The following is a 248450-nucleotide window of genomic DNA, read 5'->3' as shown; positions in this document are numbered from 1 at the left end:
TATACAAATATGTGTATTAACCACTATGAGGTTTGGCAAGCAGGCATGTTGTATGTTTTTAGTAAAAATAAAATTAAAAAGGAATAGAAAAGTGTCCTACACTTTCCCAGCTCCTTCTGGACAAGGTAAGTTAATTGCAGCGCACTTCCAACTTTAGCAGCAGTTAAGTGTGGGAAGCCAGAGTGACAGGATTGGTTCTTTTGAGAGTTTATTTCTCCTCAATCCAGACTGTCAAATGCCCTGACAGGAGCATCACTCGCTGGGAGAGAGTGGGTGCTTCCTGGTGCAGTGTCCATCAGTTTACACTGGCTGATGTTTAACAATTGGGTTGATCTTTGTGACATCTGAAGAAAGGGAATGAGAAACACAATGATGGCCACCTATAATCCCATCTTAGGGGTGAGAGCAAGATGATCTCATGTTCACAGTCATCATCAGCTACACAGTGAGTTTGAGCCAATCTGGATTAGATTAGACACTTCTTAGGGAAGAGGAGGAGAGAGGGAAAGGGGAAAATGAGTGTTTATTAGTGGGAGCAAGCAAACCTGAGATTTCCCCCACTGCTGACAACTCACATCTCACATCTGTTCAGAAGCAGGCGGTGGCTCCTTTTGATTGATTTTTACACAGGCCAGTGCTGACTCAGCTACCAAAATCCTATAGCCCAAGCCCAGGTTCCGTTGTCACACCACAGGCAAGAGGATGCACCTTCAGCACTTCTGTTCTTTCTACTGAGGCCCCTGTAGCCCCTTCCTAGTACAGATGTTTCACCTATAATCACTGAATTTTCCTCTCCTTAGCGAGACCTGTGAGCACCACAGATGTAGCTAATAAATATAAAGAGCTATTAACTAGTGATGGGACGTCACTACTGAAAAGAATTAAAGGTTAAGAGTGGAGAAGCAAATGCAGAAAGCAGCTGCTTCCTAGAGGTGAACAAAATGTCAGTGGGATCTGGCTGGAGACCCTGCTGCTCTTCGGAGACCATCCTGGCATGCCCACTCTAAGAAGCTGAGTACTGCAGCCCCACCTCTGTGCTAGGTTTCCCCATGGGGCACTGCCCCAAGATTCTCAAGGTCAAAGGATCTCTCTCTCCTGAGTTTTCAAAACACCTCCTTCATTCTTTCCTCGGCTTTGATTTCTCTAGTCCAACAGCAAGGTCCTAGTGGACAGGGAGCAGCCTGAGTACCTTCTAACCTCAGCTGGTGGGCCCCTGAGTACCTGTTAGGGGGAGGCTTATGGCAGCATGTCCTCCCCTAAGGGATTACATCTAGTTTGGGTACTAGAAGGCACATGAGGCAGGTGGGACATGGTATTTTCATAATAGGTAGTGGGTCAGAGCACACACAGAGGTCTTAGGACCTGTGAGTTCAGGCTGTATTTCAACTTGACCTTCACTTTTGGAAGCCCCATGACCTCTCCCAATCACCACTTCCTTTAATTTAGAAAGGAACTTGTGTAGGGACGACGAGGCTCGGTGGGAGAAGGTCTTCCCAGCCCATGGAAACCATGAATCATGGCAATGGCACAAAGCAGGCTTCTTACCTACCCATATACCATGCCCCTTCCCAGGATGACTACAAAGCTTTCACACATAATGATGATCAGGGACAGGGGAGGAAGGAGGTACTAGTCATGGGAAGGAGGAGTCATTGGGTCAAGGACCAGAGCTGATTGTGAACAGTTCTTAGTAATTGGAAGGATCCACACGCAAGTATCCCACTCACTACCCCACCCAATACTATGTCCCCGTCTCATATACGTTTTGTGTAGATAAGAATCCAGCAGAGCTGCGGAGGGAGCTGGGGAGTTTCCAAGCTATTTGTGAGAACCACTCCTCAGTGCCATTAGGGCCACTTTGCTGCTGCAGATTAGGATTTAGAGCTAACCCCAGATTCAGGGCTCACCAGAAATGGATTCCCTGGGGCACGGTTGAGGGCTGTACCCTCCGCAAGTCACAGTCCAGAGCTGAATGAGGAAGCCTGGATGTCAGAGATGCTGGATCAACATAGGAGCATTGAAGGTGTACAGGAAGATTCCATTCTAGGTGACTTTGCCCCACCTTGGCCTCCAAGGAGCTTCTGGGTGATTCCTAGTATCTTAGTTTCTTTTCTATTGCTATGATATGACACCATGACCAAGGCAGTATATAGAAGAAAGTGTTTATTGGGGCTTACAATTTCAGAGGGTGAGTCGATCGCCATCATGGTGGGGAGTGTGGAAGCAGGCAGGCAGGCAGGCAGGCAAGCAGGTAGGCACAGCACTGAAGCAGTGGCTAAGAGCTTACGTCCTGATCTGAAAGTAGGAGGCAGAGAAAGCTAACTGGGAATAGCATGGGTTGGGGTTTGAAACCTTAAGGCCCACCCCAAGTTTCGCACTGCCTTCAATAAGGCCACACCTCCTAATCCTTCTTAAATAATTCTACCATCTGGAGACCAAGAATTCAAATACATGAACCTATGGGGCCATTGCCATTTTAACCACCACACCTAGAACTGGCCATTCACTGAACAGTTCCATGTGACTAAGACTGAGTTTTTCTCTGCTGCACAGGTTTGTCTCTATCAAATGTTGCCTGAACTTTTCCTTCATCTCCCTTTTTCTGTCTCTCTCTTTTACATATTGTCAGTTTGTAGAAGGTCCTGCCCCAAGGGCCTTTTCATGTGCACTTTTTTTGGTTTTGTTTTTAATTAATTTTTTTTATTACTTACAGTTTATTAACTTTGTATCACAGCTGTTAGCCCCTCCCTCAGCCCCTCCCAACCCCACCCTCTTTCCATCATCTCATCCCATGCCCCTCCCCAAGTCCACTGATAGGGGAGGTCTTCCTCCCCTTCCTTCTGACTCCAGCCTGTCAGGTCTCATCAGGAGTGGCTGCACTGTCCTCTGTGGGCAGGTAAGGCTGCTCCCTCCTCAGGGGGAGGTTCCACACTCATTCTTGTCTCAGTTTTCTTTCTTCACCAGTTTTTTTTTTTTTTGGGGGGGGGTTATAAGACAGAAGTCAGCCTTTGACTTGGACTTAGTTCTAAAAGGTCAGTTAGACTTCCTACTGCAAATCAGAGACCTAGAGGCTTCCAGCTTAACCACAGAGTGCTTATCTCTAAGATAGTTGCCAATCCACGGTTTTGTCATTAGGGAAAAGCAGCAGCTTGATGTGTGGACAGAGGATGCTCTGAACCAGTGATAACAACTGAGGTACCATATGTGCAACAGAAGACAGGCATTTTTTAATATGGGGCTGGGGCCCATGCTGGAGCTCACACCCAGGGCTTTGTATATGCCAGGAAAGCCTTTTTCTCGTCCTAGTTTTCCTTTTTCATTTTGGCATTGCTGGGGAATCAACATAGTGCCTCACATGTGCTAGGCTAATGCTTAGTAACTTCACTGTTTGTAATAAAAAAAATGCATAGGAGATAATGTGGATATGCTCAGACATACCATTTGTTTTCGAAGTATTTTCTTTTTTAAAATTGTAGACACACAGACCCTTGCAGATAACTGTAGTCCACAATTACCATTGTTTTGATGTTTCAACTGTCCACGGTATGCCCTTTTGAGACAGGGTCACACATTGCAGCACGTGTTTGCCCAAACTTGCAATCGTCTTCCTACCCTCAGCCTATGGGGATCATAAGCATGAGCTGTCATGCTTTTTTTGTTTTGTTTTGTTTTGTCTTGTTTTTTGGAATGTTTTACTAGACCAAACTGGCCTTGAACTTCATCTGTAGTGTTGCATGATATTAAGGTTGCTGTCCCCTCACCTCAACCTCCTGAATGCTTGGATTACAGGCAGAAGCCACCATGCCTGGCTCTTTTTTCTTATCTTATTATTCTAAAATATGTTTTTAGTTTAATACAATTACATCACTGCCCTCCTCTTTTTACCCCCCATAGGCCCCCCCTGCATACACAAATACATATAAATATAAATGTTTGAATCCCCCCCTTTTTTTTCTTGTTTTTGTGTGTACAGTTTTAGGGCTGATGACTCTGTATTAGACAACCAATAAGGGAACTCATTGCTGGGAAAGGTTAATTCTCCTTCTCTCAGAGACTCTTTTTTTGTCTGTACTTCTTTGTCTAGCGGTGGGGTCCTGTGAAATTTCCTCCCTTCCATGCTAATATATCCGTTGACACTGGCATTGTTCTGGTCTTGTTTATGCAGCCGTTTCTAGGAGATCCCGTTGCACAGTGAACTCTCTAGGATTCTGGCTCTTATATTCTTTCTGCCATCTCTTCCTCAATGTTCCCTGAGTTATAATAGATGAAAAAACTGTGATATAGATGTAGATGTTGGGTTTGGGTTCTCCATGGTCTTTTGATCTCTCCATTGTGTCCAGTTGTGGCTTCCTGTGATGGTCTCAAGGAGAGAAGATGTAAATTATGTCTTGGGGATTGCCCCTTAGGTGATTTTCAGTCTCTCTGGTAAAGAGAACCTTCAGGCATGCTCCCAGGCTAGGAGCTATTTCCTTAGGAGGGCTGGTGGTTGGTGGCCCTGCCAACTGCTCATATATTGCAACCTGCATGTTGCATTCCTCATGTAGCTCTAGAATTTTCACAGTTAACACACCAGATTTTCTGCCTAAAGGTGTCATTTGGTAAGAAACACATCGATGTCTCCATAAAGAAATGGCAGATCTCTCTTGATTCTACAGTTCTTGTAGTCTTTCTGCTGGCCTGCCTCTTAAAAGCATCTTTGTTGCTGAATTTTCTGAGTTTTTGGAAACTTGGCCATATACTTCTTGGGTGTACTCAATACGGGCTCAGCTGAATTTGGCTCTGAGTGAGTCTGTCTACCCAAAAACTGGCTTGCATCTGATTTAAAATCCACCTGTTATTTGTTTGTGAGTGGATTCTGAATCAATGAACAGGGTATTCTCTGGGTCCTCTTCTTTCTCACTATCTGATGAATACTCCAAAATTTCTGTAGAAATTGGCTCACTTTGCTCAGATAGCCTGTCATCATTTGTCAAAGAATGACTACTTGCACGAGAAGCATAATCCAAGATGTCCACGGCCCCATCACCATCACTCACTAGGTTTCCTAGGATCTTCTGGGTCACTGTTAATCTCCCAGTCAATAAACTGTAATTCATCTTCAGTGGCTCCATCTTCTGGACATAACAGAGTCCTGTCTGCTCTACAGCCATGTCCATCTCTCTGTAATTCAGGGGGTATCTCTTCTTCATCTGAGAAATCACTTTTGCTTGAACTCCATGTCATATCTACAAGCTCACTAGCACTCTTACTTGTTTTTTAAATTTTCATCTGGGAGTCCTTTCTTCTCTCCCATGTGGTTTCTTTTCCGTGCTAACCCATTGTGGCACCCTCCTTCCTCCTCTCTTCCTGTCTGTCTCTGCATATGCACTTTTATCTGAAATGAAATCCCTCAAATGAGATCACACATGATTGTCTCCCTCTTTTTGTATTTGCTTCCGTTTCATCTTCTCAAGATGCCTTTTGTTTGCCCTAATTTGCATCCTTTCCTACTCAAGGCTGCCACATTCTATCCAATTTCCCTGTTTTAGCATGTTCAACACACTTGCCCTTATATGAAATTTTTATTTCAGTTTATTTACTTTACATCCCAATGGTGCCTCCTCTCTCCTCTCCTCCCATTCCCCACACTTCTCCTTTTTCCTCCTTCCCCTCTTCCTTTCTCCACCAGAAAAAAAGAGCCTTCCCCCACCCCATTTCAGCCCTCCCCAGCATATCAAGCCACATCAGAACTGAACATATCCGCATCCCCTGAGGCCAGGAAAGGCAGTGCTGCCAGGGGGAAGAGATCCAAAAGCAGGCAATAGAGTCTATGTTAGAAACAGCCCCCTACCACCACTCGCCAGGCACCCCATATGAAGACCAAGCCACCCATCAGCCACATATGTGCAGGGGGCCTAGGTCCATACCATGCATGCTCCTTAGTTGATGTCTCAGTCTCTGTAAGCCCCCATGGGTCTGGGTTAGTTATCTCTGTTGGTCTTCTTGTGAGGTTTCTGTCCTCTCCAGGTCTTTCCATATTTCCCCTAACACTTCCCTAGGACCCCTGAAACTCCGCCCCATGCTTGGCTGCAAGTCTCAGCATCTGTCTCCATATGCTGCTGGCTGGAGCCTCCCAGAGGACAGTCAAGTTAGTCTCCTGCCTGCAAGCATAGCAGAGCATCATTAATAGTGTCAGGGGCTGGCTCTCTACCGTGGAGTGGATCTCAGGTTGGGCCAATTATTGTTTGGACTTTTCCTCAGTCTTTGTTCCCTCTTTATCCCTGTACTTCTTGTAGGCAGGGTAAGTTTGGAATCAAAGGTTTTGTCAGTGGGCTGTTGTTCCCCTCCTTCCACTAGTCCTGCCTGGCTAGGGGGTGGTCACTTTAGTCTTCATGTCCACCCCACCCTCACCCCGTTAGGAGTCTCAGCTAGAGTTACACCCATATCCTTCTAGGAGCCTACCCTGTCACAGGTCTCCAGCTTGTCAAAGAGATGTCCCCCACCTCAGTTTCCCTTCATTTTCTCAACCCTCTCACCTTCCACCACCTTTCTCCCCACATTTGATCCCCATCCTTGTTTCCTTCCCCCATCTATCTCCTGCCCATTTCCGTCTCTTCATTCACTTCTGCTGTCTATTCTATTTCCCCTGCTGAGTGACATTTCAACACCCTCCCTTGGGCCCTACTTGTTACTTAGCTTCTTTGGGTCTGTGGATTATATTATGGTTGTCCTGTACTATAGGGCTAATAGCCACTTATAACTGAGTACATACCACGTACATCTTTCTGGATCTTCGTTACCTCACTTAGGATGAACTTTTCTAGTTCCATCTATTTGCCTTCAAATTTCATGATTTCTTTGTTTTTAATAGCTGAGTAGTATTCCATTGTGTAATTGTACCACAATTTCTGTATCCATTCTTTGTTTGAGGGACATCTAGATTGTTTTCAGTTTCTGACTATTAGGAATAAAGTCACCACGAACATAGTTGAGCAAATGCCCTTGTTGTCTGGTGGAACATCTTTTTGGTTATATGCCCAGGAGTAGTATAGCTGGGTCTTGAGGTAGAACAATTTTCTGAGAAAGCACCAGATTGATTTCCAGAGAGGTTGTACAAGTTTGCACTCCCTGGTGGTAGTGCAATGGAGGAATGTTCCCCTTTCTCGACATCCTTGCCAGCATGTGTTGTCACTTGAGTTTTTGATCTTAGCCATTCTGACTGGTGTAAGATAGACAGAATCTTAGAGAAGTTTTGGTTTGCATTTCTCTGATGGCTCAGTGCTTCTCAGCCACCCAAGATTTCTCTGTTGTGAATTCTTGGTTTAGCTCTGTATCCCATTTTGTTTGAATTGTTGATGTTCAATTTCTTAAGTTCTTTGTATATTTTGGATATCAAATATATATATATATATATATATATATATATATATATATATATATAGGGTTGATGAAGATCTTTTTCTAATCTGTAGGCTGCCATTTTGTTCTATTGACAAATGTCCTTTTCATTTCTAATTTTATTAATTTGGATACTCTCCCTCTGTCTTTCAGTTAGTTTGGTTAAGGGTTTGTTTATCTTTTTGATTTTTCTCAAAAAACAAGCTCTTGGTTTTGTTGATTTTCTGTATTGTTCTCTTTGTTTCCAAGTTATTGATTTCAGCCCTTAGTTTAATCCTTTCCTGCCACTGACTCCTCTGGGGTGTGTTTGCTTCCTTTTCTTCTAACACTTTCAGGTGAGCTGTTGAGTTGCAAGTATGAGCTCTCCCCATTTTCTTTGTGAAAACACTTAGCAGTATGAACTTTCCTCTTAGCACTGCTTTCATTGTGTCTCATAAGTTTGGGTACGTTGTGACTTCATTTTCATTGAATTCTAGAAAGCCTTTAATTTCTTTCTTTATTTCCTGACCAAGTGGTCATTAAGTAGAAAGTTGATCAGTTTTCATGAGTTTGTAGGCATTCCATTGTTTCTGTTGTTGAAGTCTAGCTTTAATCCATGGTGGTCTGATAGAATACAAAGTGTTATTTCAATTTTCTTGTATTTGTTGAGGCTTGCTTTGTGTTTGAGAATGTGTTCAATTTTGGAGAAGGTTCCATGAGGTGCTGAGAAGAAGGTGTATTCTTTTGTGTTTTGATGGAAAGTTTTGTAGATATCTATAAGTTTCAATTGATTCATAATGTCAGTTATTTTTTGTTATTTTTCGGTTTATTTTCTGTTTCAGTGATCTGTCCATTGTTGAGAGTGGTATGATGAAGTCTCCTACTATTACTGTGTGGGGTTTGATGTGTGATTTAAGCTTTAGTAATGTTTCTTTTACAAATGTGGGTGCCCTTGCATTTGGGGCATATATGTTCAGAATCGAAACATTGTCTTGGTCAATTTTTCCTTTGATGAGTATGAAGTGCCCTTCCCCATATCTTTTGATTAATTTTGATTGAAAAACCCCTTTTCCAGCCCTTTATTCTGAGGTAATGTCTATCATTATTGCTGAGGTGTGTTTCTTGTATGCAACAGAATGATGAGTATTGTTTAAGCATCCATTCTGTTAGCCTGTGTCTTTTTATTGGGGAGTTGATGCCATTGATGATGAGAGATATTAATGATTTCCTGCTATTTGACGGTGGTGGTGGTAGGGTGTGTGTGCATGCTTCCTTCCTTTTGGTTTTGCAGGTGTGGGGTTATTTGTTTCCTGTGTTTTCCTGGGTATAATTATCTTCTGTAGGGAATGGGTTTGTGGCTAGGTGCTGTTTAAACTTGGGTTTGTCATGGATTATCTTGTTTTTTCCATCTATGGTGATTCAAAGTTTTGCTGGGTATAGTAGTCTGGGTTGACATCTGTGCTCTCTTAGTGTCTACATGTCATCTGTTAAGGCCCTTTTGGCTTTCATAGTCTCTGTTGAGAAGTCAGATATAATTCTGATAGGTTTGCTTTTATCTGTGACTTGGCCTTTTTCCTATGCAGCTTTTAATATTCTTTTTTTTTCCTTTATATTTGGTGCTTTGAATATTAAGTGATGGGAGAATTTTTTCTTCTAGCCCAATCTATTTGTTGTTCTATAAGCTTCTTGTACATTTATAGGCATTTCTTTCTTTAGGTTAGGGTAATTTTCTTCTACAATTTTGTTGAAAATATTTTCTGGGCCTTGGACCTTGAAGTCTTCTTCTTTTCCTTTTATTCCTATCATTCTTAGGTTTTGTATTTTCATATTGTCCCAGATTTCTTAGATGTTTTGTGTCAGGAGCTTTTTAGATTTAACATTTTCTTTGACTGATTTATTGATTTCTTGTATCTTCTACACCTGGGATTATCTCTTCCATCTCTTGTATTCTGTTATTGATGCTTGTGTCTGTAGTTCCTATTCTCTTCCCTAGGTTTTCCATCTCCAGGATTGCCTTGGAGTGTGTTTTCTATATTGCTTCTATTTCCATTTTTAGGTCCTGGACAGTTTTATTCATTTCCTTCTCCCGTTTGGTTGTCTTTTCTTGTATTTCTTTAAGGGATTCACTCAGTTCTTTCACCTGCTTGTGTTTTCCTGTGTTTCTTTAAGGAATTTATTCAATTATTTCACCTGTTTGGTTGTATTTTTCTGCAGTTCTTTATGGGATTTCTTTTCTTCTTTTAAGGCCTCTATCATTTTCATAACCTTAGACTTAAGATTGTTTTCATGGGCTTGCACTGTGTTAATATCCTCAGGACTTGCTGTGGTAGGATAGCTGGGATTTGATGGTGTCATACGGCCCTGGGTTTTGTTGCTGGTGTTCTTGCGCTGACTTCTAGCCATCTGGTTGACTCTGTTATTAGCAGGCCTGGTGATCATTAATGGTAATAGGTAATAGGTCTCTGGGCTAATAGGTAGAGTTTGTGGTCCTGGATGGCCAAGTCCTCTGGTTTTCCTGCTGTTTCCTGATCCATGCTGGTTTACGGGGTTGCAGAAAGGGATGGGTTCCGGGAAATAGCACAGGTCGGGGAGCAGAGAACTGGAGTGCGGGGCACAAAGAGGAAGTGGAGCACAGAAGGCCCTGGGCAGACATGGCCACTGTTGCAGGCCAGTAGGTGTGTGTGTGTGTGTTGGGGGGGTGGTATTCTCTTACCTGCTGCTCCCTGATCCAAGCTGGTCTTGGGGGTTGCAGATCAGGGAGGGTCCTGGGAGAGGGTGCAGGCCAGGGAACTAGTACTACCTGATCCATGCTGGTCTCTGGAACAGCAGATCAGGGTGGGTCACAGGAAATCCCTTATGTGAATTTTGATTAATTCATTATCTGTTTCCCCCACATGACATGCAGTTTCCATTGGAGTAAAGTCTATCTATCTTGTACTCAGCTCTGTATTTCCACATCCTAGGACTGTAATCAATAAAAAATTTTGCTCTGTGAATGAATGAATGAATGAATGGGCAGCCCCTTTCACATACACACTCTTCCCCGGAGTCTTATGTTAGACACCAGGACTTCTATCTCTGAGTTGCAATCTCAGTGCCTGAGGGAGTCTAATCCACCCACTTTACCTCTTCAGAGAGACAGGGTTATGATTACTTGCAGGGAGGCCTGACCTATGTTGTCTTTTTCTCCCCATCCTTTGTCCCTCCCCTACCCCTTGGGTCAGCCTCCTGTAGGTCTCTGAGGCCCCCTCTGGGTCCAGAGTTTGCTATTCGCTGGTTTGCTGAGCTCCAGATCCCAAAGACTCCCGTTCCTGGAGAAGTCATGGCCTCAAGCCAGTGGGGCCACTTCATTCACGATCTGCACACACAGGGTCAAGGCTCAAGTTCAGATCATTTTCAAGGCCAGAGGAACTGCTGTGTAGCCGCTAAGCCCTGTGCAGAACTGGCTGGTCCCACAGCTCTTTGAAGAGCAACCTGGAAAGGGGAGGGCAATGCCGGGAACTGCTGGCAAGGATGCAGCTCCACAGCTGTGGCATTCTCACCAGCATCACCCCTGGTGTGGCCAAATTGACACGTTTCCCTAGCCACCAGAACGTTTACAAAACTCAGAGAATCATAAAAACCCGCGCGCCCTGAAACACCCTGCAAAGATGGAGGTCGCTGGAAGGCTTTTCCTTTGGACTGTTTTAGCTGCCTCCTGTGGGGCACAGCTAAATTCGACAGGAGCCGAAGGTAAGAAAGTTGAACCAGATTCTTCAACTCAAAAGAAGACTGGTTTTTTTTAGCAGGCCTCTCCCAGAACTTTGAAAGCTTTCCTCTCTGTCGCTGCCCTCAGTGAATATACAGAGAATAACTCAGCCTGGTGCTCTCTGGACTTTGTTCTGATAGTCATTTCATTAAGGCCCATATGGCCATGTTCTCTGAAATAGAAAGGGCACACACAAATTTCACCATGTAATTTCACTTTTAACAGCAGCATATCTTAACCCTAAAGGTATATATTTACATGAATGGATATTGGCATTTTTTTAAATGTTAATTTCAGTTACTGATGTTTTTAAGGGTAAATCAATACTGAGAAATAATCTGGTAAATTATAAAAGATTACATTTATGAGAAACGGTCTCTGTTAAGAGGAAAAATATTAAATTTTTACAATATGTTAGAACTACCCAATATATGTCTAGAACTATGCATGGAACATTTTTTAAAATCAAAAAGAGAAAAGGAAAGGGAAAGACTGATCACTTCACAGCAAGGATTTACTGAAGATGATGATCCTGAGTGGGTGGGATTCGGTCACCCTCTTCAATTACCTTTGTTGTCTTTTCCCAGGCAAGTGTAGAACTAGTTATAGTCATGTAAATGTAAGTAGATGATTCAATCAGTCACAGGTGAAAGAGAACAGAAGGTTTGTTTTTAAGTACTTAGAGGTTTTGATCATCCTTCTCTTTTGGAAAATGTGTCTCTTTTTGTCCTTGCTGGAGTGTGTGCATAAGTGCGTACATGCACGCAAATTTGTTTGTTTGTTTGTTTGTGAGGTAGGGTCTTACTACAAATTCCAGGCTGGCCTCTCTGCGTGGGAGCCTCCTTCTTCGGCCTTCCAAACGCTGCAGTCTTAAGTATATGCTGCCATACTGTGCTGTCCCTATTTTTTTCATTGGGTTCTTTGTCTTTAATTATTTTCTTTTTATAGTTACTTATTGTGTGTGCTCAAACACACATGTTCTCACATGTTACAGCGCTCAATTGAAAGTCAGAGGATAACCTCCAGGAGTTGGTTTCCTTCTACATGGGCTCTGGGGGTTGGATTTGGCTTATCAGCTTGGCAACAAGTGCCTTTACCCATTGACCCATTTCTTTGGCCCCATCTTTTTCTTCCAATATATATTTTTTTGCTTTTAAACTTTTTTTTTTTTTGAGACAGGGTTTCAATGTGTAGCCCTGGCTGTCCTGGAACCAGCTCTGTAGTCCAGGCTGGCCTTGAATTCACAGAAATCTGCCTGCCTTCCCCTTTCGAGTGCTGGGATTAAAGGTGTGCAACTCCACCACACAGCTAACAATTTCTAACTTTAAATGTATTTTGATCATATTTTTTTCTTCCTCCCCAAGTCCTTCCAGATCCTCTGTTCCAACGTATTTTCCCACTTTAAGTTCTTTCCCAAAAACAACCCCCAACCCCAGTACAACAATAAAATCTCCAAAACCTAAAAAGCAAAATACATCAACACCCAAATAGAAAAATAACACTGTAATCAAATAAAACTACACAAAAAATTGTGGAGTCCATTATATGTTAGTCAACTACTCCTGAATATAAGACCTGCTCTGGTCTTACTGCTGATATACCCAGTGTCATTTCATTGGAGAAAACTGATTTTTCTTCTCCCAGCAGGTATAAATGACAGTTCAGTTGTTAACTTTTATCCTAGTAGCTAGGTTTGCATTCATTCATTCAGTCATTCAAAAATGTAACAAATAAAATATAAGGTTAAACAAAAACGATCACATCAAAGTTGGACAAGACAAACCAACAGAAGGAAAAGAGCCCAAGAAAAGGCATAAGAGTCAAAGACCTACTCATTCACCCACTCAGGAATCCCATGAAACCACTAAACTGGAAGACTGGCCTTGTCTTTTTTTGTTTTGTTTTTGTTGTTGTTTTTGAGGCAAGGTTTCTCTGTGTAGCCTTGGCTGTCCTGGACTTGCTTAGCAGACCAGATTAACCTAGAACTCACAGAGATCTGCCTGCCTCTGGCCTTGTCTTTTAACTATTGAATTGTAAAAACTCTTTACCTATTCTAAATAGGTCTTTCTTAAAGTCCTAACATATTCTTTTTTTGACCCAGGACTCATAGAGCATACCTATTGCTTGTGTCTTGGTTTGAAGCAACTACAATATTTCTCCAAGTCACCTTCCTACTTATAGGTTTAACTTTAAACATATTTTGATCATATTCTTCTCTTCCTTCAAGTTCTTCCAGATCCTATTTTCCCTATCCACCCAACTTTAAATTCTTTCTCAAAAAAAACACCCAAAACAACAAAATCCCAATACCCGATACAACATCAAAATCCTCAAAATACATCAACACCCAAAGAGAAAAGAAACTGTAATCAAATAAAAGCATACAAAAAATTGTAGAGTCCATTTTATGTTGGTCAACTACTTCCTGTTGGAGGTTAAATCCTAGTGCCTCCTGGGAAGACAGGGACCACTCCTTTCTTCAGTGCCAACTATGGTATCTACCAGGCAGATCAAGATGCACAGCCAGTGTGGGAGGGGCCAATCTGGGAGAGACCCACAAAGCCCTGATCCTACAACTCAATGCTGATGAGAACTGCACCTGGACCATAGAGAGACCTGAAAACAGGAGCATCAGGATCATCTTCTCCCACATCCAGTAAGTGGAGGCTTCGATTTCTCAAGGAGGGTGCTGACTCTAGCCATGTTGGGGTGGAAGATGAGCTCTCTGCAGAGGGAATTCAGCTGCTTCTGGAGGCTGACGTGATTCCCATGATGACGATAATAACAATGATGATCATTATGGTCGTTGCTCATCACCAAAGACTGGCATGCCAAAATCTGGGCCCCAAGGGCCCCATGAGGCCAGGGCTAGAGATATAAACACAAGGAACTTGATAGCTTGTGGAGGTCCATCAAATAATGCACACAATGATCATGGTTAGTACCCAGGTAGTTTAGTTCTAGACTGTAGGTCTTAAGATCTTAAACTCTGGTCTACTTTAAAGCCATCATGGAAGCTTCCCTCTCACCCCTCCCCCCAAAAAAAAAGCCAGTTCTAGGCTGCACCCTATACAGTTAGACAGTAGTTTCTGGGTATTGGACCCAAACTTAATAATTTTTGAAATTTGATTTTGAAAACAGCATACGTTTGCACATGTTTTGTAATACCCTTACTATAACATGCTAAATCTGAGACACTGTACTACAAAACCTCTGAACTTCATAAATTCTGCCCCAGTTCATTTCTCAGCACTGCTCTGCAGCAGATGTAACCAAATTCAGCAGATAAGAAAGCTCAGAGAAGCCATGCTGTGGACCAAGGCCACCAGATAATAGATGAAGAAAGGGATGGAATCCTAGCACCCTTGCTCCGGGGCTCCTGCTCTTACCTCACTTCAGTGGCTCTCACTCTGTAACCAGAATCACCAAGAGGGCGCATCAAAGCACACAAGCTGGCCTCGTCTTTACTATCCAATTTAAATAAGATAGGTGGAGCCTGAACATCTGCATAAGAAACAAATTCCCAAGTGACTCTCATCTGTTGTTCTAGCCACCGTACCTGGAGAACCAGGGCTCTACATTGTAGAAGCTGGGATTGACTGACTTTCAGTGAAATGCAAAGAAGGCAACTCACTGACTTCCTGGAACACTAGAGCTATCTAGAAAACTACACTCCCATCCCCATTTTTGATATATAAAGAAGAAGAGAAGGATTGTGATAAGAGAAAAACCTAGTAGAAAGAAGACAGTATTTGTTGGGACAACTTCTTCTTTATGAAGTATGTGATAGGAGCTTCATGCTGAGAACACCCAACACAAAAACTTCCAACAAAAGAAAAAAAGTACACCAGAATATTCCTTTTACAGCAGAGAAAACTGAGGTCAGATAAGGTTAAATTGCTGGTTCAAAGCTTTACAGCCCGGAAATGCTTAAGGTTAAAAGGAAGTTCAGGTTTTCTGAGCTTGTAATATTTGGCTTAAAGCTATCTTGGGAATAGACCTTTTATGTGTGTTTGGAAATAGCCTGACAGTATACACAGAAAATAGAAATCCTGGGCTGCCCTCTTCAGCTCAGAGCACTGGACCGTCCTCCAGAGGAAGGGAGGAAGAGGCAGTTTGGGGCTGCTTCACCTGAAGGTGGCCACACAGGAGTTGTTTTTCAGCAAGCTTGGATATCAAATATCAATGAGTCTGGATTCTAAATTAGAAAGATCTATACTAAATAGTCACCATGCAGGCACAGGAACCGGGGGCGATGGAAGTATTAGGAGGAATGCAGCCCTGGATTCCAGGCCTGTTTTTGTTCATTTGCTAGCTATAAGGTGCTGGCAAGTTAGTTCACTTTCTTGAGCCCATTAATATTGTGGTTTGATGTTGAAGAGGGGTGGGGCTCATGCCTGGTCTTGGAGAGGTTTAAGTGAACCAGATTGGCCCCACTTTATAAACTGTTGTGCTAATATGAATAGGGGACAATGCATTTCGAATGCCATTTTGCTAGTGGTTCTTCTCCAACCACAGGTGTGTTCTGTTCCCAGGTTAGATCCAGACGGAAGTTGTGAAAGTGAAAACATTGAGGTGTTTGATGGGAGCTCCACTGATGGGCCTCTCCTAGGGAAGGCCTGCAGTAAAAATGACTTCGTGCCTGTATTTGAATCATCATCCAATTCACTGACATTTCAGATAGTCACTGACTGGACAAAGATCCAAAGAAGTGTCTTTATCTTCTACTATTTCTTCTCTCCTGGAACCTGTAAGTTGTCCTGACACGTCCTTTCCCCAGCCCCCTGCAAGCACAGTCTACATCTGCTGGGGTCATTGTGCTCTTGAGTCTGTTTCCTCACAGCCCGCCCTGGTGGAAAAGGCAATTCTCCAGTTCTGTGCACAGAAGTCACAGATTCAGTTGCCAGCTTTGAAACTCTAATTCTTTAGTTCTGGGGAAGCTCATGATGCTTTTACTCTAACCAGTTCCCTGGTGAGGCAGTAGACTCAGCTCACCAGACAGCTACAGGCCGACAAGTGCTGCTGTGTCTGAGCCCAAAGGGCTCTGTTTGGCCCATTTAGTAACCTTGAGACCTCTGAGACACCCATTACATGTGGGTTGAGGTTCTTGAGGCTTTGTTTATCAGGTTCCTGGGAGTGATTCTGACAACAAAACAAATGTGGAGTGAAACTGATGCAGTTTTTGGGCAGCCAGGTGTTCCATGATTCTACATACCTGTCTGCCAATTCCAGTTTTACCTTGGGTAGAATGCCGTAGACTTGAGCCAGCAGGGTCATGAGGAGAGCTTCACTCTGATTTTCTAGAAGAGCTGATCTTTACACGGATATCTTATGCTAACAGAAACACCAAGCTGGAGACAGCAAACTCTTCTGAAGCTGGAACCAGACTGGTCCTCATACTGGACAGGGAGACCTGACCTGACATGGGTCCTATGAGTCAGCTAACCTAAACTATTTTATACCTCCATAGGAGTCTTCAGTTTGCTTCTCTGTGTTTTCTTTGTCATGTTGCCCACTACTGTACCTATGATGGCAGGGAAGGCCCAAGGAAGGTTGCATCTGGGCTGAACTTTGAATATTATCATGACTCGTGTACGGAGAGGAGAGAGTAGTAGTGAAGGGCTCTATGCTGGGCAGACATGTTAAGAAAGGGCAATCTAGAACAGCAGCTCCCACGCTGGTAGCCAGTGAGACAGACAGCAACGACGGGTGAGGAGCCTCCGGTCCCGGGAATGTGGCTACATTCCGCAGTTCAGCCCGGGTAGTGGTGGGCCTCTCTAGCAGTTCAGCTCACCTTCGTGTGACTCACTTGACAACAGGGCAGAGCTGCATTCTCAGGCACACCAAAGGCAAATAAATGGTCTGGTTCTAAAAGAAGATGAAGGCCTCAACTGTGACCCACAGGAAGACAGTAGCGGTGTGACACCCAGGGGGGCCATGCTAAGCTCCGGACGTCACAGAAAACTCACAACCGTCTCTGTATTGTTCCAGCTGTTCCAAACTGTGGTGGTTACCTGCACGCCTTGGAGGGGTCCTTCAGCAGTCCCAATTACCCACAGCCACACCCAGAGCTGGCGTACTGTGTATGGCACATACAAGTGGAGAAAGGCTATAAGATAGAGTTGAAATTTAAAGAGATCTTGTAAGTATTGTGTTCTTCTGTAGCCGCCCCCAGCAACTGGGGGACCAACCTGGGGAGAAAAGAAACTCACAGGCCCCCCAAGTACGGATACTTTTCAGAGAACCAGTGTGGAAAGAGAAATAGCAATGCTGTTGGCTATTTTTTTTTAGACATTCTGAGGTCCCACGAAGGGACTGACAAAAGTTCCAGGTTTGTCATCCTAAATCTGAGATGTCATTGTAAGGAAAAATCCTTCATGACTTTAGAAGGAATGCTGTAACTCAGAGCTGACTCAATTCGAAAAGCTTTTACATCAGAGGCTGTCCTTCTTAGCCTAGAAATGGATGAACACTGCAGATTTGATTTCATCGCACTCTACGATGGCCCCTCCACCACATCTGGCCTGCTCAAACAGCTCTGCGGCCGCGGGCAACCTACCTTCGAATCTTCCTCAGACTCCATGACTGTCGTGCTGTCTACGGATTACGCCAATTCCTACAGAGGCTTTTCTGCTTCCTATACCTCAGTTTACATAGAAGATGTCAACACTAGTAAGACACTCTTCATGACCCTTAGCTCTTTGGAGCTCCTTGATTATTTCACCCTGCTCCTTAATTCTTAAGCCTGAATGTAGCTGGCCTTGTTTGCCAGCCTGTCGTGTGTACATGGGAATTTAGCCAAACCTGAGGCTTGAGGGTCTGCTCTGTTGCTTACCACAGGAGGAAGGGAAGAACTCCATTAAGGCTGAAAAGGACTTTGACTTCTGTAGAACTCAGGGTCTGGTTGGCTTAGTGTCTTCTGTAATGGCATAATTTTTAAAGAACCGTAATAGTAATAATTGGGGAAAAAGAGGCTATAAATTTGGGTGTGGAAGGCATGGAAAGAGTTGGAGGGAAGGGCTTAGGGGTGAAAGGGAAAAAAGGGAAATGATGCAACTATATTTTGACTAAAGTGTATAAATTATTAGATGTATAGATTATACTTTTAAACAAAGTAGCAATGGGCATTGTGAAATGCTTATCAACTACTTGGCCATGTCAGTCTTGTACCTAAGGTATTGTGAGTTCAGATGTCTGTTTATTTAATTGTTTGTTTGTGTGTGAGAATGGGCATGTGCATGTGTTTGTTCACGAGTCTGTGTGTGTGTGTGTGTGTGTGTGTGTGTGTGTAGAGGAGAACATTGGGTGCCCTGCTCTAGCACTTTCTGCCTTATTCCCTTGAGACAGGGTTTTAATCTGGAGGTAGGCTGGAAGCCAGCAAACCCCAGTGATCATTCTGTCTCTGTCCCCAGCAGTTCTAGGGTCATGGTCACATACACAAACACAGGTAGCTTTTTATGGGGGATTTTACTGGGGATTTTAACTCTGGCTCATGCTTGAGCAGAAAGTTCTGTTATTGACAGCCATCTTCCTAGCCCAGTCAGTAGGTTCAGGTTATTTGTTGCTGTTATTATTTTTTTGTGTTGTGAGAGGAGGTCTCATTATATAGACCTGACTATCCTGGAACTCTTTATGTAGACCTAGAATTCAGAGATCAGCCTGCCTCTACCTCCTAACTGCTAGGGTTAAAGGTGTGTGGCACCAATCCCAGCAGTTTAAATGTTTCATAGATTCGTTCGCTCATGGAAATCTTAAAAATGCCAACTTCTTAGCTAGCCCAAATGCGATCATTCTTTCTAATCCTTTCCCCCTCTTTTCTTGACAGCATCTTTAAGTTGTGCTTCTGACAAGATGAGAGTCATCATAAGCAAATCATTCCTACAGTCACTTAACTACAATGAGGACAACTTGCAACTAAATGACCCAACTTGCAGACCGAGCGTATCAAATGTCATAGAATTCTCCATCCCTCTGCACGAATGTGGTACAATCAAAAAGGTACTGTGAAACCCACAGCTGTGTTCTGGTCAAATGCCCAGCACACGGCGATGCACAGGTATGAAACTTGCTGTGCCTTTCACAAACCTCAGTGGACTCTCCTGGTTGGACTGAGAAAGCAGGCTTACAGATGTGCACACATTCACTCACAGGCAAAGGAAAGACTGTCTTAGTCTTTTGCAGAGTACCTGGAGGATGAGTGCTTTTCCCAAAAGGCAGAGAGCTCTGAAACCTTACTAGACAGAGGTGGAATATCTTTGGCGGTCAGGGTTTCCTAGACCACTGGGAAAAGCTGTGCAGAAAGCACCATTCTGTATTTGGTAGAATTGAGCTGGATTTTAAGATCTTATTTTCCTTGAAAAGATGAAGGGTTGTTAAGCCTGTGATTTGGTCCGCACACTTTAGAAATGCCATTTAAGATCTCAAGCACTGTCGACATTCTTAGGCCCCTTAATATACATACTCTAAACTTAAGCCACCTTGTGATTGAGGATGGAGGCTTAGACTGGAGGAGTTGATAAAGAGTTAATATTTTATTCTATTCATTTTTTTCCTTTCAGAAGTGAACACACACACGCTTCATGATGTCCCAGGCTTCTAGGGTACACCACGGTCAAGCTTCCATCCACACACATTTGGGGAACTGCCTGGTTAATCATAACTACTTAGGTCTCTTCTCGGAGGGAACATGTTATAGAATTCAGTCTTCTATGTATCAAACCCAGGGCCTCCCACCCGCTAGGCAAGCCCTCTGCCGCTAGGCAAGTCCTCTGTTTACTTTTTGTTTCAAAACAGGATCTCACTAAGTTGTCCAGGCTGGCCTTGACCTCTGTGGCTCAAGTGGGCTTTGAACTTGTGATCCTTCTGCCTCAAGCCTACCTAGGAGCAGGCTTGGTGTCAACAGGCCTGGTCTGGTGGGTTTAAAGTCTTTATAGGGCTGAAAATTTGCATTCCACAATGATGTTAATGTAATAGAAGGAAAATCCCACCCGAGTCTATTCTGTCTTCCCGTCATTCTAATACAAGCTCTATCTTTCACTTTTTTCCTTCTACAGGTTGTGGTCACGCTACAGTAAAACAAATTTAAAGTTGAGAGTATGTGAGGCTGTTGTCTCACGTCTTTAGGAAATTAGATTGTCACCTGCAAGCCTTATCCTTGTCTGTGCTCTGAGATATAAAATTTTTGAATTCCTTCCCATCCTGCAGATAGAGGACCACACAATCACTTATACCAACAAAATCACCTTCACCAAGGCTCCCATGTCTGCTCTGATCACCCGACAGAAGCACCTCCAGATCGTAGTGACCTGTGAGATGGAATATAATTCTACCGTGGAGATTCTGTACATAACTGAAGACGACATCATACAAAACGAAAGTGCCCTGGGCAAATACAACACCAGCATGGCTCTTTATGACTCCAGCACCTTTGAAAACCGTTTACAGGACTCACCGTATTACGTGGATTTGAACCAAACTCTTTTTGTTCAAGTCACTTTGCACACCTTAGATCCGAGCCTGGTGGTGTTTCTGGATACTTGCCGAGCCTCTCCCACGCCTGACTTTGCCTCTCCGACCTATGACTTAATCAACAGCGGGTATGTACTCACACAGCAGATCGAGTGTTTTCTTCTTCTCTTTCTGATGTGCTGAGTGGGGAATGTGCACACGCGAGTGCGTGGAGGCTAGAGACTGACCCCAGTTGTCTTCCTCAAAGACTCTCTGAGTTATTTTTAATTCATTACTTTTCTTCTTCTTTGTATGCATGTGTGGTGTGTGTATTTGTGCATGTTCGCTTGTATGTTGGCCTATGTGAGTGTTCACATGTCGGGGTGTCTGCATCTGTGGAGGCCTGGGGTTGATGCCAGAAGTCTCCCTCCACATCTTATTCAGGGAGGCTCCATGTCTTAGTGAATTTAGAACTTGCCAGAAGGCTGTTTTGGCTAGACAGCCTGCTTTGGGGTTTTCCCTGTCTTTACCTTTTGAGAGCTAGTATGCAGGTGGCTCACCTGGCACTCACCTGGCAAATGTAGGTTCCGAACAGGGACCCAAATTCTGGTCCTCATACTTTCATGACAGGTGCTTTAACCACTGATCTATCTCCTCCTCATCCTCTCACTATTTTTTGAGATAGGGTCTTCCAGTGGACCTGGAACGTGCGGATTCAACTATGCTCACTGGCCAGAAAAATCCAGGCATTGTCCTGGCTCTGCCTCCCTAACCTTGGGATTGCAAGCATGCTAGACTTTTATGTGAGTGTTGGCACATGAACTCAGGCTCTCATGATAGTGTATTGAAATTGAATAATTTCCCCAGCCCACATTTTAATAAAGCAAATTTTGTATTTATAAACACTCCTGTCTGTATATGTGTATAAATTTTTCCTAATGTGAAATTTTATTAAATATAATCATTTAAAATCATTACTATATATTAGCTACAGATAATTCATATTAAAATATTTAGACAGACTTTCCATATTCCTTGGATTTTAAATGTGACCACAAATTATTTGCTGGTGGAGGAAAAAAACACTTACATGATTTGTCTAAAAGGGCCTAGTTGCATTTTTCTTTTTGTATATTTTGGCTATTTTCAGCAAAGACTTGGAAGTTTCCTTATTGTGTGCCATCCTTAGAATGCATTGTACTCAAGAAAATAAACGTAGCTTTTTTTTTAAAAGAAAAAAAAAAGCACATGTTGTTTTGAAAGAGGCTTCTTTTTCCTCTGAAAAAGAAGCAATAAGCTATACTGTGTCAATACCTGACATGTTAGGAAGTGTTTGAACCCGGGTGCATAGGTGTTGATATTCTGGTAGGTCACAGGGCCTTATTACCTTCCCCAAAACCAGCCCCACCACTCAAGGCCACAACACTCTGAACCACTGATGTCTCTCTAGGAAGTCTCCCAGAGTCACACACTGAATACAATGCTGTATCACCACATTTCCTTATGAAAAAGCTGCTGTGCTAAACTCTGCTCTGTCCCTAAATTCTGTTCCAGGTGTAGTCGAGACGAGACTTGTGAAGTGTACCCCTTATTTGGACACTATGGAAGATTCCAGTTTAATGCCTTTAAATTCTTGAGATATATGAACTCTGTGTATCTCAAGTGTAAGATTCTGATCTGCGATACTGATGACCACACGTCTCGCTGCAGTCAAGGCTGTGTCTCAAGAAGGAAACGAGATATTTCTCCATATAAGTGGAAGACTGAGTCTGTCATAGGACCAATTCGCCTGAAGAGGGACAGAAGTGCGAGTGGAAACACAGGCAAGAACACACTGTCCATTTTCTAAGAACACCTGTGGCTCATAAAATGTGGCCCAAATCTGTTGTTCCTGGGATGAACGGCTTAGAAATTTAACATAGACATTCTAGCAAACAAATGACTAAGTGCACAAGATGAATATTTCTATCATATAAATCATATGTGCATATGTATGGATATAAGCATATATATATATACACACACACACATTATTTGTACAGCCTTTAAGAGTGTATATATACTATCGCTGTTTCTAAAAACAAAACAAAACAAAACAAAAAAACTCTTTCTTTTAGCTTCTAAGTTCCTTGTTACAGATGTTTAAGCAGGTAATTACATTAGAAATAATCTATTTTAACGTCTCAATGAGGAACAAAGCCAACCAGTGCCCACATCAGAGCCTATTTGGTAAAAGTTATCTTTTCAAATTAGGCAATATTATATTAACATAGAACAACTAACTTACTACTGGGCATAGTGAAACCTGACAGATTGCATAGCAAAGACTCAAAGACAGTCCACAGCTAAACGGCCTAGGGCAAAACATAAATAAAATGAATTTAGATGTTTGAGAATTGTTCCCCTACAGTGAGTTGAAATTACATAGTATCAATTTATGCATAAGAGCCATAAGGCATAACTTGCAATTTTGAACACTACCGAAACTTTGTCATGCTAATCCTTAAAATTATTTTCAATTGCAGGACTTTTGCCTCAAACACATGAAGCAGAAATTTCCAACCAGCCTCTCAGCCATCTGCGCCTGTTTTCCTTCATGGTTCTTGTTCTGAATGTGCTGGTTGTGGCTGTAGCCACAGTGAAGTATTTTGTAAATCAAAGGATGGATCACAGATACCAGAAGCTGCAGGTCTACTAGCTGTGGACCCGAAGAAGACCCCTTGTCTTCTGTGGGGTGCCTGATGAAACAGTTTCCTGTGCCTACAAGGGTTAGGAATAAACCAGGAAGATCTGACAAGGCAACATGCACACATTCATGTTCATATCACAGTGACTGTGTGTTTCATTATGGGATAGATGAAATGAATAAATATGTCTGCTCACCATTTTTGGACAGTCTCACTTATGTAACTCTGATTGGCCTAGAGCTTCCAAGGCAGACCAGGCTAGCCCTGCATTCCCAGTGCCGGAACTAAAGGTGTGAGCCACCACAATCCAGCTCAGCTTCCTTTTTAGATGCTAAATAAAACATGTCATCTATAAAATTTAAAGCATAAACTACCCTTGGAAAGATAGAACATTGTCATTTGAACGGAAGTGAAAGAGTGGGCTCCTGAGTCCCCTGAAGCCACTGCTCATCTGCAGTGAGCACCTCTCCCCTGTGCAGCCCACAGAGGAGCTCAGTGGGAAGACCTCAGGCTGGTTTCTGAGCTATGAGATAAAAACGTTCCTGTTTGGGTCTTTTCTGAGACTGACATTCAACCAAGGACCATGTATGGACATAACCTAGAACCTCCACTCAGATGTAGCCTGTGGTAGCTCAGTAACCAATTGGTTTCCCAAAATGAGGGGAACAGGGACTATTTCTAACAGGAACTCGATGACTGGCTCTTTGGTCTCCCCACCCCCGAAGGGAGGAGCAGTCCTGTTAGGCCACAGAGGAGGGCTTTGCAGCCAGTCCTGAAGATACCTGATAAAACAGGATCAGATGAATGGGGAGGAGGTCCCCCCCATCAGTGGACTTGGAAAGGGGCACGGTGGAGATGAGGGAGGGAGGGAGGGAGGGACTGGGAGGGAATGAGGGATTGGGACACGGCTGGGATACAGAGTTAATAAAATGTAACTGATAAAAAAAAATAAAATAAAAAAAAATTAAAAAAAAAATTGATACAAAAACAAAACAAAACAAAAAAAAAAACGTTCCTGTTTCTTATGAGTCTGAGTACCCCAGTCCTGAGAAGCCGATTTCCCAGCCCCTAAGCCAAAGAAGATATTCCACATTCACTTCTTAGCATCTTAGTGCAGAGCTTTCAACGATTCATCTAAATTTCTCTTCTGCAAACTCCTTTTTAATGTAACGTAAAAAACAACAACAAAGAGTTTCACTAGTCATAGTCATGTTTTTTTACGACTTATTTTTGTTTCATGTGTATGAGTGTTTTCCCTGCCTCTACACATGTGTAACCACATGTGTGCTGGTGCCTGAGGAGGCTGAGAAGAGGGTATCAGGTTTCCCGGAACTAGAGATGCCATGTGAGTGCTGGGAGCTGAAGCTGGGTCCTCTGCAAGAGCAGCAAGGGTTCTAAGCTGCTGAACCACCTCTCCAGCCTCACATTAAGTTCTTAAGATGACACAACTGCCTGGCCTGGTCACTGCCTCTCAGCCATCTTGCCATCAGGAGTTGATTATATGTTCTGTTCTGGCCATCATGCTAGATATTCAGAGACAGTCCAGGCATGGGTATGTCATTCTAGGAAAATGATCAGGTACTGTGACCCAACAGAGAGTGTAGTCACGATGTCTATAGAAATGTGATCAAAGGCCCTAGCTCTGGAGTTGGAAGGCTAGGTGCTGGCCCATATCGTCGAGGTTGCCTTAACTCTGTGTCTCTACAGCTTAACAGAGGGGTTGATGGGAGTTGGTCTCTTCTGGGGATATGGTAAAGACTAGAGAAAAGAGTTTCTTAGTAACCGGGGGCATCTGTTCTCCACTATCCACAGTGAAAAGTCATCTTTGGAAAAGGGCTGCTCAAAGGAGCTGTGACCTTGGGCCAAACAGCTGTCTTCACAGACTTTCCTAGGGAAGGGCGGTCTATGAGCCCCTAGCCAGAAGTACCACCAGAAGCCTTGTGAGTGAATCCATGTGTTTGATGTCACTTCTGGGCACCTACTATCTTTACTTTCTAAAACAACATGGCTTTTAGATCTCTTCCAAAGCAATAATCTACTTCTCTGCTTCATTCAGGAGATTTACTTAACCAAGAATTTCAGAAATGCTAAAAACAAAAGGATAGGGATGAAATATTAGGCATGTGCCAATCAGTGGGGCAGAGGTGGTCCTGCCAACCTCGTGTTCTTTGTTCCCCTGAAGTGGTCACCTCATTTCTGGCTTTCTACTGGGCATGCTCAGTACAAAAGGATCTGGTTCCTTTCTAAATGGGAGTGGGAGTAGATGTTCAGGCTCCCCACCTGGTCCCCTTCTGACAGGTGCAGGTGAGCCCTCACTGCTGCCTAAGAGCACCTCAAACTCCATTTTGCCTTCCCTGACATTACCCCATCCTGGTAGAAGGTGGCAGCAAAGCTCCTAAGTCTTACCAAGGTGCTAATTGCTAAAGGATATTTTTGTAATCAAACCAAAATGGTCCCTAAGGTGATTTGAGTTGTTTGTAAATTTCCACTTCAGTACCCCAGAGTTAGCTATCAGGCTCCCCCAGACATTGCCCTCCTTTCTTCAGAAGGTAAGATGACTGCAATCTTACTTCTCACATGCTCTTTATCAACACAGACTAAAACAATTTCTTGGACAAAGACATGGGCTCATCATAAATACTTCTACTGAATATTTCGGGACAGTGGGAGGAACAAAAGCACTGACTCTGTTAAAATTCATGTTCTTAAGAAAAATATGCTGAGAGGGATCACATGTTCAAAGCCAACCTGGGTTATGCAGGGAGACCTTGTCTCAAAAGGCAAAACAAAGAAAAGTGGCAGCTTTGAAGGTGCTGAGTACAGAACAGACTGCTTCTCCTTCCAGGAGATAAGGAGATTAAAGTGAGAACTGTCCTCCTGCTTCAGGAACAGGATGTTGCCGACCTGTTCTTGTTTGCCCTTCAGCTTTCCTGGGCAACTTTCAAGTTTCCCAGATGTTTGGAGAATGTGTGCAACTCATAGAGAAGCATTGGGTCTTTGTGATTCTGTTTCAATCCTCCCACTTGCAAGCTGAAAGCCAGACCCCCAAAAGCTAGGCTCTTCAAAAGAAAACAATTAAATGAGACTGTTAAAAACACTATCAAACTTAAAAACTTGTGTTCAGTTGTTCTGCTTAAAAGAGCTTAAAAAAAATGAGCAGTGTGACTTCCCGGAAAACATTTTATTTATTATTATTATTATTATTATTATTATTATTATTTACAGGATTACTGGCAAGGTCTGGAAATGAATTTTCACATTCCCAAAAGAACAGAAAGAGGCCCAACTACCTACCAGCATCCAAATAGTAAGTAGTAGAGATTTAAAAACAATCTTTAGTTGGCCACAAGGTAAAGAGAAACAATCCTGCTTTTTCTAATGTTCTGTACATTTTTAAGACAATGATCAAGTTCTTAAGAGTGAAGAATAATAACAAAATCAGCATTATTTTAGCCTACAAACAGAGCAACCACCTTGGAAGTGAGTGCTAGAGATTAACCAACCCCAGGTTCTTCCACCCGCCTGCATGGAGAGTGTAGACACTTGCAGTCAATGTCTGGCTTCCTGGTAAGAAAAAGACCCGATTCCAGTTTTCTGACACACTCATGTGAGAGCTGGAGAGATCACACCAGGGCCTCGCTCTGAGTAACTGCTCTGTGGATCTTCAGTGGTCCCACTGTTCGGAAATACTCCGTTTGTTCTTCTCTGACCTCTGGCGAGCCTGCGCCTCTCCTTTCCCGCCGAGTACAGCCTTGAGAGCATTGGGAAGAGCGGTCCCCGATCCGGCAAATAGCAACCTTACACTGCAGGTAGACCACATCGTAGCTTTTGAGGAAGCTGAAGGCGTTGAACTTGAACTGGGCCACGTTCTTCTCAGGGGTCCGGAGGTTGGAGTAGGAATTGTCTTTGATGCATCTGACGGGAAGAAAAACCCAGACCCAAACATGACATAAATTTTCTCCAACCAACATAATTAACCTTGGGTCTAAGTTTCCGAATCCCAGATGGAGTTCTTCCCACTACCTCTCTTTTCTGAAGTAACTGCTGCTAGTTTCCATCATGGAAACTCCATACCTGGCCGTAAACAGAAGGGAAGAGTTAGCACACTGCAAACAAACCAAGGTTTTCGCTGCACCCTTTGCCTTCTATGTTTACCCTATTTTGCCTAAAGGGAAAGTTATAAGGCAGCTGCTGTTACATTTAAAAGTGCATTTAGATTATTTAAGAAGTATATCATAGGACTGGCAATTCAGGTCCATGGTTGAGTGTTTGGCTAGCATTCCCGGTGCCCTGGGTTCAATTCCCTGTGTGACCCAAAGAAAGTATGTTATAAACCATAGGGCGGGATAAGTGATACATCAAGAGGAGATAAAATGGAGTTATATAAAATGTGCAGTTAGAAAAGAATTAGAGAAGACAGAAAAGGGGTGGGAACAGGGCAAAGATAAAAGACACAATGCATAGGTAGTTGATTTTATCTACCTGTTTGGATCTGAACTTAAAACACGAATAGTTCAAACATACCACCGTAAAGATAGGAGAATAGATACAAAGGAATATACAAAAGCATATGATATGTGTTCTCTACAAGAGAGCCACTTTAAATATAAAGATACAAATAAATTGAAAGGAAGTGGAGAACAGTACAGCAGTTGTTTGTTTTATACAGAACAAACCTCAGAGAGAGGAGAATGGGCAGGGACAAGAGAGTTGTTTTCCAACATCAAAAGAAAGGGCCGGTCCTCGAAGAAGAGACCCTTAACCAAGATAACTGAAGTAAAGAATAATCATTAGCCAAATATAATAATCATTAGTGCAATGCACCTACAAGCAGAGCATTAAAACGTGGGAGGCAAAGAGAACTGCAGAGACTGATACCGACAAATCCACTATTATAATTCGATGCTTCAACATTCCTCTGTCAACTGATAGGTCTATCAACTGAGGGGCAGAAAGTCAAGAAGAGTACAAACAACCTAAGGAACACTAGTAATCCACTAGATCTGCCGACATAGTCTATCCCACAACAGCAGAAAACATGTTCTCCTCAAGTCCAGGTAGAACCTTCATTAGATCACATAAGGAATACTCTGCTAGTCTTAAAAGGAGAGAAATATATTCTCAGGAAGCAATGGTATTAAACTTGAAATCAATGGCAGCTAACTTTCTGGAAAATTCTCAAAATACTTGAAAGTAAACAGTATACTTTCGGGTAACTGATGTATCAAAAATGTCCTAAGAGAAATTTAAGACTGTTTTGAAGGAAGTGAAAATTAATATCTGTGGTGATTTTGGTAAGAATGGCCCCTGCGGGCTTATTTTTAAATACTTGGTCCCCAGTTGGTAGAACTGTTTGGAAAGCCTTGTTGGAGGAGGAATGTCACTGGGGGCAGGCTTTGAGTTTTCAAAAGACTAGTGGCATTCCCCGTGTTCTCTCTCTCTTCCTACTTGTGAACCAAGCTGCAAGCTCTCAGCTTTTCCTGCCATTGTCCCTTCACCCCGCCATCATGGACTCTAACCCTCCAAAACCACAATCCTAATTAAACACTTTCTTTTACAAGTTGCCTTGCTCATGATGTTTTGTCATAATACAATACCCAATTTAATCAAACTTTGTAGGATGTTGCTAAGCCAATGCTTGGAGGGATTTGTAGTATTGATTGTAAAGATGTCCAATCAATAATCTAAGATTTCAAAGTTAGAGAAAGGGAAGCAAATTAAGTCTAAAGTAAGAACAACAGCTTGCTGTCTTGGGCATTCCGACACCTGACTGAACATCTCACCCTCTTATGATCATGAGGACAGTCAGAAGGGAAGAACCTTGTTCCTCTGGAACTCAGTCTTTGTGTAGCATGCCAGAGAAAACTGTAGCAGGTGCTGCCTTGCTCCTCTGTTGATCTTTGGAAACAGGTGCCTCACTATCACCCATGGGCTTAAGGCTGCTGTGGCTCTTACACACTAAAACTGCCACCAAGTAAATAATGAGTTTCTTAACTAGTTGCCAGTTACCCCTTCATGAACATTTAGCCCCTGCCTTCCAGGCATAACTACTGCCAACTTGAAATCAGAGCAGATGGACTCATTCGTGCTCAGGTAGACCCTCACACCACACCTATTAGCATTCCTTTCTGCAGGGAAAGAGTGGAAAGGTGATTAGCTCCTCAGCTGATTCCAGCCACTCCCTCCTGCCCAATCCCAGCTGCAAGTGATCTCAGGAGACCTGGAGTTGATAAGACGTAAAAGGTTAACTGAATCGGGGGCTCCTTCTATGCAGCATTCATGGGGATATGTCATCCATACTGGGGTGGTGCGCTTGGGGTCCCCTATTCAACTCCTTCCTCATGCTTCTGCAAATGGGCCCAGAGAACTTACTGGTTCACCAAGCTGGACTCTGGTGGAATTCTTTTTTTGGGTTTGTCCTTTGTCGTATCTGGGGCAAATAGACATTTGTGTATGTTCCCCAGAGAAAGCAATGCAACAGCACCTGATAAACCAAAGAGGCAAACAACTTGCCAAGGTTCTTACTTGGCTAATCATTTGATGAACCAAAGGAGTCAGAAGGCACCTGGCTAGTTTAACTAGGGGCTGAGTTTGGGAAAATGTATTGACCCATTGGTGTGAACCAAAATCACGAATGCCCTGAGGAGGGAAACTAGGAAGGAAAAAAGGCTTAGGTTAGAAAAGGTGGGGTGGGACAGCAAAGTGCTGAATGGGCTTTTGAGGAGTCAAGGGAGGTTGTCTAGGCTCCTGTACTCCCCAGTGTGATCAGAGGTCTGCTAGAGACACCCTACACCCTCCTGACTTATGACTCCAGGTCCTGAAACCACAGAGAAATACCATGTACATTTAACATCAACAAGGCAGAGTTTCCATTTGTCCTTACCCTTCCTGGATCAAATCGTACTTGACGGTTGTGAAATCACTGGCGTCAGGAGAAGCCACACAGGTGTCCACAACGAGCCTCAGATTGGGATTGTGGCTGTGGAGGGTGGCCTGGAGGAAGACCTCTTCCCTCTGACTGGCATAAGGGGGGTTTCTCCCCCCAATGTTCTGAGATGCAGGTGATTGGAGGAATGAGATGGATACGTCATAGCCGACGTCCTCCTTCTTAGCGTCACTCTGGTGCACAATTTCAACGGCAGACTGGCCATCCACTTTGCAGGTGAACTTCACCTGGGGTACCCTGTGCCTCACAATGACTCGGCCAGGGTGGCCTTGTGTTCTGCCTCTGATGGAGTTGGAGTAGCTGAGAGAGCCTTGGTGGTCCTGTAAAGATGAGGGGATTAATGGGTGGGCAGTGTGCCTGGTGCCCTGATTAGTGCCTCTGTCGACAGAAGAGCTCTCTCCTTTCAGCATGTGCTGGGTACCAGCTTCCTGGCATGCCTGAGAGCTGGAGTCCCTGGCTGGACCACTGTGATAACACTAGGAAGGTGTGTGTGTGTCGAGGGAGTCCCCTGGATGAGGACTTCTCCTCCCCTCCTGTAACGGCCAATCTGTAGAGCTGTGAGCTGGGCAGCAGGTCCGCTGTGACTGCCTGGAACTCCCTCTCTTTTGAATTCCTCCACACAATAAATTACAACTGGCACCCCACCACTCTGACCATACCCAACTTGGATCTTGTATCTTCTCTGCCTTTGACCTCTTTGGCTGCAGGCCTGGTCCTGTCAGCCTTGGCTTCTAGCTTTGCTTCTTGCTTATATCTTCCACAATCAGCTCCAGTAAATATAGAGGTCAGAAGTGGACTGGACAGAGCGATGGGCAGGAGCCACCACCTGCACTTCTTTAAATGCCCTGGGTGGCTGCCCAGAGGCACAGCTTGGCCAGGAACATTTTTGAAGCATGTGTCACTCTCTGCCAGGGGCTGCCTTTCTCCTAGACAGAGGGACCTTCTGGCTTCAGGGGCAGAAATCTTTCAGTTAAGAAGTGGAATTTTCAGAGCAAAAAGGATAAAAACGACCATGCAGCAAACAGCCACACAGCAGGGAAAATAGGAAGAGCATCACTGGAGGCCTTATGTTGGTCGCATCACGGGGTTGGTTTGAATGAATGTGATAGCCTTGGTCAATGACGTCAGGTGAGCCTTTTGCATGTGTACAAGGAGGGAAACAGGAAAGCAGCACCAGGAACATGATTTGGATCAAGTCACTGTCAAACATACTGAGAAGGCTGTCATGGAGGAATGGTTCCTTCATGTATACACACCTTCCCTTAATTTCACTGCCATCATTTCATGGGATAAAAGATGGTCATGAAGAATTAAATAGACATGCTCCTGAATGTCCTAGATATTTGCTTTCTGTAGTGTGGAATGTGACTAGCTACTTGGAGACAAAGCAGGCAGGCAGACAACCGTCATCCCCAGCACCATGGCTTGCTCATGGTAGACGTGTTCTGACGTTCGGTCAAGAAGCATGTGCCGACAAATGCTGGCTTTGAAACTGGGAGAGTATTATCAACCCATTCATCAGCCATCCATCACGCACGTCACTCCACTCAACATTTGTGATAGATCGTCTCGGGTTGTGTGTGTGTCTGAAATTCTTCAAACGGTAGAACATTTCAGAGACATTAGGGAGCTGCTTCAGAAGTGATGCTGTTCCCTTCTCTTACACAGATTTTAACAGGAAGTGCAATTTTCTAACTCCCTCTTCTTGTACTCCATCCACAGAAGGTCCCCACTTCCCTGTCAGCCTCTTACCTGCCTGATGGTGCCACAGTGGCCATAAGGAATACTGAAGATGAGGTAACGCCCAGTGACTTGGGGGCGACACATCTTATCATTTAAGTGGATGTCCCAGGAGGAGTAGCCTAGTCTCCGGAGATAGCCTCGGTCAATGACAGCTTGGAAGAGGTGAGGCAAGCAGGACAGATAAGCTGAAGGGGAGAGAGAGAGAGAGAGAAACTGGTACATTGACAAATAGCTCAGGGACTGGTTGTATGTTACAAAAGTACCACAGACAGTGCTCTGGGCTGAGCTGGACCTGCATCCTTTACTGTATCCCCTTGACTTGACTTGCATAGGTGTGTGTGTGTGAATGTGTGTGTGTGTGTGTGTGTGTGTGTGTGTGTGTGTTGGTTTGGTTAGACTCAGGATCCTCCTCTGGTCTCTGAATTAATTCCCAGTGCTGCCATTGCAAATGGGTACAAGGTGGCTGGCTTTGATATACGTTCTCAGGAGCAAACAAATCCTCATGCTTTCAAGGCAAGTACTTTACCAACAGAGCCATCCCCACAGCCCCGACGCTCATCGGCTTTCCTACTGTCCTCAAAAAAGGCTTTGAAGTAGAACCATCTCGGTAGGGAAGTCCACTTGCAGTCTATGTGGGTCAGAGCCTTGCCTAGGGCTTTAAAGGACAACTTGTGACATGCTCTGTCTGACATGTGTCTGTCTGGGCTGAGGTATGCTGGAAGACGAGTAGAGCAAAATGAGGAGGACCCTGGCACAGAGGGGGTCTTTCCTAACTACCCAGTAGTTTAGACTAGCTGACCTCCTTCTTCTCCCCATTCAGCTACTCTCTTAGCTCCTTTCACAACCAGCTTCAGACCCCAGGAGGGAAGATGACTTTACCATTTTCCTTGGGCACAAGAGAGTCTGATGGACCTGTTGAGGGGAGACGAAAGTGAACGTCACTGGACTGACACACGGGAGGAGGATGGTAATCTGTCATTAGACAAAGCATCGCAGCTGGAGGGTGATGGCATGAGAACATTCCAGAACATGCAAAGTAAAAGGGGGATCAAGTGTCTCCTGACACAAGATGGAGTCTGACATATGTCAGGTAGCACGGAGAACATTGATGTTATCAACATCAAGATTTGTGGAGTGAAAAAGGATGGTAAATGTGAACACCACTGCTTGGATGGGCTCTTGGTTTCTTTCTACACACAGGCATGCTTGGGACCCCAGGCTGGGGGGAAAAATGCATTCTGGGGCCATTAAAGACTTCGCTCAGAATCAAAACAGGGCAGTGCTCTAGGGCCAAGGCTCCACATCCAGGAACTGTGGTCTTTGGCCATGGTTGGCATGAGCCCCCCTTGGTGTACAGAAGAACAGAATGTGGATCCTTATTCAAAGTGGGATTCTGAGGTGGATGGCTGAGCTGTGAAAAGACATTCTAACAGCCAAGTCTGGGAGGTTCCAGACTGACTGACACAACTTCCACTTCTTGGGGAGTTCTTGGCTTCAGGGGTCTCTCCAGTGTTTCTATTGGGGGCCCACGTCCATGCAAAACAGGCCTTACACAGGATAAAGGCAACAGCCGTGGTCTGTTCAACTGTAATAAAAGTAGTGACAATAGATGAGGTGAACTCAGGCTTCTTCAAGTCTTAGAATCCTCCAACTCTCTGAAATTTGCATGGGCCAATTTAGGGATAACCTAGACAGATTAAAAGGAGGTACTGTGCCATATAGGTGGTACTCAGACTGCCAAGAAAGACACAGCTGACAATAAAATATATTCCAGGAAAGATACTGGGGAAAATCTTTGATGCGAAGGACACAGGGAAGCTAGGGCACTGTGGAGAGTGTTTTGGACTCTGAGGGTTAGTCATGTCCTGATACAGTGTCTCCAGGATGGGGCCCATCATGACCTCCGAGACTGAGAAAGTAACAGGGTAAGCTGTGTCCGGCAATTGCTACACTCTTAACGGTTCCGTGACACCGTCCCTCCCTTCTTTGAGCCTCACAATTCTTCAGCTATATTTCTGACTGAAATGCTCCACTGAGCTGGCACTAGAGCAAGCTCATTAACAAAATCAGACCAGTGATCAAAACATCACCACCGCTAGCTCTTTGTTCTAAAACGGGATATCTTGGCCAAGTGGCGAATGCCTTAAGGATGGGTGGTGCTGAGGCAGAGCACTTTCCCAGACCTAGGACCACACCTTCCCAGGAAGCCATGCCTGCCCCCCTACGAGCCCCTACCTGCACAGACCACACTGGCATCCTCGCGGTGGTGGCAGTTGTGCCTTGTCCAGCCGGCATGGGCACAGCTCTCCAGGGAGTCCTCCCTGCCCGAGCAGCGCACTTCATTCATCAGGATGGGGCCTGTGCCGGGCCCGAAGTGGCTTCTGCCAGGGGCGCCTAGCGCGGGACCGCAGCCCAGGAGGCGGCACACCACTCGGGCGCTCTTGATGTTCCAGCGGTCATCGCAAACGGTTCCCCACACGCCCTGGTGCCGCACCTCCAGACGGCCCTCACAGCGGCTCGGCCCGCCGACCAGACGCAGAGGCAGGTCTGTGAAGCAGAAGTCCGCTCAGGTCAGATTTCTAGAGTAGACACTATACTATCTCAGGATGACACTTGTACCTGGAGCCTTCTCTATGCCCCTAAATTACCCTTAGCCCTCAAAGAATGTCCATAAAAGCGAACCTAGTTACCCAAACATCTAACCTCTTTAAACAAAAACACAAAACCTAAAGCAAAACCAGGCAAAAATCGAACCAACAAACGCACCCCCCCCATCTCCCCACCCTGTGCTCAAATCTTTGGAAAACAATTGCTTTAAGTGGAGAGGTTACCTCGATTCGTCAACACCCCCCCCCCCCATCCCATGAAATCACTGCTATACTTACGGGGCAACCATTTAAGAACGAAAACTGTATTATATAATTTAGCTACTCTACCCTTATACACGGGTCTGAGCACCACAGAATTCTCCACCAGAACGCTACACTGGAAATAACCTAGGTGCTCTGCCACAGGGCAGTGGGTGGGTTGTAGTGTGTGCACCACAGCAAAGGAATACTTCAAAAATGTTTGATTTGAATAAAGCAATGAATGGCACATCCTGTGCAACCATGCCGCTTACCCACGAGGACACGTTCTGAGGACTGTGCTGTTGGGCAGCTTTGTGGTCACACACAAAGAGCGTGTTGTGGAACCATTGCTGTTCATGGATGATGGAAACATCCTTGTGTGGGGCAGGACTGTATCACACTGGAGGTGCCATGCCCACACATAAGGGCCAGGTGGTTTGCCTCTGCAGTAATGAGTCACCACGGCACTGTTTTGCCAGAAGAAAAGCCTGCCTGGGTATTAAACCCACGAGCGTTAGTTCTGACAGCTGATTGGTCTCCAAGAAGTGCCCTCTCTTGGCCTGGTTGGTGTTACAATATCCAAAGCAAGATACTTGTGTAACTGTGAGAATGAGCTGAAGAGGCAGCTCAGTGGAGAGAGGGAGGGGCCTGGCCTGCATCCAGCATCGGGAAAAGAAAAGGGCGACCTGAGAACACACGGGGGTATCTTCTGAGTGAGGTCTTAGAGATGAATTATGTGTGTCTGACTCACACTGTACATACATCTGCATGTAATATTACCCGTGGCTCACAACTGTTCCTGTAAAGGGGGAGGGAGTCTCAGTGAAAGAGAAATGTGATCCTAACAGTTTCAATAGACACCTTATCATTTTAGTGACTAGAAAGACTCAAGAACTGCCAGGGAAAAGGAAAGTTGCATCATCGATCTAAAATGTTAGAACTTTACAAACGCACATGCCACAGGCTCACATTTCAGTTCAGCTTCAAGCTGAGGAGGAAATGCTTTTGGTTCTTTCAGACCTCAGTCCATTGGTTTGAGTACAGGAATCCTATCCCTTACTTTTTACTTTCTTGGCATCAAAATGTGGCAAATATTGCTATGTTTTGTTCATTCTCCAGGAGGAAAACAATTTCTTAGATGCTCAAAAGGAAAGCTTTAATTAATGTTATAGGCGTTTTTTGTTTGTTTGTTTGTTTGTTTTTTGACATGGTCTCACTACTTAGCCCTGGCTGGCTCCTGGAACTGTGATTCAAACCCACAGAAACTCATATGCCCCTGCCTCCTGAGTGTTGGTGATTAAAGATTGTGCCACCATACCCGGCATTAGGCAACATTTCTGAAAGGGCTGAGAAGAAAGGGGAGGAAGTTGACCATCTTCCTCTGGCGCAGTTTCGGGTGAGAAACACTGACTATTACATTCAACCATATAGAGGGAGGCCAGGTAGAAAAATTAGCATCAGATAATGAGATGAAATGTGGTGGCATAAATGAGAGGAAGGCGCTTTACTCCAGCGACAAGCACAGTGATCCTTACCAGGTGACGGAGTCACTTTTGTCAATGTTGAAACTGTGTCTGGAAAAAAAAAGTGGTGAAAAGAAGGGATTAAAATGTGGGATTACAACGTGGCTTCACTGAAATTAGACTGCAGGCCTACTGTAAGAAGCCTGTTCCGTAGCAGTATGCATATGCCACTTGTTTTTCGTGTTGTAGAACACGGTTTAAAACATTCTCATGGTCCACACCTGCACCCCCCAATTCTTACTAAGACTAATCTGGGGAAGTTTTATCACTGCTTTAGGACTGAAAAAAAAAAAAGAGAGAGACTCGGAGGAACTGTAAAACAGGACTAGGTCATTCAGCTCAAGCCTGTAAGCCCTGTGGCCCATGTTTCTTCTAACTATTCTGTATTTCCGGAGCACAGGCTGAGGGAGGTGCATTCCTGCTGGGCTCAGGGTGGAGAATTGGAAAAGAAGGAAGGTAAGGGTTAATGGCCACCACACCATCCTTCCTTTCCAAGAAGCACTTACTGCTGAAACGGGAAGTGATTTCTGATGCTGTGCTTTCACAGAGGAAGCAGTAGGCAGCCTGTGTGGGACCTAACTGTGAAAGATGGGAAGTTTGCAAGAAACCACTCTGCATACAGAAGCTTGCCTCATGTGATGTCAAGAGCCAGTGAGAATGACAAGTGAGGGAATCTTCTGGCAAAAATGGAGTCATGATAGGGGAAGGGAAATAAGTAAATAAAGACATAAAGGATGGAGGCAGAAGAAAGAGGAGGCGTGGGGAAGGAGGAAGCCATTTTAACTGCTCTGAAAACAATGTATTGAATAGTTTTATTGAGTTTTAACCTTGGATATTTTCAAAGTAACCTAGAGCTTAAAATTTAATATATAACAGAGCAGCAAGGCTTGTTGCTGAAGACAAAAATGTCACAGGGATGGAAGGATTCTCTGGCAAACCCTGGGCATTGGGAGGTCCTTGCATGAGAATTGTGGCACCTGGTTTTGTCTTGCCCTAGCTTTGTGAGCTTAATCAAATGCATTTCTTCTCTGTGACTCATTTTTTTCGCCCAAAATAAGAGATTATTTCTACATTCTCCTCCTGCCTCTGCACTTGAGGTTCTGTCAGCCTGTTCCCCCTGTCCCAGCATCTGTCTGCTACCACAGTGTTCAGGGTCATGACCAGTGGAGGCTGTGCTCTAGGGGAGCTCACTGGCCTCTCTTAACACCTATTTCCTCTCTTTTTACTTCTCCTGGCCTGCTGATTTTTGTGGGACTAAGGGTGTTCCCCCTTAGAGCTGCAATGAGCAAGGAACAAGCTTATAGAAGAAGGAGCCTTGTCTGAACTGGAAAAGAAGGAACAATGTTTTGGTTTAACCAACAGCATGGTGTAAAACAAAAGAACAAATGAACAGAATGACTGTTACGACCTATTTGGTGTGTGTGTGTGTGTGTGTGTGTGTGTGTGTGTGTGTGTGTAAAATCATGACCTGAAACAACACAACCAACCAAATGAGGTGTGGACCCTCTGCCCCAGCCTCCGTCAGGTTCATCTGATCAAGATTAGAGCATGGGCAGATGGCATGTGCAGTGGAAGGACCACATCGGTGTCTATCACTGAGTAAAGGAAACTCAAATACCATCTCTGTGGAAAGGAATTGGGGTTTCTGTGTACACTTTGTCTATGTCATAGACAAAGTCCTGGATGCATAGGTTTAATTCCCAACAAAAAGAGCAAACGCCATAGTTGAGTTTCAGTTAAGAAATGCAACAGGCTGGAAAGATTACAGGAGATCTTTTCAGCTGTGTTTGTGTGTAAAATGAGAAGGGGGGCGCTTTAAATGAATGCCTTTGCAATGATTTTTATTTGATGCCAATGTGATCATTAAACAGGCTCATTTTATTAATACAACATGACCAACCATAACAACAACAAAAACCTCATTATGTAACTTTAAAGACAATAATGGGGACTCACCACTTGGAGAGGTCAGTTCTGCTGAGGGGGAAGAAATGGCTACAGACAAAGAGCAGAAGAGACATAGCTAGTTTGATTTCACAAAAATAAGGAGAAAAGCCCTGACTGTTTAACTTAAAAAATGCAACAGGCTGAAAAAATTACCAGGCCTCTTCTCTGCTGCAACTGAAGGCGCATCTGTGTGTAAACCAAAGAACAGGACGCTTTAAATTCTACCGAATGACACGGAGGGCACTTTTCACTATCTTTCCTTTGCAGTCAATATGATCACCAAGCAGCTTCACTTTTGAAATAAATAAGAAACAATAGGGACTTACCATTTGGAGAGCTTACTTCTGCTGAGGTTGAGGAAGTATCTATAGACAAAAGAGGAGACACAGCCAGGTCATTTGCCAAATAGAAAGGGAAAGGCTCTCCTTGTGTTTAAGAAATGTGAGTTTCTGGGTAAGGTGGGAAATTAGAAGCTGCGTTGTGTATGTGTGAACGTAATTAAGAGGAGAAGGACTTAGTGTGCCACTACAGTGCTCCGTACAAGTCTCTGACCCACTATCCATTGTTGGCTGTATTTTCTAGAGAACATCTCTGACAAATTGCACTATGGGAGGCTAGCTTACATGTGAATGGTGTGTGGACAGAAGCGAGAAAAGGAGCAGGTCAGCCTGATGCTGGCACCTAGCTGGAACACTGGTCACTATTGGCTGTGAACTGTCTACAGTACTGGCAATGGAAAAGCCAGTAAGAAATTTGGAAATTAAAGAGCCAGTCAAGTATAAGCACAACAAAAAGCATGACCACTAGACAAGCAGAAGACCAAGCAGAAGAATGAATTTCAGGGATCTACGACCAACTGAAACAACAATACAGTCTGAAATACATAAAGAAAAAATAAAAAATACAGCTGTAACTTTCAAGAGATCAAGCCCAGTGATTCATGGGGTATAAGAAGGAGCCCCAGGGACCAAGCTCATCAGCACAGGGGTAACTGTATGCCCTCTGCTGCTCCAGACTGTGCTGCCAGCCAGCTCCTCTCACAGCCCTCACAACACAGTTGAGGACACCTCTTCCATCTTCACTCCCACCACGGAAGTGAAATCTGAAGAAAGAGGGAAAGAACCATAGACATGAAGAAGAGCATTAGAGGACTCGTCTTAGATAGCGGGAAATCCAATGCTGGGAAACTCAAGAGGTCGCTAGAAGAATCTGTGAGTGCTGAGGTCCTCATTTTATTTAGTGCAGTCTCTACATCATCTTCAGATCCCCTCATGATACTAAAAGAAAAAGCTGGAGTCCAGACTCGGTAGAAAAGCTGGTGTTTCCTATGTTGTCTTCTAGCAGTTACAGCATTTTGTGCACATCCACATTTGTTGCTACCATGTTCATAGCAGCTAGACGTCCATCACCAGATGGGTGGAGAACAAGAATGGGGTATATGTGCACAACGGAGTTTTATGGAACAGTAAAGAAAAGTGAAATTATGAACTCCGCAAGGAAGTTGATGGAACTGGAAATTATTATATTATGTAAAGTAACAAACTCAGAAAAACAAACACTACATTCTTTCTCATATCCTAGTTATATATATATAAAAAACTTATATAAACATATATATATAAATTATATATACATACATATAAGTGTATGAGTGTAAGTATAGGTCAATAAGCAGAAGAGAGACTGTGGGAGGAGAAAGGAAGTTTTTAAGAAAGGAGAGGGGCAATAGAACACATGTGAAAAAATAGAAGGGGGCCGTCCTGGAAATGGAATGTTGCAACTCTAAAGTGTGTGTTGGGGGAGGCGATGACAACATGAAGTGTGTATAAAAATTATGCACTAAAACTAATCACTCTGTTTGCCAATTTTTAAAAAGAAACTAAAATGAATCGTGGTTTTAAAAAAGAAAGGAATGTGAAGACAGAGAACATTACCAGAGGAGCTCGTCTCTTCTGCTGAGGTTGAAGAGGTATCTGTGTAGGAAGCCAGAGAAGGATTGCTTTGAAATGACCCTTCTTTCACTGATCTGTATTTGATGCCAAAGTGATCGGTAACTAGGCTCATTTTCACAGTCTAACCCCACAAATGAGAAACTCAGCTCAGTATTTTAAGCAGCAGAACAGGGGGACTTACCGGATGTAGAACTTGATTCTGCCGAGACTGAAGATGTATCTAGAGACCAAAAGGAGAGGCATGACTCTGTGTGTGTGCCAAATAGAGGAAAGGTTGAAATTGTGCTCTACCTAAGAAATGTGAGAGAAAATGTTACCTGAGGATGTTTCTTCTTCCGCAGAGGTTGACCCGTCTGTGTAAAAACACGGAAAGCAGATGCTTTAAAAAAGACTGTCTTGTCAAGGATCTTTGGTTTGTGGTCAGTGCAAGCCTTAAGTAGATTGCTTTTCTTGTTTGTCATATTGCATAAACATATTGTATAAACATAAACAATTGTCATATTGTATAAATATGGAGACACACATTCCTGTGTTGAAGACATGAAGAAAGCAAGCTGGGACTGCGCTGGAAGCTTTCTCTCTGCTGGGTAGTTTTCACAGTGCTGGAAGGTTCTATCCAGGTTGCCGGGGAACAATGGTCATAAATAGTCCCACTCAGCTGTGACCCTTTAATGCTACACCATGAACGTGCCAGATATGATGTGCTAACGGGTAAGTGTAGCGTGACTGTTATGTGGGGTATCCACTCGCTCTCTGACCAGATCTGAAGTCCTCTCTAAAGAAGGGAGCTGATATCTAGCGTCATAAAGCTGGTCTGGGAGGTGAAGAGCCCTCATGAAGAAGGTGCTGCAGTTGTCTTGCTACGTGGATACACTGTGCCTATCAAATGGACTTCTAAATACTTACAGTTACGCCCATAGGTGAGCGTTGCTGCCAGGTCTGACCAGAGGAGCTTGCTTTTGCAAGGGTTTGAGGTTATTGCAGAGACCCACTACTGGTCAAAGTGCTGATAATAGGTGACTTTTGCTCTTAGCCCCAAGTCAGGAATCAATATGCCCTTTCCCAGACATGGAAGTGGGAGCTGAAAGAACGTAACAGTGGGAGGAAGTCCAGGGTGTTCTAGAACATTGTCTTCTGGGCATGGCACAGATGCTGCACTCTTGACTCTCAGCAGCTAGGATTATTTGCCCAGGACTCAAGCAGGATTAGGCTCATCATCGTCTCATCGTGGAAAGAGGAGCTTGGGAGGCCTGACCCCTCCCTGAGGGTTTATAGGCAGCTGATGGTCGTTGAGGGAGAGTGAAGGGGCGGCTTTCTTCAGTGTTGTAGCCAATGATAAGTTGTCTGTGCTCTTTCAAATAACTACTCACCTATGCTTTGCTAAGTAATCTTACTGAAACTGGTTGGTTCATAAAATAAAGACATGAAAGTAGAAGACGGCCTAGCTGGGAAGAGAAACAGGTCCCAGGGGAGGGTGATAGAGGTGAATAGAATCAAAACACACTGTACACAAGTGTGAAATTATCATAACAAAACTCATTATCATGCATAATTAACATATGCTAAGAAAAATTAAAACCAAAAACACCTATCATGAATTAAAACAATACAGTGAAGGACTTTACCAGCTGGCTCTCCGCTCCTTCCTTTTCCGGAGGCTGAAGACACATCTAAGAGCAAACAGAAGAAGAAATATAAGTGCGGTCAGTTTCCAAACAGAAAAAGAAAAAAACTGTGATTGTGTTTCGATTAAGAAACGTGACGGATTGAAGAGATCACGCTAGGGGATGCTCTCTGCCGTGATTAAAGATGCCTCTGTGTAAACTCAGAGAACAGGATGCTCTGAAATGAGTAGAATAATATCGAGGGTAGTTTTTATCCACTTACTTTGTGATTAATGTGAATATTAAAGTTTACTGTCTAAATACAACATAACGAATAATGAACTTGCTTCATTAGATAAACAGCACAATATAGGCTTTACCATCTGAAGAGCTTGCGTCTTCTGAGGATGAAGAAATAGCTACAGACAAAGAGAATATATGTTTAGATAGTTTGCAAAACAGGAAGAGAAAAGCCTAACATTTTTAAACTTAAAAAAACATGACAGGCAGAAAACATTACCAGAGGAGGTATCTTCTACAGAGACTGAAGACTCATCTGTGTATAAAGACAGAAAATAGGGATCTGTAAAATTAGCACAGTATGCCAAAAGCATGCCTCAGTAGGTAACAAACTTGCCTTGAAAACCTGTGAATCTGAAATCAGTTCCCAGAACCCATGTCAAAATGCCTGGAGTTGTGTGTGCTTGTGATCCCAGGACTGGGGAAGCAGAGACTAGAGGAAGCCTGTGTCTATGGCCAGTTGCTCTAGCCTAACTTGTGAGCCCCAGGCCAATGGAAGACCCTGTCTCAAAGGAGATGAATGAGGTTTGTGACTTTGATACCCAACATTGTTCTCCAGTCTCCACAGCATGCTGGTACCAGAACACCTGGGCAGGCATGCACTATCACACACACACACAGTGGGTAATTTTTAATTTTCGAATCTTTTGACAATGTAATAATTAACTAGGATATTTTTTAAGTACAATATGACCCACTATCGGAATCTGTAAGCATCACAGTGAGGAAATATCTATAGATTTATAGGGGAAGTTTGTTTTTGTTTTTTTTTTTTTAGTGGAAAAGGGGAAAACTCTAACTGTGTTTAAATTAATAGATGTGAAAGTTAAAAAAAAAAGAATTACTTGAAGAGGTCTCTCCTGCTGAGGCTGAAGAGGCATCTGTGTGTAAACATAGAGAACAGGATGATTTAAAAGACGACTGTCTTTTGTTGATCTTTGTATTGTGGTAAATATGATTCAAGTAGGTTAATTTTCTAAATACAGCACGGCGAACAGGAAAAGCATCTCCATTGCTGAAGATAGCACACACTCCACTGGCAGGACATGGGGAAATGAAGCTGGGACTGGGCTGGGAGCTGTCTCCCTACTGGCGAGCTCTCTTGGTGCTAGAAGGTACTACGCAAGCCGGGGAGGAGGACGTGTCATCGTCAGCATTTCTCATCTATAAACCCTGCAGAGCACAATACTGACCTTCAGGCAACTATGTTCACTGGTGTATGAGTGGCGTTACTGTTGTAGGTGTAACCAACTCTCACTGACCGTGAGGCTACTCTGTAGGAGTTTCTGTACTGAAGCCTGGTCAAAAGTTTATGGTACCAGAGGTGATAGGCTCTGGGAGCAAAGCAGTTGTTTGGCTAAATAGATGTGACATGGCTGTCAAATGGACATCTAAGTAACTGTGTTTTCATTAGTGCTGGTTTTAACTTTGGTCACAGAAGCTTCTTTTTTAATGGGTGGTAGTTACTGTAGAGTCTCATAACTGTTCAAAATGATGACATCAAATGACTTGAATGCTCAGCCTTAAATTAAGGGTATCTCTGCTTCCTTTCCAAGGTCAGGAAACACTATGTAATAGTAGGCAGGCTTCTTATGAATTTCATTTAGGGTTGTGATTAGCTCTAATGACTCATACTTTATTATGAAGCCATAAAAACTTTAAAAATAAAGCCTGTGTAAAAGCTGGAGGAAGTGACGGAGTGCTGTGGAATGTTATTTTCTGGGTGTGGAGTGGTACAACTAAAGGCTGACACTCCTTAAAGGTCTGTGCAACAACTGATTGCAATGGGAGGGAGAGTCTTTGATTTAGTGGCATGGCCAGTGCTTTCAGAAATAACCTCTAAAATCTGCTTCTCCAGTAAGCCAAATCAACTCATTGGTCCATAAAATGAAAGGCTGGGAAGTGGGACAGGGCTGGAGAAGTGTGGGGACTGGAGAGAGCACAGTGTAAATATCATCAGATACATTATGTGCACTATGACCACCTCATAATGAAATTCACTATTATGAGTAATTAAATGTTATTTTAGGAAAAGAAGGGCTGGGGAGGTTGCTCTACGGGTAAGACTGCTTCCTGTTCTTCCAGAGGACGGAAGTTCACTTCCTAACACTCACATTGGTGGCTCACAGCTGGCTGTAACTCCAGCTCCAGCTGGATCCAAAGTCTCTGGTAACCATGGGCACCCATACACACACACACACGTACATATATGTATATACACACATATGTACATATATATACATGTGCACTTAAGATGTAAAAAATGGAGTTCATTGTGAAGGATGTTACCAGTTGGCTCTCCACTGTCCCCTTCTGCTGAGGTTGAAGACATATCTATGAGCAAAGAGAAGAAGAAATGCATGTGTGATCACTTTCCAGACAGAAAGTGGAAAAACTGTGTTTATGTTCCACTTAAGAAATGTGATGTCCTAAGTGAACACCTTAAGTGTGGTATGGGTGCAGGAGAGCTGGAGTGTTGACCAGCTCAGCTACCACCCAGGCCCGGATTCAGGGCTTTGAGGTGGCCCACCCCAACATGTACCCCATCTCTGAACTGCTGGAGTGAAAAAGGGGCCAGTTCTGCAGATCCAAAGCTGCAGGATCTCAGACACAGAGCAACAGCAGGATCTCTGAGAGGAGACCTGGTGAGGATCCAGTATTGGTGGTGTAGCCGAAGCCAGAGGCCTTGAACCAGACCAATGACGCATTGCAGAGAGCATTTGCAAGTAAACATGTATAGGCAAAAGGGTAGACTGTGGCACACAGGGATGCGCTACAGCTTCCTCAGTGAGATTTTGTTTGTTTGTTTTGTCTTGTTTATTTTAATTTTGGGGGGAGATTGTTGCAAGGGCAGAGTCTGATGTGAAGGGATGGGGAGATGATTGAGGTGCATGATGTGAAATTCACAAAGAATCAATAAAATGTTTTAAAAAATAGAGAAAGGGGAAAATATGAAGAGAAAAACATGATGGGTTGAAAAGATCACTGGAGGGGGTGTTCTCTGCTGTGCTTATAGGAGTATCTGTGTGTAAACCCAGAGAACAGGATGATCTGAAATGAGGAGAATGATATCGAAGGTAGTTTTCATTCGCTTCATAGTCATTGCATAAATTTAAGTTTATAAATAAATAAATTTAGTGTCATTAAATACATTTACTGTCTAAATATACCATAACAAAAAAGAAGTTTCTTCATTAGTTAAGAAGCACAATCGAGTATTTTACCATTTGGAGAGCTTGATTCTGCTGAGGTTGAAGAAATGCCTATAGACAAAGAAAGAAGACACATGGGTAAGTCATTTGCCACATATGAAGAGTAAAACTTTCACTTTATTTAAGAAATGTGACAGGCAGAAAAATTACAGAGGAGGGATCTTCTTCTGAGGAAGATGCAGCTGTGCATAAACCCAGAATTTAGGATGCCTGAAAGTTAGTATATTGGGCTGGGAGGATGGCTTAGTTAGTAACACGCTTCCTTACAAATACATGAACCTGAGATCAACTTGAAGAACCCATATGAAATACTCAGAGTGATTGGGCACACTGTATTTCCAGCTCTGGGGAGACAGAGAAAGGAGGATCCCTACAGCTCTGTGTTCAGTTGCTCTAGCCTGATTAGTGAGCTCTAGGTCAGTGAGAGACCCTGCCTCAAAGGAAGCGGACAAACGTTCCTAAGGATGACATCTGAGGTTGTCTTCCAGCCTCACACACACATGAAGAAAGGTGCGCATACTTTCCATACAAACACAACATCCACAGGCATGTGAAAGATGAGCTTCTTGGCGTTAGGCTTTATTTTGTGGTGAATATGATAAATTAATTTTATTTAGCTCAACAGAATATTGGGGACATTACCATTTGGAGAGCTTGATTCTGCTGAGGATGAAGAAGTTTCTATAAAAACGAGAAACATATATTTAGAGAGTTTGTCAAGCAGGAAGAGAAAAGCCTGGCATTTTTAAACTTAAAAACATGACAGGCAGAAAACATTACCAGAGGAGGTACCTTCTGCAGAGACTGAAGATGCATCTGTGTATAAAGCCAGAAAATAGGGAATTGTAAAATTAGCATCTTGTGCTGAAAGCATGGCTCAGTAGTAAAGTACTTGCCTAGAAAACCCGTGAATCTGAGGTCAATTCCCAGAACCCATCTAAAAGTGCCTGGAGTTGTGTGCTTGTGATCCCAGCCCTGGGGAAGCAGAGACAAGAAGAGCCCTGTGCCTATGGCCAGTCACTCTAGTGTAATTAGTGAGCCAGTGAGAGACCTTGCTTCAAGGGAGATGGATGATGCTCCTGAAACTGATACCTAACATTGTCCTTCAGCCTCCACATATGTCTGTACATAGGCACAGGAGCACCTGAGCAACATATGAGCGCATGCACATGTGTGCACATGCACACACGCACACATAAACACACACCGTATGATTATTGCTTTAAGGTCAATGTGACATTAGTAGGCTCATTTTCCAAATACAGCATGACAAATAAGAAAATTTCCTGGGGCTGGAGAGATGGCTCAGTGGCTAAGAGCACTGACTACTCTTCCAGAGGACTCCTGTTCAGTTCCCAGTGCCCACATGGCAGCTCAAAACTAACACCCACGGACATACGTGCAGGCAAAACACAAATGCACATACAATAAAAATAAGTAAATAATAAAAAAGAGAAAGCTAGGAAGTTTTAATTAGCTTAATTAGTTAATTTTAAAGTTTAATTAGTTAATCATCACAATGGGACTAAGCAGTTGAAGATCTTGCTTTTGCTGAGTTTGAAGAAATAGTTATAGACAAGGAGAAAAGGAGATACACCTGGATTCCTCTACCAAGCGGGAAGAGTAAAAGCTCTGACTAAGTTTAATACATTTGACAATAAAAAACAAAAACAGAAACAAAAAAAAACATTACCAGAGGAAGTATAGTCTGCTGAAGCTGAAGATGCATCTGTAAATAAATCCAGAGAAAAAAATGCTTTAAAATGGGTGGTTTTCACTGATATTTATTTTGTGGTCAATATGATTATTAAGTAGGCGTGGCTTCTAAACTCAATATGCCAAGTCAGAAAACCATCTCTATTGCTGAAGATATCACACACTTTGCTTGGAGGACATGCAGAGAAAAAGCTGGGACTGAGCTGAAAGCTTTCTTCCCACTGGCCAGCTTTCATAGTGTTGGAAGGTAGTATGCAGATTCCTAAGAAAGAGCTGTCACCAGCATCCCTTCTCAGCTGTGAACGCTGCAGGCTACAATGCTGACCTTCCAGGCAAGATATGTCCATTGACACAAGAGTGCCATAACTGATATAGGATAACTAGCTCCTTTCTAGTTGTACACAGGGTATCCTCATAGGAGGGAGTTTATGTCTGGTATGGTAAACCTGACCTGGGGGTGTGAATCATCTTAGTGTGGAGTCTCCATATGTTGCATTGCTAAGCGAACATGGTGTGTGTGTCAATTTTTCTTTGAGATGTTTACATTTATGCCCATAGATTAGTATAGCTGTCAGCTTTGATCAGAGAACACTCTCTTTGCAGTGGTGGATGGTTACCAAAGAGACTCATAACTGGGCAAAGTTCTAATGCTAAGTCACCATTGAATGGGACATCTGGATCACCCCTTCCAAGTGTCAAGAAATATCATGAGAGGGTATCAAGAAGGGAATATAAGGGTGAGTAAACGGTGAGGTATTGTGATATGGTTGTTGGGCTCTTGAACTCTCATTATCTGTGATTATCTGCACAAAACAAGCCTAAGATCAGGCTCATTACCGTTCTGTCACAGAGAAGGGAGGGGCTCATGAGAGTGCAGCCCTCCCTGTGGATCTACAGTCAGTGAGTGGTTGCTGGGAGAAGGAGATAGTTTCTTAGGTGCTGTTGCCCTCCTAAGTTGTCAACAGTCTGGCAAACACCTCCCTACTGGAGATCTTCTAATAACCTAACTAAATTCAGTAGTTCATGAAGTAAAGACATGAAACTAGAAGATGCCACACTGGGAAGAGAAACAAAATTAGAGGGTGTGAGGGAACAAGAGAGAATGATGAGGGATGCTACAGTAGACACAAGTATGAAATTGCCATAATTGAACTTTTTAAGTATAATTAATATGTGATAATAAAAATCCTCAATGGCAACCCCCACATTTCATTAGTTAAATTACAACACAGTGAAGGACTTTACCAGTTGGCTCTCCACTCTTCCCTTCTGCTGAGGTTGAAGACATATCTGTGAACAAAGAGAAGAAGAAATGTCTACATGATCACATCCCAAACAGAAAAAAAGAGCTCTTGACCATTTAATAAGAAATTTGACAGTCAAAAAAACATTACCAGAGGAGGTCTCTTCTGCTGAGGCTGAAGATGCATCTGTGGGTAAAAACAGAGAACAGGATGCTCTAACATAGGTGTGTTAACACTCGGGATGTTTTCACTATCTTTGCTTTGTGGTCAGAGTAGGCTCTCTGTCTTAATACAGCGTGACAAATAAGAAACTCATCTCATTGATTACATGGCACAATGTGGGCCTTTACCATTTGAAGAACTTGTTTCTGCTGAGGTTGAAGAAATGTCTGCAGACAAAGATAAGAAGAGGCACAACCAGCTAGTTTACCAATGAGGAGGAAGAGAAGCTCTCAATGCATTTAAATCAATGTAGAGAACATTACCAGAGGAGGTCACTTCTGTGGACGAAGATACATCTGTGTATAAACAGAAAAGAAAAACGGAGTGCTTTAAAGTTAGGGTCTTGAGCTCGAAGAATATCCCCACTGGTGAACCTGAGCTCAATTTCCAGGAATTAAGTAAAAATGCTGGGAGTGCTGGTGTGTGCTTGCAGCCTCATGGAGACATGAGGAGCCACCTGGCTTACAGGACAGTCACTCTAGTCTAGCCTGAAGCTCACTAATTAGACTTTTCTTAAAGAAAATGGATGATACTCCTGAGAACAACACACAAGCTTCTTCTCCAGTCTCCATATACAGTAGCACCTTTGCATAGACATGCACGTGAACACACACACACACACACACATACACTTGGGAGAAATGAGTGTCTTTCATAGATCATTGCGTTCCCTAAGTAGGCTCATTTTCTAAATACAAGATGACAAATAAGAATAATATCTCATAAATCAAATAGCACCACAGGAGACTTAGCCAGTTGGAAAGGTGCTTTTTCCCAACTTGAAGACATACATATATAAATGAAGAGTAGAAGAAACATAGCTAGGGTCAGTTGCCAGATAGAAAGAAACTCTCTGATTGTATTAAAGAAATGTGACAGTCAAAAAAAAAATTACCTGAGGATGTTTCACCTTCATCTGAGGCTGAAGCTGCAACTGTGTATAAACCCAGAGACAAGATGTTTTGAAATTAGTGTCTTTTCATTGATCCTTGCTTTGTAGCCTGTACGATCATTAAATGAATTAATTTTCTAAATATGACATGAAAAATAAGAAGTCCAGCTCTATTGATGAAGACACCACACCCTTTGCTCTCTGGGTCTGCAGAAATTGAGGTGGAAGTGAGCTGTGAGCTTTCTTCTTGTTGGCCAGCTTTCGCAGTGCTGAGTGGTAATATTCAGGCAGTTGGGGAAGCACTGTCATTGATCATTGATGGTCTTGCTCCCATGTGAATCCCTTGCGTTACGCTATTGATTTGCCAGGCGAGATGCACCCCTTTGTGTAAAAGTGGCATGGCTGGTGTGGGTGTAACCAACTCTTTTCTGGTTGGATCTGAGGCTACTCTCTAGGAGTCTAGTACCGTGAACCTGGTCACATTCCCAGGGTGTAGGGGGTGGTAGGTCTAGTGGGAAAGGAACTGCTCTTATTTTTTTCTAAATGGAATTTACATGCCTGTCATATTGACATCTAAATAATTGTGTTTATGCCTGTAGATTGGAAATATTTCCTCTTTGGTCAGAGAAGCTTCTTCTTGCAATGGGTAGTGGTTACTGCAGAGACTCATAACTGTTCAAAGTGCTAACAACAGCTGACTTGAATGCTCATCCCTCATCCCCTCCGAGATCAGGGAACATTGTTGAAGAGAAGTTGGGCTGATCATGAGTGTCATTTAAGTTTGTGCTTCATTTAGCTCATACTACATAAGAAGAAAAAAAGAAAAATGAAAAACTTCAAAACCAAAGGAGAATGTAAGTTCTAGACAAAGGGTCAAACTGATTTGGCCTGCCGTCTGCTGAGTATGGTGTGCCTGTGGCTGTCTTGCATCTTCAGACTACCTGCACCAAGACCTGGGCAAGACTGATCCCAGTGTTAGTCTATCTTGGAGGGGGGTCACTTATGGACCCCTTTCCCTCACTGAGGGATTATAGTCAGTAAATGATGGCTATGGAGGGACAGACATTTTCTTCAGTGGTCTGGCTACTGATCCTGCAAATAACCCCTCTCTACGCTCCTGTAAGTAGCCCAGTTTATACTCACTATTGCACATACACACACACACACACACACACACACACACACACACACAAGAGGTACAAGAAGTACAAGAGGGAGATCAGCAGGAGTGGGAGTGAGGGTACAAGAGAGGATAGAGGAACAAATATAATAAAAATGCAGTATGTACAAATACATGAAATGTCAAAATGAAGCCCATTATTAATTTAAACATGCTAGTAAACACTCTTAAAAATGAACACATCTTTTTAGTTAAGCAGACGATGGGGGCTTTGCCAACTGCAGGGATTACTACTGCTGATACTGAAGTAGTATCAATACACAAAGGCAAGAAGAAGCTTATGTACAGCCACCCTCCACACAGAAAGATCAAAAGCACTGAGTATATTTAACTTCAGAAAAGTAAGCTGAAAGTATTACCGGAAGACGTGGCCTCTTCTGCTGAGACTGAAGGTGCTTCTGTACGGAAACCAGAGAAAAGGATGCTTTAAATGAGCAGAACGACACTGCTCGTGTCTTTTCATTGGTCTTTATTTTGTGGCCGATACGATCATTAGTTAGGGCCATTTTCTAAATAAGAAATGACACAATGTGGGGAGGGACTTTACCATTTGGAGGGCTTGATTCTGTTGATGTGGCTGTAGACAAAGAGGAAGAGGCATGCTTGGTTCATTTGCTTAATAGAAAGGGGGAAATGTTTTATAGGGGGAAAACCCAAAACATGACCATCAGAAAGCATTACCAGACAAGGTCTTCTCTTCTGCCAAGGCTAAAGACACATCTGTGTATAAACCCAGAGAGCAGGAGTTGTTACCTGAGTGTTTGGGCTGGGAAAATGGCTCAGCAGATAAAGCACTTGCATTACAAGCTTGAGAACCTGAGTTTTATTCCTAGAACCCACATGAAGTGCCGGGCATAGCGGTGTGCACTTTCAATCCCAGCACTGGGGAGGCAAAGACAGAGCATCTCTGGGGCTCACTGGCCATCCGGCATAGTCTAATGGGTGAACTCCAGGCCAAGGAGACACCATGTTTGTAAGGAAGCATTTGGCATTTCTGAGGAAGACATCTGAGATTGTTCTGTGCTCTACACACATGTGCAAAGTGTGCATGTGTACATATGTATACACATATGTACTGTACACATGAACACATACTTAGCTGTTTGCACACATGAATACACCTATGTTTGCAACATACCCATAAGAAATGAATGTCTTTTCATTGCTCTTTCACGATGATCAATATGATCATCGAACAGGACCTCTTTCCAAGTACAACACAACAAATGAGCTACCTTTCTCACTAGGTTCCACAACACAATGGAGGATGGAAGCCCACTGACGCTGAATGAATGCCAAGGAGACTCAGAAGTGCAAATGCTTGTTTATCTAAGTATCCCAGAACCAAAAAAGAACATTTCGAATACCCATTGGAGTGGTTATAGATGATGATGATGATGATGTGTGTGTGTGCATGCGTGCATCTGTGTGTGTACATGTCAGAAACTCTGACCTGGCCAAGGAGCTCCCACATCTCTACTGATCCTCCCGCCACCTTGTTCGTGGTGCTGGGTCTGGTTTGATGAGGCACTCTGCCCAAAGACAGTGACAACCACTCTCAAGCTTGTCCTCATTATAGCCCCACTGTCATGGCAGCCACCCCAGTGGCCACCTGTGCAGTGTGGTGGGCAGAGGCCTGTGTTAGGTGAAGGAGCTACTTTTGATGGAGTGGCAGTTGTCAAAAAGCCTGCATATAAGAAGGTAAATTGTCCAAACCTAGTAAATACCAAGGAAATGAAACATGGACAATAGATTTTCATTTATTTAATTAACTTCTCTGATTGCCTACTCTCTTGTGCCAACATTGCACATGCCTCTTCCTCTCTAATGCTGGAGAGAAAGACAACAAAACTACAACATGATCTGAGTCCCCAGAAAGAGGGCCATTTCACGGGAAGACAGACAAGATCAAACACTTCACAAAGAGTTGTAAAATCACAGTGATAACAAATGCTATGAGGGAGGCATGTGAATGTATGTGTGGTTCTGTGTTGGGAGCTGGGGTGTGTCTGTGTGTGTGTGGTGCTTGACCTGGCCAAGTCCTCCACCTTGTCCTTGAAGCTGGGTCTGGTTTGATGAGGCGCTCTGCTCAATAGACAGTGACAACCGCCCTAAGCTTGTCCTCACTTTAGCCCCAGTGCATGGCAACCACACTGCTCTTCTACTTGTGCAGTGGTGGGCAGAGGCCCTCATCAGGTGAGGGAGTTACTTCTACCAGAGTGGGAGTGATGCCTGATACAAAACACAAACAGGAAAGTCAGGCAACTGATCCGAAGCTTTCATTCATTTTCTGGTTACACTCAATCCCACCTTTACTGCTGTCTACCTTGGTTGTTAGCGAAACTGGTATGAAGTGTAGTTATTTCATGTCTTTCTGAGTAAGGTTAAACATCCAAATTCAAAGCATACACACCCTGATGCTATAAATCAAATCTTTGCTGAGATGAAACCTGCTACTTGAATGATCCAGACACATTGGGAAGAATATCACTCTGTCTGTATTGCAATATGGTACAGAGGTATCTCAAAGGACGGAGGAGTATGCGGGCATAGTGACTATTGTAACATCAACTAGCATCCCCGCCATATTTCCAATACAGTGCTAGCCCTCCCTATCCTTATACCCCACCTCTAGCCTATTCTTTTCCTAATGTACAATCAGTAGGAAGGCCAGATAGCCAAGTGCCAAGGGCATGTGAAAAGCAACCACACATTGGCAGACTATGAGAGAGGCTTTGTGGAATGCCCCAACATGAATGAAAGCACTTGGATTTGAACTTGGGGTCTTCACGTGGCTGCATAGAGACCCTCTTGGTCTACTTCTGGGATCTTGACTATTTCTCGAGATATTATTAAAGCCAGGTGACTCTAGGATAGCCAGGAGTAAAAGTGCTAGCTTGGTAGAATTTCAACATCATATTATCCCTGAAAGGAAGTGAGTTGAAAAGTAAGTGGAAAACTTACCAGTTGCATGGATCAAAACCGTCGCTGGACTTGAAATGTGAACTGCTGAAACTAGCAGAGTAAGGAAATTGTAATTAAATGCCGTCCTTGTTAATCAAGTTAATTTGTAAAAGTAAATGACCCCCTACACACACACAAACACACACACACATGAATGTGTCCTACCATATCTGATTCTGCCTTGATCCTATTGGATTTCCTCATTCTCCATTTCATAAAGTTAAAGGAGGTGAGCGGCGGCAAGGTAACACATGAGGCTTGAACCACGAGACTCTAGCCTGGAGTCAAAAGCATGGCTCCCAGTGTCTGTGTAACAGTGTGTGACCCTGGATGTCCTGATTCCCAGAACTTGGGAAGGTCTACCCTGAAGGTCAGCAGCATCTATGACCTGCTTTCAGAAAGCCAGTCTCCTGCAGCTGAAGAGATGACTCGGGCATTAAGAGCACTTACTGCTCTTGAAGATGACTTACATCTCACTCCCAGCTCTGCACGGTGGCTCGCAAACATCCATGACTTCATTTCTGTGAAATCTGGGGCTCTCTTCTGACTTGTGCCCGCAGCAGGCACACACATGGTGCACATACATTCATGCAAGCGAAACATTCACGCTCATGATATAGAAAGAATAAAAAAGGCAGACTCTTGGATGCAAATCTGCATTTTAACAGAATCCAGTGTGAGTTGTGTGCTCAATAAACTCTGAGAGACGCTGAAATAGAGATGCCTATGGACCTGGACACACGTGTTAGGGAAGGAGGACCTGGGAAAGCCTATTCGGGTTGTGTTTTTGTTTGTTTGTTTGTTTGTTTGTTTTATCTTGAGCCAAGGGTGTAGCTTGCAGGTAAATAACTTGTATGAGGCCCTGTGTTTGAGCCTTGGCATGGGGGACAAAACAGTTGGATGTATGGATCTTTACACAAGACCCTCTGCTTTTAAAACATGAGGCTAACAAAAAGCAAAGCCAAACCACTTGCAGGAAAACAGATGCATTGGAAAGATGTCAGTCTCAAGAAGACAAATGATACCATGTTTTTCTTCATTTGTGGTTCATGGGTTTATATAGATGCATAAAGTCATGTGTGTTCGTATGGTATGAAAGTAGAAACAAATCAGTCCAGAGGATCCAAGGGACTGATGAGAACAAGAAAAGGGAGGGAGATTGGTATGAGAGTGAACGCGCTCATGTACAATGAATACATGTGTGGACGTCTCTTTATGTAACACAGAATTGTGTACAATGAAGATACACGAGAACTATACACAAATTTGAAAAAGAAAAATGTGGAGCTAAAAAAAATTTTAATACTCATAGGTAAAACTGAGTGATATAAATTTCAATTCTTAAGCAGGCTAGTGGGCTCACGTGTGTTCCCTATTTGGGGCTTCTGGCCTCTGTGGTCTCTGAAGTTTCTTTCAGCCCCTGTAAAATGCTGAGTCACAATGGTGTCATACTTCATTTGTCCAGGCCTGGAACACTTGAGCACAGCCCATAGGTTCAACACGCACACATATACACAAGGAACTATTTTCATTGTCAGATTTACTTTCATGGTTAGTTTTTACTAGGCCTGGAAGATGGCTCTGTGAGTTTGGAAATATGGATGACATACCATTTTCTTAGCAGTTCAGAGGGACCTAGTTGAGTGTATGCTCATCAGCACAAGCTCAAGAATGTACATATCTGACTTAGAACCCAACTTGTCATATAGAACGAAATTTATAGGAGGATGTAAGGGTAGAAGGGCTTACATTCAGGAGTGGATAGACTCAGCACACACAGAAGACTTCACCCCTGCACCCTGAGCAACACAGACCACTCAGCCCTAGGACACAGCTCTGAGCTGACTTTTTATCTTGCTGTTCTATAGATGAAGGGGCAGCAACTCTGAGCAGGAAGGGGTCCTGTAGACCATCACCCAGTGGCTAATGCTAGAGCCAGAGAATAACCCCAGGTTCTCTGGTCCTGAACACCAGGGTACAGTTTGCCTACTTAAGAGGTTTCCTTTCAGTCAAGGAAACCTGAGCAACAAAAATTCAAAAGCTTTGTTACTATAGGACTTGTCAGAAAACTTAGTACATTGGCATACTGTGTTCAAAAGAGAGATCTAGTATTTCCCCAACACATCCAGATATACTGTTTCTTTCTCCTTATTTCCATGTCACTGAATTGGTGTTGGGTCCTATGAAACATGCTGAAAGCATGTGTCTCTGTATTATTTTATGAAAATGTAGATCGGAGTTTTTGTCTGAGATGTCTGAAGTCTTATGATGATTATTAAAGGATGAAAACTGGTTGAAGACCCTGTGTATCAACCTTGATGAGAATATGAGTGAAGTTACACCGTGGTAACTTTATCTCAGACACAAGAGTTGTGTCAACAAGGAAGGAGACAGGGGCTGGGGAGATGGCTCAGTTGAAAAAGTCTTTGCCATGTAGGCATGAGGACCAGGGTTTGGATCCCAGCATGTCAGTGGTCAGCCAGCTTGGTTCAGTTTTTTGTTGTTGTTTTGTTTTGTTTTTTTGAGAGACCCTGCCTCAAAAAATAAAGTGGAGAGTGATTGAGGAGGAAGACACCTGATGCCTGCCTCTGGCCTTCACAAGCACAGGTATATATATGTATATATATATATATATATGCATGCCCCTGACACACACACACACACCTGCATGCTCACATACACACTGTACTGCAATGGAGAGAATCACTCTAGTGCAGTTTACTCCTTCCATTAACGATTGAGGAAACACATTATGTTACTCTGATATGAACTTAGGCACAGTTTCCGTTTTTACATATAACCCTTTGGACAGGGTCTCATGTAGTCTGGACTATCCTTAAATTCAGTTTTAGCCAATGAACTTTTACTCTCCCTGCCTTTACTTCCCGGGTGCCGGGCTTATAGGTGTGTGATTATACGCCCCGTGCTAGGCTGGAATCAAATGCAGGGCTTCGTTAACACGTTACACAAGCACTCTGCCAAGTCACAGAATGTCACTTCATATGATACACAAATTGGAACCTTAATCACAGGTGAGGCGACCTGTACGCATCTGACTCAGAGAAAACAGTAAAGAAAGAAGTACTACCGGATGACGTTGTCATTTCTGTCGCTGATGCTGAAATGGAAAAGCAAACAGAAACTTAGGAAGATCATTTTTTATTTAAAAAGTGGAAGCATGAGATAAATTAAAATTCCATATAAACAGCTTCAGGAATGTGAAACTAATTCAAAGAACAGGGTTTGTTGTTGTGTTGTGTTTTGTTTGATGAAGACTGAAACAGAGATAGGGATGTATGAAGGCAGGAAGTGGGAAACGCTCATTGCCTAGGGGGCAGTTTGTTTCTCTGAGAGGGGCAGAAAGGCCACATCTCTGGTGCAGTGAAAAGGATGTGTTCTGCTGAGCGGCAAATTACTAGGCACCTTCTTAATTCGACCCTTAACTTAATAATACTAACTTCTCAGGTAGGCAAAACTAGGATTGCAAAATGATGCCAAGTTGTTTGAACACTGGAAGGAAACAATTCCTTACAATAATGAAGCATAGTGTCGCCCTAGATTCAGTCTTCATTCTTGTTTGCTCACATCCTATTATAGCAGAACTGCATATTTAATTGTGGCCGTCTTTTGGAGACACGGGAACAAATGCTTTTGTGTTTAGTAACCACATCCTCAGTGCCTAGAGAGCTCTGCCGGCTTCACGGAGCATGCTCATGAAATACACATTAAACGAGCAGTCAGCACAGAGACTCTTAAGAGGTCAAAGCACTAAGAATAAGTGTTTATTGAGTGCTCAGGTCTAAATTAGGCATTTATGCCAACTCCCTCAAGGCTCAGGGAACACTGAGAGAGAGAGGACAAAAGAATGTAGGAGCTGGAAGATGGAGGGGTCCCATGTCTTAGGGCATGATATGGCTGTGACTGTCATGACTCACTGCCGTTATGGTTATCTGCATAAGATGAAGCTGACAAGATCAGCCAATAGACCAGCAGGCAGCATTAGTTGGACTCAGTGAATTACAAAAAAAAAAAAAAAAAAAAAAAAAGAAAAAGAAAGCAAAAAGGAAAGAACATGAAAGGAGAGAGGGGGCATGTGGGTAGAATCCAGGTATTCATGGAAAGTAGGAGGAGGGGATTGGGGATGGATGTGATCAAGATACATTGATTGAAATTGTCAAAGGATAAATAAAACCTAAAAAGAAATATACATACATACATATATATATATTAAATCAATAGATGCATGACTTAAATTCTCTTAGCCTAGTCTCTGCTCTATCCAGGGTTATTTTTATTTCGTCTGATTTTTTTTTCTCTATTTTACTTTATGTTGGGACAGAGCTAAAGAAAACATAATCCACAAACTTTGCTGAATTAAACAAAGAAACAACAAAACAACAGGAAACCATCCCAAATGAGAAGCCAAGAGGAAACAGTTTAAACCAAGAAAGAGAAACTGTGCTGTGTTCATAGACGTCTCAAGACCAGTACCAAAAGCCAGCCCTAGAGCTCAAAGCAGACAATCTGAGGAAATGCCATGACTGTAGTGATAAGTGGACAGAAAACCTTGAGAGTCCTTAACGAAGGTACAGCTGCAGGCTCTGAGGGGAACTCGTGGGTGTCATGTCAAGCGTGGCGTACTGAGGGAGGCTAGGAGTGATAGATCGGCCTTCCAGAGCAAGGGCGGGGTGGGAAGTGGGTGCTGTTATACGCACATCAAGCACAGCTGCCCCAGCAAGCCTTGGAATGTTGAGACAGGGCTCTGGGCAAAATCAGCAGACCCCAACAGGAGCCAAAGGTCCCCAAGTTAATTTCTAGTACCTTCACCAAGAATCACTGACAAAGTCAGCAGCGAGTACCTGAGCAGATAACACCAGCGTCTTCATGGTGGCCACAGTTGTGGACAGACAATCCTTGGTGGTGGCAGCGGCCTAGCGAGGTCTCAGTGCCCTGGCACTTCACGTCATCCAGGAAGATGCTCCCCATGCCCTCTCCAAAATGGCCACTCCCAAGGGCGCTGACACCCTCCCCGCAGTCCAGCTGCCGGCATACCACCTGGGCATCCTCGATGTCCCAAAGGTCATCACAAACAGTGCCCCATGTGCCATTGTGATGGACTTCCACTCGCCCTTCACATCGGTTCTTTCCATCCACCAACCTGATCATGAGCTGGTCTGAGGAAGATTCAGAGGTTAGTCCTGGGGTGCCATGGCATCTTGGTGGGCCTTTCCTTAGCTCTTAATACTATTCCTCTAAATCTCAGAACTATAGGAACTCTAGCTTCCTGCCTCTAGGCCCCACAGGACTATACCAAATTAATGACTCTAAGTTCACTGAGCTGTTTTCTCTGGCTGATTCTGATTTCTTATCTCCAGGCTAAACATATGTTACAGTTATTACAATGATAATCATATCCTTGGATCCAAGTCATGAACTCGCGTTAGGCATTGGTATGAAATATGTCAAACTCAAGTTTCATCTTTTTCTTTTAGAACAAGCTTGTCCCTGGTGCAAGGAACCCCTCTGTGTCACCTTCTCCTTTGTCATCAGAGGGAGGCTGAGCTCTAGGTAGCCAGCGATAGTATAGGCTATAAACTTGGGAAGGTCCCTAGAAAGATCCGATAATGAGGATGTAGTGAGAAAAGCAATGAGAATATTACCAACTCTGGGAGCCACTTCTGCCAATGCCGAAGCAACACCAACAGCTGAAAGAATAAACGCAGAAGCATTCACATCAGTGGGGGTTCACCCGATAAAATACCACACACCAAGTGGGCACTAATCTCATCATGCCCATGTGATGGGCACACAGGTGGTGTGATCATATGTGAAGGAGCCAGTCCACGCAGATTACGCCTCTGAGCCACCTTGCCCTCGCCTGAATTACTAATACTCACTGGACATACCTTTTGCCCTTCCTGGCAGGTGGCGCTTAGGGGATTTGTGGCCACAAAATAGGAAATGGACACGTGCTGCCATTTTAACTTAGACTTTGTAATCCCCCAGGGCTATGAAACTAAGTCTTCAGATATAAACAAAACAAGATCGGAGGCACAGCCTCTCCTCACCGTGATCGTCACACCATCTCGCAGCCTCACCTCTGCCTGGCCCAATAGGAGGTGGAGAATGAGGTATATCAGGCAGTGGTAATTAATAAGAAAATAAGGTCTTAGTGGGTTTTTTGGTCATTTTTTTTAACTTTTAAAAATTTATTCTCTCATATACTGTATTCCAGTCATAATTTTCCTTCCCTCCTCTCCTCCAGGCTCCCCCTCCTCCCCCGCTGCCTCCCCTCTCTCTCACAATCCACTCCTCCTCTGTTTCCCTTCAGAAAAGGGCAGGCCTCTCAGGGTTATCAACAAAACGTGGTGTATCAGGTTGCAATGAAAATAGGAGCATCCTCTCGTATTAAGGCTATACCAGGCAACCCAGGAGGAGGAGACAGCCCCTGCTTGTACCGTTAAGAGTCCCACAAGAAGACCAATCTACACAACCAGAACATATCTGCAGAGAGCTTAGGCCAGACCCCTGCAGGCTCCCTGGTTGGTGGTTCAGTCTCTGTGAGCCCCTATGAGGCCAGGTTAGTTAATTCTGTGGGTTTCCTTGTGGTGTCCTGACCCCTCTGACTCCCACAACCTTTCCTCTTCTCGTCTAGAGGATTCTTTGGTCAAGTTTTTTGAGTGTTTACCTAAATTTGTCCCTTTGTGGCAAGAAAGTCCCAACATGGGCAACACAATGAGGAAAGTATTTGCCTAGTGAAGCCGTCTAAAATCTCATCATGAGGGCTTAGGAGCTTGATATACATAGAAAGACCATTCCCAGGAGTTTAATGGCCCTAGTCTGGCTTTCAGGTACATTATTACTTATAGGACTTCTGTGTGTAAGGCCTGAGGAAAAGGCTGTAACAGTGGATAATGGACACTCATTTCCTGACACTAGGGTGACCAATGCTGGTGGCTGTTGGAGTCCAGTGTGCCTGAAGGGCATGAGACTCTGAGTACAAAAGCCAGGACGAGTTCGCCTCAGCAGGGACCCTGTGTCCTTCCCTGTTGATCTGCCTGGTCTGTTGCTTGGGAAGAGAATAAATGTCCAGCAGAGATCAGGTACCTGTACAGATGGCTCCTGCATCCTCATGGTGCTCACAGTTGTGCACAGACAGGCCAAGGTGGTGGCAGTGCCCCAGGTTGGTCTCTGTGCCCAAGCACCTCACGTCGTCTAGGAAGATGGGGCCAGACCCGTCGCCAAACAGACTGCTCCTGGGGGCTGCCAGGGCCCCCCCACAGCCCAGTTGCTGACATACCACTTGAGCGGCCTGTATGCTCCAAAGATCATCACACACAGACCCCCAGGTCCCATTGAAATAGACTTCTACGCGGCCCTCACAGTGGCTTCTCCCACCAGCCAGTCTCACCAGCAGCAGATCTGCGGGAGTCAAGGGTCAAGTCAGTTGAGGGTCCTTCAGAGCTCAAAGGGATAGCGCATAAAGCCGGAGAATCCTAGCTTTGTGTGCAGCCTGCTGTTCGGGTAGCATGCATCAGTCTATGAAGGGATGTGATGATGTGGGATACCAAATACACAAAGGTACACATATGACTGCTTTCTGTACTGGAAATTTAACATGTTTCTATCTGTGCTGGATTGTTGTCCTGGGCAGTTTTGTTATGGGAATGAAGGCCACAGACTAGCATTGAGGAAGATGTACCTAAAAATACTGTGCTCCCATGGAGCAGTTTCCCTAGACTTCTTTTTACCATTTCTTTTGAGATAAGAGTCTCACTAATTTTCCTAGGCTGGCCTCGATCTCACTCCCAGGCAGGCTTGGAGCATGCAATCCTCTTGCCTCAGTCTCCCAATCAGCTCTGGTTTCCAGGCATTTGTACCATGCTCAGTCCCAGTGTTCACTGTTTTTAAGGTCTTTTTTTTTTTTTCTTCAGAAAGTAGCTTTCTAGAAACTGAAAATGACGAACCACATGCTGAGAATCCGGAATGTGTTTCTAACTTGGTTCATCAGATAGGATGGAATTTAAAAAGTAAGACTAGTTGTGCATTACTGGAATGTAGAGAGCTGTAAAGTATTTATCAGAGGGGATGCAGCAGCCCCAAGGCAAAACAGGGAATCAACCAGGAAAATACTCTCGAACTAAAGCAGATAAAGTCTGTTCTCAGTGTCTGAGCCCTCAGGACTGGGGAGGGCTCTTTTCCAGGGTTCACTGGAGCGCAGTGTGGAACACCAGCCTTTGAACAGCAGATGCTGCAGTTGAGGTGGGGAGGGGGGAAGGTAAATTGGCTCTGTCCTTAAGAAGACCCCACAGTAGGAGAGGCCTGTGTCACAAGCTTTCATGAGCTTCTTTGTCATGTAGCATCAGGGCCATGAGAACAATGTTCTCGCTGTCTGTCTCCGTCTCTGTCTGTCTCTCTCTGTGTGTACATTAGATGTCATCTAAGGTTTATTCTTCAGGATACCATCTACCTCGAGTTTTGGAGACAAGGTCTTTTATTTTTACCTGGGGCTGGCTGATTTGGCTTGACTGGCTGGCCAGCAGTTCCTAGGATCTGCCTGTCTCCATTTGACCCAAACTGGGACTCCAGGCATGCGCCACCATGCCCAGGTTCTGGGGACTGAGCAGATCCTCGTGCTTGCATGGCCAGCGCTTACCTACTGAGCTGTCTTATTTCGTTTTTGTTAGTCACAAACAGCTTCAGAACAGAGATTGACAGACTGTAAGAGCAGAGGAAGTACCTATTGGATGGAAACCATGTAGATGTTCCTCAGGAGCTGAAGTGGCTGTACAGGTAAGAATGGGGGAGGGAAAGTCATCACAAACACATTCTAAGTAAGCAAAACGCAATCTCATACACAACATATATTTGGTTGTTCGAGACAGGGTTTCTCTGTGTAGCCTCGGCTGTCCTGGACTCCCTTTGTAGAGCAGGCTGGCCTCAAAACTCTCAGAGATCCGCCTGCCTCTGCCTCCCTGGAATTGCAATCTCATATCCTTAAGGGTCATCTAAATCATATAAGTAAGTTGGCCTTTAAACAACCCCACCAAGTAGCTGATGGAATAGTTTCCACTTAAAATGTGATAATGGCTCGTGCACATGTATTCATTATTCTAAATTAGAATGAGAGGTTAGATTCATGTTGGGACCATGAAGCTGTGGCCTCATGTCAGGTCATCAGTTTCATCCAAGGTCCAAAGTGTAGGCTGTAGATAGAGAAGGAGGCCTGGCCCCAGGTTCATCTGCCTCTAGGACCACCTGCACTGCTTGACCTGCTAAGCTCTCTGTTGCATAAACATTTTGGGTCAAAAGCAGGTATCGTGGTTTCCTGCTGAAACACAGTGTTCATGTGTAGAAGGGATGATGCACTAGTTAATATGGTAATGTCCAGACCACCTTTCCTCTGGGTGCCTGGTGGGGCCCCAGGGACAGGGAAGCAGCCCTGGATCTAAACCTTCTTCAACGGTCTAGATCTCTGGGAATTGTCCCAATGATTTAAAACTCAGGAGAGAAACCCAGTGTGGTATCCCTTTTGGTAGACTCTGGTCACCAGGCAGGAAGTACAGTATTCATGAACTCATAGATACCTGGATGTCTGTTGGCTGAAGAATCTGCAGAGAGAAGGGAAATAGGAGATGGCAGATATTAGTAGCCATGATGGTGAATTGGCCTAAAGGACATGGTCTTCATTTAATTGGAATTGAAGGACGTGGGTGTGAGCAATTCTTCGTAAGCACCATTGGCTGTCCCCTCTACTGTGGGCTTTCGCCTGCCTAAAAACCTGGGAATGTGATTCTGACAGAAATGATCTTAGTGACAAACATTGCAACAAGTTAGCCAATTTGTGGACTTTATGATTTCTTAGATGCTCGACTAAACATTGTAAACATTGCATGCAGGTTGTCTTGTTGACTCCTACCAACCCTATGAGGCTAGTGCTATTGTTTTCTTTATTTTATGGCTAGTTAATCTTTTCAGACACATAGTTTGAAAACAGACACCGTAAGTATTGAAAGCATAGTTTTCAATGTTGGCAAAGAAACCCACTGTCTTGACCAGCATTTAGGCTTGACTGATCTAGGAGAGGCCTTCCCTTACCTGAACAGATGACACCAGCATCTTCCTGGTGCCCACAGTTGTGGGTGTGCCAGTCTCTGTGAGGGCACTGTGCCAGGGAAGACTCCTTTCCTGTGCAGTTGACATCATCAAGGATGATGCTTCCTGACCCAGGGCTGAAGCTGGTGCCTGGCAGGGCCGATAAAGCTGTACCGCAGCCGAGCTGTCTGCAGACCACGTGGGCATCCTCTATGGACCAGCTGTCATCACACACAGTACCCCAGGTGTTGTCATGGTACACTTCAACTCGGCCTTCACACCTGTTTGTCCCATTCACCAGCCGCAGGTCCAGACCTCGGTGGATAATTCAAGAACAACCCCCTTGAGGGTTCATCCTCAAAGGCTACTAGAAAAATCAGCTATTTCCTGGGAGTCATGAATTGATGGTAAAGATGGCAGACCCACTTCCCCTTCATTTCATTTCAAATAATTTCAAGTCTTGTCCTCGGCACCACTCAATGTGTGTTTCAAGATGGTGTTTGGTAAAGAAATGATTGTTCCTTGGCTAGCTGGACCACGAACTTACCCTGGGTCCTCTTGCTGCAAGTTCCAAATCTTGGTCTCTGATACTCACAAAGTTTATTTTATTTTATTTTTCATGAGGAGATGCTCTACCTGTTGTGCGTAGTCTCTCTCTCTCTCCCTCCCTCTCTCTCTCTCTCTCTCTCTCTCTCTCTCTCTCTCTCTCTCTCTCTCTCTGTGTGTTTGTGTGTGTGTACTGATCAAGGGATGGTAGCAGTAAGACACCAGGACCAAGTGTGTCCCATGTGTCAAGGTGTTCCAGAGACTAAGAAGGGCAGTCACTGTATGCTGAGGCTCATAAACAAAGGCTGTCATGTCAGAAGAGAAGAAAAGGTCAGAAGACAGCCATGATCAGTTCCTAGGTAGGGCTGGGTAGGAACAGCACGGTGCCCTGAGTCTTAACAGGAGCCAACTTCCACACTAGCCCCCTGCAAATCACTCTTGCTTCTTGCAGTATTTTCTAGTCCCAGATTTTCTAGATGGGCCTGACATTTCAAGTCCTCCCTCTAGCAGCATCCATCAGTGGGGACAGCCCGAGCTGGGGGAGGAGGGTGGGAATAGACAGTGTGTTGAGCAGGGATGCTTCTCCTCCGGCAGTGCTGGAATCTGGGCTCAAACACTACAGAGGGAAAGGCAACTGAGGAGAGAAAAGAAGGTTACCTGCTGATGTGGGCCCTTCTGGCTGCTTCTCTACCAATGCTAAAGATGGATAGAAAGCAAGAGAAGAAAATTATACAACATCGTTGTTAAGTGTCAAGCATCTTCAACTCTTTGTCAATTTCCAGTGGGCTCTCTACCTTCAGGGCTATCTAAAGACAGCTTCTAATCACATTCTTTCCTGGTACTCTTCTCTGTAAAGAATAGTCCTTCCATCCCTCAATCAGTATGTTCACAATGAATACAAACTACTTTATAAGCCAAATAAAAACAGAGCCTGGGGTTAACAAATTAAAAAAAAAAAAAAACAGATACAGTTTAAAAAGCATCCTTTGAGGACCTCCACTACCAGGAAAACCCACACTGGTGCTTCCTCTGGAGGCTTGGGGGTCATTCTCTCAATTTTTTTCTGCATGTTGAACTTTGGTTTTTGAGGAATGTCCTGAAGAGCAGCTGACTGAATTTGAAATGTGGCAACTACTGGGCCCCAAAGAGCCGGAAGCAAATGAAAAAGTTAACGGTTTGGCTTCTTCATTCTTAGTTCTGCCAGGGAGAAAGGAGTATGCAGAGGGAAATTCTCACAGTTTTCTGGTCAGAAGATAGTGGCTGACATCTACATAGCACATTCTGTCACACGCCAAGTATTGTGCCAACCTCTCCCTCTTGCCCAAGGAAAGTCACCCAAGGATATATCCCAAGGATGTCAAGGCCACCACCCACATCACTCTTCTGGAGGAGATAGTTCAGAGATTTGCTCAATTAAGAGATGTCAAAGACAGGAGGTTTGGCCTCTCAACCTGTTCCCTACTTTGCAGTGTGACTTTGCCAATGCAAGTCACAGCCAATCAATCAAGAAAAACTGACATTACCTGAAATCATATCACTCTCAGGAAATGATGCTGTTGCGTGGGACAGAGAGCCTGTAAAAGACACAAGAAAAGGAGAAAGTCACCGCCACCTCTCTTCAGGCTATTAAACCCTGCAGGGAATCCTGCTTATTTGAACCATTTGTTTGGGGAAGAAACCAAAGCCATATTATACCACCTACACATCTAAGAGTGACCCCAAGTCACCACCCAAGTTTCTAGATTCCTAGGTCCATTCTGTCCTGACAATGAACACTAGAATATAATTTTCTTTCTTTTTAAATAAACTATGGTCGCAGTGATAGTAACCTGTATGAAGCATTTTTCTTGCTGGTTGGTTTGGTTTTGTAATTCTAACTTTTAATTAATTAAGCAGTTGTTCAATTTTAAAGATAAGATCCTATATCCAGGCTAGCCTCAGATTTGCTGTGACCTTGCTGTGTAGCTGTCATGTGGGTGCTGGGAACTGAACCTGGATCTTTTGGAAGAGCAGCCAGTGCTCTTAAGCATTGTGTCATATCCAGGCCCATGTTAGAAATATTTCTCACATGATTTCATATTCACTGTGTGTGGTGGTTTGAGTGAAAAAGGCCCACACAGGTTCGTATATCGAATGCTTTGTCCCCAGCTGGTGGAACTGTTTGGGAAGGACTGGGAAGTGTGGGGTTTGGAGGTATATCCCTGGGGGCAGGCATTGAAGTTTCAAAAGTGTAAGAAATTCCAGTGAGCTTGATCTGCTTCTCTGTGTGGATTAAGATGTGAGTTCTCAGGTACTGTACCAGCACCATGTCTACCTGCCTGTGGACATGCCCCCCACTGTGATGCTCATGGACTCTAACCCTCTGGAACCATGACCCCCAAATGAAATACTCTCCTATAAATTATCTTAATCATGGCATTTTATCATAGCAATCATACAGTAGTGAAGATACTGTGTTTGTGTTTAGGTGTGGTCTGTTATCAGCATGGGACCATGGCTTTCTGTTTAAGCTGATAAAGTTTGAAGCTTCCTTGTAAAAAGAACTCAAATAAAGAGCCAGGTTAAAGGAACTGGTTATGAAAAATCACACCTTGAGTAGGAGGTAGGTAATGTTGGAAACAGTGGCCTGGGGACTGTCCTAGATTCCTTTCCTGCTTTCTGTGTGGTGGGGCAGAAGGCTCCCAGAACTGAAGAGTCATTAACCCACCTGGTTGAGAACCCAGCCCACCTGAGCAGATGACGCCAGCATCCTCATGGTGGCCACAGTTGTGGGCAAACCAGCCACCGTGCAGACACTGCCACAGTCTGGCCTCCGTTCCCATGCACTCCACATCATCCAGGACGATGGGGCCTCGGCCTCGTTCAAAATGTGCTCGGCCAGTGGCTGCTACCGCCCCACCGCAGCCCAGCTGCTGGCACACCACCTGGGCATCCCTCAGGTCCCAGCTGTCATCACACACCGTGCCCCAGCTGCCATTGTAGTGCAGCTCCACACGGCCCTCACATGGGTGGCTGCCACTGGCTAGTCTGAGTACCACATCTGAAAGAGTAGACAAACGGGGAGGCCCCCCTTTGTTGATGAGAACTCGAAGGTAAGGGTACATGTTCTCTGCCTCTGCTAGCTTCAAGGGCTCCGCCCTCACATTGGAGAGGGCACCTTATGGGTCAAAGCTGGCTACTGAACACCTTGAGCTTGATGTAAATGTGATATGTGATCCAGGGAGAGGTTTTTTTAATACCCCCCCACACACACCTTGGGTTAATTTTATATTTTATAAAACTCAAGGAAAGCTCTCAAAAGCCTCTTGTAATGTGATGATATTGAGCTTGTAAACACTGTCATTCTACCATTTGTGAACTCATTATTAACACAGTTGTGGATAAAACAAGTTCAATCATGGGGCCAGCTGAGTCCCCTTTCTCCTAACAGTTCATAGACCTCTAAGCTTAGACGTGTGCATCTAAGCCCAGAGCAATATCAGCCAGTCTCTTCAGCTTACACCTGAGCAGCTATGACTGACAAGGAGCTTGGGAATCACTCTCAAATCCTTAGCACCCCAGTGACTGAGTGTCCATCTGACGTCAGTGCCATCAGCAAGCAGGGTCAGTGGCTGACATGATGAAAGGACCTACCAGTGTCTTTCTCGTCTTGCAACAGAGACTCGTAAGATGCAAGGAATCCGATGTTGGTGACAATTTCATCACTGTGGAACACCACGCTCATGTGGCTCGAAGAAGAGGTAAATACCGGGGTGGTTTCTGAGCAGAATCTCCCCAGGGAAAATGATTCACTCTGTGGGCCATCAAAAATCTCAATGAAGTCGTAAGGGCAGCCATAGAAGTTTTCCATCCTGTGAACGAAATGGCACCATTCAGGCCTTATTTTCTTGGTCTTTTTCTCCAGAACTGACTTTCCAGATGGTTACAGCAAGGGTCAGGCAAAGTCACAGCAAACCTATAACTCTTCCTACAGGTTGGAAGAAGGGCTGATCTTACTGGCATCTGCAAATCTTCCTTTCTATTTCTTTGTTTGTGTGTTGTTTTTTATAATTTATTTATTTATATTATTCACTTTGTATCCCAGCCGTAGCTCCCTCCCTCAGCTACTCCCACTCTCACTCCCACCCTCCCTCCCTCTTCTCTTCCCATTCCCCTCCCTGCAGCTCACTGATAGCAGAGGTCCTCTTCCCCTTTCCATCTAACCCTAGCCTATCAGGTCTCATCAGGACTGGCTGCATTGTCTTCTTCTGTGGCCTGGTAAGGCTGCTCCCTACTCAGGGGGAGGTGATTAAAGAGCCAGCCACTGAGTTCATGTCAGAGACAATCTCTCTTCCCATTACTAGAGAAACCACTTGGACACTGAGCTGCCATGGGCTACATCTGTGTAGGGGTTCTAGGTTATCTCCATGCATGGTCCTTGTTTGGAGTATCAGTCTCAGAAAAGACCCCTGGGCTCAGATTTTTTGGTCCTGTTGCTCTCCTTGTGGAGCACCTGTCCCTTCCATGTCTTTCTATCTCCCCCTTCTTTCATAAGATTCCATGCACTCTGCCCAAAGTTTGGCTATGAGTCTCAGCATCTGCTTTGATACCCTGCTGGGCAGAGTCTTTCAGAGGCTCTCTGTGGTAGGCTCCTGTCCTATTCCCTGTTTTCTCCCTCTTCCGATGTCATCCTCTTTGCCTTTCTGAATGGGGATTGAGCATCTTATCTAGGGTCCTCCTTGATTAGCTTCTTTAGGTGTACAGATTTTAGTATGATTATCCTATATTATATGTCTAATATCCACTTATAAGTGAGTCTAATTTTTTGTATTAAAAATTATTTTCACATAATATGTTCTGGTCACACTTTCCCCCTCCTCCTCACTCACCCAACTCCATGACCTTTCTTTTCTTTCTTTAAATGACAAATAAACAAGCAAACAACAAACAAAAATCTCTATCTCTCTCACACACCTACACCCCCCACCCCACAAACCCACACACAAGCCAAGAAAAATGGAACTCAAAAGTATACAAGCAAAATACCAACAAGACAAATAAAAAAATACCCAAATCAATTTAAGATCAAAGAATCTACAAAATACTATTCATTTTCTTTTAATTTGTTAAAGTTCCAATTCAATAATATCTTTTCAATTCATACTATAAGCTCGTGAAATTTAATTTACACGATACTGATGGCTTATAGCAAAAAGAAAATCTCCCACTTCCCCCCACTGGTCCCCGCACTTTATTCCCCTTCCCAGAAGCAGTTCCTTTTTTTCAGTGTAAGGAAACACATAGTTTTCATGTGAATGGTGGCAGATTTGACAGTTACCCCCTGTTTTCTTGCTTCTCATTCTGTAGAAATAGTCGCTTAGTCTGTGACAGTAACATGTGGTTGTACCAGAAATCTGCTTAGTGGATACTCTGCTGATGGACAACTAGATTAAGCCCAACCTATTGTCATCATATGAGAGTTGCATGCCTCTTCTTGTACTCACAGGACTTACATTTCTGAGATTTGTGAACTTAAGATTTGATCAATATTATTAGGCAGGCTAAGGAGAATTATAGGTCTTCCGTAGTTTATGTAATTTATATATGCATGTGCTGTGGGCATCCAGACCTCCACAATTCCTTCCTTTCTGATTCCTTCCCTGGCTTCCCTCCCCTCAACTTTTCCTCCCATGTTCACATGCTCTCTGTTTCTAATGTTTATTTATTTTTACCTATTGGTTTATTTTGAGACAGGTCTCACAGTGTAGACCTGGCTGGCCTTGAACTCACTGAGACCGCCTGTCTTTGTTTGTGGAGTGCTGGGATTAAAGGCCTATGCCACCACGCCCATTTTTTAAAATGAATTTTCTACCCACTGAATCCATTCAGTGCTTTCTGTGTGTGAATGGATATGGGACCATCTACCGGGGCATGGGTAGCCTCTCAGTGCCTGCATCCCTGAAGAAAAATGTCTCTCTCTTTCCCAGTAGCTATCAACTGCCAATAATTCCTCAGACAGGGATGGGTTCTTCGGGAACCCTTCATTATCCATGCTGGCATTTTGGCTGGCTTCATTTCGTGCAGGTCTTGTGCATGAAATTTCAGCCGTTACGAATCCATGTATGCAACAATGCTATTATGCCCAACAAAGAGGCAGCACACCTGATGTATACATAGCCAAGTAATGATATTATATATGCAGAAAATATTTACTCACTTGACCACTTCAAAGGAGAGTCTGATGTGAGCGCTGGTGTCCACTTGTATGTCCCAGACACATACCACATTTGTGGGATATTTTTTAGGATACCAAGGGCTGGAGAAGGAGCCTGAACTATTTGTGAGCAAACCACCGCAATGGAAATTTTCGTCTGTAAAAAAGGAAGGAAATCCCATGAGGAGACAATGATGTCTAATGCTTTTTGCTTTTTTTTTTTTCTTCAATGTCAAGAGGAGATGCAAGAAAGCAGAAGTAAAGAAAACAAGCTGAGTGTTTGGGGCGCACACCTCTAAACCCAGCACCGGCAAGGCTGAGGACAGGATCTCAAACGTGAGGCTGGTAGTATGAGCTGAAGAGTCTGAAGAAAAACAACAATACCACCAAAAAGTAGGGAAGCCTGGCAGTGGTGGTGCAGCCTTTAATCCCAGCACTTGGGAGGCAGAGGCTGACGGGTCTCTGTGAGTTCAAGGCCAGCCTAGTCTACGGAGCTAGTTCTAGGACAGCTAGAGCTACACAGAGAAACCCTGCCTTGGAAAACCATAAAAAGAAAGGAAAAGTTACTTTTTTTGATGAAGTGTGTGTGTGCCTTTGGAGGATGGAAGAGCACATTGGGTCCCTTGGAACTGAAGTTAAAGGCAGTTGTGAGATGTCTAATACAGGTATTGAGAATTGAACTCAGGTCCTTCGCAAGAACTACAAGTACTCTTAAAGGATGAGCCACGCCTCCAGCCAGAGGGTGGTGGCAAGGGGAAACACTTTTTTTGAAACAGGGCTAGAGTAGCTCAGGCTGACTATATAGCTGGAGACGACCTTCAACTCCTGAGATCATCCAGCCCTCACGTCCTGAGAGCTGGGATTATAGGCATGTACCATCATGCAATGCTAGTGACTGAACCAGGGCTTCCTATGTGCTGGATGAGCACTCTTCCATCTGAGCTACATGCCCGCATCAGCACCGACTTCGACAGATGAAGATCATTCACTTTGAGAAATGATGGCATCTAGAACTAAACAGGCTGTGTGAACTCGGGTGCACAGGTAGGTTTACTTGTGCAAACCCAATGGGGTGAAGACACAAAGACAATACTAACCAAGATAGCCTTTCTTCCTATGCTGTGCTGTAGAACAGCTCACACTAGGGCAATGCTTTTCAACTTATAGGTCAAGACCCCCCCAAAGGTGGCCGCGCATCAGGTATCCTGCACATCAGATATTTATTGCAGTTCATAACAGTAGCAAAGTTACAGGGAGTCATGAGGAACTCTATTAGAAGGTCTCAGCATTAGGAATATTGAGGATCCAAAACTGACTTTATTAAAAGAAATAATAATGGGAGGGTATTCAACTCATCTAGGAGCTTAGCTCCTACATAAACAAACCAAAATCAACTCAGTAGAAATTGTCATCACCAATTAGAAACTGCCAACTCACCCCTAACTAGGAACGTCCAACTTTAGTGATCCAAAGGAAAATGCTGGCACCCTTTCACCAAGCAGACATTTGTCTTACCTCCAAGTTTGCCCTATCAAAGCCTGCCCTCTTGGTGAAGCCCCAAACAACTCCGGCTTGCAGCTGCTCAATTCAAAATGGCTATCTGCTCAAAATGAGTTATTTAAAGTTTTAATGTGCTAAGGCTCATCTTTTAAATAATTATATACAAGTTGGAGCTGACCTCAAGACCAAGCTTAATTATCCAGATAGCATAACTGGAACTCTTGCGCTTGGTGTGGGATTATCTATAGACTCCCTGTGCGGCAGCTTCTGACATATTAAAAGAAGAAATGTCATCCACCAGATACAGGATGAGTTAAACTAGAAAGAGGAGCACATTCAAGAAGAGCTTCTGCAAAGCTGCAGTACCTGTCATGATGTCACCAGCGGAGTCTGAAAATGCACAGAAAAAAAAAAAAAAGGAAAAAGGTCATGGCCAAGAATTTGTATCCATATTTATTTTTTTCTTAAAATACTGAAGACTACTGAAGCAATCACTCCCCCGTGCCCAGTGAACAGAGATGGCCCTGACTCTTAGGGAGCATGCGCATTTGCACCTCGCAAGTATGGCCGGGGCCCACAGCATGCATCCCTGGAACTTCTAGTTCCTCGCTCTATCTGGAATCTCTCCATACTCTCATCCCTGCCAGCACCTGGTACCGTCTCTGCCGAACCAGCAGCCGAGAGATTTCAACCCCGGGGAATCTGAAACTTCCCTTTCTCCCTCTCATCTTCCCGCCCTCTGCAGCAGTTCACCCCCACCGCGTTGCCATCCGTCACGGGCATTACTGCTTTTGTTAATTAGAAAGAGAGCATCTAAGCGGGCGGTTCTCTCCAGCCTCAGAGCTAGAACGCTGCCTGGGATTCCCGCCCATGGAGGCCCTGGCAACTGACCAAATGTATTGACAGACAGTACCTGCCGGTCCGCCGCTTGGTGTCTTATCAATACCTATTCAAAGACAGATGTGACAGTAAAAGACAGACTAAATGAGGCAGCCGCATGACTCTCCAGAAAAAGAGAAAAAGCAGGCACTTTGTTCAGAACCAGACGCGCTCTGGGTCATCTGGGAAAGCAGAATTAAAACTCATCCTGGCTAGTGAAGAGATAGTGAGCTAGAGGGAGGGGTCACACGATGCCCTGGCGTCCGGGTGCAGCATGGGCATGGTTCCTGTTCGATTTTGGCCAGTCACTATGCCAGCAGAGCCTCTGTGACAGATGAGCTGGGCCTCTGGCCCAGGACCTCAGCCAGGCAATACTTAGAGAACGTGGCCCCGCATGTGGTGTTGGATATGCCCTTGGGAGGCTTATCAGTTGAATACAGATGCTGTAGTCTCTATTTCATCAGAAGCCTTGGAGGTTAAGGAGAATTCAGATGCTCTGGTTGTAGAACACAGTCTGGCATTCACAGAACACTCGGTGGGCATTGGATTGTTACTAGCACCCAGGCATGCCATGGTATGTGATATCTGATAATACTAACCACTTATGTAATTGCTAGTTTCCAGGTAAGACTTTAAGCACTTTACGGATGCCAGAATCTAAAATAGAAAACTAACTCCTAAGCAAACTGACTTAAAAATTGGCTCAAAGCCCAGCGCTCATTGCTGACTGCTTGCCTGCTGGTATTGACACCTTCTTTCCCAGTGGCTGGGGGTTGGCAAGGTTCTCTCCCGGACACGTGACTCAAGCCATGCCCCTCACCTGAACAGACCACGCTGGCGTCCTCATGGTGCCCACAGTTGTGGGAGAACCATCCGCGGTGTGTGCATTGCCAAACCTTGGCTTCGTCCCCCATGCACTGCACATCGTCCAGCACAACGCGGCCCACGCCTTTATCAAAGTGGCTCCCAGCCGGGGCTGCCACAGCCTTTCCGCAGCCCAGCTGCTGGCACACCACCTGGGCATCTGCCAGGTCCCAGCTGTCATCACACACCGTGCCCCAGGTACCGTTGTAGGAGATCTCGACTCGGCCCTCACACCTGTGGCTGCCATTCACCAGTCTCAAGGCCATACCTGGAAATGGAAAAATAGGTGCTTGGGATGTGGCATTGTCCTCATAGTCTAGGATCATCTGTATGTCGAAAAAATTGTTCTTCATGTTGGACCATAGGAGTGGCCCCGTGATCTGAGATAAAAATAGTTTTCTTTTAGAGATATTTATCTACTTAGAGATAAAATAGTCTTGTTTTATGACTGCTGTTTTATTAATGCCTGTTAATTAGAATCGCTCTATGCATGTATGTATGTAAGTTTGTGTGAGTGTGGCCACATGTGTGGCGGTCAGAAGACAGCCTTGGTAGTTGGTCCTTGCCTTGTTTGAGACTCATCTCTTCCTCACCCCTGCATCCAGTTCCCACCAGTCTAGCAGGCTTGTGAACATCTGGGAATTCTCCTGTCTCTGCCTCCCAAACTCGGGGTTTTTGATCCACGGAATCATCTCCCAGCCCAGTATTTCAGAGTCTCTTAAGCTCTTGAAAGTATCCCAGCTGGAGGATAAATTACATCAAGCATCCGAGAGCTCTGGGATGCTCCTGCTTCCCGCTGCAGGACCCGAGAGGTCCAGGTTCTGGGTGGCGTATGTTTAACCAAGTCGGAAGGAAGTAGACTGACAGTTATATATACTTTGTGACAGTTCCAGAATAATCTTTCACATCACTTGTCCTTCCTTTGGGGAGGGAAGGTCTCAGTGGGATTCTCTATCGGCATGCACACTGTGTGAGACAGGAGACCACAGTCATATATGTTCCTACGTGCTTTAGTGGGAGACAGCGACTTTTGGGCAGCAGAGCAGGGGTAAGGGCTAAGACTGTAAATATGGATGCTACTCAGGAGCAGAGGTGGACACATTCAGTGTGATATGATTCAGGTCAGGTTTTAAAGGCATCTTCTCTCTAAATGGGACAAGTCACCTCCAGATGTACTTCCTGCAAGGTGGGTGTCAGGATACCCACCATTTTGCCTTTCATCTTGCTGAACGGTGTTGTACAACGCATAGAAGCCTGTGTTGGTGATCATAGCGTCACTTTTAAACACCACTGTCAGGAAGTTTGAAGAGGAGAGGAATGTGAGTTCTGCCCCAGCACAGACTTTGCCCATGGAGAGTGAGGCAACTTGATGTCCATCAAACACTTCGACAAAGTCATAAGGGCACCCATAGATGTCCTCCAGTCTGAAGGAAGAAAGACAGTGTTAGTCTCCCCAAGCCAACTCTAACAGCTTCTTCCTCCCATCCCCTCTCATTATTCCACCTCTAAGGATGAGCCCCCTGAACCTGACCCTCCCTCCACTTCTCCCTCCTGATCTGTCAGACTTCCCATTCTCATCTGCTCTCTTTCGGTGGCCTCCATCTGGAAGCCTAGCTTTTAGTCTCTCTGACCCTCTTCCTTTTTACCCAAAATATCTCTTTAATGTCTCTGACCCTTTAATTCAAGCCTTGCTGTGCGTAGTGGTCAGTGTCTTATGGAATAAAAGGCCCATGAAAACCCCGAGACAGGATAATGACACAGTATAAAAGGCCTAGTGGAGGCTCGTCTCATGAAGGTCCCAAACTGCCCACTTTTTCTTTAACCTGGATGAGGGCGGCGTGGCAAGCATCCCACATGCTGTCTCCTTCTGCCTTGACCCCAGCCTAGTTTTACAGGTATTGATTGCTTTGACTTCCTAGCACACACCAACTTCTCACTATCAGAAAGTTTCCACCGAGTTAATGGTTTGTTTCGGTACTGTTTGTCTTTCCATCTGGAATGTAAACTTACCGCATTAGAGGCCTTATTTATTTTGTTTAGCACTGTGAGCTCAGTCTTAGACAGGAGCCCACACAGAGCGGGAGCAATGGCTATATATGGAAAACACACCAGTGTCTATCTAATATAAATATGACATAGTACGTAACTAGATAGATAGATAGATAGATAGATAGATAGATAGATAGATAGATAGATAGATAGATAACTTCTGAACAAGTAACCATCTGTGTCGCCATTATAAATACGCATTGCAAGCACACAGATATATGTATATCCTCACACCCAATCGGCACACTTTACACACAGATTCAGTACTAGACTTTAAAATCTGACATTGTACATCTATCCCAATGAGGTAAAAACCAAACACCTAAAACCATTTTTGTTTGGTTTTGTTTTTGAGACAGGGTCTTTCTAAGTAGCCTTGTCTGTCCTGGAACTCAGTATCTAGACCAGGCTACCCTGGACATAGAGATTGGCCAATCACTGTCTACCAAGTGTGGGCTTTAAAGCCATGTGCCCAACTATAAAATAACCCATTTTAATGGAAAAAAACTAGTGATACAATTTATGTGTAAGGTACAACAGAGTAGCAGTAACAGGTATTGAATGGAAATAGAGGCCGTGTCTAAGACATTCCTGTGCAGAGGAGCCAAGGAAGCTCCAGAGGGACCTTAACTGCGATTTACAACATAACTAGCTGGACTTGAGTTACTTTTTGTAAATGACCGTGTTGGAGCTGAGACTACAAGCTCAGTGGTGTAGTGTTTGCACTATGGCCAGCTTGAAGCTTGGGTTCAGTCCCCAGTGGCTCAATAATAATAGATAAACAAACAAACAAGTGCCTATTTTGTATTAAAGAAAGAGATTCAAGATTAACCAGAAGTAGTCAACATAATTGCATAGCAAGGGGCTTGCCACTAGGATGGACCAAATGAGGCTCTTCTACAGCTGCAGCCAAGTGAACATTCTTCTCATTTTACTGTTGTGGCTAGGAAGACTTTCCTCTGCAGCTCCTTAGTGCAACTCCTGAGCCAGCTCTTTTTATTTTATTTTATTTTTATTATTTTTTTTCTGAGCCAGTTCTAATTAGTCACCTGACTCATGAATCCTAGTATACCAAATCAACTAAAAATATCACTGTGCCTCAGTTTGCCCATTTTTTTCAATCTGAGAAATTACTTTTGAAGGCAGGAATGGATAGTGAGAATGAACTTTAAATATGGTATAACTCAGAAACACCATTTATCTCTTTTGAGAGATGGTCTCTCACTGGCCTGGACCTCCAGGATAGGTTGGCCAGCCACTGGGCAGCTGTCTGGCTCCATCTCCCCAGCCATGGGGTTACCAGCATGTATGTGGCCATACTCAGCACTTTCATGTGGGTTCTGAGGATTGAACTCAGACCCTCTTGCTTGCCAGGCAAGCACTTTACTGACTGAGCTATCTCTCCAGCCACCATATATAGACATAACTTTACCACTTAAATATGAAGCAAAGTTCTGTTGGAACTGCAAAAGGGAAACAAACAATCCTCGGCATAAGGCAAAGTTTCTTAGTCTTAATCTCACAGCTGAGCTCACAACGGCACTAGAAAACCCTTCCTGGGAGACGTAGAGGTAATTGTCTAGATCATCTAAGGACATTTAGCAGCCATGGCGCTCACCTTTTGGATGGCAGTATCCCCCAATTATGATACTTAAAAGTGACCCCATACCTAGGGAAATATCTTGGAGGCAAGTATTCTAATCACCTCTAGTTGAGAAGCCCTTTGTAACTAATAAAAATTTTATAGCCCAAGAAGCAAGACGTAAACAATAATATGTTTAGACTTTAAAACCATCAACTGCCAAAATCATTCACTTTCTCCTCATTCTGGCAATATAGTAAACAACTCCATAATCAGTGTACTCTAAAACTATAGGAGGATTTTATGTGAAATAAATATGTAGATTATAGGAGGTTTGGGGGGTTACGTCTTCTTGGAATAGAAAGAGTGTGGCATGCTCTACTTCACTGCCCACACTTTTTACACCTTTAAGGGTAGTTGGTGCTCAGATGGCTGACTGCTGTGGCTAACGAACACAGGTAGAAAGCAGTGCAGAGGTCTGGGACGTACTGAGAGACAAATTTAAAAAAAAAGATGACCCTGATGTTACAGTATAGAAATATGGTTTTATAGTATCTAAAAAGGTTTTTTTTCATTAAGAAGCAACCTATATGAATATATGCATGTATTTACAGTTGGCCTTTAGCATCTGAGGATTCAACTAAGTATGACTCAAAAATATTTTACATAAACCTTTGGGCTGAACATGTGTAGGCTTCTTCCTGTCACTGTTTGGGAAACAATACAGTATAACAATGATTTGTCCCACATTTTCATTGCATTTCTTGGATGTTATAAGTAATTTGAGATGAATTAAAGAACACAGAAAAATGTACAAAGATTACATCCAAATACAATTATATATATATATATATATATATATATATATATATACATACATATATATATAACTTTTTGAGACAGGGTTTCTCCAGGTAGCCTTGACTGTCCTGGACTCACTTTATAGACCAAGTACTATAATATTTTATATAAGAGATTTTTATATTATATAAAACATATTTTAATATTGTATTATAAAAGTATATATTGTATATTATAAAATATTGTAATATTTTATATGAGATTTATATCATATAACTTATACATAGCATTTATAGAAGAGATTTCTGTGGTAGCTGAGGAAGATCTTGGAACCAATCAGTGAACACCAAGGAACGACTATATGTCTGGTATATAAAATGTATACACATAAACGTATACATTAAAATAAGATTAAGTGTTTTCAAATACATGATGGTGGAGGAAGAAGTAGGGAGCACAAGGTACTTGATGGGTAAAATTAATAAAACCCTTTACTTTTTGGGAAAAAATTCCTAGTAGGGTCCTGATAGAAATTCTTGAAGGGAAAAGCAACTAGACTTACTTTACATAGTTTCTGAGAAAGGATGATCAGACAACGAGAATGAGGAGGACCAGATCTGGAGGGAGAAATTTATGTGTGCTGGAGCAAGGTTGGGGTCGTTAGGTTTGGACCACCCAGCAAGAGCTCCATCTCTCGGTGGCTGAGTGTTGATGTGAATGGGATACTGGGACACCCACAACAAAAACTATCAGTGGTCACCTAATAGGGCAAGGATACCCCCCGAGAAAGCCATTCCTCCTGGGAAATCACAGATTGCAATCTAGTCTGCTGTTAGAGTAGAGAAAGGCAAAGCTGCTTACTTCAGGCTGGGGATTGTCAGCTCTATGTTGAAATTCTCCGCCACGTGTATCTCCCAGACACACTCCGTGTCAGTGGGGTAGTTAGTAGGATACCAAGGACTGGAGAAGGAGCCTGAGAGACTTGAAATCACACCGCCACATGAGTCGCTTCCTTCTGTGAAAGCAGATGAGAGGTTTGTGCACTTGGCATTTTTCCAGATGCAGAATCCAGAATTACACCAAATTCTACAGGGGGAATCACAAAATGGCAAGAGTTTCGGCTGAGCTAGGACAGCCATAGTTCGGCTAGTACATGTAGGTATAGATGTAAGGGGGTGGCAGAAGGGCAAAATATATACGATTGACCAGCAGGACTCTAAAACTGAAAGTGAGACTAGGTGCATGTATATTAGGGGAGCATCCAGGCTGAATTTCTTTGTGTGTATGTTTGTGCAAATACATGTACACATGTGTGCATGGGGTGGGCAGAGGCTAACCTCATGTTATTTCTTATATGCTGCCCACCTTGTTTATAGAGATAGGGTCCCTCATTGATCTGGAATGCACAGATTAAGATAGGCTGGCTTGCCAGTGAACCCCAAGAATCCACCCATCTTTGCCTCCCCAATATTGGTAAGACAAACATGCAGCGCTATGCTTAGCTTTTTTTGTGTGTGGGTTCTGGGGTTCAAATGTAGGTCCTTTGTAGTTGCAACACAAGTGCTTTACCAACTGAGCTTTCTCTCCTGTCCCCTAGACTGTATATCATTCTTTAATGGCCTTCCTAAACTCTTGGCATGAAAGCCAGCTCAACTCTTATTCTGCCTTTAATAATTAATTCAAAACCTTTCTTCAATATAGGTTTTAATGTTTCAGACCATTTAAGTGCTAAAAAACTATTCTAAAATATTATCTTCTCTTTGCAAAATTATCCCAGTAGGAGAATGAGCGGAGGGTCAAGTTTACGATCTCATCTGTCCCCATAGGCGTCTTGTAACCTCTGTCCTGCCTGGGACGGTTCCTTTTCTGTCTCATTACATTGAAGCACACAGGTCAGATGGTTGGAGAACTCCCTTAACCTCCCACCTGGGTCTCCCTCTTTGGTCAGATCTGATGTGAAGTTCAGCAGTGGACCCTAGCCATGTGCCCATCATTCCTGATCCTTTCTCCAGAGTGTTGTTGGGTATCAATAGAATGAATGCTTGTTTGTTCTTTTAAATCTAATCTAAAGTCTCCCAGAAATAATTTCCTTTCGTACCTAGGCAGGAACAGTATGTTCTATCAATAAGTGTCTATCAGCTTCCGTTTCAGTACAGATGGTCCATCACTCTTGTGGTGGTCCAAATGAGAATGGCCCCAATAGGCTCATATATTTGAGTGCTTGGCCTACAGTTGCTGGACTGTGTAGGAAGGATTAGAAGGTGTGGCCTTGTTAGGAAAGTGTCACTGGGGGTGGGCTTTGAAGTCTTAAAAGCACATACCATTTCCAGTTAACTCTCTGTCTCTATCTGTGTGTGTGTGTGTGCGCGCGCGTGCGCATGCCTGTGTCTCTGTATTTCTGTCTCTCTCTCCAACCTGTGGATGAGATGTAAGCTCTCGGTTGCTGCTCCAGTGCCATGCCTCGCCTACCTGCTGCCATATTCCTGACTGTGATGGTCATTATGGATTCACCCTCTGAAACTTGCAAGCGTGATAAGCCCTTTGTTCTCTAAGTTGCCTTGCTCATGGTGTCTCTTCACAGCAACAGAACGGTAACTAAGACAAACGTTGGTTCCAGGGAATGAGGTGTTGCTGTGACAGGCCTGGCCATGCTGTTTTTAGAGGAATGTGGAATATGTTGGGACTTTGGATTAGAGAAGTGGTTGTAAGTGGCGGCCCATCCTAGTAGAAGCTTGGAAAGACAGTAGTGTGAAGAGAAATGTGGGCTGTGGGGGTCCAGCTGAAAGGGCTTCAGAGGGAAACAATATTAGCAACTGAGCTACAGATGAGAATCATATGATGTTTTGGCAAAGAATGTGGCTTTTTGCCCTTGTTCTAAGACTCTGCCTGAGGCTAAATTGAAGAGTTCTGGACTAATTTTGTCGGCGGAGAGTTTAGGATGGTCAAATACTGACTCTGCCCTCAAGCGGTAGGGACTTTCACTCTGGGACACAGTCTGGACTTGGGTTAGAATGGTCAAGAGACCTCTACCAAGTTACCATTAAATGTGCTCTGGGTTTCTCAGCCCAGTATATGTAAATCCTGGATATGCCAGCAACCTTGTTGCGCCCTGAGACACCATCAGGTGCACTCCCGACTTTGGTGTTTGACTGAGGCCTTCGCTGTAGGTAGATAGTAGTAACAATCGCTAGGTGGGGTTGGGAAGGGTTGAGGTGACATTTTAGGAGCTAATGTCAGGGAAGAGAACAACTGAGAACCTATTCCTGAGAAACGAGGAAGCAGGAGGCAAGATCTCAAAGGATCTAGAAGGGATCCTCAGCTTTGGTGACAGCACTGGACAGGCTACAGGGTGTTAACTGGCCTAGTTAAGTCAGGAGGTCCACAAAGGGACTGAGGTTTCCTTTCTTAGCAGCAGTGTGATCTTGTCCTGCTGGGAGGTGTTGCGATTGAACGCCTTTTGGTTTTCTCATTTGCTGGCGCTTCTTAGCCCATGTTCCTGCGAGCACCTTTTCTCTCCTCCACATATCAGCTCTCTCCTCAGCCACAGTCTCCTTCCTTCTCCTTCCCCTTCCTGGCTTGGGATCTAGTCACATTTGGAAAAATGTCACAGTTCTTGTCTGAGCTACTGTTTTATTGTATTACTATTGGGACAGAGTAGGAACTCTATGAGTAATTCTGGAGGGGCAGAACACAGAGTCATGTGTCATGATATGACATCTCCAAACACACGCATCACTGTGTTCCACTTTGGTTCACCCCCTCCCACGCTATGCTTCCTGATCCCACCTTCCCTCGGGTTCTCCCTCTCATAACCTCCTTCTTAATTTCACAGCTTATGATACACATATATAAACACACATATCTCCCCACTACACATATCACAGTAGATTAATGTGCAGGGCATATAAAGAAGCACTGGTTTTAAATTTTCTGCTTCATATTAGAATCATATGGAAGCTTTATTATTACTGGCAACTAAGGTGCGACCAGTCCTGAGGATAGCGGAGGCACTGGAAATCTCCAAAGCTCTCTGTTGATTCTAGTGTGCAGCAGAATTGGAAATCACCACCCTGGTCACTGTCCACCAGTGTCGAGGTCAGACCTGGATTTCTCAACTTTGGAGACACGGAGTTTACAGCACTGGACTCACCTGGGGGTGAAGGAGTCCCCTCTGCATCTGCATGAATGGGAAATAAATAAGTTTAGGGAATTTCAATTAAATTCCATGGAGACAAAAAATTGTTAATTTTCCTAACATGGGCATGTCTCAGGCAGACAGGCTTCGTGCTGTATAAAACAAGCATATGGATATAGTTTTCCCTGGGAAAGCAGCTTTACATTCTGGGAAGATTCAGACAACAGGAGAAGGTAACAGAGTGTCGCTGGGAATCAGTCTTCAGAACAGCCAGACTCGGCATTCCCTGTCTACCTCGTTGGAAGGGCGTTGCTCTTGTCAATTTAGCAGTTCTACAATCACCTAAGAGACAAACCTCTGAGCTTGCTTAAGGAGTTTCTAGATTAGGTTACTGGGTGAAAAGACCCACTCTAAATGTTGGCAGCACTGTTTTATTGGCTGGGATCCCAGATTGAACGAAAATAAGCAAGTTCAATGGCAGCATTCATCTCTCTATGCTTCCTGGCTTCAATACAATGTGGCCAGCTGCCTCAAGCTCCTTCCTCCGTGACTTCTCTGCCAGGGTGGACTGCCCCTGGGATATGAGTCAAAATGAACCCTTCTTCTATAAGTTTCTTTTGTCAGGTATTTTGTTTACTACTATGAGAAAACTAATATGGTCATTTTCAATAGAGTCACCTTCCTGTTCTGTTTATGGCTTCCATCCATAACTAAGATGCCTCACAGAACAAAGACATTGTAAGTGACAGAGTACCTGAGCAGATAACTCCAGCATCCTCGTCGTGGCCACAGTTGTGGTCTAGCCAGGCAGAGCTTGGGCACTGGCCAAAGTGGTTCTCCTTTCCTGAACACTGAAGGTTGTCCAGAAGGATATTTCCAGAGCCTGGGCCAAAGTAGGCACTTCCAGGGGCAGCAATGGCATGGCCACACCCTAGCTGTCTGCACACGACCTCAGCTTCACTCAGGTCCCACAAGTCATCACACACGGTGCCCCAAGCCCCCTGGTGGAGTACCTCCACGCGTCCTGAGCACCGTCTGGAGCTGCCTGACAGCCGCAGCACTGGCCTGTCTTCTGAACAGAGAGAGATTTCATTTTTGAGCATGGGAAGGTTTATGTAGGAAGTGGCTCCCAGTGGCTGCACCATGGCCGATGCCAGCACAAGCACAAACCCTTGAGGCTGTCTTGACTCCATATGAATCCCAAGGGTGATAGAGGAAAACAGAAACTGGACTTGAATCTCATTCTATTATCTGCTACATGACAATTACTTCATCTCTCTGATCTGATTCCTCATTTGAAAAGTGAGGAATCTAACAAGTGTTTATCCCAGAGGCTTTTGGGATGAGTCGGTGAGAGCATACAGATCACACCCAGACAGGAACTTCTTTCCTCAGAGACAAACAAATCCAAACTTCAGACACTTATCTGTTTTTTTTTTTTTTTTTTTTTGGCAGTCTCAAAGAATTATTGGAGTGCTTGCAGGGGGAACCTGAACATCAGAAATCCCACAACTGACAGGCAGTGTTCCATGCAGGATACAAACTGAACCTAGCACTGCAATGACTGGCTAAAAAGCCAGGGCTAACAGAAGTCCCCACGCCTCCAGGCGGGGTGAGGCTATGGCTTCATGCTAGATGTGAGTTGGGTTAGCAAGGAGTAGGGAGTAGAATCTCCTGGAATGGTAGGCTTCCATTTTCAGAGCTCTGGACAGTTCCCCAAACCCTTGTGACAGCAGATGCAGCCTGAAGACCCTTCCTAGAGCATGGCTCTTCCTGGTAGCTGCCTGGCCTATATAACTATATAACTTTTATAGCTGGCCTTTGTAGCATTTTTATATGCAATATACATTACCAGCTTACTATCACTTGCTGCCTGGCCCTCATGGTTAAAACAATCCAGCCCCTTGTGATGTACCACCTCTAGCAGGGATGATGGGGGGGGGGTTGGGGAAGGGAGCATGGTTAAAACTGAACCAGGCTTTTGTAAATAGAAGACTCGTGTTAGAAATTGTTCTCTGTTATATGCCCAAAGCTACCTGAAGCTTCCTACCTGACTCCCTTCCATCTTGTGGAATTGCATTGAAAAAAGCATAAAAACCAGTGTTTGTTGTCATATAATCACTTCGGAAAACCACTGTCAAGATGTCTGAGGAGGAGAAAAATACCACAGCTGATGGGGCACAGAACTTTCCCATGGAGAGCGATGCAATTCTGGGGCCATCGAAGATCTCAATTGAGTCATAAGGACATCCAATGATATCTTCCAGGCTGGGGGGATGAAAGCTGGGTATTAGTGGCACAGTAACAACAGCCTTCTTAGCAATGTCCCCAAACAGGACAATCTCAGAACATGAAGTAGTCATTAATCTTTCCCAAATACTTTATCAGGACTCTGTTTTCTTTGTCTGGGGAGTATATGGAGCTTATTATCACAACTTTATCATGAGGTTTAAAGTCATGGTGGTTCTGATCAGCCACAGAGACAATATAGCTTAGGAACTTGTGGTTGCTGTTTGTTTGGATTTAAAACAAGTCCAAATTGGCAGCCTTGACACAGTCATGATTGGACCATGATTCAGTGCCTGACTGAGGCTGAATTTTCATGGAGTCACATGCTTTTGCTCTACTGCAGCATGGTGTGTGCCACGTGAATGGAGAAGGTCCTTGTGGAGATGTTGCTGGAAGAAAACTTTTGGTGAGAAACTGGAGCTTTGACATCAGACAGACCTGCACCCACTGTCAGTGGGCAAGTTAGTTACTCTCCACGGTCTCATTTTCCTCCTCGCTAATGAGGATGACAAAAATGTCTGTAAGCTCTAATGATGCTGGAGCATGACAAAGCCTAGAAGCACTTCGCCCAGAGGCTGTGAGGAACAATAGCTCAGTAAAGTGCTTGTCATTAAAATGAAGACCTGAGTTTAATCCCCAGATCCCATGTGAAAATTCTGGTTGTGGTGGCCTACCCTACTTCAGGAGCTCAAGGCTAATGAGAGACCTTTCTTGAAGAACAAGGTGGACAGTGCCTGAGACATGACACCTGAAATGCCCTTTGATCTCCACATGAACATAGGTGTAGCCATGTACACATACACCTAGGAGAAGCACGTAGTTCAGAGTCTGGACACACAATCAGCATTTTTAAATGACAGCTGTTACTTTATGGCAAGGCCACCAGAACATGGTGGCAGGGACTATGAGACACTGCTCTCTTTGTGTCAGAGGTGAGTCTATGGCTCTTCCATCTCCTTAAACTTTGGGGAATTTTAGAAAATGCATAGCCCAAGCCTGGAAAACTTTGCATCTAAGGAGTCTCTTAAAGTTTGCATAAAATATAGACAAGCAGAAAGACTAGCCTGGAAGGACAAAGGTTTTGAATATTTAGGGAATACTTTTAGGAATCAAAAGACAAATTATCAAAGCAGAGCTGTGTCAAATATGTTGATAAATGACTTGCTACATTTCTTTTCCAGGTGGAAGAGACTTACTGGATACCACTACAGAATGAACTCAGACTTGGACTTGGAAATGCTGTACTGTTTTGTGGTTCCATGATTTCATCTCACTAAAGAAAATGTCTTTACCATGGCTGAACAAACCAATATTTTTACTCAGACCAAACTTTCTCTTTAAAACTAGTTTCTTACTTCAAATTTGGAATCATAAGTTCTATGCGGGAGTTTTTCTCCACATGAATCTCCCAAACACATTGGATGTCTGTTGGGTAGTTTTGTGGGTACTGTGGACTCGAAAATGAACCAGAGAGACTGGAAATGACTCCTCCACAAGAGTTGCTTTCTCCTGAAACACAAAAACACAATATCGTGTTGCAGCCACCTGCTATCATTGAGTGATCTTAGGAATGACCAGCTCAGTGTGCTCACGACAGACAAGTGGTCCACGTGGCAGTTGGCCTTGGTGAACTGATATTTAGTTTAACATCTCTTGGGAAGCCATTCGATCGAATTCTAATGACTCAAAAGTATCACTGTGTGAGAATTCCCCATCTTTCCCTTTGCTCCCTCAATCTGCAAAGAGCTGTTCCACTTCACCTCTGTGCTTACTGTAGCTCTCCTTTCCAAACAGAAAGAATCTTCGCTTTCTGGGAGAAAGGCAAGGCTCTGCATCACAAGAGACTGGGGAAGAATGACACAGAGACAGGCTGTCTGTCTTGTGTAAGGGGGCACTCCATTGTCTGTGGAGTAAGACCGCAAAAGAACTCTGGAGCCCAGTGAGCCAGGGAAGAGAAGGGCTGGTGGGCACAGTTGGAAACTTATGACTGGGCCCACCTCTCAGTACACTGTAAGCACTTTGCTGGATCGTGTTAGTTTCTTTTAACTATTGTGTTCAGACTGCAACTTTTAAATTTGGGCATTTATGAATATTAAACAAGAAGACAAGGATCCAGTCTTCCATAGCCATTGCCATTTTAGCACAAATAGATATACAGTCCTACACAAGTATACAAGGCAGCATGCTCACTAAGAGAGTAGATAAGTTAGAATCATCCAGTTATTTGGAGAGACTTGGAAAGCACAGCACAGTTCATTGATTTATACCTAAGCTTTGTGAAGCTGCTTGATCTCCCTTCTTTTTACCACCATGACCACCTTGTAATCCTCCCAGGATCCCGTGGATTTCTAATCTCCCCTAAGATGGATGTTGGGAGTGGATTCCAGACTCTGGTCATATTTGAGGATGGAAGAAAGCTGGGATCAAATTCAAGGTGCTGCAGAAGTGCTCTCCACCACAGAGCCAGTTCCCCAGTCCTTTCGGTGCAGACAGAGTCTCATGAAGCCAAGGATGGCCTTGAGCTCAAACCCTCTTGTCTGTACCTCTCAAGTGAGAAAATGACAGCTATATGCCACTATACTCCACTGATCACTCAGCACTCCAAGACACACACATGTGGCAGGAGATTAAAAACAGATGTCCATGAGCGTCTACTATGAGCTTAAACAAGGCAGGTTGAGTGTGGGTCAGATAGACTTGTAGAACTACATTCTGTCATTTTGTTGATCTCTTGTCTGCTTTGTCCTGGGAAGGCCCATAGCCTTCCTTTCTCTCATATGCCTCCTAACAAATAGTGAGTATTTACAGAGTGGCAGCAGAAGAGCAAGCCCCTCACCCACATGCCAGGGACTTTTTTGAACTACCTCCATGGACATTGCCTAGAATCTGCTGACATGAAGTTTCCATTTCAAGTAAAGAAGTGATTACCTGTTGTTGGATCCTGAGAAGTTAGAGGAGTGCCTGGAAGGGAAAAAAGAAGATAATAGTGACATCCAGGGGTGGAATCTTTAGTCTTCTCTACAAGCTAGTGGATGGTGAAGGGTTTTCTTAGAAACATCAATGTATTTGGTGGCAACTTAGAAGAGTCTGAAGCTGCTGTGTGAATATTATCTATAGTTCTGTGGCTGACCAAAGACAGCTAGTAATGCTTTGACTTGCCTCTCTCTTATCATCAGATGAGGGCTAGCCTCCCCCCCGCTTGAACCTGAGTAGATTCTGTGACTGCTTTGAGCAATAGGATATAGCAGAATCTATGCTGTGTCTTAAGGAACTATTGATATCTACTTCCTGTTTATGAGCATGATGCTTAGTTAAACAGCCTCATGTCATCTCATCTTTAGAAGAGACTTAAGATCCTAAGACTTCCTGGAAAGCAAGAGGGCCATTTTCCCAGCTGCACCCATGAAGACACTGATCATGTACATGAAGCTATCCTGAGCTCTCCAAACCATAACTCAGGCAAATGATATTGAGACCTGAGTTTGATGCTCTGAGGTGCAGAAGAATCTTCCAGCCAAACCCCGCCCCAATTCCTGACCTGTGAAACCATGGCATGTATCTAAATGTGTAGCTGTCTTAAACTACTAAAGTTTGAAGCAGCAATGAACAACCAGAATAGCTCCTTCTTCATTCCTTTATCATCCATATAATTCATGCGAAGTGAGAAAATTACAGTCAAGCCTTCATTTGAATAGCTACTGTTGGGTCAGAGATTTAGCTCAGTGGAAGAGTGCTTGCCTAGCAAGCACAAGACCCTGAGTCCAGTCCTCCAGTCTGAGAAATTAAAAAAATATTCACTCTTCTTGACTTGATTTTAATCATGGCTTTGTAGCTTTATACAGTACTTCTGCCCTGCTAAAGATCCCAACACATAAGCTGCCCTTGCCCCAGGAACCCAGCACTCATCAAGAGCTCCTCCGGGCAAATGCCAAGAGAGACACTTCTTTCAATGACTTGTGACTTATGTGCTCTCTGAAGCTGAAGAAATAATCCAGGTATATTCAAAGGATAAGTTCCAATTTTCCCTCATGCTATATCTTACAAAATGTCTGACCACCCTGCTGGAGCGACAATGTAAAGAGATCCTAGGAGCACAGGGAAAGGAAGGGAGTGCTCTCTCTAAGATGCCCTGATAGAGTTACATGGGCATACTTTGGATCTCCTTTATCCTTAATCATATGGATTAATAATCAATGTATCAGGGGTGCTTGCATCATATCTTCCAATATTTTGGGCAGAGGTTGCAGTGAAAAGAAATATTACATTCACTTCCAGTATAATCCAGAATTTATAGTGTATGTGTTAGTCTGATTTTTCTAATACCTGAATATATATGTATATATATATATATATATTCAATGTAAAAATTGGTTCTCCTATTAATTTGTTAATGATAAAAATTGTTCAACCTTTCTTAAATCTTCCTTCTGAAAGCATAGCATATATGTCTTTTAAAGAATTGTCTTGGTGATGAACAATAACCTGAGAAAACTACTATATCAAAGATTCCCATCTGAGTGTCCTGGGCCAATGTGTGTATGGCAAGTGACAGTAGCGGTCAAGTGCTCTGGCCAACACCCCCTGGATATCCAAGCGTACCCTGCTAAACGTCTGTTTATCTGGAAAATGCAAATAATCAAAGCAGCTTCCTAAAGAGAACCAAAACATGGAGAGGGTCTCTGATTTATGAAGCGCTGACATACAGCTTTTCATAAAGGAGAAACTGTCCTTCAGGATTTGAATTTGGATCTTTTCCTAGGGTCACGTGTGTGGTATGACCCTCCCTTGAGATGCTGGACCGCCGCTGGGATCTCCCAGGCACCAGAGAGGGCAAGAATGTGTGGTAGGTGCTCTCAGTGTGCTGTTGCTGAGCCAGGAGACTCAGAAGATTAGGTACATGACACCCATTCTTCGACTTATGGCATTTTTATAGTGGGCTTTCTGAGATATAACTCCATCATGATTGAGGAATGTCCATCTATACATGTATGAAGAGCTCAGAATAATGCCTGGCTCCCAGCATTAAAAAAAAATACTATTTGGTACCATTGTCACAGTTGCTCTTCTCAAATGGGAGGTTTCTTTAGCTAGGAGAGTGGTGGACAGACGTACCTGGTGGCATGAGTGGAGGGGCGCCATCTGAATCTGCACACACAGAGAAAAGCAACAGGTCATTCTCTTTGAAGAGTTCAAAGGGTGGAAGGTAAAGCGACAAGAGGTGGGTGGTGAATAAAAGGGACAGGCCCCTGACCTTTCTGGGTACAGAAACCAGCTACTAGAACTGGCTGGACACCCTCATCCAAGGGGGGTTCTTTCCTTAGAAGCCTTAGCCCAGCCACTGGGTAGACTGTGTCTCAAGGCGGGCAGGGCGAAGTTACTCTCTGTACCCCTATGCAGAATTCCTGGGGGCTCTTTACATGTAGAGCCCTGAGCTTCTTACCATACTGACTCAGTGATAGTTTCTTGGGAGAGCGAGCAACCCTGGAATCTTCACTGTAATCCTCCAGAGTGATGCCCATAGATAGCTTAGACTTCCCACAGCCACCAAGAGCTACTCATGACAGGATAGGTGTCTGAGCCCATGACCTGGGGATTGCTTAAAGGACCAAATGGATGGATGGATGGATAGAAAATTTCACCCATAAAAGATAGTTTCAAAATGTCTTCAGTTGCATAGGAAGAAAATGAATACCTGAGCAGATGACACCAGCGTCCTCGTGGTGGCCACAGTTGTGTTCCGACCATCCCGAATGTGGACATTGGCCGAGGTAATGTTCCATCCCAGAACACTGAAGGTTGTCCAGGAAGATGTCTCCTGAGCCTGGGCCAAAGTAAGCCTCACCGAGACTAGAAACAGCCTGGCCACACTCTAGCTGTCGGCACACAACCTCAGCTTCGTTTGAACCCCACAGGTCATCACACACAGTGCCCCAGACTCCCTGGTAGAGGATCTCCACTCGTCCTGAGCACCGACTGGGGCCACCCACCAGGCGAAGCTCTGGCCAGTTCCCTGCAGACAGAGATATGGTGTGAGTCCCCAGAACCTTCACCTGGAATCCAGAAGTACCAGGCTCAGAGGAAGGTTGGGGTGGGACAATGATCCCCATGTTTACTGTGGGTTTCTGAGTTGCAGTTTGGTGTGGGGGGGGTGCAACAAATTTTGTTTCCCATGTTAGCCACAGATGGCATAGCCATAGAACCTTAGGGAAACTGAGTCTATTTACTAGTGAAATATATACATCAGTATAATGTATTATTCCACAGTATGGAAAATACAATAAAAGGAAAGGCAGGATGTTAAAAGATAATGACAAAGAGGAAGATCCTGGGAGACACCTCTTAGAAATGTGAAAAGGAGCTAGCCAGTGGAAGAGCCAAAAGAAAATCCTTTGGAGCAGAGAGAAAAGCACAGGCAAGAAGCCCTAAGGAACCATGTCACTTCTCTGTGTACCATTAAAGTTGGTGTTAGGATAGTGAGGGAAATGTTCAAATACTTAGCCCATTTTTTCAGATAATACATGAATGCTTTACAAAGGGTATGCAAAAATATAAAATGAGGAATACACATATGGACACACATGCATAAACACACAACACATCACATGTGAAGAACCAAAAAAGAATTCCAGCCAGACTTTCTCATGACTTTGTAGTTTGAAATAGGAGTGAACTCAGAGAGGAAAGGTCAAATAGCTCAAGGATCAAGTCAAAGGCAGCCGACATTGAACTCCACCTATAAAAGGTACCACTGACCTGGAAGGTCTGACAGAGGTTTTTCAGCATCTGTAAGTAAGAAAAGCAAACAGGTTGGCATTTGGAGGAACTCCAGGCTTTAATAATAGAAGAAGTTTAATTGTACTCTCATACATATTTATTAATTTATTATCAACCCCTTTAAAGAACATGACACCAGAAAAACCAAATTCATCATTAGGTCGTCTAAAATAAGCTTCCCTCTGGGGCGTTAGCTTGTTAGAGCAACGTGAGAAGATGGTTATGGTTTGAACAGTGTCTGCTCCCAGGAGCTTGAGTGTATTTGCTAGTGAAATATGTACATTAGTAACATGTATTATTCTGCCTGGGCAGCAGTGTGGACCACACACCCATTCTAATGACAGTGACTGATTCATTGAAGTCACACCTGGGATGGTGTCTTTTTGCTTAAAGGCATCGAGTTGTCAGGTAGGGCCAGTTAGCATTCCAGAGGGAACTCACAACTACTCGTACATAAATCAGGGTATTTAAAAAAAAAATCAGTCACAGCTAATTACAATTGGTCACCTCCTAACATTTTCTCCATGTCATGACTAAGGAGAATGATGAGATGAGCAGGTCTTTGTCAGGTAGGAAGTCAGTGCGTTGGCAAAAACATCTTTGCTTCAGAACAGCTGTCAGTCTCATAGTTTCCAAAGTGAAGAGACTGAGGCTCTGAAAACTTAGATGCTGCACAGATGTAGTCTGGAAGTTTCACTGCAGCTCTGAGAGCCAGCCCCAAACTGCCCTGGCCTCCGGGCAACAGGTTGCCCTGGCCTCCCTGAAGCAGGCTTCCTCCTTCACCGTCCACCGTTATTTCAGCTCCCAAACACTCTCCATATGCACACACATTCTCTGCCCGTTTCAGCAAAGCAGGCATTGCTACCGATAACCGCCAAACGGGAAGCTTAGAAAGCGTACCTGAGCAGACGACACCAGCATCTTCGTGGTGGCCACAGTTGTGGTCTGACCAGCCAGAATGGGCACACTGGCCAAGGAAGCGCTCCACCCCAGCACACTGGAGGTTGTCTAGGAAGATATCTCCCGATCCAGGGCCAAAGTAGGCCTTGCCAAGGGCAGACACACCCTGACCGCACCCCAGCTGTCTGCACACAACCTCAGCTTCATTCAGGTCCCACAGGTCATCACACACAGTGCCCCAGACTCCCCGGTAGAGGATCTCCACACGCCCTGCACAGCGACTGGAGCCACCCACCAGCCGCAGCTCCGGCCAGTCCCCTGCAGACAGAGACCTGGTGACCGTTGTGATCTGGGAGCATGACACTTTCCTGTAAGATGGTTGAGCTGCCCTTCCCTATATTCTATTAGATGAAGAAAACCTACTAGGTTCAGCCAACTAGTCAACCCCGACTGGAGTGTGATAAGTCCCAGAGGGATTGTCAAAAGCATCTAGCTCATACGAACTATGGATTTGCTATGTCTGAAGCATGCACAAATCTGTTTGGGCTAAATGCAGAAAAAAGATTAAAATTGGACAAAACTTTGTGATTTTTGTGAGAAGCTTTCAAATGTCACTTTCAAATGTCACCGTTCTACTCATGGTGACCAACGGGTATATCTATTCAAGACCCTCCCCACTCCTGCCTCAGAAGTGTCTTCCTCTTTTTCTGCTGCTCTAGTTCAATGCTCTAAGCTTCTGCCTGTTTTGGAAACATCAAGTAGTGACCAAGATGGGGAGGCTAACTGTACCTGGGCCAGGAAGACGTGAGAGACTCCCACTGGGAGAATTTGTAGGCTGTGTAGGCTTTGAGATTTCTGAAAGGCACAAAAGCGAAACCAAACAACAGTAGCAACAGCAACGCAACCTGTTTACTCAGGATGTGAGAGCCAGAAGATTGTACGGGTTTGGAATGGTCCTAAGGCCTAGGGCAGAGTCAGTTGATCCGCTTGCAAACACATGGGCTGTATGTAGTTCTAGCACCCCTACACACGAAGCAGGTACAGACATGGGTGCTGAGAGAAAGGGACGCTCAGTACTCAAATGGGTGCCTTCTGAGACTTACTTGGTCTTTCTGTTACCATCTTGGAAGTTGCTGTGGGGATGGCTGCGGAGACAAGATGAGAGCTTGAAGGAGGACTTAGGGAGAAGGGGAAGCACCCTTAGATAAGCCTTTGTTAAAAACCCAGGTCCCCACTGATTCTCTCTGTCGCTTCTATAATAAGGAGTGTCCTAAGTCAAACCCTCTCCTCACATGGGTCTCATGTTACTGGGAAGTAAAGGAAGCCAACTGGAATGACACATCCCTCTGCCTCCTCACCAAAAATAAAACCAGTTAATTTGTGCTAAAATAGAAACACTCAGAGACTGTGTCCTTTTGGGAGAAACACACACACATGCGTGTACACTCACACACACTCACACACCTTTTTACTTGCTTCTTACGACGGTCAGTCTTAATTTAAACTCAGTGTTTACTGTAGTCATCTCTCCACCCCCTCAGTTAGCTCTGTCCTAGATATTTTTTGAAGCTATTTTGAATGGGAGTGTTTCCATGATTTCTTTCTCAGCATTTTTTTAATTTCTTTTTTTTATGTATAATTTTATTATATTTTTTTCTTAATTACACTTTATAAACTTTGTATCCCCCCATAAGCCCCTCCCTCCTCCCCTCCCAGCCCCACCCTCCCTCCCTCTTCTTCACGCATGCCCCTCCCCAAGTCCACTGATAGGGGAGGTGCTCCTCTCCTTCCTTCTGATCTTAGTTTATTAGATCACATCAGGAATGGCTGCATTGTCATCTTCTGTGGCCTGGTAAGGCTGCTCCCCACTCAAGGGGAGGTGATCAAAAAGCAGGCCAATCAGTTTATCTCAGAGGCAGTCCCTCTTCCCATTACTGTGGAACCCGTGCAGGGGTTCTAGGTTATCTCCATGCCTGGTACTTGGTTGGAGTATGAGTCTCTGGGAAGATCCCTGTGTTCAAATTTTCTGGTTCTGTTGCTCTCCTTGTGGGATTCCTGTCCTCTCCAGCTCTTACTATTTTCCACTTCTTACATAAGAATCCATGCACTCTGCCCAACAGTTGGCCATAAAGTCTCAGCGTCTGCTTTGATAATCTGCAGGGCAGAGCCTTTCAGAGGCCCTCTGTGGCAGGTTCCTAGGTATTTCTCATATATATATATATTTATAGCATTTCTTATTTCTCATACACACACACACACACACACACACACACACACATATATATATATATATATTGAAAGATGGTTCAGTGGTTAGGAGCAGTGGCTCTCCTTCCAGATGACCTGAGTTCAGCACCCACATGGCAATTCACAACTGTCTGTAATCCAGCTCCAAGGGATTTGAGACCCTCACACAGACATACATGCAGGCAAACCACCAATGCACATAAAATAAAAATAAATAAATCATTTAAAAAAGAAGTATATAAAGTATATATATACACATATATATATGTGACTTTCATAAGTTTATTTTATATGTGTCACTTCACTAAAAATCTTAATCATTTCTAGAAGTTTCCTGTCATCACTTTTGGAATCTCATGTTTGATGTCAAAACATCTGAAAACAGGGATGTTTTGACTTCCTTTTTTCCAAATTTATATTCCTGTAATCTCTTTCTCTTCTTACTTCTCTAGCTAGTGCTTCAGGAGTTGAGGGAGGGGGGTCCTGGACATACCAGTCTCACTCCTGATTTTAATGGAATTCTTTTAAGATTTCTTCCATTTAGGATGATGTTGGGTGTGGGTTTGTAATATGTAACCTTTGTTATGTTAAGGTATGCTTCCTTCCTTCAGACTTACTGTCTCTGGGACTTTTATCATGAGGGTCTATTAAATTTTGCCAAATGCTTTTCCTGCATGTATTGAGAGGATCATATGACTTTTGTCTATAAGTCCACTTATATGATTTGTTACCTTTACGACTGACTAGCATATGCTGCATCCTTGCATCTCTAGTGCAAAACCAACTTTATGATGGTGGGTGAGCTTTAGATATATGCCTCTGTTCAGTTGCTAGCGTTCTATTGCGGATTGTTACATCTTTGTTCATTGGAGTTACTGCCCCATGGTTTTCTTTTTTTCTTGGTGTGTGTGTGTGTGTGTGTGTGTGTGTGTGTGTGTTTTATATCATTATATTATTAGAGTAATACTGGCTTCATAAAAGGAGTTCTGGAGTGATCCTTCTATTTCTAGTTTTCTAAATAAATTTTGAAGTGTTGTTTTAGGTCTCCTTAGAAATTTTGGTGGAATTCTTCTGTGAATCTGGACATTTTTGAGGGTTTTTTAAATTACTGTTTCAATTGCCTTATTTCTTATGAGTTTTTGCTGGTTAGTGATCTCTTGTTGCTTTAACTTTGGTGATATGGAAGAATCTAGAAATCTGTTCATTTCTTTTGTAATTTTATCTTACTGGGTTTTTTGTTTTTAACAATTTATTTTTTAAACACCTTCTTTCTTTAAATTTTATTTATTTATTATTTCTACAGTATTCTGCCTGCAATGTGTGCTTGAGAACCAGAAGAGGACACCAGCTCTCATTGTAGATGGTTATAAGCCACCATGTGGTTGTTGGGAATTGAACTCAGGACCTTTGGAAGAACAGCCAGTGTTCTGAACCTCTGAGCCACCTCTCCAGCCCTCTTACTGGGTTTTTAACCTAAGTTGTTTTTTTTTTATCTTAATGGGTTTTTAAAAGTTTAAAAAAGTATCCTATTACATTATTCTAAATTTTGTTGTTGTATGTCATAATGGTTCCATGTTCATTTCTTATCCTATTCATTTGGACAGTCTCTTTTGGATAGTTGAGTCAAGATTGATCTTATTTATCTTCTTAAAGAACCTTAGAAATCTTCTTAGATTTTGTGATTCTTTGTATTGTTTTCTTTGTTCCTGCTTTATCAACTTTTGCTCTGATTATTATTTATTATTATTATTATTATTATTTCTCAGAGACAAACCGCTGGAAGTATTTGCGAGGGCATTTCCACAGAGCTTTAACTGCCGTGAGAAGATACATGGTAGATGTAGACACGGCTTTTCTGTCGTCGCTGGTCCCAGACTGACTAAAAAGTGGAAAGTGAGCTCAGCACCTGTATCCACCTCTCTGTGCTTCCTGACTGTGGGTGCAGTGTGAGCTCCATCTGCCCCAGCTAGAGCTGCAACCTCTGCCATGCCATCCCAGTCAGGGTGGATGGTACTTTAAACTGTGAGCCCAAATGAATCGTCCTTCCTTAAGTTACTTTTGTCAGGTATTTTGTTTTAGACAAGAAAGGTAACTCATATGCTTCTGCTTTGTTAACTTTTGATGTGGAATAGCTAATTAAGTATGGCTTACCTTAATTAAAAATAAGGAATTAGAAAATAAAATAGACAATTGTCAACATAAAGTGACCTGATGACTCCAGTGTGACTGGGCAGGAGACTTATGCAGAAACCCTGCAGACAGAACCTCTCTGCCATTGTAGACTTCTAACAGAAATTTAAAAATCAGGAGAGTGAGAGCAAAGGCTGACAGTAGAAGCACCAGGCTGGGCATGGTGGTATGCTCGGGAGGCAGAGGCACAGGTGGATCTCTGAAAGCTTGAGGCTAGCCTGGTCTACATAGTAAGTTTCAGGAGAGCCAGGACTACAAAGTCAGACCCTGTCTTTAAAAAAAGTGCCAGGCTTGGGGACCAAGGAAGAAACATGAACTAAAAACGATGATTGAGTAATGAGAGTTGACTCACTGATCAGATATGGGGTCTTCGATGTCATCTCTGCAAAAACAAGAAAGCTATCGTCAATAGATGTTTGATTTCAACGATGGAGATTTATTTACCATTCATTGGTACAGAACATCTTCTCTGTCTTACAGTGTGTTGCCAGTTTCTCAGTGGGTCAGCTTGACACCAAGGGACCTGAAGACTGTTCTTGATATCATCTTAGACAAAACAAATATGAGACCTGCCTGGTATTTCTAGGTAGAGAGTAGTGCAGAGCCGCAGGTAATTACTGAACCTCTGAGGCCTTAGTTTCCTCCTTTGTAAAAAATGGATGCTCCATGTGTTTGTGTAAGCACAACACTGCTTGATGGAGCTTAGCCTTGCTGGAAAATGGATAATCAGTCAACATCAGCTGTTACTGTATTCGGCTTAACTTCTGCCTTCCCAGCATTCATAGCATCCCACTTCCAGCATTGATCTTACTCCTCATGAGTCCTCTTGCTGTTTCTGGATGAGCAGCCTACCCAATGTCACAGGCAAATGCAAAATTGATCTCCTTGGATGTTTTTCTTGGTGTCTGCAGCCTGTGGTGTTCCTGTCTTTTCTAATGCCTCTTTTTTATAGACATATATGTGTCTGTGTAGTAGGACTAGTACACACAGGATTTTATTGCTTTGCTTTAGTTTGGTATATTCCATTTACCTTCTGATTGTGTCTGCATATTAATCTTGAACTTCTTATAGGCGTGCACAAGCCTGAAAGAAGCTCTAGAGAGAACATGTTTCCTTCCCCACAACAGATTTCTCATCAGTCAAGTCCCTTGCCCAAGGTCACAGAGCAAATGATGGCACATCAGCAGACAGTTCAGAGCCATTGCTCCATGCTTCTTACCTTTGGCTTCAAAATAATAATAAGCCATGAAATTTTTCCCAATGTTGTTCTCGCTGCGGAAGTACACGAGGGTCATTGAGTTGGAGTGGGATGCAAAGGTGATGTGAAACCCACTGCAGGGCTTCCCCAAGGACTTTGTAGAAGACGGGGGGCCATCTAGGATTTCAAAATACTCATTGGAGCAGTCGAGGCTGGGGAAGCAAATATCATGAATTCCACTTAATCAGCTCATCAGGAAGTTAGGAGGTTATTTTGTGAGTAAGAATGCTGGGGACAAACACAAGGCCTGCTTGTGATGTGGACACAATGTGGTCACTTTATCCTGTGTTTTTCTTTGAAAAATACTGTCTGGAAGATGGGACTCTCAGCCAATGACAGAGAAAGAAGACTGAACCTAGAGGACCCCTCTGAGGAGCTGGGAACTGCTGTGGCCATAGGGTACTACACAGTCTTTTCTAAGAAGCTGTGTGCTTACGATACAACCCGGCAGTCACACTATCGGGTACTCATCCCTGATGAACGAACTTCTATTGGTATAAAACCTTCCCTGAATGTTCCCAGAAGCTACATTTGCAACAATTGAAGACTAGAAACAACCCACAGTAAAGAGCAACACCCCCTGGATAGTGCAGCAATCTGAATAGATCTTAGGGCCACCGTGATGAGCGAAAAAGTCAGCTCCCCAAACTACATGCTGTGTGATTCCATTCACAGGATATTATTGAAATGGCAACATGCAGAGGTGAAGAATGGATTACGGTTAAGAGATGGAGACGGGCAGCACAAAGGTGGAAGGGTAGCTCCTTTGGGCAATGTACCTGGAATGCAACGGTGGTTTTTGTGAAGCCGTTCACAAAGTTAAACTGTGTGGAACTGCTCACACAAAGAATTGCATGTAAAAATCGTTGGGAATTCAATACAGGTTTGGGTCCGCTTACTAGTAACACACCACTTTCAGTTTGCTGGCTTTCATAATGTGCTAGCACCGGGATGCTTGTGAGGGGTACACAGAGCTGTGTGTTATCTTTGGCAGTTTCCTTTGTGCTCACAGTTTTTTCAGAATAAAAAGTTGAAACTACATGAAGTCGTCTTTTGCACATGAGGATCAGTGTAGGGATGAAGAGTTAAAACGCTGGCCTGCACTGTACACTCACATTGTGCACCACTTACTCAAGAGATGGAAACGCCAGCCGCACGTGATCAGAGGCACCGGCCTTGATTTCCCACACACAGGTTATGTTGTCGTGCATTTCGTTCATTGGGGGATTCTTAATTTTTCCAGGTGCTTTGGTAAGAACTCCACCACACCGAGATTTTTCTAGAAGAAGAAGAGGTTGTGACAACAAAGCTGCACAAGCACACCAGGCCACATGCCAACACGGATGGGAGAAAGGTTCACAAGAAATCCCCGCTCCTAGCTGAAGTGCTACAGGCAGTCAATGGCTCCTGAGGGAGAGTCGGGTTTATTTATGGATTAGGCCCCTGATAGGTTGTCCTTCCTCAAGCCCTAAACCCTTATACATATGGGCAACACTAATTGGACTTAGAAAGGTAGATATATAGATGGATGAATGGATAGGTAGATAGATAGATAGATAGATAGATAGATAGATAGATAGATAGATAGATAGATAGATAGATAGATAAGTGGATGGGTGGGTGGATGGATGGATGGATGGATGGATGGATGGATATACATACAGACAGACACATGGCCTAAGTTTGAGAGGGGGCTTTGGGGATCATGGGAGGTGTTAGAAGGGTGAGGGTGGGATGGAAATGATGCAACTGTGGTATACTCATTGTATGAAATTCCAAGAAAACTTCAGCTTTGAAACCTTAGTTTTCATTGTTCAGTTTACTAATTTTCTAATTTGCAGCTTTTTCCTTTCCACTTTTTCCAAAAAGTGGCTTTACTGGTCATTACTTTGTGGATTTCTCGTAGGATGTATTAAAGTTATAAACTGGTTTAAAATATCTTCCAAACTTAAGCTATTAGCATACATGTGTCTGAAGTTTGAAAAGAAATATCTCTTATCTCTTTGGAGACTTCTAGTCCCCTGCTGAGAAGATGAATGTTGGTCAGGATCTTTTCTGTCATGATTCCTTAGTTGTGGGTTCTATTACTTTCTGTCAATCATGTCCTGCCCATGCATATCTCATGATCTCGTACAACTAATGAGCGGAGAGCTGCTTCAGTGTTTCCAGTTGAGACTGAGCCTGTGTGGGATGTCTATGAATGTGATGATAGCAGTGGCTGGTCCCCCATCAGCCATCATTATTTTAAAGATGCTATTAAAAATCTATTAGGTAGAAAGAAGTTGCCTTGAGTGTTTCACCTTTCTATTAATGATAGCATTTTCCAGCCAGTGGTCCACCCATCTGTCTGTCTGGCTTTTGCTTTTTTTCAACCTGGTTGTCTGTATATCTGTTCTTTATAGTGGACCCGTTCTGAAGCGATGGCTTTGGGTGCTGACTGGCAACATCATTACATAAATGGTTGCATGTCTAACCTTCACTCATGGTGCTCCGGTTGGAAGAACACAAGAGTGGCACCATGTCTTTGCTCAGAACTCCTGCTGTGACTGACTGGAAATAAAATCACATCCCTAAGTACACTAGCCTTTTCTTGGGATTCTTCATAGATCAATTTCAGTGCGGTGACCTAGACCATGTGGTGGTATTCTGGTATAGTTTTCTTGAAGAATCATTTTAAGGCTTGATCAATAAGGAAGAGGACATCCAAGGACATGTGTTCTCACCTGGACCCATTGTTCCTTCCATGGCAGCCACTAGGGGATCTGCAAACACAAAAAGACCGTGTGGGCCAAAAGGTGCCACAGGCGAGCACAGCTGTCTGTATAGGAGAATCATGAATTCATGGTAAACACAGTGCCCCGGCCCCTCCCGAACCTCCTGAGGAGAGATCTGAGCAGCACAGGGCTTTATGGTACAATATTCACGCAGTGCTGACACAGATCCCTCTTAGAGTTCCATGGATTACTCTCTTGTCCCAGAGGAAAAGGAGAGGATTTTTAAATTAAGGGTTTAAAAAATAAAGATGTAAAATTCTAGCTCCTAAAGCCTCTTCCAGTAACCCATGGGGCTGGGGATTATAAGCTTAGAATGTAGAAATAAGAAGACATAGCACTTCAGGGGCCAGAGTGAGATGGTGCGGTTGGTAGTGTGGCCAGACAGCCTAGCCTAACCAGTGAGCTCCATGCTAATAAGAGACCTTGTCTCAACAAATAAGATAGACAGTGCCTTGAGGTTGTGTTTTCTCTCTCTCTCTCTCTCTCTCTCTCTCTCTCTCTGACTGAGAATTATCTGAGAGCATGACATCCAGGACCTTTAGATCTGATGAGAGAGAAAGAGAGACTGAGCAGGAGAGCTCCTGGGGGGATGAAGGAACACCAACAGCAATGGAAGTTCTGAGGAGCCTGGGTTGTACCAGGAACAAGGCAGAGACATAGAGGGAATGGAAATGGGAAGTGCCTCACTGGGACAGTATTTGTCTCACTAGACAGTCCCCACTGGGAAGGAAATGTCTCGGCCACAGTTTGCATTTCAACCACATCCTACTGAACCACATGGCACCATCTCTATGCAAACCTCAAAACTGACTGAATGAAGTGTTCTACAGAACTCTGATGGCTCAGTTATCCTGTGTGTAGGATGCACAGTGGAGGAGGAGAAGGGTAATGGGGCTGGGCGGGATGACTCTGAAGCCGCTGTCTGCTCTCTTCTTGGACAACTGGGTGACTGCATATTCTCTTTCTGCCACTCCATTGCCTTGAAGCATAAGTCAAATCCAGTTTTCAGCAGAACCTCTTCCCCAAGCTTCCAGTGAGCACACACGTGAACATCGTCTTTCCTACCTGATAGCGTGGTCGCTACATATTCAGCATCTGCAAAAGTGAGAGATGAAAACACTTGCTGTGTCTGACATGCTGGCACGTGTTCGCTGGTTGTTTTCACACATGATGTGATAATTAGTTCATGTTCACTGTCAACTTAACTGGATTTGGAACCACCTCTGAACACATCTGCAAGGTGTTTCCAGAGAGGTTTAGCTGAGGATGAAAGTCTATAACCTGATGGGAGGTGGTCGCAGGCTGAATGAAAGGGAGAAAAGTAAAAAAAGAAAGCACTACCCACCCCCCAGTCTGATTTGTGGCTGCGGGTGAAATGGGACACGCTCATTCACGTTTCCACCACCACCATGGTAGAGTGTATCAAAGCACACACTTTCTTCCTTCCGCTTTTGCCAGTATTTTGCTACGGTGAGAAGAAGCATAACAAATGTAGGTGTGAAGGGTGCTCTCCTGGGAGGGCAGTGGGCTTTACCTGAACAGATGACGCTGGCATCTTCACTGTGGTCACAGTTGTGGGAGAACCAGCCAATGTGGGAGCACTCCTCCAGATGCTCCTCGTGTCCCTTGCAGTGCACATTATCCAGGAGAATCTTCCCAGAGCCTTCCCCAAAGTAAGCTTCACTCAGGGCTGACACAGCCCATCCACACCCCAGTTGCCTGCAGATGATGTTTGCTTCCGGAAGGTCCCAGAGGTCATCACACACAGTCCCCCAGACTCCCTGGTAGAAGAGCTCTACACGGCCCGCACAGCTCCCATGGTTGCCGGCCAGTCGCACAGGGACCCAGCCTCCTGGGGAAGAAAAGGGAAGCAGGGAGATTGAAAACTGCCTTCTCTGCCCACTGACGGCTAACATCTACAACCCAGTCTCTGTTCTTATCTTCCCTGAGCCGCCCAAAGCAGCCTATGCAATGACCGCACTGTCTGCTCCACAGGACCGATGGTGTTTTCCTTATCTACATCCTGTTTCAAGGCAGCTTCACTCCTGCAGAAACAGCCATCATTCTCTTTATAGTACAGCATTGGGATGCTCCCAGTGAGAGGTCTGGCTTCTTCCCTCCCCTATTGGCACTGTTCCAGAAGCCTTGGGTCATCTTGGCCATGAGAGCATGAAGAGGTAATTTCTTTCCTGACCACCCTGGAGCACCATGTGAATTAGCGCAGGCTAGCACACTGTATGATGAAGACATGTAGCTTGTCACTTCACTCCCTTCAGATGACAGCTCTATTGCTTCCGGACATGTGAGGGGAGCAATCCTAAGACACACATCTTTAAATGGCTCTCCAGTGAGCCACATGCATGCGTAGACTAAAGCCACAGCCAGCCAGCCTGACCTAGAACAGCAGAACCGCCCAGCCAACTTGTAAACTCAAGTAATTTTTAAAAGTGGTGATTATTTTATACCTCCGTGTTTGGGGGCTAGTTTTGCATGGCAATAAGGTAATCTAAATATTCCTTTATCCATACTCTCTTTTAGATAACCTACCCTACTCATAGCCAAAGAAAGACCTGGGGTCAAGGTCACGCATCCTGGAAGGAGTCTGCCTGGTTAAGCTGGTAACAGGAGTTCACATTTCCTCCCTGAAGAAATTATATATATATATATATATATATATATATATATATATGTTTGTGCTGATTTCAACCTTGGACAGAGGTGCTTATTATCGGGGAGAGTAGTGGTTAATGCAGAGATTTATAACTGTTCAAAGCGCTGAGAATGAGTGACAGTGAATGATCAGCCATAGGTGAAATATTGAAAACCCTCCCTCCAGCACACATACACCTTGGTTGGTACTGTGTAGCTCACTAGGTTTCCATGAGCTCTTTTGTGAGTTGTTCCCTCTTTCTGCTTTAGCAGTAACACAGAGGTGTCTGTCCAAGAGCATAGCAGCCACCTAGGTCTATGGTAATTAGGTCTCAGCTCTCAGAAGCCTCGGCCTTGTGAGGCTTCCAGGGAAGTGTCACATTTATCTTCTTAATTCCCAGAATATCAGGTGGTGTTGTGCTTCCTCTGTAAGGACCTCGGATAATAAGGGTGAGATGTTGGGATCTGAGAAGTGCGAACAGTGGATTCCCCAAGGCTCCTTTACTCTCTTTGGCATTTGTGAGTTTTATAGTTTTCATCAATTCCCTTATATATATATTCATGTAAAGCAAAACAATTAAATATTTACTTAATTATTGTGACTTTAAATTTTTTTTGGAATAGACTGTCAAAAATGGTTAAGCCTAAAGCTTAAATCACATATCAAACCCTATACATTAATAGTGGATGACTTCAACATCCCATTCTCACTAATGGACAGGTCATCCAGACAGAAACTAAACGGATAAATAATGGAACTAACAGATGTTATGACCCAAATGGACTTAACAGATATCTACAGAACATTTCACTGAAACACAAAAAATATACCTTCTCAGCACCTTATGGAACCTTCTCAAAAACTGACCATATACTTGGACACAAAGCAAGTCATACAACAGATACAAGAAAATTGAAATAACCCCCTGTTATCAGGCCACCATGAATAAAAGCTAGATTTCAACAATAAAAGAAACAACAGAAAGCCTAAAAACTCATAGAAACCAAACAACTCCCTACTCAATGACCACTGGGTCAAGGAAGAAAGAAAGAAAGGAGTTAAAAACTTCCTAGAATTTAATGAAAATGAATGCACAACATACCCAAACTTATGGGGCACAATGAAAGCTGTGCTAAGAGAAAAATTCATAGCACTAAGTGCCTTCATAAAGAAATTGGAACGATCTCATACTAGCAATTTAAAAGCACACCTAAAAGCTCTAGGAAAGAAAGAAAGAAAGAAAGAAAGAAAGAAAGAAAGAAAGAAAGAAAGAAAGGAAGGAAGGAAGGAAGGAAGGAAGGAAGGAAGGAAGGAAGGAAGGAAGGAAGGAAGGAAGGAAACCCAACAGGAGTAGACTGCAGGAAATTATTCAACTCAGGGCTGAAATCAATAAAATAGAAAAAATAGAACAATACAAAGAATCAATGAAACAAAGAGTTGGGTCTCAGAGAAAATCAACAAGATTGACAAACCCTTAGCTAAACTAACCAAAAGGCAGAGAGAAAATATCCAAGTTAACAAAATCAGAAACAAAAAGAGAGACATAACAACAGACACTGAGGAAATCATTAGCTCTTACTTCAAAGACCTATATTCCACAAAATTGGAAAATCTAAAAGAAATGGGCAATTTTCTTGATAGATACTGCTTATCAAATAAAGTTGAATTGAGATTAGGTAAACAATCTAAATAGGCCTAGAACCCCAAAAGGTTATAAAACATAAAAACCCTGGGCCAGATGGTTTTAGTGCAGAATTCTACCAGAAAAACTAATACCAATACTCCCCAAATTATTCCACAAAATAGAAATAGAAGGAACTCTGCCAAATTTATTTGAGGTCACAGTCACCCTGCTACTAAACCACACATTCAACAAATAAAGAGAATTTCAGACTAATTTCCCTTGTGAACATTAATGCAAAAACACTCAATAAAATACTCGCAAACAGAATTCAAGAACACATCAAAAACATAATCCTCCATAATCAAGTAGGCTTCATCCAAAAAATGCAAAGATGGCTCAACATTTGAAAATCTGTCAATGTAAACAAACTGAAAGAAAAAAAAACAACATATGATCATCTCCTAAGATACTAGAAAAGCCTTTGCCAGAATCCAACACCCATTCATGATAAAAGTCTTGAAGAGAGCAGGAATACAAGGCACATAACTAAATATAATAAAGGCAATATACAGCAAGCTGATAGCTAATATCAAATTAAATGGGGAGAAATTTAAAGCAATTCTACTAAAATCAGGTACAAGATAAGGCTGCACATTCTCTCCATATCTATTCAATATAGTACTTGAAGTGCTAGCTAGAACAATAAGACAACTAAAGGAGATCAAGGGGGTACAAATTGGAAAGGAAGAAGTCAAAGTATCACTATTTGCAGATGATATGATAGTATATATAACCCCAAAATTCTAACAGAGAACCCCTACAGCTGATAAACACCTCAGGGAAGTGCCTGGATACAAAATTACCTTTAAAATAACAATAGCCAGCTGGGTGTGGTGGCACACATCTGTAATTCCAGCACTCAGGGAGGCAGAAGTAGGTGGATCACTGTGAGTTTGAGGCTAGCCTGGTCTACAAAGTGAGTCCAGGGCAGCTAAAGCTACACAGAGAAACCCTGTCTCAGGAAACAAAATGCCAAAAACAAAACAAACAAACAAAAAAAAAAAACAAATCAGTAGCCTTCCTATATACAAATAATCAATGGCCTTAGAAAGAAATCAGGGAAACAATACTCCTCACAATAGTCACAAATAATATAAAATATCTCAGTGTAACTCTAACCAAGCAAGTGAAAGACTTGTATGACAAGAATTTCAAGACTTTGATGAAAGAAATTGAAGAAGGTATCAGAAGATGGAAAGGTTTCCCATGCTCATGTATTTGTGGGATTAACATAGGAAAAATGACCATCTTACCAAAGCAATTTACAAATTTAATGCATTCTCATCAAAATTCCAACACAATTCTTTATAAACTTTGAAAGAACAATTCCCAATTCATATGGAAAAACAAAAACCCAGGATTAGCTAAAACACTTCTGTACAATAAAAGAACTTCTGGAGGTATTACCACCCCTGACTTAAAGCTGTATTATAGAGTAATAGTAATAACAACTGCATGGTATTGGCATAAAAACAGACAAGTTGTTAAATGGAATCAAATTGAAGATCCAGAAGTAAATCCACACACCTACAGAAACTTGGTTTTTACAGAGAAGCTGAAATTATACAATGGAATAAGAAAGTATTTCCAACAAATGGTGCTGGTCTAACTGGATGTCTTCCTGAGGAAAATAGATCCATATTTATCACCCTACACAAAACTCAAGACCAGTGGACCAAGGCCTCGACATAAAACATAAAACCAGAAACATTAAACCTGATAGAAGATAAAGTGGAGAATAGCCTTGAACTCATTGGCACAGGAGAGACCTTCCTTTACAGAACACCAATCATGCAGGCACTAAGATCAACAATTAATAAGTGGGACCTCATGAAACTGAAATGTTTCTGCAGGGCAAAAGCTACCATCAAAAAGAAGAAAGGGCAGGATACAGACTGGGAAAATATCTTCTCTAGCCCCACATATGACAAGGGATGATAGCCACAATATATAAAGAACTCAAGAAACTAGATATCAATAAACCAAAAAACCCAATTAGAAAATAGAGTACAGATTCAAACAGAGAATTTCTCAACAGAGGAATCTCAAATGATTGATAAGCACTTGAAGAAACATTCAACATCCTTACCAATCAGGGAAATGCAAATCAAAATGACTCTTAGATTCCATCTTACCCCGTCAGAATGGCTAAGATTAATTTTTGGATTTAAGTGACAGCTAATGCTGAGGATGTAGAGCAAGGAGAGCACTCCCCCATTGCTGATGGGAGTGCAAACTTGTCCAGCTACTTTGGAAATCAATTTGGCAGTTCCTCAGAAAATCAGGAATTGATCTACCCTAAGACCCAATTATATCACTACTGGGCATATATCCAAAGTACGCTGTACCATACCACGAGGATTTTATCGCAATGCCCCAAGCCTCCTGAACTGTTTATAAACAACTAAACTTAAACATCCCCCATGTGGACTTTATTAAGTCAATCTCGGCGTTTACTTAAGAAGTGGAGATGACTTTCTCTGTGTTGTGCAGAATGACTACAAAGTCTTCTACCCCTGGGGGAGGCTCAATCATGACAGACCACTGTGACACATGACAAGATAAAGGTGTCCTTCCATATCCATTTGAAGGGGATGATGGGATGGACACCATATGTCACACTTATCTGAACTGCAAACTTGATGCAGCCTAGAACCATCTAAAGAGAGAAGCCTCAACTTAAAAATTGTCTAGATAGGATCAGCCTGTGGGTATGTTGGTTGGGGAGTGGGGTTGTCTTGATTTGATATGAGAGAGGCCAGCCCCCTGTAGGAGGAACCATTCCACGAGCAGGTGGCCCTGGGCTATAGAAGAAAGCAACTTAAGCCTGAGTCTGAACCAGGCAGCGAGCAGCCTTGATTTCTGCTTCGTAATTCAGCTTGATATCCTGTCCTGGCTTTCCTCAGTGATGGACCATAACCTGTAAATTGAAATAATCCCCCTTCTCTCCAGGTTGCCTTTGATCAGAATGTTTTATCACAGCAGCAGAAAGGAAATTAGAACACAGTGCCATGAAAAGTTCTTGCTACTCTCACTTATGAAAAATGCATTCTCAGGAGGAAAAGCCATGGCCAAACAACTAACCTGACGATTTGTATGATGAGGTGGGATACTCAGGATCTGCCGCTGGAGCAAGGCCTGGTGATCTGTCAGCACCTGTGGGTGCAGGAACACGACATTAGGGTCTAGAGGGATCATTACATTGTGATCTCAATAACTTTGAAAAGATGAAACAGCTTTGACATCCAGGGAGAATTACAGCCTCACACCACTGAAGACAGTTCTGTACTTTGGTGAAACAGAATAGAGCTCACAGATTATTTGGATATGATTGATATTTCATAAAGAGCTTTTAGAAAACAGGACAAGAAATCATTTGACACAATAAACATCCCATTGCCTGGCTATCCCATCATCGACTTAAATAATCTCCAGTCCTGCCATGGATACATGTAATTAGCTCTCCTGGCCCAGGTAGATCTACTATGATCCCACAACACGAGCTTTAGAAGCAGAAGTTTACCTAAAGTAGAACATGCAAGAATTGGACCAACCCAGAAGTCTGTGTTATCATGCCGCAACCCCAGACCCCAGAGTAGGAGCAGGAACAAGAGCCACCAGCACAGAGGCTGCTTAGAGTGTGAAGGTATCACAGAGGCCACACGCAAAATACAGACAGTACAACATGTTGACAAGGATTCAAAACAACCGTAACCCTCATACAAAGGAGGCAACTCAACAGGAGCTTCCATGTTGGAAAACAGTCTATAAATTCTTAAAGATTTATGGTAGCTTTGCTCATGCCAATGAATATCAATAACAAACTCAGCATCCATAATTTGTTAGTGGATAAATTTTGGTATGTCCATATAATAAAATAGGGCTTTGAAATAAGAAAGAACAAATTAAAATAATAAAGAAACTATTAATTTTAGCAATAAAAAGAGCAGATATCAGGAATTACTTGGATGACTCATTATTACACAAGTAGAGAATCCCAGTACAGCTGGGTGGGGTGGTGCATGCTCTCAAACCCAGTACTTGAAAGGAAGAGACAGGACGATCTCCACTGAGGTACAATCTAGCTTAAGCAAAATTTGCTAGCCTTTTGAGACTTGTGTACAGAATTCCAGGCCAGCCAGAGGTATGTAGTGAAAGCTTGTCTCAAAAGGAGGAGGAGGAGGAAGAAGAAGAGAAAAAGAAGAAGAGGAGGAGGAGGAGAAGGGAAGAAAAGAAAAATAATCTTAGTACAAAATAAAAAGAAAAGAAAAATAATAAAAGGCTATATACTATTTTGGGTCTTCCATAAGAAAAGCAAGTACTCAATCCCGGAGCCATCTCTCCTGCCACAAATGTCATATATCTTGAAGATGCCGATAGTTTATACACCTGTAACTATTAAAACTCTTTGAAAAATATGGTAAATTTTGCTGTAGGTAGATTACATCTCAATAAAGCTGACTTATAATGAAGGACTTCATGTAAGTATGGAGTTAGAATGTAGAGAGTATAGACACAGAAGCCAGGCAGGAAAAGTCTGTTGTCATCCAGAATGGAAGGGGCAGTGAAGGCTTGAACCAGAACAGTGGCTGGGACACAAAAAGAAGGCCATGAATGAAACCCTGGGTACCATTTCAATCCACAATGCTATGATTTGAATCTAAAAAAAAAAAAAAAAAAAAAAAGAAAGAGTGCTCAAAGGCTCATATGTTAAAGCCTGCTTGCTTGGCCAATGGGCTGTTGAGAAGTGATTCCTATTATGAAGAGTTTAACTTCTTGGTGGATAAGTTTATTGACAAATTCAGAGCCAAGAGAACTACGAGGAGGTTAGCGGATGTAAGTCGCTGGGAGTGTTTCACTGAAGAGTATCCACATCCCTGGTTTTCTACTGTCTGGCTGTCTGCCTCATTGGCCACTATGAGAGCCCTGCTCTGCCACACCCTTTTACCACAATGTTCAACTCTTACCACAGGTCCCAAGGCAATGGAGCCTGTCCACTTCTGAAGCTCTGAGGCAAACTAAAGCCTTTCTCTCTTAACTTGTTTTCTCACATCATCATAACAACAAGAAAGCATCCCACACAGTAGCTGTTAATTAAACACTGCGTATGCGTAGTCATAATACATGTATCAGGAAACAGGGAGGTCAACCACAAAATTCGGCTTATCTGGGATATTCATTTTTGATGGTGGTAGTGGTAGTGATGATGTAGGAGATGCTGATAACTTTGATGATAATAGCAATGAGGATGACAATAATGAGGGTGATACCTTTTCTATTTCTAAGGGTAGAAATATTGCTTTTTAATTATGTTTTAAGACAGTGACTTTCATAGTGTGGTCCCGAGAGCAGCATCATAAACATGCCAGACTTGTCAGATAGGCAAATTGTGGTGGTTGGGATGAGAATGCCGCCCATGTGCTCATATTTGGATGGTTAGTCACCAGAGAGTGAAATTGTTTGAGAAGGATTAGGAGGTTTGGCCTTCTTGGAGGAAATATGTCACTTGGAATGGGCTTTGAGGTTTCAAAAGCCTGTGCCAGGCCCAGTGTCCCTTTCTCTGTCTGCTGCCTCTGGGTCAGGATATAAAACTCTCAGATTTTATGGCTGTCTGCTTCACACCATGATGATCATGGACTAACCCTCTAAAACTGTAAGCAAGCCCCCAGTTAAGTATTTTCTTTTGTAAGAGTTGCCTTGGCCATGGCGTCTCTTCACAGAAATAGAACAGTAACTAAGACACAAGTCATTACACTGTATCCTAAACCTACTGAGAAATGCTGAGGGTAGGACCCAATGACCCATGTCTTAATAGGCCTTCCATGTGATTCTGATGTGCCAAACGTTTGAAGAGCACCATGACAAGGGGGGTGGGTGGGGGTGAAGTGGCCTCATGCCTTTTCTGAGTGGCCAAGAGATACTCTGAAAGTATATGCACACAAAATTTTTCAGTTGCTGCTATCCCTTGACTGACTTCAAGGATATTATTTCTGATCTAATGACTGAAAAGCAAACAGTCATTTGCTCTCAAATAGGCACTTGTAGACTGATGAGATGACTCAGTGGCTAAAGGTGCTTGTGGCCAAGCCTGAAAACCTGGGTTCAATCCATGGGCCTCATCTGGTGAAAGGAGAGAACCAAGCTCTGAAAGTTGTCCTCTGTCCTCCACACATGCACAGTGGTATGTACACACACAGACACACACACGAATGCGCATGCACACATAACACACATGCACAATAAAATAAAAATTTCAAAGAAGCACTTTGTGACTCCTGATGTTGCCAGTCACAGTAGAGTATATCTTAAAGGCCAGGGCTTTCTGTCCTTCAGTAGCCATGGAACGGCCATCTTGTCTGTAGCCATCTTGTTCTGTAGCTATAATCAGAACCAAAGATGGCTATGCCCTCTGGGAGACTGGAGCCAATGCTCTCATCCTCCACTTTCTCTGTCAGTGTTGTTCTTCTGTGGAGCACTCTACCAAACAGCCCCTCCCACCCAAGATGTCCAGGATCACCTCTAAGGAAGCTATCAGAAGAGAAGCTAATCCAGAGGACACCTTTCCTTGGAGGGGGAGGGCTGGAGAGAAACACTCAACACTGAGAGCTGCCTACTATGGAGTGCTGAGATCTAAGCAGGACCTCTCTAGGCTTTAACTGTAGATCATTCAAACTGGATCTTTCTGTAGACTGCTAAAAGCCTCCTTCAATAGGCTCATTCTCATGCCACATCCATTACACAGAATAAACCAGGGAGGCAGAAGTCAAATCAGAAGGGATACAGAAATCAGTGCTACCAGGGGGCAGGGTGTGTGTGTGTGTGTGTGTGTGTGTGTGTGTGTGTATGTGTGTGTGTCTGTCTGTCTGTCTGTCTGTATGTGTGTATATGGATGTATGTCTGTGTGTGCATGTGTGTCTGTGTTTATCTGTCTGTCTCTGTGTGCTTGTGTGTGTGTGTGCCTGTGTATTATGTGTGTCTGTGTGTCTATCTATGTGTTTGTGTGTGTATGTGTGTCATGTGTGCGTGAGTGTGTTGCTGCTGTTAGAGAGTAGCAAGAGAAGGTATCAGCTCTCCCAGGAGGAAGTCACTGATGCATTCAGCTGGGTAGAGCTCTTGGAAACAAAAGACCCCTTCCCAGAGCAGATGGTTGTGGTTCCATCCATCAGTGTGTGAACAAGCTGCTGTGGGCACATGGGACCAGGTGAGTCTGCTCTCCCTGTGGTGCTTTCTCCTGTGCTTCAGCAACACATAGCCTCCCTCCAGCTCCCACTCCAGCTCCTGGTGGTCCCCAGTGGTGGATCATGGGAGGCTTCCTTACCTTGGAGGCTGAACCTGGGTACATGTGCTCTTCGACTAGCAGGTGCAGAGTTGACCACAGGTAGAACTAGAATAATACAGAAATGGGAGTGAAAGCCAAAGGTCTTTTCCTAAGACACAGAACACATCAGAAAGGGACTCAGCTAGCAGCTGGCAAGGAGGTGCAGCTAAATCTTGCCTTAACCTGTGCACTTGGACTCACAAACTGCTGGATTTTCAATGAAACCTGAGCCAAGTTCAGAAGGCTGACAGAAAGCTACCCAGCAAGACTATGCATCTTAAATGCTTCCATTCTCTTCATCCTGTATAGACCCCAAGTTCTACATGAGGATGCTCAGTGTTAATAAGGCCAGTGATTGAGAAACTGGACCAATGATATAAAAGTCAAGGTATCCATAAGGATACTGGTTGTCTACATTGACCCCAGAGGATGTTATTCAACCTAGTGGCTTGTCTGCTCCACTGTGAGGTTGCTCATGGCAGGACTACAGATGGAGTTACTGCTCTTACCTGACAGGACACTTGGTAACTTCTCACCTTCCAATGATGCTAAAATAACACAAAGAGAGACAAAAAACCTTGTCTGAAGCAACTTGCTTCCTTCATTTGCTCACCTGTGAAAAGTTAACCCCACTCACTGAAGAAGGAATTGTGCAAATAAGGTTACCAGGGTTTTACAAAGTGATTTGCTTCTGTGCCTCACTGTCTTGCTGGATTTGGGGCCAAAACCCAAGGTTCATCAAAAGGGATCAAAAACCCTGTCTACTCACACACTCAATGTGCGTTCTTTTCTTTGTTCAGTAAACCCTGCTTTGGTACCTAACATGTGACAAGCACTGGGTAGGTACAAGAAGATAACGATTAGAACAGACAAAGACCCCTCCTGGTTGGTTAAACTGCGGCCCAGCAGGTGACACTGGACATCACACGTTCTGCTTGTATCCCTTGGCAGTACATCTGCTCGAGCCCTGAACACCAGCCTATTTGTTCCACACATGGTGGGCATGGCATGTGCTATGAACCACTCACAAAGTTTTGCTGCTTTAATTCACAGCCCGTTGGCCTAACTGATGGTGTGGTTGGATGGTTCATGTCTTCTGGAATGTAGGAAGTTGGGGGAACTGTTGGAGAAAGTACAAGGAAACTGGCTAGGGACGTTTAATCTGGAATAGAAAGAGAAGGACTCTTGGTCCGCTTCAAGTTTCCTGGAAAAGAATTGGTTACCTTTCCATTCAAAAAAAATTTAAAGGAACCACATTGCCTTGCTGATAGGCTGGGTATGAAGACACTGGATTTTCTGTGGTTCCGTTTACATGAAATATCTAGAAGAGGCCAATAAATGCACAGAGGAAGAAAGCAGGCTGGTGAATGATAGGGGTTTGGGTAGGAGAGACAGGTGACTGTGGCTAGCAGCAGGGAGTGGTACTTCACCTGCTTGTCTGCCTCAGGGCAGCAGCTCCAACAAACCAGGCCACCACACTGTGGGGCACCAGCTGTAAACCAGGCTCTCCACTAAATGCTCTGGGGACTCCCTGACTGAGTCCTTCTGACAGCTCCTTGAAAGAAGTGGCTGTCCCACTCTACAGGAGAGGTAAGTGAAATGCAAAGAATCGACAAGTCATGGTGAGGCCCACAGCGTGGGAGGCAGCAGAGTCGGCTCAAGCCCATTGTGCAGGAGTCAGCTCCGAGCAGAGCAATGTTGGCTCAACAGGGCACTGCTCTTAACTTTCCGATCTACTCCTAGTCGGTCACTCAGATGAGAGAGCTAAGAGCTTTAATGTGGCCTCTCTCTCTCTCTCTCTCTCTCTCTCTCTCTCTCTCTCTCTCTGTTAGAAAAGAACACACAGATGTAAACTGAACAGCAAAGGGGATCTGCATTCAGTGCAGATTTTACTTATTTATGTATCTGCTACTTTTGCCCAGGAAGACTGATATGACCAGTGCCTTGCTCAGCCATCATCATGGAAGCTTTCATTTGCAGCACTTGGGAACAAATACAGAGCTCCACAGCCAGACACTATGCAGAGAGTGAGAGGCCTTGGAACCCTCAGTCCTAAATGAGATGTCTCTACCAAACCCCTCTTCTCAGGGCTCAGGGCACCCCATGGAGGAACCAGACAGACTGTAAGAGCCGAGGGGATGGAAGACACCAGGGAAACAAGGCCCTCTAAAGCAACATGATCAAAGCTCAGACGAAAAAGAGCCTGTACAGGGCCTGCACGGATCTGCACCAGGTCCCCTGTGTTTTCATGGGATTCTAGAGTACCTAAAAGAGTGGGTCTCTGATTCTGGTGCCTTCTCTTGGGTTCTTTTCCTTCTGTTTGTTCCTCTTGTTCAACTACAATGTGATAGTTTTTGCTTTATCTTGTATTTTATTTTGTAATATTTTATCATTTTTAAAACAAGTTTTAATATGGCACCTCTGTCTTTTGTTTGGAAGTGGGCATACAAACTGTGAACAGCCCAAGAGTCTGAGTTACTTATATAATTTACTTATTTATGTATGTGATACTTCTGCTGTGGAGTGCTGGGTGTATGCTAGGCAACCACTCTTCTAAATGAGCTATATCACAACTCTCTACAGGGATTTTTGTTTGTTTGTTTGTTTGTTTGTTATAGAAATATTACATTCATTAACCTTGTAGGCAAATTTGTTTTTGTTATTGTTTGTTTGTGGGGTTGTTGTTGTTGTTTTCTGAGACATGTTATCTCTGTATAAAAGTGCTGGCTGTCCTGGAACTCACTCTGTACACCAGGCTCGCCTCAAACTCACAGAGATCTGCCTGCCTTTGCCTCCTGAGTGCTGGGATTAAAGGCATGCAACACCACTGCCCTGCATAAGCAAATTTTATAGATAAGAAAACTGAATCCTAGTACGTCAGATGATATATAACTTACTGTTTCAACAAAACTTTATTCATTAAAAAGCAGGAGATGGGCTATTGTTTGCTAATGTCTATTTGTAAAGATATTTGGCCCAGGGCTCAGATCTGTGTTTCCTATGCTTCCTAGGAGTCTTTGAGACTTCAGCCTCATATGTGCTGACAACTCCCTCACGTAGGCCTTTGCCTGTGGGGCACTGTCCTTGCCTAGTGCCACATCTTCTCTTGGAGTTTTTTTGGAGAGCTTAGGCTTACTAGGTCCAAGAACTTTGGTCTCTTCCTCCTCTCAATCGCAAGACAAGGCTGGGTACCTGCTGCTCAGAGATTGGGAACCTGCCTAGCCTGAGCACCTCCAAACAAACAGAGATACAGGGGCTGGAAAGAGGGTTCAGTGTATGAGATTGTAGAAATCTCAGTCTCCACACAGTGGGGTCAGGAAGAGCCTTTGGGGGCTGACAAGGCCCTGGGGGACTTGCATCCTTAGAAAAGAACCCCTTCACTCTTGCGGCTGTAGGGCAAGAAGGGAACTCTCGCCTGAACTGGATTAGGCTTGGCTCTCCCAGGCTCCAAGGCCATGAGAAATAACCTCATTATTTTGAACCATGCACCTTGTGTTTTGTTTTAACATCAAACAGACTAAGACAGACATTCTGAGGTCTTCCACATCCTGTCATCATGTGTCAGTGCTGTCCACCTTAAAACTTCTGTCACCAGGGCTCATGGCAAAGGGGGGGGGGGGGCTTTGGGAGCATCTCCTTCACCTACTCAGTATCTGGGGTTCCTTTCTTCCCAGAGTCTGGAGCTTCCAGGTGTTTTTGGAAGCCCATGCCCAATTTTGGAACCTGGATGCCTTTTAACCCCACAGTCTAGACTCTTCCTGGGGTATCTGGCCTGTGGATGCCAGCCCAGATCACAGTCCCTTTGACCAGGCCTCATTGCTTCCCCACTCCCTGGGACATCATTATTAACTTTCGAAGGTCGTGTGCACAATCAGACCTGCTCTTCCAACGGCAGCTCCCACAGCAGGTAACCTCTCTCTTCCAAGACCTGCCTCTTCTCCCCAGCTTCTTCTAGAAGGAGGTGGCTTGCAATAAAACTCTAAAGTCCTGCTTGCTAACTTGTGTAGCTAACTTCATGAATATTTGCAATCTAGGTCACTCTGGTTCTTCGGTTTTTAATCTCTCTCTCTCTCTCTTTCTCTCTCATGTGGGGGGGGCTTTGGCTTTCTTAAACCTAATTTATAAGCCTCTCTCTCTCCCAGTCACTTCCAACACCCCAACACCAGGTAGGAGAGAAAGAAGGTTAGTGGGGAGAAGGGTAATTCTCTTTGACTGCTTCCTGCTGTTTAGGGTTCTTTGGGGCAATACCAATCTCTGTCCTCAGGATATTCAGCCAGCAACACCAAACACCGCAGCAGCCTTCTCTTCCTCCTCTGATGGCCTCCTCTAAGCGTTGTTCTTCTCACAGCCTTCATTCCTCTCTCTCTCTCTCTCTCTCTCTCTCTCTCTCTCTCTCTCTCTCTCTCGGATCTTGTGTTTATCTTCCTAGACCACGCCCCTCTCCATCCCACTCAAGGCAGGCTGTTACCAGCTGGCAAAGACCATGCCCTGCACGAGACAATCATCAATTGTGGACAGACTTAATTAAGCCCAAACTAAAATCCCATACTTGGGATTAAAACAAAAACATGTTTACATATAATAAACCAAAATTTCCAAAACATTTCTTCCTTTCTGTTAAAAAAAAAGCACTTTTTAAAAAAAATATGAATGAGACTTGCTGTTGCTTTCTTTAAAAAGATATTATCAACAAATCATTTTCTGGATCGGCTCATACTCTCTGCTGCTGAGCCTCTAGCTGGATTCATACTGGCTGTTAGAGGTAGAAGAGTTAACAGGAGAGCAGACTGGGGTCTGTGGTCACCATAGGTGTTGTGCGTTTGAGTTTAGGAAAAGGGCCAGAGTGAGAACATTCAGGATCCGCCTAGTGATGAACCCCTTAACTGTAACCCTCTTCATCTCAAATGGATCCTCTTAGTTCCTGAACATGCAGCCCACCTGCCCCATTGTCAAGTAGTTAATAGAATGTTCTTAGGGGGTTGTAATTTATGGTGCTTTGGAGACCAAGGTTTTAGGATGCTACAGTCAGATTGTTATCACTTCAAGGGACTTGGGAACAATATGAGACCTATTTGAACAGGAGTCTTCCCATCTTCAAAAGGGAATAAAGAGGTTAGATGTTGGCAAGCTCAGGGAAGAAAACCCACCAATAGCACTTGACACTGGATGAAAAGGCACAAAGGTGATGCTACCTAACAGAATTAGGCAGCAACCACAAATCTAGTTTGAAATTTCTGATAGTCACAGTTGAAAAAAAAAGAAACAGGTAGAATTTAATTTTTAATAAACTTATGGAATTTAACATATCTAAAATATTATGATTTAAATATGTAATTAATATAAAAGCCAAACACTCTTCTTATGACACTTTAAATTATTTGCATGTGTGTACATGTGTGGTTTGTGTGATAGTGGTGTATAGGTGTGTGGGATGTGTGTAAAGAGACCAGAGGATATCTGCATCTGGTGTCCTGCTCCATCACTTTCTGCCCTATTCCTTTGAGCCTGGCTCTCCCACTGAACCTGGGGCTAGAGCATCATCGATTCCCAGTGGTCCCACTATGTCTGCCCCCTTCCTGCATCCCTCAGCTCTGAGGTCATATAGGCATGTGTGACAATGCCCAGCTACTTATATAGGTTCTGGGGATCTGAATTCAGCTGCTGATCTTACACCAAAGTGCTTGTGCCCACTGAGCCATCTCCCCAACCCTAAGCAAGTTTTAAGAAAACAACTGCACTGAGGGATAGTTGATATACTAAAAGCCCACATGTGATTTCCATGTCTGCGGACTGATAAATCTGGAGCCAGAATATGTATGTGGAAGCATCACCATAATCAAGAGAATGAATTTATCTCCCGCCTCCAAGTTTCCTCATGCCCTATGCATATGTGCAGCAAGAATGCTTAATGAGACTGGCCCCCATCACAAATTTTAAGTGTACAATTCTGTGTTTACACACTGTAGTTCTTTAGAACTCACTCACGTTGCTACAGGAGCTTCAAGCCTGCTGGACAACAGTGTTCCACTTCCCCAACTGTCCAAAGGACCCAGTGTGCACTCGATATACACAGTACATCCATTCCCACCAGATGTGCTGACAGTACTCAGAAGCCACATGAATTCTGAAGGTGGCCAGCTTTTCACCAGCCTTGTCACACTATGAAGTACACATTTGTATTTTTGAAAAAGCCGTTGCTACAGAGGGTGAGACAGCATTAACTGCCACAAGGATAAATGAAGTTGGACTGTAATAGTGTCTCCCGCCCACCATGACCAGGAAGAGGTGTGTGTGTAACTCAACAGCATGGGAGGAATTACATTTTCCTATGTCAGATTCTGCCTTGACATCAGCCAGGTGCTCTACTTTAGCTTTTAAGTTCAGAAGATGAGTAATTTCTCTCTCTAGTGTAGATGTGTCCTTGAATCTCATACTTTTCATTTGTGAAATGAGAAGCCTTCAATGCAATGTTCTTTGACAGTAAAATTACAGACAGTCAAACATAAAGTGAAGCTGGCCAGGGTTGAGTCCAGGCTACCCCAGTCCCTTTTCACTCAAATCACTTGATTTTGGGTAAAGCACTGTTGGTACCCGGTGGTTGTAGAACCTATGCACACTACCACAGACAATTTAAGAACCTATAGTAAATTCAATGGTGGTTGTGGTTGGGTCCTACCTGATGCAGTAGAAGTTGAGGCAAGTTTAGAAGATGGCTGAGTTGAGATAGCAGCGGGCAGAACTGGAGCAAAAGAATAATTTAACAGTAATTGTTCATGGGGATTCAAGGGCAGTGTGGCGTCTAGGGCCCCCTGTGACCTCACATGGTATCATTCTGACTCAACTCTGAAGTGCCCACCACATAAGTGATAGAAATGCTAACCTATGTCTTAGCCACTGACCCTCCGTCCCCTAGGCTCAGTCAATGTTCCCTATCCCGTCTCTGCCAGGTTTAAAGTTTAAGTGCAGGTCTTAGATGTTCTTCGGTGATAATTATATTCCCTCTAAGAATTGGTCTGATGCTACAGAGCTTCAAGATCTCTTATGTGCACTTATGTTTATTTTAATCAGTGTTTCATTGCTGGAGTTTTGTCAGTAGATATTGTACTATCTGTAGGCATTGCATTGTCTGTAGGTGCTGTACTAGTGTCTGGTAGTTATCATTCTATTTGTAGGTATCATGTTGCTTTTAGGTTTGGACTAGTATGTAGGTATATCAGTGTTGGGTGAGGCATCAAACTCTCTGTTGTCACATTGTTGATTGTCAACTTAGGATATAGAATCAGCTGGGATATGGACCAATGAGCATGCCTGTGAGATGTTATAGCAATTGCATTAATTGAGGTAGGAAAACTTGCCCACTGTGGAGGGCACCATTCCCTAGGCTGGTATGCTGAACTGTGTGCGTGAAGAAAGGGAGCTGAACAGCAACATGCACTCATCATTCTCTGCCTCCTGACTACTGATATGGTATAGCCAGTGGCTCCATGCTCCTGCTGCCTTGATTTTCACACCATGATGAACTACATTGTTTAAGCCATCAAATTATGCCATAGAAAATCCATACAATAGGCTAACATGTGAGCAGATAAGTCTTCCTCCAAAGGAAATTTACAACATTTCATTACCAAGATTGAGGAAGTCCGTACACTCCAGAACAGCTGGTCACACTGACCTGAACAACTAATTATAAAACCTATATACTCAAAACATTTTCTAATATTTCCTAAAATAAAAGCACAACAAGGTCTTTTGTAGGCAGTTAATCTATTGCAGTGTTGCCCTGAAGATCATTCCCACACAAATTCAATATCCAGGGCAGGTTAAGATGAATCTCTCAGGGACACAACTGAACACCTACTTGTCCATCTTCTTCTCTCTTGGGTTTAGATGGGTAAATAGACCCGCCCAGGGAGGTCAGCAATAACAATGATGGTGATAATAATAAATCACTTACCTGATAATATGGTTGCTGGATTTCCATCACCTAGTGATACAAATAAGTCAAGATAGTTCTTATCAATTCAATTGAGTTACTTGTACTTGGTATATTTATTAGTCTAATGTGATAGGTCTGAATTGCAAAACAGGAAATCAATTCTTGGTGAAATACAGGCTCTTGGGATTAACAGCATCTACGGAATACTTGCTGAGCTGATTGCTTTGAAGCTTTTCTACGGTAAAGCCTTTAAGCGTGGCTCTCTGGAGTAACTAGTAGGCAGTCACCACAAGAACTCAGGGCCATTTGTTTGCCCTGGGCAGCTGTTCTCAATTAGGTACAAAGTAAAGGATGTTAACATCATCCTCAACTGAGATATATTCTCAGCTCATGCTTCCCTCAGAACTGAGTGGACCCTTGGTGAACACTTCCACTAATCTTTTCTACATGTGATTAATTATTCCATAGAACGCCATTCTATTATGACACATATTATAACAATGTAATATGTCAATTTCATTATAAAAGATGATATACAATGCATCACAACTATTGTATGTATCAGATTATTATATTGCTAATGTTGACCTATGATATACTTATATTCTGAAAAAGACAATAAATCAAAATATCTTGGATTAAAATATCCTAAATGAAAAGCCTTGTGTGGAAGTGTGTGCTTGTCACCCACCTCTGAAGAAGCAGAGATAGGCAGATCTCTGAGACTTGCTGGCCAGCTAGCCTAGCCTCCCTAGGGGAACTCCAGACAATAAGAAACCCTGTTTCAAAAACTGAGGAAGGACACCTAGGGTAGTCCTCTACAAGCATGTGCATATGTACCCAAACATCCACAGCCACACAGGCATACATGTATGCACCACACATGAGAACATGCACATACCTCCACAAAATGTGACAAATTTTCATTGAATATAACTGAGCTACCAAACATAAAGCTTGAGCAACATAGCACCCAGCTGACATGGTTGTCTCCTGTGCTGCTGCAGGGCTGACTGGCTGCTATGACTGTGGCTGCCCAATGGAGGGAAAACTGATTGTAATGCATGTTGCTGACCTGAGAAAAAATAAAATTCAAAATGAAAAGCGCCAAAGCACTATTTCTACTTAATGCATATTGATTTTTTTTTTACAATCATGAAGTCAAGAAACGATGTCAAGGCAAAATAAATAAATAGGGACCATCTGTACAACTATATAACATATAATAATTATATGCACATATATAGTTCTACATATTTCAAATGGTTTATAGTAAAACATATATATGTGTGTATACACAATTATGTTTATATATCAGTATATATACTGATATACACAAACTGATACATATATAGCAAAACCAGGAAATTAGAAATATAAGGGTAGTGACCACATGAGTGATGGGGGAATAAATAGAAAAGCTACAAAACAACCAACCAACCTTAGCTAATTACTGGAACTGATTGTCCAATCTTTGAGCTTCCTGGGATTGGAAGGGTAAAGGATACCCTGCATAATGGAATGCTCTGTGCCTGGTCAGCTGTGTGTTACTGACCAGAAGAGCTCTTGGCTCTAGATAAAGAAAAAACAGCCCTCTCTCACCAACTCCCCTCCCTATGGAGAGAGAGAAGGAGGACAGAGGATGAGCAAGAGATTAAAACAAAAATACAAAGACCATCTCAGATGGGAGGGGCAGATGGAACATATAAAATATGGCTGACGGTGAGCCTGTTTGCATTGTTTATTCAAGGGAATTCTCTCTGTGGGGGTGATATTTTATCTGAGACCTGATGATAAGAAGTCTGAGGAAAACGTGGAGGGAAAAGGGGGTGTTTGGGAATAAAGGAAAATCTGGGGCTGGTCCTAGGTTGAGACCACCTCGTCAATTTCAAGGACTGGACAAAGGTCAGAGGCAGATCTCATGCAAGATGAATTGTTTCCTCGGTGGTCAGAGACATACATGTAGCCTTTGAATGGTGTATATACATTAAATCTAATTCAGCACTTGGAAGACCGTGAATGCAGCTTGGGAAGCATATATATAGACATATATGTGTGTTTATATATATATATATATATAAATATATATATATATAAATATATATATATATATATGTTCATTTTATGTTCCAGGAGTTTTAGTTTCTTTAAAAACTCAGTTACATTATGTAAACATGTTTTTGTTTTGATCCCAGATGTGGGTTATGAGGCTACTTGAGACTGTCCACACCAGCAGACTATTTGCCTTGTGTGGGCTCTGACGGGGGCGTGATCTTTGCCAGCTGAGGATAGTTTAATTCTGGGGACTCTGAGAGGGTATAAGACCAGAACCCAGAGAGGCATGGGGGCACTCTGAGGAAGAGGAAGGCTGCTCCCCTCATGGTGCTCCTAGTTGCTGTTGTTGAAGTTTGGTGAGGAGTTGGAGATCTTCTGAAATGAAGATTGGAGTTTCCCCAAGGAACCTAACAACCCTATCCAGCAGGAAGTAGTCTAAAGAGCACTACACCCCCTCTCCCCGCTAACTTTCTTTCTGTCCCACCTGCTGTTGCAAAGGATTTGGGTGGAGAAGGGAGGTAGAGACATAAGGAGCTCGAATAAAATAGTTAAAAAAATAAATGCCTCTGTAAAAGTTAATACTGAGCACATTGGTTTAATACATTAAATATATAGATTTAATTTAAAAAATAAATACCAATACAAGCCTGACTGCATAGACACACACACACACACACACACACACACACACACACAAGTACACATGCACACCTCATGCACACACAGAGACAGACAGCAAAAAATAGTGAAGCAACTTGTGGGAGGTTCTGAGCACAGAGTAGTGATGCAGTTTACAGTTTTTGGTGGGAGGGTGGCAGAGGTAGGTGGCTGCTTAGAGCACTGTTGCCGTCACCAGGAGAAAGACGACAAGACTCTGGGGGATGGCAATCGTGGGGCTGAGGGACACGGAAGAGTCTAGCATGTAGAGACAGGATTTTCTGAAGTGTTAGTTATGCAGAGTGAAGGAGGAGAAACGAGGAGCATCTCCGGTTTCTTACGTGTAGGGACACTAACTGGGCAGGGCGAATGAGATTGCCTACAGCATCAGCTCTCCACCAAAGCCAAGCTGAGTACAATACCATCCAACCGGCGAGCACAGTTCCCCTGACTAGCTGGTGACATTACTCAGGGAAATTTGATTTATTTTCCACTATTGTTTTATCATCAAAAACGAATATTTTAAAAGCACCTAACCCACAGGTGTCTTATAACATTGAACAAGCCATGTTTAGAATTAAATCATATAGTACTGGTGTCAGCAACCTTTGGATCCATCCTACCTCACAGCTAGCTCTACACACACACACACACACACACACACACACAAGCATACACATATGCACTCATGTGTATGTATGTGTACATGTGTGTACCAGAGGTTGATGTTAGTGTCTTCATCCATCCTCTACCGTTTGTTTGTTTGTTTGTTTGTTTGTTTGTTTGGGGAGACAGGCTCTATCAATGAGCCTGGAGCTCATCAACTCAGTTAAGCATACTAGCCAATGAGCTCCAGAGATCTGACTATCTCTACCTTCTCAGCATTGGGGTTCAAGGTACCCACCACCACCTCTGGCTTCTATGTGGGTCCTAGGTCTTCATGCTTCCACAGGAGGAATTTTTACCAACTAATCCAGAACCTGGATTTTGCAAAAGAAACTTTATGTGGGGGGCAGACAGCCCCTGAGTTCATGACTGCCTGAGGCTGGTTTCATGTTGTCCCAGCTGTCTAGTGAATACCATGACGCCATCTGGGGTTCCAGCCTCTGAGTGAAAGACCCAGACAAGTAGTGGCTGCAGTAAAACCGTCACCCAGGACTGTCACACGCTTCAGTAGTGGCCATGCTTGCCCCCATTCCAAGGCCGTGACCCCAACCAGCACAGTGAGGCAGTCATTGTCTCCTCTTTAAGAAGTATATAAATGGCCTGTTACAATCACCACCACTAATGAAGTGGCAGAGATGGGACCTAAACCATCCGCTACCAAACTCCTGAGGGAAGGCTGACTAAGCATGGAGTCTACAACACATTTGGCTCAGCAGGTTTTAAAAAGTCAGCATCAAATGAGGGGATTAGGAGAGCTTCAGCATGAAGGTGCCTCCTACCTTTGGGTCTTGCCACTGGCTCCTGGCCATTCCCTGCAGGAAGAGGGGTTGAGAATTCAGTGGCTGTTGGAATAAAAATTTATAAAAAAGAGCTAATGGCAGTTGGGTCAGATTTCTTCCCCAGCTATTTGCTTCACACAGCTCAGAAAAACATTCACTAAACAGTCTCATGAACTAGTCAAAGAATTTATACTACCTTCTTACGGGGGGAGGGGGCTGAAGATCAGAGGAGGATTTTTCCTTAACAACAATTCCGTTGGGGAAAATGAACATGGCGATGTTGTAGAGTAACTCAGGCTTGAATAACTGATACAAAATGAAGCTAATTATTTAGAAGGAATAATGTGAGCCAGAAGCATTTTCTGCTTAACATCAGAGATATCTTAAAGTTAATATTTTTATTTTAATTTATTTCTAACATATTGATCTATTTTTATTTTGTGTATATGAGTGATTTGCCTGCATGTATGTATGTGCGCTGCATGCATAGCTGGTGCCTACACAAGGCCAGAAGAGGGTGTAGGATCCTCTGGAATTAGATGATTGCAAGATGTCATATAGGAGCTGGGAACAGAGCAGCAAGTGCTCGTACAGTGCTTCGTGTGTGTGTGTGTGTGTGTGTGTGTGTGTGTGTGTGTGTGTGTGTGTGTGTGTGTTGGTATACCCATGTGGATGCAGAGCCCATGAAGGCCAGAAGAGGGTGTTCGAATCTCTGGACCTGGAGTTACAATCCTCTGCGGGCCTCCCAACACGGGTACTGGGAGCCGAACTTGTGTCTTCTGTGAAAGCAGTACAAGTTCTTAACTGTTGAGCCGCCTCTCCAGCCCTGGGTAATATCTCAGTAGCCCGGGGAGGCAGACACTATGACCACTGGAACCAGCAGGTGTCCATTCCCGATTAGTCCTCTAATTTTAAACCAGTGTCCCCTCCATTTGCTGCACCACAGTTTCTTGGCATTGATAATGTGCTGAAAATTAGTCCTGCGGTTGGCAGAAGCCTAGCGGTATGTTTGTATCCCTAGACCAGCAGTTCTAAATTCGGGGCAAATTGCTCTGCAAAGGGACATACCAGAAAATATTTTGGCTGTTATAACTGCATTTCGGATGCTACAGTTGTTGGTGGGTAGAGGCCAGGCATGCTATAAAATAGCTCCAATGCACAGGGCAGCCAACCTACCACCAAGACTGACCCCAAATGTCCACAGTGCTGGCATGAGAAGTCCATTGTCGCACTAATCTCAACCTTCTCTATTTCTTCAAAGACTTTTCATCAGCAGTACATACCATGAACTAAAAATCAACAGGATAAACTAAAGCTAGTCTAGGTCATAAATTCTGCTTCTGTGTATGTGTGTACGTGTACACATGTCGGCGGGGGTGGGGGAGGGCAGAGGTCAGTCTCCATCCACCTTATTTTCTAGGGCCAGAGTCTGACCTGGCCAGTGAGCATGTCACTGCTCCTGGCTTTTTTTTTTTTTTAAATATGGGTTCTTGGGATCATTCTCAGGTCCTCACGCTTATCTCTTTATCAGCTGAGCTATTCACCAGCTCTCTCTAACATTTTTAGACAAAAATCTCCCCTATCTAGATGAGGCTAGCCTAGAACTCACTAAATATAGGCTGGCCTTGAACTTTCAGCTATCTTCCTACCTCACCTTCTAGAGTGATTTGCAGCATCCCACACTTGGTTTAGACTGTGAGTATTCATGGGAAATTTTATCTTCATCACAATGCCTTTGAATGAGTCAGGTTGTCTCTTTATGAGATGTCTTGAAACCATTACAATGGTTTCTGTGTTCTGTATAAAATCCATTTTAACATCTAGCGTCCCAAAAGTCCTGAGCTCAAGTCCTGAGCACTTAAATTACCCATGTCTCTTTAAATCTGGCCTACCCAAGCAGCAGGGTCAATTTGTGATGGCAGCCATGGAGACAAAGATTGGTGTAGATGCAGTCTTGATAACAAAACGTGCATTGTTGGAGGAAGAGGTGGCTCTTACCTTCACAGATGACACTGGCGTCTTCTCCGGCACCACAGTTATGTAGGTGCCAGCCAGCATGAGGACACTGTCCCAAAAAACTCTCTGTCCCAGCACAGTCCATCTCATCCAGCAGAAACTCCCCTAGGCCATCACCAAATCGTGCCTGGACTGGGGCTTCGAGGGCACGCCCGCAGTTCAGCTGTCGGCACACCACGTCAGCTTCACGCAGGTCCCACTGGTCATCGCAAACCCTGCCCCACTGGCCATGGTAGAAAACTTCTATTCGCCCAGAGCATCGTCCTGACCCATTTGTGAGCTGCAACTGTGGCCAGTCTTAAAAAGTAAAAAAGTACTGCTGGAAGGAAGCTACTCGGCTTGAATTCACTAGAGCCTACTAGGACCCAGCCTGACTCGACACCAAGCACTCGTTATGCAAACACCACTTCTGAGTAGACAGCACAGGGAGCCCTGTCCTTAGCAGGACCTGATCCTTCTTGTCACAGGAGTCAGTCTAACAGAAAAGGTGAGTCCTGCCCCATCCTGACTGAGTCAGGATTCACAGGAAGAGCTGTGAGAAGTATCTGGCACATTCCATCCTTAAGGCATGTCCCGCTGGCAATGCTACCACTTTTCTAAAGTGGGTCATTTTAATGTAAGTGTGCCAAGTGCCAAGAAGCAAAGGTGGTGGTAGTGGATGTTCATAATGGCTTCAGAGTGGGCAACGGGTAGTGGGGATGGGGGTGTTTTTTTCTAAGTGACAGGGGACTCAAGGCTTAGAGAGAAGTAGGAAGGAGTTACCTGGCCCCAAAACACCTGGGAAGTGGGTAGAGTTTCCTTCAAAGCAGTAAGCAAAACAAAACAATCGAGCAGTGTTCATAGAGTGTTGTGAATGGGGAAACGCGCAGGGATTCTTTGGTGAAGCCATTCTATTTGGTAAGATTTGTATGGCTAAAGATCTACCCACTAGTTAGAAATGTGATGCCCACCAAAACACGTCGGACAAGGAGCTAGGAAACCTTGACTCACCACCAGGAAACGGCGTTAAGATTTCAGCATCTACAAGCAAAAAATAAATAAACAAGAGTCACTACCATGCAAAAGAGCCCCCACCAAGTGTACTGTGTACATGGCTACTCTCATGACCTAGACAGTAGCTGGCACCATGGTTGCATTTAGAAAAGGGGAGTGTATTCAGTAGAATCTGGACAGTGAAAAGTGAAAACTGATGATGAGTTCAGGAAGCTCAAAGTCATTTTCAAGTTGGATTGTGTGCAAAATTGCATCAACTTCCAGGAGGAGGCAGAGTCAAAGACTTCTGGGAGACCACTTCTATGGTAATTGCAAAGCAGGACATCAAGAGACTCTGTTGTTAGATAAGCTGAGGCTTTCCTCTTTCTTCCATTTCTATGACAGAGGAACTGAAGGGACACATTATCCCCTCTCTGTCTTCATGTATCTAAAGTTAGGACTTTCTTCAGTCATGCTGAATTCAGTCGCATCTTTGAAATATAACCCAGATGCATTCCTCCTCCAGAATTCTCTGAAATATGTTTGGACAACAGGAACAAAGCTGTTTGGGGATGAAATACTACCTGCGTGGTTAAAGCCGAAGTATAATGGGAGTTTGGGTTTCTTTTAAAACTAGGTTATGTTATGTAAACATGTTTTACTTTAATCCCAGGTGTGGGACATGAGGCTGCTTCAGACTGTCCACATCAGCAGATTATTTGCCTTGTGTGGCTTCCAAGAGGGGCGTGATCTTTGCCAGCTGTGGACAGTTTAATTCTGGGGACTCTAAGAGGGTATAAATGTCAGAACCCAGAGAGAGACAGGGAGTAGGGGTGGGGCGGTGGAGAGGCCTCTGAGGAAGAAGTCTCCTGCTGCTTCTCCCCCACTGCTCCTGGTTGCTGTTGTTGTGGTTTGACAACGACAACAAGAAGCTGAAGATATCCTGACTACAAAGATTGGACTTGCCCCAAGGAACCCAATAACCCTAAACAGCAAGAAGTAGTCTAAGAGAACTACTCCCCTGCTCCCTACTAACCTTTCTCTCCTACCTGGTCTTGCAAGGAATTTGGGGTGGAGAAGGGAGGTAGAGGTATAAAAAGGCTAACAAAATAGATCTTAAAAAATGCACACGCAGGATTCATCTTTTCATTTTTCTTTCGTTGGGTCCTTTTGATTAAATCCATTGTTTGTCATTAGTCCTCCCCAGCCTCCCACATAGGTTATAGTAGCCAATGCAGTCAGATGACTGTAGGAGCTTGTGGGTACTCTAGTAACGATATGCTAAGGTCTTTGCTCTTACCAAAATCTCTCGAAGTTTCATTTTCTTGCAGAATGTGTTCAGATTCTATGAGGGGGGGAAAAAGGTAGAATGCAAGGTGAGTCTGCGGAAGAAGATAAAATCTGCGAAGTCTTGCCTTCCTGAATGGCTTGCTGTTGCCCAACTACCAAGTGCCCACTGGGAAGCTCAGCCTAGAATTAGTTACACGGGGCTAGTGCAGAAAGGCCAGTGTTATCTAGGAAAGAAAACTCGTCTGTCTTTGTTCGGTCTGTGGGATGCTTAAATGTTAGTGTGAATTGTGCTCAGCGACTCAGATCACTGAATGAGTGTTGCTTTGCCAAGCTTCTGAGCGATTGGAGCTGAAATAGGTGCGTCTTCTTAACAGATTTATGCTACATGGTGTTGAGTATTTCGGATGCAGTTTCATAGTAAAATAAATGCACCTTTGGTATCATTTGAAAGAGAATGAGATTCCGGAGCCTCTGCTTAGGGCAGGCAACCCTGGGCTGTAGTGTTTGGGAAGACAACTGATTAGCTCGTTGGCATTTGTTCTCCCACTGACAAGCCAACTACTAATTCTCCAATTAGCATCCATTGTCTTTCCCCCTTTGTCAGGAAGGTGGGCACTGAGGGAGTTGGAAAGGGGGAAATGTGAGTTCTGATGATGAAGGCTTTGCTTTAGCTAACCAGGAGAACTCAGCTTGGGGTCTCCCTCTACCCAGGGATCTTGTAAGGTCGTGTAGTGTGTGTGTGTGTGTGTGTGTTCTGGAAAGGCCAAACAGATGGTACAGATGAGACTACTAGCAGAGCAACAAAGACAACCGTGAATGCTTACACATTTCACCAAATATAGGGCATATTTGGTGGGGGAACAGGGCATTAGGTATGTGTGCCTGAGGTCCAAATATGTGCTGGATGACAAGAAGGCATTGGTCATGAAGGCATTCATTTTGACCTTGACTTAATTTTGTCCTTTAATTTTGGTTTCTTTATTTTCAAAACAAGAAAAGTAAAACAAACCCACCTGAGTGGTCAGGATGGAGGAGGAGACACGGAAAGTGCTTACAGAACCACAAAGTACCATGTGAGCAGATAGGATTTAGGCTTTGAGGCAATCTCTTAGGCAAAACCAATCAGAAATTCATTACGCCTGGCCTTAGAATACAAGGCATGCTATGATTCAAACTCTAATTCAACATATTAACCAAAATAGCATATTTACAATGAATTATAGGACAAATGTAAATCAACTTTAATCAGTAGAAAAGACAATCAGATGAAATTATTGGGAAGCTCTGGGTCCAGGCTTACACCTGGATAAGAATTGTAGACAATTTCCATCACTATGAAAGTAACTATTAATCAACCAACTCTCAATGCATTATTAATTTATAATTAGTTACTGAAGTCTCTCTCTCCACCTGCACATGCTTGCTTCTAAAGTGGAGCTTCTCAGCTTCTGAACTATTGCCATCTCGTACTAGAACATTCTTTACAGTAGAGAGTCAACCTGTGCAATGTAGATTTAACAATGCCCCCATGCTGCCCACAGACACCAGGGCACACTGTCCCACAGTGTGACAATCAAAATGTCCAAATGTTTCCTAGGGCACAAAATCACCTCTAACTGAGAATGACCACAGAAATATCCTTGAGAAGGACTTTTAGATACCCCAAAGCAAGATTTATGCTTATGCTAATTTGCTAAGTAGACTGTTTTCAGCCACCCCACCCCAACCCCCACTCTATGTACGGGGTCCAAGTGCATGAAGCCTCAGAGGACAGCAAAGTCCTCCTTCTGCCCACTCAGGCTGCTCAGAGCACCGGGATGAGGCCAACGTGAATTCTGCCCCAATAGTAGCTGGACCAAGGGCTCTTAGGAAGTGCTTTCAGAAGCGTGTAGCACAATTCAACCTTAAAGCAGGTCTCAGTGAAGATAATCAGAAAAGCTAAGACTGCAGAGATGCCTTAGGAATGGCAGTTTCATGGGTCAGGACTTCTCTATCCTCCCTGCAGCAAGGAAGACCCTGACCAGGGCTCATGACACCTGCAGTCAGCAAGAATGGCATGGTGCTTTCTGGTGAGAGGAGGATTATGCAGGGAGGCCATTAGTCCATCCCATGGAGCCAGAGACATTTTGTTCACTGCTAGACTGCTCAAGCCTTCCACAGAAAATGCTTGCCGGCCATTGGATGGAGCCTTAGCCCCTGCTTCTGGGAAGGTTGGATCTTGAAATATGAACAGAGGAGAGGTGGAAAGGGTTGGCCAGCAGCTTTAGTCAGCCTTTCTCCTCTCTTCCACACAACTCTGCACCTTGCTCTATCACCCACAGCTGGTCTGCCATACCCTGTCTCTAGGAGCTATATTTCCCCCAAAAGCAGAATTTTGGGGGGCCATATTGGCAGCCTGGCTTTCAGGATGTAAGACAAGGTAGTGGGTCACAGTGATTGTCGTCACAATGATCACTCCCACTTAATTAGAAAAAAGCTAAAAAGATAGGCAATGCCACACCAAGCACAGAGAGGGAAGTGAGGAGAGGACCGGTAGACGGCTACCCAGGGCTGCCTCCCTGAAATCCACGAGACCCACAATTAGCAGGGACCTACGCTTTGGCGCTCTGCTGTGTCTGTCTTGAAATTTCTCACAGCTTTCACACTAGGACCTAAAAAAATCACATAACCCCGAGGCTGCCCTGAGTGCTTTCATTTCCAGTCTGTCCTCTTTCCGGTGCTACTGCTGGCCACCTAAGTGGAAGCAGTAGAACTGGAATAGGGCTGGTCCACATCCAGCTGCTTCCCAAACCCCGTGAAAGAGAGGCTCCACACAAGCGTCATTCTGGAAGGTTCCTAGGACCATGAAATCAGACAGGGCTTTGGATCCCACAGGACAGTATATTACAAAGAATGATTGGATACAATGAAAAATCAAGTCTTGGAAAACACGGAAAGTGTGGTTTACCAGAGCAGACGACGCCAACGTCTTCCTCGTGCCCACAGTTGTGGATGAACCAGCCAGCGTGGGAGCACTGCCCCAGGGAGACCTCAGTCCCAGAACACTGCACGTCATCAAGAAGAATGGGGCCAGAGCCCTGGCCATGGCGGGCCTCTCCCAGGGTGGACACGGCTGCCCCGCAGCCCAGCTGCCGGCACACGACCTGCGCTTCCTGCATCTCCCACAGGTCGTCACACACTGTGCCCCACACGCCCTCAAAATACACCTCCACTCGGCCAGAACACCTGCTAGAACCTTCCACGAGCTGCACAGGAAGCCAGTCTTTGGGAGAAAGGCATTCCCCATCCCCACATGAGTGTTGGTGACTCGAGTCACTTCCCCACCAGCTTCTTGGAAGTCCCACCTGTGTTCCCAGCACTCGGTTAAACCCTTTACAGAGGTTTCCAATCTTCCTAACACTGTGACCCTTTAACACAGTTCCTCGTGTCATGGTGACCCCAAACCATAAAATTATTTCATTGCTGTTTCATGCAAATATCCGATACTCAGGATACCTGATGTGCGACCTCCAAAGGAGTAGGGACACACAGGTTGAGAAGTGCTGCTTTACATGGCCGTCTTTGTAAGGCTCCCAGATACCATATAGGACACCGTGGTCCCAGTCATACCAGGGAGGAGGAAAGCGTAACAGTACAGCTGCTTTCTGGTGTAAGAGCCTCAGCTAATAAGAACCAGATTGGGACCTCATAGAGCTCCCTAAAATCCTCATTTGGGATAAAAATTTCTGTAAACAAGTTTAGATCCTGCTGTGATGGGAAAGCCACAAGGCTTTGCTTTGGCTCTTTTCATTCTGTGTCCCAACTACCACCGACTCCAGCAAGAAAATCTTCATCTAAGAAGACAGAAACTGTCCACCTCGGGCTGCTTGATATTTTGGTTTAAGAATCGGGTGCTTGGGTTGTTTCCGCTGCGCCCTGTGGTCTTGGGAAATGAAAATGCTGGAAGAGAACATGTATTTGCCCAGGGACAGGGCTGCCCTCGACTTGGCACTTACATTTTTGCCTGCTAATACTTCTCTGGGCAGCAGCGTACTGGCTATCCCAGCATTCTCAGGGGCAGCCACCATTGCTAGGACAGTGAATAGAAAACAAGGAAAGGTAGGGGCAAGAATTGGTCAGCCACTAGCTATGCAATTGGCGTATGTGGGGTCACTTAGTCTCTTGTCCTCTTCTGCAAAAGAAAGCAGTGCATGCCTTAAAGGGTGATCACGAGGCAAACGCAGGTGAAGCGCCTGGCACAGAGGAACTACTTAAGAGCCATTGTTATTATCTCCATTTTGTGAACTAATAATTAGGTAGACAGGACTATTAAACATTGCTAAAATGGTTGACGGAGGGCTGGGACAGGGGAGGGAGGGGGTCTGTGTCTCCATTTCTCGGTCAATGCAAAGCAGAACTTCAAAGTGTGGCCCTCAGACAGGCCACCTCTGAGAAAGCTTGGTAAATACGAAGGTTCTGGGGGTACACCTGTGTCTAATGGTAAGGCCCAAGGCTGCATGTTCAACACATTCTGGAGCGATTCCCATGTTCTCCAACACTCAAGAGCACTCTTCCTCACTAATGCATAAGAACCATGAAGTTAGAGAAAGCCCTGGCAATGTCTCTGTCTTAGTAGGCCCCAGAGAATACTGTGGTATGTTTCTGTCTGGGAATGAGTGACTCATCCTACTGAGTGTGACTGTCCATCCCAGGAGCTTTGGTGTCTTTCTACCTCAAGGTCTCCTTACTCCCATGACTCCTCCTCTTATACGCATGGCCATTGTCTGGCTAGCTCTCACCGTCTTGCTGTTCCCCAGACATGCCTTCGACGGGGCTTCTCTTAGGCCGTCCCTTCCCCAGCCTTGCTTCAGGTCCTCTGATGCCCTTCCTGTAACAAGCTGAGATGCACCTCCATGTTAGAACCTTATAGGAACCCCTGAACACAGCCAACCCTGGTCCCCATGGAAACCTCCAGAGCAGGACCTGAGAATCTAAATTTGCAGCCACCAGAGCAGAGGTGCCCACAGGAAAGGACCAACTTCTCTGGAACCCATTTTCCTTAAGCTCCTGCCTTGGGACACGCTTGGTCTTAAAATTTCCCTTTTCTGTCAGTTTCTGTATTGATTTCAGTTATTTTGACAATTTGTCAGCCAGCATACTTCATTATGATTTTCTAGCCATCTGTAGTTGATGTGGATTTTCTTTAAGGAAGTGACAACTTATACATACATTCTACTATGTTCTTATTTAATTCAGTGTTCCTAATATTTCTTAGATTGTCTTTTTAAAACAGTTTTCCTTTTTAAAAAATTTTAGTCTCATTTTCATTATCCCTTTTTCTCTTTTGGGAAGATCTTTAGGATGTTTTGTTTGTTTGTTTGTTTTTAATTTTACATTGCTTTTCAATTTCTTTCTTCTTTTTTTATAGGACAATGTCTCTCTGTAGCTGGGTATATGTAGATTAGAGTGACCTTGAATTCACAAAATCTGCCTGCTTCTGCCTTCTAACAACCTTTCCTAAGTGGCCACCAAGTCGCCCTTTGCACCTTTCATGTGAATAACCAAGGCTCCAGTGACCTGCAAGTACCACAAATCCTTTCTGTCGGTAAGTGACCTCCAGGGAGCTGTACTATGTCCCTGGGTGGCTGCTCTTAGAAGAGCACACTGGTCCCATTGTCTATGAGGCTCTTGTGTAATTATGAGGAGTCTAGCAAAGCCTATTGCACCATATCCTGTCACTAATCCTTGGCTCCTGGACACTCCAGAGCACCCCCACCTGAAAGCTGCAGGATGACATAAACATTTTGGGGGAGAGGCATGGGCAGGGACAGAAAGGCTGCAAAGGGTACAAAGGTAAAGGAGGCACCAGGGACTGGGGGGGGGGGACCAGCTCCATTGATAACTGAGACTTATAAATAGTGTCTACCAAATCTGTTGAGCTGCTCAGATAGCCTCATATTTGCAGAACTCAGGTGAACAAAAGTAATCCTCTTAGTTTTGTTTTGGGAGAAGCTTGTGGGCAGAGGGGGCCCAGGCCATGATGTTCTTGCTCCTTGCTTCTCCATCCATTTTCTCAAAGTCTTTAGATGGGCCTCAGTAGTGTTGGGAGCTGTGTTGCAGAATGAGGTCAGAGAAGAACAGCGAGTTCTGCTAAACATGGCAGACAGCGCTAGCGCTAAGTAGGAAGTTAGCAAACTTCAAAGAGGACGGAGGTCAGGCAGAGAAGAGAGCTGAATGCTGTGACAAGGTTACTGCTCCATCAGAAGTAATGATGCCTTCCTTAGGATGGATTTTTGTCACTGAGACAGTTGAGTTTCAGTAGGGTGAGAGGTGGGGCTCAGGGGAAGTTAGGGCCAGGACCACGGTTGACTCTTGCATGGGACCCACCATGTTGCCCCCAATTTTATAAAGGAGCTGCCAGAATACATTCTTAAGAGAGCCACTGAATTTGGGGGCCACTCCCATCCAGGCTCTCAGAAATTGTTAAACTTGTCCCAGACTGAGATTTAGCTTTCCATTTCCCACCCCTGTATTCATGCTAAATCCTTCCTACAGGCGATTCCAAACAGGCCTGCTCATACCCCAGCAGCACTTCCCAAAAGCAACCCCACCCATAGCTAGGGGCAGATATCACTGGGGTGGCTTCTAGATGGGGCCAGGAGTCATTTTCACCCATACTTTGGTTGACATCCCCAAAGCCGACACTGTCACTTTGAATGCGATCGACCCCAGCACCATCTTTGCTACAGTGGAGCTAGAACGATTAGCTAGGACTCTGAATTCCCTAGAACATTCCAAAAGTTCTTATGTGTCAAGAAGCCCCATCAGTTCCACAAAGCATTGATAGAGTTTATAGGTCCCCAGTGTTTACCTACACAACTTGTTATTCATGGAGGAAAAAAAAAGAAACGTTCTCCTTTTCTTCTACGTTTGGAAAGTTGAACCTATTACTTGGAAATTACTACTGAGGGACTGGTGTGCTAACTTGGAGGTTAAGAGCATACACCTCTCTCGCAAAAGACCTTAGTTCAGTTCCCAGCACACACACTGAGCTGCTGACAACTCCCTGTAACTCCAGCTCCAGGGGGTCTTACTTCTCGTCTAGCTTCTGAGAGTACTGTATTCAGGGACACATACTCACACTCAGACACATATATACATCTGAAAGAAATGATCAGAAAGAAAGAAAACAGCTACTGAAATATTGGAAGGGGGAAATATCCTGACTTCTTAGTGGAACGTGGAAAGTAAAGACGTCATGGCTAAGGGTCCTGGCTGAATCTGAGATTTAATAATCTTGCCTTTTTATTTCAGATGTGCAGTTTGAAATTCAGAGCATCTATAACAGCAGTTAGACGGACAGCTCCACCTGTGTCTGAGAGACCCTTCCCAGTCTTTTACTAACATCGTTTCTTTAACCGACCCAAATGAGCTCCTACATCATACCCTCTTGTAGGAGAGGGCACAGCACCATGGGGATTCAGATCTTGTTCCGGGTTCACAGGGCTAGAAAGTGCTCATTAGGGCTCGGATGCTCTAGAGCTGTGGTTCTCAACCTTCCTAATGCTGAAGCCCTTCAAGCCAGTTCCTCATGTTGTGGTGACCCCCGACCATTAAGATGATTTTTCATTGCTACTTCATGACTGTAATTTTGTTACTGTTATGAATCATAATGTAAGTATCTGTGTTTTCTGTTCCCTGAGAAAGGGTTCTTGAACACCCCCCCCCAAGGGGTTGTGACCCACAGGTTGAGAACCACTGCTCTAGATCTTTGTGCCTCTAGCAAGCATTCCCGGGCTCAAGTATTACATAACATGTAGATCAAAAATAAGGTACAGAGCATCCAAGAAATCATTCCATTCTTCCTTATGCTTTTTTAAATATTGGGAATATTGTATAAACATATGCATATGCTATGCTATTTGTTTTTAAAATATTTCCAAATATTTATTTGTATACTTTTTCATCTATACTCAACTGAGAAAATTAAGCAATAAAAGACTTTAATATTTTCTCCCAAAGCCACTGAACAACAATAAAAATATCAAAACTACACAAATATTTCAAATTAGTTTAGTCTCAAGTGTAATTAAAACTTCATTAAACAGACTAGTAGAGAACACACATTAAAACCAAGACTATCAAAAGGGTCAATATGGTTTTCATAAGGTACAAATTTTTCAGAATGCAAATCTTTATAAGTCAGTTCCAGATTATTTTATGTCAGGATGTTTTACTGACATTTTCTAGATGCATTCATCACTAGGAAAGAAATACCAACTCAATACTCTTGGTGAGCGCTAAACACCAAAATACGAACATATGACCCAAAGAGCACTCCAGAGTTCCTTACTGGCTCATCTTGGCCAACATTTTCCTCCAGAATCCTACAAAGAGAGCCTCAGTCTGTGAAAACGATAAATCGACTGATGCTTTGTTCATAGAAAACAAATCTTTCGTAAAAATATTTGGCTCAATGTCTGTAAAACGGATCAAGGTGATGCGCAGCTGATCGCAGCAGCATTTCACCAGTGATTGGATTATGCTCAACAGAGTAATTGCTCTCCGTGTCGACTTCATTTTAAGCTGGTACAAGAGGACAAGAGACAAATAACCACCCTTTCTCTTGTCACAAGGCATTAGCTGTGTCAAGAGCCCTGGGGCACTGGCTGGGTACCTGCTTCAGGTAGAATCGCAGCGAGAAAGAACAGCAGCCAAAGTAGGCGGGCGCGGCAGCCCATGTTGGGAAGGCTTCCAGCTGCCAGCTAGCCCCAAGCTCCAGCCTTATATTCTTTCCAGGCTCTCTGGTGGGAGTGGCCTGGCAACTTGATGCTCGTCTTCAGCTTGAATTGGCAAGCGTCCAGAGCCGGGTACAGCAATGCATTTACTCCGGCATCTTGTATGTTTGCTCTGGGGAGCAAGAGTGATCTGACATACATTTGACATGCAAACATTCCATTACAACAGTTGGAAGTCAAGATCAGAGCGAAGAAACGCTAAACAGTGTGCTGGCACCTGCCCAGGCAGATAGAACCCTCTAGGCCCTCAGGGAAGACAAGCTACCAGGAGCCTAGATCCTACCTAAGGTATCATTTCCTGGAGCATATGGCCATTTCCAATGCAAGAGGCCTCGAGAACCCTATTTATCACTCAACACCCACATCCTACCTCTCATCTTTTCTTCAAAGTCCCCATTAGTCTCCAGCTGCTTACAGCAACTCAACCTTCTAACTCCCGTAGCACTCATTAAGAGTGCATTTACAACACTTGACACATTCTGACCTGGTTATCATTGCTTGGTTATGCATTGCAGTCTGATTTCCTCCACTGGCCTGTTTCAGTTTTCTTTCTATTACTGTGATAATCACCATGGTCCAAAGCAACTGGAGGCAGAGAGGGTTCATTTTATCTTACAGCTTGTAGTCTATCGTTGAGGGGAGTCATGGCAAGAACTCAAGCAGGGCAGGAACTTGGAGGCAGGAACTGAAGCAGAGGTCATAAACTAATGATGCTTACTGACTTTGATTTCTTATACAGCTCAGGACCACCTGCCTAGGGTTAGCACCACCCAGAGTGAGCTGGGTCCTACCACATCAATTATTAATCAAGAAAATGCTCCTCAGGTTGGCCTACAGGCCAATCTGATGGCTATAGTTTATTTCAGTTAAGGTTTTCTCTTCTCAGGTAACTGTAGCTGGATAAAATTAGCCAGCACAGGACTAAAGCTTTATCACAGCATGAATTCTTTTCATATTGTTGTAATCTTATTTATAACATGCTTAGCACATGCCTTCTACTTAAATATGTGAGATTTAAATTACTGCTTCCTTCATAGGTAACTTCTCTCTGCCTGAGTCAATAATGATTTCCTGTGACCCCAGTCTCCTGAGTCACAACACACCTTCTAGAGCCTGGCTAACTTACATCCCTGTATATGGACCAGGCATAAAGGACTAGGATGGTCTGTGGATTTGGGTCATGCATCATGAAAAGAAATAGCAAGAAACCATTCTCCAGATCTGAAAACCCCCTATCTTTCATTTAAGGCTGCCCTGCAAGTTGGGTGACTCAAATGTGTTAGTCATTAAGTCCATTTCAAAGAGCTTCTGAGCCACCACTGTGTATGCTATGTTTAAAAGTGTCCAGCTGGTTAGGTCAAAACCAGGACCATGGACAAGAATGAGAGGGTCTTGCTTGCTCTCTTCGGCATCCAATTCTTGATTTTCACACCATGTCAAATGTGGCCTTTCATCATGCCCCCACGCACAGCCCCTCTCCCTCTCTTCCTCCCTCCCTCTTAGACTTTCTGTGGAGGAACTGAGACACTTCTGGGGCTGCCCTGACCCTCTCTCTGTCTCTTTTCTCTTACCTTCACCCTGCAGGACAGCAGAGTGCTCTGGCAAAGGTGGTATCCCCCAATTCAGATCCCTAACTTATCTGTGTATTGTGATGTTCTGTGGGCATCAGAGACCTGACAGGCTTAGCCATTCATTCCATTTTTGTCCACTGGACACTTAGATTTCTTTCTTACAAGAAACGCATGACATTTCTTCCATGTGTTTCCTGCTCTGCATCCTTGAACACTAAGTATGCTGCTTTTACTTTCTAGTGCCATTGATCCTGGACATGACACGGGGGGGGACAAAAGATGGGAGAAGAGCTAGATTAGTCTCCATGACCCCTAGAAAATGGAGTTAGGATGTCCCATCAGCTGGGCCCGAGAGGGCAGAATCTGCTGTCTGTACCATTTTAGCTCTCAGTGCTTCTGTGTCCCATAGAGGATGGTGACGGAGCTCTCAGGAAGTCATTGAAAATCATAGGAAATAGGTGAGGTGGGGTGGGAGAGAGCTCAGCTGGTGAGGTGTTTCCTGTAGAGGAATGGAGACCTGAGTTTAGTTCCCAGAACCTACTTTTTTTTTTAAAGCAAGAAAAATAGTCAGACATGGTATGTGGGTTTGTAATCCTAGCATACTGGGAAGGTAAAAACAGCAGGTCTCTGGGGCTTGTTGACCGGGCAGCCTATCCCAGTCAGGAAGTTCTGAGTCATGTTTCAGAAAGACCCAAAGCTTGTCAGAGTAAAGGAATAACAGCAGAGACTGTCTTCTGGCCTCCACATGAACTTGCATGTGTGTGCACACACCACACACACAATAGGTAAGCACATCCTCAGGAAGCTGATAGATAAATGAAAGCAGCCATCTCTACACATCCTGACTAAGAGCAATGGAAGATGGGAGCATCGCTCACCTTCATCCAAAAGTTTCTGCTCGCAGTACTCTGCAATTTACACAGAGAACCTCAGATGGTCATGGCTGAGCGGTCAGCCTCAAATGGGACGTATTTGGTCATATCTCTCCCATTAAAGCTCAGGTTTCTTGGAGGAAGTGGGGGAGGGTGGGTTGAAAAAAATGTTAGAGTCAGAATCAGTGCTGGCTTCAAGGAAACTGTTTTTTTCAGACGCAACATGGCAGTTGCATGTATGAACTCACAGTGATTGTTATGGCATGTATGAGATCTGTACATGTATGAGCTCATGCCAGACAAAATCCCAGCATGAAGGGGGAAAGGTGGACATAACATTCCAACACTAACTGAGTGGCATTTGATAGCTACAGAGAGTCAGTTCTCAGGAAGGTCCCACTCCCAAGAAGGGTTGGTCAACATGAACTGGATCAAATTGGGAAAAGAAAAGAAGGAAGAAAGGAAAGAAGCAAGGAAAGAAGGGAGGAAGGGAGGGAGGGAGGGAGGAAGGAAGGAAGGGAGGGAGGGAGGGAGGGAGGGAGGGAGGAAGGAAGGAAGGAAGGAAGGAAGGAAGGAAGGGATGAAGGAAGGAAGGAAGGAAGGAAGGAAGGAAGGAAGGAAGGAAGGGAGGGAGGGAGGGAGGGAGGGAGGGAGGGAGGGAGGAAGGAAGGAAGGAAGGAAGGAAGGAAGGAAGGAGGGAGGGAGGGAGGGGGAAAACACAAAGTTGGGTAGATGGGCAGAGGGGGAAGGGTGAATATGGGAGGAGTTGGGAGAGAAATGTGAATATGATCAAAATTAGTTGTATGAAATCCTCAAAGAATTAATAAAATATTATTTTAAAAAGAACAGTGTCCTCTGCCCACAGATCTAATATAAACTTGAAATGTCCTGTGTGAACAGCATTGGAGGAACTTTTGTTATAGTAAGTCTCAAGAAGTTGAATTTGACATAAACAAGCCGGCCTAAGTCTCAGATAGCTCATCCAGGAATATTAGAATTTTGAAAGACTTTACAAGCTATGCTATAAAGAGCGGTCTGGGGCTTCTATTAAGATCAGTTCTGGCCCTGGGAGGTGAGTCAGTGTTCAAACAGTCTGGAGTTTGGATCCCCAAAACCCATCTAAATACCAAGTGGGTATATGGTGACTTGCTTGTAATTCCAGCCTTGGAAGCTTCACACAGGGAGATGGGGGCTCTCCAGTGCACTTGAGAGTAGCCCTATCAGTGAGCTCTGCATTCAATTGAGCCCTCCTGCCTTAAAAAAGAGGGTGAAAGAGCAACTGGGGGAGATTTCTGACATCAGCCTTGGGCCTCCACACACAGGCACATATCAACCCACATGTGTACACAAATACTCAGAAGAGGAGGAGGAGTGGGAAGTGGGGGTGACTAGTTCCTCCCGGGCTGCTGTGGGAGGGGGGATTCAGCTCCCATGAGAAATTCAGCCCACAGCCATCTCCTATCTGTATCACTGGAGAGAAACTGTGTCCGTTCACAGAATTTTGCACAAGATGAAATAGCATTTTCAGCTTGGGCATTATCAGTATACTCCCTCTGAAGCTTTTTCAGGTGTGTGCCTTTGGTTGACACCAAACCATTTATCACTAATTTGGAGTTCCCATCATAAAGGGTGGCATGGTAGTCTATTCCATGTCAGACTTTTCTTTTTAAATTCTTCTCATTCTGTCACAGGAACTTTCATCTTTGGAAACATGATTATGATTCTGAATTTCTGCACATTACCAAGCACCTTGTACTTCTGCTGGTACTGTCCCCACTACTCAGTTAGATGCATTTTAAAGCAACGGTTAGTCTAAACTGTTGCTTCTAAAGTGTTTCTGCTACATTACTAGGCCTGTGGAGCTGCTTCCTCATCCCTTTCTCTGCTTCCACCTTTTGTCTGAAGCTTTCTATGTAGCTCAGTTGGTGAAGCGCTCGCCATGCACACAGGAGTTAGTTAAATCCCAAGCACCCATGTGAAAAGATGAGCATGATTCCCAGATCTATGGAAGTGAAGATAGGGGGGTCCTTGAGGCTTGCTGGCCAGACAACATGGCCTGATCAGCAAGCCCCAGGAACTGGTGAGAGATTCTACCTCAAAAAGCAAGGGGAACGGTTCCCAAGGAATAACACCTGAGGTTGGCCCTCCGGCTTCCACGAGCAGGTACACACAGATGCATGCAAACACAACAAACACAAATCACTAGCATACACATGAAACATACATGCATGCACACACAAACACACACAAATGAACTTGTAGAAGTTCACACACCTAGTTAAATAGAATTTTAATCCCAGTGTAGGACAGGGAGAACTCAACCTTGAGCTGACCGGTAAACTCTCGCTGCTGGCTAATTTATGTGATGTCAGACCATGCTGTGCAGGTTCCTGGTAGAGAAGAGACACACTGTCTTACCCATCGCTGGACCCCGCATGCTACAGCACGGACCTGCTGGCAAGATGTGACAGCTGGAACAATGGCCTCAGAACAGCTACGGGGCTAACAAGCCATCTTTTTGATGGGTTATGAGGCCTGCACAGGATGGACCTCATGCCTGTTTCTGTAAACCTGATCTAAAGCTCATGACTGAGAAGATCATAAGCCTCAAGGGGTACCTTACTCTTGTTCTGCTAAATTGTACTGCTGTCAAACCACATTCTAAATTTGTGTTTCTATGTATAGAGCTGTGCTGCTCTCAAGGTTGGCCAGAGAAGCTGCTTTTCGCAGAGCGTAGCAGTTAACTCAGAGACTCATAACCAGCCATGATGCCGAGCATAGATAACGGAGTGGTCAGCTTTGACTGAATCATCTTATCAACCTCCCACTTCCTAGTGGAGGGAACTTGATGGAAGAAGGGCAGAAAGAATGTAAGAGCCAGGGGATGGAGAGGAGAGCTGTGAAAAGCTGACTTCTGGACGTGACATGGCCATTACACACAGCAACACACAGCATCTCTGGTTACCTGCACAAAATCAAGCCAGTCAAAATTCCAGCATGGGTTGAGAAGGACCATCAAGGCCCCACCACACCAGAGGAGCTATTGGCAGTGATGGCTGCTGAGAGAGAATTGCTCTCTTTGGTGATATGGCCACTGGTAGGTTGTTGATGCCCTAGTGGATGGCTACATACCCACATGCATATAATGGCCAGCACTGATTGTACTTGTGGGAGGAGATATTTAAAATGAGAGAGAGAGAAAAAGTGAGAGAGAGAGGAAGGTAGGTGGAGGTACTGGGGAGAGATGGAGAGAGGTATTGGCAGGTGGATATGACCAGTGTACACTATATAAATGTGTGAAACCTTCAAAGAATAAAGAAAATATTTTTAACAAAAAAAAGACAGAATTTTAATCCAGGAACCCCCAACTTCAAAAAATAAGTAGAAAAAGAATTAATTGCCTATCAGCCAGGAAAAAAAAAATCTAACTTTTTAAGATAATAATCAGGGGAACACATTTGCACACAGAGAATACATCTTTTAAGTGAAATAATTTGTCTAGATTTTATTGTACCATTATTTATGTTTCTATGACCTCCTAAAACCAAAAAGCTTTCCTAGAATGCATGAAATTTAAAAAGAAAAAAACAAACCTTAGGGCTGGTTCAGTGGATAAAGGTGCTTGCCCTGAGTTCACGCTTGATGCCCTGGAACCCACATGGTGAACTGAAAGAACCAACTCCCTCCAGTTGTCCTCTGATATCCACATAAATGACATGGCACATGCATACCCACAGACACACACACACACACAACAAACAAATAAATGCAATAAAATTATTTACCCATCAAGGGGTGCTAAAATAAAAACAGGAGCAGGAGAGGTAAGAGAAAGAGTTGGAAACACAATTTTTTAGGCCAGGTACTAATACACATAAAAAATAAATCTTTAAAAATACAGTTGAGTGTTCTTTCTCATTATAGTGGACTCAACTTTATTAAAATTTCAAGTATCACCCTTGACTTCATGCTGAAAGGCTAGCTTATGATCATTCTGTGTCTATCCCCTGGTTATCTGTGGGAGCCGGTCCCCAAACCTCTGTGGATCCCAAAGTGCACAGATACTCCAGTCTCTTACGTAAATGGCACAGTATCTTCACAGAACCAACACAGAACCTCTATATTTTTTATAGTAAGGAGCAAAGCTGCCTTTATTCGTACAGTGTGTAGGTAGCTTAGAAGATGTGAGGGATCTACAGAAGAACAAGGAAGTAAATTTACAAAGGTCAAAGAATAAAAGATCAGTTAAAATTCTATGTTTCCATATGCTAGCAAAGAATTATTGGAAGCTAAAAAATGCCAAAATCAAATTCATTAATAATTACATTTAGGCTGCCTTGTCAGGCCCCAGTGAGACACAGTTAGTCCTGCTGTGACTTGAGATGACAGGGTGGGTTGAGACCACTTGGGAGCCTCCCCTTCCCTGAGAAGGAGAAGAGGGAATAGAGAGGAGGGGGCGTGGGGATGGGACAGGGAGGGGAGGAGGAAGGGGGCTGGCTGTAAACTGATTAAATTAATAAATTTTTTTAAATAATTACATTTAAAATCTGCTTATGGACAGATTTAGTCAAACATAGGTGAGATTGACAAAATAAAACTAGGAAATACTACTGAAATTAAAGATCCAAATTTAGAGAATTCCAACAGGCTCATGATATGGAATAGATAACCGTTTCCTACTAAAATATCAACTTCCTTTAGTTGATCCATAGCTACAAATGTGATTTCAGTCTGTGTTCTAGCAAAAGCTTTGTAGATTTCAACAAGCTGGCTTCAAATGGAACATTTGAATGAAATGAAAATGCAAGGAAGCTACAATAGGGAAAAAAATTTAATGTAAGCAAAATTAGACAACTTTACACAATTGTGTGATCAATAGGCTGTGTGTGTGCGTATGTGTGTGTGTCTGTGTATGTGTGTGTGTATGTGTACGTGTGTGTGTGTGTGTATAGGTGTTTTAATATTATTTTTGGTAATTGGTTTTTAATGCTGGTACCATGGTGGTTTTGTTACTGTGGCTCTATGGTATGATTTGAAGTGAAGTGTTCCTCTGAATGTGTTAAACTGCTCACAGGACTTGATAACAGTGTAAACAGTTGTCACACTATACTGCTTATGAAACAATGACCAGAAAATTGTCTACACATTCAGTACCAATGGATTTCTTTCCTAAATAGTTTTCTTGGAGTGGCTGAGTCCACCAGGGCCGATTCATGAGTACGGAGGACGAACTGCGGTGGTCACTATCACGTGACTCCACCGGCTCAGCTACTTACCATTCTTCCTTGCACAAAACTCTCTATGCTGGGCTTCATGCCTCTTTCCTCACCTCTATTCTCCTGCCTCGGTGTCGGTGGTAATCGTTGGGGAGGTTGCCACAAGGGGACTTCCACAGCTGGGAGTGAGTGAGGGGGCTGCACACACATGTGACTGTAAGAGTAGAGGGCACAGGGTGGATGCCGAACCTGCAGCCGCTGTTGGGATCCACAAATAGAGCTTTTCCGTTTCGATCATCACTATTAGAGTACTAATGACTGGGGCCAGCCAGGGGGCTCAGCAAGCACAGTGCTTGCTGCCAAGCCTGACCACCTGAGTTTGATCCCCAGCTCCTACATGGCAGAACAGAACTTACCTGCACAAGTTGTTCTCTGATCTCCACACAGGCACTGTGGTACCCACGAGCCCCTCTCCCACACGCACACCAAATAAATGTAACATAAAATGTTAACAATTGGGACAAGAAGTTGGTGGACTCTGGAGGCAGATGAGGCAAAGGCGTGAGAGTTCTGTCTGCTGTGAAGTTCCCAGTACGGACCGATTGGTGCTCTTCCCAGGATTGTTCTGAGGCTCCCAGCAGAAAGTACAGGAGACAACTTTCTGAACAGAACACCAACAACTCAGTCAATAAGATCAACAATTAATAAATGTGACCCCATGAAACTGAAAAGCTTCTGCAAGGCGAAGGACACTGTCGATAGGACAAAATGGCAGACTGCAGAATATGGAAAGATCTTTAACAATCCTACATCTGACAGAGGACTAACATACAAAATATATAAAGAACTCAAGAAATTAAACACCAAAAAACAAAATAATCCAATTAAAAATGTGATACAGAGCTAAACAGACTTCTCAACAGAGGAATCTTTAATGGCTGAGAAGTTCTTAAAGAAATGTTCAACATCCTTAATCATCAGGGAAATGCAAACCAAAACGACTCTGAGATTCCATCTTACAACCTTCAGAATGTCTAAGATGAAAACAGCTCAAGCGACAGCACATTCTGGTGAGGATGCGGAGCAAGGAGTACACTCCTCCACTGCTGGTGAGAGTGCAAACTTGTACAACCACTGTGGAAATCAATCTGAAGGTTTCTAAGAAAATTAGGAATAGATCTACCTCAAGATCCAGCTATTCCATTCCTGGGCATATACACCAAAAAGAGGCTCCACCGTACAACAATGGATCACTTGCTGATCTATGTTCATAGCATCTTTGTTTCTATTTTATTTTATTCTCTCTCTCTCTCTCTTTTTTTTTTTTTTTTTTTTTTTTGGTATGCATCTTTGTTTCTAATAGCCAGAAACTAGAAACAACCTAGATGTCCCTCAAATGAAGAATGGATAAAGAAAATGCTATGCATTTACACAATAGAATACTACTCAGCAATTAAAAATAAAGACACCATGAAATTTTCAGGCAAATGGATGGAACTAGAAAAGATCATCCTGAGTGAGGTAACCCAGACCCAGAAAGACAGGCACAGCATGTACTCACTTATAAGAAGACATTAGCCATAAGGTATAGGATAACCATGCTACGATCCACAGACCCAAAGAAGCCCAAGGAAAGCCCAAGGGAAGAGGCTGAATCTCACTCAGAACAGGAAACAAAATAGACATCTGAAGTAGTTGGAGGAAGGAAAATGAGTGGGAAGGTTAATGGGTGTGGGGATCAGATTGCGGTAAGTGGAGGAGAGAAGGGGAAGGATCAGGAGAGAGAATGGAATTGGTTGGGGGCATCTCTGGGACAGGGAAGACCCCAGTAGGGGTAACCCTAGCTGCTATGCGATGTCTAACAGCTGGAGATAGGGAGCCTGAAATATTCACCTCCTGTAGCCAGGTGGGACCTCCACTGGAGGAAGGGAGTCACCACCCATAAAACCGTAGTCCCAAAATTTGTGTTTCCAAATGAAGTGTAGGGGTAAGGATGGAGCAGAGATTGAGGGAATGGCAAACCAATGATGGCCCATTTGAGACCCACCCCATGGGAGCGAGCCAACCCCTGTCACTATTAATGATACTCTGCTATGATTGCAGGCAGGAACCGAGCATAACTGTCTTCTGAGAGGTTTAGTCCAGAAGATGATGGAAACAGATGCAGAGACCCACAGCCCAACACTAGGCCGAGCTTGGGGAGTTCTGTGGAAGAGTGAGAAGAAGGGTAGAGGGACCCCAAGGAGTCAAGGACACCACAAGAAGACCTACGGAGTAAACTAACGTGGGCCCGTGGAGGCTCACAGAGACTGAAGCACCAACCAAAGAGCATGCGTGGGCTAGATCTAGACCCCCTACACATATGTAGCAGATGTGCAGAGTGGTCAACATGTGGGTCCCCTAACAGTGGGAGTGGAGACCATTTCTGACTCTGTTGCCTGCCACTGAATCCCTTACCGCTATCTGGGCTGCCTTGTCGGGTCCCAGTGCAGGGATGCGCTCAGACCTGCTGTGACTTGAAGTGCCTGGATGGGTTGATACCTCTTCTCTGAGAATAAAAGAGGGGGGGAAGGGAGAGGGGACGTGAGAACAGGCCTGGGAGAAGAGGAGGGAGGGGCCTGGGCTCAGGCTGTAAAGAGATTAAACAAACAAACAAATAAATAAGTAAATAAATAGAAAGTTCATGAATGTAGATCAATTGAAACTCCCTCCCTTTTCCCTCCCCCACCCCCCACCTCTCCGTAAGAGTGTCAGGATCCTCAACAAGACCTTGCCAAGCAGGGTTTTAAGATAAGGTAGTTTCAAGTTTGTATACCGTAACTCACTTGATCTTCTTACGCATGTTCAATTAGCTTCAGCTCTCCTGGAAAACATGATTCCTTCCTTGGGCAAACCCCTCCAGGAGCAGCGAGGAGTCCATGGGGAGGTTCACAGAGATAACCTAGCTCTTTGCACATCCTCTCACAACACAGCGAGAAGCCCACATCCTCAGCAACCCCACTTAGCAAGCTCCACCTCCACTGTGGAAAAGGCCCAGGTCTCAGGCCGGAGCTGCAAACCCTGGGAGAGGTGAGCAAGCAGGATTGTTTTCAGACAGAGCGTACCGAACTTCCAGACAGAAAGAGGTGCATGAGAAAGGTGCATCTGTATTTTCTGGGATATAGAAAAGGCTCCACCCTGCGTGGTGGTGGTATCCGGTGGGGATTCCTGAGCAATGAAGGTGACTCGGAACTCACACCTGCCGTAGAGATGGTATTCGGTTGTCATAGATCACCGCGGCTGTGTCAGGCGGCAGACCTTTCCCACCCGAGGGGAATGAATTCTTGAATGTCTCTGTGACCCCTGGGATCCACACCCTTCCTTAACCCAGGTATCCCCAAGTAAAGTGTTCACACAGCATTAGTCTGGCTAAGCACCCCATGCTGTACTACGCACATAGTTCCAACATTGTCTTTTATATGTATGACTGTTCTGGCTGCACACATGTATGTGCACCTCTAGGGTACCTGGTGCCCACGGTCAGAAGAGAGTATCAAATCCTCTGGAACTGGAGACACCGGTGTTTGCGAAGCCACCATGTGGGTGACGGGATCCGAACCACTGTCCTTCTCAAGAGCAACAACTGGTCTTAACCACTGAGCCTCCCCACCACCACCACCACCACCACCACCCGAGCTACAATACTTTTAGCACCCCCTGCCTACTGACACAGGTCCCAGAAGCTGTTGCTATGTTTTTTTTTCGAACATGCTGCGCTGTGTGTTTAAATGAACAGCTCGTAGACTGGTGCCTGCGTAGAGTGGATGGACAGCGATTCTCAGGCATTGCTATTAATTTGATGACGCTTCTTACTTTAAAAAGCAGCCTTTGTTTTGAGGGTGTTTGGCCTGAAAGTATGTATGGGCACCGCTGTGTGCCTGGTGACACAAGGGTGACAGTGGGAACTGCTAAGCCCTGTCTATCGCCATTTTTCAGGGCGTGTGTCTTTAGCTTCGTGTTTGAGTTCATTGAGCTTATCAGAGGAGCCTGCACAATCCAGTCTAACCTCAGATTATATTGAGATTGGCCAGACTTTGTTTTCCTGTGTTTCCTCCTAATTGAAAATAGTGTGACCTTGGGCAAATTACTGAAACTTTCACGCAGTACACTGCTCTCTTTGTCTGCCGAATTCTGCCAACCAGACCTCTTGCGGGTTGCTTCCGGATTGGCCCTGGGAGAGGTCTAGTTGAGAGGTGCAGCCCTGGCTGTCGTGCAAGCTCAGCTGTGACCAGGTGCTGACCTGCTCTTCACCGAGCTCGCCTGGCTGGTAGCTGAGTCTGTGAATTCTTCCCTCTGATCTTCCCCACCAACATCCTTTACATTCACAGGGGAGGAATCTCCCAGAGCTCTTGTCTCTATATGGCTGTACTTCTTGTTCACAATCCCTCCTCTCATTTCAGAGTTGGGAAGGATGGCCTTCTTATCCTCCAGTCAGTCTCTCTTCATAGTTTGAGTCCAACACAGTTGTCCTGTCATCTTGGGTGTTGGGCACTTGCTTGCTTTGTGTGTAAATTCCCACAGATCTGAAATGTCAGAGCTGGGACTTGAGCCCAAGACAAATGCCTTTCTAGGGAAGAATAGTCTTATTCTCTAAATGACAAGGCCTACATGCTTCTTTTCCCTCCCATCCTTTTCCCCTTCCGTTCCCTCTTCTCCCCTCTTTCCCTTCTCTCTCATCTCCTTCATTCCAGCCTTTTTTCTCTGCCCACCTTCCCCTCCCTCTCTACATCTACCTGAACCACTTTTCATGCTGTGTCCCATTTTTGCAGGTCACCTTGCCTGTGTCTGACACTGCTGCGCTCTCACTCACTGCTTATTAAGGTCTTGGTCACATTAGTGCATTAGAAAAAGGAGTTTTCAGTGTGGTGCCTGCCCAGCAAATTCTGAAATAGAGACAGAGAAGTCCAATGTGAAGAAGCAACCTTTGGAGGGGTTCCTTTGGTCTTCCCCTGAACCTACTTAAATTCTGTGTTTTGGGGTTTTTGGAATATAGCTATATTCTGGAATATAGTTATATTATATATATTATATTTATATTATATATATTATAGTCTATACATTATATATATGTGTACACATATATATGTGTATACATATACACACATATATATAATGAAGGTTGGACTTGTTCCCCCATCAAAGTTGCTTTGAGAACCAGAAAGTTGAGGTGTAAAATCTCCCCTTCAGGTAGAGTACTACCCCAAGGACATCTCTGAAGGACACAGAAGAAGTTGAATGTCCAGAGCTGGCCTCTCCTGGTAACATGTGCTAACAGTCATTCAGAGAGTCTCCCAACAAAGGCCCAAAGAAGAAAATTTTCCAAATTCCTTCTCCCCTTGTTTGCTTACCTACAGTTGCTACTGTCGAAAATTTGTATGAGGTCTATTCCATGGGGAAAAAGAAATCCATATGAAGCAGGGGAGCGAGGTGAAGACTCCTAAGTCTCACCCCTAGCATCGACCTGTGGTTCTCCCTGAGCCCTTGGCTCAGCACTGCAAGAGCACCTCCTTTCTCGCTGTAGTGTATACTGCACACTTCACTGACCCTGCATATCTGTCTCACCCCACTGCAAGCCCCTTTTCATCAAGGCAAGAACCCTGTTTTCTTCATCGCTGTATTCCTATGTCTAACATAGAGAGTGGAGCTCCTGGCAGTACTCAGCTGAACGCATTAGTATGTGAATACCAGAGAAAGCTGACGAGGGGGAAATGCGCCCTTTTGCACATTTACGTGTACATATATCACACTAACCCCCACAAAACAAACATCTCATAGGTTCTGCTAACGATGTTAATACACACAGAACAAGCACTTGGGAGTTATTCTATTCCCTAAGTGCTTCTGTGAATGAGAAGGGGTGTGGTGTAAATCGACTATATAGAAAAATTTCAGTCTCATTCCTTTACTATACCCCAATTCTAAATAGCCTGTCTTTGCTTCTCCATTTGGTAGGTCCATTGGTTTGAGGGGAACTCTGCTCTGCTATAAGCCACTTGATCTTGGATGATTCCTCTTCAGTCCTTTCTCTTAAGCACCCCCCCACAGTGAGCCATGTAGTACACCTCCCAAAAAAGGATCGATTCCAAATGGAATTAGCCAATGGGGCACAAGGCACAATCAGACTAGAGTGGATCCTGGACCCTGCTCACCCTGGCCTTCCCCAGATCTTTCTCACTCCTCATTGTGGGAGGAAGAGTAACAACATACGCTATGAACTTGACCAGGTACAGGCCCATGGGAAAGGTTCATCTCTCCTATGTCATTTCTGTCCAGACTGCAAAAACAGGATGAAGGGCTCAAACATAGGGACCCTCCCCCCCAAATCTCCAGCTTTGTCTCATTGTGGTAGGACCAGCAGAGTTACAGGAGGGTTTGCCTGGCACCATCTCCATGCCCATCTAATACAGGAAGTTATTATTTGAAGATAAGGGAAACCACAGTCAATGCCCTTCCTCTGCAATCTGATACAGCCTCAGAACTGTGAGAAGCCGCAGGACAGGGTAGAGGCTCAGTAAATCTGGCTGATCAGGAAACCAGCTGGCCTGTGAGCTCAGGAGTTAATGCAACTCTAGACGCAGACATTCCGGCCGCATGAGAAGGGGATGCGTTTCCTGAGAATAAACTGACAGCTGTGTACTGCGATGGAAGAGGGACAGCAAAATACCAAACTTTACAAAATACCCAACTCTGCCATGTCCCACCTACCCACTTCCCCTGCAAATCAAACTGCTGTTAGTTTCTCTGAACATGCCAGCTCCCTCTGGCTCTCCTCCAGAGAGCATGTCCTCCTTGTCTGCCGACAGAGTCAAGGTCAGCTTGGCATTAGAGTGGAGTTACGATATCCAAAACTGCTGGGTGCCGTGAACCAACACTAAACCCCCTTTCCTGGGATATACCTTCCCCTCAAAGGGTTCTGTGATGGTCTGAATGAGAAATATGCCCATAGGCTCATGTGTTTTGCACACTTGGTCCCAAGTTATTCTTTGAGAAGGTTTTGGAATCTTTAGGAGGTGGAGCCTTGTTAGGGGCAGGCTTTAAGATATATATATATTAAGATTTAATTATCATTTATAAAGCATTCTGACTGCATGTGTGCCTGCACACCAGTAGGGGGCACCAGATCTCCCTATAGAGGGTCAGGAGCCACCATGTGGTTGCTGGGAATCGAACTCAGGACCTTTGGTAGAACAGCTGGTGCTCTTATCCTCTGAGCCATCACTCCAGCCCCAGGCTTGGAGAATTTATAGCCTGTCCCACTTCCAGCTCACTCTCTTTCTATGTTTGATTGAATATCTGATCTCTCTGTTCCTGTTCCTACTCTGGCCGCCTGCTGCCTTGCCTCCGCCACCATTATAGACCCCCATATGCAATCACAAACCCAAGTAAACTCTTATTTGTGCAAGTTTCCTTGGACATGGTGTTTTGTCACAGCGATAGAAAGGTAATAAATACACATCACTCTTGGGGTTTCCAGAGTCCTGGCTTTATAGGAACTACCATTCTTCCACCCTCTCACCTCTCTTCAACCCCTCTGAAATAAGGCTGAACTGATTGTCCAGCAAAAGTGGACACAACTGAAAAGGAGCATAGGTCTGCAGATTTGGCTGGGCCCCAGCCCAACCCCAGTCTGGATCCTAGTTCTGAGTGTGGCTGGAGCTTGCTCCATGTGGCTGCTCTTTCCTTCCCTCTGCACCAGGTCTTTTTGTAGGGTTGGCTGGACCCTGCACAGCCTAGTCACAGAGAGCCAACACATGGCAACATCTCCCTTCCTGTCAACACACACTTCTTCCATTTTCCATTTCCTGCCAAATGACTCCCCTCACCTCTTCAGAAAAAAAATTCCATCTCTTACTCATGGAAGTGTGTCCTCACCCAAGCACTCAGGAGAAACCAGTCTCACCCTTCAGGCTGATTGGACTTGAGGCTTTGTTCTCATCAAGCCACTCCCTGCCCCTTCCCATCATGCCTTGAGTTCTCTTCCTACAGCCCAAGGCTCCCAATTCACTCTGTAGTACTCCCATATCTAAGCATTCCCCATCCCACGAATATTTATTGAATAACCTCTGTATGCAAGCAATCACGCTGCAGGCAGAGCAAATAAAATCATGATCATTAAAACCCCTGCTCTCTTAGAGCAGAAGAGGTCATAAAAGGCAGTATCCCTAGAGACTTTTGCAAGGTCTTGGTTCTCCATCATGCTGCCCAATAGGAGTCCTCAGAGAGCAGCCAGGTCTCCTGTCACCCCTTAACACCTCAAGCCCACAACAGCAGCTCTAGGGAGTGGGAGTCTGGACATCAGCCTTCAGTAAAGCTCATTCTAAGCACCAGGAGTGGCTGAATCCTCAGATGCAGAACCTGGAGGCACCAGAGGCTGCATCAAGTCACAGGGATCGGCAATCTCTTCTGAAAACAGAAACAATCTATTACATTCATTAATGGTTCCAGAAATCTTCTGCAAGCCCAGCCTACTAGGTTTCTAAGAAGAATGCAGCTGTGAGGTTGGGATGTTTCAGAAAAAAAAACAAAAGATGTCTATGGTGGTTTGGATGAGAAATGTCGGCCGTAGTCTCAGGTGTTTGAACACTCAGTCCTCAGAAGGGGGCACTGTTTGAAGAGGTTATGGGGAGGTGTGATCTTGCGAGAGGCAGTACATCACTGCGGGCAGGCTTTGAGAGTTAAAAGACCCCTCTATATCCAGTTCATTCTCTCTGCTTCCTGCTTGCATTTGAAGATGTGGTCTCTTGGCTTCCTGACCCTGCTGCTTGTTGCCATGACTGTGCTATGATGGACTCTTACCCCTCTGGAACCACAAGCTAAGGGAGACCCTTCCTCCTGTAAGTTGCCTTGGTCATGGTATCATGTCACACCAACAGAAAAGTAATGCAGTGAGTGCCCAGGTAGACAGTGTCTGCCCTGCCTAAAGTGAGGTTATTTCTAAGACAAATTTGACCCAATTTTTTAGTTAACATAACAGGACTGTCAGGACCTTCACATACAATATTGAATCCATGAAAGAGTTTCCCAAAGATGATAGGGACAATGGTAGACACCATCCTTTCCGAAAACAGTCTGTTTGGTTTTGATAACTGAGGTGATGCCGTGAGTGTGAGGAGACAACTGTTCCTCACACTCTGAGCCCCTGGGAGAGCTGCAAGTTCTCATTTAACCTTCCCAACTGCCTCTGAAGGGGGCCACATTATTATTCTGATCCTTCACCGAAAACCGAGGCTCTATCATGTGGGTGACTCCCTAGGGGGGCATAAGTTGACAGATGGCAGATGACAGTGTGAAAGAGAGCCAGCCCTGTGTGCTTATCCCTAATTCCATATTCCCTGACATCACTCACCTCGGCATCTTAGCTTCAACCATTTACACCAAAGAAATGGACAAGTGCTGCAATCAGGCCTCTGTCATGCCCCTTTACCAGCCCACAGATGGAGTTGTCAACTAACATATAAAACATCTTGCTAAAGTGGAATTTTCAATAAAAAATGAACTATGTTAAGTAAATAGGATGTATCTAAAATTCAAATGTAAAGGGTTCCAATTTTTATGGTCAAACACAACCTCGCCCAGAGAGCTACTGTTAGCACACGTATGCCTTCCCACCATTCTGTAGTACATCTTTATCATGAACACTTTATCAAAACCCACCAGAACATTCAACAAATGCATTGGGATGTTAATATCAGACATCCAGTAAACATACTTAGGGAGCTTTTGGTTCTCAAAATGTTTATATATTAACTGTGGTGTCTAGTGGTTAATTATCAGTTTGACACGATCAGAAATTACCTGGAATACGGGCCTCTGATCATGTTGGGAGTGTATCTTGAGGTAGGAAGATCTACCCTGTGGGAAACATGGTCCAAGAATGAAGTCAAGAGAGGAAGAATTCTGAGTGCTTTCGAGAAACTCCAAGAAAACAGGACAAGAATCCTGGGCCCTCAGTTTCTTCAAAACACCAAATTGTTCTTGGACTGTTTCTGTGCTCCTCCCAGGCCAAGCAGATGGAGTGAGTTTGCTTCTTATTAGTCATCACTGCTTGCTGCTGTTATCCAGTTAAATGTTTAAAATATCTTTTGTGTACCTCTATATAAAAGCATGTTTTTAACCATACCACCGTGGCTTGTCTTCATAATTGTAAACAGCTTAAACTCAAGTGAACTCTACTCGTGTGACCCCTCTTCACCCTCAGAACACACACTGTCTGTGCTCTGAGTAAAGGTGACTGTTGAATGACACTTTGGTCCCTACCGCCTCTGGAGCAGTGACACTGCCCGCTATGGGTGTCGCCGTTCCTGGGATGGGATCCTGGACAGCACACTGGAAAAGGGAACTGAGCAGCAGGCATGCATTCGTATGTTCTCTTCCTTGTGACTCTGGATGTGATATTCCTGCTGCTTCAGGCCCCTGCTGCCTGTCTTCCCCACCACGAGACCACACCCTGACTTGAGAACTAGAACAAACCCTTTCTCCCTTAAGCTGCTTTTGTCAGGGTTATTTTACCACACCAATGGAAAAAAAAAAAAAAACTAGGGCATAAGCCCCAATCTGAAGATGAACACCTGCCACATCAGTTTTCTCAATCCAGGAATCCGTGTGTACTAGTTAGGGTTGCTGTTGCTGTCATGGGACACCGTTACCAAAAGTAAATTGAGAAGGGAAGGATTTATCTGGCTTATACTTCCACATCATAGTCCATCATCAAAGGAAGTCAGGACAGGAACTCAAACAGGGCAGGAACCTGGAGGCAGGAGCACATGGAGGGTGCTGTGTACTGGCTCGCTCTTCATGACTTGCTCAGTCTGCTTTCTTATACAGCTGAGGACCAATAGTCCAGAGATGGACCTACTCACAACTGGCTGAGCCCTCTCACATCAACACTAATTAAGAAAATGCCCCACAGGCTTGCCTACGGCCGACCTTACAGAGGCATTTTCTCAACTGAGGTTCCGTCCTCTTAGATGACTCTAGCCTGTGTCAGGATGGTATAAAATTAGCCAGTGTGACTCTGAGATTCTAGCTGACATCCCTCAGAAGGGCTAAGATCCAAACCTCCAGTGACAGTGCATGCTGTCAAGGATGCAGAGCGAGGGAACATGCCTCCATTGCTGGTAGGAGTGAACACTTGTACAACCACTGTGGGAAGCAATCTAGAGGTTTCTCAGAAAACTGGAAATAGATCGAACTCAAGACCCAGCTATACCTTTCCTGGGCATATACCCAAAAGATGCTCCACCTTGCCACCAGGACACTTGCTCAACTATGTTCATTGCAGCCTTTTTCATAATTATTAACTGCATTTTCCATTTCTAGCCTAGGAACCCATGTGTCCTAGTCAGGATTACTCTTGTTGTGAGGAGCACCATGAGGAGGAAAGGGCTTATTTGCCTTACACTTCCAGGGCCCAGATGTGATGTTATTTGTGGAGATACTGAAGGAGTTTGTAGACACTTTGGGACTGTGGCCTAGCTAGAAGTGAGTTTCCAGGGGTGGGACTTGAAAGTACTATCTACCTTGGCTCCAGCCTGAGCCCTCTGCTTCTTGATCTGAGAAACTGCAGCAGCAATGAGCAACCACCATCCCAGGCTAGACCGTTCCACCGCGCCTTCCCTATCATGATGAAACTGTGAGCCAAAATAAGTCCCTCTTCCCTCAAGTTTCTTCTGCCAAGTGCTTTGTTGCTGTAATGAGAAGAGTAACTGATATAAGCCAAAAGGTCCACCAGAGAAAGCCGGAGCCCAGGGTGGTGTCTGCAGCGACAAGTGAGGATCCAGAGGAGTCCTTTGGCTTACTCATAAACACTCAGACTTAGCAGCCATTCTAAAAGTAACTTGAAAATGTGCTTAGGAGAAATGGAAAATGCAGTTAACAATTATAACATTAATAATTAGCCTAAAGTTAATCACATGTGTATGAGTGTGAGTATCAGTCCTACTTTGGGTAGGAAACAATTCCTTACATAATGCAAGGAAAGCATTAACCGGAAAGGGAGATAGCAATGATCTGACGTAAACATAGGAACTTCTATTCACCAAGACACCTTTGAGATAGCGAAAATGTAGAACTGGATGGTTCCGCAGCTAAGCACACTTGCCACTTTCACAGAAGAGGACCGGGGTGCCATTTCCTGTACCCACATGGCATCTCATAAACATCAGTAACTCTGTTCCAGGGGATCTGAAGTCTTCTTTTGGCTTCTGCAGGCACTGCATGCGTGTGACACCCGCATTAACACTCTGGAACACGTGCATGTACATAAAATAAAAAGTGTAATAGAAAGCTATATCAAGAGTAGGAGTAGATATTTGTAAACTTGACCAAACATCTAGAAAGAAAACCTATACGCAATTAAGAAAATAAAACCTTAAGAGAAAATTTAAAAAAAAACAAAAAAAAAAACAAAAAAAAACAGCCCCTAAAAAACACCATAGGGAGTTATCGAGGCAAAGTCTTTCTTCATCCCATAACCGAGCTGGTGCATGGAATCCCAGCTACGCTCTACGCAGTCTCTTCCTGGGCTCTAGCCTGCCACAGAGTGGCAGATGCTTGTGAGCTGCCAAGTGGGTGCAGGAAACAGGGCAGTGAGGGCCTGGTTCCCCCCACAGTTATTTAGCCCTTAGTGCAGACTTCACAATAAGGCCTTGCCTAAGCCACTTATGACATAGTAAGTGCTTTTAACTGTCCCATGAGCTTTCATCAAGCTGTCTCAGACACAAACTCCAGGAAGTAACACCTCCTGCCCTAACCTATTGCCGGAGTATGATCAAACGGTGGGAAACACGATTTCAGAAGTGTAGAAGCCAGAGAGCTGAACATCCAAAGGCCCAGGAGGGGACCGCTGTTGAGGGAGAGCAAAATAACAAAGAGCTATCCAAGATCCCCAGCGTCCAATACCCCTTGATAGCTCAAGATCTCCCACACCACAAAAAGGACATCTACCCTGCATTGCCTTTGGGGTGAGTGTGGCTTGGGCACTCAGTCCTTGCCTAAATGGCCTAGTCAACGTAGAACCACCATCTGTGGGTTCCTCACCGTGAGAAGAAACTAGAAAGGCCCTGTCCAGGGCTCTAACTCATTGCCCCCCTATGCCCTCTAGGATATGGACGTCATTCTATAAATCAGACCCGTGCATCGCCCTCGGAAAACACTCCCCAATGGAACAGGAGATCCTAGTAAGTACCCTCAAGTTCGCATGGGCAGAGGGTCCTTCGAGTCCAATAGCAAAGGTAGGAGGATCCCAGGGTTCAAAATCAACAAGACAAGACATTTCCACAACAGCTCGTGTTGGCTGTTCATTCTCTGAACATCCCAATCAGGAGTACAGCCGTAAGTGGGGCTGGGAAAAAAATGGCTCAGTGGGTATGCAAGCATGAAGACCCGAGTTTGAACTCTTAGCACCTACATAAAAATGTCAAGCATGGCTGCCTGGGTCTGTAACCCCAGCACTGGGGAGCAGAGACAGGTGGACCCTGGGAGCTTGCTGGCCAACCAGCCTAAACAAAATGACAAGCTTCTCGTTCAGTGAGAGACTATGTCTCAAAGAAATAGGAAGGAGGGTGATAGGGAATGGCACCTAATGTCCTCTTCCAGACTATGAATGCATATGAACAGGACATTTACCCTCCCCTACAAGTAGGCACACATACATATACAGCAAACACAAATCACACACAGAGAGAGAGAAATATAACTGTAAGTGATAATAAATTATGCAACTGCCATTTCTCAAGTACTTACCTGGCACTATCTTGTACTTTGATACAAGATAGTCCCCCATGACCTTTCACTACCACACAAGATCTGCACAAAATAGTGTCCATCAATTCAGTCATGGTGGGGGAGGGTCTCACAGACACCCGTCCTCCCTAGGCAAGTTAATGGTGAGGGAAGGGGCAGAGAAGGAGTCATTTCTTGAGTGGTGTAGCCACTGGTGAGTTGCTTGTGACCCAGAAAAATAGTCTCATGTAAATAACATGAATTAAAGTTGGCGGGTCACAAAACAACAAATCACAAAGGAACAAGAGAGAAAGGAAAGAAGGAAGGAAGGAAGCAAGGAGAGAGAGAGGGAGGGGGAGGGGGAAAGAAAGAGAGGGAGAGAGACAGAGGAAAGCAGGAGGGATCCATATGGAAAGAGAAGTGCAGTGGATTGAGAGGGAGATGACAGCAAGTAACAGGGTGAAAGGTCACTATATGCATCTATGAAACTGTCAAAAACAAAAATCAGGGGCTGGGAGAAAGCCTAAACTGTGGAGCTCAGTTCCCAGCACCTAAGTCAGGCGACCCACAACTGCGCATGACTGTAGCTCTAGTCCAAACTCACAAAGTCACAAGAAATTATAAGGAATGTGGTTTTCAGCCTGGGCCAGCACTCTCTTCTGGCCTCCACCCGCACACAGGTGCACATGCCCCACCACCACCACCACGCGCAGACACACATAATTAAAAAAAAAAAATTTTTTTTTAAAGAATCAAAAAATAAAAAACAGAAATAAGGATAAGCTGCACATGTAAGCGGTGTAGAGGAAGCCACCAGGTTTCAGCTCCTCTTGCAGCCTCTGTGCTGCACTTTGAGTGTGGAGCATTCCGCACACACTCATGCGTTTTGACATGTGGTCTCCAGGAAGTGGTACGGTTTTGAGAGCTTACGGAACCTTTGGGAGGCCAGGTCTAGCTGAACGAAGAAGTGGGTCGCTGAGGGGATGGCCCTCCAGTTGGGGCCCAGCCTTGGCTGCTGTCCTGATCCTCTGAGAGGAGGCGAGCTGCTCCGTGCAGCCACCGTACCTTCCTTACCAAGAGGAATTATGTCCTGTCAAACTGTGAGCGAAGTAAATGCTTTCTTCCTTCAATTTCTTCTTGTCGGGGATTTGGTCACAATGATGAGAAAATAACATGCACAGAGACACACAACATGCACATGCACACACATGCACACACATACACACACTCACACGCACAAACACCACCCATATATGCACGTGTGCACACACATATACATACACACTTCACATACACACTCACACACATGCACACACTGGTTGATCATACATATGATCTTTTGAGACCTCACAATAACCTTTGTAAGGTCAATATAATTATTCTAAATTCATAGTGGATGAAAGGAGAGCCAGGCTTTGAACCCATGCCTATTTAATTCCCAATGTCTGCCCTCTTTCTCATTTACAGGAATTCAAATGCTCTCATCAGAGAAGGGAGTACCAGCCACTGGGTAATTCTTTCTACGGGGGGCTGCCTACCCCTAGGTATTGAGACTTTTAACAAGCTTTTTCCCATTTTCAGAATTGTGGTGGTGTTCACACCATAGCGGCAAGAAGATTTTTGGCTGACAAAGTCAACAAAGAATGGAAGATGCTGAGGAAGCTAAGAGAACGGTCTCCAGACTACAAAGTGGCAATGCAATATAAAAGACAGCCCCTTTCTCCTGCTCTGAGTGGACCCCCAGAAAAAGTATGGACAGCAACTGTTTCTGTGCCCACAGAGGAGTTTGAAATGCCCCACAGAGAGATGCTCAGCATTAACAAACACTTAAAGAGGATGAAGCTGGCGCACGACCTCAGAAATAAGCAGTTTTCTACATACATCCAACGGCTCAGGATTGCCACATTGCTGTCTGGAGCAGAGCTGAGTTCCACAGGGACTGACAAATCTGGTGAAAACAGCGATGTGGAAAGCTCCAATAAAGCGAGTCATGGGGAGAAAGGGGAGGCAGGGTCCAAACACACAAACCCACATGAAATTGTAATGAATGTGACTTTCAAGTCAGAAGAACCCAAAAAGTGTGTGGTAGGCCGTTGGAATGACCAGAAAACCTTTCTTCCGAGGAAGAGACAGGAACGGTGCACCACGGGCCTCACCAACAGGAACCTCTTCCCCATTGCTGGCTTCCCTGGAGACCTGATGCTCATGAACCAGGATTTTAAAGCAAGGGGCCTCCACCCGAGTGACGCCATCAAGATGTATTGGCTGTCAGAAGACGAGGCCTTCAGAGCACACAAACCCTGCACTACTTATTGCCCGTATTGAAGCTCTATCTAGTCCCAAGCATAAGCCAGTGTACTGCTCGTCATTTCTCCCACATGCCACACCACAGGGTCCTTCCTCTCTGCTCTTCTCCCTTGGCTTCTTCTGTTCTGTCCCCACTGTGTCTCCAAGATGACACCCTGTTGCTGAGGCCTAGCAATTCTTGAGTCTTAGCTCCCACCCTCGCCACAATCCTAAATTTGAAATTATGGGCGTGCCCCAACTGGCCAGGCTGTCTTCTTGATCCTGGGTATTCCCTGAAAAACTGAGGTTGCCCTCCAAACACTGAGTCCTGGCACTAGGAAGCAATCTACATGTGAGTGGGTGACAGGGAATGGGTTCTCAGCCTCCCCCAAAGTATCTTCAGGCTCAGCCTGAGCACTGGGCATAGGATAGGAACTTCAGCTTTTGTGGGGACATCTAGAGGAAATGAAAGTGTTTCCCTCCAAAGACAGAGTTCTGATGTTTCCTGCACCACATAGGTGCCCAGTCCCCAAGGATCCCCTGGCACTAGAGTTAGAGATGATTGTAAACCACCATGTGTGTGCCTGGAATCAAACCCAGGTCCTCTGGAAGAGCAGCCAGTGCTCTTAACTGCTGAGCCATTACAAGTAGTCCCTTACTTTTTTATTTTGATACAGGACCTCATTAAGTTGTGCAGACTAGACTTTCACCTTGCCTTTCCCAGTAGCTCAGATTATAAACTTATGCCACCAGGCCCAGCTTGTAATCTGTTTTGACAAGTAAAAAATAAAAGAAATTCAACACTCTCCCCCCACATGCAAAGTATATTCACATTTGCACACATGTACACACACACACATACAGAAACATATTCACATGCTCTCACACACCCATAAAGAAGCTATCCACCCAATGAAACAGACAGTCTCATCTTTGTCTCTTCCTTCTGTAGCACTCTGGAGGAAGTGCAGCCTGTCTACTATGGGATTTCTCTGTATTGAGTGAGCTACAAGATTCTGAAGTTAAACAAGGAACAGAGAGTCCTCAGGGAGTCAAGGGGGCTCAGGAATTACACACTACCTCTTGTCAGCAATACCCTAACGAAGGCTACAAACATTCACCCTGAGCAGGCCTGGCTCCAGCAGCAGAGAGAGCTCAGCCTGGTGGCCTGGGGCTATGCGTGACACACTGCTGACTCCTCCTCACTGTCTGTCTCCTCCTCACCTGGAGCAACCATGGCCATAGCTGAAGCTTTTGGGGGTTACTGCCAGGTCCCCTGGGTAGTTGTTCTACAGAAGGAGGGTAAAGTGAGTAGAGACTAAGGCTCTGGGAAACAGTGGCTCCTGCTTTACTATTCTGGAAGTCTCCAAGAAAGAATAACTAGTTGACCATAAGCTAAGCAGGACTGTCTGACTGAGAAGGTTTCCAGCCCCTCTCACTGTTATGGCCTTGTACCTGGGAGGTGAGGTGTCTAGAAAGCTCAAGGCAGGCGTGTAAATGAGACTAAAAGCCTTTCCTATATTCATTGGATTTCAGTGTCAGACCAAGGCCAGCTCCCACTCCCTTAACTGACTTATCCAAGAACCCTTTGCATGTCACTACAAGACAAAGGAACAGAAACTAGCCCAGGTGTAATGGCAGAGACGTTGCAGGAGTTGCTTTTGGGGGAGTGGGGTTGTCCAAATGGCAGACATGTTCAAGCTTGTGCATGGCTCATTCCCAGACCAGTGTCCACGGTTACAAAGCTTACTTCAGCAAGCCCTTGTGTAACAGTCCAAGAATGCAATGAACGAAAGGGTTGTACCTGGTGCTCTCTCACTGGGTACACATCCAGGAGAACCCAGAACATTTGTCCACGCACAAGCTTGAACATGAATATTCAACGCAATTTCCTTGTAGTAGCCACAAAATAAAAATAACAAACATGACCATCTAATGATGGACAGTAAAATAAACATGGTAACGTTCATGCAATAAAATGTTTTTCAGGTATATGAAAGATTAGGAACTTACCAAGACCCAATCGTGATTAAATATAGAAATCTGTCAAGCAGATGAAGTCAGTCACAAAAGACCACACACTTTCCACTTCTGTTTCTGTGAAATGCCCATAAGAGTTAAATTCAGAGTCAGGAATGAGGTCTGTGGTTACGGATGTCTGGAGTGAAGGTAGGAGCAAACACGGAATGAAATGTAACGGATTTGGCGTTTCTTTTGGAAGTGATGACGGTATTCTGTGAAGGCATAATGACACTCTGTCAGCAGTCTAAAGATCCCTGGATTGTAAGCTTTTAAGTGGGTGACTTGCATGAAATGTGAATTATATACCAATAGAGTGGCATTTAAGATATTAATGGACATCAATGACATGGTTAAATAACTATAAATAAATAAGACAATGAGGGCAGAGAAAAAACACAGCACATGTGGCCAAAAACAACTGGTGACCTCTCTCTGCCAACTGGCCTGAGCTCTGCTGAAGAGGTAGGAGAGAGGAACCCAAGTGAGCGGGTCCTTCTCCTTTTCCCACAACAGAGCAGTTATAGACCTTGACTTCCCACATGTCCATCCACTGCCCCCATGATATTTAGAACAGAGCTTTTTAACAAGGTTGAATTTCACGTCCTCACTCCTCATGATGTGTGACAACTGTGGACACTGTCCTGAAAGGGATGCTGTGCTGTGTCATTCTGACCTCAGAGCAGAGCAGGCCAAGCCCAGAGTAAGACCACCACTGCCTCCAAGCAGGAGCAAAAAGAAAGAGCTCAGAGTGTAAAGCTTATCTCACAGCAAAATACTGAAGTCTCTGCCTAACGGAGAGCTCCAGGTGTCTCACCCCATAAGACCTAAACAACCAGGACCCTGTAACATTGAATTATCGCCTGCCTGCGGGTGTAGAAATCCCCCATAAAGGCAGTGCCTTAGGATGCCTCTGCAGTCTCTACCGGCCCACTGCAGCTGTACCACTGAGTAGCTAATAAAATTACCTCTCCCCTTTTCATCTGGGCGATCTCTTTCACAGCCCATGAATTGCTGGTCACTATCATCTCTCTGCAAAATGTCTGGAGACATTTTTCATTGTCACAGCTTAGGGATGAGGGCTGGGGATGTTGCTGGTATCTGTGGGAAGGGGCCAGAGACACTATTAAACAAGTCATTCTACAGTGGCCAGGGAGTTAAGCAGGTCAATAATGTCATAGGTCCAGGGCTGAGAAGCAGTGGTTTGGGGAAAAGGGACAGTGGCGAGTCAGAGCAATCATGTTTGTATTTTGCCACATACTAGTAGCCAGTTGCCCGGTAAGAATATCAGCAACATGTACAATAATGAAGGGAATACAAACTTCCATTTGCCAACATATAACCAACTCTAGATTTTACCAAGAATTTTTTATATAATGTTTTATTAATTACACTTTATTCATTTTGTATCCCCCCATAAGCCCCTCCCTCCTCCCCTGCCGATCCCATCCTCCCTCCCCTTTCTGCATGCATGCCCCTCCCCAAGTCCACTGATAGGGGAGGTTCTCCTCTCCTTTCTGATCTTAGTCTATCAGTTCTCATCAAAAGTGGCTGCTTTGTCCTCTTCTGTGGCCTGGTAAGGCTGCTCCCCCCCAGGGGGAGGTGATCAAAGAGCAGGCCAATCAGATTATGTCAGAGGCAGTCCCTCTTCCCATTACTATGTAACCCATTTGGACACTGAACTGCCATGGGCTACATCTGTGCAGGGGTTCTAGGTTATCTTCATGAATAGTCCTTGGTTGGAGTATGAGTCTCTGGGAAGTTCCTGGTATTCAAATTTTCTTGTTCTGTTGCTCTCCATGTGGAGACCCTGTCCTCTCCAGCTCTTAATATTTCCCACTTCTTACATAAAATTCCATTCACTCTGCCCAACAGATGGCCATCAGGCTCAGCATCTGCTTTGATAGTCTGCAGGGCAGAGGCTTTTAGAGGCCCTCTGTGGTAGGTTCCTAGTTTGTTTCCTGTTTTCTTCTTCTGGCTTTCAGAAGCCCTCTGTAGAAGGTTCCTAGGTTGTTTCCTGTTTTCTTCTTCTTCTGATGTCCATCCTCTTTGCCTTTCAGGATGGGGATCGACCATTTTAGTTAGGGTCTTCTCTCTTGCTTAGTTTCTTTAGATGTACAGATTTTAGTGGGTTTGTCCTATGTTGTATGTCTATATGAGTGAGTATATACCGTGTGTGTCTTTTTGCTTCTGGGACAACTCACTCAGGATGATCCTTTCCAGGTCCCACCATTTACCTGCAAATTTCATGATTTCCTTATTTCTCATTGCTGAGTAATATTCCATTGTGTAGATGTACCACAATTTCTGCATCCATTCTTTAGTTGAGGGGCATCTGGGTTGTTTCCAGCTTCTGGGTATTACAAATAAAGCTGCTACAAACATGGTTGAGCAAATGTCCTTTTTGTGTACTTGCCCCTCTTTTGGATATATGCCTAGAAGTGGTATGGCTGGATCTTGGGGAAGCACTATTCCTAGTTGTCTGAGAAAGGGCCAGATTGATTTCCAGAGTGGTTGTACAAGTTTACACTCCCACCAGCAGTGGAAGAGGGTTCCCCTTTCTCCACAACCTCTCCAGCATGTGTTGTCACTTGAGTTTTTCATCTTGGCCATTCTCATGGGTGTAAGGTGAAATCTCAGGGTTGTTTTGATTTGCATTTCCCTAATGGCTAATGAGGTTGAGCATTTCTTTAAGTGTTTCTCTGACATTCGATATTCCTCTATCGAGAATTCTCTGTTTAGCTCTGTTCCCCATTTTTTAAGTGGATTACTTGGTTTGCTGCTTTTCAGCTTCTTTAGTTCTTTATATATACTGGATATGAGTCCTCTGTCAGATAAAGGGTTGGTGAAGATTCTTACCCAATCTGTAGGCAGTCGCTGTGTTTTGATGACGGTGTCCTTTGCTTTGCAGAAGCTTTTCAGTTTCATGAGGTCCCATTTATTGATTGTTGCTCTTAGAGCCTGTGCTGTTGGTGTTCTGTTCAGGAAGTTTTCTCCTGTACCAATGAGTTCTAGAGTATTCCCCACTTTTTTTCCTAGCCGATTTAACGTGTCTGGTTTTATGTTGAGGTCTTTGATCCACTTGAACTTCAGTTTTGTGCAGGGTGATAAGTATGGATCTATTTTCATTTTTCTACATGTAGACATCCAGTTGGACCAGCACCATTTGTTGAAGATGCTATCCATTGTATGGTTTTGGCATCTTTGTCAAAGATCAGGTGTCCATAAGTGTGTGGGTTTATTTCTGGGTCCTCTGTTCGGTTCCATTGATCCACCATTCTGTTTCTATGCCAGTACCATGCAGTTTTTAAAACTGTTGCTCTATAGTACAACTTAAGATCAGGGATAGAGATACCTCCAGAAGATCTTTTATTGTAGAGGATTGTTTTAGCAATTCTGGGTTTCTTGTTGTTCCATATGAAGTTGAGAATTTTTCTTTCCAGGTCTGTAAAGAATTGTGTTGGTAATTTGATGGGAATTGCATTGAATCTGTAGGTTGGTTTTGGTAAGATGGCCATTTTTACTATGTTAATCCTGCCAAGCCATGAGCATGGGAGATCTTTCCATCTTCTGATATCTTCTTCTAATTCTTTCTTCAGAGACTTGAAATTTTTTTCATACAAGTCTTTGACTTGCTTGGTTAGGGTTACTCCAAGGTACCTTATGTCATTTGTGGCTATTGTGAAGGGTGTTGTTTCCCTAATTTCTTTCTCAGCCCTTTTGTCTTTTGTATACAGGATTTACCAAGAATTTTAAAGACAGCTTAATCAAATATGCAGGGAATAAGAGCTATATTTTTAAGAGGCACATTTCCTCAAATCAGTGGGGTTGGCATCTTTTCATCGTCTCTACAGATGCAAGTTTTGGTGAAGCATTTTTCCTGTTTCCTCTCACATTGATTTGTCTTCTGTGGAGTAGAGAGACCATCAGTGTCCTTTCTTTACAATGGACCTTAAGGAGTTCCAGTGTGGGAGGTTTGTGCCCCATCAGAGCAGGGCAAATCTGCTGAGCTCTGAGCTATCTGGTCACTCGAGCAGTTCTCACAGAGAATGGGATGAGAGAAAAGGCTGGAACACTGTCTCGTGCTCGGCATTCAACAGAGCTTCTACCATGACCAGATTCCAGAGTGTTACCAATAAAAAGCCCGGGCTTCCAAACACACTCCCTCTTCCTGCTCCAGAAACCCTTCACCATTTCCTTGTCCCTCACTTAAGCTGAGCTCTGGCGGGGACAAGGCTTTCCGTGGTGTTATGTATGTGCCCAGGTAAACCAAGTGCTGGGAGAAAGGAAAGCATTCCTCCTGTGTCCCAACCCAAGGATACTGCATCCACTCCACAAGCCATGCCTGATGTCTGGCTCTTCAGCAGCATGCCAGCATGCTTGTGGCTACCCAAAGATACAAAAAGGATGGGGTTTTCCAGGGATAGGCAGAAATCCAAGTCTTCAGTATTCCAATGACACACAATGTCTTCTTGGCAGAAACCTTTGGATTAGCCTCAATTTCTGAGAATTTGTGTCCCCCGGTTCTTTGTCCTGGCTACACTGTTTCTAAAGGTCCTCAGACAGGCTCACACACCACTCCAGTGTGTCTTTTCTCCGCTTCTTACAAAACTTGAGACATTCTATCTGTTCAAACCTTATGACAGCATCCACACTATCAGAACTGCCCATCTAAGTGTCTCTCTGTGCTGGCCCAAGGCTGCCTCACTCTCCTCCCCAGTATCCTACCTCTCATTTCACAAAGATGAGCAGAAGGGCTGAAGGGTGTGGCATAAGCAGCCTCCTCCACATGGTTCCCTCTGTCTTAACAGAGAACTCCAGGTTCGCCCAGCTATCTATTCCTACCCCACTAGCCAATGTGCCCAGAGGAAACCAAGTGCAAACCCTGCTTGAAGCCTAGCCTGAGAGCAATGAAGAGAGGGTACAAATGATGGCCAGGAGCCTCACCATCTGCATCAGTGACTGGTGTGATGAACACTGGAACAATGAATCAGAATGAAGTGCAACACAAAGGGAGAAGTGCTGCTCCCCATTTGCCACCTACCAAGGAAGAGGTGAGATCTTAGAGCAAGCAGGGCAAGGCCAGGGCACAGAGGAATGCCAGGGCGTCCAACTGCTTTCAGCCCCGCACTTTGTATGTCATTTCAGAGGTTGATCCCGGTTCTTCTTTAAACCCACTGAAGACTGGCTCTCAAGACCTGCCGTTGCAAGGAGTCATAAGTGCAGAAAGTGCCTGCCTCTTAGAGAGTCAGATGAACAGTCAGTCCCCTGCTGGAACTCCCAGGCTGAGAAGACCTTCTCCACTTGTTCACTCTGGGAGATACTAAATAGCTTGGCCAAACGGTTACAAAATATCTTCCAGGTCTCCATGACAAAACATATTCTGTCTATGGGTGGGTGTGTGGGTAGATGGATGGATAGATAGATGATAGATAGATAGATAGATAGGTAGATAAGTAGATAGATAGATAGATAGATAAGTAGATAGATAGACAGACAGACAGATAGATAGATAGATAGATAGATAGATAGATAGATAGATAGATAGATAGATAGATAGATAGATAGATATCGGGAGGCGGGGGAGATCAGTGCTCACCTCAGTGCTTCACCAAAACCTCCAAAGCAGTCACAGCTGCTAAAAATCCCATCCAAAAAGTAACAAGAAGAATTATGCAAAACATTCCGCTTTAAGAACACCCACCCTGAAGATCCACAAGGAACCATTCCTAATGTCTTCCCTGACTTTGAGCTCTACCACCTTGGCTTTCAAAAATCCAACCATGGACGACCAAGACCCAGCTCAAGTCAATGAGCAACTACACCTACAATGCCGTTCTCCACTGCAACAAATAACCACAGCTACTCCGAGTAATTATTGCTGATGTTTGATACAGATCCAGAAATCCAAGTGACGCTGACCCAGAAGTCCTAAAGACTTGGCTCTCGGTGAAAACATCTATGTCCCTACACGGCTTAATCGATGTCCCGGCTCTGCTCTATCTTCCTTTCATATTCTACGGTAACTGTAGCGTGAGGAGCACGTGGTGTGACACGGGTGTGCAAACCCAAATGCACACCTGGATGCTCCCTCCACTTCAAATAAGCCAGTTACTTATCATTTGGTAAATTCTCTACCTGGCGAGGGGCACAGCTTTTAGCTTTTAAATCAGCTATTACCATGAAAGCCTTTTCCGCCTGCAGCTTCTAACGATCCAACTCACTGCCTATTAGGGGTTGTTTTAGTTATTTTTGATATTCTATGGAGAGTGTGAGGTACCCTTTCCTGCTTGGAGGGGAAATTTCCCCTCTTTGAACCTGAAATGCTTTCAATGAGGAGAGATATTGCCTTTCGAGAGTTATAAAGCTGTCCTGTTCGTAAGAGCCGTGATGGTATCAAAAGGCTCCTAATGCACAGAGAAGCATTAGCCACTTACATTTCTGCCTTAATGAGTGCCTTGCTCATAGCTATCCAAAGGTAAATGTCACAACCTCGGGAATTATCTCTCTCAGTGTGAAAAAAAAAAAAAAAAAAAAAAAGTCAATCTGGTTTCCACTCTGCCATTTCTGTCTCCGATGATCCTCTACATGGGTGAGGTGGGACTCTAGCAGGCGCTCATTACTGTCCTCAGGCTTAACACAAATCACACCTACATTTCGGCTAAAGAATTTGTCACTTAAAAGTAGGGCGATTACAAGCCGGATGGCAGCATAGGACGTTCCTAGCTCTTATTTCCTCCCATGGAAGCAATGTAGTAGCTATTAAAAACTGAGTCTGAAATGTTCCCCTCAGACTCATATGCACCCCCAGGCTGGGAGGAGTGGCTTACTGGGGCGTGCCCCTTGTCCTAGTTAGGGTTACTATTGCTGTGATGAAAAACCATGACCAAGAGCAAGCCAGGGGTCGGGGGAGGGTTTATTCGGCTTATGCTTCCACACCACTTTTTATCATTAAAAAAGAAATCAAACAGGGAAGGAACCTGGGGGCAGGAGCTGATGCAGAGGCCTGGAGGGGTGTTGCTTACAGGCTTTCTCCTCTTTCTCAGGCTTAACCGACTCGCTCAGACTGCTTTCTCATAGAACCCAGGACCACCAACCCAGAGATGGCACCACTCACGATGGGCTGGGCCCTCCCCCGTCAGTCACTGATTAAGAAGACACCCTGCAGGCTTGCCTACAGCCCTGTCTCATGGAGGCATTTTCTCAATTGAGGTCCCTCCTCTCAGATGACTTCGGCTTGTGTCAAGTGGATATAAAACTAGCCAGCACACCCCTTAAGGTTACGGCTAGCAGCACTTCTGGGTCTGTTCTCGGCTTCCTGGTATGGGGCCACCACTGCATCACTCCTGGTGCTGTGCCTCCTGAAGCAGTGAACAAAATAAGCTCCTCATCCCTCGGCACCTGTCACAGGGATAAGAATAGTAACTGAAGTGTCTCAAGTTTGAGATTCAGGGGATTCCGATGTGGGCTGTCCTTTTGAGTAAGAGATTCATTGGAAGAATTATTAACATCATGAGCCTACAAAGAGACAGACAAGATGGCAGCGGATCTAAAATGAAGGTTCTGGTTTGCTTCTCGTAGTGCTGTGACAAACACCATGACCAAAAGCAACGGCTTACAGGTTAGAGTTTACCATCTAGGGAAACTGAGGCAGGATCCTGGAGGTAGGAACTGAAGCAGAGGCCATGGAGGAACACTGCTTATTGGCTTGCTCCTCGTGACTTACTCTGCCTGCTTCCTGATACAGCCCAGGACCACCCGCCCAGTGTGGCGCTGCCACGGTAGCTGGCTCCTGCCTCATCAATAATCAATAAAAGAAAAATGCCTCGTATCTGAGCCATGCATTCTCTCAGTTGAGGTTCTCTCTTCCAAAACAGCCCTGGCTTGTGTCCAGCTGACAAAAAGCAAACCAGCACAGAGGGTTCTGGCCCATGATGCAGAGTGGCGGAGCCTTCTTACTGGTCTCAGAGGAAGGGACGGGCTTTCACGCTGGTGGTTGATGCACAGAGCGCTGCAGTGGCCACTGCCAGGCTGTCCGTGATTCTTGGTGTCAGGGAGAGGGGAGAGAATTTCTTGGAGGGAATGTGTGACCCTGAGGATGTGGAGGAGGAGGGGCACATTAGGTTAAGATGCTCCCTTATACAGGTGGGGTGCCGGAACATGGCGGTCTCCTGATGCCCCAGAGTCTGGAAACTTGAGCTCTGTAAGCTTTCTTGGGGAAGTAGACTGGCTGGAGCCGTTCACCTAAAGGCTATCCACCTGGGTAGTCTGGGGTGAGGTTAAGGGCTAGAGATTCGCAGACATAGATGTAAGGCTAAAGAGAGAAAGAGGCTTCTCCAGCTGGCCATGGCAGCTGCCTCTAAACCCAGCACTTGGGCAGATGAAGACAGAGTAAACTGGTATGCTAGACCAGCAGAAAGGGTGAGCTCCAGGTTTCGTGAGATCCTTCCTCAGTGAAGTGGAGAGCTGCCAAGGAAGACACCCAGAATCTCCCTCTCTCTCTCTCTCTCTCTCTTTCTCTCTCTCTCTGTCACACACACACACACACACACACACACTCGCAGAGAGAGAGAGAAACATACCTCTCATACCTATATGCACACCATTCATACAGGAAAAAAGGAAGGAGGAGAAGAGAGAAGGAAGCAATCCCGGAGAGGCCCATTAACAAAATGGCATTAATGTTGAGCTGCAGTGCCCTCTAGTCTCTGCCACAGGAATGGCAAGAGGGTTATAGGGAGCATTGCTTGCTTGCAAGGGACTGGAAGGCAAGCTCTGACCCAGAAAAGTACAAGATACAGCTCAAATCAGACTTGATGGGTCCTTTCTTTTACCCACGCTGTGTCTGTCATTCCTTTGAGGGTAGCCCAGCATAGAGTCACTGAGATCAAATCAGGTCCAAATCTTCTCAGATCCAGCCACGGTCTGGGGTCTATACTTTGATGCAGAGGCTTGCTCACACAGAGTGACCTACCAGGATTTTCCTCAATGTCCCCAGCCTGGAGAAGATATGCCCTGGCCTCCCAGCACCCCTGCAAACTGGAAGGACTCATGGCTGTCTGTCCCCACTCATCCCCATGCTCTCTCACGGGTACTGAAGGTTTATCAGAGCTGGTGATGGGGAGTCCTCAGACATCTCTGGTCAGAGCTGGCAGCTGGGGCCAGGTCTCTGCTGAACTCCTCCGGCCCTTTGTCCTAAGGGGTCTCACCTAACCCTAGCAAACATGTTCATGTTAGGATCATCCCAGCAGCCGCCTGTTGGGATCTGAGCCCAGCTCCTGATGTTGTCACTGCCCCTAGTGGCTGGGGTCTGTCAGCCTGGGTACCTGGCTGCATTTCTTTATCTTCTGTGATCACCTGTCACACTTCTCCCCAGAGACTTCATGCAAACAGGACTCCTGTCCTAGGCATGCGGACCCTTTCCAGGCCATAGCTTGGAACATTGTGTCGCAAATGCAAAGATGAAGAGTCTTCTAGGAATGAAGATGATCATGCTCTTGAAGGTTCTGGAAGCTGCAAAGCAAAACCCTTTGCCCTTTTATCATTTCCATTGCCATGTCACCACAGCTGTCTGCCTAACTTGGAGGGATCTGGTGTGTGAGTAAGCCTCTATCAACAACAACCAAGCAGACACTTGCCTTGAGAAAGCTTCTTTATTTAGTTTGCCATGTCGTAAGAAAAGACTGCTATTGACACTACAGTTCGAGAAAATCAGCCATACATGGAGTGAAGGGAAGTTCTATCTAGAGAAAGCCCAGCTGCCACCATTGTCTGCTCACAGTTGTGTGGGATTGTAGACATTGCTCTCTTTTTCCTATGACATTCTTTAGATTCTGGGAGAATGCCCACCACCACCATTCTCCTCTGCCATTTCATCGTGCTTTGACATGCATTTGTGACAAGGAAAACCTAGTCACAGTGAGTGCCAAGCATTGCACACTCATTTCTTCCACCTTTTCTGGGAATCTGTGCTCGTGGAGCCAATGTCTGGGTGTGTTTTGAGTCACATCTTAGTGCTTAGAGGTTGGCCACGGGCAATGTGTCTCCTCTTTTTCAGTGTGAAGGCTGCCACAGCTAGGACCATGGCCAGGAAGATTCCACCAAAGATGGCAGCCATGGGATAGACTGCCTGGGAGCTGGCTGGCTTCTCCGCATCCTTCACTGCCAAATCTGAGAGAAAAACAGAGAGTGATGATAGAGTGGGGATCGCACACACCGCAGAGAAAGGCAGAGAGTCCTTGTCAGAACTCTTCAGTGGGGAGGGATAAAGAAATGGGAGGAGGAACTCGGACCTGAGCCTTGAGAGAACAGTTCTGGATTGGGTCTGTAGACAAGTGGCAGACTACCACCACACACACACACACACACACACACACACACACACACACACCCAGCAGTCACAGTTAATCAGTTAATTCAGGCTGCCTGAATTTCCATGCCCTGCCCAGCTGGTTAATCCAAACACCTGGTGCCATTGTGATGAGGAGTAATATTACCATTGATTACGTTAACAACAAAAACCACAGTACGTTCATCAAAAACCCAGCCACTTGCCCCAGACAAGGACCAGGGCAGTTTAATGAACAAGCAAGCCCTCCTAAGAGTCCTAACAGACATTCTCCCTCTCACTTTATAGTTGAAAATTCTGGGCGCTCCAAACCCAGGGAATCAAGCTGTCCAGGTCACAAATCTCTCGCCAACCACCTACATGGGACCTTAAGTCTTGGGGGAAGGCAGTGAACCAGGCCTAATACATGGATTGGTGCGCAGTCTGGGCTGGCCCATAGGGCAGACAAAAGCATTTCAAATCCCCCAGCACCGTGGGCCCCAGCGGAAGGTAGGACCTCAGGGTTACCACCTACCCAGGTTCCTCTTGTCTTTGCTGAGGGGTTGCAGCTGGATGGGTCCGAGGACAACGTCCACCTTTTCCTGGTAGGAGCCTGCGTCCCTCTTGGACCTCACCACGCAGCCCCTGTTGCACCGGGAGGAGGCGTCGTACGCTCTACACACCACCAGTTTACACTGCAGGTACACTGAGGGGAAGCGGTTCAGGAAGTGGAAGGAACTGAACTTGAAGCGGGACACACGAGGCGAGGGCGAGGAGTAGGTCCAGTAGGTTTCATCCTTTACGCATCTGGAAGTGAGGAGAGGAGCCCGTCAGCTTGCTGAGGCACGGACTCACCTTAACTCCCTTGCACTCAGTAGTCGTGCTGGCTGCCTGGGCCTCCGGTGCCGCCATTGTGAGCTGTGCACACATGTCCCGGCAGCTCTGGTACCTTGCCAGCACGGTGACCCAGCGAAATCCCCTGCCATGACGATGAGCTCAGTGTGCCCAGGTAGCCAGGGAAGGTGAGAAGGCTGCTCCAGTTTGGAGTCCAAGAGCAAGCCAGAGGCAGGGCAGGAAAGAAAGTAGTTTCTTCTCCCCTCTCCTGGTCACTCAGCCTCACAAGGTGACATTCAGACTTAGGCTGAACACCTGCACTCCCTGCCCCCTGTCTCCTAGGGTCTCTCTGCTGAGCCCCTCCCCAGGCCTGGCCTACCCCCGTGCAACTACACCTCCATGATGGCAAATTCTAAGACGACACCTCCATGTTGGCGAGTTCTCTCTAAGACCCTAAGCCAGTATCCAGCACTTCCTCTTCCCTCGGGCACCTTGTCTGTGCTGATCATAGAAAGCCACCAATCCCCTTAGGGAATTCCCCTGAGAAGTGCATGGGGACAGTCCATGTGCATTTAAAATAGCGACGCTTACGTGATGCGGTGAAATAGAAGCAAGAAAAACTGGCCCCGGCTCGAGGACAGGAATGCTTCTTCTGTGGACTGTCCCAGGGCAACCTGGCTCTCCCAGAAGGTTAGCTTTGTGTCCTCTTACCCTCTTCCTCCTCTCTCCCAGAGCTTCCTTCCTGTTTCTACCTTCAACTCAACTGCCCTGAAACACCCAGCTTCTTTTTCTTTACTGCAGCCCTATCAGCATTCCAAGCGAAAGGGTACCTAGAGGCTTGTTTGAATACCCTGGAGCTGGGGCATTTGAAAGAACTGGAGTAGGAACAGGGGCAGGGTTGGAGGTAAGGTTTGGAGAACTCCAAGCAGGCCCACCCGGAAGTCTATTCTCAGGGGCCTCTCCACAGATGGTGCTGTAGCTCGTGAGCCCCTGTGCTCCAGGCTCAGTTGGCATCACAAATGGCATGGCCATTTATATGGCAGAATGTCACCACGATGGAAAACTTGCAATCCTAGCAGATAGGGGATGTGAGGGCCCTCTGAACCTGTGATACAGTAAACCTCTAGGCCACCTGCTGGGTATGCTGTGCCCTCAGGGCCCATCATTCTTTTTCATTTAACCCAACATCTACTCCTTGCCACTATCTCCAGTTAACTTGGGGCGCAGAAACTGGCCCAGAGATGTACGTATTTTAGTTTGGCTCTGCTCTCAAATCAATGCTCTTCTCATGACACACTCATGGTTTCAGAGACTTGTAACTAGAGAGCTAGCCCCAGCTTGTAGCCGACCAGTTGAATCACCACTGTTAGCAGGAGACGGTGCATAATTACCCATCCCCTTAATCAGGAATGTGACCCAGGGAAGAGCGTGAGGGCTCCTCAAAAGGCAAAAGCCATGGGTAGAAAATGATCTAAGCTTGAACCCATGCGAAGTTCAGCTAGCCCAAAGTCTGCATTCCCTGGGCTTCCTGGCTACCCATGTGTGAGCTAGAAAGTAAAAGTTTGCATCAGAAGGAACACACAGAAGTCCTTACCCACTCCGGATGAGATCATACTTCAAAGAGGTGAAGTCGTTGGGGTGTGGTGAAGCCACACAGGTGTCCACAAACAAAGCCAAAGAGGCATCAGAATGGAGGATTTCAGCCTGAAGGTACAAATTCTGGTCCAGACCCACATAGTATGGGCTCCTGGTCACTGGGTACAAGAAGGAGGAGGATGTATAAAAGGAAATGTTCACGTCGAAATTGCCGTACTGGACTTCCTGGACCTCGACGGTGTTGTTGGTGATGTACATGGTGTTGACCCAGGTGTTCTGAAGCATCTTGCAGCTGATATGGATGTGGAGGTCCCTTTTCCTTTTGATGATGCCATTTGAAACAGCCGCTGTGAGGAAGTTGGAGTAGTTGATGGTATCATTGTCGACCTACCAGGGGAAAGCAGATCAGGTCAGAGTCAGGTTAGAATGAGGGGGAAATGACTCAGCAAGACTCTTGCAGAATCATACAGAGACGGCACCTGTCTTCTTTGCACCTGCTATCACCTAGGATGGGTGTCAGCTTAACCGGCAAACTCTCCCCTACTCTCCCACATTCTCCAGCACATGGTGGAGGCCGTGATAATCTGCACGTGTTGCTCTTCACTGTGGCTCTGAATGAGGATCCTGGACAGCCCCTGGCCTGCAGTGCATCTGACCAGGCACAGACCCCCTAGTTCAGGACTCAGAGCTGGGTGTTCTGATCCTATTTCTCACCATCACTGGTCTCGTACTTGTGAGACAGGCCTGGTGATATCGGCATAGAATGCTTCCTGTTTTGAGTGACTGGAGACTTCCTCAGTGTGGGGATTGGCACAGCGGAAGCTGGAAGCCATGAGAGCCGCAGTTATAACTGAAGCAGGTCTTGATCCCAGAGCCTCACGTGAGCAACTGAATGGGGTTATGGCAACCCCGGGGCCATTCCTGCATGCACTCATTATACTATGGAACCCTTCGCCACTGTGACTTCCACTGGGCAGCAAACTCATGAGGAGGCTGGTGTCTTATGCCTTTTACTGTATCTACCACCTACTGAGAGCTGCCTTGCCAGTAGCTTTAGGCCTGGGTTCTGTGAGCATCTGAAGGAGAGAGTCGTGTCAAAAAAAAAAAAAAGTTTTTTTTTTTCTTGGCATCGCAACAGCATAAGTAGCGTCTGTAAATATCTACAAAGTGAATAAAGTGAGTTCCCAGAAGTACTGTAACAAGCAGAGGGAGGGCGTGGCAAGGAGGCAACGGCCCAGTGGCCAAGAGGACACACGCGAACAGTGATTCCTGGAAGCACCGTGTTGGTGACCGTCTGGCTCCAGGAAGGAAAGCACAGGTGCACCAGACTGGGGCTGTGGAGCTCTCCACAAACTGAGTGCTATGATGCTCTTCTCCCAGCCCCGCATGTTTAGAGCTCTGTATGCTGGAAACATACATGTGCGGGCAGGAGAATAACAGCACAGTGGCGTGACAGCATCCGGAATTTAAAGCAAACTGTATTCTTCATAGTGGGAAGAAAAAAGGCAGAGGAAGGCCAGGAAGAGGAAGAGCAAGCACACACGTGTACACACACACACACACACACACACACACACACACACACACAGAAAAAGAGCTTCCCACTGTAGCCATGTGGACTGTGAAGGGTGAAACTCTAGTCTAATTGGTTGGGACCTGGACAAGGCCCCCTGTGTTGCCAGCACTTACACAACTTACATATAATTATTTTTTTTGGAGCAGAGAGCCTTCTACCTCTCTACTCCTGAGAACTCCACTCTGCATGTGTGCCTTCCAGAAAAACTTATCATGAGACAAGAGCTTTTGCCTAACCTCTTTGACCCTTTCCTAGTCATCTCTAGTCTGACATCGCCCTCCACAGACAGCAGAGCCCAGGGCAGGGCCAGCCTGGTTGACAGAGTGCCTCAGAGCCTGCACTCCAGACCTACGTCTGGGAAAGAACGAACAAAAAAGAACTCTTGCTCTTCATGTTTTCAGGGGAAGCACATTGTATTTCTCCCATAAAGTCTCCAAAGTTTTTAAACATTCATATTTTGGTACCAATGGTGTTATAAGTCACATAGGTTTTTCAAATTATATTTAATATAAATATATTCACAAAGCCCCTATTTGTCTCTCTGTGATAGAGCTCAGTTCTGAGTCTTTTCTAAACCATAAACACAGAGGGCAAACTTATTTCTTGATCTGAAGGTGCTATTATGACTCTAGATTAAAATTCTTGCTTAGCCACCTGCCCGGGTGGAAAGACAGCCAATACGACAAAAAGTCCTGTATGTGAATCTACTGACATTCCCAGAGAGGCCTGGGCTCTCACTGTGCTGGCATGCCTTTCACTGCTAGAAAGCTCATCTGTTCTGTGACACCAGCCAAACTATCACCCTCCCACTGTGCGGCAGCCTGGGAGAGCCATGAGCGACTCCTGCTCCACAGCACACTGGCTCCACAGCTTATGAGTATGTGGCTTTGAACACATTGTTTAGCTCCCCCAGACCTTTATGGCTTCTGATTAAGCTGGGATAAAGGCACCCTGAAGTCATGGAGGAGTCTCAATGCAGTGCCTGGCACACATAAAAGTTGTTGACAGTACCACAAAGTCTTGGGCTCTGTACCAGGTCACCAAGCATGGCAAATCAAATCAAATTATCCCTGCCTCCGAAGCACTCAGTTTGGTAGGTGATGTGGCTGCTTCGTGAATGCAGTGTGTGCTATCCAGGTTCATTCAAGTTAGAAGAGGCACAGATGGCATGCTGGTTAGATGGCCTCAATGGCCTATGACTCGCCACCAGCAAGCTGCTGAGCTGTCTGATGCTCCAGGCTGCTCATTTGGAAAAAGGAGCAGTAGTCACCGCCGGTGGGCTGACTCACAACAGGCTGAAATTCAACATGGTCAACCAACAGAGCAAAATGCAATAACTGGGCTAAATAAGCCACCTCCTTGGCCTGGCTGGTGTACATTCTTCTCCAGGAGTAGCCCATCTCACCCACCAAGTTCCTCTCAGAAGGAACAGGTCCTGTGTGTGTAACCTTATCAAGAGATCTGGGTGACCAGATCTCACACACAGCCATAGGAGGCCCAAGGCCCTCCTGGTTGGCTGAGTGTCTGCTTCCTCTCTCAGGGTTTACTGTGTGTCAGAGGAATGGAAAGCAGTTTCTCCTCACACAATGGCTGGCATGTGTCTGGTGCATGAAAATTACAGGCAGCTGAGCTTGTATGTCCTGTATAGAACACCACAGTAAGACACACCTCTTTTCCATTGCCCAAGCACCTCCATCCTGTCTTAAAAGTCACATCCTCCAACCTAGAAGCAGGCCAGCCATGGGAACCTTTCCCCTATTGCACAGTTATTCCTTTTTGCTAAATTTAGTATGAATGGGGTATTTCTAATAGTAATATACATATAATTTATGTATAAATCTTCTGTGTCTGGCTCCTTTTTTAGTAGAATGTTTCTGAGATTCTTGCTTTGTAGTGTCAGTCCTATCCCATTGGTCTAAACTGCTTTGGGTAATGGGCCTGACCTCTCTTAATTCAATCTCCTCACTTCTAAGATGAGGTGCCAGTACAAGAACATTTGCTAAGAATTTGGGAGTAGCAGAGTGCAGAAAAATCTTATGAAAGAAGGGAGAGATGAAAGACCTGGAGGGTACAGGAGCTCCATAAGCAGAGCAACAGAACCAAAAACTCTGGGCACAGGGGTCTTTTCTGAGACTGATACTCCAACCAAGGACTATGCATGGAGATAACCTAGAACCCCTGCACAGATGTTCATGGCAGCTCAGTCTCCAAGTGGGTGCCCTAGTAAGAGGAACAGGGGCTGTCTCTGATAGGAACTCAGTGGCCTGCTCTTTGATCACCTCCCCCTGAGTGGGGAGCAGCCTTGCCAGGCCACAGAGGAAGACAATGCAGCCAGTCCTGATGAGACCAGATAGGCTAGGGTCAGATGGAAGGGGAGGAGGACCTCCCCTATCAGTGGACTGGGGGAGAGGCATGGGAAGAAAAGAAAGAGGGAGAATGGGATGGGGAGAGGATGAGGGAGGTGGCTACAGCCAGGATACAAAGTGAATAAATTGTAATAAATTAAAAAATAAGTAAATTTTTTAAAAAAGAAAATAATTTGGGGGTAGGCAGGCATTACAGTGCAAGTCTTTAATCCCAGCACTCAAGAGGCAGAGGTAGGCAGATCTCTGTGAGTTCAAAACCAGTCTGGTTTACAGAGCCATCAAGAACCACATGGACAGTTCCTGTTCCCATCACTAGGGAACCCTCTTGGGCACTGAGCTGTCATGGGCTACATCTGTGCAGGGATTCTAGGTTATCTCCATGCATGGTCCTTGTTTGGAGTACCAGTCTCAGAAAAGACCCCTGGGCCCAGATTTTTTTTTTTATTTTGGGGTTCTGTTGCTCTCCTTGTGGAGCTCCTGTCCCCTCCAGGTCTTTCTATCTATCTCACTCTTCTTTCTTAAGATTCCCTGCACTCTGCCCAAAGTTTGGCTATGAGTCTCAGCATCTGCGGGAGAGGCATAGGAGAAGAGGAAGGGAGGGTGGGATTGGGAGGGGACGAGGGAGGGGGCTACAGCTGAATAAACTGTAATTTAAAAATAAATAATTTTTTTAAATCAAAAAAAGAACTACATGGAGAAACCTTGCATCAAAAAATAATGATAAAATAAAAAAAGATTTGGGGAATACAACATAGCATCTTCCACTGACAGGATGACAACAGTCGTAGCTTGCCCAAGACTGGCATTTTCCTGAGATAGGGGACAGTCTACACTAAAATTGCCAGGTCTCAGGCAAACCCATGGGGGTGACTTCTCTACTGGCTACATCCAGCCCATGGGCCACGTCACTCAAAACACTGAGGGGGTACACCCTTTTGTAAGTCAACATGCAGTGCTTCAGGGTGAATTTTGTAGATGCCAATGCCGTGGCACAATGTCAAAAGGTTAGCCACCCCTACTGTTGGCCCCCTAAGAAATGACAATTGTGGCAACCAAGTGAGTGTGAAACTCAGCAGGGCACTGGCTTCCCCAAAGACACAGTAATTTGTTTGACCACTATTAGCCGTTGTAGAACTCAAGTAACTTGTTCTTGTATCTCTGGTTTCGGGGCCTCTGCATCTTTCATACACCCCATATGAAACTGTAGAAGCCCCAGACTTCGTAAAATCTCGAGCTTCTCCTGGGAGCTGGAAGTCTGGGTAAAGTCCTGCTGGGTGCTGTCTCTCCTGGACACTGCTGTGGAAGCTGCCTGGCTTCCCCTCTCCTCCTCCTCATCCCTCCTATTGGGAAGCAGCTGTGGCTACTGTACCAGAGGCTTCCGTCTCCCTTCACATGAATTATGTTCTGATCACATCACAGCCGTAGCTTGTAGACCCCCAGAATTGTAGAAGCACGGCAGCCGTCACTGTGATAAATCACACTCAGGGCTGTTGAGATGGCTCAGTGGGTAGAGGAACTTGCTACCAAGCCTAACAATCTGAGTTCTAGTCCCAGGACTCACATGGCAGAAGGAAATAACCAACTCCTATAAAGTGTCTTTTGACCTCCATATGCATGCAGTCGTGTGTGTGTGTGTGTGTGTGTGCGCATGCGCACACACACACTCTTTATTTAATGAAAGAAAGCATGCTCAGTAGGAAATAATAGAGTAGGCGGGGCCCAGCTTACCTGTTTGGTAGTGCCACAGCCTGTGTAGGGAATAGTGAATGTGACCTGCTGCTGTGTTATCTGGGGCTGACACCGGTAACTTGCATTAAAACCAGGAATGCCAATATCCCTAGCAGAATAGCCCAAGGACTGAAGGTAGCTCCTGCTCACGCTGGCTTGCATGTGATTGGACAGACAAAGGAGACCTGAAGGACAAGAGCAGAGCATGCATCGAGTCAGGATTCCAAACCCACAGCTTCGTGAGGGTGTTTTCCAGGTAAAGACACACAGGTCAAGACAGGTGATGCACATGTCCACACACGAGGAGCAGGCTCACAAAAGCATCACCATGGCCCCGAGGGTACCCTATGGCTAAAGTCAGCCTCATCCTCAGACACACCCAGTGAGGGCAATTGGATGTATAGGATTTTCCGGTATGGAACTGGAGACAGGGTTTTAAATATCCGAAACATTTTTGTCAAGTTAGCATTTTCTCATGAGGTAAAGCAACTGTACACTAAGACAGTCGTTGTGCCATTAGGTAATGTCCTTTAGCTAAAGAGAAAGTTGATGTCTCTAATCCTGATAGAGTAAGAGACTGTGGATGTCACCATGCTCAACCCTGAGCCAGTGTAGATGCACGTCCTCATCTCAAACTGGGGCCATATAGCCTTTGTTACAGTGGCTATATTAAGATGTCCAATTTTGTTTATCTTCAGACTGAAGCCAAATGTGTTAGGTATCAGGACATGGCCAGTGACTCATATTCTGGAAGGGTCACAAACTTTCAAGCCTGGTGTCACCCGCAGCTCCTTCTGGCACTGTCTTTTCACTATCTGCTGAGAATATTGTCTCATACCTTCTTATTCTTTGCCGATCACAGTAAGGCCAGTACAACTCTCATCAGCCATTGCTGGCCCTTGGCCCTCTTTTGAACATGCAGAGACCCAAGACACACTGTACACAGTCTCGCAATTGGCAACACAGGAAATCAGTCACGGGGGCCACAGTTGGGGGTGGGGTTCTAATAGTTTGTGTTACAATGCCAGGATGGTACAGGAGCAGAAGGCTGTCGGCGATGTGCCCAGTCCCAGTGAGTCTTCCTTCTAACAAGGGAACTTACTGGTGGTGGTGTTGTCGGATTCTGAGTAGTACTCAGCCTGGAACCCTCTTCGAGTGATGCTGTTATCAGTGATGAAGCGAATCGACATGAAGTTGGATGTTGACGTGAAAGAGCCCAAGGCCCCATCACAGACCCGGGCAATGAGAGGAGAACTGTGGTGGGGGCCATCGAAAATCTCGATGTAATCATAGCTGCAGCCCCCTTCAAGCCTGAAAAGACAAAAAGAGCAGTTAATTTCTCTACCGTCCAGACGCAGATGAGGGCTCAGGCCTCAGTAACCTTTGCCATGGAAACTCTGACCACGTTCATTATTTGAAAGAATAAGTGACTTCCTTAAATCCAGGGAGATTTTATCTTGCCAAAAACACCTTGACTTGTCTTCATATTGCCACCTAAGGTCACATGCATGAGATCTGTAGTCTCGTTTTCTGAACCATCCTTTAAATGAACAAAGGAAGGTCCCCACAGAAATCTTGATTTGTTCCTTCAAAGCGCTCTCAGGCCCCTTCCAGAATAAAACAATTATCAACGAATTCAGAGTGATAGAGATGAACAGGAAAAAAACAGTGGATTCTCTAATGATCAGGTTTCTCATCTGAGGCCTGTCTCCTTCTCCCATGAGATTAATAGTGTGCACTATGCATACTGAAGATGGTGGTGGTGATGTCCACGTGGACACTGCAAAAGGGAAAAGTAGTTCATAAAAGGTCACAAGCAGTGGACACTACTTGGGGCACTTTCATGGCCATCTGGGCCACTTGCCACCCAGAGTGACGTACATATTAACAGACCCTTAAGGACATCTCCTCTGCTCAAGAAGCACATGGGTGATGAGAATTCTGCCATATGCAGCAGCAACGCTAGCACCCTGGCTTCTGAGGACCCACAAATGAAAGGGCTCGAGGAGGGAAGGGCTGCACAAAACCAGGGCAATTGTATATTGTGCTCCCAAGACTATCATTACCCAAGCCACAAATCCTCCCTCCTGCTGAGAACGGTTCTGAGTATTTTCACATTCTCTGCTGCCTTTCTTGATCAACAAGATGAGGAGAGCAGGCATTCTAGGCCCCTTCTCTTGACTGAGGCTTAGGAATGTGGCATTCCATGGCCGCACAGCAAGTTTACAACAACCTGCAACTTTAAGCCAGACTATTTTCAAATTCCTGTGCTCTTGCACACTTTCCCCCACCCTCTTGTGCCACATCAAATCTGGAACCCATATTTTAAATGTTGCCTTGACTATCACCCCTTGAATTTCAAAGCACCCGACAGTGCCTCTCTAACATATGTTCTGATCCCCAAATTCACTAACATCTGCTCTCCACTCTCACTTACTGCACATCTCTGAAGACCACAGTCACACGGTAGTTGTTGGGGACCTCAATGTTCCACAAACATCTGGCATTGTTAGGATAGTTCCCTGGGTAGTATGGGCTGGAAAAGCGTCCAGAGAGTTGGGTCAGAAAGCCTCCACAGGTGTAATCTGCAATCAGAAAAGAGTGGGAATGTGATAAACCCCAGTTCACATCATACAACTACCCCTGGCAGGATGAGGAATTTTTGATGCACTAAGTGAGGAACCCCGTGACAGTTAGCCGAGCCCTGGCTCACTCACTGAAGCCTAGGGGGTTCTCTCTCTGTGTCTATCTCTAGATATCTTTGACCTCATCCCAGACTTACCAGGGGGAGATGTTGTCCTCCAATCTGGAGATGGAAACAAAGTTGGGTTAGAAGAAAGGCCTCAGCATCAAGTTCCTGACAAGGGACTCGTGCTTCAGTGGGACACAAGAGCAATGTTACTAAGAATAAAAAGTCTTTTCTTTGACAGCAAATGGTGGCCCTGACCATGCTCCCGTGTATCCATCATGGTGACAATGATGTGGCTCTGAACCCCGGAGCAGCTGTAACTTTGTCCTGAATGACAGTGGCTTGGAAAGAACCATGTCATCTAACCATAGAAACCAGACAAGAGCAGTCTCTGTTGCCCAGTGTCTTTAGACTCTTGCAAAACATGTTTTCTAGACAAATGACACAGGTGCGAGCCTCCATAGTGAATGAGTTCACCAGGAGAGTGAAGATTAGTGAAATGGAGTAAGTGCTGCAACTCTGTGATCCCGCTGAGACAAGCAGAGGGCGATGCTGGGTCAACTGAAGCTACCTCTGTACTTCCTGGAGCACACTGGAGGTTCTGAGGCAGACAGAACAGTAAAGAGCCCCCACCCCATGCTGGAGCTATTGTCTGTGGCTCTGGACAGAGTAGGGACAAGGGACACATAAGAATTAAGCAAGATCTGGACTCACCAACAGTGGTCGGGAACGGCCATGGAGGAGCTGTGAGAAAAAGAAGCCATGTCAGGGCCTTGAAGAGAAGGTGCCTAGCCTGCTCCTGGGGGCACAACTCTGAGCAGACCAGACACTGAGGTTTTAACATCTGCTGCCAGAGCAGGGACTGCTGACATCTGCACTGCCAGGAATATATCAAGAGCCCAAACTCTGCAACCATCTCATGGTAAAATATGTGAATGGATGTGTTGACAGGATGAATCCTGGGGGTTTTGGCTGTCCCGTGAATTGTAGATGACTAGCTCACGTCCAGGTGAAAGAATCCATTTGATCATTCATGTCTCAGAGGACATCTCCACCCACACTGGACATAAAGCACAGGTCTGGAGGAACTTATCGTCATGAACACAGATTCTACCCTGGTATCTGAAAGAGCTGCATATAGACACAAAGCCCAGTGAAGGAACTGGAGACAGGAATTGAAACAAGCAAAATGCTTGGTCAAGTGATCATCTGCCCATGAAGTAAAGCACCTCTACCATCAAAGAGCAGCACTGTCATAAGGTGGCTCCTTAGCTTAGCAGTCCTGCTCTCCATGGCACCAGAGACCTAGGACATGACACTCCTCCGCCATTCGCCATTACACTCAGAGTATGTGTGCAGCTCTGACGGGGCCTCAACCCCTGATAGAATGTTCTGTCCATCTTCACATCTCCTAATCTATCCTTCTTCAGACAGAAGCCAGATGTGCTAGGCCTGAGGACATGGCCGGTGTCCCACACTTTGCAAGGGTCACAAAGCTAAAAACCTGGTGTCATCCACCACCCCTGGCACTGACTTCTCACTATCTCTTGAAGAATCTTTGACCTATTCATTCTCTCACAATGACAGTGAAGCCAGTGTACCTCCCATCAGCCAGTGCTGCCCTAAGACTCTCTTTCTGGCAGCCAGAGCCTCAAGACCCACTGGCCATAGTCCCTCTCAATTGGATGGAATCATGGAACCCAGTGGTGCCACTTCATTGCTTATGTCTCAGACCTGGGAAAGTTGAGGAGCAGAAGGTTCCTAGTGACACTGTTCCCGAATGCACACTCACGCTGACAGGAAAACTTACTGGGGCTGACGGTGACAGGGGTAGAGTTGTAGCGAGCTTGAAACCCTTTCCTCGTGACACTGCCATCGGTGATGAAGACTACAGACATGAAGTTTCGTGTGGAGGTGTATGTTCCGTGGAACCCATCACAAACCCGAGCAATGAGAGGAGAGCCGTGTTCGGGCCCATCATAAATCAGGATATAGTCATAGTGGCAGCCTCCTTCAAGCCTGGGGACATAGAAGAAACAGGTCTCTTCTCTGTGTCTGCAGTGACGTGGGGATTCACATCTCAGGGATCATTGTCCTGACAACTGTGACAACATACAGCTTTTGAAACACTAGATGGCTTCCTGGAATGCAAAGGGAACTCATCTCTCTTCCAATGTCATGCCTGCTCTACAGTCTACCCATGGGGGTCACAGATGTGCAATCTATAATACCTCTTCACGAAAGCCTTCTACATCAGCAAAGGAAGGTCTCCTGAGAGCATTCTAATCTGCTCCTTCAAGGAGCCTCCGGTTATCTTCAGGATAAATCAAATCTCTCTGATGTGTGTTAAAATGGAAGGAGTAAACCCAAGGCAGGAGCTGGAGAGGTGCCTCAGTGGTTCAGTGCACTGCCTGCTCTTCTAGAGGACCAAGGTTCAATTCCAAGTCATAACTCCTTGTAACTCCATATGCAGGGAATTAGACGCCCTCTTCTGAGCTCTGTGCGCATGCGTGCAGTTCACAGACATACATATACACACAAAACACTCAGACATTAAATAAAACATCTAACAAAACATAACAAACCAACAATCAAACACCACAAGACAAGTCCCTGGACCTCTCTGACCTGGAGTGTCTCATCTACAAGGATGAACACCGTACTCCATGCCCACTGAAAAGGGCAGCAATCAGGCCGGGACAAAGCACGATATAATGCCGGGGTTGGGGGAGTACTTCATGAAACGGTGCTGTCTGCTGGTAACTGTCACGGAGGGGCTGAAGAAAAGCCATGTGCATGGGACCTGATGAGCTTCGGGTGCATTCTCTGTATGGTCCTAACAATGACACTGACACAATGTGCAGGTCCTACCACAGCAGAGACTGCTAAGGCCACCACAACCAGAAGCCAAGATGGAGGCCCCGGGAGCACAGCTCAGTCAGTAAGTGCTGGGAGCCTGCACACTTCAGTGGAAATGAACTGGCACCTGCCCCTGGAGGCTCACGGAATGAGAGACAGCTCTGAGGAGAGCTTTGCAGAGCAGGTGTCCTCATGAGCAGGACTGTCCCAAACACTGTCATTACCTAAGCCACAAATCTTCCCCCCCAATTAGTGTTTTCACGTTCTCTGCTGACCTCCTGATCAACATGAGGAAAGCAAGCATTCTAGCCCCGTCTGCTATCAGAGGATAGGGACATGCATGGTACACCATGGCCGTACAGCAAGTTCCTGACAACCCTGGCACTATTTTCAAATTATTCTTCTCATGCACCCTTTCCATTCTGTCTAGGCTAGACTAGTCAAAAGTGGAACCTGCATTTTAAATGTCGCCTAGACTATCACCGCCATGAATTTCAAAGCACCCCATGTTGTCTAACATCTGCTCTGCACCCACACTTACTGCACATCTGGGAAGAACACAGTCACTCGGTAGTGGCTGGGAACCTGAATGTTCCACACACATCTGGCATTGTTGGGATAGTTCCAGGGGTAGTTTGGACTTGAAAAGTTCCCGGAGAGGCGGTACAGAAAACCTCCACAGGCGTTGTAAACTGCAATCAGAAGAGTGGAAATGCTGATGAACCCCAGTTCTCAATGCACAGCTGCCTGGCAGGAGGGGGAGACTGGCACAATATCCAAGTGAGAAACTCACCCAGAGGCAACACAGCCCTATCCACTTTCTGAAGACAGAGAGGATGCCCTCTCAGGTAGCTTTTCTTTATGGGGGTAGGTGCAGGTGGGTAGAGGATGGGTGGGTGGAAAATGGCAGTCACTGGGTACGTTTGGTTAAAGCCACAGTCGGGTTCCCACTGCACTCATGGTGAAAAGCTTCCTTTGGGTCTTCTCCTCCCCAGCTAGTAGATGATGGTGGGGACCAGTGTCTTGGATTGCTGCTGCAGTTTCTGCACCCCAGAAACAAGGCTCTTTGGGCATAACTAACACTCATCTCAGGGGTTATTTCAGGTGCCCATTGTTTGCTGATATGGGTGTCAATCTCTCTGAAGCACAGAGAGAATCTGGAGGAAGCACTGTGAACTCGACCCCTATTTCTGCTGTTCTGACTCACAGCATCTAGAACCCAAGTCGAGTGGCAATGCTATGGTATTCTGAATGGGATCAGAGGTGCCCACCAAGGGCTCCTATTGAGGACGTGGAGTCCCACTCATGAGTCCAACCCCATGACCACATGATCCTGAGAGCTCTTTTCAAACCTATTCATTGATTCTATGGTGGAGGAAATAGTCCATTCTTGTGGACTTAGATGGTGAGTGGAGATAGACATAGAAGAGATGGGCCCTCTTTTTAATTCCTTACTTTCTCCTTATCTTTCAAAGCTGTGGTTTACCACAGTCTTCAAGAAGATCCCAGAATTCCTGTCTCTTTCTAACATCTTGGTTGCAGCACTAAAGGTTATGCTTTGACCTCATCCCAGACTTACCAGGGGCAGATGTTGTCCACCAATCTGGAGATAAAAACAAAGCTGGGTTAGAAGAAAGGCCTCAGCATCAAGTTCCTGACAAGGGACTCGTGCTTCAGTGGGACACAAGAGCAATGTTACTAAGAATAAAAAGTCTTTTCTTTGACAGCAAATGGTGGCCCTGACCATGCTCCCGTATGTCCATCATGGTGACAATGATGTGGCTCTGAACCCCGGAGCAGCTGTAACTTTGTCCTGAATGACAGTGGCTTGGAAAGAATCATGTCATCTAACCATAGAAACCAGACAAGAGCAGTCTCTGTTGCCCAGTGTCTTTAGACTCTTGCAAAATATGTTTTCTAGACAAATGACACAGGTGCGAGCCTCCATAGTGAATGAGTTCACCAGGAGAGTGAAGATTAGTGAAATGGAGTAAGTGCTGCAACTCTGTGATCCCGCTGAGACAAGCAGAGGGCGATGCTGGGTCAACTGAAGCTACCTCTGTACTTCCTGGAGCACACTGGAGGTTCTGAGGCAGACAGAACAGTGAAGAGCCCCCACCCCATGCTGGAGCTATTGACTGTGGCTCTGGACAGAGTAGGGACAAGGGACACATAAGAATTAAGCAAGATCTGGACTCACCAACAGTGGTCGGGAACGGCCATGGAGGAGCTGTGAGAAAAAGAAGCCATGTCAGGGCCTTGAAGAGAAGGTGCCTAGCCTGCTCCTGGGGGCACAACTCTGAGCAGACCAGACACTGAGGTTTTTTCATCTGCTGCCACAGAGCAGGGACTGCTGACATCTGCACTGCCAGGAATATATCAAGAGCCCAAACTCTGCAACCATCTCATGGTAAAATATGTGACTGGATGTGTTGACAGGATGAATCCTGGGGGTTTGGGTTGTCCTGTGAATTGTGGGTGACTAGCCCACATCCAGGTGAAAGAATCCATTTGATCATTCATGTCTCAGAGGACATCTCCACCCACACTGGACATAAAGCACAGGTCTGGAGGAACTTATCGTCATGAACACAGATTCTACCCTGGTATCTGAAAGAGCTGCATATAGACACAAAGCCCAGCGAGGGAACTGGAGACAGGAATTGAAACAAGCAAAATGCTTGGTCAAGTGATCATCTGCCCATGAAGTAAAGCACCTCTACCATCAAAGAGCAGCACTGTCATAAGGTGGCTCCTTAGCTTAGCAGTCCTGCTCTCCATGGCACCAGAGACCTAGGACATGACACTCCTCCGCCATTCGCCATTACACTCAGAGTATGTGTGCAGCTCTGACGGGGCCTCAACCCCTGATAGAATGTTCTGTCCATCTTCACATCTCCTAATCTATCCTTCTTCAGACAGAAGCCAGATGTGCTAGGCCTGAGGACATGGCTGGTGTCCCACACTTTGCAAGCGTCACAAAGCTAAAACCTGGTGTCATCCACCACCCCTGGCACTGACTTCTCACTATCTCTTGAAGAATCTTTGACCTTTTCATTCTCTCACAATGACAGTGAAGCCAGTGTACCTCAAATCAGCCAGTGCTGCCCCAAGACTCTCTTTCCGGCAGCCAGAGCCTAAAGACCCACTGGCCACAGTCCCTCTCAATTGGATGGAATCATGGAACCCAGTGGTGCCACTTTATTGCTTCTGTCTCAGACCTGGGAAAGTTGAGGAGCAGAAGGTTCCTAGTGACACTGTTCCCGAATGCACACTCACGCTGACAGGAAAACTTACTGGGGCTGACGGTGACAGGGGTAGAGTAGTAGCGAGCCTGGAACCCTCTCATCGTGACAATGCTGTCGGTGATGAAGACTACAGACATGAAGTTTCGTGTGGAGGTGTAAGTTCCGTTGAACCCATCACAAACCCGAGCAATGAGAGGAGAGCCGTGTTCGGGCCCGTCATAAATCAGGATATAGTCATAGTAGCAGCCTCCTTCAAGCCTGGGGACATAGAAGAAACAGATCCCTTCTCTGTGTCTGCAGTGATGTGGGGATTCACATCTCAGGGATCATTGTCCTGACAACTGTGACAACATACAGCTTTTGAAACACTAGATGGCTTCCTGGAATGCAAAGGGAACTCATCTCTCTTCCAATGTCATGCCTGCACTACAGTCTACCTATGGGGGTCACAGCTGTGCAATCTATAATACCTCTTCACGAAAGCCTTCTACATCAGCAAAGGAAGGTCTCCTGAGAGCATTCTAATGTGCTCCTTCAAGGAGCCTCCGGTTATCTTCAGGATAAATCAAATCTCTCTGATGTGTGTAAAAATGGAAGGAGTAAACCCAAGGCAGGAGCTGGAGAGGTGCCTCAGTGGTTCAGTGCACTGCCTGCTCTTCTAGAGGACCAAGGTTCAATTCCAAGTCATAACTCCTTGTAACTCCATATGCAGGGAATTAGACGCCCTCTTCTGAGCTCTGTGCGCATGCGTGCAGTTCACAGACATACACATACACACGAAACACTCAGACATTAAATAAAATCTAACAAAACGTAACAAACCAACAATCAAACACCACAAGACAAGTCCCTGGACCTCTCTGACCTGGAGTGTCTCATCTACAAGGATGAACACCGTACTCCATACCCACTGAAAAGGGCAGCAATCAGGCCGGGACAAAGCACGATATAATGCTGGGGTTGGGGGCTTTCACTTCATGAAACGGTGCTGTCTGCTGGTAACTGTCACGGAGGGGCTGAAGAGAACCAGACCGAGGAGCCATGTGCATGGGACCTGATGAGCTTCGGGTGCATTCTCTGTATGGTCCTAACAATGACACTGACACAATGTGCAGGTCCTACCACAGCAGAGACTGCTAAGGCCACCACAACCAGAAGCCAAGATGGAGGCCCCGGGAGCACAGCTCAGTCAGTAAGTGCTGGGAGCCTGCACACTTCAGTGGAAATGAACTGGCACCTGCCCCTGGAGGCTCACGGAATGAGAGACAGCTCTGAGGAGAGCTTTGCAGAGCAGGTGTCCTCATGAGCAGGACTGTCCCAAACACTGTCATTACCTAAGCCACAAATCTTCCCCCCCAATTAGTGTTTTCACGTTCTCTGCTGACCTCCTGATCAACATGAGGAAAGCAAGCATTCTAGCCCCGTCTGCTATCAGAGGATAGGGACATGCATGGTACACCATGGCCGTACAGCAAGTTCCTGACAACCCTGGCACTATTTTCAAATTATTCTTCTCATGCACCCTTTCCATTCTGTCTAGGCTAGACTAGTCAAAAGTGGAACCTGCATTTTAAATGTCGCCTAGACTATCACCGCCATGAATTTCAAAGCACCCCATGTTGTCTAACATCTGCTCTGCACCCACACTTACTGCACATCTGGGAAGAACACAGTCACTCGGTAGTTGCTGGGGACCTGAATGTTCCACACACATCTGGCATTGTTGGGATAGTTCCAGGGGTAGTGTGGACTTGAAAAGTTCCCAGAGAGGCGGTACAGAAAACCTCCACAGGCGTTGTAAACTGCAATCAGAAGAGTGGAAATGCTGATGAACCCCAGTTCTCAAGGCACAGCTGCCTGGCAGGAGGGGGAGACTGGCACAATATCCAAGTGAGAAACTCACCCAGAGGCAACACAGCCCTATCCACTTTCTGAAGACAGAGAGGATGCCCTCTCAGGTAGCTTTTCTTTATGGGGGTAGGTGCAGGTGGGTAGAGGATGGGTGGGTGGAAAATGGCAGTCACTGGGTACGTTTGGTTAAAGCCACAGTCGGGTTCCCACTGCACTCATGGTGAAAAGCTTCCTTTGGCTCTTCTCCTCCCCAGCTAGTAGATGATGGTGGGGACCAGTGTCTTGGATCGCTGCTGCAGTTTCTGCACCCCAGAAACAAGGCTCTTTGGGCATAACTAACACTCATCTCAGGGGTTATTTCCAGTGCCCATGGTTTGCTGATATGGGTGTCAATCTCTCTGAAGCACAGAGAGAATCTGGAGGAAGCACTGTGAACTCGACCCCTATTTCTGCTGTTCTGACTCACAGCATCTAGGACCCAGGTCGAGCGGCAATGCTACAGTATTCTGAATGGGATCAGAGGTGCCCACCAAGGGCTCCTATTGAAGACGTGGAGTCCCACTCATGAGTCCAACCCCATGACCACATGATCCTGAGAGCTCTTTTCAAACCTATTCATTGATTCTGTGGTGGAGGAAATAGGAGATGCATTCTTGTGGACTGAGAGGGAGGGTGGAGATAAACATAGAAGAGATGGGTCCTCTTTTTAATTCCTTACTTTCTGCTTATCTTTCAAAGCTGTGGTTTACCACAGTCTTCAAGAAGATCCCAGAATTCCTGTCTCTTTCTAACATCTTGGTTGCAGCACTAAAGGTTATGCTTTGACCTCATCCCAGACTTACCAGGGGCAGATGTTGTCCACCAATCTGGAGATAAAAACAAAGCTGGGTTAGAAGAAAGGCCTCAGCATCAAGTTCCTGACAAGGGACTCGTGCTTCAGTGGGACACAAGAGCAATGTTACTAAGAATAAAAAGTCTTTTCTTTGACAGCAAATGGTGGCCCTGACCATGCTCCCGTGTGTCCATCATGGTGACAATGATGTGGCCCTGAACCCCGGAGCAGCTGTAACTTTGTCCTGAATGACAGTGGCTTGGAAAGAACCATGTCATCTAACCATAGAAACCAGACAAGAGCAGTCTCTGTTGCCCAGTGTCTTTAGACTCTTCCAAAACATGTTTTCTAGACAAATGACACAGGTGCGAGCCTCCATAGTGAATGAGTTCACCAGGAGAGTGAAGATTAGTGAAATGGAGTAAGTGCTGCAACTCTGTGATCCCGCTGAGACAAGCAGAGGGCGATGCTGGGTCAACCGAAGCTACCTCTGTACTTCCTGGAGCACACTGGAGGTTCTGAGGCAGACAGAACAGTAAAGAGCCCCCACCCAATGCTGGAGCTATTGTCTGTGGCTCTGGACAGAGTAGGGACAAGGGACACATAAGAATTAAGCAAGATCTGGACTCACCAACAGTGGTCGGGAACAGCCATGGAGGAGCTGTGAGAAAAAGAAGCCATGTCAGGGCCTTGAAGAGAAGGTGCCTAGCCTGCTCCTGGGGGCACAACTCTGAGCAGACCAGACACTGAGGTTTTTTCATCTGCTGCCAGAGCAGGGACTGCTGACATCTGCACTGCCAGGAATATATCAAGAGCCCAAACTCTGCAACCACCTCATGGTAAAATATGTGACTGGATGTGTTGACAGAATGAATCCTGGGGGTTTTGGCTGTCCCGTGAATTGTAGATGACTAGCTCACGTCCAGGTGAAAGAATCCATTTGATCATTCATGTCTCAGAGGACATCTCCACCCACACTGGACATAAAGCACAGGTCTGGAGGAACTTATCGTCATGAACACAGATTCTACCCTGGTATCTGAAAGAGCTGCATATAGACACAAAGCCCAGTGAAGGAACTGGAGACAGGAATTGAAACAAGCAAAATGCTTGGTCAAGTGATCATCTGCCCATGAAGTAAAGCACCTCTACCATCAAAGAGCAGCACTGTCATAAGGTGGCTCCTTAGCTTAGCAGTCCTGCTCTCCATGGCACCAGAGACCTAGGACATGACACTCCTCCGCCATTCGCCATTACACTCAGAGTATGTGTGCAGCTCTGACAGGGCCTCAACCCCTGATAGAATGTTCTGTCCATCTTCACATCTCCTAATCTATCCTTCTTCAGACAGAAGCCAGATGTGCTAGGCCTGAGGACATGGCCGGTGTCCCACACTTTGCAAGGGTCACAAAGCTAAAAACCTGGTGTCATCCACCACCCCTGGCACTGACTTCTCACTATCTCTTGAAGAATCTTTGACCTTTTCATTCTCTCACAATGACAGTGAAGCCAGTGTACCTCAAATCAACCAGTGCTGCCCCAAGACTCTCTTTCTGGCAGCCAGAGCCTAAAGACCCACTGGCCACAGTCCCTCTCAATTGGATGGAATCATGGAACCCAGTGGTGCCACTTTATTGCTTCTGTCTCAGACCTGGGAAAGTTGAGGAGCAGAAGGTTCCTAGTGACACTGTTCCCGAATGCACACTCACGCTGACAGGAAAACTTACTGGGGCTGACGGTGACAGGGGTAGAGTAGTAGCGAGCCTGGAACCCTCTCATCGTGACAATGCTGTCGGTGATGAAGACTACAGACATGAAGTTTCGTGTGGAGGTGTAAGTTCCGTTGAACCCATCACAAACCCGAGCAATGAGAGGAGAGCCGTGTTCGGGCCCGTCATAAATCAGGATATAGTCATAGTGGCAGCCTCCTTCAAGCCTGGGGACATAGAAGAAACAGGTCCCTTCTCTGTGTCTGCAGTGATGTGGGGATTCACATCTCAGGGATCATTGTCCTGACAACTGTGACAACATACAGCTTTTGAAACACTAGATGGCTTCCTGGAATGCAAAGGGAACTCATCTCTCTTCCAATGTCATGCCTGCTCTACAGTCTACCTATGGGGGTCACAGATGTGCAATCTATAATACCTCTTCACGAAAGCCTTCTACATCAGCAAAGGAAGGTCTCCTGAGAGCATTCTAATCTGCTCCTTCAAGGAGCCTCCGGTTATCTTCAGGATAAATCAAATCTCTCTGATGTGTGTAAAAATGGAAGGAGTAAACCCAAGGCTGGAGCTGGAGAGGTGCCTCAGTGGTTCAGTGCACTGCCTGCTCTTCTAGAGGACCAAGGTTCAATTCCAAGTCATAACTCCTTGTAACTCCATATCCAGGGAATTAGACACCCTCTTCTGAGCTCTGTGCGCATGCGTGCAGTTCACAGACATACATATACACACGAAACACTCATAGACATTAAAAAATCTAACAAAACGTAACAAACCAACAGTCAAACACCACAAGACAAGTCCCTGGACCTCTCTGACCTGGAGTGTCTCATCTACAAGGATGAACACCGTACTCCATGCCCACTGAAAAGGGCAGCAATCAGGCCGGGACAAAGCACGATATAATGCTGGGGTTGGGGGCTTTCACTTCATGAAACGGTGCTGTCTGCTGGTAACTGTCACGGAGGGGCTGAAGAGAACCAGACCGAGGAGCCATGTGCATGGGACCTGATGAGCTTCGGGTGCATTCTCTGTATGGTCCTAACAATGACACTGACACAATGTGCAGGTCCTACCACAGCAGAGACTACTAAGGCCACCACAACCAGAAGCCAAGATGGAGGCCCCGGGGGCACAGCTCAGTCAGTAAGTGCTGGGAGCCTGCACACTTCAGTGGAAATGAACTGGCACCTGCCCCTGGAGGCTCACGGAATGAGAGACAGCTCTGAGGAGAGCTTTGCAGAGCAGGTGTCCTCATGAGCAGGGCTGTCCTATTGTACCTAAGCCACAAATCTTCCCCCCCAATTAGTGTTTTCACATTCTCTGCTGACCTCCTGATCAACATGAGGAAAGCAAGCATTCTAGCCCTGTCTGCTATCTGAGCATAGGGACATGCCTGGCACACCATGACCATACAGCAAGTTCCTGACATCCCTGGCACTATTTTCAAATTATTCTTCTCATGCACCTTTCCATAGACTAGTCAAAAGTGGAACCTGCATTTTAAATGTCGCCTAGACTATCACCGCCATGAATTTCAAAGCACCCCATGTTGTCTAACATCTGCTCTGCACCCACACTTACTGCACATCTGGGAAGAACACAGTCACTCGGTAGTTGCTGGGGACCTGAATGTTCCACACACATCTGGCATTGTTGGGATAGTTCCAGGGGTAGTGTGGACTTGAAAAGTTCCCAGAGAGGCGGTACAGAAAACCTCCACAGGCGTTGTAAACTGCAATCAGAAGAGTGGAAATGCTGATGAACCCCAGTTCTCAAGGCACAGCTGCCTGGCAGGAGGGGGAGACTGGCACAATATCCAAGTGAGAAACTCACCCAGAGGCAACACAGCCCTATCCACTTTCTGAAGACAGAGAGGATGCCCTCTCAGGTAGCTTTTCTTTATGGGGTAGGTGCAGGTGGGTAGAGAATGGGTGGGTGGAAAATGGCAGTCACTGGGTACGTTTGGTTAAAGCCACAGTCGGGTTCCCACTGCACTCATGGTGAAAAGCTTCCTTTGGCTCTTCTCCTCCCCAGCTAGTAGATGATGGTGGGGACCAGTGTCTTGGATCGCTGCTGCAGTTTCTGCACCCCAGAAACAAGGCTCTTTGGGCATAACTAACACTCATCTCAGGGGTTATTTCCGGTGCCCATTGTTTGCTGATATGGGTGTCAATCTCTCTGAAGCACAGAGAGAATCTGGAGGAAGCACTGTGAACTCGACCCCTATTTCTGCTGTTCTGACTCACAGCATCTAGGACCCAGGTCGAGTGGCAATACTACAGTATTCTGAATGGGATCAGAGGTGCCCACCAAGGGCTCCTATTGAAGACGTGGAGTCCCACTCATGAGTCCAACCCCATGACCACATGATCCTGAGAGCTCTTTTCAAACCTATTCATTGATTCTGTGGTGGAGGAAATAGGAGATGCATTCTTGTGGACTGAGAGGGAGGGTGGAGATAAACATAGAAGAGATGGGCCCTCTTTTTAATTCCTTACTTTCTCCTTATCTTTCAAAGCTGTGGTTTACCACAGTCTTCAAGAAGATCCCAGAATTCCTGTCTCTTTCTAACATCTTGGTTGCAGCACTAAAGGTTATGCTTTGACCTCATCCCAGACTTACCAGGGGCAGATGTTGTCCACCAATCTGGAGATAAAAACAAAGCTGGGTTAGAAGAAAGGCCTCAACATCAAGTTCCTGACAAGGGACTCGTGCTTCAGTGGGACACGAGAGCAATGTTACTAAGAATAAAAAGTCTTTTCTTTGACAGCAAATGGTGGCCCTGACCATGCTCCCGTGTGTCCATCATGGTGACAATGATGTGGCCCTGAACCCTGGAGCAGCTGTAACTTTGTCCTGAATGACAGTGGCTTGGAAAGAATCATGTCGTCTAACCTTAGAAACCAGACAAGAGCAGTCTCTGTTGCCCAGTGTCTTTAGACTCTTGCAAAATATGTTTTCTAGACAAATGACACAGGTGCGAGCCTCCATAGTGAATGAGTTCACCAGGAGAGTGAAGATTAGTGAAATGGAATAAGTGCTGCAACTTTGTGATCCCGCTGAGACAAGCAGAGGGCGTCTGTGTGAACAGAATCTACCTTATGTGGAATGCTGAAGGTTTGGAATAGACACAATACCGAATGGAATGGAAGTGCCCACCAAGGACTATATTGAGTGCTTGGGGCCCCACTCATGAGTCTAACCCCATGACTGGATTCTCAGGGCTCACACCAAATCTCTTCATGAATTCTGTGATGGAGTAAACAAAATTGGATTTTTGTGGACAGAGTGGATCACTGGGAAAGACAGGGAATGTACAGGGAAACAGGCCCTCTTTCTCATTCCTTTCTCCTTATTTTTCTGAGCTGTGCTGCACCACAGGCCTCAAGATCCCAGAATCCCTGTCTCTCTCCAATGCTCTGGTCTTCTCCCAAACTTACCAAAATAAGGAGTTGTTGTCCACCAATCTAGAGAGGGAAACAAAGCTGGCTTACAAGGAATGCCAGGCCATCAAGCTACTGTGTATCAAGGGACCCATGGTTTGGCCCAGAAAATATTGGTCACAAAAGCACTGTGACTGAGAAAGAGTATCCTTTCCTTAAGAGTATGGTGGCCATGCTCTCATGTGTCCATAATAGTGCAAATAAGTTGGCCCTTTACTTCAGGGCAACTATACCATTGCCCTGAATGACAGTTGCTTGGAAAGAATCATGCCATCTATCCCTTAGAAACCGGACAGAAACAATCTCTGCTGTTCAATGTCGCGTGACTCTTGACAAAGATAATGCTTTCCAGGCAAATGGCATGGGGGAAGCCTCCATTGCAAATGATTTCACCATAAAAACAAAGTTTAGCAAAACTGAGTAAGTGCTGCAACTCTGGGTGATCACTGAGACAAGCAGAGAACAATTTTGGCTCAACAGAATCTACCTTTGTGCTTGATGAAAAATGCTGAAGGTTCTGGCACTGACAGAACACTAAAGAGCTCCACCCATTCTGTAATTGTTGCCTGTGCCTGTGAGCAGAATAGGAATCTCCTACCAACAACAGATCCACAAGTAGACTCTATAGGAAACTTTTTTCTGTACTATTAAACACAAAGGATTATAGGTCCGACAGGAAACTCCTTAACTATCATCCATTATTAGCTAGTTGAGATTTCATTCTGAGGTATACAGGGAGCTGAACATTAACTACTGTAAGAGTAAGCCATGTGTATGAAAAATGACAAAAAAATAAAAGTTAGGATAAGGTTAGGATACAAGGGAACACAAAAAGATATTCTTCACACAATGCAGAATCCATTCAAGAACTGAACTCCTGCCTTATGCACAAGAGTCCAACCCATATTCTCATCCAAGGAACAAAGGCCATGCAGAACATCAGACTATTCTTCTGCCTCTCTCTATCCAAGACATTCTTTTCTCTACACAAGACATTTAGGGACCCATGTACGGGACAAGTATATGTGAAACCATGTTCCAGAATTAGATAAAGAGTAAAGAAAGAGACAAACTGCCAAAGGCAACAGACTGTACAACACAGAAGAATTGATTTTTTTTTCTGGCAGGTAAAATCACAAAACATTCCTTGCCTCTCATTCCACCTCACACATCATCTTCATGGGTGAGAGACCACACAAGAGATAGGGTTTGACCTTTCTAACATCACAGTATCCTCTGACAGAACACTAAATTCAGACACCATGGAGTAAGGAACCTACTCGCTTGCTGAATGTGGCCTCCACACAGAGAAATGGACAGGGACATGGGTCCCATTGGAGAAAGCCCTCTGGATCAGGAGACACCCCATCTTCTCTAAGTGTTCACAGCACACACCCACTACCCTAACCCCCAACTGTATCAAAGAAGCCAAGGCCGTGAATAAAATTGGCAGAGAGAGAAGTATACAATTTGTGTTACCTATTGGTGTGGGAGTAGGCGGTGGAGTAGTCGTCTCTGCTGTCCATACATAGATGAGAGAGAAAAATGGAAAATATTCAGTTAAGTCTCCATGCAGGAAAACCAACACCTGCCAGTACAGTGAAACCTGCTGATGGGATGGCACTCAGGGTCTATGCTGGGTAGTGCCCTGTGACTGAGACCAGTTAGAATCTGTGTAGCCCTGACCTCTCCAGGCCTGAAAGGCTATTGTTGTTGGAAATGTACTAAACTACACACCCTAATTCCAACTTGCCTACAGTCAAATCGTGCTGAGCTCTAGAAAAATCAACACTTTTTTTTTTTAGCTCAGCAAATTCTATTTATTTGTAATACCCTACTACAGACATTGCTAATGCTAATTCAGTGTCAAGGGAGCAGGCACGTTTGGTTACTTTTATTTTTAAGCAGTGTATATTATTTTCAGAAAAAAATTCTATATATAGTTACCTCTTTTTTGCTTTTTTTATTTTTATTAATTACAGTTTATTCACTTTGTATCCCCCCTGTACCTCCCTCCCTCCCTCCTCCCCTTCCAATCCCACCCTTTCTCTTTCCTACCCTTGTCCCTCTCCCAGTCCACTGAAAAGGGAGGTCCTTCTCCCCTTCCCTCTCCTTAGTCATCAGGGAAATGCAAATCAAAACAACTCTGAGATTACACCTTACACCCATCAGAATGGCCAAGATGAATAACTCAAGTGACAACACATGCTGGAGAGGTTGTGGAGAAAGGGGACCCTCTTCCACTGCTGGTGAGAATGTAAACTGGTACAACCACTTTGGAAGTCAATCTGTTGCTTTCTCAGACAACTAGGAATAGTGCTTCCTCAAGATCCAACTATACACTGCTAAGCATATATCTAAAAGACGCTCAAGTATACAACAAGGACATCTGCTCAACCATGTTTGTAGCAGCTTTATTTGTAATAACCAGAAGCTGGAAACAGCCCAGATGCCCCTCAGTTGGGGAATGGATACAGAAACTGTGGTACATCTACACAATGGAATATTACTCAACACAAATTTAATGTGTTCCATAATTAACTATGTAATAATTGTTCTTATCTAATTGCATTGGCTGAGAAACCCAATGTAATATTCACTGGCAGAGGTTTGGAATGCCGGTTTGCATTTGGGGGGGATGTTTTGACAAATTCAATATCTGTGTTTGTACCTTGGCTAGACTAAAACTAAAGATCCTCAGTCTAAGATTCCTGAATGCTAGAATATCGTGTGTGAGGGACTGGATGTCTGGGGAGTGTGTGTTTCTGTGTGTATCTGTGTCTCTGTTGTGAACTTGGCTACCTCATTTGTTTTTACTTTTATAGAAATCATAAACAAAAGCTGCGCATGTGGCAAACTCCAGGAATCCAAGCACCTGGACACTAAACGCAAGAGAATTTCAGGCAACCAGGAGATGAGGGATAGCCCTGATTACCAAGCAACACATGGGTCTCAGAAAATGTAAATTAACCAAGATTGCCAATACTCTTCCATTTTGTGAAGTCTTAGCAAACTGATGGTCCTCTGATATTCCTAATACTAAGGGCTGATTACTCTGGGATCAAGCAGGACTTTTGCCAAAGTGTGGAGGAGGGCACGTTAGCCCTACAGATCATCTGCCAAAGCACAGATCCAGGAGCCCACAATAGTTCCCCAAGTCAGAGTTTCCTGAGGGAAGGAGTGAACCCAAGACCTGCATTACACAATCTATTGAACTCTGACAAACATTGAAATGCGAGGCAGCGACAACATAAAATTGAAGACTGCAAATGTTTTACCAAGGGACCCTTTAACTATAGATGGCACAAGTTTCTGTTTTCACTCCATATCTACGTGAGACACAGATTACATAATTAAGCCTCATATCATTCATTAATATTCACTGGATCAATGTATGATACAACACAGGGAAAATTACACACTGATACAGGCCCATCTTTTCAATTACTTACCAGGTGTGGTGTAGATTCCTGGAGAAGCTGAAAAGAAATAAAAGAAAATTCAGATTGTGTGATTCACACAGGAATCCAGGTTGTATAAAAACTGACTCTTTTGGGGACACTATGGGTGAGCTTTAGGGGGTTTTGTTTTGCTTTGTTTGGAGACAGGACTTCTCTCTGAAGCCTTGAATGAACTGGACTCACTGTGTAGACCACACTGGCCTCAAACTCCATCAATACTCTGTGCTACCTCCCTGCTCAAATACCTCTAGTACAAGTTACACTGTGAACTTACAACATGTGACTGTGGGACCATCTCCTCAAACTCTATGCTCACTTGCGACATTCCCAGAGCGTGCTCATAACTGAGCTATTGAACCTGAATCTGGGGGAAGCCAGATCATTAGAGCCTGAGGTCAGTGACAGAGTTACCAAAGCTTCCCGCATAAGAACCAGATGGACAGGGCCAGGAGGAGGTCTGAGAGCACGGAGAGAGATCTGACCCTTTAGCTGGGAGGAAGAAGGAAGGATCCCTGGGTCTGACCTGAGCAGATGACTCCAGCATCCTCCTGGTGTCCACAGTTATGGGAGAGCCAGCCTCGGTGGGAGCAGCTCCACAAATAGGGCTCATGTCCTGTGCAGGCCACGTCATCCAGGACAATGGGCCCCGAGCCCTGTCCAAACCGGGCATTGCCTGGGGCAGACACGGCCCAGCCACAGCCCAGCTGCCTGCACACCACGTTGGCATCATTGGTGTCCCAGCTGTCGTCACACACGGTGCCCCAGGAACCCAGGTACCGGACCTCCACGCGACCCTGACACCTGTCTCCTCCATTCACCAGCCTCAGAGCCAAAGGAGATTCCGTTCCTGGAAAGACGGCATGGTTTCTCGGTGGTTGTTCCTGGCTGGACGGTGGAGCTTGGGCCCTGTGTGGGCAGCTCAGACATGAGGTTTAGAGCAGTGTGGGGTGTGAGCTCCTCAGGTGCTGGCTTCTCAGGCCCCCTGTCCTGTGGAGACCTTCCCCCCTCTCACTTCGTCTTTGCACCCTCATTGCGGAGCCTACTGCTCCGGTTCTAGACATGAGAGGTGTGCTTGTCGCCAGGAGGCTGGGCTTCTGCAAACTGTGTCAGCATGGGGTGAGTGTGCCCTGGATGGGCAGCAGACACCTACTCCATCTTGTAGCTAGGGCCTCAGAGTGCCATGCACTGCATGATGCTCCTCTGGGTGTTTCAAGGAGAGAGAGGAAGCAGAGCCCTGCCAGCTCCTCCCACACAGACCGCACCCCTGCACGTTCACAACCACCCTGACACACACCGGCCAGCAGGAAAGGAGAAGGTAGAGCAGCAGGCTCTACCACACCCCAAGGGACAGAAAGGGGTGCTCCCTGGCAGAAGACAAGGTCATGGGTCCCTGGCAATGGCTTCCCAGCTGCTTCCCCAGACAAGGTTTAGCGCTTCTATCAGAACTGCTTTCCAGGCCCAATATACAATTTCTAAACTTGAAGAGGCTGCTCTTCACCCCATGGAGCTGGGTCATGTGACCGCCTCACTTTCTGTCTGCAATAACAACACCCTACAGAACCCCAGGCTTTGTCACTGCTGGTCCCCAAGACTCCAGATGTGAACTTTCCATTGACATCAAGGCTCGAGTACACAACATGTTTCAGCAAGTCAAGTGTCCTTCAGGGTTTGCAAAGACCAAGCCCCTTGCTTTCCTGACAGGACACCCCTTTGAAGGGACTCCGAATGGGATCTCACAATAGATCATCAGTCTCACTTTCCCACACAAATCTCTCTGGAAGGTTGTCTCGTCTTGATCTTTCTAACCCCACTGTCTCCTCGGACAGAACACTAAATTCAGACACCATGGAGTACAGAACCTACTTGCATGCTGAACGAGGCCTCCACACAGAGAGAAATGAGTAGAGACATGGGTACCTTTGAAGTGAAGCCCTCTGGATCAGGAGGCACCCCAGCTTCTCTAAGTGTTCACAGCACACACACACACACACACCACCCTAACCCCTAACTGTATCAAAGAAGCCAAGGCCGTGAATAAAATTGGCAGAGAGAGAAGTATACAATTTTTGTTACCTATTAGTGTGGTAGTAGGCGGTGGAGTAGTCGTCTCTGCTGTCCATACATAGATGAGAGAGAAAAATAGGAAATATTCAGGTAAGTCTCCATGCAGAAAAACCAACACATGCCAGTACAGTGAAACCTGCTGTTGGGATAGCACTCAGGGTCTGTGCTGGGTAATGCCCTGTGACTGAGACCAGTTAGAATCTGTGTAGCCCTGACCTCTCCAGGCCTGAAAGGCTATTGTTGTTGGAAATGTACTAAACTACACACTCTAATTCCAACTTGCCTACAGTCAAATCGTGCTGAGCTCTAGGAAATCAACTCAAAATTAATGTTTCCACACGTAAATATCTAATTAACTCTTCTTGTCTAATTGCAGTAGCTGGAGAGCCGCTATAATATTCACTGGCAGAGGTGGGGAATGCCTGTTTGCTTTATTTTGGTATGTGGATGTTTTTATAAATTCACTATCTGTGCATGTACCCTTGGTTAGACGGAAACTTAATATCCTCAGACTAAGACTCCTGAGTGCTAGAATAACATGTGTGAGAAATTGGATGTCTGGTGAATGTGTGTGTGTGTGTGTGTGTGTGTTGCTGTTTTTGTTGTTGTTAACATGCTTAGCACATTTCTTTTTTTTTTTTTTTTTTTACTTTAATAGAAATAATACAGTAGCTGGGCATGGTGGCACAATCAATCCTGGAATCCAAGAACCTGGACTATAGGCAAGAGGATTTCAGGAGATCAGGAGTTGAGGAGTAGTCAGTCTTGTCTACAGAGCAAGCCTGAGGCCAGCATGGTCTGTATGACTTTCAGGAAAAGAAAAACATAAACCAAGATTGCCAATACTTTTCCTTTTTGTGAAGTCTTAGCAAACTAATGGCCCTCTGATATTCCTAATATCAAGGGCCAGTTACTCTGAGATCAAGCGGGACTTTTGCCAAAGTGTGGAGGAGGGCACGTTAGCCCTACAGATCATCTGCCAAACATAGATCCAGGAGCCCACAATAGTTCCCCAAGTCAGAGTTTCCTGAGGGAAGGAGTGAACCCAAGACCTGCATTACACAATCTATTGAACTCTGACAAACACTGAAATGCGAGGCAGCGACAACATAACATTGAAGACTGCAAATGTTTTACCAAGGGACCCTTTATGCCATAGATGGCACAAGTTCCTGTTGTCACTCCATGTCTATGTGAGACACAGATTACATAATTAAGCCTCATATCATTCATTAATATTCACTGGATCAATGTATGATACAACACAGGGAAAATTACACACTGATACAGGCCCATCTTTTCAATTACTTACCAGGTGTGGTATAGATTCCTGGAGAAGCTGAAAAGAAATAAAAGAAAATTCAGATTGTGTGATTCACACCGGAATCCTGGTTGTATAAAAACTGACTCTTTTGGGGACACTATGGGTGAGCTTTAGGGGGTTTTGTTTTGCTTTGTTTGGAGACAGGACTTCTCTCTGAAGCCTTGAATGAACTGGACTCACTGTGTAGACCACGCTGGCCTCAAACTCCATCAATCCTCTGTGCTACCTCCCTGCTCAAATACCTCTAGTACAAGTTACACTGTGAACTTATGACATGTGACTGTGGGACCATCTCCTCAAACTCTATGCTCACTTGCGACATTCCCAGAGCATGCTCATAACTGAGCTATTGAACCTGAATCTGGGGGAAGCCAGATCATTAGAGCCTGAGGTCAGTGACAGAGTTACCAAAGCTTCCCACATAGGAACCAGATGGACAGGTCCAGGAGGAGGTCTGAGAGCACGGAGAGACATCTGACCCTTTAGCTGGGAGGAAGAAGGAAGGATCCCTGGGTCTGACCTGAGCAGATGACTCCAGCATCCTCCTGGTGTCCACAGTTATGGGAGAGCCAGCCTCGGTGGGAGCAGCTCCACAAATAGGGCTCATGTCCTGTGCAGGCCACGTCATCCAGGACAATGGGCCCCGAGCCCTGTCCAAACCGGGCATTGCCTGGGGCAGACACGGCCCAGCCACAGCCCAGCTGCCTGCACACCACGTTGGCGTCATTGGTGTCCCAGCTGTCGTCACACACGGTGCCCCAGGAACCCAGGTACCGGACCTCCACGCGACCCTGACACCTGTCTCCTCCATTCACCAGCCTCAGAGCCAAAGGAGATTCCGTTCCTGGAAAGACGGCATGGTTTCTCGGTGGTTGTTCCTGGCTGGACGGTGGAGCTTGGGCCCTGTGTGGGCAGCTCAGACATGAGGTTTAGAGCAGTGTGGGGTGTGAGCTCCTCAGGTGCTGGCTTCTCAGGCCCCCTGTCCTGTGGAGACCTTCCCCCCTCTCACTTCGTCTTTGCACCCTCATTGCGGAGCCTACTGCTCCGGTTCTAGACATGAGAGGTGTGCTTGTCGCCAGGAGGCTGGGCTTCTGCAAACTGTGTCAGCATGGGGTGAGTGTGCCCTGGATGGGCAGCAGACACCTACTCCATCTTGTAGCTAGGGCCTCAGAGTGCCATGCACTGCATGATGCTCCTCTGGGTGTTTCAAGGAGAGAGAGGAAGCAGAGCCCTGCCAGCTCCTCCCACACAGACCGCACCCCTGCACGTTCACAACCACCCTGACACACACCGGCCAGCAGGAAAGGAGAAGGTAGAGCAGCAGGCTCTACCACACCCCAAGGGACAGAAAGGGGTGCTCCCTGGCAGAAGACAAGGTCATGGGTCCCTGGCAATGGCTTCCCAGCTGCTTCCCCAGACAAGGTTTAGCGCTTCTATCAGAACTGCTTTCCAGGCCCAATATACAATTTCTAAACTTGAAGAGGCTGCTCTTCACCCCATGGAGCTGGGTCATGTGACCGCCTCACTTTCTGTCTGCAATAACAACACCCTACAGAACCCCAGGCTTTGTCACTGCTGGTCCCCAAGACTCCAGATGTGAACTTTCCATTGACATCAAGGCTCGAGTACACAACGTGTTTCAGCAAGTCAAGTGTCCTTCAGGGTTTGCAAAGACCAAGCCCCTTGCTTTCCTGACAGGACACCCCTTTGAAGGGACTCCGAATGGGATCTCACAATAGATCATCAGTCTCACTTTCCCACACAAATCTCTCTGGAAGGTTGTCTCGTCTTGATCTTTCTAACCCCACTGTCTCCTCGGACAGAACACTAAATTCAGACACCATGGAGTACAGAACCTACTTGCATGCTGAACGAGGCCTCCACACAGAGAGAAATGGGTAGAGACATGGGTACCTTTGAAGTGAAGCCCTCTGGATCAGGAGGCACCCCAGCTTCTCTAAGTGTTCACAGCACACACACACACACACACACACACACACACACACACACACCACCACCACCCTAACCCCTAACTGTATCAAAGAAGCCAAGGCCGTGAATAAAATTGGCAGAGAGAGAAGTATACAATTTTTGTTACCTATTGGTGTGGGAGTAGGCGGTGGAGTAGTCGTCTCTGCTGTCCATACATAGATGAGAGAGAAAAATAGGAAATATTCAGGTAAGTCTCCATGCAGAAAAACCAACACATGCCAGTACAGTGAAACCTGCTGATAGGATGGCACTCAGGGTCTGTGCTGGGTAATGCCCTGAGACTGAGACCAGTTAGAATCTGTGTAGCCCTGACCTCTCCAGGCCTGAAAGGCTATTGTTGTTGGAAATGTACTAAACTACACACCCTAATTCCAACTTGCCTACAGTCAAATCGTGCTGAGCTCTAGGAAATCAACTCAAAATTAATGTTTCCACACGTAAATATCTAATTAACTCTTCTTGTCTAATTGCAGTAGCTGGAGAGCCGCTATAATATTCACTGGCAGAGGTGGGGAATGCCTGTTTGCTTTATTTTGGTATGTGGATGTTTTTATAAATTCACTATCTGTGCATGTACCCTTGGTTAGACGGAAACTTAATATCCTCAGACTAAGACTCCTGAGTGCTAGAATAACATGTGTGACGAACTGGATGTCTGGTGAATGTGTGTGTGTGTGTGTGTTTGTGTGTTGCTGTTTTTGTTGTTGTTAACATGCTTAGCACATTTCTTTTTTTTTTTTTTTACTTTAATAGAAATAATACAGTAGCTGGGCATGGTGGCACAATCAATCCTGGAATCCAAGAACCTGGACTATAGGCAAGAGGATTTCAGGAGATCAGGAGTTGAGGAGTAGTCAGTCTTGTCTACAGAGCAAGCCTGAGGCCAGCATGGTCTGTATGACTTTCAGGAAAAAAAAAACATAAACCAAGATTGCCAATACTTTTCCTTTTTGTGAAGTCTTAGCAAACTAATGGTCCTCTGATATTCCTAATATCAAGGGCCAGTTACTCTGAGATCAAGCAGGACTTTTGCCAAAGTGTGGAGGAGGGCACGTTAGCCTTACAGATCATCTGCCAAACATAGATCCAGGAGCCCACAATAGTTCCCCAAGTCAGAGTTTCCTGAGGGAAGGAGTGAACCCAAGACCTGCATTACACAATCTATTGAACTCTGACAAACACTGAAATGCGAGGCAGCGACAACATAACATTGAAGACTGCAAATGTTTTACCAAGGGACCCTTTATGCCATAGATGGCACAAGTTCCTGTTGTCACTCCATGTCTATGTGAAACACAGATTACATAATTATGCCTCATATCATTCATTACGTTCAGTGGATCAATGTATGATACAACACAGGGAAAATTACACACTGATACAGGCCCATCTTTTCAATTTCTTACCAGGTGTGGTATAGATTCCTGGAGAAGCTGAAAAGAAATAAAAGAAAATTCAGATTGTGTGATTCACACCGGAATCCTGGTTGTATAAAAACTGACTCTTTTGGGGACACTATGGGTGAGCTTTAGGGGGTTTTGTTTTGCTTTGTTTGGAGACAGGACTTCTCTCTGAAGCCTTGAATGAACTGGACTCACTGTGTAGACCACGCTGGCCTCAAACTCCATCAATCCTCTGTGCTACCTCCCTGCTCAAATACCTCTAGTACAAGTTACACTGTGAACTTATGACATGTGACTGTGGGACCATCTCCTCAAACTCTATGCTCACTTGCCACATTCCCGGAGCGTGCTCATAACTGAGCTATTGAACCTGAATCTGGGGGAAGCCAGATCATTAGAGCCTGAGGTCAGTGACAGAGTTACCAAAGCTTCCCACATAGGAACCAGATGGACAGGGCCAGAAGGAGGTCTGAGAGCACGGAGAGAGATCTGACCCTTTAGCTGGGAGGAAGAAGGAAGGATCCCTGGGTCTGACCTGAGCAGATGACTCCAGCATCCTCCTGGTGTCCACAGTTATGGGAGAGCCAGCCTCGGTGGGAGCAGCTCCACAAATAGGGCTCATGTCCTGTGCAGGCCACGTCATCCAGGACAATGGGCCCCGAGCCCTGTCCAAACCGGGCATTGCCTGGGGCAGACACGGCCCAGCCACAGCCCAGCTGCCTGCACACCACGTTGGCGTCATTGGTGTCCCAGCTGTCGTCACACACGGTGCCCCAGGAACCCAGGTACCGGACCTCCACGCGACCCTGACACCTGTCTCCTCCATTCACCAGCCTCAGAGCCAAAGGAGATTCCGTTCCTGGAAAGACGGCATGGTTTCTCGGTGGTTGTTCCTGGCTGGACGGTGGAGCTTGGGCCCTGTGTGGGCAGCTCAGACATGAGGTTTAGAGCAGTGTGGGGTGTGAGCTCCTCAGGTGCTGGCTTCTCAGGCCCCCTGTCCTGTGGAGACCTTCCCCCCTCTCACTTCGTCTTTGCACCCTCATTGCGGAGCCTACTGCTCCGGTTCTAGACATGAGAGGTGTGCTTGTCGCCAGGAGGCTGGGCTTCTGCAAACTGTGTCAGCATGGGGTGAGTGTGCCCTGGATGGGCAGCAGACACCTACTCCATCTTGTAGCTAGGGCCTCAGAGTGCCACGCACTGCATGATGCTCCTCTGGGTGTTTCAAGGAGAGAGAGGAAGCAGAGCCCTGCCAGCTCCTCCCACACAGACCGCACCCCTGCACGTTCACAACCACCCTGACACACACCGGCCAGCAGGAAAGGAGAAGGTAGAGCAGCAGGCTCTACCACACCCCAAGGGACAGAAAGGGGTGCTCCCTGGCAGAAGACAAGGTCATGGGTCCCTGGCAATGGCTTCCCAGCTGCTTCCCCAGACAAGGTTTAGCGCTTCTATCAGAACTGCTTTCCAGGCCCAATATACAATTTCTAAACTTGAAGAGGCTGCTCTTCACCCCATGGAGCTGGGTCATGTGACCGCCTCACTTTCTGTCTGCAATAACAACACCCTACAGAACCCCAGGCTTTGTCACTGCTGGTCCCCAAGACTCCAGATGTGAACTTTCCATTGACATCAAGGCTCGAGTACACAACGTGTTTCAGCAAGTCAAGTGTCCTTCAGGGTTTGCAAAGACCAAGCCCCTTGCTTTCCTGACAGGACACCCCTTTGAAGGGACTCCGAATGGGATCTCACAATAGATCATCAGTCTCACTTTCCCACACAAATCTCTCTGGAAGGTTGTCTCGTCTTGATCTTTCTAACCCCACTGTCTCCTCGGACAGAACACTAAATTCAGACACCATGGAGTACAGAACCTACTTGCATGCTGAACGAGGCCTCCACACAGAGAGAAATGAGTAGAGACATGGGTACCTTTGAAGTGAAGCCCTCTGGATCAGGAGGCACCCCAGCTTCTCTAAGTGTTCACAGCACACACACACACACACACACACACACACACACACACCACCACCCTAACCCCTAACTGTATCAAAGAAGCCAAGGCCGTGAATAAAATTGGCAGAGAGAGAAGTATACAATTTTTGTTACCTATTAGTGTGGTAGTAGGCGGTGGAGTAGTCGTCTCTGCTGTCCATACATAGATGAGAGAGAAAAATAGGAAATATTCAGGTAAGTCTCCATGCAGAAAAACAACACATGCCAGTACAGTGAAACCTGCTGTTGGGATAGCACTCAGGGTCTGTGCTGGGTAATGCCCTGAGACTGAGACCAGTTAGAATCTGTGTAGCCCTGACCTCTCCAGGCCTGAAAGGCTATTGTTGTTGGAAATGTACTAAACTACACACCCTAATTCCAACTTGCCTACAGTCAAATCGTGCTGAGCTCTAGGAAATCAACTCAAAATTAATGTTTCCACACGTAAATATCTAATTAACTCTCCTTATCTAATTGCCGTAGCTGAGAGAGCCGCTATAATATTCACTGGCAGAGGTGGGGAATGCCTGTTTGCTTTATTTTGGTATGTGGATGCTTTGACAAATTCACTATCTGTGTATGTACACTTGGTTAGACGGAAACTTAATATCCTCAGACTAAGACTCCTGAGTGCTAGAATAACATGTGTGACGAACTGGATGTCTGGTGAATGTGTGTGTGTGTGTGTGTTTGTGTGTTGCTGTTTTTGTTGTTGTTAACATGCTTAGCACATTTCTTTTTTTTTTTTTTTTTACTTTAATAGAAATAATACAGTAGCTGGGCATGGTGGCACAATCAATCCTGGAATCCAAGAACCTGGACTATAGGCAAGAGGATTTCAGGAGATCAGGAGTTGAGGAGTAGTCAGTCTTGTCTACAGAGCAAGCCTGAGGCCAGCATGGTCTGTATGACTTCCAGGAAAGAAAACATAAACCAAGATTGCCAATACTTTTCCTTTTTGTGAAGTCTTAGCAACCTAATGGCCCTCTGATATTCCTAATATCAAGGGCCAGTTACTCTGAGATCAAGCGGGACTTTTGCCAAAGTGTGGAGGAGGCACGTTAGCCTTACAGATCATCTGCCAAACATAGATCCAGGAGCCCACAATAGTTCCCCAAGTCAGAGTTTCCTGAGGGAAGGAGTGAACCCAAGACCTGCATTACACAATCTATTGAACTCTGACAAACACTGAAATGCGAGGCAGCGACAACATAACATTGAAGACTGCAAATGTTTTACCAAGGGACCCTTTATGCCATAGATGGCACAAGTTTCTGTTGTCATTCCATGTCTACGAGGGACACAGATTACATATTGAAGCCTCATATCATTCATTAATGTTCAGTGGATCAATGTATGATAACACATAGGGGAATTCACACACTGATACAGGCCCATCTCTCACTGGAGGAGCTCAGGAGCTGGAAGAGGATCTTGGTGTCCCAGGATGGAGGGTCACGGCAGCCATGATAGCTTTATATTGTTTCAGAGGGAAGGACATGACAAGGATGTTGGGTAAGCAGATTTTTGCTTTCCTCTTCAGCCACTGAATTCAGAGACTAGGCTTTCTGGGATGCCAAGTTGTTGGAAGAAACTTGGGGTCCTCAGGGCACTGAGAATGGTAACAGACCTTCTAGAAACAAGACCAACTTGAAGCCTCTTGCAGAAGCCTCTTCAGGCTGATCCCCCCAAAACTTCAACATCTCAGGAATATAATTAATGGAATATATGTCCATCCAGGTGTGAAGCCTGCTTAAGAAATTCCTTAGGACCCCACATGCTCTACCTTCTGTCCATCTTCCAGACCAGAGATGAGCCTGTGGGTTCTGGGGACAATAAGGCCACAGAGATACCACATCTTACCTTCTGTGGTCATCCATGAGGCTTCTTCAGGTATGTAGAAGACATATGCAAAAAGAGAAAGGAAGAGGTCATTGGATGTAGGTCCTCACTTGAGAAATCCCAGAAACAAGGGCTGGAATCTTGCATGCTAAAGGCCATCCATCACTTAAATGCGATAACCCTGTGGATTCTGCTACTGATCTTTCTGTTACTTTGCCACTGAGGTGTCACCAAGAGGGTCTTTTGTCACTCACTCTACTTTATCTCTGATTCTTCTCCATCCTGTCCACCACCCCTTTCACCAGCAGCCCCAACCTAGGCATAAGATTGGAAATAGCCATATGGCATTTGAATTCAAAAGTCATCTGGCTGTTTCTGTAGTTCAAACACAACCTCTCATTATAAACATTTGCCATCACTAAAATATTCCTAATAAAGTGGCTCCCTCAAGCACCATTCTCAGGCGTGGTTTGAACTCCATAGTCACACCTTGTTTTCTGTGACATGTGCACCATCCACATTACAAAAAAAAAACAGCCTATCAATGGCTAACCTAGCAATCCTTTTGGGAACACACAATGGGCTGGAATCCTGGTGGCTTCTTTGTAGATTAGAGGATGCCTTGGTATTTGAACAGGTGCCAGCATCATAAAAGCATTGAGAAATCATTTCTTGGGATCAGCCCAAACCATTTCTTTAGATCAGGGGGAATTTGTCATCCCCATGACTGTGTGGTTTTGGTTTATCATGTTTAATCCCCAATAGAGAGAATGTATCTACAACTATTTGCATTGAGTTTGGTTTATACAATTGGGTAGTGAGGACCAGCAGCTGCCTCGTTCTCTTCTGCCTTTGAAAATAGAAAAACTGCCCCTTAGGTCAAGGACGATCTTGATGCCACTCATCAGAGCCTTTCTACTTGGTGATGGTATCAGTGAGCCCTGAGGAGATGGAGGCTAACACCTGCCTTCATCACCTCCACGTTTGGGACTTGCTCAGAACCTCCATGTCATCATCTATGGAAAGAGACTGAGATATCCAGACCCTCACATCAAATAAGGCATGACTCAGCAGAGCAAGCATGCAGCCACGTGCTGTGTTATGCACATGCACACGTGCACAAATAAGCAGTGTTGCCACAGAGTGTCCATGCAAAAGAGTGTCCATGCAACAGAGCGTCCTGAGGCAAGAGCAGCACTACCTGAGCACAGGACTCCAGCCACGTGCTGTGCACATGTGTGCACAGTTGCGCACATGCACGCATAACCACACGTTGCCACAGAGTGCACATGCAACAGCTAGAGGCTACGGCAGCGCTACCTGAACACACGACTCCAGCGTCTTCCCTGTGGCCACAGTTATGGTTGTACCACCCATCGTGCTGGCAGCTGGACAGATACAGTTCCCATCCTGAGCAGTGTACAGCTCCCAAGAGAATGTTCCCTGAGCCCTGGCCAAAGTGGGCCCCTCCTGGTGCTGATACAGAGTGGCCACAGCCGAGCTGTCGACAGACAACATCTGCATCCTGCATGTCCCAGCTGTCGTCACACACGGTGCCCCAGTAGCCTTGGTACAGGACCTCAACCCGGCCCTGACACCGGTCACCGCCATTCACCAGCCTCAGGGTCAAACCTGCATCGACACAGTGGGAACTGCTCTCTCGGCATGCTGGGCTCTGGGGCTTCTGCACCCTCGGCAGGCGCCACCTGATGCCCCCTTCCTCCCCTAACCTCCAGTGTGGTCCTTCCTCACCCCAGGAAGAAATATTACTTTATTCATGGGCTTCCCATTCTCCTTTACCCCACATCCTCTGGAATCATCCCAGACAAGGGTATCTCGAAGTCACCTCTTCAGTCCGAAAATGCACAACTCTAGACTCTCTTCCCATCAGCCATGGGGATACCCAAGTCTACCACTCCAAACTCAGCCTCCCCCCTCCACTGGGATCCATGATGCCACCATGCACAGCAGCAAGAGGGTTGGGAATTAAGACATCAGATTTAATGCCTCCACTCCACCTCTATACCCAGCTCTCACCAAGGCTCACTCGACAGGCTATACCTCTCTCTTCCTGAACCTGCCCAGCTCTGTGACCTCCCCATTCAACTTTACCTCTGCCTAGCTCCTATCTGATGCTGCTTATCACTGACCTGCCCAGCCTCTCTGAAGCCCATGCTCCAAGCGCATGGCTGTCCTGGGGCCTCATCTGTGTCCGCTGGTTGGTCCTTGGCTTTGTCTTAACAAAATACCTATATATTTTAGTCGTTTCCCTGTCCAAAGTGCTTCATCACTGGACAGGAATTGTGGCTCACACCTTTAAGGCCAGCACTCCTGAGGCAGGATCAGGTAGCTTTTTAAAAATCAAGGTCAACATGGTCTACATAAGGAGTTCCGGTCCAGCCAGGACTACACGATGAACGCGCGCACACACACACACACACACACACACACACAAAGAGTGTTTCTGCATCCTCTCCATCTTCATCAGGATCAAGGGTGCAATGGTATTCATCTAACAGAAGTCTTTCCTCTCCCTCTCCAGCCTGTTCTTCATTGTAAAGATGAACATTACTGGGACAGTCAGCAGGCAGCATGTTTCTGCATGGTGTGGTGCCCCTAAGTCACTCAGTGAAAGTGTGTGCTGGTTTGAGAAGAAACCAGCAACACGTGTGTGGTAGCAGGAAGAAACGGGTTCAGCATGCTGATGGCAGGCTCTGGATCCTGGGTGTGGCTTCGCTGTGGCTGCTTTGAGGCTGTGAGAACTCTGTGGTCTGAGAGCGGTAGCTGGGGTGGATGCAAGGTGAGGGGGTCAGATCTTCAGAGGAGTGAGGTGCGGGTTGGCAAAGGCCAACTGAGCATTCCAAGATATTCCCAAGGTGCATTCTGGGTCTGAAGGAGCCCATCCTGCTGCCCTCTGCTGGTCACTCTGTGAATATTCCCCTAGAAAACTGCCAACCTTACTGGCCAGTGGGTCATAAAGCTCCCCCTGAAGTCCTGGGCAGGAAGGTTTTGTGATTACAGCACATACTACCTGTATTAGCTAAGTATTGAGAATCTGCAATGTTTTTTCCAATTTTTTTTATATTCTGTGTGTGTGTGTGTATGTGTGTGTGTGTGTGTGTGTGTGTGTGTGTGTGTGTACCTGTGAGTGGATATGTGTACATCAGTACAGGTGTCCATAGAGGCCAGAAGAGGGTGTCGGAGCTGCTGGGACTGCAGGCATAGGTGGTTATGAGCTTGCCCACCCAATCTGGGTGCTTAAAACTAAACTCGGGATCTCGGCAAAAGCAACGTGCTCCTAACGACAGAGCCACCTTTCTAGCGATTTGGCTTGGGGCATATAACATGCTTTTTAGCTTTGATGGGGTCGTTTACCTTTACAAAAATGGCTCTTTTGCATGAAGGAAGAAACGGTGACTTTTCAACTAGCTTTTTTGACACTAGGCTAAAGGTGAGTTCATCCGTCAAGTGACGGAAGTACAGAGAGAAGAATGAGGTGAAGGGTGGGGATTGGGGGAATATGCCCACCAGCTTGACACCCACATCTCTCATCTCCATTCCATCCCTGATTTCTGTGCCCAAGGCTGCAGTTGGATTCCTCCAGAGAGCAGCAGCAGCACCAGCACTGGTTAACTCTGCTGTCAACTTGGCACAGCCGAGTCTTTTGGAGGAACCTTAATTGGGGATTTGCCCAGGTCAGAATTGTCTGTGGGGAATTGTCTTGACTGATAATTGCCAGGGCAGGTCAATTGCTGGGCAGGTAATTGTGCTGTGTAAAGACACTAGCTAAGCATGTGCCAGAACTCCTTAAGTAAGCAGGGCTCCTCATTGGCCTCTGCCTCAGCTCCTGCCTCCATCTCCTGCCACAGGCTCCTGCCCTGGCTTCACTGGATGATGTAAGCCAAACATACATCTCTTCCTCCAAGTTGCTTATGGCCAGTGTTTTATCAACAGCAAACTAAACCCCTCTCCCCCATCCCATAGGTAGCCTATAGCCAGAGACAAGAGCAAAGGGAGAAGGCCTTACCGCTAGTTGACTCCTCTGGGTTCCACCAACCTTAAGAAAGACAAAGCTCAGTTTAGAAAAGGACCCTGCGTTTAGAAATGTTCTCATACGGGGTACAAAATTAGCCTCAACTGTACTGAATACTCCTGCCAGCGGGAGTCGGGAGGAGGGAATTTGTGGTTCAGTCTCAGCTATGTGCACTGTCCAAGGTCTTAACAAAAATGATTTTTTTTCAAAAGGAGATAAAAGCAAGTGGGTTGGAGCTGAAGTATACATCATTTTAGATATGATGAACAAGAGCCAGGCATGGTGGCATACTCCTAGAATCCAAGAACCTGGAAACTATGGGCAAGATGATCAGGAGTCCAGGGGTAGCCTGGCCTGCCCAGCAAGTCTGAGGCCAGCCTGAGCTACATGGGTCTCAAAAAAGTAAATAAACTAATGAAATGTGCACATACTTTTCTTCTTTGTGAAGTCTTAGCAAACTAATGTTCCTCTAACATCCCTAATACTAAAGTCTGACTGGTCTGGGGTCAAGCAGAAGTTCTCACAAAGTATGGGGGAGGGCACGTTATCCTTACAAATCATCCACCAAAGCGCAGGCCCTGAGACCACTCTATGTCTCCAAGTCAGAATTTCTTGAAGGAGGAGAGTGAACCTAAGACCTATGATCAGATATTCTATTTGATTCTCGCACACACTGAAAGGTGAGGCAGGGACAACATAAAATTGAAGACAGGAAATGTTTTACCACAGGACCCTTTATGCTATGCATGACAGAAGTTTCTGTTGTCATTCCATGTCTCCGTGGGACACAGGTTATATATTCCAGCCTCATATCATTCATTAACGTTCAGTGGATCAATGTATGATACAACACAGGGAAAATTACACACTGATACAGGCCCATCTTTTCAAAGTACTTACCAGGTGTGGGGCTGTTGGTTTGAGAAGCTGTAAGAGAATAAAGGAAAATTCAGATTGTGCGTTTCACCCCCAAGAATCTGGCAAGAAAAAAAATCTGTTTGATAAGCAATAGCACTGAGTCTTCCGCAGAGACAAACCTAGAACGCCTGAGGGCAAGTTTACAAGCCCTGAACAGATAGCTTTCACACCTTCGCTCCCTGGGCTTCCCTAAAGCCAAAACTTAAACACTGGGGTTCCGTTTTCACTGGTAAAAGTGCAAAACAGCCTTGGTAACATTCCAGTCAGCCCTCTGGACCCGTGGCTTCCCTCACAAGTTGTGGTGGTCAACGTTAGGGAGGAACAACTGCATCTGTACTAAGCAAGCAAAACTTTCGCTCTTGTCCTCCTCCCACGAGCAATGCGTATAGCAATGGCTCCCACAGCCTTGATTTTCCCTTAGGAACTATAGATGAGGATGACTAGAAGGACACAGGAGGGCGTGTGTGGGTCACACACCAGCTTCTGTCAAGGCTTGAGTATCAGAGGAATTGGGGATGAGCAAGGAAGTTCTCAGAGCCAACTTCCTGTATAAACTGAGAGGTAAGTGCTCAGGAATGGTGAGGGTGTCATTTATATTGTGTTTATGTCTATGCATATATTATGGGAACCTGCAGGGCTGCTCAGGTCTCTCCGGAGGCGTGAGGTTGGGCTGCTCAGTCTCTTCCTCCATCCTGCTTGTTGCAATACGTTCTTCTCAGCCAGGCTCTGTGTTAGCCACATGTGCCAAGCCAGGCACTGAACGAACAAGGTATGTTCCTGCCTCCAGAGACTTCAAGCATAGTGAGGCCCACGAAGACACCAACAGACAGTTTTGTACTGGGGGGAGCAAGCATCAGCTGAGATGTTGTGAGAGAACATGAATGGCCACAGATGATACAGAGCATAAGAGTGTGCCTGTGTGTCGATGTCCATACATGTTTCCATGTGTCTATCTGGGATTGTAAATGTCTGTGTGTGTGTGTGTGTGTGTGTGTGTGTGTGTTGTGTGTAACAATTTGACTCTGTGCCATATCTGCCTCTGACTACAATATTTGATGTGAGAATACATGTTTATGTGTTTCTGGGTCCATGTATGTATCTCTATGTACATTAGTGTCTCTGTCCATGCAAGTGTCTATGTATGGATGGTTTTATCTCTGTACGTGTCTGAGTTTGTGTGTGTGTGTGTGTGTGTGTGTGTGTGTGTGTGTGTGTGTGTCCAGTATAAGTCAGGGTGAGGCTTCTAAAGGGTTCATTGTGCATTGTCTTTAGAAAGAGCAGTTAGAACAAAAGCAGGTGAAGGCTGGTGAAGGACAGAACGGAAGTAGGCTGGCTCCAGACCTCAGTGGCTACAGTGACCTGACTACGCCTACAGGCGGCGCTGTTGGAGCATGGAATGTAGCGAGCAGTTTTGTATAATCGGGTATTTTGCAGTACCCTGTAAAACGAGGAGAATGAATGAAACCAGGTTGTATGCTGCCCACAGTGCCTCACAGCTGTAGCCCCAGCGATTAGGACGCTGGGAGAATTAGTAGCTCAAAGTCGGCAACCTGGGTTATCCACACAAACATGTCTCCGTAAGACAAGCAATGCAGAATCAGCAAAGAACATGTCGGAATTGAAGTACGCAGAGATGTCATGGTCCAGGGGCAGATACACAAAGCCACAGGAGACAGCGTGGGGCTGTGCTGTGCCAGCCCGAGGGCTTAGAGTCAGTACCACGACCAAGCTTCGGGCCCTCCATGTTCAGCAGCATTCAGCAGTGGCGGTCTAGAATGCCCAGAGGTGTGTTTGTACATTGATTATGAGATTTTAAGGGGACAGTCCTGACAGTCTTGGGGACCATTATGTCAGAGATTCAGAGAAGCCTCCCCCCTCCCAGCAGCACTCACAGCGCCTGGGGGCCCTCGTGCAGACTCCCCTTGCCTTTCCGGGGAAGCAGGGTGTAACTCCAGTTACACTGTGGGAAGGCTAAGCGCAAAGATGAGGAATCTGCCAGGAATGTGTTCATAAGCAACTCCCTCCTTCAGTAAAGGGAGTAAACCGTAAAGAAGGGAGAACAAAGAAAGCAAGGCTAAAGAGGGTCTTGTTGTTTGGGATTTTTAAAGATAGTTCCGGATTTGAAAGAAAGTAGCAAAAGTCCCACCGAGTTCCCAGAGCCAACTATTGCATCCTGCCCTTGTCACAGTGCAATGCCTTCCTACTGACTCCTGGTGGACTTCATTTGAATTGCTCCCAAGTTCCTCTTGTGGGAGATAGTCCCAGATCCACACTGCTCTAAGGAAGTCACTTTTGGGGGGAAAAAAATTAGGAAAATGCCTCAAATAGGGCATCAACCATCCTGAGGCTTATTCTACCTGCAAGTCCTACCTTTGGCGGGGTGGAGAGGGGGGCAGGGACCTCACTCCTTCCCACCCCTTCGCAGAACAGAGAATGCTAGCCCATTTGCAAATGAGTAAAGTGAGGTATACTGCAGGAGAGAGCTGTTCTTGCCTCTGCCACTGACTGGCAGAGGTGCCACAGCCTCTCTCCTGCCCAGCATGACCTGTGCACCTGACTTTGTGCAAAGACGGAACGGAGATCTCCTCTTTAACAGATTCAGCATCGTCTGCTCCCTGCATGGGGAGGCCATAGCTTCACCTGCCATAGCGGCTACATCAGCGCCAACAGGCCTTACTCCGGGTTCAAATGCTGTCCCCGCAGCCATCTAGCAGATCTCCTGAGCCTTGGTGTCCCCCCTCTGAACCTAACTCTGAGGTGTTACCAGGCTTGTGTTGGAGAAGCTCATGTAGAAGAGGGCCAGTTCCCCTCTCCGTGCTGAAGCCGCAGTATGCATGAATACGCAGGCAGACACACGCACAGCTGTATAGAAGCACACATGTAGTATCCTGTTACAAGAAAAACCTCCCTCAGCCTCATGGCCCTACCGCCTTCGTTTCTCGGTGGATAAGGGCAAGGGCAATTGGCTATCTGTCTTCCAGGTCCCTGGGGCAGACCCAGAGCAAGGCTGTCACCCTGAAAGCTGGCCCTGCCTCCCATCTCATGCTCTCCAAAAAGACAGACAGCCTATCTAGTCTTAGCTGCCTTCGTCTGGAATCCCTTGGTCAGCAGTGTGAGTCTGAGGATTTGGTCTTGGGGTGAGGTCCTCAAAAAAGCCATTCCTTAAACGAGTCTTCATGTTCAGCAGACCCTCACCCAGCCTGGGGAGAGTAAGTATTCTGGAATTCATCAAGAGATCTAGCAAAAAAAAAAAGCTGGCCATAGTGATACCAAAGGAGGAAACAAAAGGAGGAAACAAAACAGCAGGGTATGTGAAGAGGAACGGAAGGAAGACAGAAGGAAAGAAAAGAGGTGGGGGATGGGAGGAAGGAAGAACTGTGGCAGGGAAGCGAGGAGATAAGATATCCATAAAGGGGAAGGTTAGGGAAGAGAGAGAGAGGGAGAAGAAGAGAGAGAGGGAGAGAGGGAGAGAGCATCCTCTGTGAGATGACAGAGATTCAACCATGCCAAGAACTGGCCAGGAAACTCTTCCCTGCTCACCATTTGACACCTTGAAGACATGAACCCATATTGGAGCAACTGGTACAGTGACACCGTCATCCCTGTGTCAGTCACTTGATTTGGGTTTGCTCAGCAAATATTGGTCACTGAGCCACATATACAAAAGAGAGAGCACGCACAGAACGTCAGTACAGGATCGTCTCTGTTCATTTTCTCAGCATACAGCCTGAGTATTTAGCAAAGTTTGAGGCCTCTTTCTAACACCCATAAGCCTCTCCTGAGCCTGGGGAGTTCTAGGGACCGTCTATCATTCCCTTCACTGAATGACTCCCTGTAAACATCAACAGAATGTCTAGCTTCTCCTCACTGTGACCACTTGTATCTCTCAGGCAGAAACAGAGCAAAAAGAGAAGCATTTCTTCTACACACTTGCAAATATTTACAATCATTAGCAAAGAGCCTCCTTGAGATGCACAGTCGCACAGCCACAAAGAAATTCACCTAACCCACCAGGACCCAGGTTTGCAGGAGCACAATTCATGAGTATAAACAACGAGACAAAATACCTGTAGAAAGAATTTGACCCCACAAAAGACATATTTGGAAGATGACTGTGGAGATCCCCATTGTGCTGGTTCCACTCAATTTGAGTAGAAATTTCTTGATATTTATAAGTTCCTGGGTGGAAGGAGGTGTGCCCTCCTGGGTGGTATATCTCTAGTGCTGCTATAAATCAATATGAAGGAAGTAAGAAACTCTGTTAACAGTCTGGCTAATCTGTGGGAACAAGGTTGGGTGTGTCTGATTGACTGTGGTAGGAACAATCCGGCTGTTGCCAAATGTAGAGGACCTGACTTCAGTGATAGCACTTCCTTCTAGGTGAGCATCGAAGAGTCCCACTGGCTCCCTGAATGTGGCCTTGATTTTCATCTTGGAGAGTCTGAAAGAATTTATGGGAAGCAGGATGTGGGCTGCTGGGCAAATAAGAGACGCAGTGCCAAGGGGAAGGCCTGTGTTTCGGATGGTTTATACTGGCAGGCTGTCCTCCTAGTTGGCTCCTGTGGGCATCACTGAGGCTCAGAAGACTGAGAATATCCTAGCATACTGACTAAAGAGTGGAAGGCATGAGCAACTGTTTCACCCAGACCATGCACCCATACTAGCTTCCACCAGGTGAACCCCAACATCTGAGTCTCAGTGTCGTATCCAGGAGCTGGGAAATGCATGACCTCAAGCTGAACCATCCCATCAGCTTTAATCCCTTGTCCTCTGCAATCACACTGTATGATGCTCAGGGCTTGGCAAAGCCACAGAACTTGCCCCTTGTTTCTGCCTGTCTTTCACTCAATCTTCCTCCTCAGGTTTGTGATGTGAATGTCCCCAAACTCCTTGTGATACCTGAGTCTGCATCCCAGGATTCTATTAGACCCACACACTCCAAGATGGTTGCTTGACCTTTATAAGACAATCTCTGTAGTGGAAAGTGCTGATAAGAAGCTGACAGCTCAGCAGAACTAGCTGTTTTCTGGCCAGGTAAGTAGGATCTTGCCACATAAGATCCTGGGGCGCCATGGCTCCTTCACCTTGTGCTGTTAACTCATAGTCTCTGTACTTGAGTCTAGTGGGAAGTCACCTTTAGGGGCTGAGAGTCTGCCTCTAATTTCATCCGAAGGCAAGCTACATTCCAGGTTTGACTTCTGTGCTGATCACAGTTTCTCAGACAGTGGGGACAGCTGTTTCAGAGAGGTGCTCACTCACACAGATAAAGTCATCACCCAGGACAGACTTTGAAGCCAAACTCACCACAGAATGACCAGATCCTCAGACATCCCAATGCCCTAATGCTCAGATGCTAATGGTAAACCAGGAAACCAAATCAGTCTTTGACAATGGAGGTGTATTTTGGCTTTAGAATGAATCTGTGTGAGAGACTAAATTATATCCCAATAGCTTGGTTCAGAGCAAAGAATAAGAACAAGGAAACTGGATGGCATCCAAGGGCAACTCTTGTCCAGATAAAGGAGACTATCGTGGACCTCCTCAAGCAGTTTCCACACAAAGAACTGTTCTGGGCACCTCTAAGCTCTTGGTGTCACAGCTTCCCCTCCAAATCAGGCAAATAAGGTCCCAGTTATGTGGGAGACATGAAAGAATTGACTAGGCCACCTCCAAGCCAGAGCATGCTGGGGCATAGCCACAGCTCCTTCTGCTCACCTAAGGATTCCTGTTGAATTCCAGTTGGGTCAGAGAATGGCAGAAGTAAGAGGTGGGCTCCGTCAGAAGGCTTACGGCCCAGAGGGGCCGATATTGGGGTGGTGGCTTACAGGCAGGGTGCCCAGCTGGAGGGTTTCCTCTTCCCTTTAGTCTTTCCCTGGATCTGTGAATGTGAAGGAAAGATGAGGACACAAAGATGCCGCCAGTACCCACAACAGTCTAAAAAGACAGAAGTCACTGATAGGGCAGAATGTGACCGAGTATACTTCAAGTCAGGTCTACCCTAGAGTCTAAAACTTAGGTGCACAATTCTCAGCGGATGGGATGATGTGGTGTGCATCCAGAAACACATGGAAAGGCAATGTTGGGTTGAAATTGATCAAGATTGACCGCAAATCCAGCGGACTAGGCTACCCCAAAAAGTAGATGGGTCTTGGGCCCTAAAAGAAAAAAAAGACCATTTTCCTCTGAATGAACCACCCTATTCTGAGCATGTCTGCACTGAACCCATGGCTTTCAAAGAGTAGATTCTGGACTATACATATCTGCTAAGAGCTTGTAGTATAAAACCCAAGGTTGCCACATAGGGCCTGGTAATGACCTTGCTCAACACAGAATATCTACGCTGAAGAGCACACACAGAACTTGGTCAGTGTGCCAGATTTGCTTTACATCTGAGGACACAGGAACAAACAAGTCAGGACTCTGAACGCCATAGATCTGGCAGAGTTGGTGAGCACAGGAAACTCCATAGATGACAGTTACGTTGGGTAAATAGGTGCATGGGAAACACAAGAGCAGAGAGAATGGCCCCCAGATGTTCTATGAGTCATTGACACTAACTAGAGATGCCACCTATATGACAGGGAACCCAGAAGGAAAGTAGGACTTTGGAGGGCATGTGCTCTCTGAGCCGTATCCCATCCCTCTCCTTTTCTTCCCTGTGATAGTCCATCTAGTCTGCAGTTTTATTGACAGTCAACATACCATGGATTCCAAATCTCTCCACCAGCTCTGCTCACAGGTCCTTTGCAAAATACAGGCTACCTCCACCTTGTGAAAACCGTCCTATAGATCTGGCCAGGAGAGGAGGGCCAGCAGAGGAGGACCAACAGCAAATGTCCACTGAAGCACTAACAAGCTAGTGACAGTTAGGATTGGGGTCCATACCCACTCGACCGTGATGAACTCTGAAAGAGGGGAGAAATCAGGACCTGGTGACCCCAGGGCTTTTGTCTGGAAGGTAGAAACAGAATGTTTGAAAATACAGTGGAAGTTCACACAAGTGAGACTGGGAGAAAGGGCGAGCTAGTAAAATGGGAGTGCAGGAGCACAAGGGAAATCAAAGGATGTATAGAGACTTATCCACATATACAGTAAAGCCAAGGAAGAGAAGGCAGGGGCCTGGGCCAAGATGGGCACTGGTCCAGCAGGTTACGGTCTCTGACGTGGGCAAGGCTGGGGTGTGGCAGTATGACTGAGGGTCAAAGCTCAAGAAAGAAAAAGTAATGGGGTGCAGAAAGTCAGAGAGCTGAGGCCTTCTCCTTGAGCCCCATGCTTCAGGGCCATGCAAACTTCCTTCTTCTAACTAGACTCCACAAACTTGCAAATCTTCAAATAAATTTCATTTCTGAGATCAGCACAAAGATGCTAACTTTTATCTGGTAAACAGAGAGCTTCTTTTAAAGTTAGTTTTTCTCTCCTCGTGGCATAAGCCAACAGATATTTAAACCAAAAGAGGCAAGAGTGATGACAGTTCAGAGTCTCAGCCCAGCCTTGTGGACAAGCACCAGGTTCTGGTTTAGCATGGCCGAATCATCTTCTGTGAACACGTCAGAGATGAGTGATACAGATCATTCTAAAGCACCATATCCCAGCCCACAGCCAGCCCCCTTCTGATAGCCTAGCCTGGTTCCTTACCTCCACATATGCCCCTTCACACCTTCCCAAACCCATCTTTGGCCACCTCAGTGTCTCTGCATAAAGACTGAACTCCATGGCTGCCCCAAGAAGAAACTGTGTGCCCAGTCAGCCTGGAGTGGTAGGAGCCCTTATTCTTATTCAAGGCTTGGGAATGCCAGAGCCCCTTTCCCTCACAGGGGTAGAATATTGGGTTAGGATCATTGTGTAGTTGCTTCACCTAAGGCCATTCCCAGTGCAAGCCTAGGTCCTATTCACCATCCTCCTGCCCTCTGTCTTCCTGCAGGCTGGCCTTCTTTTCCTACGATCTGGAAGAATGTCTACCCACCTTTGATAGAGGGTCTGTCCCTTTCAAGTCTGGGAAGCCACCAAAGTAGAAAGGTAGGTCAAGAAGCAATGCGACAAAGAGTGGGAGAACAGTGCTGTAAAGGGCCCTGTGACTGCTGAGAGAAAGACAAGAGAGAACCCAGTCCTGAGCAGTCCTGGGACTCAAACCACAGCAGGGTCTTACTAGGTTCTGGGCAGGGCCTCATGCCCAGCAGTGATTTCTTAGTTGTACAGAGTCCATTCATGTCCAGTCCTTCAAGAACAGAGGTGACATTCTGAGCTAAGTGGGTCATGCTGAACAACACAAAGGACCCCATCTAAAAGAAAAGCCTCAAAAAAGAGGGGGCAGGGCTGGGGCTGTAGCTGGTAGAGTGTTCACATAGCATATATGAAACCCTGGGCTCCGGTCTTTGGACATCAAAAACCAGATGTGGAGGTACACACCTGAATCCCAGCACTTGAAGCAGGCAGATCATAAATAAGCCCAAGGTCATCCTTGACTACACAGCAAGTTTAAAGACACCTTGAGGCACATGAAAACCCTGCCAGGGAAGAAAAAAAAGAAGGAAAGGAAGGAAAGGAAGGAAGGAAGGAAGGAAGGAAGGAAGGAAGGAAGGAAGGAAGGAAGGAAGGAAAAGGAAGAGGCCCATAATCTGTTGTTCACTTTGCCAAGGAGTCCACCATATTGCCAAATGAGCTAAAGAATTCCCTGGGTACCCAGGAGCCAGGGAGCAGGACTCTCTACCTCCAGATTACTGGTTCATGCAGAGTTTAACTCCATGGCTCAGAATCACTAATGTGCTCAACAGTAAGAACCATGTCCTCAGTGTCAATGGGCTTGGCAGGTAGCATTGAAAAACACAACAAACATTGTCACTCCAAGGAACTTGGAACAAAAGGGTAGCTTTAAATGTGTATGGGGCAATGTCAGGCACACAACACCAAGCCAAAGCAAAGAAAATAAAAGTGCCATTGGTGTCACCAAGCTAAAGGGCAACAGAACCATAATGGGATTCTTATGTGTAGCCAGTGAAGGAGCAAACCACAATGTACAGCCTCCACTGAGCTCATTGACACTCAGGTGAGTTCCTTGAGCGAACATATCACTTTGGTTTTATTTCCTCCTTCCTCATTACAGCCCTAAGCCAAAGATCTACTGTGTGTGTGTGTGTGTGTGTGTGTGTGTGTGTGTGTGTGTGTGTGTCTGCACACGCACATGCGCATGCACCTGTGTGCTCGTCTATCTGTCTGTCTGTCTGTCTGTCTATGTGTGTTCATGTGTGCTGACATGTAGTAACCCATAGCAGATGCACAAGCCTATTTTGGTAGGTGTACATGCCTTGAAGGCCACCTTGCTGGTGGTTCAGATAGGACAGTGTCAGCCTCCAGAAACAGCAACCAGGGTCAGAGCAGAGTAGGAGGGAGCACTCTTTCTCAGGCTTCTGGTGCATCCCCAGGTGGACAGCCTGGACTGTGCGAAGGGGCTCTGTCCTACATCACACAGGCCAGGGACCAAGGAGCCTTTCTTACCTAACCAGAAGAAACTGCTGAGAGTCCTTGAGAGGTCCAAAATTTAAAATTTAATTCCTGGGGCAACATGACTGTGGTCCTGAGTACAAGTTTAGACAAAGAAGTGGGCAAGTTGAGACAGACCTGACCTGCTGCAGAAAAGTAACCAGGCTTGTGCTTGAGAGATACCATTGCCTGGCAACCCACCCAGATAGCTCCTAGCTGGTGACCAAGGTCACAAAGCCCTGCTACTTAAAAAAAAAAAAAAAAAAAAAAAGATGTGCTAACCATTCCCCCTCCCTAACAGGAGCAGATACCCTCCAGATGATGGGCCAGGACTGTTATGACCATGCTGCCTAAAACAGACCAAGGCTTAGAAAAGGCTTGGGAATTCCCTGTTTGTGGTTTTTTTCCTTTAAAAACCCTGTTCCCCCAGACCTCAGGGCTGCATACCTCTCTGTTTTCACAGGGAACTTGCAGCCCAAGCTCAAGCTTGTATCAAATAAACCCTCATGTGTTTGCAGTGGAGTCTATTCCTGATGGTGTTTGGGGGTCTCACGAACTGGGCATAACATCCTCACTTCTGAGTCTGGTCCCACATAAAAGCTGAGGCCTTCCTCTCTAGCTCCTGCATGGAGGACAGTCTGTCTCATTCTCCTCATGCTTTTCTCATCTCTCACACCATGCTGAAGCAGCCTAAGTCCACATGTGCCCATTCTGGTCCTCCTTGAAAGTCCACCCCAAATCTGCTCCCCCAGCATGACCTCAACAGCATCTGGGGAGGCCTTGCAAGTGCTGTCACCTTCCTGCACCCTGCAACAAGTGGAACAGTCCCACGTGCCCTATGCAGGCAAGACTTGGGGTGCAACAGTACAACCGTCTTATAGATAAAGAGGCTCAAACAGGGGAAGCAAGCTTCCTAAGATGGTAATCATGAAGTGAGGGCAACGGGGCAGATTCAGGGCTTAGGCCATGACTATCTGACTGAGGTTCCGTCTGTCCAAGTGACACTCACTGCCCTTCCTTCATTAATGTGGTATGTTGATCCCTTGTCATCCTGCCTACCCTAAAATAATCTGATTCCATTTTCAAAATCTCATACAATGCAATAGCAAACAATGATGGGTTAAGATCATATAAACAGAAAAACAATGGCCGACAAGGACATGGAAGCTAGAGAAACAAAGCAAAGACTTGAGACACACCATAAGCCTTCTCCATAGGACTCCTCATCCCAACTTTCCCACTACCTGCTGGAGGAACTCAGCTGCTAGAAATTAACTAGGATTAATTAATCCTGGCTGTGAGCTTCTGAGCAGTTAAAGCAAAGATGGAAACAAGATATCTTTCCAGGCTGGGGAAATAGCTCAATTAATAGAATGTTTGCCTGAGGTGAAGAAGCTCAAGGCTTGAGCCCCACTGACACTCCAGGGGTGAAGGGGTGATACCTATAACCTTATCACCCAAGTTCAAAGTCATCCTTAGTTTCATAGCAAGTTTAAGGCCAGTTGGAATACATGAGACCTCGTCTTAAGTGTGTGTGTGTGTGTGTGTGTGTATCCATAATATTTAACCTATCTCTTAGATCTTAGATGCATTACTTTCCTGTTCCCAGGGCTGAAGATCTACCTATGGGACATTTCTTTTTTTTCCAAGGAGGAAATGGGGGCTGTAAGGCTGCACGCCATTTCCAGACCCCTGGGTAAAGTCGCCCTATCTCACCTGCTTCCTCTTTGAAGGCTTTTGTTGTTTTATAACCAAGATTAAGCCCTGCCAGTCAGAAGAAAACCTGTAGGAATGCGGAGATAAGACTGTGACCCAAAGGGCCTGATTTTTTGTCCTGGTTTCCTGGTTGGACAGGGAACTGCCTTGCCATTACCCAAAGGTTAAGAGAATAGACACAAGCTGAAAAGGGGAGTTCTTCTCCTCTGCCATCTGCCCATAACTTATCAAATCTCATCAGGACTGTCTGGATCCTCTTCCTCTGTGGCCTGGCAAGGCTGCATCACTAGGGACAAGTGATCAAAGAGCAGGCAATCGAGTTCATGACAGAGGCAGCCCCTGCTCAGACTAGGGGAAAGAGATAGGGGAGAAGAGGGAGGGAGGGTGGAACTGGCAGGAGTTGAGAGAGGGGGGCTTCAATTGGGATATATAATGAATAAATTTAAAACAAGAAACAAACAAACAAAAAAGTTAAATTAAAAAAATTTAAAGCAAATTAAAAAAAAAAAATAGACACAAGCTGCCCCTTCTTAGTCCTTCTGGAAGCAGCATTCACTGGACAAGAGGCACTTACTCTCGGAGGGCCATTTGCATTAGCTTCATTCCTTTAGGATGCTAAATACAGCAGCAGATAAAAGGACAAGGTTGCTCAGAACTGACCAAGCCAAGCCCAGAGCCCACTGAGCTGTTCTAGGTGCCTGTGAGACTTCCGGAGGTCTCTCTGAGTACTCTGAAGGACATAGATTCTGATTCCCTGAGCTTAACAGAAGAAGGCTGCAGAGGGCACAACCTGCAACTTACTAGCTTTGAGGCACTCAGCAAACAGGATGTCCACCCAAGATTTGTCTTTCAAATATGCTGTTTATTCACACGAGCATTCCTTATACTATCATGCTGTTATTAAACAGAAGCCCAGAGCGGTAGCACACACTTGTAATCCCAGCACTTCCAGAGGCAGAGGGAGAGGCAGTCAGATCTCTGTGAGTTACAGGCCAGCCTGGTCTACAAAGAGAGTCCAGGAGAACAGTTGTTTAGGCATAAATGTCGCTGCAGAATTCCCTTGGGGAAATCTTTCCCTATGAGGAAGCTTCAGAAGCTTGCAAACTCAACCCACATCTGCCGTGAAGTTCTTCAGCCTTGGCAGACTAGGAGCATGGCACTGATGGAGGTCAAGGAGGTCCTTGAGAGCATAGGCCAATGGCTAGCGCTGACAGACCAACCTGTGTGGGCCCAGTGACAGTGCCGACATTTCAACAGTCACTGAGGCCGGAGCCACGGACAGAGTCTTAAGTCCTCTAGCAGATGGGTGTCAACACAGAGGCTAAAGAAGCCATGTCTCCAGAGCACAGCCATGAATCCTAGAAACCATTTCCAAAGTTTCAGCTATTGAATCGTTTTATTGGGTGATTGCTTTGTACTACCGGGGCTCTTGGCTTGGGGCTGGTTCACTACATTAGCACCACCCTGGGGTTAGCTCATTAGCATGGCAAGGCCTGTCCTGGTCGAGGCTTTATATCTAGGCTGTGTAGTGGCCTGCACAGGCTAGCTTTTGAGGCCCAGCTCTTACCAGACCTGCCTGATGGCAAGCTCAGGCATCATATTATTTCTAGCCAAATATAATGGCTTTTGAGTTACACGAAGGGACCAAGATGTTTTTGCTTAGTATTTGTTTAAAATTCTACATTAGTGGTCTACTAAAATATATAAATAAACTCTGTGTGTGTGTGTGTGTGTATTAATTCAGGAGATAAAGAATTGCTTTTTAGGAAGTCTCAGCGGTTAAGAGAACTGACTGCTCTTCTAGAGATACAGGTTCAACTCCAAGTACCCACATGGCAGCTCACAACCGACTGTAACTCCAAGATGTGACACCCTCACACAGACATACATTCAGGCAAGAAAACCAATACACATAAAATAAAAATAAATAAATTATTTAAAAGGGAAGAGTGATAGAATCACAGGGCACAAGCCCAGCACTGAGGTGCTTACTGAGGTGGCCCTTAATAGATCAAGGCAGATGTTGGCCACCAGGTTTTCCCAGCATCCCTCAGTCTCTACCCATTACAGAGCCCTCCTGGCTGGTATACCCCATTCTCTACCCTAAACTCTTCAGCCCAGATATTAGTCTGGGCTTTCCTCCCCCAGCTACTCTGGCCCCTATCTAGTTTGGCCTTTTGGCTGTCTGTTACATGGTGTGAATTTTGTGGTATTCTTTGGCCCCAGAAGGCCAAGATACTCTTTTGCTGCAAAACTCTTTCAGTTATAATTACTCTATTTTAGTACCAGTTGCTCTTAAATTCTTACTGTATCTAATCTACAAATTGAATTTTATCTAGAGTATTCATGTGTAGCAAAAACGTAGTCCACCTTGGGAACTGGTGGACCCTACTGGGGGGCTGCTGAACACATTTTGAGCTGCAATGCAGTGTTGCCCTATAACTCATGAAGGACTCTGAATTTATTTCAGTGGCAATGGAGAGCCCTGGTGGGTTTTTGAGAAGCAAGTGGTAAGAAGATAGAAGAAGAAATTGTTAGTTTCAGACAGTGCATTTTTTATGTCTAGAAATGAGCTCAGGCTGGACTTCAGGATTTCCATGGTTAGATAAAAAGCCAGCATTTCTTAGAAACTTGTGAAACAGGTTCTTGTCCTACCAAAGGAGTCATTTCCCTGGCTTCTGGCAGAAGAGACACATGGCTTTCCACTGACATATGCCTGTTGTTGCATATCAAAATCTATACTGGCCTCCGGGCTCCCTCAGTCCCAACTCACAAGTACCACTATACATTCCAAAATCTCCACCCTAGCATCCCAGCCCTTCTCACCTCTGTCTCTACTCCAACCTCCACACTGCTCCAGCTCATGGCTTTCCTTCCCACAGCTATTCAGTCTCCTTATAAACCACCATTCTCTACTATTCATGCTCTTGTTCTCTCTTATCTCTACTATCCTCTCCCACTCTCTCTTTTCTTTTGAAGACAGTAAAAGGGCTAAAATTACCCTGAAAGCCTCATTTGCCCAAGGATAATTCCCTGGAATACTGGAGACTGTTGTTCAGGCAAGATAACAAGTCATGTGCTTTACTTCAGTAGACATGGGTTGGCTGGCCAGCTACATGGGATGTGCTTGATCAAGCATAGGCAGATGTATGCTTACTCTGACTGGACAAAACGGAAGGTGCCACAGTCTCATCTCGTGAATTCTGCCTTTTGAGAACCTGACTAACCTAACTTGGCACTATTCTCTGAGAATCTTGGGTATGGACCTGGCCAGTGCCCTCTTCCTGGCCAGTACTAAGTAAAATTTCCTTTAGTTGGACAATGGTGGATTTGGTTTTTCTGCTTGTAGTTTTCAGGCTTAATGATAGTCCTGGCCATTCTCTCTCTGCTCTGGACTTTCCCAGATGATCTTGGATTTTTTTCTCTCTCTCTCTCTTTTATTCATAATAAAAAATACCTTCCCCCCAATGGAGTAGTCATTCCAGAAGGTTTTGTTGTTGTTTTGTTTTTTGTTTTTTTCTGCAATCATTACATGCAAAGTGAGAGTGGGTCTGTTCTGGGAGGCATGGCAGATGCACACTAATTTATCAAGGACAGAGGTAGTCAATGCACTCTTCCAAAGGTCTGCAGAATTTCCAGGGATACCTCCATTCCTATCTGAAGACACTTACAATCCAGCTGGAAGAGGAGAAAATAAAAAATTCAGTGGTGTACTGGAATGTAACTGACAATCTGGATATTTCAAGAACCCTACGTCAGAACTGGCACTGGAAATGTGTACTCTAGACTTCAGGGACCTCCGATGCTAAGAAACAGGTGTCACTCAAGTCAAAGGTCTCATGAGCTTTAGCCTAGGGAACAGATAAGTGTTTGATCAATCATAGTCAAAGATTTACGAGATGGAAACTGGAATTGCCTGTGCACTTGGATTATAAATTCTAATCTTCATCTGTAGTATGGCGGTATGAATCACTGTTTTTGAAAATGGGAAATCGTTATTTTAAAATGTTAATTGCAGAGATATTCTTATGTAAAAGCTGAAAATAAGATCACAAGCTGAATGCAGGTGGCTCTGCTGCATTTTCGGGTGGATGAGCACTGCAGAAACCAGTAGGCTGGACTTTGAAAGGATGGAGTGAGGCTCACAGAGCAGTTTGGAGCCTCAATGTGGCCTCCAGGAATGCTTTCAAAGTGACTACTGACATTTCTGGAATATCTGTTTTCAACCTTTTATTGAAAAACAAACCATGTTTTTAAGAGAGAGAGAGAGAGAGAGAGTGTGTGTGTGTGTGTTAGTGGGGATTTAGTTAAGGACAACTGCTCTTACCAGTGATCTAAATCCATACACACACACACACATACTACTTTTTATTTTGAGACAGGACTCACGATGGTGGTCGTGAACTTGTGACCATTGTGCCTCAGTCTCCAAAGCAGCTGGGACCAAAGGACTGTACCACAAAACCTGGCTTCACAGACTACTTTACAGAACAGCAATGTACTCACAGAGTAGCTATATGAGGAAAAGTACAATGCAACATGGCGGGCGAGAAGCCATCCCTTCTGCCTGGCTTTAAGGTGGCACCACTGCCGGCGAGGGGCTCAGCCGGTGAGGTAAGTGAACTTACTGCCAAGGCTGAAGATGTCAATTTATCCCCTAAACCCCAGAATCCACATGTGGAGGAAGAAGAGACTCAAGTCCTACAAGCTGTCCTCTGACCCTCCACACATGCACTCTCACACATGATACACACACACACACAGACACACACACACAGAGAGACAATAATGCAAAGTTTTAAAAGGAATTTGTGTTTTGATGATAGCATGAATGCCATTGTATTTATTCAATGTCAATGTATTGATTATACTAGCAAAGTTCTTAAGAAAAATACAATCTCTGAGATTTCTATTTTTATTTAGTGTGTGTGTTTCACATACACACCCAAAGAAACACAAGCCTGACAAACAAAATATTTTAAAGTAGCTGCTAAAGACTCTACGAGCAGTTTATCCTTGTACAAAGCACCTACCTACTCCTAAAAGATTTTTTTGTGACATGAGCCTTTCATAGACAGATGCTTTTTCATACAGAAGAACTCTTCCTGAAACATGATGCTTGCGTGAGGACGCCTAGACCACTGAAGGACTCCTTCTAGGCCCCTTTCATTCACCGAGACGTCTGTTTCTAATTGCCCACACTTAGGAGAGTAGCAATCTTGCTGCTTAAGCGTCAGCCTACTCACAGAAGAGTTGAAACCATTCTCCCCATTTGGGGCTGAGAATATGGACATTAAGAGGACATGTTGGTTGGCCTTGAAGGCAGAAAACAGGGCCACCAGGGGAAAGCTGGCTTCCTCTGCAAGTTCTCAAAAAGCCCCTCATTTCTCTGGAAACTGCCATGCTTGAAGCTAGAGGTCCCCTTGAGTTATGGGACCCTAGAAGCAGAAAGAACCTCAGGGAACAGCCTGCTCCTTCTTCTCCATTCTATAGAAGAGAAGTTGGCCTTGGAGAGGACACATGTACAAATTTGAATGGATGTATCCAGCTCTTCTTCACTTCCTGTTCCATCTTCTTGCTTTTGAACCACACCAAGAGCTGATGGTCACTCTGAGAAGGAAGCCCACCCTGGTTGCCCAGTTTGTTGTTAAAGTGAGGCTAATGAGAAGCAGGGTGATTTGAAGGCAGGGTGGAGGTCTGAGGTCACCACAGAGAAGGGCATCTCACTCAGCCTGAGAGTTGTACGAGAGACTTCCGCAGTGTTCCAGGACAACTGAGCAAGCTATCTGCTGCCCTACCACTCCCCAGAAACCCTGGCACAGGAATAGGTTATCTTATTTCTCTTTGTGTGGCAGTGACCATAGCTGAGGCTGCTATGGAGAACTGGGAACAGGTTCCTCTTCCTACTGCCAACATTGATTGCTCAACCTCCCCGCCACTTCATCCTTAGCCCCGGCTTGTTGTTTCAGGATGTGAGATCTCCACTGTGTCCACCCCCTACAAAGACCATCTCCCAGTCTTTGTTTGGGGCATGCTCCTCTGGAGCCAAAGGAACAGACTTCCTCATCTTCCTTTCACATGGCTTTTGTCCAGAACCTTCTTCCTCACCCACTCCCTTGATTAATCCATGTTTGGCTGTCCTCTCTCAGAAGGCCTCTTGGTATTAACAGAGAAGCCTGGGGCATCTTGGCTTGAGGCCTACCTGTGCCTGGCATCCACGTGCCTGTCTCTATCATAATGACTTTCCTGTTGGCAGCTGGCACAGTTCTTGTCTGTGTTGTCTCTTTCACAGCCATCCATGCTGCTACCACTCTGCTTTTCCTTCCCTCTATGTCCAGAACATTACAGCTGTCCATCATCACATAGAGCTTTGTTTAGGAAAGTGCCTTTAGATGCTCTGTTAGGGCACTTGGCCAAGCTCACACCACAACTATCTTCATCACAGAATTTTTATCTCTGGGCAAGAAGGGACTCATTAAAAAGCTAATTTATCCATCTCTCAGTCTTCTGCTTAAGATATCTCTTTGAGCCACCCCAGATGGTGAAACCTACCTGTTTTGAGATGTTCAAACATGAGACTGTGTCTGGCTTATTTCACTTAGTACACTGCCCTCCAGAGTTTCATCTGTCGTGTGACAAATGCCAGAACCATTCTTTTCTTTAAGGTTGAATTATATTCCATTACACACACCCTATAGATACAGCTATAGATCATTTATATGTATGTGTGCGTGTGTGTGTCACCACAGATGATCAAGCTAACCTGTTTGAATATCTTGACTACTGTGAATAATAAGCTTTTGGTGAACACAAGAATGCAGCCGTCTTTAAACAGTGTAACTTCATCTCCTTCAAGTCTAAACTAGGGGTGGAGTGGGGTGCTGGTGGTGAAATTGTTCTGTTTTAATTCTTTAGGGATCTGCATCTGTCTTCCATAATAATTGTATTAGCCTACATTCCCGCAAGTGAACCAGTGCCCCCTTTCTATTTCTAATGTGTGCTGTGTTCTCTGTTTATGTCTCTCTCTGTGTCTCTGACTCTCTCTCTCTGTATGTCTCTGTCTCTCTCTCTCTCTCTTTCTCTCTCTCTCAAAAAGCCAGGCAGTGTTTAAAAAATAGCACATAATTTCACTTACATATGGAATTTAAAAATGAAGACTATGTACTGAGATTAAAATATCTGGGCAGTAATGGTGTACAGCATTAATTTCGGCACTTCAGAGGTAGAGGCAAAGACAGAAGCAGGTAAATCTTTGGGAGTTCAAGGCCAGCCTGGTCTACAGAGCAAGTTCTAGGACAGAGAAGGCTGCACAGAAAAACCCTGTCTCAAATATATATATATATATATATATATATATATATATATATATACACACACACACACACACGTGTGTGTTGTAGGGAGGTCACATTGCCTACTGAACCATCTGACCAACCTGCTCATTTCACCTTTCGACTCCAAAGCTTCTTGTCTCTTTCATAGATTATGATATACAAAATATATCCAATTTCTTGAACATACTGAATTCCTGTATTTCTTGAAAAGCAATGATTACAATGGTCACAAAACATAAATAAATAAACAAATTAGGTAGGAGTAGAAAATATAAAATATTTAGAATGAATCCAAAGAGATTTTTTTAAAAAATCACACTAAATGTAAATGGGCTAAATTTACTTTTCACTAGAAGCAGAATGTCTACTGTGTTTTCTCAGTCAAGTATGCCAGGTATCTGAAAGTCACGGCTAAAACAAAATGATCTTGAAAGACTGGGAAAAAAAATGCCATTCAAATATCAAATAAAGACTTGCTTGGTGATGTCAAATTTTAGCGAAATACATAATTTATAGTAAAAATATTAACAAAGATTGTAGAGGAATTTTAATTCAGAGCATGACTGCTCTGGGAAAAGACCACATCCAAAGACCTTCTAGGTCTGTTTGATTTGTCCGGAATACAAACACGGCTTTAATCCAGGAGACAAAGGCAAGCAGATCTGAGTTCAAGGCCATCCTGGTATAGAACAAGTTTCAGGTAAAGAAAAGCTTAGGTCCCGGTGTGGGGGTTACAGGCCTTTAATCTCAAACAGGGAAGGTAAAATTAGTTTATAGAAGGGAGCACCCATGTTTGAAAGAGATGTCTAATTGAGTGCCAGAAAAAGTGGCAAACCAGAGAAAGATTTGACAGAATAGGATATTCCCAAGTCTCATGAGAACAGAGAGGAAAGGGAACCTACTTAATGAAGCAAAACAAAGAATGAGAAGGGGAGAGAAAGAGGGAAAGAAAGAAGATAGCTTTACTGGGACAGTCACAGAGAGACAGGTTGCAGAGAAATAACAAGCTAGACTGAAGTAAAGACCGAATGAGCCAGAGAATGAGAATGAGCCAGGAGATTAGAAAAGATTGCCGTTAGTGTGATACCAAGCAGAGCAATTCACAGGCTGAGAGAAAAGCCAGAATGAATAAGTCAGCTGGGAGAGGAGTTTGAGCCGGAAAAGCTGAGTTGCACCAGCCAGCCCAGAGCTCAGTAAGAAGTAGAAAGGGTGAGCTTATTCAGCAGTAAGTCTCAGAGGCTGAAAACATTCTACACCTCAGTTAGATTGTATGGAGGCTAGAAGCTTCCAAGACTAGGACTAGGTTAGCAGATGGAGGCAATAAGCATCCAAGACAACAATTGAAACAGGTTAATAAAAGTTCTTTTTACAAAGGATAAAAAAAAATTGATGCAGTCTTTGAGGGCATCTGATTACATCTACCAACATGATCTTGAAGCATAGCTGACAACAATTTATATGACTGGAGGAGAAATTAAAACCACAACTGTCATCTGAGATTTTAGCTCAGATACTATAGATTAAGAAGGCCTAAAATTGATAGGAACGTAGACTATTAAAGAGAAACCCTAACAGATCATAATCAACATCTAACTTCTGGCAGGAGATCAGCTAAAGCTCTCTTACTGTGATTTCAACATTCTGTGTCAACATACTTTCCTCTTATCATTATCTGAAAAACACTTACCTATAACCAATCCGACAGAGATTGCTACTGGGAAAAAATTCAATAGCTGGGAGTTGGAGGACAGACATATTTACAATACTTGCCAAGGCATAATAATGTCGTTACAAAGCGGGGGGAAGCAGCCCTTGCCTTTTTATTATATGATCATTATGAAAAAAATGGCAGGAGGTTTAGGAAACAAAAAGACCACTGATGTTCTCCCAAAATCTTTCCCCCAGGGCTTGTGGCTTATTATTGGTGGGCTAACTGCTCTTTCTGAGGCAATGGTTTCCATCTAGAATTTGTAAGAGAACTTGAAGAATCAAACACTCAAAATGTTGAACTTTGTAAGAAAGTGTCTGCATTGCCTATAAAAGGATCCAGCTACTGTGATTCTCCACTGATCTTCTCACCAAAGCTCTGGCCAGGATGCTTAATGCCCTGACTATGCTCACACATCCACATTAGTCTTAGGCTCAGCTGCACACCAAGCTCTTAATTCTTCCCCTGAACAAAGATCACAGAAAAGCCTTTCTCTCTCTCTTCAAATGTCCTGATGTGTTCAAGAAGCGTTTGATGAGTAATGCAATAGCAATATATTATTATTATTACAATGAAAATGTATTGCAAGTGCTGGTCCAGATCGGCTGACTCTCTTGAGAAGAGATCACAACACACTAAGGTGCCAGAATCCAACCTCTGAGAACCATGATGGTAGGGTCTCACCGTCCTACACTTTTTATAGAACTTTGTAACATGTGGAGCTTTGCTTTAGTATAAAATAGTTCAAATGCATATTTAAACTACACTGTTCATTTAAAAAGAAGGTTTAAAGTGTCTGCTGCATGGCAAGTTCTGAGTCACGTGTTAGAAGTGAAAAAGAATAAAATAAGGTTTATAAAAGATTATGGTGGAGGGCTGAATGAGGAGGCAATTACACGGCAGAGCAATAAGGGAGCCAAGCAGGTGATAAGAGCACCAAGGAGAGGTCCTCGATGCTGAAAGTAGCACAAATTATGAACATCAAGTCATAAAGGCAATGGTGAGAAAAGAGTAGGCAGTGTGGGAGGCAAGGTCAGAAGTGGGGGAGGAAAGGAAGGCTTCAGAGCGGAGGGACTGGCATGCCCAAGGAAAATAAGAGCAAGCACCACACACTGTGAAAACGAAAAGCACAGCACAAGGACAAGGTGGGGAAAAGTGAGGACAGCAGGGGCCAGTAAGGGTCGGACAGCAGCCTCGCACACATAGCTGAACAAGCAGGTGCATGTCTAGCTGAACAGGAGGCTATAATTAGCAACATCAATTCTTCATCGGAAGGCCTGGACGTCTTTTGCTCTGTCTTCTTTGGAATTTCAGTCAACTGTGGCCTTTTGCGGTTAGTTTCCAGCAGCCATCAGACTCACTTTCTAGAACCTTCAATGCCAACAGCCTACAGGACAGATTGCTAAATCGAACATCCAAGGCCTTCCACCAGCTGTATCTAATCTCCCTGCTTGTCCATGAGCTTTCTGTCCTAGCCAAGCTGTGTCCCAGCAGCAAGGCTTAAACTTTCTAACCCTTTGCAGCAGCCCACCTACAACATAGCTTACTAGAGAGAGCCCAGAAACATGGCACTGGGCAGATGTCTTGCCATGAAATGCAAATTAAAACCACAACAAGACATTACTAAGCTTGAGAACCACGGTTCTAGAGTCTCACTGTTCTTGTGTTGGTTTTGTTTGTTTTTATTTCTCATCTCCTAAACTGAACTGCTAGCTCCGAGGGAGGGGGAGGGAGTGCCCACAGAAGATCACTATGTGGTTCAAAGGGGGCCAGAAAACTGAGTTCTGCTCCATCACTGTTCCAAAGGAAATCCTAGGGAGCTAGAAAAAAAACAAAGCCCACAGCAAGCAGAGCACCATGGCACAACAGAATGGAGAAGAGATGAGACCTCGCTTCCTCATTCTGAATGCAGACAGTCTGATAACCTGTCCACCCACTGCCAAGATCATCTCCCCACCCACAACTTTTATTAGCAAACTCTGTCATCCTCAGAATTTTAGACCACTGAGGAAGATTTACCTCTGAAAGTAGCCGTGTAAATGACCAGGGACTTTCCCCTTTGCTCTATTTAAACCTATGACTGTCATGCAAAACACACTTGTAAACACAATGAATAGCTTTTTAAATTTAAAATAACCAGGAAGCACATAGAAATGACACTCCATCTGGACTTTGTGTTCTTTTCTATCTTCCTGAACATTTTAGGGCTCAGGTAAGTGCCAGAAGACAGACTGAGATGGGTACCAACAGAATTTTAATTCAAAACCATCAGCGTGCAAGTGCATTCTATGTGCTGAGAGACACAGGGATAAGATGCAGCCAGCAGACACCGAATGAAGTTCTTCATCCTGCCCTCAAGAAAAAACATACTCATTTTTTAGAGTGAGAAAGTGCAGGCAGAGGATGAAGTTTTAATTGGGGGGGGATCAACTACTTCTAAGGAGGAACCCATTCTCATTATTGTGCATCTAGAGGATAGAAGTAGAAGTGACATGGGGTGGATATCTCTGAGATACCACACATTCCAGGAAGATACTTTCTATCCAGTCTAGAGTTCCCAGGGAGGGATGCTACAAAGGTACATACAAGAGCCACCCAGTCTCCACAGGTTCAGGTGAGCTGTAGGGCCATCTGAGGCCACCTGGAAAGGGAGAGAGGAGAAAGAGAGAGAGCAATCATTGGGAACCCCCTTTCATAGTCCCTATGTACATTTCCTTGGACAATTCCAGCTGGTGGTACAGACATGACTTATTCCAACCTGTCTGTTGATCCTATCTTTGCTGCCAGCAGTCCTATGCAGACTAGCTTCTCCTCTTGCAGACAGATGTAGGAGTCTCCTCACTTGGCTGACGTCTCTTCTCATGACAACCTTAATGGTCCTTCTTTATTACATGTGCACCATTGACTGTGTGAACAAGCAAACAACCCACAACACTTTATTTGTATTGAATATACATCGTGGAATGGCTAATAAAGCTAATACATATACACTGCCTTGTACTTAACTGTTCTTTGGTATGAATGTTTAGAATCTACACAGCAACTTTCAATAATACACATATTGTTATTAACTAGATCCCACATTGGACATATTGTTCTTGAACTTTTGCCTTTTGTTTAAATGAAATCCTATACACTTTCTCCAACACCTCCCAACCCACAGGCCCTGACAACCATCACTGTACTCTGTACTTTTTTGAGTTCATTCTATTTTGTTTCTGGTTGGTTGGTTGGTTGGTTGGCTGGCTGGCTGGCTAGCTGGCTGGTTGGGTGGGTGGGTAGGTGGGTGGCTTTGGATTTTTTGAGACAGGATCTCACTATATAGCTAACATGGCCAGGCTGGCCTCAAATTTGTAATCCTCCAACCTCAAGATTGCTTTAACTATTTGGGTATCTTTTTTTAATTACATATACATTTTAGTATTTTTTCTCTATGTGGAAAAGGTCACTGGGATTTGATGTGACTGCATTGAATCTGTAGATTACTTTGTGTAGCATGGATGTTTTTCTCTTAATTCTTCTAATCCATGAACATGGTACACTTTTCCACTTACTTATGTCTCCTTCAGTTTCATTTATCAATGTCTCTATAGGTTTTCCATTTTCTTGGTAAAGTCTAAGCCCATGTGCTTTGGTTTTCACAGCTATTGCAGCTGTGTTTGTTCTTATAGAAGAGCTCATTGGTGGTAGATTAAATAACTGCTGAACTTTGTGTGTGAATTGTTGTGGTCTGAGTGTAGGCTGGTGTGGTTGGAAATTAGGTGTTCAGATGGTGGCACAGTTTGAGAAGATTTGGGAACTTTAGACATAGGTCCTAGCCGGTTTATGTAGGACACAAAGGGTAGACCATGAGAGTGATAGCCTAGCCCCACTTCCAGTTTAACTCTGTTTCCTAATCAACCAAGGCCATGCTGCAAGCTCCCAAAACCACGAACTGAATTGAAGCCAGCATGCCTTCCCCTCCATAACTAATGGTATCACATGAACTATGTGAGTCAACATACACCTTAGCTGCTTATGTTAGACATTTTGATTTCAATGAAAACAAGAAAGTAACTAATGTGGGTGTTATATATAGTTTTAACCAAGAAACAAACAATAGATAAACTATTGGCCCCGATCAGCGGGGCTTGAACGTGGATTCCTAAGGGAGGAGAGTGGAAGGAATGGGGGGGGAACAAGGAGCGCAAGGAAGGAAGCCAAGTCTGTTTGTCTGATCAAGGCTTCATTTATTAGAAATTTTTACCCAACTTATATAGGGAGAAGGCAGGGAAAGGGAGAAGGTAATTAGCTGCTGCAGGAGACAGGAAGAGTGCTTTCATGTGTTAAATAGGGTGCCTGCAAGATACCATAAGGATGTTCTCTTAAGATATCTTATGGATGCTCTAACAAAGGATGTCCTCACAATCTATCACCCATGATTTAGGGTCTAGATAACTCTTTCACTACATAGCTTTAGATCTCCACTAAATGACCTTTGCTCTCTACTTGGCTTTGGCTTTAGTACCTACCTTTGTCTCCACTAGATAGCTTTGACTTTGGCTTCTGTAGATAGCCTTGGCTCACTAATTGACTTTGGCTTCCGTAGATACCTTTGTCTTCACTAGATAGCTTTGGCTTTGGCTTCTGTAGATAGCTTTGGCTCCCGGCAAACTATGGGCTCATAAAGTCCTGTTAGAGCAAAATTGACCATAATAATTATAAAGGAGACATTTGTAACATGAACTATGTCAGCTTTGTTAGGATTTAGAAGACTTTGGGAAGCATATTGGATGACTTGACAGTCTAGATGAAATCACAGAGCAGAAGGGAGCTAGAGCTCATGGACAATGAACAAATTCTTTTTTGTAGTAATTAGTCAAAAGCATTCCATGAGCTCTAGCTCCCTTCTGCTCTGTGGAGGTGCAGACTAATGGTTGTTTCTAGAGTTCCTCCCACAGAACACCAGTCTGAGACTCACAGGGCTTCATTTCCTCATAAATATTTATTGTGTCTACTGCACAATAAGCTCTTCAAAGAGATCAAAGCATGGGATTCTGCCCTCCTGAGTTTTCTGGACTACCAGAGGACAAATTAAGCGAGCAAACACATAAAAAAAAATAAAAATTAAGAAAAAAAAAAACAATGGCTCCAATGTTCCCTTTGTTCTCCCTTGTTAGAGTCACCCAAGAAACTTATTCACTGGCCAACAGAAAACAAACTCTTCAGGATTTTGCCCATCCTTTCCTTAAAGGGTTCCCTGGGCTAGGCTGTTCACCTTGACTGCAAATGCTTCTCATTTGAGCATTAGCTGTAAAACAATTCACATTATTATGGGCATCCTTATCTGAGAAGCTAAACCTTCCACTGCCAAGAGATGCTTCCTCTTCTCAGAAAACCAAAATTATGACCTGAAGGAAAGAACCGTGGCACAAGAAAAATGACTGGGGTCAGCTTCCTGCACATTCAGTATTATTCTTGCCTCTCATAGATCTCCATGCATGGTGCATTGTTTCACCTTAGTTCCATCATTGATTTCCCAAGTTGGGGCTTCTTAGACATGGCCCACCAGAAATATGGACTTCAGGGCACCATTCATGCTTAAGATGAAGAAAGTGTATGTATTCTAAGTATTGGGCTTATCCTTTTGTTTAACCAGGCATCATGAACACAGGCCTGCGTGCAGATACAGCTTGGTGAATCCATCCATGTTCTGCAAGCACGTCACCTACAGAACGGCATTCAATGCCCTTGGGGAAAAACAAGCATCAATAAGAAATAACAAGCTTTCTTGGGCTCCATGCCTGGTGCCAAAGCCCATAGCTGCCTTATCTCCTGTCTCATTCCCAAAGCTTAGAAGATAACAGGAGATGTTATCACATCCACTTCACAAGAGAAGAAACAGACCCTGAGGGAAGTGAAGTAACATCTGAGCCTATGGCATGGCCCAGATTCAAACCCAATAGCTAACTATGTTTCCATAGGGTTATGGAGAACCTCTAGCTACCTTTTACAATTTTGCCTTTTACCAAACCAAGTCCACAGTACCAGAAAGTCCCACAAGTGTGTCTCTGGCAATCTGACAACACACAAACAAACAAATCTATACAGGTTCCCAAGAGCTCTCTGTGCCAGGAGCGTGGGGACACAGTATGTGCTCGCTTCCAGCAACTCTTGTGCATCTCACAGTTGAGCAGAGAAACATAGTGGTTTCTGTTGATGCCTTTCAGATCCAGCTCCTTAACTGTGGTCTGTTCAAAGACGAGGACCCACGTTCTCCATTCCCTCTCAAGATGGCTTTGCCAAAGTTCATAATTAAAGTCTACTCACCTATCATCTGGTCTGAGCCTAATACAACAAACTGGCCCCAGGCAACCATAGCCAGGAGACTAGCCACAAAGACTACTCCAGAACCTTGTGTAGCCTCTCTGGAAAGAGTAAGGATGGACTCCATGTAGTTGGTATATCCCTAAACATTAGGTGAAACCATGAGAAGGGTTTTGTTTTGTTTTGTTTTTTGGTTGGTTGGCTTGCCTCTTGACACAGAATATTTTTGTATCCCACGCTCAAGTTGAATTCATAGCAATTCTTCTGCCTCAATTCTTCCACCCAAGTTCTGAGGTTATGGATGATGCAAGCCACCATGCTCTGCTCATCACCTTCATCACAATCAGTTTTACAGTGCTGGGCTAAAACCCAGAGCCTCATGTATGCTGGACAACTGCTCTACCACTGCTACACCAAGACCCAAATCACTGCTTCAAATGTGTCCAGGTTGAGAAATTGTAATGATGACAGAGATCATGGCCGTCATCCTCAGTTAATAAGAACTGAGCTCGGGCACAGAATATATTTTTGTAGAATCCACCAAATTCTACGAAGATTGTATTGGCCCATTTTACAAATGAGATAGAGTTGGGAAAACTAGGCAGCGGCACATAGCAAAGGATCTAAGCTAGGGTCTAAGCTTGACTCTCATTGTCTCCAGTCCTTTCTACATGCTTCTTCCCTCTGCTGAGATGAAAGCCTTTGGCTCTAAGACCAATGTAGCCCCTAGTTTATCTCATTCAACTACTTATTCTCACAAGAAGCATATTCAGAATGCTGACATAAGGAATACACTGTAATTCTAGATTTGTAATTGAAGCAGATGCAGCGTGGATCCATGTCTAGGAAGGACTGAATCTCATATCACATGCAACTCACATCCTCACCCAAGCATGGGCCTATGGCTCCAGGAGCCAGTCCTCCGGAGCTATAAAACACCAGCTGTTGAGTTGATTTCCTTTGCATAAAAACGATCATGAAAACTTGGTCCAACTGTCAACTCATGTGAGGACAACTCTAATTCACACCTTCTCATTTATTTACTTGTTTTATTTGTTTTGAGATTTAATTTGTTGCTGTTCTTAGTAGTAGTAGTAGTTGGTGGTGGTGGTGTGTGTGTGTGTGTGTGTGTGTGTGCGTGTACACCCATGTGTACATGCCTGAAGGCATGCATGTAGGTATGTGTATGCCACCACATGCTTGTGGAGGACAACTTTTGGAATTCTTTTCTCTCTTTCTACAGTGTGGACCCATGAGCAGCATGCAGCCCATCAGTCTTGCACAGCAAGTACCTTTACCCACCGGGCCTTTTGCTGGCTCTCTAGCACACATCCCTACCCTATAGTTAATTATTCGCAAGGTCCCTCACAATTTGAATGGTGCCAGTAAAACACAGCAGAAAAATTAACCATCAGAAAGATTAACTTCAGTCAGATTGTGTTATAAAATAACCACATTGCTGGCCCAGAGGTTATCAAGCACAGTGGTTGTGTAGAAACATCTTGTACAAGAGCCACGTTATTGTGATGGATAGATTTGATTCCCAAAAGTTTTCTGGGCAAAGTCCACCCCCCCCCCACTGTTTCCATCCGCTCCTAAAGGTAACACGCTATCATGCAGTAAATGAAATGCTACATAAGACAAGGTGTGGCAGGTTCAACAGGGGCTGAGATAAACTGAAAATTACGGAAACAGGTGTGTGAAATTCCATAAAATAGTTACCATCATAACTCCTAATGGTTAATAGACAGGAACTATGAGATACCTTTTATCTGGACTAGATGTACCCTAGACACACTTGAGCAGGAAATTAACCACAAGAATCAATTGCTTCAGCCTGTGAACACCAAGGCCCTAAACTTTATTAATTAAGCTCATAAAATTACTATAATTGTATGTAATTGGGGGGAACCTTTTGCTGATAAAGAAAAAAAGCTATTTTGTTCCCAAATCTTGTACGACATCAGAACTAAGGGGTCGAAGATGGGTTTAAAGAATCCTAATATGGAGTTAGGCATAGAGGCACACACCTTTAATCCCAGCAGTAGGAATCAGAGGTAGGTGGAGCTCTGTGAGTTTGAGGCCAGCCTGGTCTACCGAGCAAATTCCAAGACAGCCAGAACTACACTGTGAGACACTTTATTAAAAAGAAAAAAAAATCCTAATATGGAGGCTGGAAAATGGCTCCGTGGGTAAGAGGTCTTTCAGAGGTCCCAGGCTCAATTCTCAGCACACACATGAAGGCTCACAAACTGGGTTGTAACTACAGTTCCAGGGTATCCAACACCATCTTCTGCCTTCCATGGACATCAGTTACACATGTGGTACACCAACACACATGCAGGAGAAAACACTCACACACTAAAATAAAATAACAGAATAAACCACAACACATATTCCAACGACTCTGCGGAAGGTGAGTACAGAAAATATTGCGCCGAAGAGACAGAGCTGGCCTAGCCTGGACAGCAGCCAATAACGCCCAAGGTCACCCACCCTCTGCTGCTGGGAACAGTGTAAGTCTAATTGACCCAGCCCTGTCTCCTACACTTATTTTCTGAGCCAAGGGCTAAAGTGTAGTGATAAAAACAGTTTTATCATTGAAAGAAAAAGGGCTAATGTATCGCTCACCTCAAAGAGAGGGATAAGAGCATTGCTCACAAGATTCAGCAGCTGTTTGCCAAACCCCTCCTCATCCCAGAAACCCCTGGCCTATTGACCTCTCCTACCTTGTTTTCCCATTGAAATGGTATCTCTATCACATTCTGTAGCTCCGGCCTTGGACTCACAATTCTCCTGCCTCAGCCTCAATGCCAGGATTACAGGCATGTACCCCCACTACTGGCTATCATCAACTTATTTCTCCCACTAGGCACTCCCCTCAAGTCTCATGAGTGGCAACGCACACAAAAAGATAGCAAATTCTTCAACTACATCTGCTAAGTAGACACATGCTCCCCAGGGATGCTGAGCATCCCTCTGGCTGGAGAGATGGGTACTGGGGCAGGGAGAGAAACCACAGCACAAGCACAGCCCATTCCAATTCCCTGTACAAATCCATTCTGTCACTGTCCTTGAGGTAAGTAGTACAAAACTGATCTTAGGAACTAAGATCAAGGAGCCATTGAGGCTGCATTCCTACTGCAGGCCCTAGAAGAAACCATCTCTTTACTTCCCCAGCTTCTAAAGGTCATTTGGTTTTCTTGGTTCCCATCCTCTTTCTCCATGGCCTTCAACATTCATCACTATAACCCCTGCTTCTGTGGCCACTTCTCTTTTGCCTTCTGACCCTCCTACCTCCTTCTTACAAAGAACTTAGAACACCTGCATCCACCAGATAATCCAGAATGTTCTCCAAATTTCAATATCTTTAATCTAATCTAGACCCCCTTTGTTGCAATAAGGAACACATTCACAAACCCCGAGAATAAGGATAGACAGGGTGTTATTCATCCTAAACCCATACAGATGCTAGGAATCCAGAAAATAGGGCTGGGAGGAGATTCCCCTTCCATGGGTGTGACAAGTGTTGACATTCCGGTAAAAACTAAAGAAATGGTTCCTGAGAGTATAATCTTAGGATGTTGACATTCTAGAACAGTAACTTGTCAAGCTCACCATCAGAGCTAGGTCAACTGAGGTCACATTTTAGAGCCTAACCTGAGGGCTTAGTTTCTTCTTCTGTATAGAGAGGTTATCAGTCTATAATCCGGGAACTTCTCCTCCACCTCCTGAGTGCTGTGACTATGGGCATGCCCCATGCTCAGTTTCCATACACTGTATATATATATTTCATGGGCTAGCTCAAAGACTAAGGTAACATATGTAAAGTACCTCCACAGGGTGACCTAGTGTGTGCCAGAGAAAGGCTGGGAACTTCGGAAACATCACAGATGATATCAGCAGCTCATTTCCCACTACTCTCCCCAAGGCTGAAAGGGCACAGTAAAAGAGAAATTACCAATGGAAAATAGCATCCCAAGAGACCACAAAACCACCATGAGATGCCATGCTCCTTCCCAGAAATTTTAGGGGCCCCGTCAAGGTCTCCTGCCAAATTAGTTGAGTGTTTCCACTCAGAAGGAAGAGGTGTGGTCAAACCATAGGAAGAGCCCCCCTCCCCAGCTCCAATCAGGAAGCCATTTCCATATAGCCTAGTGCCAAGCAGGGTTTCTCTGAAAACACTGGGCTGGGAAAAATAAGTCTGACAAGAATTGTTGGTTTCAAACCCAGCAGTGGCTGGCTGCCTAGGATCACACTATTTGCCTTCCAAAGGTACAGGGTGTGTGGTCTGGCATTTGACACTGTGACAAGCTGATTGTCTGTGTCCATTTGCTGAAGGCTATCCCTCAGTATGATACAGTCTGGAATTGAGGCTTGTGATGGTTGGTAACTGTCAACTAGATGAGATGATCTGAAATGGCCCTAGAAACAAACCTGGGGCAAGTCTGTGGAGGAGTTTCTACATTAAATAAATTTAACTGGGAGGACCCCATGCTAGGAGTAGGTGGTACCGTCCCCTGGGCTAGATCTTAGATTGAAAAAAAATCAAGCTGAACACCAGCATCCCCTCCCCTTCCTACTTCCTGACTACAAGGAAATGTGATCAGCTCCCTCAAGCTCCTTGCACCATGACTTCCTACCACAACGGACTGCACCCTCTAACTATGA

At 45.1% G+C, this 248450-nt stretch overlaps 4 protein-coding genes across 13 annotated transcripts; 2 read left to right on the top strand and 2 right to left on the bottom strand.

Moving 5' to 3' along the window:
* The first annotated feature begins 10774 nt into the window (after positions 1–10774).
* On the top strand, positions 10775–23436 carry Cuzd1 (CUB and zona pellucida like domains 1). The gene is made up of 9 exons (XM_021660186.2): positions 10775–11088; positions 13610–13760; positions 15640–15854; positions 17096–17246; positions 17559–17776; positions 18930–19102; positions 20309–20700; positions 22106–22374; positions 23077–23436. The coding sequence occupies exons 1-9, from the start codon at positions 11007–11009 to the stop codon at positions 23247–23249; spliced, it is 1824 nt and encodes a 607-aa protein (XP_021515861.1). The 5' UTR covers positions 10775–11006; the 3' UTR covers positions 23250–23436.
* Positions 23437–26410: 2974 nt separating this feature from the next.
* LOC110563202 (deleted in malignant brain tumors 1 protein-like) lies at positions 26411–137351 on the bottom strand. Its single transcript, XM_060376193.1, has 68 exons — positions 137288–137351; positions 133410–133508; positions 124354–124386; positions 120215–120244; positions 118937–118999; positions 112261–112326; positions 102143–102460; positions 101674–101703; positions 100558–100596; positions 98966–99113; positions 97796–97986; positions 96929–96958; positions 93243–93284; positions 92140–92457; positions 91219–91248; positions 90158–90475; positions 89578–89610; positions 87394–87426; positions 85821–85974; positions 84227–84444; positions 82931–83248; positions 82192–82218; positions 78903–79056; positions 74816–75033; positions 73566–73877; positions 72780–72812; positions 70370–70523; positions 67807–68024; positions 66902–67213; positions 65697–65747; positions 64831–64869; positions 63631–63942; positions 63120–63143; positions 62273–62317; positions 60640–60954; positions 59193–59237; positions 58392–58706; positions 56590–56650; positions 56195–56196; positions 53533–53577; positions 52756–52800; positions 52022–52204; positions 51116–51145; positions 50928–50966; positions 49392–49430; positions 48760–48792; positions 48625–48663; positions 48425–48460; positions 48276–48320; positions 47008–47043; positions 46095–46130; positions 45957–45995; positions 45327–45365; positions 42948–42983; positions 42323–42358; positions 42183–42221; positions 41824–41868; positions 40516–40551; positions 40380–40418; positions 40181–40219; positions 38573–38611; positions 38256–38294; positions 36312–36350; positions 34163–34474; positions 32807–32839; positions 31937–32112; positions 30122–30504; positions 26411–27153 (listed from the first exon to the last, which is right to left on the bottom strand). The coding sequence occupies exons 1-68, from the start codon at positions 137349–137351 to the stop codon at positions 26862–26864; spliced, it is 7479 nt and encodes a 2492-aa protein (XP_060232176.1). The 3' UTR covers positions 26411–26861.
* Positions 137352–157871: 20520 nt separating this feature from the next.
* C1H10orf120 (chromosome 1 C10orf120 homolog) lies at positions 157872–161153 on the top strand. Its single transcript, XM_021660188.1, has 3 exons — positions 157872–158068; positions 158209–158284; positions 160410–161153. The coding sequence occupies exons 1-3, from the start codon at positions 157872–157874 to the stop codon at positions 161151–161153; spliced, it is 1017 nt and encodes a 338-aa protein (XP_021515863.1).
* Positions 161154–172767: 11614 nt separating this feature from the next.
* Dmbt1 (deleted in malignant brain tumors 1) lies at positions 172768–221403 on the bottom strand. 10 transcript variants are annotated; one of them, XM_060381203.1, is made up of 34 exons: positions 221306–221403; positions 217221–217247; positions 216315–216344; positions 212309–212332; positions 210560–210598; positions 208989–209312; positions 208457–208483; positions 207157–207195; positions 205579–205902; positions 205047–205073; positions 203744–203782; positions 202194–202517; positions 201662–201688; positions 199689–199727; positions 198207–198233; positions 197389–197412; positions 196348–196498; positions 194767–194975; positions 193671–193700; positions 193050–193073; positions 192008–192158; positions 190406–190614; positions 189309–189338; positions 188688–188711; positions 187650–187800; positions 186060–186268; positions 184964–184993; positions 184343–184366; positions 183998–184145; positions 182663–182871; positions 181561–181745; positions 175889–176277; positions 173996–174267; positions 172768–173303 (listed from the first exon to the last, which is right to left on the bottom strand). In XM_060381203.1, exons 1-34 carry the CDS (start codon positions 221364–221366, stop codon positions 173137–173139), a joined length of 4014 nt encoding a protein of 1337 aa, XP_060237186.1. In that variant the 5' UTR covers positions 221367–221403; the 3' UTR covers positions 172768–173136. The 10 variants fall into 10 exon arrangements, with proteins under 10 accessions (XP_060237186.1, XP_060237193.1, XP_060237199.1 ...); XM_060381210.1 differs by having other exon boundaries at positions 210560–210595; XM_060381216.1 differs by lacking the exons at positions 216315–216344; positions 217221–217247; positions 221306–221403 and adding an exon at positions 213608–214029.
* Positions 221404–248450: the final 27047 nt, after the last annotated feature.

The sequence above is a fragment of the Meriones unguiculatus genome, chromosome 1 (genome assembly GCF_030254825.1).
Source record: "Meriones unguiculatus strain TT.TT164.6M chromosome 1, Bangor_MerUng_6.1, whole genome shotgun sequence".
Classification (NCBI taxonomy): Eukaryota; Metazoa; Chordata; class Mammalia; order Rodentia; family Muridae; genus Meriones; species Meriones unguiculatus.
Note: the sequence above shows the minus strand (reverse complement) of the source record. Positions and strands in the feature narration are given on the sequence as shown.

Coding starts and splice junctions, on each gene's coding strand:
- Cuzd1 (XM_021660186.2), top strand. CDS start 11,007: ATGGAGGTCGCTGGAAGGCTTTTCCTTTGGACTGTTTTAGCTGCCTCC. Junction 11,089..13,609: donor AAATTCGACAGGAGCCGAAG/GTAAGAAAGTTG, acceptor GGTATCTACCAG/GCAGATCAAGATGCACAGCC. Junction 22,375..23,076: donor AAGTGCGAGTGGAAACACAG/GCAAGAACACAC, acceptor TTTCAATTGCAG/GACTTTTGCCTCAAACACAT.
- LOC110563202 (XM_060376193.1), bottom strand. CDS start 137,351: ATGGGCTGCCGCGCCCGCCTACTTTGGCTGCTGTTCTTTCTCGCTGCG. Junction 102,461..112,260: donor ACCCAGGTTCAGCCTCCAAG/GTAAGGAAGCCT, acceptor TTTCTTCCCCAG/GAGGCTGGGTCCCTGTGCGA. Junction 40,552..41,823: donor AAGGAGCGGAGAGCCAGCTG/GTAAAGTCCTTC, acceptor GTTTTTACACAG/ACGGGTCAACCTCTGCGGAA.
- C1H10orf120 (XM_021660188.1), top strand. CDS start 157,872: ATGATCAAACGGTGGGAAACACGATTTCAGAAGTGTAGAAGCCAGAGA. Junction 158,069..158,208: donor TACCCTGCATTGCCTTTGGG/GTGAGTGTGGCT, acceptor TATGCCCTCTAG/GATATGGACGTCATTCTATA. Junction 158,285..160,409: donor CAATGGAACAGGAGATCCTA/GTAAGTACCCTC, acceptor TCCCATTTTCAG/AATTGTGGTGGTGTTCACAC.
- Dmbt1 (XM_060381216.1), bottom strand. CDS start 213,818: ATGCAGGATGCAGATGTTGTCTGTCGACAGCTCGGCTGTGGCCACTCT. Junction 207,196..208,456: donor AGGAATCTATACCACACCTG/GTAAGAAATTGA, acceptor ATGTATGGACAG/CAGAGACGACTACTCCACCG. Junction 184,367..184,963: donor GCCGTTCCCGACCACTGTTG/GTGAGTCCAGAT, acceptor TTCCATCTCCAG/ATTGGAGGACAACATCTCCC.